A 288,358-nucleotide genomic window follows, 5' to 3' on the forward strand; every position below is an offset into this window, starting at 1 on the left:
TTGCCCTCGCACTGTGAAAGGGGCCCCTTTATTATGGAGAGAGAGGCTGTGGTGTGTTGAATTGTCGGGGGAATGATTAGTTTTTGTTGTACTGCAGATCATGGTCTTTCTTGTGGGCTTTGCAATTGCTTGCTTGGTGGGGGAAGGTGCTGGGTGCTAATGTTTTATTTGCTTAAGTGTGGGGGGGTCATTGCTTTGCTGCTGCTTGTGTGAGAGAGGGGGAGTAGTGAGGGCTTTGGGGCTCTAACAGTTTTACTGCCACTCATTCTTTGGGGCATTCTTCTGTTTTTGTGGATGTCTGTGAAGAATAAGAATTTCAGGATGTATATTGTATACATTTCACTGATATTAAACTATTGAATGACATCGAACAGACTTATTTTGGCTCTAATTGCATCCCTGGTGAACGCTGGCCGCTTGATCTGTTTCTGGCATCTCTACGCAATGACCACTCTGCTCTTGTAGTTCTGTCTTGTTTGTAAAGTTCGAATTTTGCCGATACCCCCACTGCACAAATATTTAAGTGATTCCTCAGGATATGGATGACACCAGCAAGGACAAGATGCATTTCACATTATACAGTGCTGCGAGGAGTGAGGGCTTATTAGACCACTTCTAGGGGCACCAATGAGCCAACTACAATGGGACAGGTATCCAACCAACATCAGTCGAGGCAATGATGGTGGGTTTCATTCCATCGCGGGCTGACGCTAACACATCCTTGGACTGGACTGTGTTGGTCTTGACAAATGATAATTTACACTGTATGGTTTGATGTTTTGATATACATGCATGTGAAAAATAAAGGTATTTTAAGGATAAACCATGAAGGATCTTTAAAGATGCTTCCTTAAGGTTGTTATAGCCAGGAATGGTAATAAGGACAAGCTCCCTATACCTGTTAAATGGTCCCAATGGCATGCACTTTAAATAGCCTCTGACAACCAAGTCCAGCTCCTGACCTTCACGTGTGGCTTAGCTACGAAGCCCGGCAGAACTGTTTCCAGACAGGAGAAGGGGCAAAGGTGGGTTACTGGAACCTTAAAACAAGTTGCTTCAGGCAGATGGGGCTTGTCAGCTCATCTAGGAGAAGGAAAACTCTGATCTCAAACCTCTGCTACCTTGCAGCTATACCTGCTCATGGGGAGGGCTCTGAGAGTACACCCTAAGTAAAAAATCTGGAGCTGGAGTCCCTTAGGCAATCTAGTTCATTGCTGAATGGCAACTCCTGCAACACCTCGGGCACCAAACTTTATCAGTCTCTGCCATTCCTTTGGGTTCACCAGATGTATGAAGAGGGAAGCTTGCTACATGGGTAACAGCTTGCTCTCCATATCGTACTGCCCAGGCTTGCATATCTAGACAACTAAGACACTATATCCATGGTCAACTCTGACCGACGGAGGCCCTCACCTCACAAAGATAAACCATCCCGAGCCAGTGTAGATAACTTTACTCACCTCAACATTGAACTGATTCCACAACCTCTGGACTCACTCAAGGATTCTACAACTCATGTTCTCAGTATTAGTTTTTAAAAATATAATTGTTTCAATATTTGTATTTGCACCATTGTCTTTTTCTGTGTAGTTTTTCATTGGTTCTGTTGCATTTCGTTGTCCTACTGTGAATGCCTGTAAGAAAATGAATCTCAAGGTAGTATATGGTTACATATACTTGGATAATAAATTTATTTTGAACTTTGAAAATTATCTCTGTTTACCTTAAAGGAATTCAAATATTCCACTGCAGTACAGAAAATGTGCTAAAGTGCCAGAGATTTTGTGTTTGGATGTAGCTAATAAAATGGCCACTGAGTATGTTTGTGGGCTTCTGATCTTGTAGCCCATCCACTTCAAGGTTCGGGGTGTTCTGCATTCAGAGATATTCTTATGCACATTGTTGTTACTGTCAGCTTGAATGAGTTTGGCCATTCTTTGACCTCTCTCATTCACAAGGTGCTTTCGCCCACAGAATTGGCGCTTACAAAAAAAAAGTTTCTTTGTTTCTCGCACCTTACTCTATTAATTCTAAAATCTGTTGTGTGTGAAAATCCCAGCAGATCAGCAGTTTCCGAGATACTCAAAACATCAACAATCAGTCCCTGGTCAAAATCACTTGGATCACATTTCTTACCCATTCTGATGTTTGATCTGAACAATAACTGAACTTCTTGACCATGTCTACATACCTTAATGCACTAAGCAGCTGCCACATGATTGGCTGATTAGATATTTGCATTAACAAGCAGGTGTACCTAATAAAGTGGGCACTTTAATAAAGTTGCATTTCCAACATTATACCTGTGATAACAGTTTAAAAGTACAACATTGGCTGTTGCATGCTTCAGGATTTCTTAAAGTAATGAAACGTGTTGCACTGATGGCAGGCTTTTCTTGTTGTACCATAAATGTGGGATCTGAACCATTCATTGAGTGGCATAATCACAGCTGAACAATGCACATTATAATGAGGCCATTTCCATACTGAGAAGATGGCAGCTCTTCCCACTCTTTAAAGGACAGCACCTGAACAAGTGCACTGGTTTACTCTACTGGTTTTTACCCTTCCCCTCTGCTTCTCTGGATCCTGAATGAGGTTAGTATCTGTGAAACTATCTTACCAGTATATGACAATTGATAAGGCAAATGCTTAATCCTATTCTCTTGGAGAAAGCTGTCCAGTCCATCAAGTCTTTGACACCTTTCAGTGCAAACCATCAATCCCTTTACTTAATCCCCAAGCTGTTCGCTATCTTCCAATTCTCTTACCTCCCACCAACACTGGAAGTAATTTACAGTAGCCAGTTCACTTTGCATCCAAAACTTCCATAGAACATGTGGAAACTGGAGCATCCATCGGAGAACAATTTGATCACAGGGGAAACACACAAACTCTAAACAGAGAGCACCCAAGGTCAGGATTAAACTAGGTTTACTGGTGTTGAGAGGCAATAGCTCTACCCAAACTGCTGTATATGCCATTTACCCTTTCTCTACTTTAAGTGATGGCTGGTGAGAAGGGCAACATTTCCTCACTGCCTGACAGAATCTCTTAAACCTTTGGAGCATCAGCTTTAACGGGAAAAATGGTACACGATGCTGATAAAGAGAGTTAGAATTATAGGCCATTACATTTCAAAGTTCAAAGCACTTTTATTATCAAAGTATGTATGCAGTATACAACCCTGAGATTTATCTCCCCACAGAGAGCCACGAAACAAAGAAAACCATGGAACCCATTCAAAGAAAAATATCAAACATCGCCCCCATACACAAACGGCACCAAAAACTGAGCGAAAAACACAGAATATAAAACATCGAATCTTCAGTCATCGAAAAAGTCAGGGAACGTTCAGTTCAGCTCAGTTTAGTTCAATCCAGTGCTGTGTTGTTCGTTACTGCAGGCCGCAGCGCCAGTCCGCCCCAAAGTCGCACAAAACTGCAACAGAAAAGGTGCAACTAGAAACCAAAAACAGATCATAACATGAATTACAGAGTCCAATCCAGAAAGTGTTGATTAAACCTTGCCCAAGACCCAGAACTCCAGCAGCATCGAGGGAGGGGGGGGGGGAGAGAGAGAGACAGACAGACAGACAGACAACATCTGAACCTAGGCACCTTCGTCTGGCAACAGTGAGTGAGAGCAAGAGACCGGTCACACACAGGCAGATGGCACTGAACACACGCTCGCCTTCCGCTCTCATCCTCAATTTCAATCTTGCTTGGCACCTTAATCGGTAGGATCGGCAAGGAATGGAGTTGATCATGGGCTCGTGCTCCATTTCCAGGCTTCTTGGCATCGAGACTGTACACTTCGCTCGAAACCTTGCCAAACTCCCTCGGAGACAGCGGATGCCAGATCTCCCAACTGGCCCAAAGAAGTGAAAGAAGCAGTTTCTGAAGGATGTCGCCCTTGATCGCATTGTTTACTGGGGCCATCTTCTTTAATTAGATTTCAAGGTTAAACCTTTCAGTGGTTGTATTGATGATTGTGGCCTACCTTCGCCACCTTTAACAGTAATCCTACATTAATTCATTTTTATGCTCCACACACTTTGCCCAATCTTCCTCAAATTCACCCCCATATCCACACACTAGGGGCAATTTATAGCGGCCACTTAACCGACATGTACAGAAGTGATTTGCAGAAATATTTATGGGAGAATCTCTTGATGTCCTCTATTAACTGAATTTGTGGCCTTACCCTACATCTCAAAATAGTTTTTGGCCTGCAAGTTGGAGAAAAAAGGGCAATGGGACTTGTCAGAACATGGTGAAAGAGGGGACCAATGATCTCAACTACTGTACTAGATTTAAAGGTTGATTATAGAGCCACTTCACTGAAGGAATTGTGGTGAATTAAATCGGCTCAAAGAGAAAGAGAACATTTGGAAAAGGAGGCAAAAACAGAGATCAAAAGTACTAAAGATTTACAACTATCAAAATTAGATTTCAAAATTTTAAAAAGCTCTGTGGGTTTGTTAAGTTGGCTTAATTTGTTCTTTATACCCAATTAAGTGCCAGTACTAACTTAGCACGGCAAGTTTTAACAATTAATTTGGCGAAGGCAAACAGCCATTTTCCTGAGGTGAATTGCAACTTCAGCTGATTTTGCAGATCGTGGGCACCTCTTCTGTGCTTCAAGGTGATAGATGATCTACTTGTCAATAATGTCAAAACACATTGGCATCAATATCCAAATACTGGTCAATTACAGAGGTACACCTATGGATCGGACTTCCTACACAATGGCACTGATATTTCACGAAATAGTACTCTCTGTTATAGAATGTGAAATTTCAGATACAGCAAGTGATAAATGCTTGAGGAAAATATAAATTTGGAACTATTGTCCATTAAATATTTATCACTGGAATTCTCTGAGGTCTTAGCTCCACTAAGCTTGGTTGAGGATTTTCACTATTGTGATTAGTCATCAATGGGTTATCATTGAACTCAGTCTAGAACAGGGGTTCCCAACCCTTTTTCATGCCACAGACTCCCACCATTAACTGAGGGGTCCATGGACCTCAGGTTGGGAATCCCAGTATAGTCTAAGAACTACGTGGGCCTTGGTCTTTTTTGTCAATTAATTCTTCCTTGATTTATTTATAGTTTATACTTATGAAATAGTGCACAAACAAAAGCTTTTTACTGCATCTCAGTACGTGTGACACTAATAAATATATATCAATCCTGCATATAAATTTTCCCCTTTGGATTTTAATTGACTGATTTCCACAATGGATCTCCTGAGAGACCTTTAAACCTCATTCAGTAAAAGGTAAAGCATTTTGAATTTAATAAAACAGAAAGTACAGGATTTAGCTTTGAGTGGCCTTTAGCACTGATACAAAGCTCATCAAAGCGCTCTTTGTAATTGGTACACAATCCAAATCAGGCAGACAAAAGATAGCAGCCAAATGTAATCGGGCAGGTTCATTCCCTGTGTGACTGTAAACTTCAGCATCCAGGTGGCCTCCCTTACAATTCAATCACTTGCAGCTCTTTTTCTTCGATGTTCGTGATTTGGTTGGCGAATGCATTGCTGGAATGTAAAATCTTTAATTAAAAGCTTAGATAAGGCCAGAATGATTTTTTTTCCCAAAAAGGAAAAGCAGTAAGTTGAACAGAAGATTAAAAAAACAGCAAGGTCTGAACTACTTTGATTCCATGTTTATTGGCAAATCAATTTTTTCTGTTTCAAAACTATTCTTCTGCTCACCTGGACTCAAAATGTTTCAAAGCCATTCTTCAGCTCACCCAAATTCATAGATGTTATTGAGAAAGGAAAGATGTATTGCTTGTTTCCAGACGTCCACTCTCTGATGGTCCTTTCCCATTATCCACACCTTCATAGTCTAGCTATGTGGATCAGGAAATGCACCAAATACACAGTAACGTTGGGCATCAGCAACGCAAAGGGTATTGTTTTCACATTACAAATCTTGAGACTTCCAACAAGGCAGAAAAGGGTTGTCTGCTGTTATTCCTGTCTACTGGGCAAAAAGCCAGAATATTGTGCAATCTTAAATACAGTGCATGGTTTTTAAATGAATTGAATAAAAGTACATTCAAGTCTTTTTTCCTCCCCCTTCAAGTACTTAAAATACATAAAATGCAAATGTGTAATTGACAAAAGCTACTTAACAACAAGAGCTATCACTACGTAAATTATGGTTTTTGTCCACACATTTATTATGACTTCTCTTTGCATAACAATAAATTACATCGCCAAATATAATGGCTCAAGAACACATCAGAATTTTAAAAAGTTAATAACAGTTAAGTATAACCACAATAATTAAACTGTATCAAGAATATTCTTCATTACAGCTAAATAGAAAATTTTCCCACTGTAATCAGCAACAGAAGATTTGGAGCACAAATAAAAGTTAAATAGATACAGCCATATACTTAAAAACTGTAAACTTCATGGCAGAAATAGGTTAGATTTGCATTACTCTTGTAGCAAAAGACGAACATTTTCAATACAAATGGAACATGTAAAAAAATAAATAGACAAATAGAAGACATGTACAAAAGTCAATCAAATAGCAAGGCTTTCACAGAATGCCACACTGATGAATGTCTGTGTTCAATCGGCCTTCAACATAAGCTGATATCCGAAAACTTACAAAACTGGACCAGTTTCACTGTGGCAAAGGAACGATCACTTGAACATAATTAATCGGAAAGAACCCAGATTCACCATTCAACATGCCTTCAAACCAATTTTCATCGATCTGATTGGTGAGAGTGATGATATCACCTTCCTTGAATCCAAGCTCTCCGTCATTTTCAGGATCAAAGTCATAAAGAGCTTTACAGCAAGGCTGATCAACTTGTGTAGAGGAAGCTGCAAGGAATTTGGGGGCAAAAAAAGATCAGTTTGTTAGTATCACAAGTACGAGAAAATCTGCAGACATTGGCAATCCAGAGCAGGTGAGGCAGCGTCTATGGAAAGGAGTAAACAGTCAACATTTCAGGCTAAAACCTCTACCCATTTCTATGACCTCGGATTACCAATATTCTAGTAATTGCCTCCCACTCTCCTTCACCATTCCCAGTTCCCCTTTCACCTCATCTCCTTACCTGCCCATCACTTCCCTCTGGTGCTGCTCCTTCTTCCATTTCTTCCATGGTCTTCTACCCTCTCCTTTCAGATTCCCCCTTCTCTAGCCCTTTATCTCATTTACCAATCAACTTCCTAGCTCTTCACTTCACACCCTCCCCTTCTCCCAGTTTCACCTATCAGCCTACCACCTTGTACTTGTTCCTCTCCCTCCCCCCCACCTTCTTACTCCGACTTCTCATCTTTCTTCCCCCAGTCCTGATGAAGGGTCTTGGCCCAAAATGTCGAATGTTTACTCGTTTCCATAGATGCTGCCCGGCCTGCTGAGTTCCTCCAGCACTGTGTGTGTGTTGTTAGTTTGTTAGTATATTACTCTGCATATCACAATCTTACTATGCAATGTATTTTATGGAAAGACAAGAGAAATATATTCCTTTTGGCAGAAAATAGGCTCAGGGAAACACATTAAATGTCATGTTCCTACATTATGTTGCTATTATTTTCCAAGCCATTTTTCATTGCATACTGCACTGTAATATTTCCAAACCAGAATGCTAATTAAAGACAAATAAGCAGCTATATGCAAATATCTTGAAACAGTAAGAGTAACATTAATGGATAATGGTCCCTAATTAAAGATTATTAACCTCTAATTATTATGGGAATAGTCTTAGGAATATTAAAAAAGTAAATTAGGTTATGTGTTTTTTTCTACATACTCCCCTGGAGGCACTAAGAATAGACAGTTGGCCTATTAAAAAACATGTATGCAAGAACACATTCCATTTCTAACAATAATGTTGATAAACTGTCAATAATTAGTAATAAATCTACAAGCGTGGAGGAATCTGGGAAAATGTGACCATGATTTGCAAACGTGCAGAAACAGGAGTGCATCTCACACACACACACAACAGCTTCTGAAAGCTACTCACAAGGTGGACATGTATGCTTTGACCTGCGGAGGAACCTGAATGGGGAAGGTTTAGCTGAATGGTAACAGAAAAGGGAAACAAGGAATTAAGCATGCAGGACTGTTCAGGTAAAATGTGAGCCAACACACACTAAAACACACAAATTCGGCAAACTAAATAATAAGCACTCTGAAGCCCAAAACGTATATTAACAATACCATTAAGATAAAATGAAATGCAATATAAAACATTCAAAACATCTTTACAGGGTCAAATATGCAGATGTTATATAATAAAGCTGGAAACAATACTGAGAGTTGGTAACATATATTCTACACACATGGTCTGACATCATCTCCACTTTACACTGAAAAAACTTGTTACCATACACAGTATGTGCATAACTCTATAGGTATCCCTGTAATATTTGTAAGTAAGCATTCCTACCAGATGACTTGAATGAAGAGTTGTATGACAGACCATTGTGCTGTTGGTTATCACTAGGCTCAAAAGAAGAAGCCACCACAGGTTTTGGTTTATAGTCACGCTTCGGACGATTGGAGGCTGTACTTATCCTTTAAGAAAAGCATACAAGGGTTTCTCTTTTAAAATTACTGCTTGAAGTAAACACATTGAGGAGGTTTATTTCCCTGCTGAGAGTGAACATTAGAATTTCCACTGTTTTATTTTACCCTGCACTACTTCCGACTGTGAAGAACTAGTGTAGGCTGCCGAGCCTTTGAATCTACACAATCATTCAGCTAAATTACAGCTGAACCACACTGCAATTCCAATTACCTATCACAACTCCATATTCCTTAATATCTTGATCTATAAAATGCATTTATTTCAGTCTTGGGAATGCTAATTGACCAGTATACACAGTTTTATTTTGAGTGAGGATGCTCCAAGTGTCCATACTTCTGTGAGATAATGTGCTTCCTGACTTGTCGTCCAAAATGACCTAGTCTAGCTTTAGTATTGTGTCTTTGGACTTGTAATTCCTTCTGTAGAAGGAAGTAATTTCTACTTAATCTAATCCTGTTAACTTTTACCCCTTCTCTCCTCACCTGCCCATCTGGTTTGCCTTATCCTTCCTTTTCCTCCATGGTCCATTGTCCTCTCCTATTGCATTCCTTCTTCAGCCATTTACTTCTTCCACCTATCCCCTTCAAGCTTCTTACTTCATCCACTCTCCCACACCCACCCACCTTGACCCTCACCTATGACATAACCAGCTTATACTGCTCTCCCTCTGCCCCCCCCCCACCTTACTCTGCCTTCTGCCCCCTTTCTTTCTAGTCATGAAAGGTCTTGTCCCAATACATTGACTGTTTATTCCCCTCCATAGATGGTTTCTTAAGGTCGTCATAGCTGGGGGAGGTAGTGAGGACAAGCTCCCTCTGTTAAATGCTCCCAATGGCATACATCTCAAACAGCCTCTGACAACCAAGTCCACATCCTGGCCTTCGTATGTGGCTTAGCTACTAAACCCGACGGAATCATTTCTACCGACAGGGGAAGGGGCGAAGGCAGGTTACTGGTGCCTTAACATCTATTGCTTTGGGCAAGTGGGGCTCATCAGCTGAGGTTGGCAGCTCAAACAGGAAAAGGTGAACTCCGATCTCAAACCTCCGCTGCTTTGCGGCTAAACCCACTCATGGGGAAGGCTTTCAGGAGTAAACACTGAGGAAAAATCCAGAGCTGAAGTTCCTAAGGCAGTCGTACATAGAGTGGTAACTCGTGCGATGCTGCTGGTACCAAACTGTATCGGTCTTTGATGTTCCTTCGGATTCATCAGCTGCATGGAGACGGGGAGTCTGCTACATGGGCAACAGCTGGCTCTCCATATCGTACTGCCCAGGCTTGCGTATGATGCAGACATTGTCCATGGTGAATTCAGACCAAGGAATGGCTTCAAAAGATGCTGCCTGACTTGCTGAGTTCCTCCGCCATTTTGCTCAGAGTTCCAGCAACTACAGAATCTCTTGTTTTTAACATTTTAATACTCCTTAGTTAGTTGAACCCTTAACCAGTATAAAGTTTATAAGTTAATTCTAGTGGACTAGGGTACATGAGCCATGATCACCCTGGTAGTGTGCTGGTGAATCTGTGAAATTGGCCCTCTAAGGCCATTTCACTCTTCCTGACAGATGGTGCGCAGCACCAAAGGCAGAACTCCAGATCTGGTGTATCCAAGGTAAGAGAGTCATGCGATGTGTACTGGAATTTCTGAGGTGCACTCTATGAGCAAAACTGCCAGAGTCACACAGCGAGAGAAGTGCTCCTTCAGCATTTTTAAAATTAGTCATTACTCATTGCGCTTTTGATTTGGTTGTGGCCAGTTATACTCTGTGTGCATTATTTAACAAGTTACTTGCACTGTTGAAGATTATAAAATTAACAAGCGCAATTTTCACACTTCAGAATGGGATTTCAATTGCAATTCTACGGCTGGTTGTGACTTTTTTTTACGTTAAAGATCCCTATCTTTAAAGATCAAATAACACTATAAGATAGAGGTTTCAGGTTTATTATCTGATGTGTTAAGGTGAATACAGCGAGGAAGTAGACACTGAAGGAAATGTACCGGTACTTACTCAAAGTAGAGTGATTCGATCATCAGTGTTTTTGTGCTTCCATGCTGTAGTGCACGTAGAGAAAGTCTGCTACGTGCCTTCCACTGCAGCACTGCTATTCAGCAACACACCAGGGAACTGCTAGCTAATAATCGGTGCAATCTGGCTCAATGCCTTTCGGCTACAATTTTTCACCAATTACCATAAAGGATGAAAACCCCCACGCTCTATCGGGCTTAGAATGGTTTTCAATTTTTTGTACTCCGTATCCCCCTCTTCTTTCTTAATTTTGAAATACCAAAGAACAATCTCTGAACTCTATATCCTTCAATGCTTTGGAGGAAATGTGATTATAATTTTACCTGCTCTGTAGTGTCTTATGAAGCTGCTCCAGAATTGTAGTGGATTCTTTATGATAATTCAAAGCTGCTTCCACTAGAGCTAACAGCTGGCTTATTTGCTCTACCTACAGGAAAAAGAAAATTTGTTTAGCAAGGTGACCTGTTTAAAAAACATTCAAAGCAAGATTGTGATTAGGTTTGGGAGGGGAATAAGTAAGAGGACTGACAAAGATGTGTTTCCTAGGAATTCTTATTCACAACTTTCAATGTACTGTGCAGCTTTGGTTAAATTGCGTTGCTATTTTTCAGCCAGACTATCTGCGTTTAGCTCACCTGTGCATTAGGAGTTTGAGGAGATTTGGTATGTCACCAAAAACACATACAAATTTCTACTGATGTACTGGTACTGGGGAGAGCATTTTAACTGGCTGCATCATGTCTGGTATCGGTGGGGTGGGGGGGGGGGAGGTCTACTGCACAGAATCAAAATAAGCCGCAGAGAGTTGTAAACTCAGTCACCTCCATCATGGGCACCAGCCTCCATAGTATCCATGACATGTTCGAGGAGCGATGCCTCAAACAGGCAGCATTGATCATTAAGGTCTTCCATCACCTGGGACTTGCCCTTTTCTCATTGCTACCGTCAGGAAGGAGTGCAGGAGCCTGAAGACACACACTTAATGATTTAGGAACAGCTTCTTCCTCTCTCCCATCTGATTTCTGAATGGACATTGAACCCATGGACACTAGCTCACTACTTTTTAAAAATGTTTTAGTTTTTTGTCTATATTACTATTATGTATTACATTGTATTGCCGCCATAAAGACAACATATCTCATGACATGTGCCAGTGATATTAAACCTGATTCTGAAACTTTCTTATATGACACATTTTCCAATTATCCTGTACTATGTAAGCTGAGATTTAAATAGTCAAAAAACATGTTTTTTAAGAGAAAATCTTCTAGGAAACTATTGCATATGTGAAATATCAGATGTAATTCTAGATTCTCATTTCTAAAAGTATCAACATGATCATTTTAATTGAAAAATATTTGTCTAAGCAAGTCAAGTTCTGTATTTAATCATTCTTAGCCTCTTTACCCACATATTATATAGTACAAAATTCAGCCTTTCAGGTGTTACATCTGCTTTTTAATACAGGCATTTCGGGCGTTATATGTTTTTTATGCAATTTTAACATAAATCAATTATTGCAAACAAAGTGTTTTGTATTCAGGAATTTAATTAAATTAAAATACAGTTAAGAAGTATGAACTTCAAAAATAATTTTGTCATGTTTGAAATTGATATTTACTAAATAGGTCTCAAACAAATCTAACGAAAGAGAAAAAGGAAGGCAGCAGGAAATGTGGTATCTCTTATGACCTCAAGCTACTGTCGATGTAATGCTTTCTTTCTAATTCTGGATACTTGTCATGCTGGGAAATAATGAAACCAATCAATTAATAGTGAACAACTGAATGTCCCCATTACAATTCTGGTATCGTTTGTCCTCTCTGAGGAAGGGAGACACACTGAAAGTACGGTGGTATATAATTAAGACAGGGTGGTGCTGAGGCCCATCAACATTGATCCTGGACCTTGTAATCTCATTGCATCAGGTCAAAGGTGGGACAGAAGAAACTCCTTGCAGATTGCTAATTATTGCCTTTTCTAATAAATTAGTATCCCTTCATTTTGAACACCATTTAGAAGATGCACTGAGATCATCAAATAAGTAGAATATATTCCAAATGGAAGCTTTCTAGATACATCATGAAAACAGACTCAGTAATATTAGCCCTCAAAATTATCTGACTGTGTCGTATCACAGGTAGGGTGAGAACCATCAACAAGGAAAAACCTTGACCACATCCTCAATGATCTACCTGTTGGTAGCCACCTCTATCAAACAGCAGAACTGGTACAGTGCCCACTGAACTGTTCTCATATATATAATGAAAACAACTTCCACTGTGATGTGTGGTATCCAAAATCATTCCAAGTGGGATCGATTCAAAACAGATCCAGCAATTCAAAACTGCACACTGGATCGGTGGCATTAGAATTTTACTCATCACTGTCAAGTCGGAGTTCTTGTTCTTCTTTGAACATGTGCAGCTTCCCCACTTGAAAGGGATGGAATGCGTCTACCGGAAGGATTTTTAACTGGATTCCACTCAATGACCAAACAACTTTTCCTTTTTCCTCCTTTTGTTTTTTGCAAGTGCGGCAGTTTGATAGTTCCATTAGTTCCATCAGTCATTATTCACTAGTCATAAGTAATCAGTCTTTAGTCATGGGGCATAAGGTGAAAAAACTGGCTGCCTCTCGGACTTTGTAGACGAATTCCAACCTGCACAGTCTCCGTTTCTCTAATGGACCGTTAAGTTTTCAAACCGGGAGAACCCCCCCGAAGGTTCGCGAGCTCTTCTTAAACCTCGCGCCATTTCTGAGAAGCTCCTGCGCACGATGATCCCCGTGACGAAGCTAGCGCTAACCCAAATGTAGTGACAGCAGTGCTCTTTTCCATGAAACAGTCTCTCAAGTGATTTAAATTTCAGCATCTTACTGCAGATTCCAACGCTGCTCCAGGCAGGTTCCCCCCCCCCCGCCCCCCCCCAATGCTCCAGGCAGTGGGTTCCATCCGGTCTATCAGTGCATTCTTGATATTACTTTTTAAATTTTATTTTCTTTTGCCTCCAGGTCCCAATACTTTCTAGAAGCTCAAGTTTGACTTGGCAATCACAAAACTCACTGTTGGGCAAGACCTTCACTTTAACTTGACCATACAGACGGGAGCTCTAATAAAAATGATCAACAGGAATCGATGGAATCTCTCTCCTTAGGAAAGAGTTGTATCCAGCAGAGGGAGATGGCTGTGATTTCTGATCTTAAATCTAGGACATAGCTGGAAGTCCTTGGGATGGCACTGAGGCATTGTGATTCCTACGCAGGTTCAATATTACGTGCTATTTGTGCAGAGCTTGTCCATTCTTCTCATGACCACATCGTTTTACTCAGGTGCTCCAGTTTCCTCACATACTGCAAAGATGCGTTGATGGTTAATTGGTCACTGTAAATTAACCTTTAGTGTGGCCTTATTTATTTACCTATTTCTTTATGGAGGTACAGTGTGGAATAGGTACTGTTGACCCTTTGAGCTGCACTGCCCAGCAATCCCCCGACTTAATCCTAACCTAATCATGGGACAATTTACAATGACCAATCAGCCTACCAACCTGTACACTTGGGACTGTGGCGGGAAGCCAGAGTACCCGGAGGAAACCCACGCGGTCACGTGGAGAAGATGCAAACGCCTTACGGGCCGCAGTGGGAATTGAACCCAGGTGGTCTTTATTGCAAAACGTTGTGCTAACTATGACACTACCTTGCTGACCCACATGGGAGGAGAATTGTGTGTTCAGTGATAAACTCTACATGGTGCTCCAGTGTGGAGGCTTCCCCCTACCTTGAACACTTAATGATCAAATGGTGTCTGTTCTATTTACCAAAGGAGTTGTCATCCCTGATCCTGTCTTAATTTTACATACAAGCAGCAGCCAACTACAATCAGGTGCTTGAGATACCACATGATTCAGATTCAGATTCAGTTTATTGTCATTTAGAAACCACAAATGCAAAACAGTTAAAAAATGAGACATTGTTCCTCCAGAATGATATCACAAAAGCATATGACAAAACAGACTACACCAGAAAATCCACATAACGTTTGGCAATCCCCAATCCAGAGTCTGGAGAGGCTGCTGCGTATTAATATCGTGCTACCGTCAGCGCGTTCCCCAGAAAGGAGCTCCAAATCCACCAGACAAAACAAGACCAAAAACTAAAGCTACAAGTCCTGCACAAAACCACATAGTTACAACATATAGTTACAACAGTGTAAACAATAGCATAATTGATAAAAAACAGACCATGGGCACAGTAAAAATAGTCGAAAGATGTTAAAGGACTATAAGTTCAAAAGAAATCACCACACAGTTTCCACAAGTCCCTAGGGTCCCCGAATAAGAAACAGTCCATCCCAACACATTTCATATAGCGTTCAGATTTTCAATCAGACTTGTTAGAAGAAATCCCTGTCCAATTAATATTAGCGAATAACCTGTAGCACCAGAGGTCCCAGCACACTAGACCAATGTTATAGTAAGATAAGGAATTCTGATCATTCCATGTCCAGACTGCATTTCTGGAAATCTGATCACTGGCTTCCTTCTCCTACTTGCATACAGACAGAGGCTCCAGAGATTAGGACAACAACGAGGTGGTCACGGGAGGCAGAGGAGCAGCTGCACGACTGCTTTGAGTCAGTGGACTGTGCCGTGTCCAAGGACTCATCTGTTGATCTGAATGAATACATCATGGTTGTCACAGACTTTATAAAAACAGTTGTAGATGAGTGTATCCCCATAAAATCATTCAGAGTCTTCCCCAACTAGAAGCTCTGGATGAAGCATGAGATCCACAATCTTCTGACGGCCAGATCAGAGGCTTTCAAGTCTGGTGACCAAGAAAGTTACAAGAGGTCCCGGTATAATCTCCGGAAAGCCATCTCACAGGCGAAGTGGCAATTCCGGACTAAACTTGAATTAATCAGAATCAGGTTCATTATCACCGGCATGTGACGTGAAATTTGTTAATTTAGCAGCAGCAGTTCAATGCAATACATAATCTAGCAGAGAAAAAAAAACAATAAATAAAGTAAAATATAATAATAAATAAGCAAGTAAATCAAATACATATATTTAATAGATTTTTTTAAATGTGAAAAAACAGAAATACTGTATATTAAAAAAGTGAGGTAGTGTCCAAAGCTTCAATGTCCATTTAGGAATCAGATGGCAGAGGGGAAGAAGCTGTTCCTGAATCACTGAGTGTGTGCCTTCAGGCTTCTGTATCTTCTACCTGATGATAACAGTGAGAAGAGGGCATGCCCTGGGTGCTGAAGGTCCTTAATAATGCAGTCGTGGCAGTGCTTGAATGCTATCACCTCTAATAAATTAAAATCAAGTGACATTGGTGACAACAGGGTTTAGCTTCCAGATGTGCTCAATGCCTCTATGCTCACTTTGACACTAAAACGTGGAGGAGCCATCACAAACTCCCATAGCACCTGATGATTTCAGTCTCTGAGCTAATGCGTGAACATCCTTCAGGAGGGTGAACCCACGGAAAGCACCCGGCTCAGATGGGTACATGGCCAAGTACTAAAGACCTGCACTGATCAACTGGCTGGAGAGTTCAGAGTTCTTTAACTTCTTGCTTTGGCAGTCTGAGGTAATCGATGGCTTCAAACAGGCTATAATTATACTGGTGCCGAAGAAGAATCTGGTAACCTGACTCAATGATTATTGTCCAGTAGTACTTACGTCCACAGTGATGAAGTGTTTTGAGAGACTGGTGATGAAACACATCAATTTCAAGTTATATGAGAAACAACTTGGATCCACTGCAATTTGCCAATGGGAGAAACAGATCCACATCAGATGCCATCTCATTGGCTCTTCACTCAGCTGGACAGCAAAGATGTTTACATCAGAATGCTCTTTATCAACTACAGCTCAGCATTCAATACTATAATCCCCCTAAAATTAATCAATAAGATTCAAGACCTTGGCCTCAATAACTCCTTGTATAATTAGATCCTGAATTTCTTCACTCGCAGACCCCTGTCAGTTTTGGTTTGTCAACAACATCTCCCCCACAATCTCCATCAGCTCAGGTGGACCACAAGGTTGTGTGCCTAACCCCCTGTTCTACTCGCTCTACTTGCGCAGCGAAACACAACTCCAATGCCATATTCAGGTTTGCTGATGACACCACTGTTGTAGGCTGAATCAAAGGTGGTGATGATTCAGCATATAGGGGGAAGACTTGAAAACCTGACTAATTGGTGTCACGAACAGCTTCTTACTGAAAAAAAAAGGACCAAGGAGCCGATTATTGACTTTAGGAGGAGAAAACCAGAGGTCCATGAGCCAGTCTTCATCAGGCAATCAGAGGTGAAGAGGGTAAGCAACTTTAAATTCCTTTGTGTTATCATTTCAGAGAAGGACCTGTATTGGGCTCAACATGTAAATGCAATTGTGAAGAAAACATGGCAGAGCTTATACTTCTTTAAGAGTTTGTGAAGATTGGCATGTCATCTAAAACCCTAACAAACTTCTGTAGATGTGTGGTGGAGAGTATATTGACTAGTTACATCACAGCTTGGTACGAAACACCAATTGCCTGAATGGAAAATCCTATAAAAAGTAGTAGATATGGCCCAGCACATCATGGGTAAAGTCCTCCACACCACTGAGCACACCTTCACTGAGCATTGTCGTTGGAAATTAGCATCCTTTATCAGGGACCCCCACCACCCAGGTAATGCTCTCTTCTTACTGCTTCCATCAGGAAGAATGTGCAGGAGCTTCAGGACTCAAAACACCAGGTTCAGGAGCAGTTATTACCCCTCAACTGTCAGGCTCTTGAATCAAAGAGGTTCACTTCACTTGCCCCATTACTGAAATGCTCCCACAACCTAGACTTACCTTCAAGGGCTCTTCATCTCATGTTCTCAATAGTTATTGCTTACTTATTTATTATTATTTCTTCCTTCTTTTTGTATTTGCACAGTTTATTGTCTTTTGCACACTGGCTGTACTCCCAGTTGGTGTGATCTTTCATTCATTCTATTATGGCTATTGGATTTGATTATGCTTGCAAGAGAATGAATTGCTTGGTTGTATGTGGTGACATACAAGTATTTTGAGGATAAATTTACTTTCAACGTTAGATTGCAGACATGTGGGCGTTCATATCCAAGGAACAGCATTCTGATTTTTTAATACTTCAGCATTCTTCTCGTGTTAGGTCATGACCCTGGAGTAGGACCGAGGGAACACCTTCACCACAAGATGGACTGAGCCAAATGAGTAACTCAAAACCAGCTTATGTACAAAGGATAAACAATAAATACTGATCTTGCCCATATCACATGAGTGAATATGAGAGTTTCAACTCTAGTTAACTAAGTGCTCACATCCTGTGCTCTAGATTTTGGTTGAGGCCCAAATACAGTGAGAAAAACTCCCAACTTTTCTTTTAAGTACTAATTTTTATGGTCGCATGAAATAGCAATCCTACCAACTGTGCACCTCAATTACTGAAGATAATTTGCTTAAATCTCTGGAATTGGGCCATCCATAAATGACAGCTGTGTCGAGGGTGACATGATGTAGCACACATAAAATGCAGATGTCACAGTTTACAACAAGGTCTCAAAAGTGATTCTGGTTTAGACTGCTAGTGAGTAATGTCGCAATTTATGCCTTGTAGTTGCTTCAGGACAATTAGGCAAGTCTGTCTTACATTGGAGCAACTTGGGAGGAGGAAGAGGCTTCAACCCAGGGTTGAAATATGACTTTACAATGAAAATGTCACTCTAAATTTCTTTAAGCCTCACATCTTCTCCCATTAATCTCCTGTTATTCCAGTAAATCCTTCTCCCCTTTGGTTACATACTATAAGACTTTATTCTGTATACTTAAGAGTAACAAACTGAATCAGAGGCAATTGTAATATTATGAGCTGCTACCTAGCTGGGGAATTGTTTTGTGCTAATGCAAATGTTTTGTAAACTTACATCATTTTCCAAGAAGTTAAACATACTGATCTCAGCGAGCTCTTTGGATTCCTCAAACTTGTCCACTGCTTGTCTTATCTCTTCGTCGGGGATCTTACCATGGCGTTTCTTTTTGTAATCATAATCTAGACGGCGACCTTCCAACTTTTTTAGGTGATGCTGGTAAAAATCAGGACATGTTAAGAATCCCTATATATCAAGGAATACATACTTATAAAACATTTTTCAATTTAAGACATGCTCATTCCCCTATAAAAGAAATGGAATAGTATTTTTCTGGGTGCTTTTCTTTTGTCCGGACTTGCTGAACATATCTTGGTGCTCGTGAGTGGTGGTGGGGGGGGGGGGGGGGTCGGGGGGAGGGATTCTGTGACTGAACCCAGAAAGCTTTCTTAAAATTGTCCTGATGAGACCATACCTGAGTACTGCACACAGTTCTGGTTCCCTTACCTAAGGATATAGTAGATTTGGAGACAGTCCAAAGGAAATTCACTTGGCTTATTTCTTAGATGAGAGTATTGTCTTATCAAGAAAGGCCAAACAGGTTGGGTCTCTCACCTTTGGAGTTCAGAACACTGAAGAGTGATCTTATTGAAATACAAGTTCTGGAGGGGCACTTTCGTGTGGTTATCAAGGCGTGTTCATGAATGGGGGAGTCTTGCACATAAACATGTTTTGATGCAAGGAGCTGGCCTTGTAAATCTGAGGTATGTAGAAATTTGTTTTTGCAATGGGTCTTTAAATCTCTGGAATTCTCTTCTGAGAGAGTTACGGAGGTTGGATAATCATGATTACTAAACAGCCAATATGGTAAATTTCTACAAGATTAAAGAACTGAGCACCATGGAAGTCTGGCACAGGGGTTGAGGTCTGAGGTAGATCAACCATGTTTATATCAAATGATAGGGGCAGGCTTGAGGGGCTAGATGGCTAACTCCTGCTCCTATTTTTTTATGTTTTTGTTTGTTCAAATGGCCTAATTCTGCTCCTATATTCTTATGGTCTTATGGTGATGCTCACTCTTTCAACATACCAATTTAAATGGTCAATTTGCCTTTAGGGTAGAAGCTCCATCTCTGTTATACGTAGAAATAGTAAGGTTGAAGTTGGATTTGTTGCCCTGCTATTTTTATGTTTGATCTGATCTTAAGTCAGGGGTTTATAGGAGTGAAAAGTACTCATTAGTTTGAGGGAGTAAATTGTTAAGTTAAAGGCAAAACAGTTAATTGAAGAAAGGTGTCTGAACTATTTTTAGAAATAAATCTAAGTGTCAGAATAAGTTATGATGCTGTTAAAATTCACTCTTTGGAGCATTAATTCAAACAGTATAAAAAGTCATTGTTTTTTTTAAAAAAAAGACCTTTACACTAAACAAATTATGATCATAAGAAAAGTTACTCACTCCAATTTCTTTTAAGTCTTTTTCCTGTAAGATTTGCAGTGGATCAATAAAATTCTGTTTTACATCAATATCAAGGGAATCTTTTACTTCTGCCATTTGCTTTAGAGCTTCACCAACATCCACCAACGCAGGTCCTTAAAATAAAGCAATAACCAAATCAAAATGAATCGAAGGGTTATAAAATGAGCCTTCAAGTTCATTCTTTAATACAATTTCCACTTTGTTTTAATTATTGTAATCAGGAATGCATCTTTATTGTAGAAGCTAAAACATTTACTGAATCATACTGGATAAATGATCATACAAATTATTTCAAAAAATCTCTCTATTCCAAGAAAATTCAAACTGCGTAAATTCATTGGTGTCATTTGCATCACATTTGAAGCAAAAATGAAATGCAGGGTGGTTGATTTAACTTTTATCATATTATCAATTTCACTCAATTAACGACTGAGGGGGAAATCTATGTAATGCACAAAATGTTATTAACAACGCACCAAAATTGGTATCATCTCCAAGGTCCTTTCCATTTCGGAGCATACATTCACCCAACAGGCCTTCAGGTTGAGGGTAGCCTGTTGTTTTAACTTGTCCTCTAATCTTTGACATAGTGTTTAGCATGCCCAACTTGGCTCTGTAGGCTTCAGAATAACATTAATCATTTAAAAGACACGAATGTAGCCTAAAAAGACATGCAAACAAGTTTACCAAATAGAGTTTCATAAGAAAAATCTGCAATTACTCAGAAGTCATTTTTATTTTGAGCAATTAATTAAATTATTAATACATGATACGGCACTGTGTTGAACTGGGGCTGTGGCCTGTTCTGGGCTTTGTGTTTGTGAATTCACTCTCAATCTGAATGCCATTTGCTTACTTTTATTTGCGTGATTTGCCTTTCTTTTTTCTCTTTCACTCTCTCTTTCTGCACACTAGGTGTTTGACGGTCTTTTTTGTTAATGGGCTAATTTGTTTTGTGGATGCCTGTAAGGAGATGAATCTCAAGGTTTTATAATGTATAGATACTTTGACAATGAATGTACTTTGAAATTTAAACTTTGAACTGTACAACAACCATCCATGAATTTTGCTGGTTATACATGCATTATCTTCCAAATTTTTTCCCTAAAATTCAAGGTTGAAAAAGCGTGCAATGTGTAGTGAATTATCGTCTTTGCCAGAAGGGAGGGTTCGCCAGCAGCTGAGAGCTGGAGTTAGCATTAACAGTGCACTAAGCATGTGAATTTACCAGAAGTACACTGCCAAACTGAAAAAAAAACATCACGGGCCTATTTAAATCTTAAGAAATACAACTTTCATGTTTCTCTGACAGTAATAAGTGGAAAACGTGAGGCCAAATCAACATGAGATGTCATTATAAAATGGGCTAAACACAATGGAATACAATATCCAACATCAAATTGTAGCACTGAGCTTGATTAGGTTTCCATTAGTGTCCATAAAAATTAGTATGTATGGATGTAGAATAGTTTGCTTTTTCACTTTACCAATATTATACTATTATATTAAGTAAAAACATTGTATCTTTTATTTTCTGAAATCTACAATATTAGGAAAACGTGCATAAATGTAAATGAATTGTACTGCCTAAAAAAGTGGTAATCAAATTTCCAGAATGACTAAAATGACCCAAAATAGTGATTGTCATTCCATTCTGGATGAAGAAAATTTTAAATTACATAACTTTCTTTTCCAGCAGTTCAAAATCTTAGCCAATAAAGCATGCTAACTGATTTAAAACGTTCATTTACAAAAAAACATCTGTAATTGTTTTAAGCAAGTTACTTGAATATTTTCAGAAACACGAACGTGCAAAACGATGTTGGCTGTTGTTCATGATCTGAGATATACAAGATCTCAATCCTGAGGTATTATCATGGACAGTGCTGAATATGGGCCAAGGGTTCCTCAAATGGGAAGAATTAAAACTAGCTGGGGTTCTTGTTCTCATTAACATCAGAGAAGGATATTTGCCAAAGATTAGAAATAGTTTATTTAATCAGAAATAAACTGCCCAGGACATGGAAGCAAATAGCTCTGTCATTTTAACCCCAATTTCATGTTAGTTTCTTTAACACTGATGTGTTTCTCCCCTCCATCTCCATTAAATTCTTCAACAAATATAAACCCACACCCAACAATTTGTTCAAAGTATTTTCTTTGATTTACTTTCAAGTCTAAGGCCGTAAGAAAATGCTTGCTTTAAGATTCCCTCACTGAAAGGCAGTCCATTCTCTCAGCAAGGCAACTACCATGGTATATTGCATCTCCAACAAATGCTTCCAACATTACACAGACCTTCACTATAGTTATGCTTCTTTGAAATAAAATTTCATCCTGCTTCAAAGTCATTGTCAAACTGCAGCAGGATTTCGTAGCTACCATATAGCTCAATTTCTGTGTGAAATGCATGATCTTACTTAAAATTTAAAGGAGTTTAGAGAGGCAAGTCTTTTTCCCCCACTCACAGAGGATGATAAATATTTGGAATTAGCTGCCAGAGGCAGATTCGAACGTTTAACAGGCATTTGGACAGATACTTGAATAGGAAAGTTGTAGAATATTACAGGCCTAATGCAGGCAAATTGGATTAGCACAGAGAAGCATCACAGTTAGCAAGGTCATAAGGGCCTGTTTCAGTTTTGTACTTTTCTATGTGCATATCTAGAATCCTCACCCCCTTTGTTAAACACTTGTCCTTTACTAAAATGGACCAGGTTCTCATTCCCTTGTACAATAAATGGTGCTTGGCACTATTCTGCTCACCCACTGAAGGTTTTCACTCACATCTTTTCTGTTCAATGTGACTCTTCTCCCCGCATTAGCAAAAGTCCTAGCCTCACTGTAAAGCAAATAAGCAAGAGATCAGAGTAAAATGTCATTTAGAACACTAATTCATACCTGGATTTGGCTGCAGGTACTCTGTTGTTTTAGACAAAACTTCTGCCACAGCTTTACTTGTAGCTTCTATTTTCTTAAAAAAAGGTAAGAACAGAGTAAACAATATGTCACTGCTTCTCCCTGTCACTGTAATCTCCTTCAGCCTATAGCATAAAGTTATAGCTAATTTTATACAAGCCCGAACTGTAAACACTCTACCACCTTCCCGACATGAGCTTAACTTCTGGAAGTTACTATCAAACTATCTGCTTCTTTACTTCTTTCTTAAAACTTGCATCTTTTAATCAAGCACATGGATAAGTCCCCTGTGACTGGAGGTCAATTTTGATGATGCCCCTATGTAGCTGCTAGGAATGTTTTTACAAGGTTATTGGAACTCAGTTATTACAAAGCTGCTCTCCAGTTATTATCCAGCGTATTATCCTCCGCAACTTCCGCCACATTCAACAGGACCCCACCACTAAGGACATCTTTCCCTCTCTACCCCTCTCTGCTTTTCGCAGGGATCGTTCCCTCCGCGACTGCCTGGTCCACACGTTCCTCCCCACAGATCTGCCACCTGGCACTTATCCCTGCAACCGTACACCTCATCTCTTACCACCATTCAGGGCCCCAAACAGTCCTTCCAGGTGAGGCAACACTTCACTTGTGAGTCTGTTGGGGTAACCTGTTGTATCCGGTGCTCCCGGTGCGGCCTCCTCTACATCGGCGAGACCCGACGCAGATTGGGGGACCGCTTCGTCGAGCACCTACGCTCCGTCCGCCACAACAGAGAGGATCTCCCGGTTGCCACTCACTTCAATTCTCCCTCTCATTCCCATTCGGATATGTCCATACATGGCCTCCTCTACTGCCATGATTAGGCCAAACTTCAGTTGGAGGAACAACATCCCATATACCGTCTGGATAGTCTCCAGCCCCTTGGTATGAACATCAAATTCTCCAACTTCCGGTAATTCCCTCCTTCTCCCTTCCCCCATCCCACCTTCACTCTGTCTCCTCTTCTAGCTGCCTATCACCTCTCATGACTCTGCCTTCTTCTACTACTCATAGTGCTTTCCCCTTAGATTCCTTCTTCACCTTTCCTGCCTATCCCCTCCCTGCTTCCCCTCCCCCACCCCTTGATCTTTCCTCTGATTGGTTTTCCACCCTCCCCCCACCTTCTTTATAGGGCCCCTGCCCCCCCTTTCTTTAGTCCTGACGAAGGGTCTCGACCCGAAACGTTGAATGCTCCCTTCAACGGATGCTGCCCGACCTGCTGAATTCATCCAGCTTTTTTGTACGTCTTGATTTGACCACAGTATCTGCAGTGTACTTTGTGTTTGCTCTCCAATAGTTTGGCAATCCTGACGGCTTGTCGTCTGGCTCACCGAGTGCAGTTTCCCATTCTTGCTTTACACTCCGCAGGGCTCAGAATCAGTTTATTGTCACTGACAAATGTTGTGAATTTTGTTGTTTCGTGGCAGCAGCTCAGTGCAATACATAAGAAGTACACACACATACATATACAGTGGATTCCAGTTAATTGGGACATGTCGGGACCAGTACATTTTGGCCCAATTAAGTGGCTGCCCCAATTAGCCGGTTTCGTGTAAATAGTTTCAGAGGTATATAAAAAAAATACCGTTTTACTCAGTAACAAATTATATATTTAAATGAAATGCAGAATCAATTAGAACACTACCAATGTTAATACAATACTATAAAACTGTGTAGTAGTACCTAATAGTTATCGATGGAGGAATTCATCCATTGTATGCTGCCGTATGTGGGGTGACCATCTGGGCAGCTCAGTCACCTCTGGTCCCCACCAGACACTCAGCTGCGGCTCCAAGTAGCTTGTTTATATGCGACTGCGGGCACACCTCGGTACACCACATTGATAGGCGGTTTAAGCCAGGTGACGGCAACTGGTGAAATAGGGACACGTCGTTGCTAACATGTGAAGTCAGCTCCAGCAGACTGCGTGGATGAGCTCAACGGTGAGATCCAAGAAAATGATTCTGCAACACTCTGTGGAGAGCGATGGGCATGATAAGGCATAGAAGAAGTCACGGTTATCCACCCCAACCAAGGACAACCCCAGTTTGTGACGACTCCTCCTACCACTGGACCAGAACTTCCGAAGTTGAGAGAGTGAAACTATTCCAGTGCAAGGGCTTTTCCACTTTAAAAAACTCTCCCACATAGGTTTCACTGTTATTGTTGGATATGACGGACAAACAACATGCTGCCACGTTCTATAGATTGACTGTAAAAGAACAAAATTACAGCAGACATCTAGTGTTGATAATGGACTGTGTTCATACAATGCTTTTGATGATTGCATCCTCCAAATCTTCTTTTTCATTGTAACATTCAAGATGATTGTTGATAACTTCAAATTCTTCGTAGTTCCTAACTTGTTGAAGTAGTGAAGTTGTTTCATTTTCACGTCTGGCCATTTCTCACATCTCCAAGCGTGAATGTTTGAAATTACAATGAGCAAAGCAGTCCTCAATAGTCATACTGCTGTTTTCTTGCCAACTTTCAGTGACAAAAATCTCTGCTTTTTGAACACAGGCACATACAACTGATGGTATTTTTACACACATGGTGTAGTGTCTGATGCACGTGTAACTGATACTGATTACAAACTGTTTGGCAACAGTCTCCTGTCCAATTTAAATGGCATAGTGTCTCAGATAAATGAAGGAAATCCAGGCTATTTACTCAATCAGCTTTTACAGTTTATGAGTTGTCCCAAATAAGTAGTGCACACGCGCGCACACACACACACACACACACACACACACACACACACACACACAGCTTTATATAAAGCAAAGTGCTTAAAACCTTTTGCACAATATATATACACATTCATACATACATATACTGTATCTATGGCTCCTTAAAGTTGTTTATAGCTAGGGGTGGTAATGGGGACAAGCTCCTACTATCTATTAAATGCTCTCAAATAGCCTCTGACAACCAAGTCCAGCTCCTGATCTTCACGTGTGCCTTAGCTACTAAAGCCTGGCAGAACCATTTCTACTGATAGGAGAAGGGGCAAAGGTGGGTTACTGGCACCTTAAAACCGGTCACTTCAGGTAGATGGGGCTCCTCAGCTGTGGTTGGCAGCTCCTCTAGGAGAAGGAAAACATTGATCTCAAACCTCCGCTGCCTTGCGGTTATACCCACTCATGGGGAGGCTTCAGTAGTAAAGCCTGAGGGAAAAATCCGGAGCTGGAGTCCTACATTGAGTTCAACGCTGACTGGCAACTCCTGCGATGCTGCTGGTACCAAACTGTATCGGTCTGAGCCGTTCCTTTGGTTCACCAGATGCGTGCAGAAGGGGAGGTTGCTACATGGGCAACAGCTTGCTCTCAATATCATACTGCCCAGGGTTACATATCTAGACACCCAGGACGCAATACGTAACTCTGACTGACAGAGGCCTCAGACTCGGACAGTATCTACGTATATAGATATACAAATAAGTAGTGCGAGAAGAGCAAAATTGGTGAGGTGGGTTCATGGGCCATTCACAAACATGATAGCGGCGGGGGGAGAAGCTGTTCCTAAAACATTAAATGTGTGTCATCAGGCTCCTTCATGTACTTCCTTCCAGATGTTAGTAACGAGAAGAAGATGTGTCCTAGCTGATGATCATGGATGCTGCCTTTTTTGAGGCATTGTCCTTTGAAGGTGTTCTTGATACTGGGGAAGCTAGTGCCCAGGAAGGAGCTGGCCAAGTTTATAGACCTCCGTGTTTTTTTTTTCCCATTCTGTGCATTGGCCCCTCCATACCAGACAGTGTTATAACCAGTTAAAATGCTCTCTACAATACATCTGTAGAAATTTGCTAGTCTTCTGTGATACTCTGTTTCCAGTGACCCTTTCTCACAGTGGCCTTTTATCAGTGTTGCTTTTGAACCAGCCAGGACTCTGTTTGCCCTGTTCCTTTTAAACTCCACGGGAACCCACTTACACTCTCCTTTTCAACTCACTTGGGGCACTGTTTCCTGTGCTTTATTAAACTCACTTGGGCCAGTTTCCCATGTCCCTTTTAAACTCACCTGGTTCACTGAAAAATTTATTAAAACTTCTAAAATAAAACGCGGATCAGAACTAGGTTAAGGTATTAATTGGAGTAACATTCAATAGTGCAGAAAATCTGCCAATCCAGCACCAAGTCCCGAGAGTGACAGATCATCAGAGTTTCACTGTATTAAAGTACCATCTGGGCTTTATTCAAATTCTATAATTGCAGAAGAATGCCCTAATTTTCTAGGCTGCATAGATCATTTAAGATAAACAGCGCTTGGAGAACTATCTTTTGATAATTTATTCCATATATGACCCACATTCATACTGAGAAATATTTCTGGAAAATTGAGGGTCTCAAAAGAAATATCATATGATTGTCAATAAAGTAAGCCAGCCCAAAATAAGAAATCCACACACAATTTATAACAGCAAATACAACTGGGTTTTCTCTGAAGAAGTCTCTAAAATGAGAACATAAGAAATAGCAGGAATAGGCCAACCAGTGGCTTGAATTTACTCCACCACTCAATAAGATGATGAAGAATCCAAAATTGACCACTTCTCACTCGTTCTGTATAGCCCTGACTTCCTTATCATCTGTCAATTTCCATCCTGGATATAGCCAACAATGTCCCAAAGGGAGAGAATTCCAAATATTCATGGCCCCCTGACAGAAGAAATCCCTCTTCATTTCCACCTTAAATCGGTGATTCCTCATTTACAAGCTATGTCTTCTACTCGTATATAACCCCAACAAGGGGGAATACCTTCTTCAGTGCTCCTCAGAATATTATAGGTTTCATTAAGATCACCTCTCATTTTAAGGTCGACTGATTATTTTCTCAACCTGATCAACCACTTGTCAGATTGAACATGCTTCATCCCCAAGAATCAGCTTAGTGATCCATCTCAGCTCCACCTTACAGTACCAGTATATCCTTCAGTAAGTGTGGAGATCAAAGAGTAAACTTAGTACTCCATGTGTAACCTCATTAACATTCTGTAAAGTTGCATCAAAAATATCCTACTCTAATACTCTGAAGTGCACAAGTTATTATCCGGGCACTCATCCCTGCAAACGGAAGAAGTGCTACACCTGCCCCCACACTTCTTCCCTCACCACCATCCCAGGCCCCAGACAGTCCTTTCAGGTGAGGCACCACTTCACCTGCGAGTCAACTGGGGTGATATACTGTATCCGGTGCTCCCAATGTGGCCATTTATACATTGGGGAGACCCGCCGCAGACTGGAAGACCGTTTCGCCGAACACCGGCGCTCGGTCCTCCAGCAGTGGCGGGATCTCCCTGTGGCCACACACTTCAATTCCACAGACCACTCCCACTCCGATATGTCTGTCCATGGCCTCCTCTACCGTCAAGATGAGGCCACATGCAGGTCGATGGAGCAATACCTTATCTCCCGCCTAGGTAGCCTCCTTCCTGCCGGCATGAACATCCAACTCACTGACCTCCGTTGATACCCCTGCCCCCCACCCTTACCCCCATCCCTATCTAATACTTTAGTCTGGTTCTCTTTCTCTCTCTTTTTCCCCCTCACTATAATCTCTCCCCCCAGCCCTACCTTTCTTTCTCTTTTATTTCCCATAATTCTCCACCTTCCCCCTAGCCCATTTCCCTCCAGCCTATCACTTCCCAGCTCTCTACTTTATCCCTCCCCCCACTTCTTATCCCCCCTCCATCATCCCATGTTACTTCACTCCTGATGAAGGGTTTCGGCCCAAAACGTCGTTATTACCTCCTCTCATAGATGCTGTCTGGCCTGCTGAGTTCTGCCAGCATTTCGTGTTTTTTATTATCTTTCCTACTTGCTTGCTTTTATATATATAAAAATGGAGATCCACCCCCCACCCACTATATTTTGTGATCTCACTTAACTTAAATAATAATTTGCTTTTTCATTCTTTTGTCTAAACTGTATAATCTCACATTTTCTTCACATAATACTCTTATCTGACAAACTTCTGCCCCCACTCACTGACTGAACAATTAAATAGCTCTTTGCAGAATCTTTGTGCCCTCAACTTTCCAATCCACTTCCCTTTGTACAATCAACAAATTTGGTTATAATAAACGCTGTGCCTTAATTTAAATCACTATTATCGACTGTAAATAGGTGGCCTCACAGAGCCAGTGACTCATCCTCGACTCTGATCTCGGAATGCCACAGAAGGCAGACTTTTCTTGCTTTCCCTGTAATTGCATGAGTTTCCTCTGAGTGCAGTGGTTTTGGGCATGTAAGGTTTTGGCCACTGTGAACTGCCCCTAGTGCGTGGGTGAGTGGTAGATTCTGGGAAGAGTTAATGAGAATGTGGGGGAATAGAAAGTAGGATCAGTGTAATAGGTAATTGATGGTCAGTATGGACTTGGTGGCTTGAAGGGCCGTTTCTCTCTGTGCTAATCATCTGCTGCAAATTCCCAAAAGTTTCCTTTGGCCTATCAGATTCTTTAACAATGTGTGTGCCTAATTTGTTCAGTTATCCATGAAAGGTGCATCCTTCATAAAGAGCTTTTCTTTCTAACTTGAATATACTTTTGCTTAGATTTCTGGCATATTTTCCTTAAACACTGTTATGCACCTTCCTACCTTTTGATCCAGCTCTGTCCTCACACCATTATATTAGCCAAAAAGGTCAGAAACTTACCTTTCTGATTCAAATTTCTCAGTTTCGCACCAAATTTGAAATTCTACCATGCTAATATCAATCACTCTTTCCTACAGGATCCCTTACTATGACATTGTTCATTAATCTTATTAAATAACACCCTATCTAAAACAGGCTGCTTCCTGGCTGGGTGGCAGTGAAACTATCCCAAATACACTGCACCTTTGTCTTCAAGTCTACCCTTGCCAATTTGATTTGCCCAATTGCCTACCTGCAGTACACTGACTCTGAGAAAGAAACCCTGAATTAGATTCCATAGCTGCCCATTTCAGTAAATTACTTTTTTAAAATTACCTACGAACAGTACTTCATTTATTGACATTATACATTCACATGATTCTTAAATCTTTCTATAAAACAATGAACAATACAACTATATACCAGACAAATGTACTCAAACAGGTACTATATAGTGAGCACTTTTTTTAAACATTAAAAAGAACCAATTCAGTGACTAAGATTGCATTGAGATAAGCAGCTGGTGTCAGACGCTGATATCCCAAACTAAATCTGACTCACTGGCTGTAAACAACCGAACATGCTTCAGGCCACGTGTGGGAGGAAGCAAGACGCACAGTCCATCAATCTAGACTGCACTTGAATACCTCCTCACATCACACAGCAAACTTGGGGCAACCCACACACCTTCAACTCTGGCCGCTGTAGTGTTGTCATTTTCAATTGCTCTACCACTCAAAGTCATGCTTGCAGCATTCCGAGAATTTGGAATTTTGCTTCTCCCACTCCCAATGCTCTCTACCTCACTATCCCCTTTAAAGGCGATTTCTAAAACCTACTGAACCACCTATGTGGCTCAACAGCAAATTTTGCTCAAGCATTTCTAGCAAAGTGCTTTGGATATTATACTTAATTAAAGGCACTATAAAAATGCAAGATGGTGCCTGTTCTTTATGTGGAGTAGAACTCCAGTACAGAATCAGGGAATAGTTATCTTCTGCTTTCAGTGCATAAATTGAAAATAAAGAATTTCATTTAAAGATAAAATAATTTTTCAGAATAAGAAACGTCACTCATACTGATTTATGAATTAGACAGTAGGTGGCACCCCATGTTTTGGAATGAGTCACAGCACTAACGTCCCTGTGGTACTTAGAATGGTCTGTTTACTACTGAGAATAATGCAATGTCAATATAGAAATAGCCCTTTAGACAGTTTGTTTTTTGTCTTAGTCCCAAATCCAAATCATGACTTGGATCATAATTTGTTACGATTCCCTTCTTACAAGTTACCAGTCAATTCCCTGTTGCATCACAGTATGTTGCCAGGCAGCATGGAGTTCAGTTTAAGTAAAAAGACATTTATATCAGTAGTTTATAGAAAAGCTACCTGTGATGATAATAAACTTCATTTTTGTTATCATCAACCATCAGAAAGTGTCCATCACTCTTTACTATGCTGATAATTAACATAATTTCAAAATTAATTAAGGGATTGGAGACTTTTTCTCTCAGGTATAATACCTAAAATACACAGGATGTGCCAAGTTCAGTTGCCGCCCTTATCATTTTTAATGAACTATGAACCATAAATCTTACAGTAAGCAGTATATTCACTTACCCGTTCCATCTCCACAAAATCATCATCTAGCTTTGTCCCTTCAGCTCCGCCCATTTTCTCACTAACAAACTGCAAAACAAAATGTGAACCACAATGTCAGGAAGACAGCTTCACACAAAGGCAAATATAATGAAATGCTTAAATGCAATACACTTAATTAAAACAAAAACTGCTCCAAATACAAGGCAAGATTCTGCAAGTAGACATGGATATAGTAGGAAAATCCACTGAAATAAGAGGAATGGAGATATTACCAGCTGATGTAACCTTTGAAAGAGGAGCTGCCATCAGTAAGGGAGATCATTGTCACTCCTGTAACATCACATTGCATTTATCATGACTGCAAGGGAGAGAAGTCCATTAGGAAAGGTTGGGTGGAGGCATTGCCCCGAGTAGGAAGTAGGGAAGTTGAGAAGATCCACAAGGAAAAGTGCACCGCAGATGAGGGAAATGAAAGGGTAAAAACTTAACCAGCTTTGATTACTATTCTTGGTGTGTGTCACTATAAATGAAATACAGAATGTGTAAGGTGGAGCCAATGTGCTGAACAGCCTTACACCTGTATGAAGACAGGAGCTCAGTGTGAGAAGAGTTACAATGGAGAAGATGAATACCACTCTCATGGTAACACAAAGCAGGCATGCATTGAAGCAACAAGTAGGGATGCAACATAACAACGCAAGAAATTGGAACTGGAGTTCTGGCCCGTTGAGCCTGCTCCGCCATTCAATAAGATCATGGCTGATCTGGCCATGGACTCATCTCCACCTACCTGCCCTTTTGCCCATACTTTCATTCCCCTACTATGCAAAAATCTATTCACCCTCGTCTTAAAAAGGACCAAGTCTCCATCATCAGCCAAGATCTCAAGTACATACAAATGCAGAGTTACATAGAGCTACTGCATTTCCAGTATATCTTGCACAACTGCTTACTATACCGCTTAACAGTAAACACAAACTCAGCCTTTCCACACGTCACCATTATAATCATCTTGCAAAGCTGCTGCACATTAACCTGCTTGCCAACATCGAGCCCAGGCTTGGACTTGCATTTCATTCAGTTCAGACTACAGCAAAACTTTCCTTTTCCGTTCCCACCAACATTCTCTGGCTTCAGCCTAGCTGAGCGCCTGTCATGCTTTGACAAATGATTGGCAACCTCAACACTTCCTTCCCTCCTGAGCCGACATTCCTACATGGCAATCAATCAATTGCCAAGTCTGCATTCTTGTGTTTCCAGTGCATCAACCACCTGCACCTCGTCTTATTCCATGTCATGACAAAACTCAAATCCACGCTTCCATTAAAGATGAATTTCTCTAATGGTCTACTTCCTTCCTGCATCATCGCAGCCACCGATTAATCCAAATTGCAGAACCTGTGTCCGGTGCGCATTTACTATTCATACAGCCCCTTCCCAAGTAGTGTCTGACCCTGTCTCCTTACTACTGTATTATAGTTTTGTTACTCTTCATGCAGAAGTGATTGGTGTATACAGTCTTTCCCCCAAATCAGTTTCTTCACTGTCCTTTGTACTTCTACAGTAGCCTTGTACAAAGCTATTTCTTAGACCACCAGCCCACTAAACCTTTCCACCTCTAATTCAATATCTTCTCCATTCTGTAAAATATTCTCAGTGACCAATCTGTACACAACACTGGCCTGGCTGGATCCACTACAGAGGATCTCATTATGTCGAATGCAGAGTTTAATCAGGCCTAAACTTGCTCTTTAGTGGATTAAAGAAAACTTTCATCTAATTTGAAACAAGTATATTTTGGCACTTGCTTTGTTCTACAAAGCATTCATTTTCTCAAAGGTGATCAACTATACAGCAATGATCTTTTAGATCTGCGAACTGCAGGAAATAAGGTGGGGCAATTCACATTATTTTCTCTCCCTGTGTAGAGAAAGTAAATTCACACCATATGCTCTCAATGATGAGCCTCCTTTGAAAGAAATGTAATAACGCACACTTAGGTTAACCCTTGCTCCCAATCAGTGAGGCTCCCTGCAGGGAAAGGAATTACTGAATTTATCTTTTGATGGCTTGACCTCAAATCTCAAGCCAATATTTCTTGTGGAAAAATGTGCGTGACAAATTTGTTAAAGACTTTTTGCACATATGAGTCACAGTAGCTACTCTGCTCAAACTGCCTATGCAGGTATTGATGTTCTTCACAAGCGTTCTCACATCAGACTCCTTATTCTCTGTGTAATCTATTCTACTCACTATTTATTACCAGTTCTATATTCCACCACATGCTACACTGTATTCCAAAATGGTTTTATTTGTGATATACTTGTTGTCCCTGACTTATAAACTTTACCAGGACAAGCACTTGTCAATACTTTTATAGAAAAAAGCAACTCAATTTGGACTGTCAACTCTGATAGATATTCTGATATTGTTCTTCTAAATCCTCATTGCATCTTCCCCAATTCCACTACAACCCTTTAATAATAGTTTACAACATACACTAGCTCTGTTATACCTCCGTGCAATGTAATCAAGACTCTGTATGAAACTGGAGACATAAGAGGACACAGATGCTGAAGTCTGGAGCAACAATTGATCTGTTGGAGAAACGCAGCAGGTCGTGCAGCATCTGTTGGAGTAGGGGCGAGGAAGTCATTCACAATTCAGGTAAAAATCCTGAATCACAATACAGTCCTAACATTAGGTTTCTACCCAAAACATTGACATCTCCTTTCCCCTGACTGATGTTGCTCAACCCACTGATTGTTTACCGTTCTATATTAAGATTCCACTTCTCAGTCCAGACACCATAATGATATTGTACATTACATGCAAATTGAACTCACTGGAACCAAACTGAAATTTTTTTGTCAAGAGGCGTTTAGCACTGAGGAGCTTGTCTGATCGCTCAAAAAGAGCAAAGCAGAAACAAGAGAAAATCTGCGGATACCGGAAACGAAATCGACGCACACAAAATGCTGGAAGAACTCAGCAGGCCAGTCCTGCCGAAGGGTTTCGGCCCAAAACGTCAACTGTACTCTTTTCCATAGATGCTGACTGGCCAGCTGAGTTCCTCCAGCATTTTGTGTGTGGTGCAAAGAGCAAAGCAGAATTTGTGCTTCAGCAAAGAGTTAAGTTTTCTCTACTATATCTGAAAAGTTTATACTTATTACTGAATTATATTCTTCAGGCTATAATCTGGCATATTAGGACAGGACAGTGGCGCAGACAATACAGCCTCTGCCTACTGCTCTAGAGGCCTGTGTTTAATCTTGACCTTGTGTAATGTTTGCATGCTCTCCCTGTGACCACCTGGTTTTCATCTAGGTGCAAAACTCACAAAATGCTGGAGGAACTCAGCAAGCCAGGCAGCATCTATGGAGGGGAATAAGTAGTCAATGTTTCGGGCTGAGACCCTTCATTGACTATTTGCATCCCTACCTGCTGCTTGACATAGATGTTTTCTGAACTGCAGAGTTCCTTTAGCATTTTGTGTGTGCACTGCACAAGATTTCTAGCATTCGCAGTATCTCATAAACGTGAGAAAGTCTGCAGATGCTGGAAATCCAAAATGTTGGAGGAAATGCCCTTCTTCAGGACTGACGAAGGGTCTCAGCCCAAAATATTGACTGTTTATTCACTACTATGGATGCTGTCTGACCTGCTGAGTTCCTCCAGTATTTTGTGTGCATCGATATGTGGAGCCTATTGTGACTATTTCTTCTGTTTTCCTTCCGCATCCTGAAGCTGTGCGGGTTTATAGAATTATTGGCTGCTATAAGATGTACTTTGTGTGTAGAGGTGGAAGCTGAGGGGAATTAAAGAGGATGTGAAGAGAACCATAAGTGAAATTATTGGAGGATTAGTCATTGCATATCGGTTGTGTTGAAGGACCTATTCCCTGTTGTTTTACTATATTTCTCAATCTCATTCAAGTTCACATATCCCTCACTGAGAGCCAGAAAGGACATTTGCTTCTCAAACACATCAAATGAAAATGGTTTGTGCCAAGAAATTATCCCTTGCCAGCGGTTTGCTATTCTGTGTGTCCTCTGAACATTCTCCAACACATGCTGTAATCCCAGGGGAATCCTTACAAACGTACCCACATTGCGGGGACAAGTGGTAGTGCTTTAGGTCAGGACCAAGTTGTTCAGCACCTGGTAATCCACTCCCTGCCGACACCAGGGAGCAGGGAACACTTCTGGAAGCATTGGAAAAGTTCACTGAAATCAATCTTGACCAACTTCAAATATTCAATGATTCCTTTGAATTGGACTGGAAGGGGTCCTTACAGCTGCTGAGCATATGTTCAGCTGCACGAGATTAAGAGAAAATGTTAGCTGAAGAGGGAAACAATGCAGCGGTGCTGCAATGAAATCAGTCCTGCGTCGTGATTAACATTACGATCTCTCTACTCTGTATACTTTTGGCAAACATTAGCATTCTATACGTTCACACCCTTTATCAACATACTGGCCAATGTGAACCTTGCCACTAATGCATGTGCAACTATGTAGTTGTCATCCGCTTGGAACTACATGGAATGCCTAATATAAGCAGTGGATCATGGTACGTTAGGTCTCACTGATCAAGTAACCTGGGTTCAATCCTAACCTCTGCTGCTGGTTGCATGAATTCAGGAGGAAATGACAGATAAGTTAACTCATCATCAATCTTCAAGATTCAGGAACTTAATGGGCAAGCTTACAAGCTTACGAAAGAATCTATAGCAACCATAAGGGGCATCATACTGCAAAAGCTAATGGGACTAAGGCAAGTCCCGATGGTCTGCACCCTGGAAGTGGTCGCAAGGCTAGTGGACCATTGGTCGAAGGTTTTCACAATTCATTTAATTTTGGGAAGGTGCCAACAGACTTGAAAACTGCAAATGTGATTCTGTTATTCAAAGAGGAAGGAAGCAGGTAAAGAATTGGTCTGTTATCTCGACAGATGGCAGGAGTAGAGAAAATGTCCGACACTCGAGCTGTTAATAGGGAATGTGACAGGCAGGTGACGTTTTGCACCTAGGAATCATAATGCCGTTAGTTTCAAAGTAAATATGGAACAGGATCGGTCTAGTCCTCAGCTTGAGATTCTAAATCGGAGGAAGGCCAGTTTTGATGGTATCTGAAAGGATCTGGCGAGTGTGGATTGTGACAGGCTGTTTTCCAGCAAAGGTGTACTTGGTAAGATGGAGACCTTCAGAAGCTTGTACGTGCCTGTTGGAATAAAAGCTAAACCTTGGTTTTCAAGAGACCCTGGTTAGGAAAAAAAAAGCATAGCAAGTCTAGGCAGGCAGGATCAAATGAGGTACTTATGGAGTATAAGAAAGGCAAGAGAACACCAAAGAAAGAACTCAAGAGGGTGATTAGTGGACTGAAGATGGTGCCAGCAAACTACATGACCAAAGGTAATGTCCTTCAGATAGTTCACGAAATTACTTCTTCTTTCAAATACGATTCTGGTACTAAGCTGTTATGTGCGATTGGAACATATGACTTTCATTTTGATGGTGTATTTTCAGGCCAATTGAGTGATCTGGCGCTTTGCTGCTTCCGAGGGAGTTTGCTGAGGTCTCGAGTGGGGCCTGGGGGCCAAGAAGCCTGGAGACAGGTTGTTAGCCCACGATTGACTCCATTTCTCACTGATTAAAGTGTTGAGCAAGACTGAAGTCAATGACGATCAGAGTGGAAGGAGAGCAGGTCTTCAGCGCTGGTCTACCTGCGTTTAACCAGTCCCTCTCTCGCTCTTATTCACTTCCGCCAGAGGAAGGTGCCTGGCCTTGACCAGTCTCCCTCTGCTCCCGCAGAAAGGTGCCTGTGTTTGACCGGTCTCTCTCTCCCTCTTGCTCGATGCTGCTGGAGGATAATGCTGGTGTTTTGGGTCCAGGGCAAGGTTTAATCGACGTAGTTTGTGGTCTGGACTCTGAAGTTCATGTTATTTGTGTTTCCAGTTACTCTTTTTTTTAAAAAAAAGCTATTTTGTGTGCTTTTGGTTAGGACAGACCGGCTCGGTGGCCTGTAGTCAACAAATGACAGAGAGCAAAACTGAACTGAACTGAACTAAGCTGAACTGTACCTTTGCAATGACTCTGTGGTTTGATATTTTTGCTGTTTGTGTGACTTGTTCTTTTTTTTGCACATTGGGTGTTTGATGTTTTCGTTGAATGGGTTCCATTATGTTTCTTTGTTTTGTCACTGTCTGTGGGAAGATGAATCTCAGGGTTCTAAACTGCATACATACTTTAACAATAAATGTACTTTGAATCTTAAAAGAAAGCATGAGGTTGCCCTAGCAGACAAGGTGAAAGAGAATCCCAAGGGATTCTGCAGAGGTGTTAAGAGCAAAAGAATTCCAAGGAATAAAATTAGTCCTCTGGTAGATCAGAATGGTAATCTATATGTGGAGCTATCAGAGATGGGGGAGATCTTAAATGGATTTTGTTGCATCTGTTTTCACATGGGAGACAGAGACTAAGTCTATAGAAGTGAGGCAATGAGGTCAGGGACCCCATACAGATTACAGAGGAGGTGATGTTTGTTGTCTTGAGGCAAATTAGGGTGCGAAAATCCTCAGGGCCTGCCAAAACGTTCCCTCTGACCCCGTGGGAGGCAACTGCAGAAATTGCAGCGGCCCTAACAGAGGCATTTAAATCATCCTTAGTGACAGGTGACATATCAGAGGAATGAAAGTAGCTAATGCTGGTTCGCTGTTTAAGAAAGGCTCTAAAAATAAACCAGGAAATTATAGGCTAGTGAGCCTGACATCAGTAGTGGGAAAGTTATTGGAGAGTATTCTAAGATATATGAGTATTTGGATAGACAGGGATTGATTAGGGATAGTCAGCATGGCTTTGTGTGTAGTAGGTGTGTCTAATCAATCTTATAGAGTTTTGAAGAATTTACCAGGAAAGTTGTAGACAAAGCAGTGGATCATGTCTACATGGATGTTAGCAAGGTCCTGCCTGGAAAGTTGGTCAGGAAAGTTTAATCACTTGGCATACAAGATGAGGTAGTAAATTTGACTAGACACTGGCATTGTGGGAGAAGCCAGAGAGTGGTAGTAAATGGTTGCCTCCCTGTCTGGAGGCCTGTGGCTAGTGAAGTGCTGCAGGGATTAGTGCTGGGTCCATTGTTGTTCGTCATCTATATCAATGAGCTGGATGATAATGTGGGGTTAACTGGATCAGTAAATTTGCATCTGACAGATTGCGGGGGACTGGAGAGCATGGAGGACTTGCAGCAGGATCTGACCAGCAGGAAAAATGGCAGATGGAATTTAATGCAGACAAGTGTGACCTGTTGCACTTCAGCAGGGCCAGCCAGTGTAGGTCTTACACAGTGAACAGTGGGGCACTGAGGAATGCAGTAGGACAAAGGCTACTGGGAATACAAATCTAAAATTCATTGAAAGTGGCAGCATAGGTAGATAGGATTGTAATGAAAGCTTTTGGCACATCGGCCTTCATTAATCAATGTATTGAGTACAGGAGATGGGATGTTATGTTGAAGTTGTATAAGCTGTTAGTGAGGCCTAATTTGGAGTATTGTGTGCAGTTTTGGTCACCGACCTACAGGAAAGATGTAAACAAGGTTGAAAGAGTACAGAGAAAACTTAAGAGAATGCTGTTGGGACTGGAACACCCGAGTTGTGGATATGGATAGTTATGGTCAGGGTGCAGGTGGATGGGGCAAGGAAGTTTAAATAGTTCAGTATGGACTAGATGGACTGATAGGCCCGTTTCTATGCTGTACTTTTCTATGACTAATTACACTGTTCAGCCCATTCAGTCTGTTCCACCATTCCATCCTGGCTGATTTGCTATCCCTCTCAAAGCCATTCTCCTCCCTTCTCCCTGTAAACTTTGATGCTCCCACTTATCAAGACCATATCAACCACCACCTTAAATATACCAAATGACTTGGCCTCCACAGCTGTCTGCAGCAAAGAATTCCACAGATTCAGCATCCTCTGGCTAAAGAGATTCCTCCTCAGCTCTGTTCTAAAGATACATCCTTGTATTTTGAGGCTATGCCCTTTGGTTCCAAGATTTCCTTCCAACTATAGGAAACATCCTCTCAATGTCTAAGCGTGGTCTGACCAGTGCCTTATAAAAGCCTTACATCCTTGCTTTTATATCCTAGTCCACTCAAAATGAATGCTAACATTGAACTTACATTCCTTATTATTAACTCAGCGTGCAAGTTAACCTGTAAGGAATCCTGCATGAGGGCTCCCAAATTCCTTTGCACCTCTGATTTCTGAATTCGCACCCCAATTAGAAATATTTTATTCCCTCTAGCAAAGCGTATGACCATAAACTTCCCTACACTGTATTCCATCTGCACATCTACTATTGGCAAGACGCTGGAGTCTATGATCAATGATGAATTAGCTTGTCATTTAGTAAAGCTTAAATAATCAAGTCAAGATGTTTGTATGAAAGGTGCATCTAGACTGACAAATGTGCTAGATATTTTCATGGTTGTAACAAGCAGTGTCATTGAAGGATGCTGTAGATGTGGTGTATTTGGATTTTCAGAAAGTATTTGACAGGGCGTCAGGAAAAAGGCCGGTGTAATGCTTGTAGCATTGGGTAGGTTTGTTCGCATGAATTGGGTTATTGAGAACATCAGAATAAACAAGCCATTTTTGGGCTGAAAGAATGTAACAAGTGGCGTATCCCAAGCCTCAATTTTTGGCCCCTAGTTATTTAAAATTTACATTAATGACCTAGAAGGTTGTCTGTCGATGACACACAAAAAAAATAGGGACATCTATGAGGATATTTGAACTGCACAGGATACAGCTATATTGAGTGAATGGGTGAAAACTTGTCATATTGAGTTTAATATTGTAAAATGTGAGGTCTCATAATCCAGTAAGAGGAATCTGATGGCAGACTATTAACTAAGTGGAGAAAAATTGCTGATAAACAAACTTCAAATGGATCTATGTGTTCTTCTGCACAAAATGCAATATGTCACAGTCAAATGAATAAGTGACAATCTTATTGCAAACGGGTTGGAATTCTGAAATAGGACACTATTGTTATTGAGGCTTTCTGTGGATTGGGATCGACAATGACTATTCTGCAATAGCTTTCTATGTGGTACTCAAGTCAGAGCAGTACGTTATGGAGAGCGAACTGTTGCCCATGCAGCAGGTCCCCTCTCCACACAGCTGACGAGCCTAGAGAAACGCAGAGACTGATACGGTTTGGCAGCGTTGCAGGAGTTGCCAGTCAGTGTTGTGGTGTTCAAGGGGGAAGCAGAATAATCTTTGAAAGGTCAGGAATTTGAGTGCAATGGAGAATTAGCACAAAACAGGAAATGGGGCCTTGGGCAGTCAGCTATGATCATATTGAATGGCAAGGCAGGCTTGAGGGACTGAGTGGCTTGAAGTTTGTCAAAGTGGCTCCTTTGTCCACACGCTTGCTCTGTGACAGCACATCCTTCCACTGGATACTATGGTTTCCTCCCAAACCTAGAGACATGTTGCTTAGTAGGTCAATGAACTACAACAAATTAGCCCTGCTGTTGGCTGGTGATAAGAAAATCTTGGTGGGGAGAGAGGGAGAAATGGAGGGGGCTCAATCGGAGGGGATGCAAGGAAAAAGATTACAGTGAGATAAGTGGAGAATGGAAGAGCTGGGACAGGATCCCTTGTAAGGGAAATATGAATATAAACAGCCAATAATACATCTCATGACGTGATCAACCATACCAATCCCAAAATATTCCTCCGGGACTTCCTCAGGGCTGTGTCCTAACCCAAACATCTCCAACTGCTTCATCAGATATTTTCATACTAAGCAATCTATGGCAGAAATAGCAGCTGCTAGGAGTCTTCCATGAGGTTATGGGTAAAGGCAGAATATTATTGGGGTTCAAATACATTTTTTTTAAAACTCCCAACAAAAATCAGTACCATGGGGAAATGCAACATTAGACTAGCAATGAGATTCCTGGACTAAGGCCAGTGAAGCCATCTTGGGAATAGATCTACAGAAGCCAAATTCTTTGAATACCACCACAAAATGACCAAAACTGAATTTGTGCAATGTTCACATTAGGCCATATTATGCTTAACTTTGATCTTGACACATTTGATATTTAAAGTCAAATGCAGCAAAAATGAATTCCTCTTTGAGTCACTAACAAAGATTATAGGGGAATACATGATAAAAGATAAAATCTGATTATACTGTAAACACTTAAACGAGTCAAAAATATCAGAGTAAAAAAATGAATTTATATGCAATGTGCTATATTATACCTGAAAGGAAATGATCGTATCACTAATCTCAAACTGTATTGTTCAGATATTGAAAATCTGAAATAAAGCCAGAAGACACTGGAGGGAAACTCAATAGGTATTGCAGGATCTGTCGGGATTAAACACAGAGCTAATGTTTATGTAGAGATGGCCCAGGAAATTAAAGACCAGCGAGTCTTACTTCAGTGGTTGGTAAGTTGATGGAGAAGATTCTGAGAGGCAGGATTTATGAACATTTGGAGAGGCATAATATGATTAGGAGTAGTCAGCATGGCTTTGTCAAGGGCAAGCTGTGCCTTACAAGTCTGATAGAATTTTTTGAGGATGTGACTAAACACCTTGATGAAGGAAGAGCAGTAGATGTAGTGTATATGGATTTCAGCAAGGCATTTGATAAGGTACCCCATGCAAGGTTCATTGAGAAAGTAAGGAGGCATGGGATCCAAGGGGACATTGCTTTGTGGATCCAGAACTGGCTTGCCCACAAAGAGTGGTTGCAGATGGGTCATACTCTGCATGGAGGTCAGTGACCAGTGTTGTGCCTCAGGGATCTGTTCTGGGACCCTTACTCTTCGTGATAGTTATAAATAATCTGGATGAGGAAGTGGAGGGATGGGTTAGTAAGTTTGGTGATGACACAATGGCTGCAGGTGTTGTGGATAGTGTGGAGGGCTGTCAGCGGTTACAGCGGGACATTGATAGGATGCAAAACTGGGCTGAGAAGTGGCAGATGGAGTTCAACTCAGATGAGTGCAAAGTGTTCATTTTGGTAGGTCAAATATGATGGCAGAATATTGTATTAATGGGCAGTTTGGAGGATCAGAGGGATCTTGGGGTCCGAGTCCATAGGACACTCAAAGCAGCTGTGCAGGTTGACCCTGTGGTTAAGAAGGCATACAGTGTATTGGCCTTCATCAATTGTGGAATTGAATTTAGGAGCTGAGAGGTAATGTTGCAGCTATATAGGACCCTGGTCAGACCCCACTTGGAGTACTGTGCTCAGTTCTGGTCGCCTCACTACAGGAAGGATGTGGAAGCCATAGAAAGGGTGCAGAGGAGATTTACAAGGATGTTGCCTGGATTGGGGAGCATGCTTTATGAAAACATGTTGAGTAAACTCAGTCTTTTCTCCTTGGAGCGAAGGAAAATGAGAGGTGACCTGATAGAGGTGTACAAGATGATGAGAGGCATTGATTGTGATAGTCAGAGGCTTTTTCCCAGGGTTGAAATAGTTGCCACAAGAGGACACAGGTTTAAGGTGCTGGGGAGTAGGTACAGAGGAGATGTCAGGGGCAAGTTTTTTTTACTCAGAGTGGTGAGTGCGTGGAATGGGCTGCCGGCAATGGTGGTGGAGGCAGATACGATATGGTCTTTTAAGAGACTTTTGGATAGGTACATGGAGCTTAGAAAAATAGAGGGCTTTGTGGAAGTCTAGTAATTTCTAAGGTAGGGGCATGCTCGGCACAACTTTGTGGGCCAAAGGGCCTGTTTTGTGCTGTGGGTTTTCTATGTTTCCATCAGTGGCTTTACTGGAGAAGTGAGAAAACGACTGACTTAATGTTGCATTATGGAAGAAGGGCAAGAACAAAGATTATATCTATGGTAAGGTGGACACTAAGTTTGTCTATGTAACACTGTTAATTTTAGCGCCAACAAACCGAATCAACAACTGATTTGAATGGAACAATGTTCATTTTAATTTCTCCACACTTGGGACTTCGGTGGTGCTGCATCAGCAGATTTTCTGGACTATTAGATGTTGTGCAAACATTAGCATTCAATAATCTTCTAATTCAATCTTTTTGGAAGATGTTACACAGCAGGATAATGAATTTTCCATTGAACCTGACAATTATCAAGGGGGCGCAGGAATCAGAACCAGTTGAGTTTCAAAAGAGATGGAAACTGGGGCCCCAGTGAGCCAGATTCTGAACCAGTGAGATTTCTGAATTGTCAGGTAATCAAGAGTTTTACTGTATACACTGAGAGAAGGATAGGGAACTTTGAACAAAGAGATCGGAGTGGGTTGACCCAGTGGTAGAAGATCATTGTTCAGTGACAGAGTGGTTCCGAGTTGCCTGTCCATTTAACTCTTTATCCCACTCTCGCTCTGAGATACTTCAGTTTCCTAAACCGACAAAGCCCAAAGCAAGGCTTCAGAACAGCACCGTCTTTCTTTCACTTGAGCACTTTACAGCCCTTGGGACTCAATATTGAATTTGGCCATTTCAGACAACCAGTCATCCATCTGTGTTGTAATCAGCCGGTTTAATGTAAGACCTTCCACATTAAATAGCTTTTCCCTCCTCGTAGCTGTTACCTGATCTGCTAAGTATCTCTAGAATTCTCTTTTATTTCCATTTTCTAGCAGCTTCTGTGTTCCTCACTTCATAGTTCCACCCAACTTCTGTTGTTTTGCTTTTTCTCTAATTGGCTTCTTTCATCCCTCTCCAGCAATTTTGTCACTGACAACCTTGATCTCCATCCAATTTCAGTCTAATAGCTTCATAAGTGCCCCTAATATATCTGCCTCTACCAAAAGACCATAATACAAAGGAGCAGAATTAGTCCATCTGGCTCATTGATACTGCTCTGCCATTCCGTCATTGCTGATTTATTATCCCTCTCAATCCTATTTGCCTGCATTCTCCCTGTGCCTTCTACCACCACTTCCGCAGGGTGTTCCAGACATCCAGCATTCTCTGTATAATAAATTTACCTCCGACATCCCCTCCTGTATTTGTCTCCAATCACCTTAAAATTAGGTCTACTGGTATTAGCCATTTCTGCCCTGGGAAAAAGTTTCTGGTTATCCACTCAATCTATGCCCCTTACTAACTTGTACACTTCTATTAAATCACCTCTTACCCTCCTTTGCTACAAAGAGAAAAGACCTAGATCACTTAACCTATCCTCATAAGACATGCTGTCTAATCCAGGCAGCATCCCGATAAATCTCCTCTGCACCCTCTCTAAAACTTCCACATCCTTCCTATAATGAGGCAACCAGAAATGAACATAATATTCCAAGCATGGTCTAACCAGGGCTGTATAGAGGTGCAAAAGTATCTCCCAGCTCTTGAACTCAATCCCTCCACTGCTCCCCCAACTGATGAAAGTCAAAACACCTTCTTAACCACTCAAATGTGGATCTCAAGATCCCTCTGTTTATCCACGCTGCTAAGAATTATGCCATTAACCCTGTATTTTACCTTTAAATTTCATCTTCCAAAGTGAATCACTTCACATTTCTCTGGATTGAACTCCATTTGCTCCTTTTCAGCCCAGCTCTGCATCTTGTCAATATCCCATTGTAACCTGCAACTCTACATTATCCAAAACTCCAAACTCCAAATGAAATTTAGCTGCTGTCATGCCTTGTTTGTAAATGCATCAGTATGTTAGGCCTAGGAAGATGAGAACTGAGGGTATGATTGTGTTGAACACTGAGCTGTGATCAAGAAACAGCAGCCTGTTGCTATTGTTGTTGGTATAGGGAGAGTAGAGCAGTGGACTAAGCACGTATCCTTGAGGTGCACTTATGTTGATTCTCAGAAAGGAGATGCTATTTCTGATCCCCACGTACTGTGGTCTCCTGACAAAAAAATTAAGGATCCAGTTGTAGAGAGAGGTACAGAGACCCAGGTTTTGGAGCACGTTGATTAGAACTGAGGCTATGATTGCATTGAACACTAAACTGTAATCAATAAACATCAGATGAGATGTACGCATTGCTATTGTCCGGATGAGTCAAGGTTGAGTGGAAAGTCAGTAAGATTACATCAGCTTTTGACCTATTGTGGCGATAGGCAAATTGCAGTGGTTCCAGGTCCTTGCTGAGACAGGAGTTAACTCTAGCTATAACCAAACTCTCAAAGCACTTTGTCACAGTCGATGTGAGTGCAACTGGGCGATGGTCATTGTGGCGGTTCACCCTGTTTTTCTTGGAACCTCTGACTGCACCAATTAGAGACTGAAGATGTCCTTGGACATTCCCAACAATTAGCTGGCACAGGTTCTCAGTGCCCTACCAGGTACACCATCAGGAACTTATGCCTTGTGAAGATTCACTCTTCTGACGCCAGCCTCTGAAACAAAGATTACAGGGTCACCAGATTCCCACGGGTGCAGTTTTATTCTCCCTTACAGAGCGTGCATAAAAGGTGTTGAGCTCATGGTGGGAGCAAAGCATCACAGCCATTCATGATGTTTGGTTTCACTTTTTAGGACTCCCTGCCAGAGCTGACGTTCATCCAGTTCTGTCTCCTACTTCAATCGGAATTGGGTTTTTATTTTTAAAATAACCTTCCGCAGGTTGTACCTGGGCTTCTTGTATAGTTCTGGATCATTGGTCTTGAATGCCACAGATCCAGCCCTCAGCAGACTATGAATCTCCTGGTTCATCCATGGCTTTTTGTTTGATTATGTCCTATATGTTCCCAGAGGCACATACTCATCGGCCATGCATTTGTCTGCCAAATCATCCTATTCTTACTCTCACTGACATGTCCCACAGGCAGCAACCCAGAGAGCACCATCTTTAAAGTCCTTCTTTTCAGCTTCTTGCCTAGCTCTGTATATTCTCTCTTCAGAATCACACCCCTTTTCCTAACTATGTCATTGCCACCAACATGTACCACATCTTCTGACTGCTCATCCTCCCCCTTTAGAATGCTGTTGACCTGATCTGAGACATTACTGACCCTGGCACCTGGAAGGTAAATACCATTCATGTCTCTTTTCCAAATCCAGATATTCCATGAGATTACATTTGTGAAATTTAAGGGAATTATTAATACTGTCAATTATTTCATTACCTTTGATTTATTGATAAAATTAACATATTATTTATCTGATTCACTGTGGTGAAGAATCTATCCTGTAACCAAGTTCATGACTCATTAATGTAAACACAAAACCCAGAAAATTAATCTTGGAGTACTGAAAGTGAATATAATCAATAGCTGCTTTCTGTCTCGTGATCTTTTTCTTAGCCATTTTCAAAAACTAAATTGCTTTCAATTTTGTTCAATGCAATGGATATTTTCTAATCTGGTTGGAAACATGGACTATTCAATATATATCTCGTTACCTGGGAGATTTCTGGACACAAGACTTGTAGAAGTCAATTCTTGTTCACATAAATAGTATTACAATTGGGGATTTTGATCAACTTAACTGAGATACTTTATTGGTGAAGCACATGCTCCTTTTTTCCAGGGTACAGCCCAAAAATCAGGGAAAATTGGAAAGCATGAAAACTAAAAATTTGAAAACTGAAATGTCAGCAGTTCAAAAGTATTCATCCCCTTTAGATTAGTACTTAGTTGAACCACCTCTCACAGCTATTACAGACAGTACTCATTTTGAATAAATCTTTATTAACTTTGCATAACATGATGGAGCAAGATTTGCCCATTCCTCCTTGCAAAATTGCTCAAGCTGTGCCAGGTTAGTTGGGGAATGGTGGTGGACAGCAATCTTGAGGTCTTGCCAGAGATGTTTGGTTGGCTTAAGGTCAGAACTCTGAATGGGCCACTCAAGGACATCAATTTTCTTCAATTGAAGCCACTCCAGTGTTACACTGGTAGTCTGCGTTGCGTCACTTTCCAGCTGAAAGATGAACTTCCTCTCCAGTTTAAGCTCTCTGGAAGAGACAAACAGGTTTTTTAAATCCAGAATCCCTCTGGATTTAGCAGTATTCATCGTCCCGTCGATTCTGGCCAGATTTACAGTCCCTGCTGCTGAAATGTATCCTCATAGCATGATGCTACCTCCACCAAACTTTACGGTGTGAATGGTGTTATCTGGCTGCTGTACAGTATTAGATTAACACCACATGTACTGCTTAGTGTTAAGTCCAAAAAGTTCCACTTTAGTCTCAATCTGACCACAAGATCTTTGCAGTATCTAAGTGACATTTTGCAATCTTTATGGGCAAGGATAGGCTTTTCTATTTTTAGCCAGGGCTTCTTCCTTGCCACTCTTCCATAAATACCCTTTTTGTGCAAGGTTTTAGAGATTGTGGACCCATGAACTTCACCTGCATTTGCAGCCACTGAATTCTGCAGCTCACTCAGAGTGACTGTTGCTGTCACAGTAGCCTCTCTTACAAGTGTGATTCTTCTCCAGCAACTAAGTTTAGAGGCACAGCCTGACCTAGGCAGTATGGCTGTGGTTTCATACTTTATCCGCTTTTTCGTGATGAATTGCACTGAGCTCCAAGGCATGTTCAGTACCTTTGAGATGGTCTTGTACCATTCTCCAGTTTTGGGCTTTTCTATTATCATTTCCATGACTTGCCTTGAATACTCTTTTGTCATCATTTTGGTTTGATCTGTTGAAAATCTACCATACCGTTGGACTTTACAGAAAAAGGGGGTATTTCTTCAGGTCACTCTCCAATTTTCTACATCAACAAATTGGGTGTATGGTGAGGTAATATACCAATTCCACCTTGGAATACCAATTGGCATTGCACCTAGGGAAAGATGGCATAAAAGGGGATGAATACTTTTTCAGCCTCACAATTTTGGTTTTTGATTTTTAGTAAATTGTTGACAGGTTTTGGAATTTTTGTCAAAGAAGAGAAAATTTGCAGATGCTGGAAATCCAAGTAACACACACAAACTGATGGAGGAACTCAGTGGTCCAGGCAGCGTCGATGGAAAAGAGTACAGCTGGTGTTTCAGGCTTTTGATTTGACATAGTGCACAATGTTTTGTAGATCAGCTCAAAAAACTCCTACTTCAATATATTTTAAATTTAGAAAACGAGATAGTAAAATGTGAAAATAGTTGTGGGGGCTGAATACTTTTACAAGGCACTGCACTTGGATATAGCTGATGGGTCTAACTTATCTGAGCATCCCTCTAAAAGACACCACAATGCATGCAAAAACCTGGCTTAAAATGACTCCATGCACAGGCCTCGTCAATTTGAGTGAAATTCCCTGGCTCTGATACTTCTGTCAAGCGCAAGGCTCAAAGGGTGAGTGGGATGATGACTGACTGTGAAAACTTTTATCCGAATGATGACGGGAAATCAGAGCAACAATCCAGGCAGGTTAATCAACACCAATGAGGCTAGCCAATAATGAAGGCCAACTCATTTCAAATTTGGGAGAGCCATGTCAAAAGAACATGTGTACCATTTGACCTCATTAGGTCCACCTCACATCTCCAATGTGCAGATGCTAACACCAATGACCATCTTGCATGCTGTACAACGCAAGTCACATTGCTACCTTTGTGATTCAATCTTCAGTAAGGAGGACCTCAATTATGTAGTGCACAACAAAAACCAACCACTATGTGATCCAGTTTATAAGTCAGCATGTTTGACAGTCCAGCACTGTCTCACTCCATCAGCTTAAAATTTTGTGCTCGTCTGCAGTGAGCCATGAAACCCCAACCTTCTCATTTAGAAGTGAGCAATGGCCCTTGAGACTCAACTGAGTTGAGCTGACACAAACTGCTTGCCTGATGGATGTGACATGGCAAATCTCTGATGCATACAAATACATCAACACAAGCAATGATTATAAGTGTACAACATATATCAATGGCTCACAGAATATTCACTTTTGGCCAAATATGCTTCAACTATTTGTTAACTCAATATTTGACATTTTTTTCATGCAGCAACAGAACTCCCACAATTCTTTGAATGATGCATGATTATGATTTGTAACAGAATGTTAGCCTAACCATATCTCCTGGGTACAGTACAAGCTGGAAGAACCCTGATCCAATGTCAACATTGTGATTTTACAGGAAATCAAAACATCTCATTGTTGTGCTGGCAAGTCTTTTCTTCTGTGACTGGGTAAGTAATACAGAACTGCATCAGCATTTATCTTCATCGAATCACAGAATGATACAGCACTGATGATCTCATCAGTCTGCCTCGCCTGACCTTGTCTTGCCTTGCTTTTGAGTGCAGCTACCTCACCCCAATCCCCTGTCTCTTCTCTACAGCCTTCCAACATTTTAACTATTTATCCAATTCCTTCCAATTATTTACCCTTCCAACTATTTATCCAATTCCTTTTTGCAAGATACAACAAAATCTGCCGCCAGCACTTTTTTCCCCCAGACTACATTCTAGTTCACAACATTTTTTCCTCCTCCTTTTTCAAGGGTAGTTTATTCAGTGATTATACAATGTTACGGTATCTCAGATAGTTTTAAATTATAACATGATCATCGCAATCCAGAGTGCAATTGAGTCCCGATGGTGCACACCAGTCTTGGAAATCCCCCAATATACCCGTGGATACTGCATACTCCTTCTCCAGAGACACAGACACAACCCCTGAAGAGGATTAGCAATCAGCTTGGGTAGAACTCACGACAGCCTGCCCCCCAAAACCCATGAATGGCTAGGTAGCCAAGCCCAGGAGCAAACTGACCAGATCCTCCAACCAATCCCTCTCCTTCGCCACCACATAACTGAAGATCAGGAAATGGGCTAAAGTACACTTAACAACACGCCTGTAAGAACAAGCTTCCTTCAGTGGATTCCAGTTAATTGGGCCATCGGTTAGTCAGGGAAGCTACTTATTTGGGACAATGCTTAAAGAACAAAAAATAATCAAGAAAACTGTCATGATTTGCTCCATTTATTTGGGACACTATGCTGCTTTATTGGGGCAGGACACTGATACCAAACCTTCCAATGGCCACACAAGTGCATGCGGACTAACTAGCATTAGTCGCGTACACTTATGTGGCCATTAGATGGTACACCATGCTTAGAGCTATGTTTTTAAATAGCGTCAGTTCCGTGTATCTGTGTTCAAACAGCAGTGATTTTTGTCACTATAATTGGCGAGAAATAAGCAGCAAGACAACTCTGAACTGTTCTGGTTGCGAGCCTTCAGGCTTGAAGATGTCAGAAATGGCTGGGAGTGAAGATGGAAAGATTTCATTACTTCAAAGGTTCAGTTATTATCCAAGTATACAACTCGGAAATTCTTCTCGTCCACAGCCACAAAACCAAGGAAGAAAAGAACGGCAGCATGATTAACCCTCCTCCCCGCACAATAAAAATGAACAAAAATGGTACAGGCACATCAACCCCCAAATCCTCCTCCACCCACACACACACACACAAAAAGAGAAGGACAGGCAAAAAACACAGAATACAAAAAAAAACCATTTGACTGAAAAAAAATGTTCACAGACCAAGTCCACATCCAAAACACAGAAAACCTGGCAACTTTCACCCCCTCCATTGCAGAGTGATCTCACCAGCGATCAAAAGGCAGGCAGCGGGCATTTCAATCTCCCCAGTCATTTTAACTGGTGAACAATGGAAGCTTTAATCAGAAAAATGCAGTCTTACATCAGCTCACAGTGTTCTCACCACGAGGTTCCTGCAGGCTGCTCCTGCATCCCGGAATCCCCTCGGAGACTACAAAATGCTAAAATACCCAAACAATCTCCAAACTGCAAATCATAGGCACCAACAGTCCCAGAATCACATTCAAGACAAAAAACAAAAGTAAAGACATAAAAGAAGTGAAATATGCAGTTTCATGAACTATCCAGAAGACGTCGACCGAAAGAGTGTTGTATGCAGGTGCCATCTTGACTGGAGGTCAAGTTAGGAACTATGAAGAACTTCAAGGTATCGACAATCATCTTGAATGTTACAATGAAAATGAAGATTTGGAGGATGCAGTCGTCGATAGCATTATAAGAAGGCAGTCCATTACCTAAACTAGGTGTCTACGCTGATTTTTTTCACTTACGATCAAAAAACTCGGCAGAATACAGGTATGATGAATGAATTCCTCTGTTGATAACTAATGCAGTTTTATAGTGTTGTAGTAATATTGGTAGTGTTCTAATCTGTTCTGTATTTTATTTAAATACATAACTTGTTACTCAGTTTGTAAGTTTTATACACTTATAACATTTCCATGAAACTTCGGCTAAATGGGGCAGCCACTTAATTGGGCCAAAATGTACATGTCCCAATGTGTGCCAATTATCCGGAACCCACTGTATCTCAAAGAAATATTCTTTGGTTTTTGTCTTTTTACCTTGGAAAGAGTTACTTTTTACTTGCTGAAAAGTTCTTCAGTTCTTCCCCATTCTACCTAGCAAATTGTATCATTCTATAATTCTCTTTGTATAACTTCATCTGCCACACTGCTCTGAATTCATTGGTCTGACTACATTTGTCTGTAATCTGTTACTCTGCTCTTGAATGTAGTGTCTCCACATTTACAGTGTATCCTGCTTCAAGATCCCTACAATTGACCATGCATAATTGGGGCAGTCTGCAGATAGCGAACACTGAGCTGAACTCAAATATATCTTTTGATGTTATGTTTTATATTCTGTGTTCTCTCTCTTTTTTGGTTGCCATTTGCGCGATTTGTTTTAATTTTGTGTGAGTGATGGGGCTGGAGTTGATTTTTCTTTTGAACGAGTTCCGTGGTTTTCTTTGTTTCGTGGCTGTCTGTAGAGAAGACAATTCTCAGGGTTGTAAACTGCATTCATACTTTGAATCCTTAAATCCACAGGTTCATGATCCAGAAATTCCAGGATACCATGCTTATTACAGGCAAAGTGAGTGGCCTGTTATTCCATAGACTCTCAACACCAGTACTACTCCATTCATTGCCCATTAGCTTACAGTATTTTACATTAAACTGCTGTGTTAGCCTTTGGTGATATATTACACAGTGCTCCGAGAAGTCAAAGAATGAATCAACTACAGCTGCCTTGGCAATAGAATTGGATGCCAGGCTCACATTCAGGATCAATCAAACCTGGAGGAGAATCGTCTTGCGTTTCTTTGGTTTCATGCAAGTTCAGCAGTTTTAATTTTCCTTGGAACAAATGTAAGTTTTTATTGGAATCATAAGTGGATGTTCTGGCAGGGAGAAAACACCTTGAAAATGATATTTAGGCTCTCTTGGATCTTACATTACCAATTTTTATTGCCTGCCAGCTTGCAATGCAGTCCAAAATACAGGGAGAGAATTTAAAAAAAAATCAGAAGCCTACCTACTTGGAGTCTCAGTTCTTCACAAATATTGATCATAAAGAAAAATTCTAAGTTCAAAGTGAAGCTATTATCAAAGTACATGTATTTGTCACCGTATACAACCCTGAGATCTGTTTTCTTGCGGGCATACAAAATAAATCCAAGAAACAACAGAACCACTGAAAGACTGCACCCAAGACGACAGACAACAACCAATGTGCACAGGACAACACACTATGGAAATATGAATGAGAAAAAAATAAGCAATAAATATTGAGAACATGAGATGAAGAGTCCTTGAAAGTGAGTCCGTAAGTTGTAGGGACAGTTCATCAGTGATGGGCCAAGCCATCCCCGCTGGTTCAAGAGCCTGATGACTGAGGAGTAGTAACTTCCTGAACCCGGTGGTGTGGGTCCTGAGGTCCCTGTACCTTCTTTCGAATGTCAACAGTGAGAAGAGAGCATGGCCTGGGTGGCAGGGGTCCTGGATGATGGATGCTGCTTCCCTGCGACAGCGCTCCATGTAGATATGCTCAATGGTGGGGTAGGCTTTACCCGTCTTGGACTCCTTCCTGAAATTCATCTCCTTCCACAAAGCTACCCCTTTCCTCTTTCTTCAAATCTCATTCTTCTTACCCTTATGGTACCCGCTCCCAAATTCCAGTGCCTGTTGCGTTACTTATTCCCTCTGAAGCATCATGCAGTTTGATGGTGCCAGGATAACCAGCAGGGATTATAGAAATGAGATTATCAGTAGTTCCCTTCCAGTGGGTACATTGATAGCGACCATTGCAATCCTTTATGAGATGAGCCACTGGGCCAACAAACCAGCTTGAGAACATGGGGTGAAGATTGTAGCAAGGAGAAGCAGAGGAAAAGATGAAGGAACCAAGAAATACCATGGCAGGAAGGGATGGTTGAACTTCTATGCTTTGTTAATGAATAATTTTTGTCCATCCAGTGCTAAGTCACATGGAAGAATGCACAATTATTGGTATCGGCTTTTTCATTTTGGTGAAAATAAATCTGAAGTACTTCATGAAGTTAGAATTGGTGGCAAATTGAGAGACTTCCCCTCAAATGCTCTGCCACAGACTGCAGTGGAGACCAAGTCCGTGGGTATTTTTAAGGTGGAAGCTGATAGTTTCCTCATTGGTCAGGACATCAAAGGATATGGCAAGAAGGCAGGTGTATGGGGCTCAGTAGGATCCGGGATCAGCCAGGATGGAATGGCGAACCGACTCAATGGGCTGAAAGGTCTAGTTCTGCTCCTGTCTTATGATCTTATACAAAGGACATGATTCACTGCTTTGTTAATATTGGCATTGTTTTTGCATGGTTTTGCCTCCAACAGAAATGAGCGCCTCCTCAAAAGCAGCATATAAGAGCAGCAACACACACAAAATGCTGGTGGAACGCAGCAGGTCAGGCAGCATCTATAGAGAGAAGCACTGTCGACATTTCAGGCTGAGACCCTTCGTCAGGGCATATATAAGAACAGCTCTATTTTTCCCTCAAAAGGCAAAATTGTGAAAGCCACAAGCTATGATTATTATTAGTAAAGGACAACACAGTTTCTTCTTGATCCAGTCGGCCAGTGTGAGACATGGATTCACACTTAATGGCCACATCTTTGTGTACAAAATGCATAAGCACTTCTAATCTAATCATTGAGGGATAATACAAATGCCTTCTTTCTCCTAATATTGTAAAGACATGTACGTCACTGCAACACATTCCCTGCTTTATGTATGGGGGGGGGGGGGGGAAGAGAGAAGAGGTACAGGATGGTGATTACATTAGACTCTAATAAGATCAACCACGAACACAACTTTCCATGACCAGATCAAGGTCTGCTCAAACAAGAATGAACGCCTTGATATTATTTTCAGCCTTCTGGGTGTTACCGATGAGATCCTTTGCACACTGCCATATCTTGCAAGAGAGAGTGAGAGTATTTCCTCGATGAGGAACCTGTCTTGAATCTTGCAAATTAATTTTCACTCCATTAATTGGACAGAGCACATGTGCAAGATGCTACTATTCAGATATTCTACAATTTTCTGCAAGCATGAAAAAAAAATATTGATCCTTTCTCAGTTATTCTGCGCCAAATCAAAAAGTCAGCTGACTAGTTCTTGATGCATGTCATGCTCACAGCCTTGACGCCATTTGCGTCTCTGCGTGATGTCATGCTACATGCAAAGCTCCCGACTTTAGAGACTCCTCCAACAAATGGATCTTTGCATGGCCCAACGGAGCTCTGCTGGGAAGTAAAATGACTTATCTGCAGTATTGGAAACTCTGCCTGTAATGGTAGAAACTTTATCCAAATATCTTCCAAACTCCCAGCCCATCCAGTCTCCCTATGTGTATCTTAACCAAACCCCTCACCCTTAACCTGCAACTTCAACAACTCCACCCCCACCGCAAACCAGCGTCATTCTCCTGCTTCTGGCTTCCTATCATCTCCATGTTACCAGTCTCACACTCCTATACTGTTTACCCGTGCTGCACTTTACTAGATGCATTTTGAATTATATCTTATTAATTTATTTATAGTATAATATTCTTAGTTTACGTGCTGTGTGTGATATATGTTGTGTGGGTGCACTGTGATCCAGAGGAACATTGTTTCACTTGGTTGTATATATGTTTAGTCAGATGACAACAAACTTGATCTAATACCCCAAACCCACTCAATTTTACTGTTCCCAATTCACACTTGCCAGTTCTCAACTCCCGAGTAACCCATCCAAGCTAAGTGCTGGTCAGAACACCCCATACCTTCTCCAAACACTGGCCTTACTCTCCATCTCTACAGCCTCCAAGGGCTGACAATAACCAATCACCGGACCAGGTGATGCTAGGCTCACGATATCTAGTGCGTGCACCCATATTTCTCGACACATAAATCATTTCACTGCAGCCCTGTTACAATGCAACAAATGATGAATTCACTCATAAAATGTGAAAGTTGACTGCTGAATATATGCCTGTATTCCAGCCAAGTTACCATCATAAAGGCTTCCTGGTCACAGTTAACACAGACAAAGGAGCTCTATTGAAGTTTTATGTACAGTTGAGTTTCCTATTGCTTTTCCAGTGCTTCTTATCCACTATGTCTCAATAATTTGCACATCAGCACTACATTTTATTGGGCTTCATCCTGTATCATGTATGTACTTGTGTTTCAAACTGTGCTGTGTTCCACTTTCATAAGGACATGCTCAGAGGGAAGAGACCTACCTGCTCCCAAGATTGTCTCAACTGTGGATGCGAATGGTGCAAAAAATCTGCAGCAGTCAGAAGCAAACAGAGATATACAGACTTAATATTGTTGAGGTTCAGGGTAATCTCTCAAAATTTATAAGCCTGAAGCAGCAATGAGTGAATTTCTCCACAACCCTCTGTACATGTAGAAGTGCATTTTCCGGAGTCTCTTGGACTATGTGATACTTTTTTTTTTACATTCAAGAAATGCTTCAAATGCTGTTCAACTTGACCTAACAATTCTCAGTTATGGCACTCCGAGTTCATTGCACTTAAAAGAAAAAAAGAATCACTTCACCTCATTAACAAAACCAGCTAAGATTTCCAGAAATCTTTATGGAAATGACCACTAAAAATCATTCTCCAAATACCTCTACGCCTTGTCCTTTGAAATCTACAAAGTTCCACAATCACTGCCCCTTTCCTTCACTTTTGACCTCTTGTGGATTGCTGTGACATTCGCCATTTGCAATCCAAAGTGTAGAATTCTTTCCCTAACACTTTATATCTCTCTACCCAAGTAAGATCCCCATAAGAACTGATATGCTTGGATCAGGATTTGGTGAGTTGATTTCCAGTGGTACATTTTCAGCTAATCATTCTTAAGTGAAGTACACTGTACATTTTACTATGTTAAGGATACTACATGATTGCAATTCATCATACAAACTTCAAAGTAGTGAGAGTGGCAAATTGAAATTGGTGCATAAATTGGATGAGGGATGCCTGGATTCAAGTCCCATGCTCTCTTGCTAAAGCATGCAATCAGTCTATCAGTCAAAAACCAAAAAAAACCACATAGGGCTCTAAATATATAAGCAAAGACAAAATACCGTAGGGTTGTAAAGTCCCTGGTAGGCACATTCCAATTTTGCCGCCATCTATACATGACCCTGGATGATAGCATGCATGATTAGTAAACAATACACAATCTCTTTAGACTCAGTTCAATCCTATCCCTGTAAGTAATGTGTCCAAAGCTTCTCTCAGCTGTAAGAACAATTATAGATGGTTTTGTACCACTCAGGAAGGATCAATTTTAATTGAGTTCATACTGCTCAATAATGTTTCTGAGTTCTTTTCACTTCAGAATAGGATAAAATTTTACAGTTACGATTCATGAGAATAAATCAAATTAATATTGTAATTGACAAAAAGGTTAAATATTATGATGATTTGACCATGGTGTAATTTCACTAAGTGCATTTTCAGTGGTAAAGATATAAAGCAATAAAGAACTACAAGGAAAATGAACAAACACACCAGATTAAGCAGGGCTGAATATGCATATTGCTGTCACTAGTTACAATTTTCCCTTGCAGTGGCTAATAACTCCCAAAGATGATTTCTGGGAATGTAGTTGATTATAAATCACTGACAACTTTGCAAGTAAACCATTTACAAGAGACTGCAAATGGACTGTAAAACTAACAATCTCATCACAGTTGACCACTGTTAAAGTCGTGGAAGCAAAGCAAAATCCAGACAGAATAAACATGACTCATTCAACTGCAATGCATTGTACATGAAAAATAACTGGATGTGAACATCAAAGACTGATGCACATAACTCGTGCTCATTAGACACCATGTTGAATTTCAGGCTCGATGCTGCTTGTTTTCGAACTTGGGCACGACTGATCTGAGCAGCACTCTATTGGGATTGTTTCACAGTAGCCTTTGTACTGCAGTGAGGTTGAAAAGAAGTCCAAAGCAGTATTACATTGGGTATTATTGTGCATTAAAACCACTCAATTTTTCGCAGAACTTGATGATGATCTTAAGGACCAACAAGGTTCACATTTCACTAACAAGCTAAAGTTAAAACGGCGAGCAATTAAATTTGCATAGGACAACCTCTGCAGCATTACTGACGTTCCAATGTTATGCATTAGTGTGGGAAACTAATACATTCAAAGCATTCGAAGTGTGAAATGAGATACTTAAATTGTACATCAATGACATAATTGACTATTTACTATTTTCACATGGCAATGGGTACCAGAAGCTTACAAGTAACCTAACTGGTGGCACAACTGAACTTTATATTCTGTAACTGAGAAACACAGTTAACCTGTTTATAGCAAATGTGATGCACTGTATCCTGCAAACCTGAAACTGAAAACATAAAATACTGGAAATAATCAGCAGGTCAGGTAGCATCTATTAAGGGGGAAACCTTTTAATGGTGGCATTTAATCAGCAACAAAACACCTACATTGAGAGGGATAACAAATCAGCCATGATGAGCCCATTGGCCTAATTCTGCTCCTGTGTCTTATTGTCTTTCATAAATTGCAGAAAATGTGAGGGAGCTAGCTGGGCAGAGAAAGCACAGCAAACATTCCCACAGAGTGGAAATGAGAGAGACAGAATGGAAAAATGGTAGAAATATGAAATGAAAATTTCAAGTGCTAGAGAAGCTCAAAAGTTCGGGCAGCATCTGTGGAGAGAGAATCAGACTTAACATTGACTATCCAAATTGCAGACAAAAGGGTATGTGTGATGGGCTACAAACTAAGGGAGAATGTTGCTGCTCCCTATCCCTTTCTGACAAGGGACCCTGTGCCTAAAACATTAACTGATTCTCATTCCATGGATGCTGCCTGACCTGCTGAGTGTTTTCAGCATTTTCTGCTCAAGCAAAGCTGATAGGCATGTGGTGGCGGGTTTTGACTGGGAGACAATTGTGTAGTAGGTTTGATAATTGTAAATTATCTGTCAGAAGGGAACAGATGAAAACAGGGAAATAAAAAGGGCTCAAACTACCACAGAAGAAAACAGTGCAGATACTGGAAATATGAAATAAAATGGGTGATGGAAATACTCCAAAAGTCAGGTAACAACTGGGAAAACACGGAATTAACGTCGTCGTAGTAGTAGTAGTAGTAGTAATAATAATAATCATCATCATCATCATCATAATAAGTACTTTATTGATCCCGAATGGGGAATTCTTTCATTACAGCAGTAACATTTTAAAACACACTTAGCAGTGTGCAGACTTAACTAAAAATAAAATACAGAATAATATACCCAATAATAATTCACCAATGTGCCATAACGTATGAAATAATAAAATAGACAATTGTACTATGATGTGTGTTCTCCTGTCACACGGAGATGAACTGCTGTATATGCTTAACGCATTTGGTAGGAAAGATTTTCTGTAATGGTCCTTGTGACAGCGGAGCTGAATATACAGTGGCATGCAGAAGTTTGGACACACATGGTCAAAATTTCTGTTACTGTGAATACATAAGTGAGTAGAAGATGAACTGATTTCCAAAAGTCATAAAGCTAAAGATGAAATATTCTTTTCAACATTTTAAGCAAAATTAGTGTATTATGTTTTGCACAATTTTAGAGCGGAAAAAAGGAAAGGAACACCATGCAAAAAGTCACCAAGAGATTCGAGCTCTCAGATAACTTTTACCAAGGTCTCAGACCTTAATTAGCTTGTTAGGGTTATGGCTTGTTCACAGTCGTCGTTAGGAAAGGCCAAGTGATGCAAATTTCAAAGCTTTATAAATACCCTGACTCCTCAAACCTTGTCCTTGAACTGGAAGTAGGGGGCCAAGTGGGAAAGGAGTTGTGGAATGGGATGGAACGGAACTGCTGAGTGGGTTGAGCGAGATGTCAGTTTCAATGCAGCGCCGGGTGGAAGAACTACTGAGTCGGTCATGGGTCGGAGATGAACTGGATGGTGGAAGTGAGTTAGAGATGGAGGCCAGCAGGAAAGAAGAATGGAGTGGAAAGAGTAAGAAAAGAAAACAGAGGTATGAGATGTCGAATTCTGAGGAATCGGGGATGATCAAAATAGGACAGAAAACAATGGAAAGAAGATGAGACTAAAGCAATTATAAAATTGAGCCAAGATGGGATGTCTTTTGGTGAGTGGAACCCGATTCATTTGACGAAAATGATCAACAAACTTATAAGCGAGGTCAAAACAGCAAAGATTTTACAAAATGGATCGCTATTAGTGATTTGTTGGGATAGTGCTCAGCAAGGCAAAGTGATAAGACTGAATAAAATAGATGGCAAAGAAGTACAATGCTCAATTCCCAACAATAGAAAGTGGACGAGAGGAGTTATTTCGGGGATACCAATGAAAGTTACTATGGATGAGATTAAACAGAACATAAAAGGAGCAAAAAGTATTGAGGCCAAATGTTTGAAAGTTACAAGAAAGGGGAAAAAGTGTGATAGTTTATCGGTTATGATTAACTTTGATGAAGAGAAATTGCCGACTAAAGTTTATTAGGGGTATATGTGTTATGAGGTCAGAATATATATTCCACTGCCTTTAAGATGCTTTAAATGTCAGAAATTCGGGCATATTGCGGCGGTCTGCAGAGGGAAACAAAGATGTGGGAGATGCGCTGGAGAGCATGAATACGGAAAATGTGAGGCGGGTGCTAGGCTGAAGTGCTGCAATTGTGGCAAGGAACACAGCACGGCTTATCGAGGATGCATTAACAGCAAGAAGGCAGCTGAGATACAATATGTAAAAGTAACTCAAGGGATCAGTTACGCAGAGGCAGTGAAAGGATTTGCAGAAAAAGAGAAGGCTATCAAGCAAACAAATACAGAGAGTAATAAACCGGTGAATTGTGAGGGCTGTACGATGATAAATAAGGATACACTTATAATGAGTAGAAAGGATTTTGTACTGTTTATGGTAGATGCAATTGTTAGATATGGCCCTTGTGGCTATAGGGATCAGGGGGTATGGAGAGAAAGCAGGTACAGGGTTCTGAGTTGGATGATCAGCCATGATTATACTGAATGGCGGTGCAGGCTCGAAGGGCCGAATGGCCTACACCTGCACCTATTTTCTATGGCTGTGTCTAACTGTTCAGCACAAACAAACAAAAGAACTGAAAAAATTAAAATTATAGTTAAGTCTGCAGAAAAATATCTTGGTATTACAGGGCTTAGGTGGGAAGTAGTCGAATGGAGGATCAAACAGTTCAGAGGCAGGGGAGGCGGGATATTAATGGCAGTATATACTATACAATGGAATGCAAGGTGTCTTATCGCAAATGGTCAAGAATTTAAGAAATGTCTATCAGAACTTAAGGAAAACCTCAGATTTTATGTATACGAGATTATAAAATGAAAACATGGAAACAATTGAACTTCGAGATCTCAGTAAACAAGTACAAGCTATGATTCAAGTAAAGGATAACTTGGAAATGGCAGACTAGAAAAACGGCAATTATTAAAAGTTAAGCATGCGGTAATTAGTGTTCTTAAACAAGAAGATTTCAGTCTTACAAATGATGCAGATGTAATCTATGTAATTGAGAATGCAATTACTTGGAAACCATGTTACAAAATTAGGGAAGAAAAGCAGTTTGCGGCACTGCTAGCTAATGAGATTAATTATACATCCTGCAGAGGGCAATAGACTGGACTGCCAACACAGATGCCTTGTGCAGGAAGGCACAGAGTCGACTGTACTTCCTTAGAAGGTTGGCGTCATTCAATGTCTGCAGTGAGATGCTGAAGATGTTCTATAGGTCAGTTGTTGAGAGCGCCCTCTTCTTTGTGGTGGCGTGTTGGGGAGGAAGCATTAAGAAGAAGGACGCCTCACGTCTTAATAAGCTGATAAGGAAGGCGGGCTCTGTCGTGGGCAAAGTACTGGAGAGTTTAACATCGGTAGCTGAGCGAAGGGCGCTGAGTAGGCTACGGTCAATTATGGAAAACCATGAACATCCTCTACATAGCACCATCCAGAGACAGAGAAGCAGTTTCAGCGACAGGTTACTGTCGATGCAATGCTCCGCAGACAGGATGAAGAGGTCAATACTCCCCAATGCCATTAGGCTTTACAATTCAACTGCCAGGACTTAAGAACTTTTTTTAAAGCTATTATTAATGCTTTTTGAGTTAGTGATTTAGATGCATATCATATTATTACTGAGTTAAGTATTGTATGTAATGAGTTTTTGCTACAACAAGTGTATGGGACATTGGAAAAAAAGTTGAATTTCCCCATGGGGATGAATAAAGTATCTATCTATCTATCTATTACGCCTAGATGCGTCTAAATTGCCGGAAAAAGAAGAAGAAGAAGACACCTTGTCCTAACAACCAGCAGCTGTGGGCTCCTCTAAGTAGCTGCCTAGCACTCTGAAAATTAAAATAAATGATGCCCACAAAGCAGGAGAAGGCTATAAGAAGATAGCAAAGCATTTTCAGGTAGCTGTTTCCTCAGTTCGTAATGTAATTAAGAAATGGCAGTTAACAGGAGTGGTGAAGGTCAAGTTGAGGTCTGGAAGACCAAGAAAAAGCTTTCCTAGAGAACTGCTCGTAGGATTGCTAGAAAGGCAAATCAAAACCCCCATTTGACTGCAAAAGACCTTCAGGAAGATTTAGCAGACTCTGGAGTGGTGGTGCACTGTTCTACTGTGCAGCGACACCTGCACAGATATAACCTTTATGGAAGAGTCATCAGAAGAAAACCTGTCCTGTGTCCTCACCACAAAATTCAGCATCAGAAGTTGGCAAAGGAACATCTAAACAGGCCTGATGCATACAACAACACACACAAAATGCTGGTGGAACGCAGCAGGCCAGGCAGCATCTATAGGGAGAAGCGTTGTCGACGTTTCGGGCCGAGACCCTTCGTCAGGACCCTTCGTCAAATGCATTTTGGAAACAAGTCCTGTGGACTGATGAAATTAAAAAAATGAAAAAGCTGAAGATAAAAAAAGGATAGCTTCTACAACAGGATAATGATCCTAAACAGACCTCAAAATCCACAATGGACTACCTCAAGAGGCACAAGCTGAAGGTTTTGCCATGGCCCTCACAGTCCCCCGACCTAAACATCATCGAAAATCTGTGGATAGACCTCAAAAGAGCAGTGCATGCAAGACGGCCCAAGAATCTCACAGAACTAAAACCCTTTTGCAAGGAGGAATAGGTGAAAATCCCCCAAACAAAAACTGAAAGACTCTTAGCTGGCTACAGAAAGCGTTTACAAGCTGTGATACTTGCCAAAGGGGGTGTTACTACGTTACTGCCCAAACTTTTGCATCGGGCCCTTTTCCTTTTTTGTAATTTTGAAACTGTAAAAGATGGAAATAAAAAAGCAATCTTGCTTAAAATATTAAAGAATTGTGTCATCTTTAACTTTATGCCTTTTGGAAATCAGGTCTTCTTTTAGTCGCTTAGCTATTCACAGTAACAGAAACTTTGACTGGGGGTGCCCAAACTTCTGCATGCCACTGTATCTGTTCAAAAGGGTGCTCCACTGCTTACTCAGTAGGGCATGGAGAGGATGTGCCAAATTGTCCGTAATGGATAACAGTGATGATGAAGTGGCCTACTTTGATACAAACTGCATGGTACATGTATATGAAATTGTTAAGTTTAGTGTTGAGACCTGAGTGACATACTTTTCCTAAAACATAAAAGAGAGCTTTATCAAAGCAGCACATGCAGCCAAAGATAAAGAGGTCACAGAGCACCGGATGGACAATTAAAGTGACAGGTGAGTGGAAGCCCAGGTTGACACTTGTAGATGAATGGCGGTATTCTGCAAAACATCCACCCAATTTTGTTTGTCTCCTCAAAGAAGAGACTGCACTGTGAGCAACAAATGCCATGTACTGAAATGAAACTTCTTACTACTGATTCAAAATGTGCTTGGACCATGGGAGCTTTCAGAACATAGAGAGTTTAAGCCTGTATCAGTTTCTCCTCCCAAAATGTTAATATCTTAAAAGTTAGTAATATCTGATAACAAAATTAATCATTTTTTCCAAAATTATACACACCTGTGGATGGTATCATTTTAAAAGTTGTATATTAAAGTTATAATTACCTGTTATAAAAATTAAAGTTATAATTACTGTTCAATAGCTTCAATTTACTTTAAGTCTGTAGGCTTGCATTTATTGTTGGATTTTAATAAAGAGAGGTATTTAACAACTACTGTAGTTTTCCTAGAGTGATTCAAAACATTTTAACATTATAAAGCTAAAGAAAATGCTGGAACATAAAAGTAGGACATGACAAAGGCAGCATGTTGTATGGATAGAAACCAGCAGGTGTCAAAGAAGCACTGCAGAAAGAGAAGAATTTCATTATTATGCAGCTCCAGCATAGACTTGATGGGACAAATGGTCTTCTCTCAAGGAAATATGGACTGTTTTCACTTAACTGGCAAATTCACAAAACTGACACTAAGATGGTAGAGAAGCAAAGGGAGAGGCTTAAAAAGAATGTAAAGGGATGCAGAAGCAGTGTATATTCCAAGAGACAAAATTTTGCTGCCCCCAAAAAGAAGCTACGGATAACAAAAGAGGGGACAGAGGTCTTAAAACTAAAAACAGAAATATTCAAAAATCACAAAGACAGACAGAGATCTTGGAAACTCGAAGAAGCACAAAGGCACCTGCGATTTAAACACAAAAAGACAACTGCAAGTGATATCAAAATCAACAGGACATTTTTGTATTACACAAACAGATGGCAGGTTAAGAGCATGTGGGTTCCATGAAAGCCATCAGTGGGAATGGTATAAATGGAAAAGACTTGCTGAATACCTAACTACATGACATACACACATGCAGCAAACATTTCATAACTTTATAGTTCCATTTCCGACTTTTCTGAAGTGAAATTTTAGCACTGGGAAGAATACATTCAATTGTAATTAAAATTTAATACATCATTTAAAGGAAATATTACTGATTCTGTTGATCTTTTGTGCCACAAAGACAAATTTATTGTACAGTAAGGTGGGGGGGGGGGGGGACCTTATACTGAATTAACAATCAGTCATGTGAACTGGAGGCTTAATTCGTTCCTATTTTGTTTCCTGTGCCTTGCTGCAAAGAGTAACGTCGTCTGAACTAGTCTGATTGATTTAGGAGGAGAACTTTCTCCATAAATTACCTACAAGAGAAAACCTGCAGATGCTTGAAATCAAAGCAATACTGTACACACAAAATGCTGGAGGAACTCAGCAGGCCAGGCAGCATCTATGGGAAAGAGTAAACAGTTGACAGTTTCAGACTTGACTTGAAGGGTCTCAGCCACAAACTTTGACTGTTGACTCTTTTCCATAGATGCTGTCTGCCCTGCAGAGTTCCTCCAGCCTTTTGTGCATATTGCTTCCATAAATAACCTGTTTGCTCTAAGAGAGATGTTTTGTGCTTCGAAGACAATACCTGAGCAGCAATTGTAATTGGTGGCATTCTACAAAGACTTCAACAAGCATGTTAATCTTTAACAACAGAAAATGCTGGAAACAATCAACAGATTAGGGAGATTCTGTGGGAAAAAGAAACAGTTAACAGTTCAATTTACAGACTCATTGTTTGAAGTGTCAGACCAGCAGCATAGTTACAGCACTTTATGGCTTTTGTTCAGATCTCCAATGTCTGTTTTTGTTTTGGCTTCACCTTAGAAGATGCCAACATAGGAACAAGTCTGGTTTTGGCAAGGTGTTCGAACTTTTTGCAGTATCATGGCACGTTTGCTAAAGAATTAAAAGGTGACTTAAATGAAGCTTAATTGTTACAAATTCTCTATAATCTCTGCCCTTCTCAATAGTTTAAGTCATCCTTTGCTTCTTTCTTAAACTGACACAGCAAAATACTGTTAACTCCCTGTTTCAATTCAGCACAACTGGCCTTCATTGATAAGGTATCTGGATCTGCACAACGTTCCTTGCTCTGGGAACACGATAAAAAGCACAGTACAGTACATGCTAGGAATGACACGATTACCAAGAACATTCAACTATTTGAAACCTTGAACATCCAAATGTTTCCCTTGAGTTAATATTTATTAACACTTGCTCCACATATGTACCTTAAATATATTTCTACTTTTATTACATCCGTTTGGATGATTTTTAAATCATCCAAACTCTGCAGGGCAGGCAATGATGATTTTAAAAAATTTAGTAAGCTGCCTTGGTGCTATTCTTCTACATAGCCTGTTTGGACTTCTCATGCCAAACAGCTTATAGATGAAGCATGTATTGCATTTCATACAAATGTCAGTGGCCGATTCCATGGGTAAGCTTTAAAAAGCTATGAAGCACACTTTCTGCTTCCAAATTATGAACAGTGTTGCTAAACATCGTGTCAAAGTGTGCCACCGTAAAAGGCCTGTTTTTTGCTTGGGAATGATTAAGGTGTCGTTACAGGGTTTGGCTGCAAGGTGTCTCCAGAAGATTTCTAAACTCCTTCTGCCTCATTGACACACTTAAAATATTTATTTTCATGGCTGAAGGCGATGCTGGGGGCAACTTACTAATTGGCTCTGAACACAGAGTGATACCTTTGGGCAACACTGCAAATTGGGTGATAACAAATAGGCTTCAATAGAAAAGAAAATTGGACAGAATGTAACAAAGGCTGCCAATTTACACTGCTGCCTGCAATGAGTTTATAATCCAGTATGTTTTTTTTAGAAAAATTAAACAGATTAATGAAAAATTTGGCTTTGGTTGGTTCCTTGAAGACAGAGATTTAACAGATACAACAGCATTTTAGGATGGAGTATCTCACACAGCTCAGTGTAATTTTGGACTTTCTGGCCGTGAATGATGTTAGGTAATTTTATGCATTTTCTTATTGCTTTCAATAATCAAATATTGACTTTATAGTTTTAAGCCATCTCGCAAAATCAAACTTACACTGAAAATTACTGAATTTAGTCCTGGCTTCACAATATGTCCTGATGCATTGCTTTGAAGGCATTCACATAAATTCAAGATTAACAGCTTAATTTATGTGCATTAGTGGAAAACTGCAAAAATTAAAGCAATTCTGAGGAAATGTATTGTAGCTTGAATTGGTGGTGAATAGCTGTTATTATCCGAAACCTTGACTGTACCTTTTTTCCATGGATGCAGCCTGGCCTGCTGAATTCCTCCAGCATTTTGTATGGGTTGCCTGGCATTAATGAGTTCCCTTTTCTAAGATCATTTGCTACCTAATAGGGAGCCATGACATCCAGCAACATCAAATAAATTGACAGGCGACACATTCAACAGTTGAACAACTCAGCAGTGACACTAAATTTAATTTCAATAAAAACAAAGAGAAATACAGATAAAAATGTATAAATGGGTTATCTGACACAAACACCTGTTAGCATGCAATCTCTAAAGAATCCACTTAGACTTCTTAGTTTATATGCAAATATTTGTTGAATATTTGATATTTCGGTAATTTTTTAACATATATGTATATGTATGTATGTAACAGGCTGTAAAGTTTCATTGCTAATGTAATGGTTTCTCTGTAGCAGCCATGTTTGGGTTACGACAAGAGAGAACAGGGCTTTGGAATGTGGGCTATCCAATGACAGGGATGTTGTTCTATCTTGAGAGTCTCAGAGAAGGGATTTTGCAGTCTTTTGCCGGGGAGAGATGAGGAGAGAAGATGCGAATGGAGAGAATTGGTAGACCGCTGGACGGAGTGGACATGGAGGAAGGATCTAAGGGTCGGCCATGCATGGAGGAGGTCAATGGGAAACTAGTGGGCTGAACTGTGAGCTCCAACATTGCGCATTAGACTGGTTCGTGAGAATGGGCACTTTTATTTTTTGTTTCTTTACTAACCATGTAGTCAAATAAAGAATCATGAAGCTCAATCGCTTAATCGCATATTGTGTACTGTTTGTTAATTTCTAGAACTGATTTGTAACAGGGGACATACTGCACAGCATCCACACAAACAAGATTTCTTAAGTTTGGCCGGGCTGGAGGCTCTCTTCCCCTAGATTAAGCTGCTAGCCGAACCGAGAGTTATAATTGTGGGGCTATCGTTTGGGATTGATTTCGTTGGATGCTGTGTGATTACCCCGAGCACTGAACCAGTGGGGTAGATATCCATACTCCGGATTAATTGTTAATTCGCCTGTTAAGTACTGTTAAAGTTGCAATTGCGGGACAGAGGTTTGACAAAATGGCCAGCGCAGCTCTCGATTTAATGCAGACCAGCGCTAACGTAGCAGCAGCTGGGCGTGAAGAATACTGCAAGTCGTTCATTCGATGCATACAGTGGAAGATGCTGCCCACACAGGCAGCTCCCTTGTCCCACTTGCAGAGTGCGGGGCCCCTGGACCTGGTGTGTATGGATTTCCTGTCAATAGAACCCGATGCCAGCAACACGGCAAATGCTTTAGTCATCACGTACCACCACACCAGATACGCACAAGCTTTTCCTACCAAGGACCAGAGGGTGTCCACGGTGGCCTGAGCATTACGAGAAAAGTATTGCATTTATTATGGCCTTCCTAGGTGAACACATAGTGACCAAGGACGGGACCCATCCATGAGTTACTGAGCATGCTTGGAGTCGAGAAGTTGAGGACCACTCTCTATTATCTGCAGGATGACTGCCAATCCGAGAGGTTTAATCAGATCTTGCTAGACATGCTCGGGACCTTGGAGATCAGCAAGAACAGCACGTGGAGTCAACATATTGGGCATCTGGTCCACAGTTACAACTGTACCCGAAATGAACCTACCGGGTACTCGCCATGTTGCCTGATGTTTGGGCGCGAGGCAAGGTTGCTCATTTACTTTGGGTTTGGGATTGACGAGCGCGAATTACCACTTACCTGAAGTAGTGTGGCATGTGGCCAAGTGGTTTATATGGCTCGGGACAGACTTTAACTTATCTGAAGTATGTGTCTGACATGAGAAGAGAGCTGAAAAGGGGTTATGAATTAGCTGGGGACGCAGCTGCCAAGCAGAATCAAGGAAATAGGAGGAGGTATGATCAAAAGGTGAGGTTTTCCCAACTCCTGCCAGGAAACCGGGAAATTTGGGGCTACCTGGGAAACATAAGTTGGCGGACCATTGGGCAGCTAAGCCCTATGTGGTGGAGAGTCAAATGCCAAACCTACCAGTTTTCTGGGTAAAACCGGAGGATGGGAATGGACCTGTCAAGATTCTCCATCGGAATCACCTGCTGCCCCGGGGACAAGAGGTGCAGGTAGACCCAGAGCCTGACTTGGAGCCTGCACCTGGCAAGAGGATTCCGCAGAAACATGGGTGACTGCAGGGCCCACAGCTGGAGAGGTGAGGCCAGCCCCCACCCCTGAGAAGGATACTGATTCGGAGGTTGAGGACCTGGATGTGTCGTATATGCTGCTTTTCGCTAACTCCCCATTGACTGAGGAAGAGACTTCTAGCCCTTCCCCCACTGAGTCAGGTGAAGTGGGGGGAGCTATCTGTGGGCAGCCTGGGTTGCAGCGGGACCCTGCAAGGGATGAAATGGGGCTTCGTCATGGAACTGAACGGTCCGAGTTGCAGGTGAGCACGAGTGATAGGTCAGGGGAAGCCTCGCCAGGTAGACCGGAAGTATCCCCAGTAATGTCTGAACCTGAAGAGTTAGTTGAGGGGGTACGGAGGTCTCAGAGAACTGGGAGACCACCAGATAGGCTGGCCTACGTAGCATCAGGGGAACAGAGTGTGACCCCGACTGCGCCAGGGAAATATGTCACTGCCTTTTACACCTGGATTGGACCTTGTGTTTTGCAGGAAGGATTGGTGAATTATCTGAACGTCATGAAGACATGACTAAATTTGGTGGGGGGAAAGAGTGAAACACGCTGTAAATTTTCACTGCTAATGTAATGGCTTCTCTGTGGCAGCAATGCTTGGGTTATGACTAGAGATAACAGGGCTTTGAAAAGTGGGCCATCCAATGAGTGGGATGTTGTTCTTTCTTGTGGGTCTGGGAGAGGGATTTTGCAGTCTTTTGCCGGGGAGAGGTGAGGAGAGAAGATGCGAATAGAAAGAGTTGGTATATACAGGCACACTTATTTATATATTTATAAATAAATATATATATATGAGCATTCTTGATCTTTTAAGTAATTAAGGGTTATACATATAGATATGTGAATTGTGTACACCATCACTCTACATGATATGCACACCCCGCCTCGCAAAAGTAAACAAGTTAGCCCCCTCATTTTGAACTCCTGTGTCTTCCTTAAAATTAGTTTAAATTTTTGAAGTTACAAATGATGATACACACACAGTCATATGCAATGCACATCGAGGAGCAATCTTTCAATCCAGAGATTCAGATTTGGCACGTTCAAAGCCAAGTAAGACTATAAAATATAGGAGCATAATTAAACCATCAAATCTATTCTACCATTTGATAATTTATTATCTCTCTCAGCCAAATTCTCCTACCTTTTGCCTCATAACCTCAGATGCCCTTACTATCAACCTTGATAGATTTCTAGAACCTATGTATCAACGTCTGCTTTAAATGTACCCAATACTTGGCCTACCCAATACTTGGCCTCCACAATCACTTTTGGCAAGGAATTCCAGATTCTCTACCTTCTGGCTAAAGAAATTCCTCCTTATCCTTTTCAAAGGGATACACTTCTATTGTGAGGCTCTGCCCTCTTGTTTTAGACTCTCTCACTATTAAGAACATTCTCTCCACATCCACTTTATCAAGGCCTTTCAATATTTGGTAGGTTTCAGTGAGAGCCCTCTCATTCTTCTGAACTCCATCGAGTACAGGTCCAAAGCCATCAAATGCTCCTCACATGTTAACCCTTTTACTTGCAGGATCATTCTCAAAAACCTCCAGTGGGCGCTCTCCAGTGCCAGCACATCCCTCTTCTGATAAAAAGCCCAAAACTGCTCACAATATTCCAGATGTGGTATGACCATTGCCTATAAAGCCTCAACATAACATCCTTGTTTTTATATTCTAGTCCTCTCCAAATAAATGCTAACGTTGCATTTGCCTTTCTTACCACTGGCTCAACCCGCAAGTTAAAGTTTAGAGAATCCTGCACTAGGACTCTCAAGTCCCTTTGCACTTCTGATTTATGAATTTGCTCCCTGGTTAGAAAATAGTCTAGACCTGTATATTCCACCTATTAAAGTGAACGACTATACACTTTCCTATGTTGTATTCCATCTGCTTTTCTTTGCCCATTCTCCTAATCGGTCCCCATCCTTCTGCTGACTCCCGGCTTCCCCAACACTACCTGCCCCTCTGCCTATCTTTGTATCATCATAAATGTAACTTCATTTCTATAGATTTCATTCTAGGCTCCTTTTTACTCACAAAGCTGTTCCCTTTGGAGCCCCTCTTTTGTACCAAGTAGGAAAACAGGTCTCATTTTGCAATTTACTCTCTTCTTAAAACAAAAAAAAAATCAGGGTTAATCACTTGAAAGAACAGCCAAAGTACTCAGTGAATTGATTCCAAAAATACAGTGGATTCCGTTTAATTGGGGTACATCGGGACCAGTACATTGTGGCCCAATTAAGCAGCTGCCCCATTTAGCTGATGTTTCATGGAAATAGTTAAAAGGGTATAAAGAAAAGGCAAACTACTGCTTAATTGAGTAACAAATTATGTATTTAAATGAAATATAGAACAACTCAGAACACTACCAATACTACAGGTGGTTGGCTGACGATGACAGGAAACTTGAGTCGAAGAGTTTTCAAAATGGAAGATCCATTGCACTGGGCAGTTCCACTCATTCAACCTCAGAAGTCCGGGACCAGTAGGTGTCACAGCTGGGGTTTTCCTTGGTTGCAGTGGTTAATCATGACTTCTTCCGTGGCTCGTGATGCGCTTCGCTCTCCATTGCAGAGCCACCTTCCTGGCTGTTGGATCTCACTGTACGTCTCATCCACCCAATGCTTTGGAGCTGACTTCGCATGCTGGGGCAGGCATGTCCCTAACTCAAGGGGGTATGAGAACTGCCCACTAAGCTCACCCGGTTTAGTCTTCATATCAAAGCGGTGTACCAGGGTGTGGCCGATGTTGCATGCAAACAGCTATTTGGAGCCACAAGTGAGAGCTGAGTGTTCAGTAGGGAACAAAGTAAAATTCGTGATGATTTTTGATACCTTCAAATTCTTCGCCATTCCTAACTTGTTGAAGTGGTGAAATGGCTTCATTTCCACTCCTGGCCATTTCTGGCATTTCCAGGCCTGAATGCTTGAAACTGTAGCAAGGAACAGTTTTAAATAATCTTATTGCTTATTTCTCACCAATTATCAGTGCCAAGAATCACTGTCTTTTGAACACAAACACACACATCTGACGACATTTAAAAGCTGTTCACTCTGAGCATGACGTCTAACAACTATATAAGCACACACAAATAACGCTAGCTAGAAACTGTTCAGCAAGTCTCCTGTCCCAATTAAGTGTCGTAGTGTCCCAAATAAATGGAGTGAATACCGGCTATTTTCTTGATTAGTTTGTGTTCTAGAGTTGGCTTAAATAAGCAACTGCCCCAAATAACTGATGACCAATTAACTAGAATCCACTGTAGCCAGGTATAGGTTAATTAAGAGAGTGATACTGCATCATCTCTTATCTGGAGCAAGGGACAAAACTGCTGGAAGAACTCAGCTGGTCAGGCAGCTTCTGTAAAGGGAAAGGAATGAGTGATGTTTGGGCTGAGATAAGTCCCTAACAGATTTTTGTGGATGGTATTAATTCCGGTATTTCCTCAGGCATTTCCTGGAAGGAAGCTCAAATCCGTGCTGATGCAGGTCAACGACAACCTGGGACTCAGGAAGGCTGGCTTCTACAGGATTCCCTGTGAATGGGAGCAGCATATATTGGCAAGATGGAAACCTGCATCAAGGAGCACATGAGGTGTATCCATTTGAGACACTCAGAGTAACTGGTGGTACCAAAACATTGCATTTGCAATGGCAACAGAATTGACTTTGACGGCACAAAATTACTGAGACTGTAAAGAATAACAATTTTAACAAAGATTAAGGTCTCGCCCCAAGAAAGAACTGGAATTCCATTGTAAACAAGATAGGACAGCAGAAACCTGATTGGTTAGTCCTACTTGTTAGTACTTAACCAATGAGGAGGGGCGGATGACAGGGGTATATACAAACCCCATTTCCAGAAAAGTTGGGATATTTTCCAAAATGCAATAAAAACAAAAATCTGTGATATGTTAATTCATGTGAATCAGGGTTAAACAGAACCAAACAGTCAAGGGACAATGATGATGAAGAATAAGTACATCAGAAAGCAAGGACACCCATAGATCCAACAGTAAACACGGCAACACACCTTCCAGGAGCAAGTCCCAAGCGACTACACCGTGAATTCCCAGTTGTGCTCAAGGTAAATGCACAAGCAAGACTATTCCAATAAACAATGGCAAAAAAAAATCACCAACTTGTTCTGAAGGCAACTTGATTAAAGCAACCAATTTGATTAAATCAATAAAACTAACATGCGCAAGCTGAACAGCCTACTGATCATATCTGAAAAAGGTTTATTTTTACTTATAATGCTCAGTTTGATACTTCACAGATACCTCTTGTGTATCCCCAGCTATTGGGTTTCCGCTGGTAATAGCTCTTCATTTTACAGTAAGCTGCTGATGATATTGCACAGCTTCTTGTATCTATTGAGACCTACTTTAACTTCGGATTTCTAAACAACATTGCCTGAAGATCTGTTATACAAAGCTACATGTCAGGCTAGCAATGATTTGGCTATTCCTTGATCAGAATTTTATCATCACTCCAGAGTGTCACAACAAGCTCAGGTTCAAGGATCTTAATCATAATAAACTCGCGGAAGTCTGCAGATACTGGAAAGCCAAAGCAACGCATACAAGATGCTGGAGGAACTCAGGTCAGGCAGCATCTATGGAAATTAATAAACAGTCAACGATTTGGGCCGAGATCCTTCTTTAGGACTGGAAAAGAAGGGTGAAGATGCCAGAATAAAAGGTTGGGGGGAAGGAAGAAGGACAGCTAGAAGGTGATAGGTGAAGCCAGGTCAATAGGAGAGGGAAGTGGACCATGGGAGAATGGGAAGGAGGAGGTAATTTGCTGGTGAGAAGATGCACGAGGCCAGAGGGAGAAATAAAAGGAACTGAGAACATGTAATTACAAAGCTACTGTCATTTGTGCAATGTTCAAATCGTCAACTCAAAATCAAATCAAGTTTAACTCTCATTCAAACCGTACATGGATAGAGCCAAACGAGACAGTATTCCTCTGGGGCCAAGTGCAGAAACAAACACGTGCATTCACAATAACAAGAAAAAAAAGAACACAGTCATGTATGAAAACACATTTTTAGTCTAAGATCCTGTCTAAGAACAGTTAGACTAAGCATTTTTTTTAAAACTGTACTTGTTGGAAAGCCACATTGGGAATCAGATCTGAGATAAGCGCTGTTGCAAATGGAATGAATCAGGGTTAAACAGAACCAAACAGTCAAGGGACAATGATGATGAAGAATAAGTACATCAGAAAGCAAGGACACCCATAGATCCAACAGTAAACACGGCAACACACCTTCCAGGAGCAAGTCCTTAGTCACTTAGTCTAAGTGCGGCAAATTAATGGTTCCCAGCAGTTCAGCCTGTAATTCCAGTGATCCAGCACTGGAAGGCAGCACCAGTGGGAGAGGCCACCCCAAACCGAGCCCAGGCCATGCTACAAAGCAAGCCTGAGGCTTGAGGCCTAGTCTTTACTACACCCAAGGTGATACTGCTGCCTCACTGCCCGTCTCCCACCAAACAAGGAAAGCAGCCCTGTGGCAATCAATGTCTAACAGCGTCTTGAAATTGCAATAGAAATGTCCAAGACAGTCACTCACCTAATTCACTGTTCATTTCCCTCCTTAGGTGCTACTTGACCTGCAGAGTTGCTCCAGCATTGTGTGTGTGTGGTTCAAGGTTTCTAACATCGACAGAATCCCGTGTCATCGTTTGTGTAATGACTTTGATTACTGATAAACCTTCAGTGTCCTCCAGCATCTCTCAATGGGCTTGTGTGTTAATCTCCACTGCTGACAACTTTGCTAATAACAACTTGCTTTTCTTTAGCAGTTTTGACATGGCAGTTTAGAAATTCAGAATCAGAATCAGGTTTAACATCACCAGCATACGTGGTGAAATTTGTTGTCTTTGCTGAGGCAGTGTTCATGGGTTCAATGTCCATTCAGAAATTGGATAGGAGAGGGGAAGAGGCTGTTCCTGAATCAGGCTTCTGTACCTCCTTCCTGATGGTAGCAACGAGAAGAGGTTATGTCCTGGGAGATGGGCACCCTTAATGGTGGATGCCAACTTTCTAAGCTATTGCTCCTTGAAGATGTTCTGGATACTACTTCATTCTTAGAGAGCAAAGAACCACACAGTTCAAATTCAACTTAACTGGATCTCCTGCAAAACTGTGCTCATTTGCAGGTCCAGCAGGAAATTCAATAGTGAACTTTTGATTTCTGTTTACATGGCTTCAATGTGAAATTCATGCCAATCACATCAGCAGAAGATCTCTCTCTATATTTTATTATTTATTATTATATATTTTTTATATATATCACACACACACACACAATATTATACATACATTTAGAGATGGAAATAGGGAGGAGCTGAGGACATTACAGAGGGACCTGAAAGCCAAGATCAGGGAGGCTAAAGGCAGGTATAGGAGGAAGCTTGAGTGGAAACTCCAGCAGAACAACATGAAAGAGGTCTGGAGTGGGATGAGGACCATCACTGGGTTCCGGCAAACTAGCAACAGAGGAGCTGAAGGCAGTGTGGACAGGGCCAACGAACTTAACCTGTTCTTCAACAGATTTGACACTGTGACCCCTGCCCATCCCCCACATGATTCATCTGTTGTCAGCCCCCAACCAACACATACTCTACTCTCCCCTCCTACCCCTCCTCACAGCCCCCCACCCTGCTCCCATGACTACACCCCTCCCACACCTGAAACCACCACGGTGGGCTTCACAGGTGAGAAGACAGTTGAAACGTCTCCACCCAAGCAAGGCTGTAGGCAAAGATGGTGTCAGCCCCAGGGTGCTCAAAGCCTGTGCCCCCCAGCTATGTGGAGTACTTCACCATGTTTTCAACCTGAGCCTGAGTCTCCAGAGGGTTCCTGTGCTGTGGAAGACGTCCTGCCTCATTCCTGTACCGAAGACCCCAGTGGCTCCAATGACTACAGACCGGTGGCATTGACCTCCCACATCATGAAGACCCTGGAGAGACTTGTTCTAGAGCAGCTCCGGCCTATGGTTAGGCCACACTTAGACCCCCTCCAGTTTGCCTACCAGGCCCGACTAGGAGTTGAGGATGCGATCGTCTACCTGCTGAATCATGTCTATGCCCACCTGGACAAGCCGGCAAGCACTGTGAGGGTCATGTTTTTTGACTTCTCCAGTGCGTTCAACACCATCCACCCTGCTCTGCTGGGTGAGAAGCTGACAGTGATGCAGGTGGATGCTTCCCTGGTGTCATGGATTATTGATTACCTGACTGGCAGACCACAGTACGTGCGCTTGCAACACTGTGTGTCAGACAGAGTGGTCAGCAGCACTGGGGCTCCACAGGGGACTGTCCTGTCTCCCTTTCTCTTCACTATCTACACCTCGGACTTCAACTACTGCACAGGGTCTTGCCATCTTCAGAAGTTTTCTGATGACTCTGCCATAGTTGGATGCATCAGCAAGGGAGATGAGGCTGAGTACAGGGCTACGGTGGGAAACTTTGTCACATGGTGCGAGCAGAATCATCTGCAGCTTAATGTGAAAAAGACTAAGGACCTGGTGGGGGAGCTGAGGAGGGCTAAGGCCCGGTGACCCCCGTTTCCATCCAAGGGGTCAGTGTGGGCATGGTGGAGGATTACAAATACCTGGGGATATGAATTGACAATAAACTGGACTGGTCAAAGAACACTGAAGCTGTCTACAAGAAGGGTCAGAGCCGTCTCTACTTACTGAGGAGACTGAGGTCCTTTAACATCTGCTGGACGATGCTGAGGATGTTCTACGAGTCTGTGGTGGCCAGTGCTATCATGTTTGCTGTTGTGTGCTGGGGCAGCAGGCTGAGGGTAGCAGACACCAACAGAATCAACAAACTCATTCGTAAGGCCAGTGATGTTGTGGGGGTGGAACTGGACTCTCTGACGGTGGTGTCTGAAAAGAGGATGCTGTCCAAGTTGCATGCCATCTTGGACAATGTCTCCCATCCACTCCATAATGTACTGGTTAGGCACAGGAGTACATTCAGCCAGAGACTCATTCCACGAAGATGCAACACTGAGCGTCATAGGAAGTCATTCCTGCCTGTGGCCAACAAACCTTGCAACTCCTCCCTCGGAGTGTCAGACACCCTGAGCCAATAGGCTGGTCCTGGACTTATTTCCACTTGGAATAATTTACTTATTATTATTTAATTATTTATGGTTTTATATCGCTATATTTCTACACTATTCTTGGTTTGTGCGACTGTAACGAAACCCAATTTCTCTCGGGATCAATAAAGTATGTCTGTCTGTCTGTCTGTCATACACACACACATACAGTGGCATGCAAAAGTTTGGGCACCCTTGGTCAAAATTTCCGTTACTGTGAGTAGAAGATGAACTGATCGCCAAAAGTCAAAGTTAAAGATGAAACATTCTTTTCAATGTTTTAAGCAAAATTAGTGTATTATTTTTATTTTGTACAATTTTAGAGTGAAAAAAAGGAAAGGAGAACCATGCAAAAGTCTGGCCACCCCAAGAGATTTGAGCTCTCAGATAACTTTTATCAAGGTCTCAGACCTTAATTAGCTTGTTGGGGCTATGGCTTGTTCACAGTCATCATTAGGAAATGCCAGGTGATGCAAATTTCAAAGCTTTATATATACCCTGACTCCTCAAACTTTGTCCCAACAACCAGCAGGCATGGGCTCCTCTCAGCAGCTGCCTAGCACTCTGAAAATTAAAATAAATGATGCCCACAAAGCAGGAGAAGGCTATAAGAAGATAGCAAAGCGTTTTCAGGTAGCCGTTTCCTCAGTTCGTAGTGTAATTAAGAAATGGCAGTTAACAGGAGTGGTGGAGGTCAAGCTGAGGTCTGGAAGACCAAGAAAACCTTCCGAGAGAACTACTCATAGGATTCACAAAATGCACTGCAGATGCTGTGGTCAAATCAAGACATACAAAAAAGCTGGACGAACTCAGCAGGTCGGGCAGCATCCGTTGAAAGAAGCAGTCAATGTTTCGGCTCGAGACCCTTCATCAGAACTAAAGAAGGAGGGGGCAAGGGCCCTATAAAGAAGGTGGGGAGAGGGTGGAAAACCAATCAAAGGAAAGATCAAGGGGTGGGGGAGGGGAAGCAGGGAGGGGATAGGCAGGAGAGGTGAAGAAGGAATCTAAGGGGAAAGCACTATGGGTAGTAGAAGAAGGCAGAGTCATGAGAGGTGATAGGCAGCTAGAAGAGGAGACAGAGTGAAAGTGGGATGGGGGAAGGGAGAGGGAGGGAATTACCGGAAGTTGGAGAATTCGATGTTCATACCAAGGGGCTGGAGACTACCCAGACGGTAGATGAGATGTTATTCCTCCAGATGAAGTTTGGCCTCATCATGGCAGTAGAGGAGGCCATGAATGGACATATAGAAAGGTAAATCAAAACCCCCGTTTGACTGCAAAAGATCTTCAGGAAGATTTAGCAGACTCTGGAGTGGCGGTGCACTGTTCTACTGTGTAGCAACACCTGAACAAATATGACCTTCATGGAAGAGTCATCAGAAGAAAACCTTTCCTGCATCCTCACCACAAAATTCAGCATCAGAAGTTTGCAAAGGAACATCTAAACAAGCCTGATGCATTTTGGAAACAAGTCCTGTGGACTGATGAAGTTAAAATAGAACATTTTGGCCGCAATGAACAAAGGTATGTTTGGAGAAAAAAGGGTGCAGAATTTCATGAAAAGAACACCTCTCCAACTGTTAAGGCCAGAGGTGGATCGATCATGCTTTGAGCTTGTGTTGCAGACAGTGGCACGGGGAACATTTCACTGGTAGAGAGAAGAATGAATTCAATTAAATACCAGCAAATTCTGGAAGCAAACATCACACAGTCTGTAAAAAAGCTGAAGATGAAAATAGGATGGTTCCTACAACAGGATAATGATCCTAAACACACCTCAAAATCCACAGTGGACTACCTCAAGAGACGCAAGCTGAAGGTTTTGCCATGGCCCTCACAGTCCCCCGACCTAAACATCATCGAAAATCTGTGGATAGACCTCAAAAGAGCAGTGCATGCAAGACGGCTCAAGAATCTCACAGAACTAAAACCCTTTTGCAAGGAGGAATAGGTGAAATTCCCCCAAACAAGAATTGAAAAACTCTTAGCTGGCTACAGAAAGCATTTACAAGCTGTGATACCTGCCAAAGGGGCTGTAACTAAGTACTGACCATGCAGGGTGCCCAAATTTTTGCATGCTACTGTATCTGCCTATGCCTCTTGCTGGTTTTGCTGGATGGCAAAGAAAGGAACTTAGATGTCAAAGACACAAGAGATTCTGTTGATGCTGGAAATCCAGAGGAATTTCTGCAGATGTACTGTGGAAAGTATTCAAACTGGCTGCATCATCATCTGGCATGGGGGTGGGAGGGGTTCTATTGCACAGGATCAAAATAAGCTGCTGAAAGTTGCAAACTTTGTCCACTCCATCATGAGAACTAGCCTCCATAGTATCCACATCTTCAAGGAGCAAAAAGATGGCATCCATCGTTAAGGACCCCTATCATTCAGGTCATGCTCTCTTCTCACTACTACCACCAGGACCCTGAACAGCTCCTTCCCTGTGAAAATCCATTCTCTGTAAAATCTATAGATTGTTGTGCATGAAAATCCCAGGAGATCAGCAGTTTCTGAGATACTCAAACCACCCTGTCTGGCACCAACAATCATTCCATAGTCAAAGTGACTTAGATCACATTTCTTCCCCATGTTGATGTTTGCTCTGAAGAACAACTGAACTTTTTGACCAGGCTCTTATACATGCTCTTATGCATTGAGTTGCTGATTATATAGTTGCATTAATGAGCAGGTGTATCTAATAAGCCAGTGAATGTATAATAAGGAAGAGTTAACGATTTATCAGGTAATTGAAGGGTCTTTAAGGAACTATAATCATGACGTGATGGAATTTTACATCAAGCTTGAATTTGCAACATGGGTCATAAATCTGAATAAAACAGACTACACAGCTTGGCTATATAGGTTGACAAACTACCTTAAGATGTATGAAAGCCTCAGTATGTTTATTATTTTTCAAAGAAATAACAAAGATTTCAAATGATATTTAACACATTAAGACCAAAAACATCGCAGGGGTAGTGATGCCATCAGGGAGCCTGGTGGGGCTAATGAGGCTTTTGTACAGACACAGATCTGAAGGGCATTGACAGATATGGATGGTACATAGGAGGACGACACTTATTATAAACTGGCATCAAGATTAACGTAAACCTCATGGGCCAATTGGCCTGAACATTGCTGGACTGCTCTATGCTTAAGTTGATTGACTGACTCGCGACACCCATTACATAGCTAGTTAATTCAGCACAGCACCATTCTCCTTAACAGTATGTTTTCCACAGTTTCTATCAATAGCATTTTCTCTCAGGAATCCTCATATTGAAACTATTACAGAAATCCAAGACCACCTTTTATCTGTATATCCTGCACCTCTGCTAGATCCCTGGACTTAAGACTTAGTCTACATTCTTTCAAATTTATATCACTGTTTCTTACAAACTTTATAAGATGAGCTTCCTAGTGTGCACTGACAATATTCATTTCTTTACTTTCCCACAAATTCAGTTTGATCCTATAGTCACTCTTACCAACTGTATGATTAATAGAAGAACAAGATCATCTCTAACCAAGGTATGTTTTATTTGGATCTCAAACTCCTAACCAATACAATCTTCCATAGCTCTCCTGAAATGATAGCAAACGACCTCCCCCATCAGTTTCACTACACAGCCAGTTACCGTCTGCTTTTTCACCCCCTCCTATATCTCCCAGTAACATTACTGAAAATCCTCTTTGCCTTTATTATCTCATGATTAAATCTTTCAAAAGCTCATTTTTCATCCTTTAGTAGTAGTAAAATCTCTATAGTAGTAAATCTCCATCTCAATCACAGCAACATTTATGTCCCCAAGATCACCATTGTCCTTCTGGACCCAGGAGACAATCAGCTTTTCAAATCCTCCCATGGCCCAACTTGGTGACTTTCAACCTCTCATCATGAACCTATTGTTCTGTTCCCAGTTCTCCACCATCTCAACAGTCACTCTCATGCTGGGCTCCCTATTCCAGGCAATCCTCTATTCCTTAGTCAACACGAGTGAATCTGCAGATGCTGGAAATAAATTTAAAAAACACGAAATGCTGGCAGAACTCAGCAGGCCAGACAGCATCTATGGGAGGAGGTAATAACGATGTTTCAGGCCGTCCTCTATTCCTTAGTCTATATTGTAAATAAAGTCCTTTATGAGAAAACTTGCACAGCTCAAACAGTTATTTTCTTTTGTATTCTTCATCAACCATCCTGCAGTCTACCATATAACCAAATGGAATAGAAGTTCCAGCCAGGTGCAAGAGTTTACAATAGTTAGCACAACTTGGCTGAAGGTAGGTACTATGTTGCCCTTTGCATGAAGCAGGTAAAATTCAATAAAACAGTGAGATTTGACTTTGAATGTGCTCAACTTAGACCTAGAATCGGAGAAGAGGGACCAATCACTCACAAAAATCTAAGCTACGAATGAGGAATAAGCTGTGGTTTCCTCAGTATGGTGCACTGATTAAGTACATTAAACAGATTCAATCAAATAATCACAAACATACTAAAAACCTGAGCCTGATTTCCAGTATTTAAAGAAAAGTTATATCAGTTTATAAAGGTAGTCTGCACAGCCCCAGAGAAACCGTGACTAATCTAATCATAGCAGGAGAAAATTGCCCAGACTGCCTACCCCTCAAGAATAAAACATCAGCAAGCAATGAGAACAATTAAAGGAGCAATTATTTCAATCTGAGCAACGTAGAAAAGCAATTAAACACCTAATCAGCACAGTAAAACAGTCAGCTCTAGGGAATGGGGAAAGTGAGTCCTGAAGAGTTCATTTGGAAAGGATGATTAGATCTAAAGCAGTTCCCCTTTCTCACGATGATCAAGCTTGATCCACCTCACTTGGCCAACCAGAAAACTTAATTAATTTTGCACTATTAACATAAGAAAAAATTCCAAGAGTGTTTAAAGGGTGATCAAAAGGTCAATTGAACCAATAGATTTGAGGGAGCAAACTTATATTATAGGCATCCGTTAGTCTCGTGAGACCATGGATTTGCGCCTTGGAAGGTTTCCAGTGCGCAGGCCTGGGCAGGGTTGTATGGGAGACTGGCAGTTGCCCAAGCTGCAAGCCTTCCCCTCTCCATGCCACCGATGTTGTCCAAGGGAAGGGCACTGGGACCCAAGCAGCTTGGCACCAGTGTCGTCGCAGAGCAATGTGTTGTTAAGTGCCTTGCTCAAGGACACAAACACGCTGCCTCAGCTGTGGCTCGAACCAGTGACCTTCAGGTTACTAGTCTGATGCCTTGCCCACTAGGCCACGCACCAACAAACTAACATGAGGATAACTTACAACTATGCTGACAGTTCTGGAAGGTATTCCATATTTTAGGGGTTAGAAAGCCAACAGATGATGTCTAATGGAGTTGCAGAGATGGTGATTTGGAGAAACAAAGATCTGGATCCAGCCCTGTATCTCTTTCACCAATCAACTTCCCAACACTTTACTTTACCTCTTCCCCCCCATCCCCATTTCACCTATCACCTTGTGTTTCTCCCTCCCCTCCCCCACCCCTTTTACTCTGACTCCTCATCTTTTTTCCTCCAGTCCTGAAGTATCTGGGCCTGAAACGTCGACTGTACTCTTCTCCATAGATGCTGCCTGGCTTGCTGAGATCCTCCAACATTTTGAGTGTGTTGCTTGGATTTCCAACATCTGCAGATCTTCTCTTGTTTGTGTCTGAATTTGCAAGGCCCTGGGTTACAGAAATAAGGAACATTTAAGGGGAAAACTGATTTGAACCCAACAATGTAAATATTAAAAGATACTGCCTGTAGGAGTTAATTCTGGCCAGCATACACCTGATCCACTAAGGTACATTAACAGACATTTCCTTGAGGCCTGCATCCCCATGTCTTGCTGATGAGGTTCACCTCAAAACCGCAGAGCTACCCAAGTAACAGTTGAGTATGTGTTTGGTCTCATTCCCAAGGACAGGGTAGTCAATGGCCTTGTATGGTCCAGAACACCAATACCAATGATTGCTCTGTAGAACTCAATGGCTGATTTTCCAGTGAAATATGTTAAGTTGAAGTGCACACATGAGGAAATCTGCAGATGCTGGAAATTCAAGCAACACACATAAAATGCTGGTGGAACGCAGCAGGCCAGGCAGCATCTAGAGGAAGAAGTACAGGCGACATTTCGAGCCGAGACCCTTCGTCAGGACTAACTGGAAGAAGAGATGGTAAGGGATTAGAAAGTGCGGGGGGGGGGGGGGGTAGGGGGAGATCCGAAATAATAGGAGAAGACAGGAGGGGGAGAGATGAAGCTGAGAGCTGGAAAGGTGATTGGCAAAAGGGACACAGAGCTGGAGAAGGGAGAGGATCATGGGAAGGGAGGCCTAGGGAGAAAGAAAGGGGAAGGGGAGCACCAGAGGGAGATGGAGAGCAGGCAAGGAGTGATTGTGAGAGGGACAGAGAGAGAAAAAAAGTGAAAAATAGATAGATAGATAAAGGATGAGGTAAGAAGGGGAGAAGGGACATTAACAGAAGTTAGAGAAAGCCAACAAAAAGGCAGGCATAGCTGGGACCCATACGGGTGCCCATGGCTACACCTTTAGTTTGGAGGAAATGGGAGGAGCCAAAGGAGAAATTATTAAGAGTAATAATTCCCTCACCACCATTCAGGGCCCCAGGCAGTTCTTCCAGGTGAAGCAATACTTCACCTGTGAGTCGGCTGGTGTGATATACTGTGTCCGGTGCTCCCGGTGTGGCCTTCTATATATTGATGAGACCCGACGCAGACTGGGAGACCGTTCTGCTGAACACCTCTGTCCGCCAGAGAAAGCAGAATCTCCCAGTGGCCACACATTTTAATTCCACGTCCCATTCCCATTCTGATATGTCTATCCATAGCCTCCTCTACTGTCAAGATGAAGCCACACTCAGATTGGAGGAACAACACCTTATATACCGGCTGGGTAGCCTCCAACCTGATGGCATGATCATTGATTTCTCTAACTTCCGTTAATGCCCCTCCTCCCCTTCTTACCCCATCCTTTATTTGTTTGTTTATTTATTTCCCTTTTCCCCTCTTTTTTTTCTCCCTCTGTCCCTCTCACAATCACTCCTTACCTGCTCTCCATCTCCCTCTGGTGCTCCCCTTCCCCTTTCTTTCTCCCTAGGCCTCCTGTCCCATGATCCTTCCCCTTCTCCAGCTCTGTATCCCTTTTGCCAATCACCTTTCCAGCTCTCAGCTTCATCTCTCCCCCTCCTGTCTTCTATTATTTTGGATCTTCCCCTCCCCCTCTCAAATCTCTTACGATCTCTTCTTTCAGTTAGTCCTGACGAAGGGTCTCGGCCTGAAACGTCAACTGTACCTTATCCTATAAACGCTGCCTGGCCTGCTGCGTTCCACCAGCATTTTGTGTAAGTTGAAGTGCATCTACATCATTGTAATAAAAGTAGTAAATTAATTGGTAAACTCACAGTCTGTATTTGAAAGGGTTAAGCGCGGAAATAAAGTGATTATATTTTGCACCTGTTTCATCCAGTGCAGGATATACATTAAAAAAACTCACACAGCAATTTTGTTACCATGATCTCAGCAACCTGCAGTGTTCACAGAATTGTTGCCTGCATTAGTACATATCCACAACCCCAATGTGCTATGGTCTAAGCTTGCTAGAGCCCATTCAAACCCAATAGGAGAGTTACTTGGTTTCTCGAACTAAGGATGAATGTCATTCAGCAGAATTTTGGAGTTCCCTGATCTTTTAGAACGTAGAATAATACAAAACGGGTACAGGTTCTTCAGCCTGGTACGTATGTGCCAAACATTATTCCACTCTAAATAATTCCACCTCCATATCCCTTCATTCCCTACCTCTATGTTCCTGCCTCAGTGGCTCTTAAAGTGTACAATCTTACCTGCTTCTACCACCTCTCCTGCCAGTGCATTCCAGAGACCTACCACTTTCTATGTTTAAAAACTTAGCTTTGCAAACCCCCTCCTATTGACTGTAAACTTTCCTCTTCCATCGAACCTCCCAAAATCTAACACTTCACACTTGTCTAGATTAACTCTGGTGGTTCTCTGCTCAAAGTTCCAATATATTAACATCTCACTGCGTCCTTTGTCAAGCTTCCTCACTATCTGCAACTTTACATATTTAGATAGATAGATAGATAGATAGATAGATAGATAGATAGATAGATACTTTATTCATCCCCATGGGGAAATTCAACTTTTTTTCCAATGTCCCATACACTTGTTGTAGCAAAACTAATTACATACAATACTTAACTCAGTAAAAAATATGATATGCATCTAAATCACTATCTCAAAAAGCATTAATAATAGCTTTTAAAAAGTTCTTAAGTCCTGGCGGTTGAATTGTAAAGCCTAATGGCATTGGGGAGTATTGACCTCTTCATCCTGTCTGAGGAGCATTGCATCGATAGTAACCTGTCGCTGAAACTGAAATTTCCTGTCATTTATAATTACTAAATCATGCCACTTACACTTTCATCCAAATCATTAATGTACACTCAGAGGCCACATTATTAGATACAGAAGCATATCCCATTGAGCTTCTGCTGCTATAGCCCATTCATTTCATGATTCAATGTTTTGTGCATTCAAAAGATACTCTTCTACACACCACTGTTGTAACGTATGGTTATTTGAATTACTGTCACATTCCTTAGCCTGAACCTGTCTGGCCATTCTCCTCTGACCTCTCTGTTTAACAGAAGTCTTGCACACGGAAACCTTTTTTGTTTTTCACAGCATTCCCTGTAAACTCTAGAGACTGTTGTGTGTGAAAATCCCAGGAGATCAGCAGTTTCTGAGATACTCCAACCACCCCGCCAGGCACCATCAATCATTCCACAGTCAAAGATGCTTAGATCACATTTTTTCACCATTCTGATGTCCGGTTTGGACAACAATTGAACGTCTTGACTGTGTCTTGCATGCTTTAATGCATTGAGTTGCTGCCACATGATTGGCTGATTAGATATTTGCATAAACAAGCAGGTGTACAGGTGTACCTAATAAATTGGCCACTGAGTATACAATGTTACTAACAACAGGTGTTCCAGCACAGATCCTTATGGATCACTGATGGTTGCAGACCTCAAGTCAGAAAAAGATCCCTCCACTACTATCCTCTGTCTTATATGACAAAGTCAAATTTGGTTCGAACTTACCTTCTCACTATAGATCCTTATATCTCAACATAGACGTAACCTACTCTGCTGGACCAGCCTACCATAAGAGAAGTTATCGAGTGCATTACCGACATCAGTGTAGATAACATCAACAGTCTTACTCTCAAAGTTCAAAAGAAGTTAAAAGTTCATTTATTAGCAAAGTAATAATACTATATAAAACCTTGAGATTTGTCTCCTCGAAGGCATCCTCAAAACAAAGGAACCTAATAGGACCCATTAAAAAAGATGACGATCAAACACTCACAGTACAGAAAACAAACAAATCATGCAAACAAGTAAGCAAGTAACATTCAGAATTGATGTTCACGAAAGTGAGTCCACAGCTACGAAGCCCATAGTCACCGCAGCTGATCCAGGAGCCCGAAAGTTGTAGGTCAAAGCCTCAGTTCGGCACAGAGGCGTGTTACCCTCGCCAGGCTGTGAGTTGAGTGCCAGCCCATCGCTTCCCTCTGGTCCCAACAGCCTGACCCTGTCAATCTGACCTGGGACTTAAATCGGCCAAATCTCAGCTTGTCCTCACTCATGGGCCTGGGCCCCACCCCTTCCGATTTGGCCCTTACCTGACCTTTCCAATCTGGTGCTTAAATAGGCCAAGCAGCAGGTCGTTCCTTGCTCTGAGACTCGGGCCCTGCCACTTCAATATAGCCTCAGGCCTGGGCCCCGCTGGCTCGATTTGGATCGAACCCAACCTTTCCAATCTAGCCTGGTGCTTAAATTGGCAAAACAGTTGGTGTATTCCTTTGTCTTGGGCCTGGCCCCCGCCGCCTCGAATCTGTCTCGCTTCGGTACTGCTTCTATGAATTGCTCCCAAGTCCACTCCAGCAATGGCCAAGTGTTGGCCAATTCCTCGCACTCGGGCCTGGGCCCTGCTGACTAAATATGGTCCATACTCACCGAGCTGCAACCATCATCTTCATCACTTCCTCAAGAAACTCAATCAAACGCGAGACAGGACATTTCCTGCACAAGGTCATTCTGACTATCCTTGACAAGTCCATGCTTTCCAAACTTGAGTGAATCCTGATCCTAAGAATCTTCTCCAATATAATTTTCCAGGTTTTCCTTGTTGCCCACCTTAACATCAGCTATCTGCCAATCTTCTGGCATCTTGCCTCTAACTACAGTGGATACACAGATCTCAGATAAGGCCCCAGCAACCTCCTCCCTTGCTTCTGTCTGTATCTCTGGATGGGTCCCGTAAAAGTGACAAGTCCCCAAGGCTTTATGTTTCCCCTCTTCCTTATTAGTATCTCTAGAATATCGATATAGGCCTCCCTAATCACACATCATCCATGTCCTTCTCCTTGATGGATACCAAAGCAAAGTACTCATTAAAGACCACATCCATTTTCTTTGGCTTCATTAACAAATTCCATCCTATGTCTTCAAGAAGATCTAACCTTTCTCTAGCTACCCTCTTGAACCAATATACGTATAAAAATGCCATGGGCTTCTTCCTAATCCTACTTGCTAATAACACTTTATAGCTCCTTTTAGCCTTATTAATTTTTTATGTTCTTTGCTCCTTCCTTTCTATTACTCATGGGTATTAACAAGATTTCAGCCACCTAACCCTGCATGTTTCCTTTCTCCTTTTGACTAAACTCACAATATCATTTGCCATTCAACATTTCCCAAACTTGCCATTCTCATCTTTCATGCCTTGGCAGAGTAAAGGAGAAGGGAGAGTTCCACAATACACAGGGGAGTCAGAAGCACTCAGGCAAATATGATAACAGCCCTGGGCAAAAAATAGTCAAAAAAACCACTGGACTTTAGCATGGGTACTCAGACACTGAGGAGGGCAGTAACACAACAGAAAAGCTGCTCACTCTTGCAAGAAATGTTGGAGTCCAGACCTGCCCATCACATCTTCACACACTTCCACCTCACCAGAATCTGCCAGAGTCCAAGTATTCAAGTCTCTTTCCTCGCCCCCCCCATTAACTTTCTCATTAAATCCTCTTTAATTAAACTATCATTTGGCCCAATATGCATTTCAGTTTCAAATTTCACTTGCTAACACTCCTGTGGGACATTTATTTGTAAATTACAGTTTGACTAAAATCTGCTTTTGGGATCTTCTGCAGCAATGCCCCATCCCCTTCTGGCACAGTGGCTTCCCTTCTTCCAGTGATGCACAACACCATTAACACACTCCCTAAACGTACATTATGTAACTCCAGGCCACTCACAGGGTTGTTTAAGAGGAAGCAAGTGACTGGAATGGAGATTGTGTCGAAGCAAACAAAGAAGAGTTTGCAGAGTGGCTGCGAGCTGGATAGATATCTGGGGCTCTGAGAACATTTCAAAAATGGATATACAACAGGTCTCAGGTAAATTAATGCTGAGAGAATTCCAAGGCAGCTGAAGACTTGCCCACAAGTGGACAAAAGGTGAGCATTAAGGAATTGGACAGGATGCAAGAAAATTTGTATGACAGAGTTCAAGGCTGTACAGGGACTTGAACATGGGACCTAGCACTGTAAATTCATTAAGCTGGGTAAAAGAACAAGCACATGATTGAAGAAGGCGTGAGATTTCCTTTGTGGCAGGATGACATAAAAGCTGGAATTTACTGGGGATAGAAGATGATGCAAGGGAAATGGAATTGAGATATCATAAACATGAAATATTTTGCTGTTGAGGGTTTACATCATGTGCAAAATACACACTGCACTGAACAAAATCCATTAAAAATAAGCATCCCGGTTGATTTCTTATCAATAATAATCTTATTTAATTATAAACTACCTGATGTATTGAGGGCTATCAAAGATAAATAATGAAAGGAAGTCAGAGTGTGAGAACAAGTGCTAATTGTATTCATATCTAATTAGCAGTTTCTGAATTATTGTGATATTTTATTAAGGTTTGGTTTAGCCACAGGTCCCATTGCTGTGTATTATAAAAGTATAGTTAACTGAGCTTGAAATTATGATTTTGTGATGTTTTTCTCTCTCAAATCTACTCAGTTGACAAGAAACATTAAAATACATGTTTTTGTTTGGACTTTGGGAAAGGTTGTTAAAATATTCATAAATGATGCAAGAGAAAATTTATTCCACTGCATCAGAAAGCTGTTTGAACAAAGGTCTTGTAATTCTGGAAACAATACATGCACAAATCAATGACACCAAGACAGACAAATCTGTGTCTTTCAGAGGAGAATGACTCATTCTCGCACTAGGCAGCAATGTGTTACAGAAGAACAGTACAGTGAGATCTAGGGTTTGATAATCACCAGTTACATTCATTTGCGAAAATCATTACTTAATGAACACAGGGCAGGGAAAAGCAGTGTAAATATGATGGTGTAATAACACTGGTAAAATATGAATAACATTTTTATAACTTAAGAAACAAATCATCTTGCTAAGTGATTATGACATTCTTGAAGAAAAAAAGATCAAGGTCCATTTGAATCATTCATCACCCTGCAGACACAAGGTGCAGTTGTTGACCCTCATAAAAATCAATTTAGTCCATAAAAGATCCAATCAGTGGAAATACTCTTGTTCTGAAACCTTACATAACTATAGGTTCAAAGTCATATTGTCTCACACATCATTCTGAAATCATATATGGTCTCTCAAAATATTCTCAGAGAAATCTTATGTAGCAAGTCAAGACAAGTCACTTCTTTTGTCATTTTGACCATAACTGCTGGTACAGTACATAGTAAAAATGAGACAACGTTTTTCCAGGACCATGGTGTTACATGACACAGTACAAAAACTAGACTGAACTACGTAAAAAAAACAACACAGAGAAAGCTACACTAGACTACAGACCTACAAAGGACTACATAAAGTGCACAGAAACAGTGCAGGCATTACAATAAATAATAAACAGGACAGTAGGGCAAGGTGTCAGTCCAGGCTTCGGGTATTGAGGAGTCTGATAGCTTGGGGGAAGAAACTGTTACATAGTCTGGCCGTGAGAGCCCGAATGCTTCGGAGCCTTTTCCCAGACGGCAGGAGGGAGAAGAGATTGTATGAGGGGTGCATGGGGTCCTTCATAATGCTGTTTCCTTTGCGGATGCAGCGTGTAGTGTAAATGTCCGTGATGGCGGGAAGAGAGACCCCAATGATCTTCTCAGCTGACCTCATTATCCGCTGCAGGGTCTTGCGATCCGAGATGGTGCAATTTCCGAACCAGGCAGTGATGCAGCTGCTCAGGATGCTCTCAATACAACCCCTGTAGAACCTGATGATGATGGGGGGGGTGGGAGATGGACTTTCCTCAGCCTTCGCAGAAAGTAGAGATGCTGCTGGGCTTTCTTTGCTACGGAGCTGGTGTTGAGGGACCAGGTGAGATTCTCCGTCAGGTGAACACCAAGAAATTTGGTGCTCTTTATGATCTCTACCGAGGAGCTGTCGATGTTCAGCAGGGAGTGGTCACTCTGTGCCCTCCTGAAGTCAACAACCATCTCTTTTGTTTTGTTCACATTAAGAGACAGGTTGTTAACTCTGCACCAGTCCGTTAGCCGCTGCACCTCCTCCCTGTAAGCTGACTTGTCGTTCTTGCTGATGAGACCCACCACAGTCGTGTCATCGGCAAACTTGATGATATGGTTCAAGCAGTGTGTTGCAGAATAGTCATGGGTCAGCAGAGTGAACAGCAGTGGACTGAGCACACAGCCCTGGGGGGGCCACCGTGCTCAGTGTGATGGTGTTAGAGATGCTGCTCCCAATCCAGACTGACTGAGGTCTCCCAGTCAGGAAGTCTAGGATCCAATTGAGACGGAGGTGTTCAAGCCCAGTAGGCTCAGCTTTCCAATCATTTTCTGAGGGATGATTGTGTTGAATGCTGAAATGAAGTCTATGAACAGCATCCGAACGTACGTGTCTTTTTTGTCCAGGTGGGTTAGGGCCAGGTGGAGGGTGGTGGCCATGGCGTCATCTGTTGAACGGTTGGGACGGTATGCAAACTGCAGGGGGTCCAGTGAGGGGGGCAGCGGGGGGGGGGGGGGGGAAGCACTATCTGCTTCCATTGCCTTCCCTACGCGCGTGTTCCACAGATTCACCATTCACTGGTAACGCAATGTTTCGACAAGTTGGCATGTTCATGCCCAAGAATCACAGTTTCAAACCACCAATTAAAACAGGAGATCAAACAACAGTCATTTGCAAAACAGGATGAAGATATGTGTTAGCTTTATTTGTCACATGTACATTGAAACATACAGTAAAATGTGCCATTTGCATCAAATCAAATCCGCAAGGATTGTGCTTGGTAAGTTCCCAGTACCAACGTAGCATGCCCACGACTCACCCTAACCGTACACCTTTGGAATGTGGGAGGAAACCAGAGCACCCATTGGAAACCCATGTAGTAACGGGGAGAACGTACAAACTCCTTACAGACAGTGGAGGGAATTGTACCCTTATCTTACCAGCTGGCACAGTGTTGCACTTTCTGCTACTCTACCATGCTAACACTATGCCGTGCCATACAGCGCTATGGAGGAGTAAGACACCTCAATATTGTGATAATTCCTGGAAGACTTGTGCAGCATCTTCTCCATCATTTCCCCAAAGTAGTTCAGATGCATCATAATGAAGGATCCACTTGGAAATTTGTGGCCTAGCAACAGAAGACTGAAGCGGGTTATTTTCCCAAAATCTTTCAATGGAATTGAAATCCATTGCAGTGCATCTTTTAAAGAAACACAGAGCTATATGTACATGTGACCTTTGGCAATAGAGAGTTTCCCCATCAACTAACAGACTCAAAATAAATTTTCATCATCTACTTCAGAAGAATGGAAATCTACTGCGTCAAACTACTTCTCCATACACCGATCTTCCACTTAAGAGCATTCAAATATACCTTCGTGTTTCACATCAGCCAATGCACCAGGATTAAAGGGAAGCAAGAGAAAACCTGATCATCTGGGATCAGTACTAACAGAGCAATCAACAGTTGATTTCTTTAATCTTCATAATGAGACACTGAGAATTAAGCTTCAGAGCCTGAGGAGGAAGTTTATACCACGTGGGTGAATTCAATGTCTAGTATAAAAGCTTTCAGAGTTGAAAGAAAGATTAGATGGGGAGGGAAAAAAAACTAGTTTGCCATTCTTTCAACGTTCAGCAATTTTTCCTGCAGAACGAGATTCCATAATTACAACAATACATTTTCTTTGATTTCTTTGTGGGGCGCCATGGTAGTGTAGTGTTTAGCGTGACGCTATTACAGCTTGGGGTGTCAGAGTTCGGAGTCAATTCCAGTGCTGTCTGCAAGGAGTTTATATGTTCCCCCCTGTGAATACTTGGGTTTACTCTGGGTGCTTCAGTACCCACCCAAAGTCCAAAGACATATAATTGGGGACTGTAAATTCTTCTGTGATTAAGCTAAGGTTAAGTATGTGGGTTGCTGGGCTCATTCAGAAATAAATAAAAATAAAGATAGATCATTTAACAATAGTGACCACTAATTAAGCTATAAAACTTAACTTTTTGCACCATATTTTACACATCTATTTTCCAAATGAAACAGTTTCTTGGAGAAGTAGATGCGCACACACAAAGAGGTGAAATGGCATAATCTGGACAATAGTCTTTGTATACTCACATCTGAAGAGCTATTGGAAAAATCTGTTATCACCAACAGCGGAATCCAAACCTCAGGAACTAATGAAGACAAATAGCACTGGCACATTGAAAGGAAAGTGAAATATCTGTATGAAGAATATATTGATAAGGCATGGGCTGAGAGAAGGCATATATTGAACAAAATCACTGTTATTGACAAATCGGAATAGTGTTTAACTTTGCAAATTCTATGGAATTCTATGAAATGGCCACTGCCATCTAAAGGAATTAGACTACAAATCTGACCCTGCAGCCAATAATCATACTCTGAGAATAAAGAACTGCGATTTTTGTAGCTCAAAGCAAAACCATCACCCACTTGGTTATGTAACTCAATTAATAGTGAAGGCAACAAGTTACGACAAATTGTTAAGGCAAACACTGCAGTGAAAATGAGAATTTTCTGATGATATCTCAGGCATGAACATTACTAAGGACAGAACGATATTTCAACACGATATTACATTTCTGATAAATCTACAAAAGACGGTCATGCAATTTAATTTTCTAGAATAAGCTATCACATTACAATTTACGCTAATTTCACACAATAACAGCAGTTAATCAGCATTAACATTTTTATGAAGTACTAAAAATACCAGTGAATAATTGCCATGGCAATGAATGCTCCACTCCAACTGCAGGTGTTCTTGCTGTTAGCTGTAGCTTCAATTTAGTTTTTATGTAATAAAAAGTACCTTTTGTTAGGCCTAGTGAGCAATTTGGCAGCAGCATCCATCACCAGAACACCCCATAATCCTTGTGTTTCATGGAAACACTTCTGATGTACCTACATCACTTGTTGACATGATTCATATTAAAAACCCCTTTAACGGTCTGCTTCATTGCTGATGTATCTTTCAATATTAAAAAAAATCCACTCTTACTTGAAGTATAAAGTACATGATAGTAATGCATTCTTGTAATTAAGGATGATGATTCAACTCAGTTCAGGACATAAATAACTATGGCACAGAATAAGGCTATTCTGCATTCTTAGCCTGCACACTAGCCCTTTGTTGATCAATCCAGTCCGCTCCGTGTCCTCATTCTTCACTTTCATGTCCCTTTCTAAATGTAATTTCAGTTTCTACCACCTTCAGGGACAGTAAGTTCCAGGCCATCTCGCCCCATTTCTTACCAGCTCACAGAACAATTCCATTCCTACTAACTTTCCCTGTAGCCCACACTCCCCAATATTCCCCTCAACTCCCCTTCGATCCCGTCATTCACAGTGGCCAATTAAAGTACCAACCCACACATCTTTGGGATGGGGGAGGAAGCAAGTGTGCCTCGCAGAAACACAGAGTCATCAGGGTAACGTGCGACTTCCCCAGAGGTCAGGGTCAGGGCTGAGTCCAAATGGTGAGGCAGCAACTGTACTAGCTGGACCACTGTGCCACCCACGATTTGTGTATAGAAAAGATATTTCTTGATACTCGTGTTTTTCATCCGTCACTATAAATCTGTGCTCCCAGGTCCTTGAACAATCAGCTAATGGCAACAGCAACACTACTTCTTATAGCTGATCACAATCTTGTACACTCACTCAAGTCTCTTGCCTAGCTTCTAATGAAAACAATCCTAGTTTCTCCATTCTGATTCTGCAGCTGAAATCACTGAATTATTCTTGTAAATATTTTGCTGCACTTTCTCTTGGATCATCATCACATCCTTAATGATCAGAATTGGGTGCGGTATTCCAGCTCTTGCCGTGCCAGTGTTTAAGACAGGATGAGAGCAAACTCCCCAGTTTATTCTCTAATGGCTCATCCTCTGAGCTCAGGGTCCCTTATGCTTTTCCAGCCGATCTCTCAAGACCTATGCTTTCAAATAACCCTCTGATCCTGCATAAACTTTAGAACTCTTCCATTCAAGCTTCACTGTTCCTCCTCCTCCTCCTCTCTACTGCAACGCAAGTCAGAAGTCTTGGGTCCTTCCACCATAATGGCTGATCCAGCTGTATTCCCACCAACCTATAACAACCTTTCAAGCCCTTGTTCATAGTAGGTATTGGCTGAGTTTTACCTTTCATTTCATACGCCACATGTCCTTAAGTCATCTTTTCTCTCTACCACAAGTCTGTGTGTGTTTTCAGTCCATTTATAACCTTTGCCTGTTTGATTCTTGGGGATGCAACTTGGCCAGAAAGCCCCTCATGTGGACCTTCAGAAAATTCCAAAAATGGATGACATTCACTGTCTTGCCTTCATTAACCTTCTACCTCCATATCAAAATCTTTAGTGTTCGGACAATTTGTCTCTGATGAATCAAGGCTGGCACATGACTGGTTCCACAAACTTCCCTGAATGTCCATTTCGCTTCCACCCTTGCCCTAATCCTTCAATATTTTCCAGACCACAGAGATTAAATTGACAACCTAAAGATTCTGGGATAAAATAAATTAATGGTTTATCCTGAACTGATTTTCCACCTGTGAGGCAGCCTCATAATACTGGAGGACGTGGACAGATCAAATGCAAAGTAATACAAATTACCTGACCAATGTGTAAAATGGGTGGATTGTCTTATGACGAGAGGTCAGAACGCGAGGTGCTCTGCATATTCTTCCAATCCTTTTGAAACGCAATTCATATTTGCCATTCTCCCATAGTCAGGAACCACCGTTGTATCGGGGAGGGGTGGGTGTTGATATACTGCACTTCTGCTTGTTTTATTTTTGTTGCCGATTGCGTGATTCATTTTTCTGCGCATGGGGGAGGATGGACGTTGCTTTTCTGTGAATGGGCTCCATGGTTCTTCCGTTTCGTGACTGCGAGGAAGACGAATCTCAGAGCTGTATACTGCATACAGACCTTGATAGTAAGTGTACTTTGAAGGTTTGAATCTTTACACGGCACGTGATTATGAGCTGCTGACTCAGCTCAGCAAGCTGGAGTCTGCACACTCTCACCGGGGCCACCTGGGTTTGCTGCAGGTGCTTCTGTTTTCTCCCACCCCTGAAGATGTGCCAACTGGTAGGTTAATTGGCCACTGTAAATTCCCCACAGAGCGCTGGTCAGTGCTAGGACCTCGCTGGAAAGAGATCACTGAATTTTGGAAGTTTGCGGGCTGCTGAGGCGATGCCATTTGCCACCTTCCCAGCTGTCAGCAATGGTGACAATTTCTGCCTTTTGACAAACACTCAGCAAAGTGGCAAGGTACCAAGACTCAGCCGTCATGCTGGCTCTCCAGTGAATTCTACCCAGCGTTAATCTTGTTCGCATAAGCAGGAGGTCAATTGACAGCTTCCACTATGCCGGCGTCTGGAAAACTCATACCCCAAATCTTCTTAACTTCAGTCTTTCTGTACACATCAGAGAACTAGAAATGAGAAAATATCTTGAATGCAGTGCATTAGGATGCATGGCACGTGGGAAATTAGTTCAGGATAAACCATCTGTTTTTTTGGTCACTGGCACATAGGACAAATGGCACTGAGGAAACTTCAAAATTAATATTTGACTGTAGTTGAGTTCAGTGAAATAACTGTATTCAGGCAAATGAATCATCACAAGGAATCAATTTGAAAACACACAATGTTTCAGCCGATGTTGCTGCACTGTTTTATTTAAGCCCATGTCCACACCATCATTAGAAACTATTTATATTCCAAAATTAGCTGAAATTCTGGGGTTGAATCATTTCAACTGTTTACGTGTAGATTTTTTTGTCTGAGTTAAATTCAAACTAATGTAAAAATTCCATGAGAAGAATAAAGCTCTAGTCTAGAGGTACAAGGTATATGCATGCTTGTCTGAAGAATTATACAATCTCAGGAGGCTGAACAGACAAGACAATTAGAGGTTGGAGTGGTTGTGGAAAAATAATCTTACTGAACTGTGAGGTCAGAATGATGAGGAACCAGTATAATTGGTCACTGGCACACAGGACATATTCCCACTGATGCTTGTAAAGGGTTTGTACGTTCTCCCCTTTACTGAATGGGTTTCCTCCCACAGTCTAGAGACTTACAGGTTAATTGGCCAGTGTAAATTGTCCCGCGATGAAGCTAGAATTAAAAATCGAAGGATTGCTCTGCGGCTTGGCTTGAAGGACCAGAGGGCCTATTTCACATTGCACCTCAATAAATAAATAAACAAACAAACAAACATAACTTTTAAAATAGTAAATCTCAGTGTCTTCAACCCTAATGATGTTCCAGCTGATGCTAGCTCATCTTATTAGCAGCTGATCACATGGCTAAAAAAAGTAGTCTAGCAATTAATTAGACTGATAGCGTAACCACTGACAAGTGGCACAATCTTAAAAAAAGACAAAATGTTCACAATTCGGATTCAGATTAAAATAGAATACATGGGAAGCATCTGTGGAGAAAATGTATGAGGTTAACACCCTTTTATCTCAGCAATCTGAATGAAATGTCAGCAAACTGAAATAGCTCCAGACCATTATTATTGGCTATCAAAGGCAGTTTATGCTTTCCCCATCCTTTCAGTCATCCAGGTACCAGACTGAGCGAAACTTTTTCCCCCAGAGTTTCGGGTCACTCATCAATCAACTGCACCAAAAGTCAGCAGCGTAAATCGCAGAAAGTGGACCATTATGACAAAACTTTCTGATGAAATGTCAACTCTATTTCACTTTCCAAAAGCGCAGCCCGATCTGCAGAGTGTTGACTGCATTTTCTGCTTTTACTATCCCCGACCAAGGAGGCTGCCTAGAGATGCAAAGCCAGTGACGTTCAGCTCACAGCCGTGCTGCATGGACAAAGACCCTCAGTTGCAAGTTCTGGGGTAGTTAGAGGGTTGGCTGTCTGATAATTAGCTAAGGACCGCTGAGTTACCCATCTTTCAGCCTGAAACAGAGGCAAGTACAGGCACCAAAGGTTTATCTGCCTGCATAACCACTGCTTATTTTGCCTTGTCAGCTTTACTATTTCCCCTGGTGAGCTTTTGGCATCACCCTCTTCCTTTGTTAAGACTGCTACAAAGTACTCATTAGGAATTCTATCCATGGCTTCTGCCTGCAGGCTTAGATCATTGCTTTAGTCATTAATTGGCCAACCTCTTTTTAAACTGCCTGCTTGCAACTTAAATTCCAACTGGAGGCTTTCCTTTCCCTTTTATCAGAAAATGACATTCTTTTCTCATCATCCTTTTCACTTCTGCTCATTGCTTTGTCCATCCAGCATGGATCTCCCTTGAATCCTCACCTGATGTGTCACGCATCTTTTTTAAAAAAAAAAATCGGTTCAACAAATTCTCTATTTTCTCTGTCATTTAAAGATACCAGCATTTCTTGTTAGAGCAGATCTGTATAGAACACAGATCAGTGAAAGCCTTTCGGCTCACAATGTTGTGCCGACCCTTAAACCTGCCTCCCATATAACACCCCACCTTAAATTCCTCCATATACCTGTCTAGTAGTCTCTTAAATTTCACTAGTGTATCTGCCTCCACCACCGACTCAGGCAGTGCATTCCATGCGCCAACCACTCTCTGAGTAAAAAACTTCCTCTAATATCCCCCTTGAACTTCCCTCCCCTTATCTCAAAGCCATGTCCTCTTGTATTGAGGAGTGGTGCCCTGGGGAAGAGGCACTGGCTGTTCACTCTACCTATTCCTCTTAATATCTTGTCTACCTCTATCATGTCTCCTCTCATCCTCCTTCTCTCCAAAGAGTAAAGCCCTAGCTCCCTTAATCTCTGATCATAATGCATACTCTCTAAACCAGGCAGCATCCTGGGAAATCTCTTCTGTACCCTTTCCAGTGCTTCCGCATCCTTCCTACAGTGAGGTGACCAGAACTGGACACAGTACTCCAAGTGTGGCCTAACTAGAGTTTTATAGAGCTGCATCATTACCTCGCGACTCTTAAACTCTATCCCTCGACTAATGAAAGCTAACACTCCATAAGCTTTCTTAACTACCCTATCTACCTGTGAGGCAACTTTCAGGGATCTGTGGACAAGTAGCCCCAGATCCCTCTGCTCCTCCACACTACCAAGTATCCTGCCATATACTTTGTACTCTGCCTAGGGAGTTTGTCCTTCCAAAATGTACCACCTCACACTTCTCCGGGTTGAACTCCATCTGCCACTTCTCAGCCCACTCCTGCATCCTTTCAGTGTCTCTGCAATCTTCGACAATCCTCTACACTATCTACAACACCACCAACCTTTGTGTCGTCTGCAAACTTGCCAACCCACCCTTCTACCCCAACATCCAGGTCGTTAATAAAAATCATGAAAAGTAAGGGTCCCAGAACCGATCCTTGTGGGACACCACTAGTCACAACCCTCCAATCTGAATGTACTCCCTCCACCACGACCCTTTGCTTTCTGCAGGCAAGCCAATTCTGAATCCACCTGGCCAAACTTCCCTGGATCCCATGCCTTCTGACTTTCTCTATAAGCCTACCTTGTGGAACCTTATCAAATGCCTTACTAAAATCCAAGTAGATCACATCCACTGCACTACCCTCATCCTTATGCTTGGTCACCTCTTCAAAGAACTCTATCAGGCTTGTTAGACACAATCTGCCCTTCACAAAGCCATGCTGACTGTCCAAAACAATTTGTCTATATAGCACGCTCTTTGTTTTCTTACAGTTCTACCTGCCAATCTTTATGTCTGGTTCACCTTGCCATATTCTCTCATATCTCACAGTATTTGGCTGCCCTCCAATTTCCCACTTTGGATTGTTCCTTGCCCTTCTCCATTACCAGTCAATATCATATAATTCCATGATGTTTGTTCCCCACATCTTCCCTTACTGAACTGTGGTCCACTTCAATTTCTAGTACCCGATCCAGCAATGCCTCCTTCATTGTGAGCTGACAACATACTTGTTAACCCATTTCAGAAATTCCCCTGCATCTTTGCCTTTACCTAGGTGTCATTCCAATCAGTAACTGAAGTTCCCCAAAATACCTATTACAATATTCTTGCAGATTGTCTCCCTTAACTTCCTCTCAGTCCATAGAGTAATCTATGGAATACTCTTAGAAATTGGAAAAAGTCTTCTTTCTTCTTAACTGCAACCAAATGGCTTCAATATTGCTTGACGACTCAAGATCAGCTTCTCCCTCCAATGTGATAACATCGTCCTTACTCAGCATTTGTCAGACTGTAACCGCCTCTATTTTGTTCCCTATCTTTGCTGAACAACTTGTACCTTACACATCTCATCCCACCCTTTTCTTGCTGCAATTATCACTACCGAATCGCATATTTGTGCCTGCAGCTCGGCCTTATTCACTAATCTCATGCACTCTCACACATCTAGCCCATTCAATTTTGGACTTTTCATATTCTAAACCATATATATCAAACTCAAGGCCCGCGGGCCAAATCCGGCCCACGGTGGAATTATCTTTGGCCCGCGAGATAATATCTAATTACTATTAAAGCTGGCCCCAGTTATCGAAGCGCCTATGGCGTATGATATGGCTAATGCTGAGTTTATTCAGGTACCAGGTTTTCAGGGTTTTTAGTGTTTATTCGGCAGTCTTCTTCATAAGAAACGGAATTTGTAAAGTGAAACACTTTGTAGTTATAGCAGAGACTGAGACACATGAGAGCAGGCTGAAAAAACGGAGGCAACGAAAGCTGCGTTCGCACGCGTCCGACTGATCCGGCCCGCATGAAGCTGCATTTTGCTCAATCCGGCCCGTGACCTAAAATGAGTTTGACACCCCTTTTCTAAACCATCCAATTCTGTGTATCTTTCACATTCGCTCTTCAAGTGTCCCCACCTTAAAGTCTTTGACATCCTAGACGAAGACTATCCGACACAGGCACTTTATTCCCTTTCTCCCCCCCCCCCCCACCCCCGAGTGTGACCTTGGACTTCCCCATGTCAATTTGCTCCCTTAGGAACACACTGAGCTCTACCTTGAGGTGACTGGACCCAGTCCTGCTGTGATGAAATATGCCCATCAAGAACAGATTCTACCTGCCCCAGAACTGGCCTTAATGCTGCAAGAAACTCAAGGGTTTGCAACATCAGCATGTCTCTAACCACACATTACTTTCCCTTCTCTGTCTTTTCATTCCTACACTTATGGTTAGGTGGGCCTAGTGCAGCCAAGAGATTATACCCTCAGAAGTCATGCTTTTTAACTTCCTTCTAGCTCTTGAAACTCGACTTTGAGACCTCCACTCCTGCTCTCCCTATACTGGCATGTTCTGTGAAGTGTGGCTCATTCCTTACACTGAAAGTGTGTTCTGTTCCCTCTCCATGGTGTACTCAGGAGGCAGTTAGGGCATATTCTAGAGTTGGGGTATATAGCAAATATTAACTTCAGCAACCAATCTTTAGACCTGAACTTGGATTGTAGATTAAATTTAAAATGCAGTCCTGGACAATTATTTCCCAGAGACATGGACACCAGTTAATTGGAAACCAGACAGTGCTGATTAACATTCAATTTGGGTGTCTGAAGTGTGGGTACAAAGAAGGAGGTGTGAAAGTTACATGTAATTCAAAAGAAGCATTGTAGATGCATTGTAACTACAGAATTACCCTTTGTTCTTTAGTATATAAAATATCACGTAATATTGGATTGAGCAGGCCTCTTCCTCTGCGTTTCTCATTTTGTTGAATATCCACTGGCTTCAGTGACTCTCCAGTGACTTTGTTCACATTAGAACAGAGGCAATGCATTATTTGGGACTCTAAATGCATCTGCCTCCTTCATTATTGAATCTCCTATACCACAGCACATGAACCTGCAGTGACCCACCCCTGGGCAGACACATGTGACATGGTGCCATGATTAAGGACCCCCACCACTCAGAGCATGCCCTTTTCTCACTGTTACCATCAGGTAGGAGGTACAGAAGCCTGAAGGCATACACTCAGAGGTTCAGGAACAGCTTCTTCCCCTCTGCCATCCGATTCCTAAATGGACATTGAAACCACGAACACTACCTCACTTTCTTTAACATATAATATTTTTATTTTTGCACAATTTTTAATCTATTCAATATACATATATATTTTTAAATTCTATATTATGTATTGCATTGAACTGCTGCTACTAAGTTAACAAACTTCACGACAGATGCCGGTGATAATAAACTGGATTTTGATTCTGAACTCCACTCAAGTCCAACCTGAGAGTACATCCAGAAAAAGTTCAGTCTCCCTTATGCTCTGTATGGACTCCGCTTATCTGCAAAGCTCACCAAATTTGTGCTTGAGCTCAATCAGCTGTAAACTTGTACAAGTAGCTACCCCCTCCCAGGACATTCAGGACATCCTGAGGCTGAAGATCTCGGATGCAAAGATATGATCTCAGAAACATTACTCTTCTCACTGCACCAAACATTGGTGAAACCGCAGTTAGAGTATTGTGTACGGTTCTGCTCACCACATTACAGGAAGGATGTGGCAGGAATGGAGAGAGTGCAGTAGATGTTCACCAGGATATTGCCTGGAATGGAAGGCTATAGTTATAATGAAGTGCTGAAGAAGCTGGGTTTATTCTCACTGGAGGAGGCTGAGGAATGACCTTATAAATAAAGGCTTATAAAGTGTGGAGTGTACATAGGAAAGATAGTTAATGTCATTTTCCAGGGATTGGTTAGTCTAGAACAAGAGGGCAAAGATTCAAGGTGAGGAGGAGGATTTAAAGGAGATGTGAGAGGCAAGTTAATTTCCACAGCAATACTGGTGGATATCTGGGGCAAGCAACGAAAGAAGATGATAGATAAAGATGTAATTACAAAATGTGAAAGAGATTTGGACAGGGTTATTGGATGATAAAGGTATAAAGCAGGAGTTCCCAACCTGGAGTTCATTGACGCCTGGGTTAATGGCATAAAAAAGGTTGGGAACTCCTGGTTAGAGGGATATGGGCCTCATTCAGGCCAATGGGATTTCCATAAATCATGCACGGTCAGTGTGGATGAGGTGGGTTGAAAGGGCTTGTTTTGGTCTTCTACAATTTTTTGATTCTCAGCTCCATTTTTCTGACACACTTAAATTAGGACTTGACTGAATAGGGCACCGTTTCCAAATTTGCAGCTGTCAGTATCTTGTGAACAATTGGGGACAGAATTATAATAAGTTCCAAGAAGATACACATTGACTGGGGAAAGGCACCAATAGGTGACAGGGGAAATTTAAAGCTAAGGATCGTAAAATGTTGCATTATTGGAGGAAAAAATTAGACCCTGCAGTAGAAACCAGAGGGGACAATTCTAATGAAAAACTAGTGATTAGAGGGTTTTTTTGTGGGAGGGTAGTTTGAGAAAGAGCTGAAAAAAGAAGACAGCACCCTGGAATTTATAAACAGAGGCACAGGGTACAAAAGCAAATAAGTCATATTAAACTATTTTACATAAATTAATAGTACGGACAAGTATTTTGTTTTAAATTAAGCAAATTGTTAGGGACAGAAATGTAATCCAAGGGACAGTAATGTGTCAGATTCACTTGTAATGCTCAGAAGGAATTTGATTAAGTTTCTGAAAAGAAAGAATGTCTAGGGTGACACAGAGAGCTAGTCAAGATACTCTCGGTATAGAGGTGACAGCCTGAATCCTGTCCTCCAATGCTCTAACTATTCTGTGATTCTATTGTCATATTCTAGTAAATAGGATGCCAGGAATGTTTCCATTTATCCTGCTATCTTTCGATGAACTGCCTCCTCCTGGATGCACACACTAGATGACATCAAGTGATGTCACTGCCCCATGACCTTCCAGAACTGAATGGAAACATTACCTTCTTTTGTTGTGGATCAATAATCCTACAATGAGTAGTGTTTTTCATAATAATAAAATGTGATTTCAAGCAGGAATGAAGATCCATTATTCTGCTGAGGGCTGCAGATTTGTGTCGGAACCACAGCATGAGACAAATGTCTCCGAGGCCGAGGACTCGACCTGCGACCAAAGCCCCACTCCAAACACCTGCGTCTCAATATCACCAAGACCAAGGAGATGGTGGTGGACTTTAGGAGATCTAGGCCTCATATGGAGCCAGTGATCATTAATGGAGAATGTGTGGAGCAGGTTAAGAACTACAAGTATCTGGGAGTACAGTTAGACGAGAAGCTAGACTGGACTGCCAACACAGATGCCTTGTGCAGGAAGGCACAGAGTCGACTGTACTTCCTTAGAAGGTTGGCGTCATTCAATGTCTGTAGTGAGATGCTGAAGATGTTCTATAGGTCAGTTGTGGAGAGCGCCCTCTTCTTTGTGGTGGCGTGTTGGGGAGGAAGCATTAAGAAGAGGGACGCTTCACGTCTTAATAAGCTGGTAAGGAAGGCGGGCTCTGTCGTGGGCAAAGTACTGGAGAGTTTAACATCGGTAGCTGAGTGAAGGGCGCTGAGTAGGCTACGGTCAATTATGGAAAACTCTGAACATCCTCTACATAGCACCATCCAGAGACAGAGAAGCAGTTTCAGCGACAGGTTACTATCGATGCAATGCTCCTCAGACAGGATGAAGAGGTCAATACTCCCCAATGCCATTAGGCTTTACAATTCAACCGCCAGGACTTAAGAACTTTTTAAAAGCTATTATTAATGCTTTTTGAGATAGTGATTTAGATGCATATCATATTTTTTTACTGAGTTAAGTATTGTATGTAATTAGTTTTGCTACAACAAGTGTATGGGACATTGGAAAAAAAGTTGAATTTCCCCATGGGGATGAATAAAGTATCTATCTATCTATCTAACACTACTTACAAACTCGTGCCTCTTTTCTTTAACTTCTACAACGCAGCTGTGGAACAATGGGGATACCTCATCTCCAAGTCAGAGGCCTATGGATATTCTAAAGACCATATGCAATACTCTAGACTGAAATGCCATGTCCTTTCTGAAGGAATGTTGCCATGTCAGATACATGCAGCCTTTCATATGAGACAATGGAGCAAATGTTATATTCCCCTTTAAGGGGAAAGTAACAGGTCCTTTGGCACATTTAAGTTTACCAATCTGGTCTTTTGCCAATTCCCATCTACCTTCACCAGGACCATAGCCCTCCCATCCATATACCTATCCAAATTTCTCAAGTATTACAAATAAACCCACACCTACCACTTTCTCTGACAGCTTGTTCCACGCTTGCACTACCTTCTGAGTCAAGAAGTTCACCCTTCAGACTCCCATTAAATAATTCACCTTAAACCTATGACCTGTAGTTCTGGTCTCACCAAATCTGAGGGGGGGGGGGTGGAAATCTGATTGCATTCACCCTATCTATATCCCTCACCCTCATAACTTTATATAATAAGTTCTCCTCGCATTAGATTTCTGATTGCAGAGTCTGATAAGTGGAGTAGTTTAGAGTGGGAAATAAAATCAAGATGGACAAGTGTTCAGAAATGAAGGCACTCTGATATCTTGGAGGATAGACAGAGGAAAGCCGATTACAGAGGTGCAACAGAAAAGGCCATGGAGGCATTTGTACTGAATTTTGAAGAATAATTGCCAAGAGATTCTTGGAAGTGAATATAAAACACCCCAGGAAACTCTATGAGTTAGAAAATGACCAAGATTAAAATAAAACTCCCAATGCTATTCATACAAAGCAGTTCTGAACACAAGAGTGTCACCCTCTGTTAGTGTTCATTGGAAGGTTTGTACCTACTCCATCGGAGTTTTAGGCTGAATGCTAAATTTCATCACCATTTCCAATTCAAATATTCTGTCCATTTTAAATTTTTTTCTGCTAAAAATTCCACATGCACCATGCCATAATGCAAACTGCCTTGTAAATTTGTCATCATATAATCTCATGCTGCACCACTTGACATTTTATTGACAGTTGTCAATATAGATGGAACAAAAAGAGCTTGAAGTCGAAAGGACACAGATTACACAGATATAAAACAGTTTATCAGAAGACAATAAGGTGTATGTGCACAGGCATAAACATGCCCTGGAACTCCCAGAGGGAACAATGCCTGCTTTAAACATATCAGGATGGTACAGCATACACTGATTGCATTGCTGAACTATTTCTGACTTTAGCTGGTGTGCACTGGAAAAAAATGAAGAAAGTGCAGAGATTTGGAGTACAGAAGTTTAAAAGATTATGGAGGGGGGGCATAGATAAATCTTTTCCTCAGGGAAAGGAAGTAAAAAACTAAAGGAGAAAAGGTTTAAAAGGGTCCATCTTTTCACATGGTGCAGTAAGTATATGGAACAAACTGCTAGAGGAAGTGATAGAGGTGGGTACAATTACAACACTTAAAAAGACATTTGGATAGATACATGGCTAGTAAAGGTTTTAGAGTACAGGTCAAACACGGGCAAATGCGACTAGCTAGCTCAGTTCGGCAAGTTGGTCGGCATAGGTGAACTGGACCAGGGGACTTGTTTCTGTGCTTATTGTTTTATGACTCTGTGGATAAGAAACTTCACAGGAAGAATGGAGTGTTTGTCTCTAGCTGACTGCTAGTTCACTGTTACCACTGGCCCTTAAACAGCAATGCAGAATGCACCTTGGAATGACCACTGGAAGGAGAAAGGAAGGTGCATGATTTGGAACCAAGTCATTCCTCACAGTTAAAAAAAATACATTGAAACCTTTTTATCTTTTAAATATTGTGACTAAATAAACACAGGGATATTTGTACACATAGTAATGTAGCCTTATAATTTGCTGTTTTGTAAGTTGGTCATGGCTAGAAGTGCACAGACATTGTGTACCAATGATATACATGCAAAGCTACACATGTTGGGTATCCTGAGGCAAATGATTCAGCTCTTGTTTCTCCAAGTCTTTACACCATTTACAAGCCACAAGCCAGTCCTGTGATCAAATATTCTCCTCTTCTGCAGAAGTGCAGCTGCAAGAACACTTGGGAAGCTTGAAAGCATTCAGGAAAAGCAACCTTCTCAAATTCTGCCCAACCTAGCACCATAAGAGTTTATTCCTTCCACCACCAGCATAAGAGTTGCTGCAGAGCTTATCAGCTATAAAATGCACCGCACTTACTCGCTGGGCTACTCTGAAAGCAACTTGCAAACCCATTACCTTCACCCCATTAGCATCACTGGGTGCAAATCCTGGTATCAGCTCCAAAGCCATTGTGGAGTACCTTCACCAAAGAATACAACAGTTCGAGCAGGTGACTCCCTACCGCCTCCTCAAGAAAAACTGGGCACGACCAATAACATTTGACCCTATCCGTGATGTGCTACCTATGGCGCCAACGTCCACACAGACCTCCACAATGTCCAACCACAGGGAAAAGGGGGGGACAAAGCACTCTCTGCATCCATGCACCAAATATCCACTGCCTAATCCAATGGATCAAGGAACAAATGGATCAATACAGCAGGGATCTGAACAATAAATTGTTACCACTTACGCCATCAATCTGATCCACACTCTTATCAGCCTCTGAGTGAAGTTGTTCTTCCTCACATTCCCCTTAAACATTTTACCTTTCACCCTTAAAGTATAATGCAGGTACTCTAATCTCCATCTCATTCCTGATCTCAGTATGTTGTGTTTCTCCTGTGTGTGGGCAATAAAGGCCGTATGTTGCAGACAAAGTTCAGACAGTGGTGGGGGGAAGCTTCCACTGAGAGTTATTAGTGATATCAGGAAACATCAGCTACACAAAGATCGACAGCTCGTGGAGATGCCCAGGCAAACCACATGACTTCACCTGTAATTGAATGCTAATGCAACATATCGTCAGAAATCTACCTAATTTACACATAAAAAGTAGGTCAGACATGCAAGCTGGAATCTTTATGCTGAATACAGATTGGGAATGTGAAGGCTGCTTTCAAAGAAAGAATTTCCCAAGAAATAAGTAATGCCAAAAAAAAACCAGAAAATGAAAATTATGTAATTTTGTCTAAGTATATTTCTGTCGGCTCTATGTGCCCTTCAAGGTCAGAGCATTACTTTCAGTCCCTATCCTATAATATTTTGTTTGCTGAATTGCTTTAATTCTCTACCTGATTATTCATTAGGATTATCATAGGGCTAAACGATGCTAACATCAGAAATTCTGCAGATGTGACGAAGTCAAAACTGTCACTGTTTTTACCCTTAAACAAAAAAAAACTAACAACTTTTCGATTTCTTTATCATGCACAGTTTAACACACAAATCTCCAAACACTGCTGATGCAGTTTGCACTCTTTTAGCTGATAAAAACAACACACATGAAATTGTAAAGTGCAACATTTTGTGAACTACAAGATCTTGTTGAACTGAAACACAATAACTAAGGGTATCGGCCTCCATTACTTGCAAGGTCACATATACCCGAGTTGCTGGCAGGGGACATAGCAGTGAAAATTCCTCCAGGATTGGTGATCTGCTGTCCAATGATATCCTCAACAACCATTCTCATCCCTAATTCCACACAGATACGTCACCTTCCCCAATCAAAGACTCCATTCCCTCTGAACACCCTTTTTTGACTCCAGGGATCTGCCCCTGAAACATTCTCTATTTCTAACTGATTACAGCTCCTAAACCACTCAGGAAGGTTGACACCATCCGGGAAAATACAACCTCTTCAAAAGTGCCTGATCAACCACCACTCCCTCCACCGCCAGCACGCAGTGTGAGTCAGGTACAAAGTATACTGCACTTACTTGCCTAGACTGTTTTGATAGCAATTCACAACCCCTGGACCAACGCAGCCAAAAAGGACAAGTGAACTAGGCACTGTCGCCTGTGGGTTCCTCTCCAAACCGCCCAAAAGATCTGACTCAGAAATAGGTTGCTGTTCCTCCAACATTGCTGGATCTACATCTGGGAACTCTCCCCAATAACAGTGTGATAGCACCTTCCCTAAAAGGACTGAGCCATTACAAGCAGTTTGCTTACCACTCACTACCTTCTCAAACACAGTTATGGATGGACAATGCATGCTTACCTTGTCAGCTGCATCTAGATCCAGAGCATAATTAAATGAATATTATCTAATGCTTGAAAGATTTTCTCCTCACTATTCTCTTTCCTGAGACCGTCATTCCTGATCCTCTTCCTCTCTAATCATGTAACTCATCTTCTGTGACAACTCACAAATCTTTCCCCAAGCATTTTGTACCACATCACCCTGGTGAGAGATCAGAGAAAAGCTCTCAGACTGCCAATCCATTAGATGTTATGCACATTAGAATTTTGGTCCCTTGCTGCCAACCATTAAATAGGCTCCAATTTTTTTTACATTTAATTATTTACAAACAAGTCTCATTCTAAAATATTCTGAAAACATTCCATGCTGCTGCATAAATACAAAAATATAATTTTAATAAATGTACTGATGACTTGCTAACTATCACTATATGCTCTAACCTCTATTTTGTGTACTGTAAAGTATTTATAATATTTAAATATCGTGTCCCTCCAAGAGGACCACAACCTTGCTGGTGTGGTTTGGAGGCTTGTGTGCCTCCATGACCTGGAGAGTTATGTTGGCAGGAGTCAGGGCTTTATGCTTTGGCTCCTGGTAGGGTCACCCATGACAAACAGGTCAAAGGCCAGACTAAGAGTGGTCCATTGATCCTCCCCATTCAAGGATTCAGCTCAGGGCTAACAACTCTTGACTGGTAAAACAAAATTGTCACAGAAACAGCAACGAAGAATCCTTCTGCATCGGAGTGTGATGGTATTCCCGAGTCTCCACCTGGGGCTTGCGTGACTGACAGTAATGAAAACTGCTGGCCCTGAACACTGCCAGAGATGGAGGACCTTCGTTGCTGCCCTAAACCCCACTGGCATATTGGGCAGTAAGTAAACAACTAAATATCATGATATTTTCTGATCACTTTGCTATATTTGATAATTCTTCAACTGATAACTGGCTCCCCTGTACCAACCTACTGATAAGCTATCTCAAAATGATTGACTTAAATCCCTCTATGGAAACTTCTCAAGAACTGCCATCTTTGGAGCAATTGATATTTTAAAGTTTTTTTAAATACAAAAAGACTTCTGAGGCGAATATACATCTATATATTTTAGACCGTCCTGGTTTCAGTTGTTTAGTGCTATGTTAACTTATATTAATAAAAGTTGCAGTATGCTATTACATCACATCAGATGATGTTAGGTTGCAAATTTAAGACTGACTAATGTGCTTGGCTGAGGCGAGAGTTCTCTGTGTGGGTGGTTCTCGATTGGTTTGCTCCGCTTCACAGTGTTGAATTGATTTGTGGCTTGTGATCTGCTAGATTGACTCGTTGTCTTGTTATTTAGGTTGGCACATTGTAATCACTGATGTGTGCACTCACAATACCCGAGGTTAGTGACTGGAATTACAGATTGAAAAGTCACTCAAGCATGGAACCATCCTAGAATTTTTACAATGAATAATAACAAGTTTAATGTTATTACTGTCACTGGATGCCAGGCATTTCATCCTTACTAGACTCCTGGGAATTTAGGTCTAATCATACAGACCTCATCAATGCTGAGCTGCAGAAACCGGGCGTGTATAAAGTCTGAAGGAGCCATGTACTATGTGCTGTGTGTTTATCATGGTAACTAGTCACATTAGTGGGGGCGTGGTAGAAGCGGAGGGAATCAGTTATGTATTCATGCTCAATTTTGTGGCAGTCTGCATTTGGGGCCGGTGGAGGTCATATATTTTCTGACTGCTGAGATAATGCTCAATAATGCTTAATTGTATCTTTGCTAATTGCTAATAAAGGGTCGAAGCAAGGAATTCGACTCTTTGGAGCAATCGTTGGAGCTGTGGGCGCATCATACAAGTATAACAACTCCGTCTGGGGTCACAGGCTGGTGGCAATCGTTTTCTTCGATTTTTGGATCAATTTTTGCCACGACAGTGTCCATCAACATAAAAGAATGAGTTCAGGGGCATAACAATATGGCTCTTTGAGCCTGCTCCACCATTCATCTAAATCATGGTTGCCCTTCACCCTCAGCCCCATTTCCCTGCCAATATCTCAACATACTTTGATTTCCTTAATATCTGGATTTCTTTTAATCTCAGTTTTGAACCTGTTCAAAGAGTTAACCTCTGCAGTCCTCCAAGCTGCAGAATTCCAAGACTCATTGCACTCCAAAAAGAATCTCACCTGAGCGGCAAATGACCTACAGCTAATTCTGAGAAAGGTATCTCCAGTTCTAGACTCAACATGGGGGGTGGGGGGACTTCATCCCTCCTTTTTAACAAGCTAAAATTTCTGTTATCCAGTGGGCTGGGGTAAAAGCACATTTCTTCCATTGTTCTAGATTTGAAAATCTTAAAGCTATTTATTTTGATACAGAACAATTCCATCTTACCATATGAATAATACTAGGTCAGAATAAAACATTTAAGGCAGACATCAGGAAGGACTGCACAAAAGTAACTGAGTGGTGTAACTAGAAAGTAACTAAATATCAGAAACAAACGGCATAAGCTGTTTGATAACTTTGCGAATATATTAACCACTAGAAGACACTGTAATAAAGACAACATTTTGTCGTTTATATCATGGGGCATCCTTTTAGAACAGAGATGAGGAGGACTTCTTTAGTCAGAGGATGCTGAATCTGTGGAATTTGTTGCCACAGGTGGCTGTGAAGACCAAGTCTCTGGGTGTATTTAAGGCAGAGGTTGATAGATTCTTGATTGGTCAGGGCATGAAGGGAATCAGGGAGAAGGTAGGATATTGGGGCTGAGAGGAAATATGGATCAGCCATAATGAAATGGTGGAGCAGACTTGATGGGCCAAATGGCCTAATTCTGCTCCTATATCTTCTGGTCTTATAAGCAGTAAACACAAAGACAAAATTGTTCAATAAATTAAATCTGAAATTATTATTAGGTCAAACTAAAAGACAAGTGAATCCAGATCATTCCAAGTGGAACAGTTCAGAGGATAAAGGAAAAGTTCAACCTGATTATTAGTTTAAATTGTAAAGTTGCTAAAGCTTCAACATATAAACTAAACTGGATTACTAGATGAGCACATACCAGTCTCCAGTTTTCCAGTCAGCATCCTTTTAGAGCACATTCATTCCACAGACAAGCTGATTATAAAATCTGGACTACCGTGGTATCTGATCTATAAATTTCTCTTCCTGGCATTAAAAACTCAGCTGGTGATGTGAGATGAAAAAAAAAATGAAGATGTTAAACATACACAGCAGGCTCAGAAGCATCCATGTAGGAAGAGACTGAAAGGTTCAAGCCAATAACCAATTTATAGGGACTGTTGTGACATAGACACAGGTTTGTGTTTCATAAACACGAGAAAGTCTGCAGACGCTGGAAATCCGAAGTACCACACACAAAATGCTGGAGGAACTCAGCAGGTCAGGCAGCATCTATGGAGATGAATAAGCAGTTGACGTTTTGGGCCAAGGCCCTTATTCAGTTTTGCGTTTGACTTGCGGGATATTCCCTATATTTTCTGCTTCTGCTTCCGATTTCAGCGTCCACGTTATTTAGTTTCAACAAACATTACTTGATCGGAAATGGTCTTCAAGCCCCAAATCCAAATTGCGAATGTCAGGTTCTGTTAACAATAAAAATGGATCCAAGGATTTCATTTCAACATGTGATCCTTGTGGTAAGCATCTATACACCCAGAGTATTCACCTCTTCACACAGAGCAGTACCTTTGAAGTCTCTCTAAGGATAACGACTTGTAATGTTTTGTAAGCCACCAAACCGACAGCTTAAACTACAAGTCTACTGCATTTTAAATCATGACACTGACAAGTTTCATTGGTCTATCAACTGTGAGAGGGTACATGTCAAGCAGAATAAAGCCCCCTGGTTAAACAAACTTTCAATATAAAACAATCTGATGAAACTATAACATTCTAGAATGCAACGCATTTTTTGTCCTGATCCTTGGTTACTGGACTCAAAAGTGCCACAGCAATTCACAGCAAACAGTGATGGAAATCTTGTTCCTGACTAAAGAGGGCAGGTTTGTTTTGTAAAGCAGCACAGGGATTCTACAGAGGGCAACATATTGAAGTGCAACCACAAATTTAGCACTGGCGATGAAGTAAGTTGCAGACCCTTCAGTATTAACTTGTAGCTTCCAATGAATAAACTTTTAATTCTAATGTAAGCAACAGGAGAGAGAAAAAAAGTCTGTGGGGTTAAAACAAGTCAAGTTCAAGAGTCCAAAGGCAACACGAGTGAATCTGCAGATGCTGGAAAAAAATTCAAGAGTCCAAAATTGTTTGATGTCATTTCTAGTACACGGAGAAAAAAAATTTGTTCCTCCAGACCCGATACAGCAGATGAAAATGCAAAAAGATAAAGAACACAATAATAATAAAAACGCACTAAACGTAACTTCAGAAGACAGCTTTTACACATAGACTGATTGTATGTCCATAAAGTGCTGCTAGCCACCAGAGAGTCTGTACGTAAGGTGACTGACAGAAAATGATAAAGGGTGGTGGGGGTGTGGAGGGGTGCATGAGAGGGAGGAGTTGATTAGCCTCACTGCTTTTGAGTCTGGTGGTCTGAGCATGGACACTCAGTAGCCTCCTCCCCCATGGGAGTGGGACAAACAGTCCTTGAACAGGGTGCTTCATAATTCTGCTTAATAAAGCTAACTTCTTGAAATATTTTTGCTTTACAAGTCATATACAAACCTACAGGCAAATGGAATAGAAAAGATTGGGAAGCAAGAAATATCCAATTGGGCAATGAAAGAGACAAGCTGGAGGAACTGAGCAGGTCAGGCAGTATCTGTGGAATGAAATAGGGTAGGCAGTCAAAGTTCCAGGTTGAGACCTTTCATCTGAATATCCCTCCAGAGTTCTGTTTTGATCCAGATTCCAGCATCTGCAGTCTCTTATTTATCATTAATTGAGTAATCTTCATCTGAGGGAGGGGTTACAAGGACAGATATGGCAGGAGAATCAGGTTGAAGTTAGGTTTTGAAAGATTCCTTACTCTGAGTGAAGTCAAAGCAATAGGATTCTGTTTCTCTTTGATCCCAACATCAGTTTAGGCCTCATCTCCTAATACAGTCATATTATAGTTCTAGTGGAAATAAATGCATTTTTCATTTCTACAAAATTACTGTGACAAAGGACCCTTAAACTCTGAATGTCTAATTGTTGCCTCTTGCAAGTTGAAATTCAAATTCAGTTCATTGTCATTCAACTATACACATATAAAGCGCCAAATGAAACAAAGTTTCTCTGGATCAAGGGGCACAACAATTTACATGCATCTCACACATAACACAAAGTGATATTACCATGAATAAATGTACAAATATATAGGTGCATTTATGACACAAGTTAGGAAGTAAACAGTATAACACTACTGGCCCTTCATACAGGATGAGATCTGGGTTGTGGCAAGGAGATCAGCAGTTTTATGCCCTGGGAGAAGCTGCTTCCTATCCTAGCAGTTCTTGTCCTAATGCTATGTTATCTCCTGACTGATGGTAAGGAGGTCAAAGTGATTGTAAGATGGATGGGAAGGATCGTTGACAATGCTAAGGGCCCTGATTATGGAGTGCTCCTGATAAATATCGCTGATGGGTGGAAGAGAGACCCCGATGATCTTCTCTGCAGTCCTTGCAATACTTTGTACAGACTTGTGATCAGAAGCCTTGCAACCCCATCCTCGTCACATTCTACAGGGGTTGTATTGAGAGCATCCTGAGCAACTGCATCACTGCCTGGTTCGGAAATTGCACCATCTCGGATCGCAAGACCCTGCAGCGGATAGTGAGGTCAGCTGAGAAGATCATTGGGGTCTCTCTTCCCGCCATCACGGACATTTACACTACACGCTGCATCTGCAAAGGAAACAGCATTATGAAGGACCCCATGCACCCCTCATGCAATCCCTTCTCCCTCCTGCCATCTGGGAAAAGGCTCCGAAGCATTCGGGCTCTTACGACCAGACTATATAACAGTTTCTTCCCCCAAGCTATCAGACTCCTCAATACCCGAAGCCTGGACTGACACCTTGCCCTACTGTCCTGTTTATTATTTATTGTAATGCTTGCACTGTTTTTGTGCACTTTATGCAGTCCAGTGTAGGTCTGTAGTCTAGTATAGCTTTCTCTGTGTTTTTTTTATTACGTAGTTCAGTCTAGTTTTTGTACTGTGTCATGTAACACCATGGTCCTGAAAAACGTCGTCTCATTTTTACTATGTACTGTACCAGCAGTTATGGTTGAAATGACAATAAAAGTTGACTTGACTTGACTTGACTTGAATTCCTGTACCAGACAGTGATGCAGCTGGTCAGGACACTCTAGATGGTGCTCTTGTAAAAACTGGTTAGAATGGGGATGGTGGGGGGGGGGGGGGGGGGAGGTGCGCGAGAGCCTCAGTTACCTCAATTTCCTCAGGAAGTGAAGATGATGCTGTGCATTCTTGACCGAAGAGGCAGTGTTGAGGAACCAGGTGAGACAGTTCATTATGTGCACTCTGAGAAACTTAGTGCTACTAACTCTGTCTCCACAGAGGAGCCATGAATGTGCAGTGAGGAGTGGTCAGCCTGAAGTCCAATCATCTCTTTGGTCCTGCCCTACGTTGACACTCAAGTTGTTTCTACCAGCCACTTTATAGTACCTCTTCTCTGTACGCAATCTCGTCATTCTTGTAGATGAGGCCAACCACTGTTGTGTCATCAGAGAAGTTGATGATTTACAAACCCCATTTCCAGAAAAGTTGGGATATTTTCCAAGATGCAATAAAAACAAAAATCTGTGATATGTTAATTCACGTGAACCTTTATTTAACTGACAAAAGTACAAAGAAAAGATTTTCAATAGTTTTACTGACCAACTTAATTGTATTTTGTAAACATACACAAATTTAGAATTTGATAGCTGCAACACACTCAACAGAAGTTGGGACAGAGTTAAAATAGGATTGAAAAGTGCACAGAATATTCAAGTAACACCGGTTTGGAAGACTCCACATTAAGCAGGCTAATTGGTAGCAGGTGAGGTATCATGACTGGGTATAAAAGTAGCGTCCATCAAAGGCTCAGTCTTTGCAAGCAAGGATGGGTTGTGGCTCACCCCTCTGTGCCAAAATTCGTGAGAGAATTGTTAGTCAGTTGAAAAGGAACATTTCCCAACGCAAGATTGCAGAGAATTTAGGTCTTTCAACATCTACAGTACATAATATTGTGAAAAGATTCAGAGAATTCAGAGACATCTCAGTGCGTAAAGGGCAAGGTGGGAAACCACTGTTGAATGCGCGTAATCTTCGAGCCCTCAGGCGGCACTGCCTAAGAAACCGTCATGCTACTGTGACAATTATAGCCACCTGGGCTCGGGAGTACTTCGGAAAACCATTGTCACTTAACACAGTCCGTCACTGCATCCAGAAATGCAACTTGAAACTGTATTATGCAAGGAGGAAGCCATACATCAACTCTATGCAGAAACGCCGGCGAGTTCTCTGGGCCCGAGCTCATCTCAGATGGACCGAAAGACTGTGGAACCATGTGCTGTGGTCAGATGAGTCCACATTTCAGCTAGTTTTCGGAAAAAACGGACGTCGAGTTCTCCGTGTCAAAGATGAAAACGACCACCCTGATTGTTATCAGCGAAAGGTGCAAAAGCCAGCATCTGTGATGGTATGGGGGTGCATCAGTGCCCACGGCATGGGTGAGTTGCATGTATGTGAAGGTACCATTGACTCTGAGGCGTATATTAGGATTTTAGAGAGACATATATTGCCATCAAGGCGACGTCTCTTCCCGGGACATTCATGCTTATTTCAGCAGGACAATGCCAGACCACATTCTGCACGGGCTACAACAGCATGGCTTTGTAGACACAGAGAGTGTGTGCTTGACTGGCCTGCTGCCAGTCCAGATCTATCTCCTATTGAAAATGTATGGTGCATCATGAAGAGGAGAATCAGACAATAGAGACCTCGGACTGTTGAGCAGCTGAAGTCTTAAATCAAGCAAGAATGGACAAAATTTCCAATTGCAAATCTACTACAATTAGTATCCTCAGTTCCAAAACGATTAAAAAGTGTTATTAAAAGGAAAGGTGATGTAACACAATGGTAAACATACCTCTGTCCCAACTTTTGTTGAGTGTGTTGCAGCCATCAAATTCTAAATTTGTGTATATTTACAAAATACAATTAAGTTGGTCAGTAAAACTATTGAAGATCTTTTCTTTGTACTTTTGTCAGTTAAATAAAGGTTCACGTGAACTAACATATCACAGATTTTTGTTTTTATTGCATCTTGGAAAATATCCCAACTTTTCTGGAAATGGGGTTTGTAGTTTGAATTGGTTCTAGCAGTACAGTCATGTGTCAGTAGTGTGAACAGCAGTGGGCTGAGGATGCAGCCCTGGGGAGCACCAGTGTTCAGTGTGATAGAGCTAGAGAGGTTTCTGGCTCACTGTGGCATTTCTATCGAGAAGTCTAGGATTCAGTTACAGAGAGAGGCGTTGAGTCCCATCAAGGTTACTGTCGCTCTTTTAGGCACCGGGATGATGGAGGCCACCTTGAAGCCCGATGGGACAGTGGATTGTTCCAGAGAGACATTGAATATGTCTGTTTGAACCCATTAACTGGGCTGCACAGTCCCTCAGTAACCAACCAGGTATGCGGCTTTGCATGGATTGACCCTGGCTACGATCCTCCTCACATCAGCTGTGGCCAGACAGGACGCCTGCTCCACGGGGAAAGAGGAGTCTTCCGTGCTGGCACATCATTCCTGGCATCACACTGAACGTAAAAGACATTCTGCCCATCAGGAAAGGGACATCAGTGTCTAAGGAATTCTACTGTCAGGCCAATGGGATGGGATATATTTGGAAGGCTGATTGTTTACTTCATGTTTGTGTAACTCTACCAATTGCTCCCAAGTTCTCTGTGTTTACACTCACAGGCCCAGCCGTATACTGCACATGTCTAAAGGCATACAGTTCTGAGATGGATATCACTTTCACTAAATTGTTTGCCATATGTCTGACCTGCACTTAATGGGGACCTCTCACGCAGAAGCAGGGATTCACAACAAATTTGTTTGCTTCATTGCAAAAGCTGGTGACCTGTTCAAACACATTCTAGCTGAGAAGAGTTGCCAACAGTTCAGTCCTCTTTTAAGTTACACATTAACGGCTTGCAGTAGCTGTAAACTTATGTCTCTGCTATTGCACCGCACTCTGTTAGATTCATAGTGTAATACAGCCTGGAAACAGGCTGTTCAGCCCAACCCAGCCGTGCTGACCAAGATAGTTCATTTGCCTACACTTGGTCCATATTCCTATAATTATTTCTATGCACATAACTGTGAAAAAAGTCTTAGCCACCCTAATTTTTAATCTAAATTCTATTTTTAATATTTTTTTTTGTCTTCTGCATTAGTGTGTCGGTAGGTAAGAATAAATTTTAGATTTCCAAATGAACATTTTCCAAAAAAATTTAATGTTAGAGAAATCTTTACATTTCATTAAAGAAAGTAACATATTAAGTAAAAGCAAACACGAGGAAATCTACAGATGCTGGAAATTCAAACAACAACACACACAAAATGCTGGTGGAACACAGCAGGCTAGGCAGCATCTATACGGAGAAGCGTTGTCGACGTTTCGGGCCGAGACCCTTCGTTAGGACTAACTGAAAGGAAAGATAGTAAGAGATTTGAAAGTAGTGGGGGGAGGGGGAAATGCAAAATGATAGGAGAAGACCGGAGGGGGTAGGATGAAGCTAAGAGCTGGAAAGGTGATTGGCGAAAGTGATACAGAGCTGGAGAAGGGAAAGGATCATGGGACGGGAGGCCTCAGGAGAAAGAAAGGAGGTGGGGGGGAAGCACCAGAGGGAGATGGAGAACAGGCAAACAACTAAATATGTCAGGGATGGGGTAAGAAGGGGAGGAGGGGCATTAACGGAAGTTAGAGAAGTCAATGTTCATGCCATCAGGTTGGAGGCTACCCAGCCAGTATATAAGGTGTTGTTCCTCCAACCTGAGTTTGGATTCATTTTGACAATAGAGGAGGCCATGGATAGACATATCAGAATGGGAATGGGACGTGGAATTAACTTGGACAGTTGGCCACACATTTTCTTCTGAAGAAGCACAAAAAAAAACAGGCAAAGTTGAGGACCAGAAGTGCAGTGGTCGTCCACGGAAACTGATAAGAGATATATCAAACTGAAGTCTCTTCTAAATTGGAAGCAATGCACCACTGCTATCAGCTCAGAACTCAGAAAGACCACTGGAACCCAAGTACACCCCTCTACAGTCCGGAGAAGTTTTGTCAGAAGTGGTCTTCATGGAAGAGTGGCTGCCAAAAAGCCATTTCTCTGAAGTAGAACAAAAGCCAGGAGACTCACCTATGAACAAAACACAAGGACTAGGGTGCTAAACAATAGCAGCAAGTGTTCTGGACTGACAAGTCAAAATTTGATATTTTTTTGCTCAGCCAGAAAGCAGTCTGCCTGTAGAAGAGCTGAAGAGGAGTGTCTGCAGTCAACAGTGAAGGATGAAGGAAATTCCCTGCAGGTTTGGGGCTGTATTTCTGCAAATGGAGTTGGTGATCTAGAGCAAAACAGTGACTCCAAGCACACGGCCAAGGTCATAAAGAACTATTGTCAATGGAAAAAAACAGGGAGTTCTGCAGCAGAAGGTATGGCCTCCACAGAGCCCTGATCTCAACATCATTGAGGCTGTCTGGGATCACCTGGAGACACAGAAACAAGCAGGACAGCTGAAGTTTGCAGAAGAACTGTGGCAAGTGTTCCAAGATGCTTGGAACAACCTACCAGCCAATTTTCTTATAAAACTGCACAACGGTGTATTTTTGAAAGCATCTTCACTTTATAGAGTTTTTTTTAACATGTGCCTAAAACTTTTGCACAGTACTGTATTTACCTGGCCAAAGGTCTTGTAAATGTTACTATACCTACCTCATTTATTTTCTCCAGCAGTTTATTCCATATATACACACCATCCTCTGTTTGAAGAAGTTTCTCCTCAGGTCCCTTTTAATTCCCCCCCCCCCCCATCTTAGTCATTTTCCCAGAGAAAGGAAATCATAATTCTGTACATCTCAATCTCCTAAACTCCAATGAATAAGGTCCTAAGTCCTGACAACATTCTGAAAGGTCCACGCACTTTTGCCAGTTTAATGGCATCTTTGCTATTATACATTGGCCAATACTGTATACAATATTCCAGGTGTGGCCTCACCAACATCTTGTACAACTGCAACACAGTGACCCAACTCCTATACTCAATGCCCTGACTGTTGGAGGCCAACATGCCAAAAGCCTTCTTCAGCACCTTGTCTACCTATGATTCCATTTTCTTAACCAAGTAATCACTCCATTCATTTCAACAGTATAGAAAATTTGGCTGAATAAATCCCACTAAGCCATACATTTATGTGTGCAAGCACATAATTTGTGCTGTCAGAGTTTTGAAGCAAATCTTGTAGCAAATCCAATGGAAGCCTGGCAACAATGACATTGGTAATAGAAAAATTTTCTTGAACACTGTTCCTCCAATATCGAAGCATATTAAGGCTATCCCAAGGATAATCCAAGCATAGGGCAAGGATTGGAGTAAAAATGCAAAGATACTGTTAGGAGTAGTGTAGGACAACTTAAGCTAATGTTTATTTGTGGCATTTTCTGGCTTATATAACCATGCATTTCCAATTACAGTACACTCTCAATCTCAATGTGGTAAGCAAATAGAAAACTGATGTTGAATGAGTAACGAGTTAAAGATAATTTAAACTCCCAAGATACTTGACAAAAGAACCAGAGGGAAGAATTGAGTGACGAGGATTTGAAATTGCCTTTGGTCGTGATAGGGGTGATTTGAGATTCAATAGCTGGCTTCAAATGGGAATTAAGATAAATATCTGGAGATTAATAAAGTTGCATGCAGTTGTAGAAAGAACAGGTCAGTGGAACAAATGGCATTGCTCTTCAATATAGCTGGCACAGAATATATGAGACAAATCAAATGATCATGCTTGAAGGACAAATGAAACTAAAGCATTAGAGTTCCAATTTAGCAGATGAATTTTACTAAATTCTATAAAAAATTTTAAAAAACAGAAGTTCAATCAAAAAGACCCCTAAATCACAGTAATTATTTTCCTCTCTTTTTCATTCTCACTTCATTCTAATTCTTGAATTTTATTTGATTTCAGCATTGCCAAAGGATTTGTGAGTTTTTTTTTAACTTTTCAATTATAGGAAAACTTCGTTTTAAAACTAACACATTAAAAAAAAGTTTTGATTGCCTTTTGTGGCCTCAAAAACTCCTAAAGCACTCATGCTATGAAATATAGTTAGAGCCACGACAGTGTTTAAGGCCAAATCCTGTCACTGCGTTCTACAGCCAGTGCTGGGTTAAAATTTTAACATGTACAAGAGTTAAATCCTACCTGGAATAACAACCTCCAATATGCAATGTTTGTATTTGTGGTCCAAGAGGACCACAACCTTGTTGTGGTTTGGAGGCTTGTGTGCCTCAATGACCCGGAGAGCTATGTTGGCTGGAGTCAGGGCTTTATGCTTTGGCTCTTCATATGGTCACCCATGCCAAACAGCTCAAAGGGTAAAGGACAGATTAAGTGTGGTCCACCAGTCCTCCAGGTTTGGGGGGTTCAGCTCACTGCTAACAACCCTGACTGGTGAAACAAAATTGTTATGGAAACAGCAATGAAGAACCCTTCCATGTCCCAGTGTGATGGTGTCCCTGAGTCTCCACCTGGGACTGGCAGTGGTGAAAACCAAGTGGGAGCTACTGACACGATGAAGGAAGTCCTGAACATTGCCTGAGATGGAGGACCTTCATTGCTGCCCTGAATCCCAATGGTTTAATAGGCAGCGGTGCATTTGCTCAAGTGATAAATGTGAAAAACCAACAAAATTTAGAACTTGAAGCTCTGGTGATGGGCTGAAGGATGCATGCAGAAATAATCACTTATACTAATTCTTCACTAGGTAAGAAGTATTATGAATGTTTGGTCATCCCACATTCAAATAAGCTTGGCACTTCATTTGGTTACACACCAATTTAATCCTTGCTGCTCAAATGAAATGTATAAAAGCAAGAGGAATGTAAGATTCTATTAATTAATTTCCCTATGCAGATGAAAAGCTAACAAAATTAGTGCTTTTGATTTTGAAATATCTGACACTTTAAAAAAATACTGCAGTAATGATAATAAAGATCAGTTGATTACAAAGCAACTGCAAGATGATTTTGAGAGTATTAATTCATTTGTAGTTAGAATAGCAATCATAGCAAAGCTGAAAGCTAAAAGAAAATTAGAGTAATTTTACCACCCATGATTAATATCCCTTACATGTTGCCTGCATTTTGAATGTTTTGAAGTGTGCGACAGATAATGATGCATTATTTTCTACTCAGCAACTTAATCAACTCTTTTGATTTATGCTATTCTTCACTTTAATAGTCAAGGCTACAAGCAACATTTTTTTCAGCAAAATCACAGCCCTGTGCAAAACGCGTGTCTGCTTAGACCAATATATCAGGAAAATGAGTGATTATGTCAAAAAGGGAAAAAAATGTAATTTGAGGAAAATTACATGGATTAATGTTCTGATCTTTCAAAACATATAAATTTAATCAGTGTTCAGATGCCAGCAGAAGAATCCTTAGGACGTCACATGATAAACCAAACCACATTTAAATTCAACAAATGCTCGGTGCTGAAACAAACATAATCAGGAAATCAATTACAATTGGAAAATAATGAGAAAAAAATCTTCACTGAAAACACTTTGTGCAAAGTTTGCCTTTTTAATTTATAGGCCAGTAATATTTAGTTTGAAACTCCGACTGCTGTTGCAAAATAAACTGCCACGCAAAAATTAAAAATTGCATAAAACAGCAAATTCAGTGAAAGGTTTTAGGAAATGTTTCCATTTCTCTACATTGATCCGAGCCAGTGAATTAAACAATGAGTAGCTGTTTAATGACTGGTTTTGCCACATCTGACCTATGTATGTATCAGATAGATTCTGACCGACATATAAGCTACTCTTGGACAATGGATGTCCAAACAAACCCCTGCAGAGCAATTTTAACTTGTGGCAACTTCCCAGGCAAAGCCAAGTCATTAACCTGCTGCTGTTGAAATGCAAGGCATTGTGCACAGTTAAAGAGGCCATTGCTCTGCCAACCCCCAACATTGCTGAGATCACGGTTGGAGGGCTGTCTGTCTGCAGGAGTCAGTGGGAGGATGGGTGGCTGAGAGGGAGGAAAGGGGCTTTTATTGTTGTTTTGCTGCTATTGCTCTTGTTACTGTGTGTGTGTGTGTGTGTGTGTGTGTGTGTGTGTGTGTGTGTGTGTGTGTGTGTGTGTGTGTGTGTGTGTGTGTGTGAGTGAGAGTGTGAGTGAGAGTGTGAGTGAGTGTGTGTGTGTGTGTGAGTGTGTGTGTGAGTGTGTGAGTGTGTGTGAGAGTGTGTGTGAGTGTGTGAGTGTGAGTGAGAGTGTGTGAGTGTGAGTGAGAGTGTGTGAGTGTGAGTGTGAGTGTGTGTGTGAGTGTGAGTGTGTGTGTGAGTGTGAGTGTGTGTGTGTGAGTGAGAGTGTGTGAGTGTGTGTGTGAGTGTGAGTGTGAGTGTGTGTGTGTGAGTGTGTGTGTGTGAGTGTGAGTGTGTGAGTGTGAGTGTGTGAGTGAGAGTGTGTGAGTGTGAGTGAGTGTGTGTGTGTGTGTGTGTGTGTGTGTGTGTGTGTGTGAGTGTGTGTGTGTGTGTGAGTGTGTGAGTGTGTGAGTGTGTGAGTGTGTGAGTGTGTGTGTGTGTGTGTGTGTGTGTGTGTGTGTGTGTGTGTGTGTGTGTGTGTGTGTGTGTGTGTGTGTGTGTGTGATATTGATGCCGGAATGTGTGGCAACGTTTGCAGACTGCATTCTTCAGTTGCGTTGGTTGCAAACACGAACAATGCATTTCACTGTAAGTTGCCATGCGGTCAGTAAGTGAATCTGAATATATACAGTTGGCCCTCCTTATCCACGAAGGATTGGTTTATATAAAATGGCGTAGTATTTGCTTCTAACCTACGCACATCCTCCCGTATACTTTAGATCATCTCTAGATTACTTTAAATACCTAATACAATGTATATGCTATGTAAATAATTGTTATACTGTAATGTTTAGGGAATACTGACAAGAAAAAAACTACATGTTCCTCTCGCTAACACAAGCAGCGAACGAACGAGACGCGAGGTCAACAATGATCAAACGACGAGTAAAACTTTTAATCATCTCTAGATTACAGAACTTATAACACCTAATACAATGGAAATGCTATGTAAATAGTTGTTACACTGTCTTGTTCAGGGAATATTGACAAGAACAATGATCAAACCACAAGTAAAACTTGTAATACCTGTACAGTAGTTGTTACACTGTCTTGTTTAGGGAGTAAGGACGCTTTGGAGGAGGCTCAATAATACTAAAGTCAAGAACTGTGGAGGTTGAGGGCTGAGGATCTTCAAGCGTTGAACGTCGAGACTTCAGAATTGCAGATGCTTTAGTTAGAAACATTGTTATAGGAAGCTGTCTCTTCTTTTTCTTTGCATCATCAAACAGATCTTGCAGTGGTTGTAGGCATGTTGTTATCCCTCGGGTGACACGCAGGCTTCATTCCAGGCTTTGAATAATGCTCGAACAACAACTACTGGAAGAGCACTTCCAGCTTTTCTCGATTCGTCATTAGTTGAATTCGCGCATGTGGAACTCGCGGATAAGGAGGACCGACCGTACACTGAGTGATTGCATGGGGTTAGTTTTATGGCTGGGCATATGATAGATGATGGGAGAAGGGCTAAGGATGTTACTATAGGGGAAAGGAAGTGAAAGTTCAAGTTTAATTGTCATTCAACCATACACAGGTTCCTCTGGGGGCAAAAGTGCAAAACACAGAACCAACAGTCACACACAACACAAAACACATATAGCACATAATTATGGTAGCAGAAAATCAAGAGTACAAAAAAAATTATAAAGTGATAATGTAGCCCAAGTCCCTGAGTGTCATGGCCTGAAGAATGATGGTGCATGGATGTTGACCTGAAGCCATGTTTTTGCAAGAGCAAGCTGCAGCAGTTCCTCATCTCACATAGTGCAGCTGCAGTTGAGGCAACTCAGCTGGTCTTCCACCAAGCGAACAGAGGAGGGCAGCACTGATGGGAGGGAGCTGGCCTCCAACCCAGAGGGGGGGAATCCAGCAGTACGCAGCCGCCTCTGGATCTCCTTCCTCAACAGGTGACCCTAGGTCACGAACGAGGGCCTGGTCTGCACTAACGAGGCTATACAGCTCCCCTGACATCGATTTTGCCAAAGAACCAGTGAACCAGACTCGCAGTATTCTACATTACCAACGTCCAAAAGGGTCTTGTGATCACGACAAAAACGTCCCACACTGTCCATTGGATTGTGCACCACCATCATGCACCTTCCCTGCGTGGCAAAAGTAGGGTGCTACACAATGTGCAAGTCCAGTTCCACCACTATCCAGCGACTTGCTGGTACGGTAATAACTGGTGTTCCTAATATCCAGCAGTGTCTTCCTATTGTGAAAAAGATGTAAAGGACGAACAATTACACCTTTGGTTGGATCCAGATGCTGCTGTGAACGAGTGCGCCGCCATCTTGCCGGAAGGGAGTTGATAATAATTATGTTAACGAAAGCATCTATGCCTCAAACTTTCCAGCTGCAGTACAGACAAGATGAAGCTCTTTAACTAAATTTGGATCAGTCCTAACTCTTGGATTAAGGCCAAACCCAAACTCATGTCCCAGATATTTCTCACTGGCAACAATGTCACTAGTAAGACAGGATGAATTTGAAACGACAACTTTCTATAAATAAAATGCAGTGATGCAGGAGGTAGTGCCGATGTCACACAGCTCCAATGATCCATTCTTGATCCTGGGTCTGGTGCTTTCTGTGTGGAGTTCGCACATTCTTCATGTGACCATGTTGGTCTCCTCTTGGTGCTATGGAATGAGAGATCAGTACAGAACAGAAATAACCCTTTGGCCCATTAAGCCTATGCCAACCCACGAACTAAGACTATATTAATCCCTATTATATTCTCATCAACTTTGCCTATACACTGAGACAATATGATAATTAACCTACACTTCTTTCGGATGTGGTAGGATACTGGAGCACCTGGAGTTAATTCACAGAGTCACAGGGAGAATGTGGAAATTCCACACAGATCGTAACCGAGGTCAGGACTGAACCTCGTTCTCTGGCACCACTCTGCCGCTCATCGACTTTCTTGACGCTCCAGTTTCCTCCCACAACAAAGGGTGAGCTGGCTGGGAGGTTTTAATTGGTTTACTGTAATTTAATCCTTACATTAGTAAGTAGTGGATAAGCTGGGGGATACACAAGATAGGATAAATTACAAGGGGAGATAGGATTGTTCTGATGTTTAGCATTGACTTAATGAGCCTCCTTCTGCATCATTAGAGTCAACGATGTTTCTCATGGTTCCTTAAGGATTGCTAAATGGTGAATATTTACCTCATTAATAATAACATGCCCGAAAGAGCAAAATAGGATTTATTGCTCATTTGTCACTCATTAATCTACATTTGTAAGGAGGGAGCAATCCATTTGATGGGATGAATTAAATCCGTTTCCACTACTCTTACAGAGGGTAAAAATCAGGTTGAGTAAAAGATTTTCTTTACATCTCTCTTAAACCTTTTCCCAAATTTTAAATCTGACACGCCTGGTAATTAAACCACCTTCATATGTTGCTGATTCCTTCTTCAAGCTGCAATTTAACCCTGCCACGAATTTACTCTCCTCTATCAAAATATACATCAACTTTTCTTCTACGCCGAGGAGAACAAGCCCAGCTTCTCCAGTTTAATATTTTCACTGAAATTCCTCGTCGCTGAAACCATCCTAAATAAATCTTTCTGGTGTCATCGTGTTGCTCCGAAAGAGGAGTAAGTATGACTGTACACAATAAAACTGGAGTCCCTAATGTTCAGAGTAACTGAAATTGTCCAGGAAATCAGTTTGCTAATTTATACCACAGTTTGCGTTAAAACATTAAAATGAGCACAAAGTAAGACTGGATTATAGAAGTTGTCATTTGCTGGTAGTGGACATGTCTCCTGATTACTTATTTTATTATTTATTGAGATACAGCACAAAGGAGGCCCTTCTGGCCCTTTGAGACACACCGCTCAGCAATCCCCTGATTTAATCCTACCCTAATCACGGGACAATTTACAATGACCTATTAACCTACTAACTGGTATGTCTTTGGACTATGGGAGCAAACCAGAGAACCCGGAGGAAACCCATGCGGTCACGGGGAGAACGTACAAACTCCTTACAGGCAGCAACGGGAACTGAAACAGAATCCCCTATACTGTAAAGCGTTGGGCTAACAACTACGCCAACATGCTGCCCCAATAAAACTTATTGCAGGATGTTATGCATGTTGCAAATAGCAAAAAAAAAAGATTTATTGAAATGTTTCCTATTCTTGATGTCTATTGCCTTTGTGAGGGAGGTAAAAGTCAAGGAGCAGTAATAGAGAGGTGAATAGATAGGAAGGAGTTTGGCTCAGGAGACTCAGATTCTTAAGTTCTGTGTCATCTTTCCCTCCAGCACAGTCTGTAGGTTTGACTCCCTTTGGTGAAGAACACTGCAGGGGAGGTCATAGCCAAGGCTGCGTTGCAAACCTACAACTGGGAACAGACGGGGAGGGTGGAGTCCAAGCATGTTGTTACCAATCCTCCGAGGTTAGGAATTGGAGAGTGGCCGCATTCACTAATAGTGAGGCAGGTCGGAAGGTGACCAAGCGGGGAAAGGAACACGAGCTGAATGAGCCAGAATGAAGTACTTCTGTTCTCTATACTGCCTCTTGCTCTTCTCAATTACTTGGTTTCCCCCAGGCCTGGCCATTTGGGCCAAAACCCAAGGTAGCCACACTGAAGTTCAAAGTAAATTTATTATCAAAGTACATATATGCCAACATCTACAACCCTGAGATTCATTCACTTGCTGGCATATTCAATAAGTTCCTAATAACATAATAACCATAACAGAATTAACGAAAGACCACACCAACTTGGATGTTCAACCAGAATGCAAAAGACAACGAACTATGTAAATAGAAAAAGAAAGAAATAAGAAGTAAATATGCAATAAATATTGAGAACATGAGATGAACAATCCTTGAAAGTGAGTCCAAAGGTGTAGGAACATTTCAATGAAGGGGCGTGATTTCAGTGATGTTACTCTCTTTGGTTTAAGAGCCTGATGGTTGAGGGGTAATAAATGTTCCTTAACCTGGTGTTATGAATTCTGAGGCTCCTGTACCTTTTCCCTGATGGCAGCAGTGAGAAGAGAGCATGTCCAGCGCGTTGGGAGTCCCTAATGATGGATGCTGCTTTACAGTGACAGCATTTTGTGTAAATGTGTTCAATGGTGGGGATGGCTTTACCTGCGATGGACTGGGTGTATACACTACATTTTGTAGAATTTCCCGTACAAAATTGGTGTTTCCGTACCAGGCTGTGATGCAACCAGTGAATATACTCTCCACTCCACATCTATAGAACTTTATCAAAGTTTTAGATGTCACGCCAAAGCTTTGCAAGCTCCTAAGGAAGCAGTTTAATAACATTTAATTGGCCAAGTTGTTCCCTGACAACAGATGGTTGTCTACAATCCTGATTCACCTCTGCTGAAATCCACATGAAGCTGAGTTCATTATTTTAACAATGTTAGCATTCCACTTGTGAAAAATTACCTTTTTTCCCCCTTTGGTTTAACTGAAGCCTGTTAAAGCTGTTGCTCTTTCTAGGTGCTGCCTGACTTGCTTAGAGAGAGTAGCTTTACTTGTCACAAGTACAGTGAAACATACAATGAAATGCATCATTCAACAACCACAGTCCAAGGAGTGTTCTGGTGGTAGCCCGGAAATAAGAATGTTTAAACTCCTTAACAGACACTGGCAGGAATCAAAACCCATTTAATGATCACTGGCACTGTAGAACAACTGCACTATCCACTACGTTACCGAGCATTGTCAGTTGTACTGATAGAACAGTAGAAAGCTCCTTTATTGTGTGATAGTATATGAGATAATTGATTAGACTTGACAACAGGCCATGCAATAACGTTAAAATTTCTAATTCTAAAGTAATCAATTACTTGAGAAACCCAGAATTAAAATGTTGTAGGTGTACCACAATTCCACAGCGAAGGCACAGTATTCCGGCTGTGACTTCAAACCAACCACTTTTCAACAGCAGCTGTAGCCCCACTACAATGAGGTACCATGTTTTATACATAACAAGCCTTTTGATGATTAAAACACACATAGGTTGTCATTCACTGGATCTCAGGTTTAAAGAACTGAAAGGGAGTGAAGAATAATGGGCAAAAATAAGATTAATTTATTTAGTTTCGTGAATTATAGAAATGGCTTCATTTTGGTGAAGAGCGCTACTGTAGGTGGAAACCTGCACTTCGTAATATTGGTGGGGTGAAGGAGTTAGTGAAGGTGAATGGAGTGAAGGATTTTATTGAGAATCATCAGATATTTGAAAATGGGACTAGCATGTGAGTGCCAGGATTCATTGGACCAATGGCCTGACTCTGTACTGTTCTGCTCTGTGACTCATACAAAATAAAAACTGCTGATCAGTTAGAAACTGTCATTCCATTGGAGTCAAGGCACAAGCCAGCATTTAAAATTACAGTGCAGTGTCAAAGTATGGGTCAAGCCATGGATTGTTAAAATAAATAATATGAAGGGATTTGCTAGAATTCCAGTCCTGTGACACTAATACATTACCCTGCCTTGCCTCACACGGATGCGTTAAAGAACACAAATACATTTTCATTATATCAATCAAGTCATATTTTAGCAGATTTTGTTCAAATGACTTCTCTGGCAAGCTTATTATTTCTTCATTTCTGGATCAAGTGATGTTCAAATATCAGTTAACAGCTCAAACTAGTTGAAACTTACAAGCAGTGATTAGTTTTGAAATACCAAGTTACGGCTATGTGTTACAACAGAATGCAAGGAAACCACTTGACACAAGTGGTCCGGAAATTGATCATTAAATATATCTAGATATAATGATTCCTTTCTCAAAAGGGACGAGTCTGTGAATCTCTGAGAGTCTGCTGCGGCAGCCAAAGGCCCAACACCCACAAGTCGGAGTCCAGCAGAGGCTGAAGGTGTGTCCTGGGGTTAAAAGTGAGTTCACCCATGTGAGCACACGTGCGCGCGTAACAAGACTTAATTTTGCTCTTGTCCTTCTGCTTGTTGTGTTTTGTGTTGTTGTGCCACACATTGTGCCCATGCTATGTTGTTGCCGGAATGTGTGGCGGGTGACACTTGCAGGTTGCCCCCAATCACAAACAACACACTTCACTCCATGTTCCGATGTACACGTGATAAATAAATTAGAATCTTAAAATACTAATGATAGCTGTTTAACCCTTTTTGCAAATGCATTGCTGGCTTGGAGTTGGGGACTGGGAGGGTTGGGGTGATAATGTTTGTACTCAGGGTGCATCTCTTTCGTGAACGTGAATTGTACATTTGATACATTTGTTGTATGCACTGCACAATTCTCCTTTACACTACTAAAAAAAAATATTGTCGAGAAAAAATACTAATGATAGATGTTCCGGTTTGATATTAAACAGAGACCCCTCTGATTCCTTGGATAGAAGGAAACGATCCCATGTTTGTATTCAAAGGATAGAAATTTAGAATCAAGCATATTATCACTGAAATACTGTATGTTATGAAACTTGTTGTTTTCCAGCTACAGCAGCAATACAGTGCAATACATTGAAAATCACTCAGTTAAAATAAGAAATATAAAATAAATAAATCGTGCAAAATGAGAGCAAAAGTTGAGAGGTACTGTCCATGGGTTTACAGACCATTTAGAAATCTGATGGCAGAGGAAAAGAAGATGTTCCTAAAATACTGAGGGTGCTTCTTCAGGCCCCTGTATCTCCTCTGCAATGGTACCAACGGGAAGAGGGCATGTCCTGGATGGTGAGGGTCCTTAAAGATGGATGCCACCTTCTTGAGTACCATCTTTTGAAGATGTCCTCAATGGTGGAGAGGCTTGTACCCATAATGGAGCTGGCCTAGTCTACAACCCACTGCAGCTTTCTTTTCCAAACCCATACCAAGCCATGGTGCAACCAGTTAGAACACTTTCCACAGTACTTCTGTAGAAATTTGCCAGAGTCTTTGGTGACATATCAAATCTCCTCAAACTCTCAATGAGGTATGCCTTCTTCGCGATATGCCCAACAGAGATCCTCTGAAACGTTGACACCCAGGAATGCAAGGCTGCTCATCCTTTTCATTGCTGACCCCTCAATGAGAACAGACGTATGTTCTCCTGACATCTCCATCCTGAAGTCCACAATCAATTCCTTGGTCTTACTCACGCTGAGTGCAAGGTTGTAGCTGCGACACCATTCAACGAGCCAATCTATCTCACTCCTGTACATCTCCTCGTCACCATCTGAGACTTTGCCAACAACAGCTGTGTCATTGGTGAATTTATAAAAAGGCATGAGCTGTGACTAGCTATACAGTGATGAGTGTAGAGAGTAGAGTAGTGGATTAAGTATGCATCCTTAAGTTCACCTGTGGTGACTGTCAGCAAGGAGATATTATTTCCAATGCGCACGGACTGTGATCTTCTGATGAGGAGGTCAAGGATCCAGTTGCAGAAGGAGGTAGAGGCCTGGGTTTTGAAGCTTGTTAGTTAGTACTGAGGTGATGATGGTGTTGAACGCCGAGCTATTATTTATAAACAGTAGCCCGATGTTGGCATTGCTGTTGGGGAGCCAGTGAGATTGCACCTGCTGTAGAGCTGTTGTGGCTGTCGGCAAATTGAGCGGGTCCAGGTCCTTTCTCACAAGAACATTTCTGCAGGAGTTCTTTGGGATAATGTTCTAGACTCAACCATTTTCAGCTAATTCTTCAATGACCTTCCTTCAAATACAAGGTCAAAAGAAGTGATACTCACTTACCTGGAGTATATCCCAGCCTGTGCTAATAGATGGAAAGCAACTTTCACACCAGACGTGCCCAGCAATGATGATATCCAAAAGAGAAAATCCAGCTACCAAACCTGCTGACATTTACCATCACTGGATCCCCTATTACAGGCTGAGTATCTGAAATTCCAAAATCCGAAAAATTCCAAAATCCAAATTTTTGTTTTGAGAGCTGTCATGTTGTCACAAAAGGAAAATTCCTTAAGACCCTGGAAAGGTACCCAGGTGATGCACAGGTCTTTGCACACCACAGACAGTTCTGAGAAGTGACCTCACATATGTAATGAGCAGAAATTAATGAGACATAGAAAAACACTGCATGAGTGAAAAGTGAAGATTTTGATTCAATATCGTCAGCATTGGAGTGAACGTATGCCGCTTAATGGTATGCTGATCATGAAAATACACAAAGACCTATCATGATTAACTGAAAATTGAACGCAATTATGAATATTCAGCAGGCTGGCTGCAGAACAAGTGTCACACCTGCGCCTACCCTCCTCCCAGTCATTCCAGGTGAGGCGACACTTCAATTGAGAGTCTGTTGGGGTCATCTACTGTATCCGGTGCTTCCAGTGTGGCCTCCTGTACATTGGTGAGACCCAACGTGGATTGGGAGACCGCTTCGCCTAACACCTACACTCCACCTGCTAGAAAAAGCGGGATCTCCCAGTAGCCACCTATTTAAATTCTAACACAAGAAAATCTGCAGATGCTGGAAATTCAAACAACAACACACACAAAATGCTGGTGGAACACAGCAGGCCAGGCAGCATCTATAGGGAGAAGCGTTATTTCCCTTTCCAATCTGTCAGTCCAGGGTCTCCTCTACTGCCCATGAGGCTACACTCAGATTGGAGGAGCAACACCTTATATTCCATCTGGGTAGCCTCCAACCTGATGGCATGAACATAGATTTCTCAAACTTCCAGTAATTGCTCCCCTCCTCACTCCTTTCACCATTCCCCATTCCTGTTTCCCTCTCTCGACTCATCTCCTTACCTGCCCATCACCTCCCTCTGGTGCTCCTCTTTGTTCCCTTTCTTCCATGGCCTTCTGTCCTTTCCCAACAGATTCCCCCTTCTCCAGCCCTTTCTCTCTTTCACCAATCAGCTTCCCAGCTCTTCCCCCGGTTTCCCCTATCACCTTGTCACATCTTCCTCCCCTTCCCCCACCTGAGTTTCTCTTTCTTTCCAGTCCTGATGAAGGGTCTCGACCCAAAACATTGACTGTTTACTCTTTTCCATAGGTGCTACCCTGAACTGCAGAGTTCCTCCAGCATTGAGTGTGTTGCTTTGGATTTCCAGCGTCTGCAGATTTTCTCCTTTGTGCCATTGTTTGTTATAGTTGTTTCAGGTACTCTCCCGATGCTGTGGAGCTGCTTTTGTTACCCTGCACACCTTATATTTTTATTATATTAATAGTTTGTAATTTTTTTTACCGTTCAGTACAAATGTGTGATGAACAAGTGTAAGACAAAGACTGCTGACCAGTAGCACATCAATTCAGAGTTGGAAATGATGGCGACCCCAAGCTATCTGATTATATATTCCAAATCCTAAAAAATCTGAAACGCTTCTGGCTCCAAGCATTTCAGATAGGGGGTACTCAAACTGCGCCAATATTCTGGGGGCAACTATTGACCAGCTATCTACAAAATTCGGCTGCAAAAGCAGGTTGGAGGCTAGTGATCCTGCAGTGAGAAACTCACCTCCTAACTCCCCAAAACCTGCCCACCATCTACAAGACTCAAGTCTGGAGTGTAATGGAAGACTCCCCACTTTCTAGGATAAATACTGATACAACAACAACCACACCAGCAGTTAGCACAACCCACTCACAGTGTCCGTTACCCAGATTCAATCCTGCTGCTGTCTGGAGTTTGTACGTTCTCCCCACAATTGCATGAGTTTCCTCCGAGTGCTCCAGTTTTCTCAAAAAGTGTATGGGTTGACTGGTCACATAGGGAGTAGTTGGTGACGTGACCTCACTAGGCTGGAGGGACCTGTTACCATGCTGTGCCTCTAAATTTAAAAAAAAATTAAAAATACAGACTGTAGTCACACACACAAAAAGCTGGAGGAACCCAGCAGACCTGGCAACGTCTATGAAAGAGTGTAAGCAGTCAACATTTAGGGCCGATACCCTTCCTCAGGACTGGGGGAAGGGTCTTGGCTCAAAATGTCGACTGTTTACTCGCTTCCATAGATGCTGCCTGGCCTGCTGAGTTCCTCCAGCTTCTTGTATGCCTTGCTTTGGACTTCCAGACTCTGCACATCTTCTTGTGTTACAGATCACAGCAGCCCATTTTTAGGCATTAGATCCACAATCATTCAATTACTCCCCCACCAATGCAGGGTGCACTGCAGGAACTAACCACGACTCCTTGACAGTAACTTCCAAACTCGCAAGCTCTACCAGCTGGGGAAAGGCCAGCAGAAACACGGGAACACCACCACATGGAAGTTGCCCTCCAAGTCAAACATCATCCCGACATGGAAAGGTATCATTGTTCCCTCACAAGTGCTGGGTCAAAGTCCCAGTACACTCTCCCGAACAGCATAAACCAATGGCAGCAGCTCACCAGCACCTTCTCAAGGGCAAATGGAGACGGGCAATTAAATGCTGGCACAGCCTGCAAGGCCACATCCCTTGAATGAATATACAACATATACATCCTGGCCAACAGTTATCCCTGGATCAACTCTTATCTCAACATTGATGGACAGCAGTGACAGCCCAGAGCCGAACAGTAGAACAGTGTAACAATTGGTATCATTGGATACAACAGTTGGGACGTCATTTTACAGCTGAACACGACGTTGGTGAGATGGCAGCTGGAATATTGTGGGCAGTACTGGTTGCCACACGATAGGAAGAAGGTGATTAAGCTAAGGTGGATGTAGTGAGCATTCACAAAGTTGCAGCTGGGACAGGGAGGAGCTGGGCTGTCAGGAGAGATTGGATGATTTTCCCCAGAGCAACAAGGGTGGAGGTTTATAAAATCATGGGGGGGGGGGGGGTATAGATGAGATGAATGGTCAGTCTTTTGCCCAGGACAAGGAGTCTGAATAGGACACAGTTTTACTGTGAGGGGCTAGAGATTTAAAGAAAACCCAAGGGAAAAAATATTTCCACATGGAGAGTGGTGGGTACTTTGAATGAGTTGCCAGAGGTGATAATGATTGACATAACTACAACATCTATAAAATATTTAGAGGGATATTGACTAAATACACACAAAAGGGTGATCAAATACAGGCAAAAGGGACTAGCTCAGGAAGGCACCTTTGTTAGCATGAATGAGTTGGGGCTAAATGGCCTGTTTCTGGGTCATATAAGTCTATGACCCATTTGGAAAGGATAGGTTGCTAAAAGAATTGAAAGTTTTTTTAAAAAAAAGATATTAAAGTATAGAAAGGCAAATACAGTGGATTCCAGTTAACTGGGACACATCAGGATCAGTACATTTTGGTCCAATTAAGTGGCTGCCCCAATTAGCCTAAGTTTCATGGAAATAGTAACATACAAAAATGACAAACTACCGTTTAACCAAGTAACAAATTATGTATTTAAATGGAAATACAGAGCAAATTAGAACAGTGGCAATACTTCTACAGAACCATAAAACTGCGTAGTAGTTCCTAATGGTTATCGGCGGAGGAATTCACCTAGTGCATGCAACTGTGTTCATCCGATTGACTGTAAATGAACAAAATTCATGCAGACACCTAGTGCAGATAATGGACTGCTTCTTGAAACCGCAGCGAGCAAAACAATTCCAAATCGTTTTACTGCTTATTTCTCACCAACTATCAGTGACAAAAATCACTTTTAAAAAAAAACACAAACACAGTTAGCAGACACTATTTAAAAACTGTTCGCTCTAAGCACAGTGCAGTGTCTAACGGCCACACAAATGCTCACGACTGACGCTAGTTAGAAACTTCGGCAATGGTCTTGTGTCCCATATAAAGCGGTATAGTATCCCAAATAAACAAAGAGGATCCCGGCTATTTTCTTGATTAGTTTTTGTTCTTTAAGAGTTGTCCCAAATAAGCTGCTGCCCTGAATAACTGATGGCCCAATTAACTGTAATTCACTGTACCTATGAATTTTTAAGAGTCTCCTAATGTATTTCATAAAACGCCAAACAGAACCCAAGATAAAGTTCCCTTCTTGAAATTAAGGCAATTCAGAGTAACAGAAGACATGGAGCAGGAATCGTTACTGAAAGGACTTCGAAGTGACGGAGGATGAGAGGTGACCTGACAGAGGTGTACAAGATAATGAGAGGCATTGATCGTGTGGATAGTCAGAGGCTTTTTCCCAGGGCTGAAATGGCTAGCATGAGAGGGCATAGTTTTAAGGTGCTTGGACGTAGGTACAGAGGAGATGTCAGGGGTAAGTTTTTTTTACGCAGAGAGTGGTGAGTGTGTGGAATGGGCTGCTGGCGGTGGTGCTGGAGGCGGAAACGAGAGGGTCTTTTAAGAGACTTCTGGATGGCTACATGGAGCTTAAAAAAATAAAGGGCTATGGGTAAAGCCTAGGTAGTTCTAAGGTAGGGACATGATCGGCACAGCTTTGTGGGCTGAAGGGCCTGTATTGTGCTTAAGGTTTTCTATGTGTCTATGTTTCTAAATTGCTCAGTGTTGTTAAAATGATTATACATCAATTAACTGGAGCACATTTGTCCTATGGATGCAATCAGCTGAAATGCTGTCATATTTTAGTTTTTAAACTGACATTTGGAAATTCATATACAGTAAAGGGATATGGGCTTTTTTTAAAATTAAGAACCATCCTCCATCATATAATGCAGAATTTATCATTGTGAGCAAAGGTTTATTGAAATCTGGTTATCATAGATACAGGATTATACTTTATTTTCTACTTGTTTAGCATGTTAACAGTCTCAGGACATCCTGAAATGCTACTGAGCCAATGTGAATTTCTGAAGTATAACAAAGAAAAGCGCCATCAGGGCCGTCATGGAGTGAACCACCAGATGGCTATGGGTCAAGGTGTGTGACCCGTAGACCAATGGCGCTGGGACACAAGCCAGGGCCCTGGGCGAGAGTGACCTATGTTAAAAGACCCGAAACACCCGTCGACCCCAGGTTACATCACTGATGATGTGTCCCAGCACATCTTAGTGTGCATCTTAGCACCTACGATTGTTCTAGTCTGTCAAGCAACTTTCACTGCAATTCTCCAACAGTAGCACTACATTGGTACTTTTACAGAACAAGTAAACTTTATTCAATAAACTCCTCTTTGAGTTTTAACTTTAAAATCATGGTGTACAGTATAATACAAAATAACAGGAAATAATAACAAATTAAAGACTGTAAATGATCTCAGTACTGAAATAGTACTTTGAACACATTAAGCTTCTTTCACAGCTTATGGTGTCATATGAAGTGCTTGATTAGATTACAAACCTAGCAGCTCACTTGCAGATGATAAATTTCAACACATAATGCTCATCAATAGAGATAAGCAAGAAAATAGGAACAGAGGTCACCAACTAAACCCCTCAAGCCTGGCCCGCCATTCAATATGATCAGGGCTAATCTCTGCTGGCCTAATTTTCTTCCTCAAAATAAGACACTTTTCTGCAATGTGATCATGAGAAATACCAATCCAACATACAACATCTTCAGTTCCCAAGGTAAATTACATACTCTAGTGACTCCATGGCTCCCTAAACTGCTGTCTGAAAGCACGGCAGCCTACTTGAACCTTAGTGTCATAACTCGTGCCAAGTTGAGTACATAGGGACATTACTGTGCCATGCCATGACAATCAGCCTTCATCTCTGACATTGCTCTTACCACAAATCAACCAGAGACACAAAACTCCTCATTCATTGGCCTCACCCATTTCAGCCACACTTTGTTCTATTCTCCATAAATCTGACAGCATCCAAAAATCTGCTGGCTATGTCATAATTTACATGTTTCTCATCTGCCCGACTGGTATAGGCCTCTAGTGCTCCTCAAATTGCTCCATAACCTAAACCCTCCCAACCTTCTGAATCTGCTCAAGTCCTACAACTTCATCGGTTCCTCCAATTCCACTGCCACGATTCCTCTCCGATTTACTCACTTCATCACTGGTGGCATCATTTTATTCTTCTTCAGCTGGCAAGGCTTGAACTCCTGCTCTCTACTTCCCTTCCTCCTCCTTTGACCAAACTTTTCATCAGTTCCTTTTACATCTTACGTGATTCAATGTCAAATTTTGCTTGATATTGCTTCTGTAAAGAAGTACGAGTAAGTTTAAACTCTTTAGACACAAAATGCAGAATACTGCAAATACTCCTGTAACAGAAGGCTCTGACATTAAAATCAACACAAAAAGCTGGGAAGCGGAAATCAGTTGGCGTAACGATCTACAGCAGTAGCAATCAGAAGAAAGAGGTTCAATTCCTGCCATTGTCAAGAAGGAGTATGTGCATTCTCCAAATAACCATGTGGGTTTCTCCTGCCATGTTACAAAAGATATATGGGTCATTATGGTAAGTTGTGGGAATGCTATGTTGGCATGGGAAACATGGAGATACTTGCAGGATGCCCATCTACAGGCTGTATTGTTCGTTGACGCAAATGACGCATTTCACTGTATGGTTCAATGTACATGCCACAGATGCTGCCTGACCCACTGTGTTCCTCCAGCTTTTTGTGTGTAGCTCCAGATTCCAGAATCTGTAGTCTCTTGTACCTCCATGCAGTGTACAAGTCAGTGTAAAAAAATGCTGCAATGATAGGTTTATGCCCTCATTTCTCCACACTCTTAAATTCCTCAGTCAGAAAGTTAAGAAAGAACATCAAATAAATCTGTGAGGGACACCATGAAACTTCAGACCTCCAACTATCTTTCACTAATAAGCAGCACTGGCTCAAGTCTGGGCACTTTTGCTGATGAGTAGAGTTGATTCCAATGGCTCATAATCTCTGAGGAATGAAATGAGGTTTCATTTCTTGCTCTAGCTGAATACCGGCATAGCAATGGAAGTAAAAGCAAGTTTCCGAGATGCGCTCTGTGGACCCAGACTGCTGTTCAGTAATAATTCACACGTTATTTTGGGCGTTTAGCGCGTGATTATACGGCTTTGCAATATTTATTAGAACTTTGATTGTTAGGTTAATTAACTAGTGCAAACTGCTCCGAGCGTAGGTGGGCAGGAGGAGGATCAGTGAGGTTCTTAAAAATGGTCACATCTAGGTGTCTGAGTTACAGGGAATTATGTGGATGAATAGATTTGACCTGAGAACCAGCATAGACTAAATGGGCTGAATGGCTTCCTTCTATGAAATAAGGAAAAATGAGAAATATTTTCCATCAGCACAGAATTAACCGTTCGGTCTCCAGAACTGATAAATCAAAGTCAAGTTTGTGACAAATGACAGCATCAGGTAGAGACATACACTTTAAAATTGAAATCAAACCAGTTAATGTACAGTATGTGTAAAGAGAATGTTGAATGTTAGCAAGGCAGAATACAATCTAAGATGTAGACAGGAAGTGTAAATACACAGAAGAAGTGGGGGACAGGAAGTGGTAAAGAAACAAGGTCAGGGAAGTGAACGCCGACTGCCACATACCACCACAGTTGCATTTGGTGGAATTTAATGCAGTGTTTTGCGAATGTTTGAATTTATTGGACTGTGAACTGCTTACACTGATATAAAAGTATCTTCAAGTCTTAATACAATGTTTCTGTGAAGGTTTGAGATTTTTTTTCCTAGTTTAACCTGATAAATGACGTGATAATTACTGTGGAAATAAATATTTGCAACAGCAACCTTGAAATATTGCCTACGAGGATTAAGGAATTATCTGCCAGTTGTTGTACTTGAGAGAATAAGATATTGATGTTAGAGGGGGAAAAAAGCTAAATATAAAAAAAATTGGACATAAAATAGTCTTAATCTCAATGTGAGCCTTCTGCATTAGCAATGCATAAATAAATTAGAATATTTGACAAAAAAACTTTTCTGAATTATAACCTACTGTCGCAATGAGGCCACACTCAGGTTGGAGGAACAACACTTTATATTCCGTCTGGGTAGCCTCCAACCTGATGGCATGAACATTGATTTCTTGAACGCACCCCACCCCCACCATTTCCCATCCCTTTTTCCCTCTCTCATCTTCATCTCTTGTCCATCACCTCACTCTGGTGCTCTTTTCCCCCTTTTCTTTCTTCCATGGGCTTCCGTCCTCTTCTCCGGCCCTGTATCTCTTTCACTGATTCCCCAGCTCTTTACTTCACCCCTCCCCCTCCTGGTTTCACTTATCACCTGTTGTTTCTCCCTCCCCTCCTCACTTTCTTTTAACTCTATTCCTCATCTTTTTTTTCCTCTCTCCAATCCTGCTGAAAGGTCTCAGCCCGTAATGTTGACTGTACTTCCACAGATGCTGCCTGGCCTGGTGAGTCCCACCAGGCCACACAACGTGTGTTGTGTTGCTTGGATTTCCAGCAACTGCAGATTTTCACCTGTTTGTGATTGAATTATAATTTAAACGCAGAGGTGTTCATCTGAGAAATGATATTGCATGAATAGCGATGTGTCAAGATCAAGGCTTCTTTCCTCTAAACTGTACAAAATAAGGAACCATTCAGGGCATTTTGCTTGTGCTAGCCCTTTGAAGGAACTATCTGCTTAGTCGAAACACTCTCAATGCCATGCACCATTAATCTCTTCAAGTGTTAACCAATTCCTTTATGACCATTGCAATTAAACTTGCTTCTCTTTCAGCAACTGCATTCCAGATCAGAATACCTCACAGACAGTAGCAGTTTTCTTCTCGCACTGCTCTGGTACATTTTGTAGTATCTTTGATGCCGTGTCACTGGATACCACCGGAAACGGTCTCTCCTAACAGGAAAGGGAACCAGATCCGGAACTCCCTGAGCCTGGACCACTTACTCAACATCATGATTAATTCAGGGCATAATTTTACCAAGTTATCTTTAGACTATATTCCTTAATGTGCTTCTTCTTCAGCCAATTTAACAAATGACCTAGAATCAAGCTGTCTTTACAAAAATGAGTTCTAAAATTCTGGCACCCTCCGGCCTTTTCAAGTAACAGTTCAATTTTCTTTATTTTATTTTTATTATTTTATTTAGAGATACAGCGTGGAACAGGCCCTTCAGGCCCAACAAGCCGCACCACCTAGCAACCCACCTACTTAACCCTAGCCTAACACAGGACAATTTACAATGACCGATCACCCTACTAACCGGTACGTCTTTGGACTGTGGGAGGAAACTGAAGCACCTGGAGGTTCACGGGAAGAAGGTACAAACTCCTTGCAGGCAGCATCGGAATTGAACTCTGAACTCCGATGCCCTGAGCTTTAATAGTGTTGCGCTAACTGCTGTGCTATCCCCTTTACTCCCTTAGCATATCAGACTCAGCCTTCCAGATTTCAGTTAATACTGTCCTAGCTGGTTTTAGTAATTTAATGCCTGGATTCCAGATACCATTTTTGTAAATCCACTTTTTGTGAGACCAGTGTATCTCTCCTCAGGTATGGTGCCCTTAACTGCTCCGTCGTACAGACCTAACCAGAGCTTTGTAAAATTATGGCCTAATTAGCATTCACTTTATTAAAATGGCTCCTCAGGATTTTCACTGCTACTAGATATATCAAGTCTGTTAACCTTGTCTGAACCTTCCCCACTCCATGGAGGATAATCTTAGCTTCTCCAAACTCTTCACCTACCGAAACTCCTGTGTCCCTGGTATAATCCTGATAAATAACTGTATCCTCCTGAAGGCTTCTAGTAGCCTTCTTAAAGCGCAATGTCTTTATAATACTCTAGCTCAGGGGTTCCCAACCTGGTGTCCATGGACCCCTTGCATAATGGTATTGGTCCATGGCATAAGAAATGTTGAGAGTCTCTGGTCTAGCTGCACAATGACTTGTTTTTGTTCTTTGTTCCTCTTTGTATCCAAATGCTTCCTTTCCAATACCATCTTCAATGTTATGGGCGCCTACATCTCACTATTTCACCCAACTGATTTCGCTCATATTACCGATTCTTATTCTTTATTCCAAACCTCATTTCCCACGTTGAACTTCATTTGCCAAATGTTTGCCTACTCCACTAAAACATCCATCTCCTCAAGAAGTCTGTTATTTTGCATATTGATAAATATATTTTAGAGCTCGATGTCATCTGTAAATTTTCATATTCAGTCATGTACAAGCTCAGAATCATTATTATAATTTAAACAAAGAACAATACAGCACAGTACAGGCCATTCGGCCCACAATGTTGTGCTGATCCTTAAACCCTGCCCCCCCCATTCTTCAACTCATACAAGTGTTATTTTAGATATCTTGTCCATAATCTACTACACTTCTAAGTGGCTTATCCTTAAGTCAATAAAATAAGACCACGAGAGATGCTCTCAAATGAGAGAGTGGCGTTCAGTGAGGGAAGAAGCATTTCTGACCGAGTCTTGGCATTCGCTTCCAGCGACAACACAGAATTTCTGAGTCAGTTAAGAAGTAGAGTGGTTTGTATAGATTTCATTTTAATATGGCACTTTCTGGCACGGCTGAAATTTCAAGGAATCTTTTAGCAGCACATCTATTTCAGTGTCAAGACGATTGAATGACATTGTAATGGCTGCTGTACATGAGGTCTGATGGGAAGTCTGTCCCATGCCAGTCCAGCTCAGCAATATATCCAGACTGGCATGACTTGCTTAGTTGTCCCGCACATAATTTCTCTTCCTGATCAATAGTTAGGAGTTTGTTTTCAAACAGATCAATAGAGTTGTGAAACATGATAAAAGTCAGGTTTGCTGTGAGAAAGATTAGATATGTTCAGACTTAGGTTGGATATGCAAGAGACATGTTATTTCTCCACTTTGTATTCCAGAAGGTTGTGACTGGATTGATTGAACACTGGTGTGCATGACATATAATTTTAAAAAACTGCTTCACGACAACACATACAAAATGCTGGAGGACCTCAGTAGGTCAGTCATCATCTGTGGAAATGAATAAATAGTCAAAGTTTCAGGCCAAGACCCTTCTTCAGGACTGGAAAGGGAGGGGGAAGACACCAGACAGAAATGTGGGGGGAGGAGGGGAAGGAGGATAGCTAAAAGGTGCTAGGTGAGGCCAGGTGGGCAGGAAAGATCAAGGGCTGGAGAGGAAGGGATTTGATGGGAAAGAAGAATGGACCATAAGAGAAAGGGGAGGAGGGCATCCAGAGGAGGTGATAGGCAGGTGAGAAGAGGCAAGAGGCCAGAATGGTGAATAGACTGACTCGTGCCAAGAATTAAAATGTTTGGCCACAGGGAAATTCTGCTATGGACGGATGGAGCGGAGGTGCACAATGAAGTGATGCCCCAATTTACAGCCTTTCTCATGTTTATGATTTGGAGCTTCACGACAATGTCTGAAATACATCTTATGGAAATGTTTGTTTGATGATGAACTTTAACAAAAAAATAAATTACAAAAAATAAAAATAGTATCAGCTGCATCCTCTTCCTTTCTGAAACAGATGCACAGTAATGATTTACAATCTCAGTCATTTTATCTGCCTCCACAAGACAAACTCCTTTTTGGTCCTTTATATTTTCATGTTTATAAATGGCATTTATGCCCAACTCTAACTAACTAAGTTCAAAATAAATTTACTATCAAAGTACATAATGTCACCCATTATTCATTTTCTTGCAGGTATTGCAGATGAACACAGAAATACAGTGCAATCAATGAAAGACTACACACCAAGACCGACAAGTAACAAAGTGCAAAAGACGACAAACTGTGCAAACACAATAAATTAAAAAAATAAATTATTAACAAACAAATAATGAAATATGACTGAGAACATGAATTGTAGAGTCTTTGAAAGAGAGTCCACATCAGTTCAGTTCTGTGGTGAGTAAAGTTATCAAGTCTGGTTCAGGAGCCCGATGGCTGAAGGGTAATAAATATTCCTGAACGTGGTGCTGTGTCACCCAAGGCTCCAAAACCTCTTTCCCGAAGGCAGAAGAGCAAAGACAACATGGATGGTGTAGGGTCCTTGAATACGGATGCTGCTTTTTTCTGTTAGTGCTCCTTGTAGATGTGGAGAGGGCTTTTCCTGTGATGGACTAGGCTGCATCACTTATCTGTTCTTGGGCCGCAGTGTTTCCATACCAGGAGCGATGCAACCAGTTAGGATACACTCCACTGTGTATCTATAGCAGCCTGTCAGAGTTTTAGACGACATGCTGAATCTGTGCAAACTTCTAAGAATGCAGAGGCACTGCCGTGCCTTCTTTGAAATGGCACTTGTGTACCGGTCCCAGTACAGATCCTCTGACATGATAATGCCGAGGAGTTTAAAGTTACCGACCCTGTCCACCTCTGACCCCCCCCAGTGAGGACTGGTTCATGGACCCTCAGTTTCTTCCTCCTGTTGTCAATAACCAGTTTGCTTGTTTTGTTGATGTTTATTGAGAGATTCAACAGGTTTTCACTCTCCCTCCTACATGCCCATTTGTCACCACCTGTCATGGACACTCCCACCCCATCTGTCCCCATACTTGCTTTACCTCCAGCCATTTTATAAATCTTACAAAGATCATTAAGTTCTTTCTGTTTCAGTTCAGTCTCCATAACTTTGGACATCCATGGAGTTTGAACTTTGTTTCTTTTCTTGGAAATGGTTCTAGATGGAGCATTTCAGTCTCCATTACCATTATCCCTGCCAATCTTTGATTCCAATCTACCTAGGCCAAATCTATTTTAAATTCATAGTAATTAATCCTCTCAATTTTTTGCCCTTTGCAATGGCCACATGAAACCTGATACTAATGTGAAAACTCTTTCCCAAAGGCTCTCTTCTTGCTCCAGTTTCCCACTTTCTCCCAAGATCTCAATCCAACCCTGATCATTTCCACACATTTCAGGATACCCTTTCTTACTTTCACTTTACACTAAACCCCATCCCAATTTAAATGAAAATTATCGTTAGCCTCTCCTCCAGGGATTTTGTCCACACAGCTTCCTGCCATGGTACTGCAGACAACATATTCAAACACTCCACGCACCCTAATCATTCTCTCTCCCCCCCCCCCCCCCACCCCCAACCATCTGGCAGAAGCTACAAAAGACTGGGAGTATGTACCAGCAGGTTCAAGATCAGCTTCTATACTGCTGCTTTCACACTATTGAATGGTCTCCTGGTACAATAAGATGAACTCACAATCTACCTCTTTGTCAGACTGCACTTTCTCCGTAACACTCCATTCTGCATCCCGTTATTGTTTTCCCTTGAACTACCTTACTGCACTTGTGTACTTAATATTGCAGAAATATTTGAGTAATATTGTAAATATATTGTTTGATTAAGCATTCATTGTTGTTTACATAATGCCCTGTGAGTTATATGTAAAAGTACGTAAATGGTATATGTCATTATGTCACCACATCATATGTACGCGTTTCACTTAAAGTAAAAACGAAACTTAGTTATGTTGTTCCTGGCTCCATTTCTCTGCAATCAATTGGTTTAATGGTTCGGAGTTACAGAACATAGCAGTACTGTTGTAATGAAATGTGCCATACAGGTGGCATTCAAAAACAGATATTCTCTGTGTTCATGATACTCAGTGTTTACCAATTGCCGTAGTTGTCTCAGTAGTTACAAATTTGCTGATACATCTCTTTCCTATATATCGCTAGGTCATTGTCAGTTGCGCTGGTCTGCAAGTGATTGGCAGACTCTGGGAAAGTTGACAGTAATGTGAGGTGATTAGGTTACTGAGAAAATTGGTGGGAATGTGATTGCTCAGACAGCCAGAATAGTCACGATACTATTGGTCTCCTCTGTCGTAGGGAAGCACGGCGTATATTAAACATTCAAAGTACAAATTTATTATCATGTCATCTCACAGACACGAGAAAATCTGCAGATGCTGCAAATCCAAGCAGCACACACAAAATGTTGGGAGGACTCAGCAGGTTATGCAGCATCTATGGAAAAGAGTAAACAGTCGACATTTCATGCCCAGACCCTTCAGCATAAACTATGCAAATGTAAAATTCATCTTCTTTCAGGCATCCAAAAAAAAAGAAACACAATAGAATCCATGAAAAACCACACACAAAGACCGACAAAACATCTAATGTTTAAAAGACGGCGAACCGTGTGAATCGTTATAAAAAATGAATAGATCATAAATAGAACATGGGCTGTGGAGTACCTGAAAGTGACTCAACAGCTGCTGATTCAGCTCCGTGCTGAGGTGAGCGAAGCCGCTTCAGAAACACGATAGCTGCTGGGCCATAACCGTTCCTGAACCGGGCTGCGTGTGACCCGTCCCTTGCACCAACCGCACAATGATAGTAGTGAGGAGAGGGGTCAAACGCGGGCAGATATCGCTGGACACCAGTTCATTCTCTGTTACTGGGCCCTGATAGTTGAATCTGGCTCGTTGCTTTAAACTGCATGGAGTGAGGGAGCGGGTCATTTTACACAGCAGCAGCAGCAGTTACATTCTCCAGAGTTAAGCTCGCTGAATCTCTCAGGAGATCATAAAATCACTAGTTTGTTTAGATGGTTCAAAAATACATTTCTTAAAGGGAAATTACAGGCTTTGGATGGTAGTGCTTCCAGTTCATAATAAGTATATGCAGCAGAGTATCTAGTAGTTATGTGAGCTGCTTGTAAAATATCACTATCTGTTGCCAGCAACATCTTGGAAAACATTCAACATTACAGCACTGCACCTTACCCTGAGAGTGCAGAAAACCCAGAATGTACAGGTCCTTGGCATTTTTCACCGTCAGGAGCAGGGCACCCAAGCTCTGTCCATAGTAGCAATCCCGAGCTTCCAGTTGCATGCCATTTCAGGTCATTCCTATTGCCACACCGACCTAACCACCCTCATCCTTCCTCCCTGCCCAAGTAAACAAGAACAACATCTCTTATTTCACCTGGTTAGTCTGCAACCCCAACGGTAGGAACAATCAACTTTCAAAGCTCAGATAACTCTGATTCCTCATGCTGCTTAACCCACTGAATTCCTCCAGCAGTTACATTTTTGTTTCACTTCAGTGGTAAGGTACGAGCTTAGGTGTGGTGTGGTAGAGAACCAATGGGATATCAGAGCATCAACAACAAAGGTTGCACCGCAAGTTAGCAAGGCTATTAAAGAATACAGACTAGGCACCAGGGATTATTTATCGAGAGATCAAATTGAAAAGCAGAGAAGTTATTCTAAACTGGTATTGAGCTTTGGTTAGACCACACTTAAGAGTATTGATTCCAGTCCAGGTTATTGCATTAAGAAGGTGCAGAGATATTGTACAAGGATAACAGGCAATTAGGTGCAATCTAATAGAATTTTTAATAATTACATAGGGTTTTGTTTGAGGATCCCAAAAGTGCAACCAGCAACTACTCAAATATACTCTTTAAGAAATCCTTTTGGAAATTTGGAAGAAATGCAAAAATTGTTAAGAATGTAGAACTCACCAGCACACAGAGTAGTTAAGATGAACAGTGTAGACATATCTGAGGGAAAGCAAGAAAACAATACAGATCTAGATGTATGGATTTCAATGAGGAAAGATGGCTGGAATCTCAAAAGAAGCAGATAGCCAGAGCTCGTTGGACCAAATAGGCTGTTACTGTGCAATGTAAATGTGTGAGAGAGAATAAATTGTATCTCATGGAAATAAGAGGACGGAATGAGGCCAACAGGGATATTGCATTAGGAGCCAATATTGACCTAATGGACTGAATAGCTGTCGTCTATTATTAGTATAAGATGATCAAAGTTCAGTCCAATATTCAGGCAATTTATCGGGCTGAACTCATTATTCTGGCCCAAAACACTCCTTCCAGATGACACAGTAATTTACCTGCATTTCTTCCAATTACAAATAATGCATTTATTGCTTTGTTTTTATTTTTAAAAATCATCTTGGAGACGTAGATGTTGCTGGCAAGGCCTGCTGTATTGTCCTTCCTTATTTGTCCTTGAGGAGGTGGTAAGCTGCCTTCCTCAAGCAGGGAACCCTTCTGTTAGGACAGAATTCCAAGTTGTCCAGCGGCAACGGGCAACCGGCCTTGTGTTCAGAAATAAGTATCCTACATAACCTGCAGGGGACCCTGCATGTGACGTTCCCATGCACCTGCTCACAATGTAGTCATGGGGAAAGCCCATTCTGCAGGGATGGGTAAATACTTCTTTGGAGCAAGAAACATCCTAGAGAGTGGCAAGATTGTTTTAAATAACAGGAATGAAAGAATAAGTAATCCTCTGTAAATATGTTCATTATTTGGGATAGGACAGCATTTGGGCATGGATACAGTCATAGGAGATTAAACTGAGAATGTAGGATGAAAGGAAAGAGCTTGGTAGTTCTGTTCATTTCATCTCTTCTTGCTTCCACTTTCCCTCTCATTCCATTGCACACTCCTGCCAACTATTTAATATACAGTATCTGCAGCACAGCTCAGGAATGCAAACTAAAACTTCAATATCTCACTGACCTTGAACAAAACCCTAACAATTCATGTTTATAACAAACGCATTTTACAAATTAATCATTTTTTTCAATATTATCGTTATAAAACCTCTTCGGATTAAACAAAATCAAACGAGTGGTAACAGCATGTAACACAGAACATGTGTGACATGGTTATAACTCCACATTGAAACATGCCCTGACACTGACCAATTCCCGTGGTGGTTTAAGTATTACATTGATGATACCCAAAACCATTTCTCCCAGTTTAATAATTCCCTATCCACTCTTTTAATTACTTTCGCTTTTTTTTTTAAAAGACCAGTAATATTATATGAGGCTACTTTAGATCGCTGCTGTTGTATTCTGCTTTAATTATTGAAGAAGTCATCAAAACAACGCAAAAGCCACAGAGCACGTTAATGCACAGCGTTTGCGGGCAATTTCAGGAAAACGCTCAATAAGCCTCGTCTATAATCAGCGGGGCTCCGGTTGGCAGTTTAACCCGTCCCGCATGTGTAGGGTTTATTTCTGGATATATTTTCAGCTTTTAAGTTGTGTTTTTTTTGTTACTGGCCTCCATGCAATAACGTCCATCCACTGAAACAAACATACAACATATCATCACTGCGACAACCGGGGAACAAATCATTGTCTGCTCTCCAAAGCAACCGTTCAATACAGCAGATTTATCAACACCCCAGATGTGCACGACCTCGCCATAGCTTTAATGGCTATTCCTAAACCACGATGAGCTATGCACTTAACCTCACGACTAATGTAGTATTACTAAACAGTAGATGGGTGTACAAACGCTAAATTTCAAAACTACACTTCCCACACTGCATGGACTTCCACAGTATATGCACAAGAAATAAGGATTAATATTGCTCCCAGCACAATGTGTACGAGTGCCGAAGGGACGTGGGCATTTACATGTAATGCACTCGAGCTCCAAGATCAGCCCAGCGGAGCAGTAAAAACCTCCCCGGCGAAATGAATAACAACCAAATAGGCCCAGTCGCTCAGTGTTGCTCGCCACCAGCCTCAAAGGCTAGCTAACATACTGCAATCACTCAGTTTGAGGCAATGCTTCTTTAATTTAAACATTTAATACGGATCATGGTGGTGGGGGGGGGGGGGGAGAAAAGGCAGCACAGAACTTGAATGTGAATTATCACGTGGGGGCTATATCGATTTACAAATACAGTATATAAAAAGTCATTTGCAAATCTGAGGAAAAATAACTTCTCTGCTAAGTAAATGCCTGCATTTTGGGTATTATGCACGACCCAGAGGAGGGCGCAGCTATCCAGCACCACATTTATGCATAACCTGTGGCTACCGTTATTGGGTCCAGTGCCATTACAGGAGCGTTCCTCTGTCCCCCTCAGCTGTGCCAGCAGACTGGTACTTGTAATTATGGGGCGTCTCCTACCTGACTGGCTTTATGGAATTGCTTCTTCAAGCCGGCAACCGACATCCTGACCTTCTTGGATGGGGGGAGGGGGGAAAGAAGCTGTATTTTTTCCCCTTAGGGTTGTTGTTAAATGTACCATATATTAACCGGGTTGCAAAGCACACCCCCGCCAGCTGAGGGCTCCGAGCGACGCTCCACCACCTCTCGCTACAGTAACACTGACTGTCACCGAGACACTGTATCACTTCACCCATTCTGCACGAACCGCCCGCCCACCACCGCCTACTCCGCTTCTCATTGGCCAAGTCGGCTGTCCTTCTGCGGGCACATATGCAAATTATGTTCCTGTCTCTCTTCCCCCCTCAACGTAATGACGTCAGGTGTCCCCCCCCCGCCCCTCCGAATCTGGCAGCGTTGGTTTTTCCATTGGGACTCTTGGTGGTGGTCATCGTGCAGAATGAAAAATCAGCAATTATGTTTATTTTTCTAATGCCACCAAATTTATTTTAAATATAATATTGCAGATTTAAAAAAATTTTGCTGGACAATATTTCTCTGAAGTGCGGTAGAATGTATTTGCTATATTGGAAGCAGTTTAAAATTGAAATGTTTGGATACTCGAAGCTCGAAACGTCGACTGTACTTTTTTCCCATAGATGCTGCTTGGCCTGCTAAGTTGCTCCAGCAGTTTTTGTGTGTTGCTCGGATTTCCAGCATCTACGGCTTTTCTCTGGTTTGAGAAATGTGGTCAGACAGCTTCTGTAGAGAGTGAAGCAATTCATATTTTAAATTTGTAAAATATAGTCTTTTTTAATCACTTCTGCATTTCTTTAACCCCCTCCCTACAATTCAGTCCAACACCAATCCACACCAAAATAAGTTTAACCTGATTAAGTAGTCCTGAAATGGAGTCACATTAGAAATACAGGAATCAGTGCAGTTGTTTTCCATACACCGGATTGTTCCTTAAAAAGGATTGACATAAAATAACTAATGAGAGGATAATTTTGCTATTTTTTTCTGAGAAAGATAAAAAAACAACACTAAAGCAAGTCCAGTTGCCTTGATGTACTACTGCTTGATACACAATGACCTGGATAACCAAGAACTTTCATAGACAATCAACACTAAAGTTATAATAAGACTTAGGGAACACTAGTTAACCATATGGTGATATGGTATGCATTTCTAGCTGAGATATTTGTTTTGTTTGGTAACTCCAGAAACTGATCAAAAGGAAAGCATGGGAGCTGGGATATGTTTTGTCCACTTAGTGTTTCTTTTCCTTTTTTTGTTAGTGAGTCGCTCACGTATGATGTGGTGCCGTAATTACGTATGCCATTCACATACTTCTTACATATGAATTATGTAAACAAAGAATGCTTTATCAAACATAACTCAAATGTTACTGAAATTTAAATACACTGCGGCATTGAGTTGAGACCTAATGTTACAGTGGTACAAATTGTTGGTTAGGCCACAGTCAGAGTTATTGTGTGCAGTTCTGATCGCCACACTGCAGGAGGGATATGAATAAACTAGGGACAGTGCTGAAAAGATTCAAAGGAATGTCGTCTGGATTAGAAGGTTTGAGTTATAACGAGAGATTGCATAGGCTGGGACTGGTTTCCTGAGTGACCTTTTTGAGGTTTATAAAATTACGAAAGGCATGTGTAGATAGATAGCCACACTCTTTTCTTCCCCCATGATGGGGGTGCTCACAACTAGAGAACAGAGGTTTTAATGCGAGAAGGGGAAGTTTTAAAGGGGATCTAAAGGATAAGCTTTTCGTACACAGTGGTGTATGGAATGAGCTACCAAAGGAAATTGTTGAATGGAGCACAATTACAATGTTTAAAAGACGTTTGGACAGATACATGGATAGGAGAGATTTGGAGGGATATGGGACAAACACAGGGAAAGGGGATTAGTGTAGATAGATGTCTTGGCCACTATGGCTGAGTTTGAGCCAATGAGCCTGTTTCTAATCTGTGATTCCATGAATCAATGAAAAAAAAATACCCAGCTGGACTGTGTGTCCAATTCTGGATGGTATCGTACAGCTGCCAAGAGTGAAGCCGGGCTGAAATTCACCAGAAAAGTTAGGCAAAAAAAAATATATATATATAGATACAAAAAATCTAGAATAAAAGCAGAAAGTACTGGAAATACCAAGCCACTCTGAGGAACACACAGCAACCTGAAATGTTGATTCTGTAGCTGATGTTGCCTGATCTGCTGAGCAATCCGGAATTTTCTGTTCATGTTTTACCAGAATGGTACCAAGGATGAAGGATGCAAAAAAAAACTGAATAAACTCTCCTCAGAGCAGCAAAAGTTAAGAAGTTTGATGGCGTTTTCTTTATTTATTTTTGAGATCTTGACCTCACAGTCAAAGCCTACATTTAGTGTCAATCTCTTTTTTCCTTTAAGAAGGCAGTGATGAGCCATTGCTTAAAACTGTTTTAGTTTCTTTTGGTGAAGGAACTGCTTCAATGTTATTGAGGAGGGATTTACCAGATCTAGACACAACAGCAATGAAAGATTGAATATATATATATATCTGAGTGAGAATATTCTATGACCTGAACGGACTTGCAAAGGGTGGTGTTCTCATGCACCTTCTAACTTGCTCAGAACTCATGGATTTAGCAAGTGCTATCGGAGTGGTCTGGGCACATTGCATTCCACTGTGGGGGAAATCCACAGTGTGGAGGGATCATGCAAGGGATGCATGATTCGGGTACTTGAAGGGGTGACCAGTTAAGCTGTCTGCTTTGTCTTGGATGGTGACGAACTTAAGAGTTGTTGGCATAGCATTACATCTTCCCAGGTAAGTGCGCAGTGTTCCAAGACATTCCTGGCACTCATATAATAATGAGCCATTATATGAGCATAATAATGGCTCATTATCTGCCTTGTAAACAATGGAAAACTTTGGGCTGTTGGGAAGTGAGTCAATTGCTGCAGGATGTGTTGCCTCTGACTTTCACTATGATTGGTCCAGTTGAGTTTTTGGTCAGTGGTGAGTTCCAGGATATTGCTGGTGGGGCTTTGATAATGGTGATGATAACGCCACTGAGTGTTAAGGATTCTATCTTGCTAGAGATTGTCATCAGCTGGCCCTTTCATAGTGTGAATGTTATTTGCCATTTATCAGCTTATGCATGAACATTGTCTTGGTCTTGCTGCATGATGACAGGGGCTGGGCAGACAAAAATGGAATCAAATATTGTGCATCATCAGCAAATGTCTCCAATTTGAAGGAAGGTGATTGATGAAGCAGCTAAAGATCGTCGGGCTTTGAACCATGCTCGGAAGAAGTCTCACAGCAATTCCCTGAGGCTAGGCTGATTGACCTCCAACAACCATAGCCCACTTTCTTTTTATGAGGTATGACTCTGCCCACTGGAATGCTTTTCCCTTGATGTTCATGGACTTGAGTTTGTACTTGTGTACTTTGATGCCACATTCTCAGCTCAGCTCTCAGGTTCTACTGAGGAGGCATTGAAGTTTGAAACCTAGTAACCAACTTGAGATCGGTGAGCAAATAATTGATGAGCAAGTGGTGCTTGAAGTGCTGTTAGTGATGGCATTCATTACTTTGTTCTTGTTTGAAAGTAGACTGGTTGCTGGTAATTAGCCAGATTAGATTTGTGATTGAGAGTTTTGAATGGTAGAAGGTCAGTTAATAGGAATGATGCACCATCAATAACTCCCAGAGACGTGAGTCGAGATAGGCTTTTATTAGCTGGAAGAAAGCACCGTCAGCAGCAAGAGACCACCACACAACATCCTGGAGACTGAGGGAGGAGCAGTGCCTCCAATCGCCTTTATACAGGGGTCTGTGGGAGGAGCCACAGGAGCAGTCAGCGGGGGGGGGGGGGGGGGCATGTCCAGACAGGTATATGTAGTTCACCACAAGGAAGGACAGATTTAAGATGACTGATGAAAGAACCAGGAGTCGTGTTTCTCCACACATTGTTGTGATTTAAAAATGAGAACCTGAAAGAGTGGTGAAAGTAGAATCAAATACGTGATTCGCAGTGGAGTTGAGTAAATATGTGAAAGGATATCTGCCATTGTGCCATGGGAAAAAGCAGGAGAGGTGCATGAATTAGATAGCTTAATCAAAGAGTTAGCATAGTCTCCACTGTCCTGCATCATTGTGTGACTCCATGGTCATCTGAACAAGGGGGAGATATTTATCATGTGACCCCTGTGCTTCCTCAAATAATGCTGTGCTCTTTTAAGAACACATCAGGTATTCATTGGGTGTGTGACAGTCTCTTTGTTTAATGGATTCCGTTTGTTTTGTGGCTGACTGTAAGGAGATGAATCTCAAAGTATACATTGATAATAATTGTACTTTGAACTTTAAACTTTAAGCTCATGTGGAAAAGATAGACAGTGATTATTTTAACATCTCATCTGAAAACTGCCATCTCAGGCACACACAAAATGCTGGAGGAACTCAGCAAGTCAGGCAGCATCTATGGCAGGGATTCCCAACCTGGGATCTTCGGGATCCTTGCTTAATTGTATTGGTCCATGGCATAAAAAAGATTGGGAACCCCTGATTTATGGAAAGGAATGAAGAGTCGATGTTTTAGTTGAGACTTTGTCAGAGTTTTCATCTTCTGGGATACAGAGAAGGAGATGTGAATTCAACAGTCAAATGTAATTAATACAGTAAATCTTATTCTTAAAATGTGTGCAATACTGGAATGTATTTGAGCTCATTCTTACCACCTTGTGGGGATTACAATTCAGCCTAATTGTGGATTTTTTCTGAACCAGTTGACAGATTGACAAGGTTGAGAACAGCAGAATTTTGACAAAATCCAGTAGCTGATATCTATTGTTGATAGTCCACAAATTTAATTTATTTTTCACAGACTATTCTGAGGATGAAGGTAGTTTGAATCACTTTATTTTGTGAATTTACTATACTTTATTCTAAAATTGGCAGCCATTGCTTGCAACAGCAATATGCAACTCTAAAGTTAATGATGAGTTGAGGTAAATAACGTGTTCAGTTATCTTAGTTCCACTCTGCTCACATGAGATTCTGGCTCTTGATGGCAGTTTTGTCCCTAATGAGAGTTTTCTTGCCTCTACTCAGAAGGTCCTTGGTTTGTATCTTGATTGGACTCATGAACATAACAGCTAGACTGACAATGCAGGGGAGGACATCTTGCGAATGACATGAAGCTCGACTGTCAAGGATTCCAGTACAATTTTCAAATGAAGAACTGCAGAGTCTTATTTTGAGCCCTGGTAAACAATTATCCCTCAACTTGTGGTTTCAGGAGTTGGTCCATCATTTATATGGTGGTTTGTTGCCCAGCTGTGCTATAACAGTAACTGTACATAATACGTAATCAGTTGTAAAATATGTGGAGGCATAGAAGAGGTCAAGAGATGGTTTATGTGAATGCACAGCTTTTGATATTCCCTAGTAACAAGAAAGCAATTTGTGTTTGCATTACTCAAGTACTGAGTCATGCTCCAGGCCTTACTTATAGTGGCTTCTTTTCCAAGTCTCTGTTTTGCCTCTGGTTATTTCACTACCGTCACTGCATCGTGAGTTATTGAGGGATGTGAGAGATTTACCAAATTTTGTGATGAATGGATCATCTTCAATTAAATTAAGAGTCCTCGTTGGGTAATCCTTGACAATGCCGAATTGCAAGAGCTGAATTGTATGCCACAAAATGACTGCCATTTTGTTTTTCACACATGAAACAAAGTCAATCAGGGATTTTCCTGGAAATTGAATGGATCCAAGGGGAAGTCATCTAAAAGGCTAATGGAAAAGATGGGTCAATTGGACAAAATAAATGCACTGCAAGCATGGACTCGATGGACTGAGTAAAAAGCTCTGTGTCACAGCAATTTTCTAATTCTTAAGTGAATGGTGTAACTCGGAGTAAAAATGTATCGTTCGCTTAGATCAATTTAATGCGACACAGAGCATTGCCGTGATACCAAGGTTCCTTCACATGAAATCAAACTGTTAAATTGCTTTCCCAATACCAAAGAATAATGCAGAAGAATATCTCAAAGCTGCAATCACCTTGTTTCCTTGTAAATGTGTTCTGAAAAATGAGGGCACAGTGACTCAACTCAGATAACTGCTGAAATATAGGTTCATTTATGTCATGCTGCAGGACCCCAGCCTTTGTAAATCTTTATAAAAGCTTCCAGTGTAGGATATTTTAAAGGATTTGAAATTCACAGCCTCAGGGTTTGTTATTCTGCTTATCTTTGCGTTCCCGTGTTAGGGATGTAAACATAAGTGGCTTAACTCTTGAATTTCCTTAGTTTTATGTTACAAAATGCAGAGTTAAGTATGCAAAGTAATAAAGATCTTAACTTTGCCACTGTACCAAACTGCATTTCTTTGTCAAATTTTGTAACCCAAACCGCTGTCAAAGCCCATAGTTCAACAGAGTTCTGATTGAGCAAAGTGAGAAAGCTACTGACCTCTGTTCTGTAACATATTCACAGCACAGAAAATCTGTTCATTGCTCAAGGACATTTGATATTATTGCAACAAGTTACCCTAATCTCGTATGTGTGATTTGTCAAGACTATTTTCATGACAGGAAATTATCATTATATCTTGGTGTACATTGCACCTCAACAATGTTCATTTTAACTAAATATTCACCTGTGAGCTCACCTGTAACCAGTGTCACAATTTGTTGAAAATGGCTGTTTTTTTCAGTTTTAGTATTGCAGATTTATGCCCCATAAGTAATGTTGATAAAGAATATTTAATGTTAAAATACTGCAAATATAATTTGAGAATTCCGAAAACTGAGGGACTTCAAGGAAACTGTTTCATTTCTCCGAACGTTGCAATGTTGGAAAGATCACAATGTAGTCTAACTTTTAACCCTAATCAATAACTGTGTCTGTTTTATCTGGCCATAGCATAACACAGTGCGGGAAGTGTGATTCTGACAAAGAATATCTCGTATTTTTAACAATGTCAACTCCTTATCTGGAATTATATTCATCTATATCAGAGAATGTAATCATTTTCCTGTTTTCAACTTAAAATTAATTAGTATGAAATTATCTTTAATGTAAAGCATTATACAAAGTATGGCCTGAACAGTAATCAGGATCATCATGGAGTTTACAATCGGTCTGATAGAGTGTACTAAGTGTCAGTGATTTAATTGCATTTTTGTTTACAAGGTGATGAATCAATATTTTGTAAATGGGGCTTTCTTAATTAAGAGTTATAGGACAGAAGAGGAGGCAAGATCAGAGAATTTGCCCAGTGGAATGTCTGCTTCAAGGGTGTTTCTAAGTAAACTCCCTGTTAGTGTATATACTGTACATATGTTTCTCTGTAGTTTCAGTAAAGCCCTAAGGGAAATGCTCTTCTATCTGATAATAATGATATTATAACTAGAAATGACAACTTATTCTGAAATTTTGCTTATTCCCAAACACAACCAAATCACTCTTCGTACCAGAACAGTTTATTTTTAAAATCATTTATATCATCATCTGTGAGCAGCTTTCATGAATAGCTTTTTCAAACATGCTCAATAAAACTTTGTAGTCAAAATAAAATTTATTGTCAAAATACATATATGTTGCCATATACTACTTTGTGGTTCATTTGCTTGCTGGCATTCACTGGAAAATAAATGCAATAGAATTTACGAAAAACTATACAGGTGTCCCCTGCTTTACCAATGTTCACTTTATGCCACTTCGCTTTTACAAAAGACCTACATTAGTAACCTGTTTTCACATTACAAAGAGGATTTTCGCTTTTACGAAAATTTTCCCCATATAAATTAGTGGTTCTTCACTTTACACCATTTTGGATTAAGAAAGGGTTCATAGGAACGCTCTACCTTTGTAAAAGGGAGGGGGGACACCTGTACATAAACAAAGACAATGTGGAAATAAAACAAATCATGCAAATAAAAAAGTAGACAGATACTGAGAACATGAGCTATGGAATCCTTGAAAGTGTAGCTATAAGTTGTGGAATCAGTTCAGAATTGTGGTGAAGGAACCAGGCTGCTTCGGGACTTGATGGCTTTAGGGTAATAACTGTCCCTGACCTTGTGCTGTGAGACCTACAGCTGCTATACCTCCTGCCTGATGATAGTGGTGAGAAGAGAACTTGGCCTAGAAGATGAGGGTCCTTGATGATGTTTTATTGTGGCAGGATTCCATGTAAACGGGCTCAGAGGTGAGGTGAACTGTATCCACCACTTGCTGTAGACTTTTCCATTCCTAGGAATTGGTGGTACTATGCCAGGCCGTGATGCAACCAGTAAGGATATTATTCACTGTGCATCTACAAAGGTTTGTCAAAGTTTTAGGTGACATGCCAAATCTGCGTAAACTGTCTTGGATAGTCACTCCTTGGCTGTTTGCTGATCTTGGCTTTCTAAACATGGCATCTGTCCCTTGTAAGGACAAAAGCAGATGTAAGTAAACTTCCAACGAACAGTTTGTTTAGCTTCTAGTCATAATAGGAAGTTAGTCTTCACTACTTAAAATGTTATTGGAAAGCAGTAATCAGCTTGAAGTTAAAAATACAGCTTTCCAAACAAACTTTCTGGCTCATATAACAAGGCTAACTGCTTGAGAGTACAGTATAAAATAATGTTTTTTTTATTTTGGTTGTTTCCAAACAGAGAAGCTGACTCTCAAGTTATTTAGTTCAGAGGAGCTTGCAGAGCAAGTTTGCTGTTTCCTCCACCGGCTCCGAACTCTTCTCTGCATTCTGTGATCCTTCCCGGGCTCAGATCTACTCCTTATCATGCTTCTCTGCCCCGTACCAGTACTGCCAGGTTGGTCCTCTCCCCCACCTTTCTTCCCATGCGCTGGTCCCGCTTCTCCGTTCGTTTGTCTTGTTCGTGCGGTCACGCTGTCTGCCGGCCTTTCCCGATTTTCCTGCTATCATGGCTGCTGTGTTGGTCACCCTGGACCTATGCCCATTCCTACCCCTTGCCTCCGTCGGGCAGGTCCGGCCGACCTGCCGCTGCCCGGCGGTGGTTCTGCCCGTTCCTATCCCTTGCCTCCGTCGGGCAGGCCCCGGCCGGTCTGCCGCTGCCCGGCGGAGGTTCTGCCCCATCCTCCTCTTCCGCTCAAACCCTGGGATTGTGCCCCGCACCCGCCTAGGGGTCCGTGTCGTGCCCAGGCCTCCGGTGTTTCCGCCTGGGAGGTGGCCCTACCTGGGATATATGCAGCCCGCCCAGGGAGGGCTCTCCGCCAGCTTATCTAGCTACCTAGACCTGCCTGCCTGCCTGAACCCTGGGGACCTGTCTACCTGAACTCCGGGAGCCTGCTCCGCTCTGCCTGCCTGAACCCCTGGAGCCCGCTCCGCTCTGCCTGCCTGAACTCCAGGAGCCGCTCCGCTCTGCCTGCCTGAACTCCGGGAGCCCGCTCCGCTCTGCCTGCCTGAACTCCGGGAGCCGCTCCGCTCCGCTCTGCCTGCCTGAACTCCGGGACCCCGCTCCGCTCTGCCTGCCTGAACTCCGGGAGCCCGCTCCGCTCTGCCTGCCTGAACTCCGGGAGCCCGCTCCGCTCCGCCTGCCTGACACTCTATCTATCTGAACCCCAGCTCTACCCTTAAATGTCATGGCATCCCCATCCTGTCCTCCCCCTAGTACTTCAGTGTCTGCGTCCTGCGTTTGGGTCCATCCGGCCACGTTCCTGACACATTTTAACACATTAAATAACTGATATATTAATATTGGGAGGCTTTATGTATTCAAGGAAGATAGCTTCACAGCATTTACAGCCTTAGTTGAGGTTTACGTCTCCAAAGATGCTTTTAGGTTGTTTGTGTTAAAATGATATCTGTTGAAAGATCACATGCTTGTGAAGTCGCCCAAGTGGTAGAGAAACAGTATAAATGTAGAGAGCAGTTCAAGCTTGTTGGGAATCAGGTAAAGGAACATCAAGAAGAAGCTATGGCAGGAAACTAGTGTGAACTAGAATCCGTTCCCCCGGCTTTAGTTTCTGCGATGTATGATTTGTTTGTTTGCATCATGGTATGTCTTTAGTTTATAGGAATTGTACCTGTGTTTTGGAAATCCTTTATGTTTAAGGAATGCTCTATGTTGAGGAAATGCTTTGCATTTTAGAAATGGTTTGTAATTTGGAAATGTTTAAGATAGAAATCCTCTGTGTTTTAAATGTGTGGATTTAACATGTGTCACTGGAAACAAATGAACTGTGTTTTCCCCTTCCCCCACCTTCTAACACTGACTCCTCATCACTTTATTCTCCAGTCCTGTTGAAGGGTCTCGGCCCGAAACATTGACTATATTCTTTTCCATAGATGCTGCCTGGCCTGCTAAATTTCACTAGCATTTTGTGTGTGTTGCTTGGACTTCCAGCATCTGCAGATTTTCTCTTGTTTGGAATGGTGTTGTAAGCTACTTTGTTAGCTCGAAGCAGCTTCTCCTTTGTAGGGAAAGGGTACCCTCCACTCAAATAGTGGGTACTGGCAGCTAAAGATGGTGGCAGAGGGCGACTTCTCCCAGTCCATCTGTGAAACAATTCAATTCTTCTCTCTAATGCCTCTTCCTTCCTTTTCATTGTGGCTAGGGTCCTGTTGGAGTCCATGGTCTGCAGCTGTACTCAAAATGCAATTCTTCACAGCAGTGGGTGCCCGTTCTTGGAGCTTGCCAAGCCACCATTTCTGAATATTTCCAGGAGCAGCCTGGAAAACATGCAGCTTCAGTGGACAGCCTTGTGCAGCCCTGTTGACCTCGATTCCTCACCGGTGTTGCCAACTGAAGCGCCACAGGAGATCAGAACATTGAAACAGCGGCAGCAGCCGTGGGAGGCCTCTGCCCTCAAGCAATTGCGCTCTCTCTCTCTCTCTCTCTCTCTCTCTCTCTCTCTCTCTCTCTCTCTCTCTCTCTCTCTCTCTCTCTCTCTCTCTCTCTCTCTCTCTCTCTCTCTCTCTCTCTCTCTCTCTCTCTCTCTCTCTCTCTCTCTCTCTCTCTCTCTCTCTCTCTCTCTCTCTCTCTCTCTCTCTCTCTCTCTCTCTCTCTCTCTCTCTCTCTCTCTCCCTCTCCCTCTCCCTCTCCCTCTCCCTCTCCCTCTCCCTCTCTTTTCTCAATGGTGAGGGAGAGTTTGCTGCTGACTCTCGAATTGGGGAAATCAAAATAAAAAGACTGCAGCATCGAAACAGTGAGCTGCTGGTGTCCACTGCGGCAGGAGTGATACCTCTCTCTCTCCCTTGTTAGAGAGGACCTGCGGCATGTCAAACTGTTGGGATGAACAGTGGGTTTTTGATGGACTGCAGATCACGGTCTCTTTGGGGGCCTTGCATGGTGGGTGTTGCAGAAGCTAACGAGTGGAGGGAGGGGGAGGGTGGATGCTCAGCTGCTGGTTGTGTGTGGGAGGGGGAGAGGGGCTTTGGGGTTCTGACATTTCTCCTGTCACTCATTCTTTCGGGTTTTCCTTCTGCTTTGAGGATGCCTGCGGAGAGTAAGAATTTCAGGTTGTATATTCTATACATTCTCTGATATCATGTAGAACCATTGAACCATATGTTTCATCAGCAACCTCTCAAAACACTTCATCACAGTAGATGTGCTGCTGATGCACCATCAATAACTCTAGGAGACTGGAAGAGAACGATAGACTTTTATTAACAGCAAAAAGGGAGCACGACATCTCGAAGACTGAGGGAGGAGCAGTGCCCCAATCGCCTTTATCCAGGGGTCTGTGGGAGGAGCCACAGGAGCAGTCAGCAGAGGGGCGTGTTCAGACAGGTATACACATAGTTTACCACAGCTTCTGATGGCAAACATCGAGGCAGGATACCACACTCTTCTTGGGAACCAGTATGATTGAAGCCTGCTTGAAGCAAGTGGGTATCTCTCACTACCAAAGTGAGAGTTGAAGATGTCAGTAATCACTCCAGCCAGATAATTAGCACGAGTCTTCAGTACTCGGCCAGGTGCTCTGCCTTGGCAGATGCTTTCCATGGATTCACCATCTTGAAGGATGCTCTCACATAGGCCTCAGAGATTGAAATTACAGGGTCATCGGGGGCTATGGGAGTTCGCGAAGGTGCCTCCCTGTTCTGTTGGTCAAAGTGAGCATAAAAGACATTCAACTCATCTGGGAGCATAAGCTTGTTGTCATTTATATTGCTTGGTTTTGCTTTGTCGGAGTTGCTGGCATTCAAGCCCTGCCACAGCTGTTGAGCGTCCCTCTGTGATCCAAGCTTAGTCCAGAATTGCCATTTTGCATGTGAGGTAGCTTTTCAGAGGTCACACCTGGATCTCCTTTAGTTTCCTGGATGAACATCAATCAGGTGCTTTAACATGTTTCTATTGAAGTAAAATTACACGTTTAAATGATTATAAAGACTGTCCGTAGAGATTGAATATTTTTGATGAAATTAGTAATCCGCACACCAAGTTGATTCATTATAGAATCTGTTTATGTAATTCAGACACTTGCAATATATCTCTGGAAACAGATCCCCGAACAACAAACAATTTTTCCTCTACTAAGTACTTCTTTTTTCCATCCAGGGACTATGAACTCAGAAAAATGATCACGTTTGAAACAGAGAATGTTTAAAAGTACACGTGCACCAACACAGTTCAACTTTTAACCTTTCCTGTGTTATCTGTTGAGACTTTAATGGTGAATAAATTCTCCATTGACATTGACCAGGAGCAGGACTTGGCATGATATGAGAGAGACTCAAAACGTGCAGATCAAATTGCAATGAGAGAGTTTGAATTATGTTGCTGACAAGGGGTTTGTGTGTATTTAGTTGACTGGTTGCAATTATAATGTGGATAGATGTTTAAAAAAATAAGTTATAGTAATTCACCTTTATCTTAAATGTAAATTCTAAACTCTGTCCTGGGAAGCGTTTACTAAATGGACAAGAGAAATGGATTCCAAGGTATGCTTGAAGAAATGCAATGTTACAATCAACTCCTGGGAACCTCTATCCTGGGACTGCTCTGATTAGAGGAGCATTTGGAATGAAACTGAGAACCCTGAGGACATGCATTGGTAGGACACAGAGGTCCTATGCAAGTGGAAGAAAGAGTGCAGAACACTGAATATTGTTTAAAGTCATTTAAAGTACATAGGCGTAAAGGAGAACGAAATACTTGTCACAGGTTGCATGGTCAGCCATTACCTAGTCTATTGGTGGACGAGTCTGTGATTTCCAAATTGGCCTTGGAGCCTACAAAAAGCAGAACAGAAGCAGGCCATCCTTAATCCTGAGGGACAGCCTCAGACTGTAGAGAAGTATGGTTGAGGTCAACAGGACCAAAATTCAGAAGCCGAGGTCTTTTTATAACTCTTACAACATTATAAGCTGCAGAGGGTCGTAAATTTAGTTGGCTCCATCTCGGGTGCTAGTCTACAAAGTACCCAGGACATCTTCAAGGAGCGGTATCTCAGAAAGGCAGCATGCATTATTAAGGACCTCCAGCACCCAGGGCATGCCCTTTTCTCACTGTTACCATCAGGCAGGAGGTACAGAAGCCTGAAGGCACACACTCAGCGATTTAGGATCAGTTTCTTCCCCTCAGCCATCTGATTCTTAAATGGACATTGAACCTGTGAACACTACCTCACTTTTTTAATACAAATGTATATATTATTTCTTTTTGCACAATTTTTAATCTATTCTATATATATATACACACACAGAAATAAATCTATTTATTTATTTATTATTTTCTTCTTCTATATTATGTATTGCATTGAACTGCTGCTAAGTTAACAAATTTCATGACACATGCCAGTGATAATAAACCTGATTCTGATTCTGAACATTGCTTTCCTGGTGAATGGAGTTTGGGAGCAATTTTTACGTCTTTAAGTTCTATCATGTTATTGTTGTTTAGGGATGTATGTAAAAAAAAATTTGCTGTTGTATTTTAATACATTACAGTTTAATAAAGGACTGAATTTAGTGTAAAGTTTGTGAGACATTGAGGTTGCGCAGCAATCTATGTTTGATCAACTTGATAATGCAATTTCATACAACTACTGCAACATCCAGTGGTACAAAGGTATCAGTACTAGACTTCAAGGCAAATGGTCACCGGTTCGAACCTGGCTGCCTCCTTGCACAAGTTCCATCCGTACTGGGTTGAATGTCGAGCCATCAACTCGGCCTCATCAAAAAAAAAAGCAAACAAAAAATGCGAAAGAAACAGCAAGGTCGCTGGCCGATGTGAAATAAGGTGCAGAGAGGTATAACCCAACTTCAACATCCACAATAATTTGTCTTATCCACAATAAGACATCTTTAGAATGTAAACTATTTTGAAGATCAATAATGGGAGTGTCGATTGGATTCCTGGTTATGATCTGTTTTCCCCCAAGGGAAGAATTAAAATAAGTTGGTGAATAATAAAACATTGCAATGTCACCTTTTGAAATCTTGAACACGTTGGAAACTATTTTCCTATCTTTCCTCTGAGTGAAAGAAAGCTATCTAGTCCCTTTGCTCTCTATTGGTTTATCACTTCTCATCTGTAATTACCCTGAGAAGGTGATTGATTAATTCACACAAACAGTCCCGATGCCTTTATGCTAATAAAATACCTTTATGCCCCCAAACATCCAAGGTGTTGTATCCTAATTAGTAGTTGAGATCATGGAATTCAGGGAATGGTTGAAGCAAATGTGATACGTGTTACTGTGCATTTTATAAAGAGTGGATGTGGATCATCTTTTATTTAAATGGCTCCAAAACAGAAGGGCTTCCTGCTAATAGAAACAGGTTAGAATTAACCGGATCTCAAGGACAGTTTGAGAACCTTTTTATGAGTACAACTAATTGGTGCATATCTCAACTGAGGGACCTAAGAGCAAGGAAAGGCTAACCAGAAATATGACTAAAGTTTGTAACTTTCCCTTGTGGAGCAAAGTACTTGATGCAAATCAAAACCAATCCATTTAAAGTTACTGGTGGGTTCTCTACCTTGGGTTACATCAGGGTTCTATTCCTGAGAACTGTTCGTAATGCAAACAATTGGCAAGTTGGAGGTGTGGCTCTGTGCTGAGTCCCCCAATGACAAAAGATGCCTGAAACCCTGACTTAGGCAGCAAATCTCTCCTACTCTATAATGGTCAATCATATGAATGGGCAGTACATAAGTCAGACATTTGTATTGGGCAAAGGTCCTAGGGAAACGTGTTTTTCCTGCATGTATCTTCCCAAGATAGGCTATCTAATCTTTAAGGAGTTGTTTAATAAGAAAGAGAGAAGCTATTTCTCCCATTGGGACACAGTCTTAAAATTAGAGTTCTATCAGTTGTGGGTGTTACCAGAAAATTGTTTTTTGCAAAGAGAAACTTGCAACCTCAGCAATCTGCGAATTTGGGTCAATTAAAAATTTCAAAGCTGAGACTGATAGACTTTTGTTGGTAAGAGTTTCAAGGAACTTATATCAAAGCTATTGAAAGTCATTTTCATTATCGCACCTACAGTCACACTGTTTTTGCAAGGACATCTTTAATTAAATAGTCCTTCAAGCTATTTGAAGAAGCTTACAGGAGTCCAATATTAGAGAAGGAGGTTTGTAGAATTATTTTTTTCCACTGATGAACCCCTAGATAGTTTTTTTAAAAAGTATTTTTTTGCTTGGTGAATGAGGCAAAACCTAAGTTATGGGCTCCTGGGAATTTAGATCTTTGGCATGTTACCTACTGCACAATCCAGCATAATGAAGAAATCAAATTAGAAAAATGTAACATAAGAATGATCCATGAAGACCAGTTTGCCCTCTACTTGCCTTTCTTCTCATCCTTCCCCCTTCTAACCCATTATGACAGAGATCTCCAGGTGGCCACCCATTTCACTTCTACTGCCCGTTCCCATTCTGACATATCAGTCCATGGTCTCCTCTACAGCCATGATAAGGAGGAGTAACACCTTATATTCCATCTGGATAGCTTCCAACCTGATGCAACAAACACTGATCTCTTGAACTTCTGGTAATTAACCCCCCCCCCACCATCTCCTTCACCATTTCCCATTCCCATTTCCCTCTCTCACCTTATCTCCTTACCTGCCTATCACCTCCCTCTGGTGCTCCTCCCCTTCCCTTTCTTCCATGGCCTTATGTAAAAGATTCCCCTTTCTCCAGCCCTTTATCTCTTTCACCATTTGACTTCCCAGCTCTTCACCCCTCCCCCTCGCCTGCTTTCACCTATCACCTACTATCTGGTACTTCTTTCTCTCCTCCCCCCACTTTCCTACTCTGATTTCTAATCTCCCTTTTCACGTCCTGTTGAAGGGTCCTGGGTTGAAACGTCGTCTGTATACTCTTTTCCATAGATGCTGCCTGGCCTGCTGAGTTCCTCCAGCACTATGTGTGTATAGCTTGGATTTCCAGCATCTGTGCATTTTCTCTTGTCAGGGGTTTCCAACCTTTTCTATGCCATGAACCCCTACCATTAACCAAGGGGTCTGTTGATCCCAGGTTGGGAACCACTGTATTGTGACTATTTATCAAATGTTCTATTAAGCATATCAAGATGTTCACCTCGATGCTAATATCACATTCTCACCGATCTTTGTGGCTGGAAGTTTCATCTGAATATCCTGACTGATTTCTTGATGACAATTTGAAATGTTAACCCTTCGTTTTACTTTACCCTACAATTTAAAAACTTCCATCGTTCTTTACTTTTATGAAGTAAAAGTGTTACTTTTGGTGTGGTTACCCACTCAGGATTTCTGAGAAAGGAAACCCAACTGTTCAATTTTTCCCAGTAGGTTTAAGCTCACAATTCTGGCAGCCTCACTGCAATTTCTTTTATACCCTCTCCATCCAGTGATCAGAACTGATTGATGTGTTTGAGTATGCCCACCTTTTTTGAAAACAAGAACCCACAGCTGATTCTTTAGTATCTTCATTGAATCTGAAACTTTGGCATAAATCTAAAAGGGGTGTGTAATGTAAATAGGAACAATAAGAAATGAAGTCTTTGCATGTGTGGTGATCTTTATTGTGCACTGCTTGCTTTTACTAACTTTCTCTCCCTCCCCCTCTCCCCTTTTCCCTCCCCCTCCCCCTCTCCTTCTCCCTCTCCCTTTCTCTCTCTCCCTCCCCCTCTCCCCTTCTCGCTCCTTCTCTCCTTCTCCCTCTCCCCCTCCCTTCCCCTCTCCCTCTGCCCTTCTTCCCCTCCTCTCCCTCTCCCCTTCTTCCCCTCCCCCTCCCTCTCCCCTTCTTTCCCTCCCCTCTCTCTCTCCCCTTCTTCCCCTCCCCTCTCCCTCTCCTCCTCACCCCTCCCCTCCCCCTCTCCCCCTCCTCCTCCTCTCCCCCCCTTCCCCCTCACCCCCCCTCTGGTGTGATTTACCGTGCCAACATGCCTGCCACCCAAGCAAAAGCAAGATTTTTTATTCTACCTGTTCCTCCCTACATTTGTACACATGCAAATAAACTCAACTCGATTTCCTTTGTTACTTCGACTTTGAATAGTACAAATTAGGATGTCGCAGTAGTCCAGATCAGGTGATTAGGCTCCATCCTGAGCCTCACGGCTGACTGTGTGGAGTTCACATCTTCTCTGTGTGACTCACCCTGACTGCTGTCAGAGTTGTTCAGATACACAGCTGGCTCTTTGCACCAGAGAGGGTGCTTTATCGCACTCTCCAGGTCCGGACCGTGCCAATGGGCTGAGAGCTGGGATCTTAGTGGAAGACAGCATGCTGGACTTTGCCTAAAAATGTAGCTTGTCCAAAGGAATAGGCAGTTAATGATAGTTGGTCAGAGAAAGATCTGTATCATTGGATAATAAAGTGATCCCAATTCTTAAGGATCTGTATTTAAAAAGACAGCATATTCTTCAGAATTCTAGAAAATTTGTTTCTGAAAATTGAAGTAACTGCATCTTTAGAAGTGGTGAAGAAAGTGACAGTTATTGCCCTTTGGTCCCAGTTTGCAAATTTCAGAGATGACTCATATGCTAGAGGCTTGCTGGGACATTTCTTGAAAACAGAAGTACAATTACCACCTACAGTAGGATAAATTCTCTGCAATTTCTTTATAATAAATGGAATTATGAACTCACTACATGTTGTGGATGTTATTTTAAGCTTTTTTTTTTACAGATGACTTGCAATTAAAGACAACTGAGATTGGAGAAGCCAGTTATTACTAAACTATCCACTGCCGTGATCCAGCTGTAGATTTGTTGCATTGAATGCTTTATTTACATTCCTTTGACATCTTATTCTCTTTAAAGCTTAATTGAGATGAGGGCAGTACTCAGATGAATGTGTGTTTGCAGAAGGCCTTAAAAGCAGCTCAAACTACAGGTTGCATTGCCTAATAAGCAGTAGTTCCTCTTTGATGGGAACTAACCACCATCTATGATGTTCAGTTGCTACTACCCAACGTCTCTTCTGGAAAGGAAGTGGTTGAGACAACAAACTGTAAAAGCATAACAAAGAAAGATAATTGGCCAGCAGGAGTATCGCTTGTATAGTACAGTACTGTAGGATGCATGAAATCAAATCTTACCATCTTTGGATCAGCACTGAAGGAGATTATTTATCTCTGTCAACTCTTTGAAAGGCAATTCAATTAGACCCACCTTACTAATTTTTTTATAATGTAGATATTTACCCTCTCAGCATTTATATAATTCTCTATTAAAGGCCACTTTTAATTTACTTACACCACCCTTTCAGACTAAATGACAACTCATAGAGTTAAAATTATCGTCATATCAGATCAGAGTCTTCTGTCGATTTTCTTAAAACTGTGTCGTTTGGCTGCTGCCTTTTGCCTGTGAAAAATGTTTTCCGTTCTTTACCAAATCTATTTGCATGCTGCTATCAAATCCTCTCTGAACCGTCACAACTCAAAGGAACACAGTCCCAGTTGCTTCCATATCTTACAACGGTCATCCTAGGTTACAGGGGGAAGTAGGCCAAAGAGTGGCAGATGGATTTCAATACAGGTAGGTGTGAGTTGACACCTTTTGGAAAGGTAAGCTAGCGTAGGTCCTACAAAACGGACCGTAACGCAACAGGGGGTCTTAGAGGTACAGGTGCATATTGTAAATACCATCGGGGTAGATCGGACAGTGAAAAAGACGTTTAGCTCACTGGCCTTCTTCAGTCAAGGCATTGAGTATAGGAGATGGGACACTAATTTGCAGTTGTATAAGTTGTTGGTGAGGCCACACTTTTGGTCACCGTGTTACAGGAACACCGTGTTCAACTGAAAAAGAGTGCAGAAAGGACTTGCCAGGTCTAGAGAGATTGTGTTACAGGGCGAGCTAAGTCCTTATTCCTTGGAATGTAGGAGAATGAGGAGCAACCTCACAGAAGTCTAGATAAGGTGGATGGTAACATTCCTTTCCCTGGGGTAGTAGAGACCAAGACTAGGGAGCATAGATTTAGGATGAGAGGAAAGACTTAAAAGCGACCTTTTCATGCAGAGGGTGGTCAGTACATGGAACAAGCTGACAGGATAATCGGTTGAGACAGGTACAATGGTATTATTGGATAGGATCATGGAGGAACATAGGAAAATGTGCTTGCAGAGTGGGCACTGTGGTTGGCAGGGACTGATCTGGCTGAACATATCAATGCTTGCCTTAAATGCACTCAATGACTTGGTCTCCACAGCACTCAGTGGCAACGAGTTCTACAATCTTACCCTAAGACTTAGGAGCAATCACACCCTGGCTGAAGAAATTCCTCCTCATCTCAGTTTTAAAGGGGGTTTCTTTTATTCTGAGGCTGTGCCCTTGAATCCTAGGCTCTCCTGTTAATGGTAGCACCCTCTGCATGTCCACTCCACCAAGGTCTTACCATATCCAGTGAGTTTCAATGAGATAACCCCCATTCTTCAACCTTCAGAATTTGCACTGAGTACAGGTCCAGAGACATCAAATGCTCCTCATGGTATAAGCCTTTCAGTACTGGCATCATTCTTACGAACAATCTCTGTACCCTTTTGAAGGCCAGCACATCTTTTCTCAGATAAGGAGCCCAAAATTGCTCACAATTTTCCAAAAGTAGACTGACCAATGCCCTATAAAGTCCAACAATACATCCTTGCTTTTACGTTCTAGATTTCTCAAAATGAATGCTAACATTGAATTTGCATTTTTTTTAAACTTCTGACTCAACCTGCAAATTAACCTTAAAAGAATCCTGACCTCGGATGCCCAAGTTCCTCTGCGGCTCCTATTCTGAAGTCGCTCGTTATTGAGAGAGTAGTCTACAATTTTATTCCTCCTAGCAAAATACATAACCTTGCATACCTTACACTATTATATCTGCCACTTCCTTGCCCAGTCTTCCAACCTATCCAAGCCTTTCTGCAGGATTCCTGCCTCCATGACACTATCAACCTTGGTATCGTCTGTTAACCTTAGCCACAATACCATCAGTTCCTTTAGCCATGCCATTAATGTATAAACTGAAAAGCTGCAGTCCCAGCATTGACTTATGCAGGACTTAACTAGTCATCAGCAGCCATTTTGAAAAGGTCCCCTTTATCCTTACTCTCTGACTTCTGCCAGTCAGTCAATCAAGTCAGTCATTCAAGCTAGTGCCCTTACCTGTAATATCTTGTTTTGCAGCCTTGTGTGTGGCACTTTATCAAAGGCCTTCTGAAAGTCCAGGTAAATAACATCCACTATCTCTCCTTTGTCTAACCTGCTTGTTACTTCCTCAACAAATTCTGGCAGATGTCAGGCAAGATCTCCTTTTAACAACACCATACTGACTCCGACCTATTGCATTATATACTTCCAAATACTGAAATTTCATTACTAACAATAGACTTTATTATTGCCAACCACCGAGTTCAGGCTAACTCACCTATAATTTCCTACCTTTGCCTCCCTCCATTCTTAAATAGCTATTTCTCTGTTCCCTAAGACCCTTCCTGAGTCCAGTAATTCTTGAAAGATCACTACTAATGCCTCCACAATCTCTCAGCCTCTGCATTCAGAACCTGGGATGTAGCCCATCTAGTCGTAGTGGTTGATCCACCTTCAGGTCTTTCGGCTTCCTCACCATCTTCTCCTTAATAACAGACACTACACTCACCAAAACCCCTGGTTGTTTTCAATATTTGGCATGTTACTAATGCTTTGCAAAGTACTTACTTAGCACCTCTGCCATATCTCTGTTCCCTATACAACTTCTTTGGCATAATTTTCAAGTAGTTGAATGCCCACCCTTGCCCCGGTCCTACCCTCTATGTATCTAAAAATACTTTTGGAATCCTCTTTTATGTTATTGGCAAATTTATCCTTGTTTCATCTGCTCCTCCCTTATAACTTTGTTTTACATTTCCTTTGTTGGCTTTTGAAGGCTCCCCAATCCTCTGGCTTCCTGCTATTTTTCACCATAACATATGCCTTTTTTTGCATTTATAGTATCCCCAAATTTCCTTGTCAACTGCAGTTGCCCTGTCCTCCCCTTAATGTGCTTCCTCCTTAGGAGAAAATTCAGCTATGTCTTTCAAATTATTCCCAGAAAGTCTTGCCATTGCTGCTCCACCATCTCCCCTTCTAGTGTCCCCTTCCAGTCACCTTTGGCCAGCTCCTCCCTCGTTACTCTGTAGTTACCTTTACTCATCTGTAATCAGACTCAGCTTTGCTCTCTCAAACTGAAGGGTTAATTATTATGCCTCTGAAGTGTTCCTTTACCTTGAGCTCCCTTACCAAGCATGCCACCCTTCCCGACTCCAAGTCTAGAATAGTCTTTTTCCTCGTGGGGTCTACCACAAGCTGCTCTAAAAAGTAATCTCACAGACATTCCACAAATCCGCTTTCTTGTGGTCCACCTCCAACATGATTTTCCCAATCTACCGACATAAAGAAATCCCCCATGACATCCCCTGTAACATTGTCTTTCTCAGATGATCCCAGCAACTTTTCCTTTTCATCTCTTGGTATATTTTGTTCCACACATGCTGATTTTATAAAACTCTCATCAGGGCCTTTTTACCTTTGCAGTTCCTCAACTCTACCCATAAAGATTCTGCATCTTCTGATCCTATCTCATTCCTTGCTGTTGATTTAATTTAATTTTTACTGACAGAGCCACCTTCTCCCTTTGTACCCTTGCCTGTCATTTCAATAGGACATTTTACCTTGCATGGTTGAAAGCACAACATACAGTTAAAGTTATACCATCCAAGTGCTGAAACCTCATGCTCTGGAACTGGCTGAGCCCAGCCAAGCTACTCCATTACAGTTACAGAATATTCGCATAGTAGATATTACAGAATTAAAAAACAGAAAATGGTGGTAACATTCAACAGGTCAGACAGCATCTGTGAATCGAGAAACACCCAGTGTTTCTATTTTGCATCCTTTCATTGGAATTCAGTAGAGGCCTCAACTCTGCTTTCCTGCACCCCATCATAATGAGTTCCAAGCCTGATGTCATGTTTAGTCTTTTGTTCCAGACCTCCAGCTTCTGTATTTTTTTTAATAAACACTGCAGAATATTGCCCTGGTGTGATTGACAAGAAGTTGTATTTCACTCTTCTTTGCTATTCTAAGTATGCTCTGCATACAGCACTATAACTCAATCACGTCCCTTGATAAATTATGAAATTGTGCTATAAAAAAATTCCATGGAGGCTTACACCCAGAATAATGCACTAGAATGGGAGCTGTGCTGTCCAGCAGGGAAGCATATAAGAGCTTCCACATGTTGCCTCTTCCACTTGCTGATCACAGGCAAGGGAGCTGTAAAAATGTTAGATATACTGAGGAGAACATACCAGTTTCACAGCGGGCATAAATTTACCTGAAGACTACTGCGATCATAATCAAACCTGGGCGAAGTGGATTTTTATGTGAGATTTGCACCTGAAAAGCAGGGTCTGATAAATCCAATTTCTAAGCAGTCCTGGAAGTAACAATAAAAAAACAACAAATCCATTCTAGTTAATCACTGCAACATAGGTCCAGTCTCAATTATCAGCAGGGTGTTTGATAGTACTATAAAATGGCTGGTGTTTACTCATAACCATGCTGACTATTGCTCAGCTTGTCTTGTGCTTGGTCAATTCTGCCTTGATCCAAGCGTGGATGAAAGTTATAAGTTACACACCAGTTGCTGGGGGGACTCAGTAGGTCTGGCAGAATCAATGGAGAGAAATTATTTGTTCAGATGAGAGGTTTCAACCTGAAACGTTCTCCACTGCTCACTTAGAAGTTCATCCAACATCCACATTCCAGTATCTGCAGAACTTTGATGAAGTGAGAGTGCTTTGCCTTAACGTCAAGGTTACATTTGACCAAATGTGATGTATTAAAATATTACAATTCCTCAGGGCTTGTCCAAGGTCCAAGCATCACCAGGTGCCTCATCATCTTCCTTCCATCATGAGTCACAAGTGTTCGCCGCTGATATACCACGTCTGCATGCAACAAGATTTGAACAGGATCCAGGCTTGAGCTGCCACATAGCAAGTAATGTCTGCCGCAGAAAAGTCAACCGCTGACTACCTCCGTCAAAAGAGAGCTTAACCACCATTCTGGATGTTCCCATCACTGAATTCTCTATTATCAAAATCCTGTTCAGCAATGCGCACCGGAGTTGCAACATTATACAAGATATAGGAGTAGGTTAGAGTTGGGTATTATGTAGTACAGAGGTTCCTAACCTTTTTTATGCCATTTGGTGGTGGCATCCGTCAGTCTTGAGAGACCATGGATCTGCGCCTGGAGTTTCCAGGGTGCAGGCCTGGGCAGGGTTGTATGGGAGACCGGCAGTTGCCCAAGCTGCAGGCCTTCCCCTCTCCACGCCACCGATGTTGTCCAAGGGAAGGGCACTAGGACCCAAGCAGCTTGGCACCGGTGACGTCGCAGAGCAATGTGTTGTTAAGTGCCTTGCTCAAGGACACAAACACGCTGCCTCAGCTGAGGCTCAAACCAGTGACCTTCAGGTTACTAGTCTGATGCCTTGCCCACTAGGGCACGTGCCAACTATGCCATAGACCAATACCATTCATTAAGGGGTCTGTGGACCCCAGGTTGGGAACCTCTGGTGTAACGAATGGCTCAGCTTTTGAAATCCTCCATTGCTTTTCCACGAGCCTCAAGGTGCAAATCAGTGATATGATTGGTGTGACCAGAGTGGTAGTCCTCCAACTTCTTGTAAGAGTACAGCTCAAAAATCACTCAAGAAGTAGGATAAACCAACTAGCTTGATCAGGATCCTAAATATCAACCTATTCTGTGGCTGCAATGTGTACAAACTGGACCAAACCTTCTCTCCAAAAACCTCATCAAAACAATTCATCACCTCTTTGAAAGCATCTTCCAAATTATAGGCCATATCTCCTAGTAAGACAGCACAGCAGACGTTAGAGAACATTTTCCCTCCTCATTTAGACAATAGACAATATGTGCAGAAGTAGACCATTCGGCCCTTCGAGCCTGCACCGCCATTCTGAGATCATGGCTGATCATCTACTATCAATACCCGGTTCCTGCCTTGTCCCCATATCCCTTGATTCCCCTATCCATAAGATACCTATCTAGCTCCTTCTTGAAAGCATCCAGAGAATTGGCCTCCACTGCCTTCCGAGGCAGTGCATTCCAGACCCCCACAACTCTCTGGGAGAATAAGTTTTTCCTTAACTCTGTCCTAAATGACCTACCCCTTATTCTCAAACCATGCCCTCTGGTACTGGACTCTCCCAGCATCTGGAACATATTTCCTGCCTCTATCTTGTCCAATCCCTTAATAATCTTATATGTTGCAATCAGATCCCCCTCAATCTCCTTAATTCCAGCGTGTACAAGCCCAGTCTCTCTAACCTCTCTGCGTAAGACAGTCCGGACATCCCAGGGATTAACCTCGTGAATCTACGCTGCACATCCTCTGTAGCCAGGATGTCCTTCCTTAACCCTGGAGACCAAAACTGTACACAATACTCCAGGTGTGGTCTCGCCAGGGCCCTGTACAAATGCAAAAGGATTTCCTTGCTCTTGTACTCAATTCCCTTTGTAATAAAGTCCAACATTCCATTAGCCTTCTTCACTGCCTGCTGCACTTGCTCATTCACCTTCAGTGACTGATGAACAAGGACTCCTAGATCTCTCTGTAGTTCTCCCTTACCTAACTCTACACCACTAATCAAATGAAACCCTGACTTAGAAATACTTAAATATTTCTTAATTGAGGGGTAATTAACAATTCCCTACCAAAGGTTCATTTTATGATCAAAGCATGTATGCAGAATACAACTCTGAGATTTGTCTTCTTCAGATAGCCATAAAATTCAGAAAACCATAGAAGTAGTTGAAAGAAAGAGACCAATGCGCCCCTGAACAAAAAAAGAAACACAAAATCACAAACCCCAATCCCGTCCCCACACAAAACTAACAGATCATCTACATGGAGAAAGAAGATTATCCAATGCCAAACCCCAGCTTCCTAATTCAGCAACAAGAAAGAATGGTCGAAAACACGATAAAAACATAGAACTGAAAGAGGCCAAAATGAAATGCAGTTAGTCCCATCCCTAAATCTCAGAATTTCAATAACATCTCCAAGAGCATCAACTTGAACTCCGAGAGACTACCAATCAGCATCGTGGGAGTACGTTCACCACAAGGACTAAATTTCTTGAGGATGATTACTGCAACCTGCTGAAGAGCAATAATGAACGGATATTAAATGCTGACTCACCAGCAGCTCCAACATTCCACTGATGAAGAGAAATATAACACTACCATCACGCATGTTCATCACCACAAATCACATCGACGTTTCTCTGCAGCTACAGGGGAACATGTACAGATTTGCTTGAAGTGCTACCAAGTGAAGTGTACAAGGGAAGATTTGCATGATTGAGTTTATCAGACATTGAATGAGAACGACTGTGAGGAAATGTCACGAAAGCAGGAAATAGCAGAAGCTGGAGGACTGAAATGCAAGCAAAGTGCTGGAACTATTCAGCAGGCCAGGCAGGTGAAAGAAGCAGAGTCAAATTTGAAAGAACAGTATCAATGATCTCTTTACCCCATCAAATATACATTCCAGTCAGTTGGTGGCATGGTTCTGACTGCTGTTTTTAAGCTGCTATTGCCACCTGCTGGTTTTGTGAGAGGTTCCCCTTTTCTGGCAATTATTATGTGTTTATGACCCTCAAGTTCGAACTGTTGTATCATAATGACTCCTTGTTCCCAGACCAAATTGCTTTTTCCCTAAATTACTTTAATCTCTGGAAACTGTTGCTTCAAAGGAAATCATTTTCTTCCCTTCTTTGCCTTTTCTCCTTGGAGCGAATTGAGGATGAGAGTGGTGTACAAGATGATGAGAGGCATTGATTGTGTGGATAGTCAGAGGCTTTCTCCCAGGGTTGAAATGGTTGCCACAAGAGGACACGGGTTTAAGGTGCTGGGGTGTAGGTACAGAGTAGATGTCAGGGGTAAGTTTTTTACGCAGAGAGTAATGTGTGTGCAATGAGCTGCCGACAACAGTGATGGAGGAGGATAGGATAGGGTCTTTTAAGAGACTTTTAGATAGGTACATGGAGCTTAGTAAAATAGAGGGCTATAGGTAAATAGTAATTTCTAAGGTAGGGACATGTTCGGCACAATTTTATGGGCCGAAGGGCCTGTATTTTGCTGTAGGCTTTCTATGTTTCTAAATTAATTTTCTTTAGTTACCCCTGTATGTAACATTTAAGCAAAGTTAAATTAACAGTATGGATCAAGTTTCAGATGAAAATGAGATGAGTTTCAATCAGGAAGCCTGCAGATGCTGGAAATTCAAGCAACACACACAAAATGCTGGTGGAACGCAGCATTTTGTGTGTGTTGCTTGGGTATCTATGTATCTTGTTTATTTCTTAGTTTTTTTTTGTATGCCAAAGTACTTACTAACATGATTGATAAGATTAAGAGGCCTTACTTATATTTGAAATGTCTGTCAGAGTCCTTAACAGATTATAAAATGATTTGCATTTCCCACACAAGTGCAACATCAAAGTGGAATGAGTTATATAGGAAGTGGTGGGTTATTTCAATTGAAAGCCTGCCTATCTACTTCTACATGTATACTGATGATGTATCTATCCATTCTCTGCGTCTAAGTAAATGTTCCCACCTTTGTCCTCGAGTTGTCCTACCCCCTGCCTAGTTATCTCAGGATCTGAAGTGGGAGCAGAACATCAGCTCCATCCTGAAGAAGGCCCAGCAGCGGGTGTATTTCCTGCGGCTCTTGAGGAATTACGGTCTGCCTCACGAATTGCTGCTGCAGTTCTACACTGTAGTCATTGAGTCTGTCCTGTGCACCTCCATCATTGTGTGGTTTGGAGCCGCCACCAAGCAGGATAGAATCAGACTACAGCGCACAGTGAGGACTGCCGAGCGCATCATTGGAGCCTCCCTGCCCTCTATTGTGGACCTGTACTCTTCCAGGTTGAAGAAGAGGGCGGGGAACATCATAAAGGACTCCTCCCATCCTGCGCACGGACTGTTTGATCTGCTTCCGTCTGGTAGGCGCTTCAGATCTCTCCAGACTAAGACTAATAGGCACTGGAGAAGTTTTTTCCCTACTGCGGTCACTTTGCTGAACAGTTAACTGCCGGTTAACTGTCGGCTAACTATTACTTGGATTGCACTACCTGTATGTATAATCTATATTTTCATTTATATTTATCATTATTATTGTTATGAGCAGAGAGACAACATCTGCCGGAAGTAAATTCCTTGTATGTGCATAGGTACTTGGCGATTAAAGTCTGATTCTGATTCTGATTATTGATGTATGTATAGAATGATGTGGGATTCTCTTTAACCCTACTTGCCAAGGACTTTTCATGGTCCCTCCTGGCTTCCTAATACCCTTCTTGACTTTTTTCTGGTTTCTTTATAATTCTCAAGAATTGTTTGATTATAGATTCCTAAGCTTTATATATTTTCTATAATATAACCATATAACCATATAACAATCACAGCACCGAAACAGGCCATTCCGGCCCTCCTAGTCCGTGCCGAACTCTTAATCTCACCTAGTCCCACTGGTCCGCACTCAGCCCATAACCCTCCATTCCTTTCCTGTCCATATACCTATCCAATTTTACTTTAAACTCCATCTGCCATTTATTTCAGCCCACTCTTCTAACTGGCCTAAATCTCTCTGCAAGCTTTGAAAACCTACTTCATTATCCACAATGCCACCTACCTCAGTATCATCTGCATACTTACTAATCTAATTTACTACCCGATCAACCAGATCATTGATGTATACGACAAACAACATTGGACCCAGTACAGATCCCTGAGGCACGTCACTAGTCACCGCCCTCCAACCTGACAAACAGTTATCCACCACTACTCTCTGGCATCTCCCATCCAGCCACTGTTGAATCTATTTTACTACTTCAATATTAATACCTAACAATTGAATCTTCCTAACTAGCCTTCCATGTGGAACCTTGTCAAAGGCCTTACTGGTCCATATAGACAACATCCACTGCTTTACCTTCATCAATTTTCCTCATAACCGCTTCAAAAAATTCAATAAGATTTGTCAAACATGACCTTGCACACACAAATCCATGCTGACTGTTCCTAATCAGACCCTGTCTATCCAAATAATTATATATACCATCTCTAAGAATACCTTCCATTAATTTCCCCACCACTGACGTCAAACTGACAGGCCTATAATTGCTAGGTTTACTCTTAGAACCTTTTTCAAACAATGGAACCACATGAGCAATACTCCAATCTTCCGGCACCATCCCCGTTTCTAATGACATTTGAAATATTTCTGTCAGAGCCCCTGCTTTTTCTACACTAACTTCCCTCAAGGTCCTAGGGAATACCCTGTCAGGACATGGAGATTTATCCACTTTTATATTCCTTAAAAGTGCCAGTACTTCGTCCTCTTTAATCATCATAGTTTCCATAACTTCCCTACTTGTTTCCCTTACCTTACACAATTCAATATCCTTCTCCTTGGTGAATTCCGAAGAAAAGAAATTGTTCAAAATCTCCCCATCTCTTTTGGCTCCACACATAGCTGTCCACTCTGATTCCCTAAGGGACCAATTTTATCCCACACTATCCTTTTGCTATTAATATAACTGTAGAAACCCTTCGGATTTATTTTCACCTTACTTGCCAAAGCAACCTCTTATCTTCTTTTAGCTTTTCTAATTTCTTTCTTAAGATTCTTCTTACATTCTTTATATTCCTCGAGCACCTCATTTACTCCATGCTGCCTATATTTATTGTAGATATATCTCTTTTTCCTAACTAAGTTTCCAATATCCCTTGAAAACCAATGCTCTCTCAAACGTTTAACCTTTCCTTTCAACCTAACAGGAACATAAAAATTCTGTACCCTCAAAATTTCACCTTTAAATGACCTCCATTTCTCTATTACATCCTTCCCATAAAACAAATTGTCCCAATCCACTCCTTCTAAATCCTTTCACATCTCCTCAAAGTTAGCCTTTCTCTAATAAAAAATCTCAACCCTGGGTCCAGTCCTATCATATAACCATATAACCATATAACAATCACACCCTTCCTGCAACCATGTTTCACTAATAGCTACAACATCATAATTCCAGGTATCAATCCACACTTTAAGCTCATCCACCTTTCTTACAATGCTCCTAGCATTAAAATAGATACATTTAAGATACTCTCCACCTCCTCCTCTCTTTTCATCCTTAGCAATGCATTCAAATTTATTATCCTTTTCTTTCTTCTCCCCTACAACTTCGGGCTGAGCGCATCCCTTCTCCATCACCTGCCTTTCCTCCCTCACACACTGTCTACTTACTTGCTCCACTGGTGAACTAACCTCCTCTCCCATAGTTTCCTCAAATTGATTTCCGCCCCCCCATCTTACTAGTTTAAAGTCTGCCCCGTAGCCCTAGCAAACCTCCCCGCTAGGATATTGGTCCCCCCAGGATTCAAGTGTAACCCGTCCTTCTTGAACAGGTCACGCCTGCCCCAGAAGAGGTCCCAATGATCCAGAAACTTGAATCCCTGCCCCCTGCTCCAATCCCTCAACCACGCATTCATCCTCCACCTAATTCCATTCCTACTCTCACTGTCGCGTGGCACAGGCAGTAATCCCGAGATTACTACCTTTGCGGTCCTTCTTCTTAACTGCCTTCCTAACTCCCTATACTCTCGTTTCAGGACCTCTTCCCCTTTCCTACCTATGTCATTGGTACCTACACGTACCACGACCTCTGGCTCCTCACCTTCTCCATAATTATATTGAAACTAATGGCATTGTGATCACTGGACCTGAAGTGCTCCCCAACACATACCTCTGTCACCTGATCTATTTCATTCCCTTACAGAAGATCTAACACTGCCCCTTCTCTAGTTGGTACCTCTATGTATTGCTGCAAAAAACTATCCTGCACACATTTTACGAACTCCCTTTTACAGTATGGGCTTCCCAGTCTATGTGTGGAAAATTAAAATCTCACACAATCACAACCCTGTGCTTACTACAAATATCTGCTATCTTCTTGCAAATTTGTTCCTCCAATTCTCGTTCCCCATTAGGTGGTCTATAATACACCCCTATAAGTGTTACTACACCTTTCCCATTCCTCAATTCCATCCAAATACCCTCCCTAGATGAGCCCTCTAATCTATCCTGCCAAAGCACCGCTGTAATATTTTCTCTGACAAGCAACACAACACATCCCCTTCTTGTCCCTCCGATTCTATCACACCTGAAGCAACGAAATCCAGGAATATTTAGTTGCCAATCACACCCCTCCTGCAACCATGTTTCACTAATAGCTACAACATCATATTTCCAGGTATCAATCCATGATCTAAGCTCATCCACCTTTCTTACAATGCTCCTAGCATTAAAATAAATGCATTTCAGAAATTCTCCACCTCTTCCTCTCTGTTTATCTCTAACAGTACAAAGAACTTTACTGTCATCTTTTTCTTCCTTCTCCCATACATCTGTTCCTACACTCTGGTTCCCCTCCCCCCTCGTATCTAGTTTAAACCCACTGGAACCTCTCTAGCAAACCTACCTGTAAGAATATTTGTCCCCCTCCAGTTCAGATGTAAACCATCCCGCCGGAACAGGTCCCACCTTCCCTGGAAAACTGCCCAATTATCTATAAATGGGCATATGTACGTATAACTTTTAATTAGCCAGTTATCACATAACCTTGGAGAAGGATTAGCGCCTACTCCGTGGACTTAGCATGGATATTTATGTTTTGCTTGGACTGTATTTTCAGATGGAATTGTTCAGTACAGTAAGTAAATGAAGTGAAACAAACTGGATTGATTGTGCAACCGTGAGCTCCAATGATTACGTGCACACAATAGGCTATTTAACATATGTGTAATGGGCCCTTTTCTTTATTTTGTTTGTTATAGTTTAAAGTATTTTGTCAATCCAATTTTAATCTAAGATTACACTGGTGTGAGTTAAATTATTGCTTCCTGGCGAACAGTAAATTTGCATGGGCGGTTAGTGTTTATACAAGTAACAATCTTACTTCCCCTTAAAGGAACATTCAAACTGTTATGTTTGTTTATTGGAAATGGCCTTCTTATTGTTATTCCCCATGCATTGTTGCTGCTAGGTTAGATTCACAGTGAGAGCTAACTCATTACGAGCCTACAGTGAGAGGGTTGCACTATCTTAAAACTTAAGGAGTTTTGCTGCTTGTGATGTATATAAATGATCTGGATGAAAGTGTAGTTGGGTGAGTTCGTATGTTTGCAAATTATATGAAGATTGGCGGTGCCATCGATAGCGTAGAAGACTGGTAATGAATGCAATAGTATATAGATCAGTTGCAGACGTAGGTGGAGAAATGGCAGTTGGAGTTTAATCCGGCCAAGTGAGAAGTGTTGCACCTTGGTAGGTGAAAAGTGAAGAGATGATACACTGTAATGGGCAAGACCTTTAACAGTGTTGATGAACAGAGCAATCCTGAGGTCAAAGTTCATTTTTAAAAAAAGCAGCCACACAGGTTGAGGGGATGATTAAGAGGGCATATGGCATGCTCGCCTTTATTAATCGAAGTACTGAGTTCGAAAGTCAGGACGTTATGCTGCAGCTTTATAAAACTCTAGTTAGGCTGCATCTTAAGTATCGCATACAGTTCTGGTTGCCCCATTACAGGAAGCATGTCGAAGCTTTGGGGAGGGTGCAGAAGAGGTTTTCTAGGATTTTGCCCAGATTAGAGGGCATGTTCTATAACGAGAGATTGGAGAAACTTGTGTTGATTTCTCTGAAGTGGCAGAGGCTCAGGGGAGATCTGATAGTGGTTTATAAGATTATGCGAGGCATAGGTGGAACAGACAGGGAATATCTTTTTACCGGGGTGAAATGTCTCATACCAGAGGGCATATGTTTAAGGTAAGAGGGGGCAACTTCAAAGAATATGTGAGGGCAAGATGTGGTGGGTGCCTGGAATGCACCTCATGGTAGAGGCAGAAACATTAGAGATTCTTAAGAAACATCTAGCTAGGCATACTGTATGAATGAAAGGATATGGACATTATGTAGGCAGAAGTTATCCATTTAGTTAGCTATTTAATTACTAATTTAATTCGTTTGGCACAGCTTTCTGGGTTGAAGGGCCTATTTCTGTGCTGTACTGCTCTATGTTCTGTTCTCTATGTTTTGTGAGTTGTGATCACTATTCCCTAACCGCTCACCCACTGAAATGTCAGTCACCTGGCCAGGCACGTTGCCCAACACCTGGTCCAGTTCAGCCCTCCTCTTGTTGGACTATCTACATACTGATTTAAGAAACTGTCCTGGATGCACCTAACAAATTCTGCCCCAGTTTTTGTTAGGGGGAAATTGAAGTCCCCTATGACAACAACCCTTATTGTTTTTAACACCTTTCCTTAACCTGCTTGCATATCTGTTCCTCAATGTCCAGGTGGCTATTGACGAGTCTGTATTGCAATCCCGTCAGAGTGATTACACCCTTCTTATTTCTGTGTTATACACTTATAAACTCAGCAGACAGACCCTCTATTATGTCCCCTCTCAACTATGATATTGTCCCTGATTAGTAGTGCAATTTTGCCTCCTCTTTATCTCACTTTGTCTTTTCTAAAACTGTGATATTAAGCACCCTTTCCTGACCCTCTCTCAACCATCTCTGTAATGGCTACAACATCATAGTTCCATGTACTGATCTATGCTCTAAGTTCATCACCTTTACCCATAATACCCCTACAAATAAAATGCACACACTTCAAACAAACGTCCCATCAAAACTATTACTTTCTCCTGTCTATTTTTATTTGCCTTGACATCTATCTTCTTCTCCAACCCTCCACTCTCTGACCCAGTGCTCTTGGTCCCATCCCCCTGACAAATTAGTTTGAACCCCCTCAAGTAGCACGAGCCAACCTCCCAGCCACAATATTGGTTCCCATACAATTTAGTTGTAACACATCCCTCTTGCACAGGTCACCCATGGTCCAGTAGGGGTTCCAATGATGCAAGAATCTGAAATCCTGTCCCCTGCACCACCTCTTCATCCACTCATTCATCTGTACTATCATCCTATTCCTAGGAGTGGTGGGAAAGATACTGGAGTCAATTATAAAAGAGGAAATTATGACACATTTGGATAGCAGTAGAAGGATCAGTCCTAATCAGCATGGATTTATGAAGGGAAAATTATGCTTGACTAATCTTCTGGAGTTTTTTGAGGATATAACTATGAAAATGGGCAAGGGAGAGCCAGTGGATGTAGTGTACCTGGACTTCCAGAAAGCTTTTGATAAAGTCCCACATAGGAGATTACTGGGCAAAATTAGGGCACATGGTATTGGGGGCAGAGTACTGACATGGATTGAAAATTGGCTGGCTGACAGGAAACAAAGAGTAGTGATTAACGGGTCCCTTTCGGAATGGCAGGTTGTGACCAGTGGGGTACCGCAAGGTTTGGTGCTGGGACCGCAGCTGTTTACAATATACATTAATGATTTAGATGAAGGGATTAAAAGTAACATTAGCAAATTTGCTGATGACACAAAGCTGGGTGGCAGTGTGAAATGTCAGGAGGATGTTATGAGAATGCAGGGTGACTTGGACAGGTTGGGTGAGTGGGCAAATGTATGACAGATGCAGTTTAATGTGGATAAATGTGAGGTTATCCACTTTGGTGGCAAGAACAGGAAGGCAGATTACTATCTAAATGGAGTCAAGTTAGGAAAAGGGGAAGTACAACGAGATCTAGGTGTTCTTGTACATCAGTCAATGAAAGCAAGGATGCAGGTACAGCAGGCAGTGAAGAAAGCTAATGGCATGCTGGCTTTTATAACAAGAGGAATTGAGTATAGGAGTAAAGAGGTCCTTCTGCAGCTGTACAGGGCCCTGATGAGACCCCACCTGGAGTATTGTGTGCAGTTTTGGTCTCCAAATTTGAGGAAGGACATTCTTGCTATTGAGGGAGTGCAGCGTAGGTTCACAAGGTTAATTCCCAGAATGGCGGGACTGTCATATGTTGAAAGATTGGAGCGACTGGGCTTGTAATAATTGGAATTTAGAAGGATGAGAGAGGATCTGATTGAAACATATAAGATTATTAAGGGATTGGACACACTGGAGGCAGGAAGCATGTTCCCGCTGATGGGTGAGTCCAGAACTAGAGGCCACAGTTTAAGAATAAGGGGTAGGCCATTTAGAACAGAGATGCGGAAAAACTTTTTCACCCAGAGAGTGGTGGATATGTGGAATGCTCTGCCCCAGAAGGCAGTGGAGGCCAAGTCTCTGGATGCATTCAAGAGAGAGTTAGATAGAGCTCTTATAGATAGCAGGGTCAAAGGACATGGGGAGAGGGCAGGAACGGGGTACTGATTGTGTATGATCAGCCATGATCACAGTGAATGGTGGTGCTGGCTAGAAGGGCCAAATGGCCTACTCCTTCACCTACTATCTATTGTCTATTGTCTACCCTGACTGGCATATGGTACCAGGAGGAATCCAAAGATTACTACCTTGGAGGTCCTGCTCTTCAACCTCTTTATAACTCCCAAAACTCTGCACAGGACCTCTTTCCATTTTCTACCAGCCATAATTGCTGCCAGTGTGCACCACAACCTCTGGTTGCTCATCCTCCCTCTTGAGAATATTCTGCAGTCGCTCTAAAACATCCTGAACCCTAGCACCTGGGAAGCAACACACCATCCTGGTGTCACGACCTCAGAATCTTCTGTCCATCCCCCTAACTATCAAGTCTCCTCTCACTATCTCTCTGCCTGACTTTCCCCTTCCCTGCTGATCCTCAGAGCCAGCCATGGTGCCACTGGCCTGGCTGCTGCTGCTGTGCCCTGATAGCTAATTCATCCCCCCACAGGGGTATCCAAAGTGCTATACTTGCTGCTGAGTGGAATGGCCACAGGGGAACCCTGCACTGACTGTTTTCTCCCCTTAATTCTCCTGGTAGTCACCCATCTACTATCTGGAGCCTGCACTCTGGGTATGACCACCTCTGAAATAGTTTCATCTATGAGATTTTCAGCCTCTCAGATGGTCCCAAGTATATCAACTCCAGCTCCCAATTTCTTGATCTCGTCAGTCAGGAGCTGAAGTTGAGTGCACTTCCTGCAAATGTAGTCATCAGGGAGACTGTCAAGTACCCTGCAATCCCACTTCTTACAGGAGTATTCCACTGCCTGAACTACCACCCAGCCTGCCTCTTCTCACCTTGCTTGTTATATCTTTGGCTCTAACTTCTTAAGCTTAAGTTCTACAATGAAATAGATGATTCTAAATGACTCAGCACTCTTAGCCTCTGCCTGTTCTTGCCAAAATCTGTCAAACCAAAGCCTACCATTCTAACCCTGTTCCAACCATAGCCGCTTCCACAATGGCCATTCCACTTTAACCTAACTTCTTTTTATTGGCTCTTGTAAAATTACTAATGACCCAAGTAATCTCCCGCTCTGTAGGCAATTACCGCCAGGCCCCACTCGCTTTTTAAAGCTGGTGCGTAAAATCCGCAAGGAACTGACTCCAGCTCTCTCTCCAAATGTTGGCAATACTGAAGGCTGAAACCCATACGACTGATTGCACCCCCTGCTGCCTTACAATGGTCCCACAATATTATCTCAGGCTCAACTACACAGTTTCCATCCTGGTATACTTTATTACTTTTTTTTGTTTCAAGTTCTGGTATATTCTTCCATAAATTTCATTGTACACAATACCCAAAACTCTGCCATCTATTATCTAATCCTTGCTCACCCTGTTGCAGGGTTTGTAGGCATGCTGTGTTGGCATTGGAAGCATGGTGACACTTTCCAGGCTGTCCAGCACAATCCCTGCTGATTTAATTTGATGTAAATGGAGTATTTCACTGTATGTTTTGATGTACATATGATGAATAAAGTTTGCATTCATATATGTTTACTTCATCACTCTTATCTTGGTGACCTGTATGTTCTATCTGCCCTTTATTGTTTTGGATTTAAATTTCTTTTTTTAATTTCCAATTCACTCTCCCTCACCCCTCTGTTTCTTTATACCTGTACTTTCCATCAACCCTTTAGTCTTTGACTCTGAAGTCTCAATTTGTTTGATTCTGGCTTTGTATGTTTCTCCCTTTTGCACACAAGAAGCCTTCAGCTGCCTATATCCCCATGTTTCGAACATCCAACCTTAACTTCTTTCTTGCCTCCAGCTCTAAGTTTCAAATTTAGTCTTTTTACACTGTCTTTCAAACTCTCAGGAGATTCCAAAGTTTACCAACAAAGCTGCATTTTTTTAAGCACAGTCAATATTGTCACGTTAGAAATAAAGCATCTAATTTGCCCATGAGAAACTCTGGTGACAAATAAATTAATGTCCTTCTGTAATGTTGATTTTGAAGGATAAGTGTTGCCCGGGCACAGGAGAACTCTCTTAAGCAGTGGAGCTGAATCCATAGAAGATGACTGAGGTTAACCACTCTTTGCTGTGATGGTATCTCCAAAAATTAATTGCCTGGATGTTGTGCTCAAGTCCTTTACTGTTAGACTTAGAGCAAAGACTACTACCAGAGCACACTCAATAGTAGATATTGATTGTTTGCTTCAGATTTCTCTCGTTGTGGAAGAATTCTCAGAACTGATGATAGAAACCAAGGAATTTGAGTAACCTTATCAGTCGCACAGTATCTATTGTTTAAAGTGCCATACTCTTGTTTATGGCGGTTATTGTGTTATTTAGTGCTAGCTTTCAGCAGTCCTTTTCAAACTCAAATTTCTCCCAGTGATAATGCCTAATTAGAGATATTTAGTCATTTGGTTGGATCCTATGTGGAACCCAGTTACAATAAGAAGTCTGAAATTGCAGATTACATAATATACAATATTTAACTTCAATTGTGGCAATAGATTTGGCTACTGAAGAGGCTTTGTTTATTTACAGAGGGAAAGCATTTTAAAATATTACCCATTAAAATAATTTTATATAATTGTGTTTAATTGACAGTTTTGATATTAATGGGTGATGCATAATGTGTGTGTACAGCTTCAGCCATCTCTTAATTTCAGGTAAATGATGAAGCTTAGATGAAAATTATGGAGAGTAGTGTAAACTGCTGTTTTTAAACTTTCATGTGTTTTTCCTGGGAATTCTGCTGGTCTTCCACTGAGGTTATAGCAGGCAATTAAATTTCCATGTTAACTTTGAATTAATGGCTCTGTTCATTGTTTGCCTAAACAATAGACATCAATATCAGCATCATTTTAGAAACAATTGCCACACAACTCCATTGATTATCTTTTGAAGAGAAAATTCAGCTAATGGATGAATGTAATCCAGTAATTTTATCTGTGCAGACTTCAGAAACCATTCATTAATTTATTTGTAAATCTTTTAACCATGGAGAGATTTCCTGGGATTAATGGCTAAGTAGTTAACTTGATTCACAGAACAGCTGGTAGAAAATTATGATGCACGAGGAACAAAAACTGTGGGCGACCCAAGAAATATTATTGCCAAATTGTAGTAAACAATATTTTTAAAAACTTGGAGAAATTCACAGATAATAATGCCTGCTGAAATCTGGTTCAAAGCAGAATGGATATTATCTTTCAATAGATTTTGAGCCATCAAAGTTTGTGGTCATGGAAGTTATATTATTATATTAAAAAGTGAGGTAGTACATAAAGGAACCAATAAAATATTTGCTCAACAATTGGGTGTTCTTTTATATAGAGAAGTAAAGTAAAAGACTGCCAGATATACATAGGTAGTGGACCCAGATAATTGGTTTATAGAACCACTTATGAGGGCAGCACATGAAGGCCTGTCTATTGTTTTGTTGAAAGAGAAATTAGGCTGATTCTCATCTCAAGCTTACAACCAACGTTAGGTCTGAGCTATCCACAACTTGTGAACTAAAGCAACTAGAATTCCTACCAAAGCTAAATGCAATAACGCTTGTCACTAAACTCGTACAGATGTCCTGTTGAGCGTGTCCTGATTGGTTGCATCATGGTCTGTTATGACAATTCAAATGCACAGGAAGATAAGATGTTGCAGGGAGTACTGGACTCTACCCAATACATCATGGGCAAATCCCTTGCTGTTGTTTGTACTATCGACATGAGGTGCTACCTCAAGGCAGCATCCATCAGCAAAAATCCCCACATCTGGGCCATACCATCATCTCGTGGCTACAGTGAAGCCTGAAATCCCACACCACCATGTTTAAGAATAGCCACTTTCCTTCAACCATTTGTTCCTTGTACCAACTAGCACAATACTCAACCCTAGAGTTTAACAACACTATGACAACATTGATCACTTTACACTCAAATAGCCTTTTTTCTAATTATATTCTTTCTTGTAAAAATTGTTTAGTTTTGATGCTATGTGCCTGCGATGCCGATGAAGGTCAGTTTTCCATTGCACCTGTGCACATGACAAGTGAGCTCAACTTTGACTTTGTACTCTGCAAGACTGGTTTGAATGACAGTGATGATATTCCACGGATTCCTGGCTACCTTGGTTTGCTCACCCAGAATGAGAACCTGATAAGCATCAATGATAAAGCACGTAGCACCATAACGATGTGTGGAGTGAGAATAAAAATATTGAAGAGAAGGAAAAGGAATTCGATGTGAATGCAAATCTAAAGTAAATACGATTATCTCTAAGACTGCTCATGCCTTAAGTTTGTATTTGGAATGTTGATGTTAGATTAAGTAAATTGTGTATTAACTCAGCGAGACAATAGTTACTCTATAACACAACAAAATGAAGGGTTTCAGCCTGAAACGTCGACTGTTTACTCTTTTCCATAGATGCAGCCTGGCCTGTTGAGTTCATCTGGCATATCGTATGTGAAATGCAGGAAGAACTCAGCAGATCAGCAGCATCTATGGAGAAGAACAAACAGTCGACGTTTTGGGTCGCGACCCTTCATCAGGACACTTTGATAGTCGGGGTTTGATGAAAGAAATTAAAATTAAATTATTTTTAGGATAAAATTAAATCAAATTAAATTTGGAATTGGATAGCTAATTAAAGTTAAAGAAAGAGAATTGAAAGATGGAAAAAAATATTCCAGTATTTTTTCTCTAAAGCGATTTCTAAGGATCAAACTACAGATCAGCCTGCAGAGGGAGACAAATACTGTTTAAAAATGAAATGTTACCTGTGAAGCAACGGTTACAGAAATATGTCATACAACCAATATAAATAAATATGAACGTAAGATTTTAAACAAAGCCTCTAACGTCAAACTGGATACAAAACTGAGCAAAGTTTAATATTTGAGTTTTAAAAGAAGAGATTTGATTCTTGTGCAAAAAAAAAACAAAAAAAAACATAAATAAAATGAAATAAAATGGAGCAATTGGCTGTGTAGGGCAGCAGGAATTAACTAATGAAAGGTCTCACCTTTTACAAGACAAGTTTTAAAGTATAACATATTTAAGGGATTATAGAAATCTAATTTATGTTTGCTCACATCTTCAAATCTAAATGTTATGGTCTACATTGCATAGATTCTCTAGCCTGGCAGAACGTAGAATGAAGTGTATGGATTCTCCATGTAAAGGTATAGCTTGTATAGATTGTACTCTATGATGTCAAGCAAATAAACTGGAGATGCTGCAAATAATAAGAGAAAATGTACTAAAAAATTCCATAGGTCAAGCTCAAGTTCCGAGTTCTGAAATGTTAACTTCCTCTTTTCACAGTTAAGATCATAAGACATAGAACCACAGTTAGGCCATTCAGCCTATTGAGTCTACTCTGCTATTAAATCATGGCTGTTTTATTATCCTACTTGACCTTGTTCTTTGACCTTTGACACCCTTACTAATCAAGAACTTGTTAACCTCCATGTTAAATCCAATGACTTAGCCTTCGTAGCCATCTGATTCCACAGATTCAACACCTTCTGGCTAAAGAAATTCCTCCTCATCTCCCTTTGATTCTGAGGCTGTGTTCTCTGGTTGTACACTCTTTCACTGTAGGAAACATCCTCTCCATAGCCACTCAATTTAGGCCTTTCAATATTAGATTGATTTCAATGAGATCCCCCTTCATTCTTTTAAACTCCAGCCAGTACAGGCCCAGAGCCATCATTTGCTCCTTATGCATTAACCATTTCATTCCTGGAATCATTCTCATGAACCTCCTCTGGCCACTCTCCAATGCCAGCACATTTTTCTTATAAAGCCACAGCATTTATTTATAAATGCCTTATTTTTCTTATAAAGCTTTGCTTTTATTTTCTAGTCCTCTCAAAATGAATTTGCCTTCCTCACCACCAACTCAACCTTTAGGATATCCTTTTCAAGGACTCCCAAGTCTCTTTGCACCTCTGAATTTAGAATTTTATCTCCATTCAGAAAATAGTCTACAATGCCTTTATTCCTTCTATCATAGTGCATGATCATACACTTTCCTACATTATATTCCATCTGCCACTTCTTTGTCCATTCTAATCTAAGTTCTTTGGCAGACTCTTTGCTTCCTCAACACTACCTGCCCCTCCACCTATCTTCGTATTGTCTGCAAACTTGGCCACAAATCCATCAATTCCATCTTCCGAATCATTGACGTATAATGGGAAAAGAAGTAGTCCCAACATTAACCCCTGCAGAACACCACTAGTCACTGGCAGCCAAGAAAAGGCTCCAATTTTTTCCAGTCTTTGCCTTCTGCCCATCTATCAATGCTAGAATCTTTCCTCTGATACTATAGGCTCTTATCTTATTGAGCAACCTCATGTGTGACACCTTGTCAAAGTCCTTCTGAAATTCCAAGCAAACAACATCCACAGAGTCTCTTCTGTCTCTCCTGCCTGTTATTTCCACAAAAAGTTCCACCAGTTTTGTCAGGTAATATGTACCTTTAAGGAAACCATACTGACTTCAGCCTATTTTATTATGTACCTCCAAGTATCTCAAAATGGAGGCTATTAACAATTTACTTCAACATCTTCCCAAACACTGAAATCAAGCTGACTGGCATATCATTTTTTTTTTGGTCTTTTTCCTCCCTCCTTTCTTAAAGCGTGCAGTGACATTTGCAATTTTCCAGTTCTCTGGAACCATTCGAGAAACAGGTGATTCTTAAAAGATCACTACTAATGCCCCTACAATCTCTTTAGCTTGGTCTTTCAGAACCCTGGGGTGTTGTCCAGGTGACATACCTTTCAACTTCACAAGCAGCTCCTCATTCGTAAAAGCAACTGCATTCACTTCTGGCACACTCAATTTTCTGGCATACCGCTGGGGCCTTCCACAGCGAAGGCTGATGCAAACTATTTATTGAGTTTTTCTGACATTTGTTTGTCCCCCCATTACTACCTCTCCAGCATCATTTTGCAGCAGCTGATGTCCACACCTGGCTCCCTTTTACTCTTGAGATATCTGAAAAATATATTCTTTTATACTATTGGCTGGTTCACCTGCATATTTCATCTTTTTCTCTTTATTGCTTTTTGTTGGTTATCAAAAGCTTTCCAATGACCTATCTTCCCACTATTTTTTATATTATATGCTCTAGCTTTTGCTTTTATGCTGCCTTCCGCTTCCTTTGTCAACCAAGTTTGCCTCATCCTTCCTTTAGAACACTCCTACTCCATTGGTACATGCTTATCCTCGGCTTTCTGAATTTCTCCCAGAAACTTCAGCCATTACTGTTCTCCTGTCATCCCTGCTGATGTCCCCTTCCATTATGTGACTTGATGTTACACGGCCTGCTCTGTTTTACCACCATTTTATGTTTTAATTCATTATAATGTATTGTGCACATATTTTCTGCAACAAATCTGCTCTCCAGTACACCAGTTCTCCAATGTCAGATAAAATATTGAGATTATTTGAGTGTCAATAGATTCTCCACTGTGGTATATGCTGTGTAGAATATCTGATGAATTGTATTGTAATATCTCATATAACATAAGAGATCATTTGTCCCAGAGGTCCTTCCAGTTGCTAAAAGAGTAAAGACTGTCTTTTGATCGCTGGTGGGATCGCTCTGCTACCAGAGAGGGAAGCCGGTATAGCCTGCTACTATGCCCAGGGAATGTTTCCCAGGTTTTCTATGTTATGGACAGACTTCCTATGGACTTTTTATCAGTCTCAGAGCTTATTTATATTCTATGCTTTTTGCCCGATTTTTCTCATTTTTTTGTTGTGTGCAGGGGAGAGAGATTCGAGGTCGACATGCCTGTTCCGTTTTTGTTCACTTTTAGTGTGGGGAGGGGGGGATTTGGGGGTTGATGATCATACTGTTGTACTTTGCTTTCTTGGTTTCATGGCTATCTGGAGAAGAAGAATTTCAGAGTTGTATACTTTGAACCTTTGAAGCGAAATCCCATAATGCTTGAAATTAATGTTCTCTCATACATGCCCATTAGCTTCCCTTTGATTTTCTTTTGCCATTAATCTGCGCTGAGTAATTTCTAGTAAGCAATTCATTTGCTAGCATGCCTTTGCATTGTGGGAAGAAATCAGAGCATCCTGAGGAAACCAATGAAATCACGGAGAAAATATGCAAGCTCAGCACAGCCAACGCCAAAGTCACGATCAGACCTAGATCCTAGGAGTAATGAGGTAGAGACATTAACCACTGCGCCACCTCATGTTACATCTCCTTGAAATTGTCCTGTGGTATGTCCAGTGAATGGATTCTTCAGCACAGCATGTGTCTCACGGGTCATCCTATGTGATACATAGATTTAACTTCCCAATGTATTTACAAACATTTGTATTTTGTATTGGGGCAGATTGCACTCAACCTGATGCAAGCCTTGACCTTTTGAAGCTGGAGTTGACTGCCGGGGCCCTCAACTTTGCACAGGTGCCATTGCTGCAACTATTCAACAAGGACAAGTGTGTGTGTGTGTGTGTGTGTGTGTGTGTGTGTGTGTGTGTGTGTGTGTGTGTGTGTGTGTGTGTGTGTGTGTGTGTGTGTGTGTGTGTGTGTGTGTGTGTGTGTGTGTGTGTGTGTGTGTGTGTGTGTGTGGTGTTTAGGCTGCACAGATCAGAAGCTGAGGCTGATGGTCCAGCTTGCTGTTCCCTCAATTGCCCACAAGGAAGGCCTTCTGCACTGTTTGAAACGTCTCTGACAATCAGCAATTTTTAGAAAAAATGGAAAGTTATTTAAGCATTTTAAAACCATTCAAATATGAATATATACAATTAAAGTATAATTAAAAACATTTAAAACCCCATTCAACTTAAATATATTAATTTACATAAATATTAATTAAAACTGAGTTTTAAATCAAAACTCCTTCACATGCCTGTTTACTGAAAGTAAACTGCCACTCTTAAATGTATGGGGCCACACTGTTGTAAAGCTGAGGTACAGATACAATTTGTCATGGAATTGTTGTTGGACTTGATGGTGAATCTAGAGATGGAGTAGAAGGTCGGATATGTCATCATATGGCCTTTAGTACACTTGTTGCTTCTGCACATCAAACCATTTCAAAAGGAGATAAAAACCAGGTCAGGAGGTTCAACCTCAGCATTGTAGACTGTTCTTAAACACAGAATGGAACGGTCATGTTCTGTAGCTCCAAAACATAGAACTAATCAAAAGAGAAACATAGAGCCAGGGATAACAATTCTACTCCTTTTTTAAAAGGACAGGTAAGGGAACATGTTGCAAAGCTCATTTTCATCACTGATAACATGTGACGTGACTATACCATAAGGTGAGGCATCACAGAGAACATTACTGGCTGATGTGGATCATAATGTGTGAGTACAGTGTCTGACATCACCATTTCCTATATCTTTTTGAAAGCCGCCTCACACTATTTGTCCATTACATTTCATCCCTATCTGTAGTAATGAGTTCAAGGAGTGGGACACAGTAGCCAGATTTGGCAAGAGCCTGATTTAGTCATTCACAGTTCCTAAAAAGGACCACAACTGTGGAACAACCACCACTGCTTGAATTTTCTCAGCACACTTATGTAATGCTTGTGTGTCAATTGTGTGACCACAGTAAGTGATGCTTGGTTTAAAGGATTCATATCGCTGCGTCGTGCCCTGAGCCCATGATCTTCTAATCTTTTTAAAATGCTTTCAGATTCTGGAGATTTTTTTTTACTGGTAACAATGAGATCATTCAGGTAACACTGGTGCCTGGGCTGCTTAGCAGCACCTGGTCCAGAGCTTTCTGCCTGAGTGCAGGTGCAGATGCTACTTCAGAAATAAGTCTGTTGTAGCAATAAAGCCCTTTGTGACTGTTTATGCTGAGAAACTCTTTAGACTCTTCTTCTATCTCCATCTGTAGGTAGGCTCTGCTAAGTCCAATTTGCTGAAGTGTTTCCCTCTAGGAAGGTTTGCAAAGATATCCTCTATCCTGGGCAGAGCGCATTGATCTACTTTCGCTACTGGTGATGGTGACCTTAAAATCACCACAGATCCTGACAGTCTCCTCACTCCTGGCTACTGAGACTAATGGCATTGTCCATGGTCTCCACTCAGCCTTAGAAAGAATTCCTTCAGACTCCTTGCGATCTAGCTCACTGGGTAACTTTACCATGCATAGTGTTAGGAACCAGATGGGTTTAGTAAAAGTTGGGTGTGGTATTTTCATTTAACATTAATTTACCCTTGATAAGTTTGAGCTTTCCAACGCCATCCTTGAACACTGCTGTGGCATCATCTAGTACCTTCCTTAATCTGCTTTCAGTTGACTCTATTGCAGGGGATGAGGCATGCAAATTAAGTTGTATTTGTCTCAGCCAATCACAACCCCACAATGATGTCCTGTTTTTAACTCATATAAGCACCATGCAGCTAGTTGGTTGTTGGATTTCACTGTTATGAATATCATTCCCACAGGAGTTATCCTTTCTCCAGTGTAAATTCTTAGTTGGATATCTGCAGGCTTCAATTTAGTATCTTTGAAATGCTATTCAAACTCATTTTGTGGAATGACTGAAACAGCTGAGCCAATGTCCAACTCCATTTTAACTAATTAGCTGTTCACTTCTGGTGAAAACCATATTGCTTATCAATTGTTAGTTTTCACACTGTAAATCACAAGGCTACCCAGTCACTTTTATCATTATCAGTCTTTTCATCAACAACATGGAAATTAGTGCTCTTTTTGAAACTGCAACTTGACTTTTTATCTTTATCTCTTCCCTGTGCAGTCCATTTATATTTTTTTATCTGCCTGGTATTCTCTTTGTATGTGCCCTACTGCAAGTTTCACCTTTAAGCCTGCATTGATTTGGTATATGTATGCATCTGCCAAAAGGGTAACATAGTTTGCTTGTCCAGCAAGTTTCTTTTTAGACATTGCGATATTGTCCACATTCTTTCCTGACTGCTATTTCCATTCATACAGCAAATCCAACAGCTCTTTTAGAGTTGTGCTTCAGTTACGAACTGTTTTTGAATCCTTTCTTGTAAGATTCCACAAACTGAATGATATTTCAGTGCATCAATAAGTCCATCACTGAACTGACAATGCTCAGACAACTCCTTCAATTCAGCCTCATATACTGAAATGGGCTCCCCTCCCTTTTGGTTCTGCTTATGAAATCAGAGGATTCTGCAATCAACAATGGTTTGGTTCTAAATGTTCCTGCATTACTTTCATATATCAGCAAAGTTCATTTTGGCTAGTTTGGTTGGAGCAGTTAAACTTTTAAGCAAGCTGTATGCCTTTCCACCTATTACGCTCAGCAAAACTGACACTTGCTTTTCATTGGCTGTTTCATTTGCTTTAAAAGACTGCTCAATTCACTCAGTATACCGTATCTCTTGTGGAATCAAATATATTTGTCTTTCTCATGGAGTCAGCCATTTCTGCTTCTTTTGAAAATTATTATATTTATCACCCAGTACTCACTGTTCTTGAAACTGAATTACTTTAATTTTCTACCATTGTTTTTAATCCAACGGTCTCTCTCCTTTTCTAAAGAAACTGTGTGCTCTGCTTTTTAAAAAAACTCACCATTTTCTCTCCTCTTGCAAAGAAAATGTGATCCGCTTGTTGGGTTTGTTTCAAAACTACCTCATCACTGCTGTTATACTTTGTAACTCCAAAACATAAAACTAATCAAAAGAAAAACATGGAACAAGGAAAAATGGTTCTACTCCGCTCTTTAGTTTGGCACGCATGCACATATGATGTGGTGTAATGATATATGCAATTCACGTACTTCTAATATAGAACACATAATGAATTATTTAAACAAACTAAGGATGCTTAATCAAACAATTATTTACAATATTACTCAAATATTACTGAAATAATAAATACAGAACAGGAACATGTTCAGGAGTGCGGCTACCTACATCCATCACATTAACATCGATGAATGTGCGTGATCTGTGTCTGATTAGTTAGAAAAGTGCATTGAGGACATCGCTGTTATTAAATACATATGTGTGAGGACAAATCAGAAGCCATGGCTGACATGCCTCAGAAGATGGTGGGTAAACTGTCCTCACTGGGTCTCAACACCTCTCCTTATAAAGGGATCTTGGACATATTGACAGAAAGATCACAATCAGTCCTTGTTGGCAGAAAATTCTCTAGCTCCATCATGTTGAGCACTGGTGCACTCCCCCCCCCCCCCACCCCCCCAGGGCTGTGTGCTGAGCCGCTGATGCATGACTGCACTGCTCAAACTGAATCATCAAGATTGCTGATGACACAATAGTGGTAGGCCTCATCAGCGATGATAACGAAATGGCATACAGAGATGGCTGATAGAATGGTGCGAGCACAACAACTTGAGTCTCAATGTGGACAAGACAATAAAAGAAGATGATTGTGGACTTTAGGAAGGTGCAGGCTCTCCACTCCTCACTGCATATAAACGGCTCCTCCGTGGCTCCCCCAAGCTTCTGGGACTGCACGTAATGGACTATCTCACCTGGACACTCATCAACACCTCTTTGATCAAGAAAGCATAGCAGCATCTCCGATGCCTGAGGAGACTGAGGCGAGTGAGGCCCCCTCCCTCCTTTCTAACCGGTTTTTACAGAAGCACCATCAATAGTGTCCTGAGCAGCTCCATCAGCATCTGGTACGGAAATTGCAAGGCCTCTGACCACAAGTCCCTATAAAGGATTGTGAAGAATCCTGAGGGGAATATTGGAGTGTCTCTTCCACCCATCAGAGATAGTTATCGAGAATACTGCATACGCAGGATCTTTAACATTGTCAGTTATCCCTCCCAGCCAATCAACAATCTCTTTGATCCCCCACCATCAGGTAGGAGGTACTGTAGCACTAGGACAAGAACTGTTAGGGTGGGAACAGCTTCTTCCTTCTGGACATAAGACTACTGAACTCTCTGCCACCACCTAGGTCTCATCACACATGAAGAGCCAGTAGTGTTATAATGTTTACTTTTTAACTTGTGTCAATATTACTTTGTGTGTTGAGTGCGTGAAGTATATATACTGTGTTCACCTTGGTCCGGAGGGACATTGTTTCATTTGGTGGTATACATGTGTACAGATGAATGACAATAAACTGAACTTGAACTTGCCATGCAATGCACAGGTGTGCAAGTCCAAAATACGCTGATTTCAGATGACCAGAATCTCTGTACAGAGCTGCCAATATGATTTTCCCTTTCTTATGCAACTGCATGACCTTGGCTACGTACTTTTGATAGCTTGTCCAGTGTGGTGTGCATTGTAGATGTTATGCTGAATGAGAAATAAACAAGCTTCTTCATGTGGTTAGAACATTTAAAAATAATTCACTCTGTGTAGATTGACAAGTGTGTATGTAGTATTTACTTCTTTATTTGTAGTTTACAGATGTTATCATGTAGAACCCAACAGATGCTTACTCAAAATAAATGCTGCTCAGCCCACTGAGTTCCTCCAGCAGATTGTTTGTAACTTCTAGTCATATCTTTATGGCTGTTTAGGCAGGGGCTTCAACAAATATTTCAAGTAACTTAACTGCAGAATGAAATATGCTAGAGACCAAAGAGTAAGTGAAAGGTTTGGATTGCTGAACAAAGCTCGATTGCAGTAAGAAGTTATCCAGGTGAAAATATGAGTGCCAGTGTTTCTAATGGTGTCACACATGAGGCTTGAAATGTCCGTGGACAAACAGAGCAGTATTTACAGCCAAAACGGAGGAAATTAAGCTTTATTTGCATCATTTTGCAGTTAATTACAACTGCAGTACTGATGCTGTGCCCAGTTCTGGTCATCAAGATCCAAGGAAAACTTCCAAGTCTTACAAATGGACCGGATAAGAACAGCCGTGCTGATCCTCAGTGGGAAAATGAGATTACGGGGAAAGATGCAAAGACACTGGGGTTTTCAAAATCAGATATATTAGCATAATGATTAACTGAAAGTACCCAGCAGATGTGAGGACCTAGGATCATCAGAAGGGTCTTTGAACTGGAACATTAACTCTTTCTACTTCCATAGTTTCTGCCTCTCCTGATGAGTGTCTCCAGCATTTTTGGGTTTTATTTCAGATTTCCAGTTGTTTTGACTTTCATATAAACCTTGCTCAATATGGAGGTTAGGGACACTTGAGCACAAACAAGAGAAAATCTGCAGATGCTGGAAATCCACAGCAACACGCACAAAACGCTGGAGGAACTCGGCAGGCCAGGCACCATCAAGGGGAAAGAGTAAACAGTCGACGCTTCGGGCCAAGACCCTTCATCAGGACCGGGAAGGAAAGTAAAAAATCAGAACAAGAAGTTGAGGAGGGGAGGGGAGGAAGAAGTACAAGGTGGCAGGTGATAGGCAAAACCAAGAGAAGGGGGAGGGGTGAAGTAAAGAGCTGGGAAGTTGATTGGTGAAAGAGATAAAGGGCTGGAAAAGGGGGAATCTGATAGGAGAGGACAAAAGATCATGGAAGAAATGGAAGGGGAGGGGAGCACCAAAGGAAGGTGATGGGCAGGTAAGGAGATAACGTGAGAGAGAGAAACAGGATTGGGGGTTCGTGAAGAGGGGGGTGGGCAATTACACCAAGTTCACCCCACTAGCCTCCACATCCAATATATAATTCCCCGTAACTTCTGCCATCTCCAAAGGGATCCCACCATCAAGCACATTTTCCCTACCCTCTCCCCCGCTTTCCACTTTCTGCATGAATTGTTCCCTATGCAACTCCTTTGTCCAGTCTCCTCTCCCTCCTGGTACTTATCCTTGCAAGCAGAACAGGTGCCATGGTTGCCCCTACACCTCCTCCCTCACTACTGTTCAGGGCCCCAAACAGCCCTTCCAGGTGAGGCGATGTGTCTGCTGGGGTCATCCACTGTATACGGTGCTCCTGGTGTGGTCTCCTGTATATCGATAAGTCCTGGTGTGCATTAGGAGACCTCTTCATCAGGCACCTTCACTCCGTCTGCCACAAAAAGTGGGATCGCCTGGTGGCCACCCATTTTAATTCTACTTCTCATTCCTGTTCTGACATGTCAACTCGTGGCCTCCTCTACTACCACAATGAGGCCACACTCAGGTTGGAGGGCCCATCTGGGTAGCTTCCAACCTGATGGTAGGAATATCAATTTTTTTGAACCTGGTTATTGTTCCCCCTTCTTCTTCACTATTTTTCATTCCCAATTCCCTCTCCCACCTTATCTACTTATCTGCCCATCACCTTCCTCTGGTGCTTCTACTCCTTCCCTTCCGTGGCCTTCTGTCCTCTCCTATCAGGTTTCCTCTTCTCCAGCTCTTTATCTCTTTCACCAATCAACTTCCCAGCTCCTTCCTTCACCGCTCCCCTTCTCCCGATTTCTCCTATCATCTTGTTCTTCTTCATCCCCTCCCCTACCTTCTTACTCTGACTTATCTTCTCTTTTTTCCAGACCCGATGAAGGGTCTTGGCCCAAAACATCAACTGTGTACTCTTTTCCATAGATGCTGCCTGACCTGCCGAGTTCTTCCAGCATTTTGTGTTTATTATTTTGATTTCCAGCATCTGCAGATTTTCTCATCTTTGTGAAGGTCCTCATAGTGTCCGTTGTTCTTTAATGTATGGAACAATGACAACATCTTCAGGGCAGTTAACCTGGATGTTGGTGATTGAAAGTTGCACTTCATCAAAAAAGTAAGTTAGTTTATAGCATGGTAATTTGTTTTTGAAATTTCTCAGGATATAACATTTAACTATGTTCACAACTCATCACAAAAAACATGGCAACTGATGCACCATCAATAACTCACGCTGAAACTTAGGAAGTGAGATATCGGCTTTTATTGACTGGAAGAATAAACAACACTACATCCTGGGGAAAATGAGGGAGAGCAGCAGCCCACAGTCGCCTTTATACAGGGGTCTGTGGGAGGAGCCACAGGAGCAGTCAGACAGGTATATCTAGTTCACCACAGCAACATACAGACATAGAGTGATAAGTGACAAGCAAAGTTGGTGGCACAAGGGTGTCAGGCAAAGAACATCTCCAACAAGAAAAGTCTAACTATACTGACCCTTAATATTCAGTGGTATTAACATCGTCGATCCTCTTGCAGACGACATTCTGGGGATCATAAACGTGGAGAACTTCAATTCGAACAAGCGAGGAAGATACCATGGCTGGAAAGGCATGTCAGAGTGTGCAGTGAGTGTGGGTCTTCTGATACCCAAAGCTGTTTATGTATTTATAATGCAAATTCTTTGTCATTGCTGGGTTTAAGTCCGGGAACTCTCTTCCCAACAGCACTGCGGGAGAACCTTCACCAGGTGAACTGCAGGAGATCTGCATCACACTCATTGTGCCACTTCCAGAATGATGATTAGGGATGGGCAATACATACTGGCCTTGCCAAGCATTCCCTTGTCCTAACAAAAGAATAAATAATTTAACTACACAAACAAGTGGATAGAAAATCAGTTAATTATAATGTCAATTGATTACAGGAAATGGGAGAGCTGATATATAACGTTTGGTGTTCCCCATTTACACTTCAGCGCTTACTACAGATTACTTGAAATAAATTAAGAATGATTAAGTCATTGAGATGTTGCTAAAGTAATTATTACATTAAAACTATCAAGAGAGTCAATATTCATTGTAAACACGATGTTTTGTTTAAGGTAATGTCTTTTTTTAAATAACTAAACATAAATCTGCATAAAATATAATGCACTGAGCACTAGAACAATAAATTTATACAAGGTAATTCATGTTTTTCTCAATTGTTGAAAATAAAGGGGAACTGCATATTGGTATTAGGCTTCAGTTAGAAGCCTATAGAAAATAATCCCGAGAGTACATTGCAAGTGTAATGTTATAATCCACAATGGAAATTCACTTAAGATTCAGCATTAACCAGGCAATAAAACATCTTCTGCTTCTCTCTCTCTCTCTCTCTCTCTCTCTCTCTCTCTCTCTCTCTCTCTCTCTCTCTCTCTCTCTCTCTCTCTCTCTCTCTCTCTCTCTCTCTCTCTCTCTCTCTCTCTCTCTTTCTATATATATACAAGAGTGATGTAGTATGCTACATGGATAAGGGAGATGGTTAAATTCAACGGTATTTTCTATTTGCAGGGATTGAAATGTCTACATAATTGCTGTAAACATTAAGCGTGGCATTAAATTGATATTTAGACAGGGGCACTAATGCCATTTTAATGGGCTTCCTTTGAATTTCAGCAAACTATCAGACATTTATATTAGCAAGATTGACATAGCATTTTAAAGACATAATATATGGTCCATAGATTATTTGGCTTGGATGATAAATAATAATTTTAAAGCAACATTAATGATTTCTTAGAAGGGAGAATATAATCTGTTAACACCATAGAATAATTCAGTGTAAATTAATATTGATGCATATGCAGAATTAAATATGTTTGAAAAATTGTACTCCAAAAATGCGCAAATAAATCATTGGCTTTAATTTCTAAAAGTTGTGTTCTATTTAGATGGCATTATTGCATGAATATGTTCATTAATAAATATTCTTTTTAAATGCACATTTGCAGTTTAAATATTTTTAACATGTGAATGTAAAATTGCAGTCAGGCTAAAATTCATAAAACATCTTTCAAATGAATATTTTGTCAACCATTCTTCATCTGCTTTCAGTTTTAGCCAACAGCAGGGCTTTCCCCTCTTTGCAAATTCTGTTCACGTATCAGGGCTCCAACCAGCCCACAACGTTGGTCAAAATAATGAAGGAGGATGACCCTGTTGAATAAGTCATTCCATCAAGGTCAAACCATGTTTCTCTTCTTTCTCAACCTCTGCTCCTCTCAACATCCTGCTTCCCTCCTTGCTAACTCCAACCTGTGTGCATTTGGAATCAGCTGATCCATAATTCTGCTTTGTCCTTTCTTGAAGAAATTTAACCTTTATATTATTATATTTTTACCATATTCCACTGGCTTCCTGAGTTCCTTTAAACACTTTTCCACAATCTTCGACTTAGTTTTCTAGCCCCATCATGATTTTACATGAATCTTTCAGGACAGGTGTCTTTAGTAATATAGGCCACATCTCAGCTCCTGATCATCATTCTCCCTGTCCTCTTTAGGAACAGGGACTAATCCAATTGCCATTATTTCTACCTACTTGATATTCCATTTTCTGAGAATAACATTTTTCTATGGTGTTATTAGTTTTATAACACTAATTAGAATTTTATTTCTAATTTCATTCTTCTTTTGCTGTAATGTACTTTGTGAAGAAGTTTTACATAAGGAGTCCTACGTGTGAGGGGTGATTGATAAGTTCGTGGCCTAAGGTAGAAGGAGTCAATTTTAGAAAACCTAGCACATTTATTTTTCAACATAGTCCCCTCCTACATGTACACACTTAATCCAGCGGTCATGGAGCATATGGATCCCTTCTTTGTAGAAGTGGTCCACACCGGGGTGATTGATAAGTTTGTGGCCTAAGTTAGAAGGAGTTGAGTTATTAACTTCAAACTTTCTGCATTATCACTCAAAGAGTAGAACTGCACGTGCATGTAACAAGAGCGTCTTGGACCTCCAGGCGGTCCACAGCAGGGGTGATTGATAAGTTCATGGCCTAAGGTAGAAGGAGATGAGTTATACAGCTCTCATATTATTCATATTATTTTTCTAAAATCTGGGGTTTAACAGTAATACTGTAAATATTAAACAGTATTTTTTAGGGCCAGTAGAGTTTCATTTCTTGATGAGCAGGGGACAAATTTTCTTAGCTGTTTAATTGCAGTAAGGAATAGAAGAGAGTCCAGTTCAGCCCTGAAACAGGCATTGGCACTTGGCTTTTTCTGAATAAAGCCTTTGCCTGCTTCTTACATAAAAGGCTTACATGGTGGGGAGAGACAAGGCAAGGAGTTGGACTTACCGCATCTCCGCCGCATCTGCTCCCAGGATGAGGCTTTCCGTTCCAGGACTTCTCAAATGTCTGCCCTCACCCACATCTCCTCCACTTCCCGCACTTCAGCCCTTAACCCATCCTCCCATCACCACAACAGGGACAGGGTTCCCCTTGTCCTCACCTACCACCCCACCAGCCTCCGGATCCAACACATTATCCTCCGCAACTTCTGCCACCTTCAACAGGACCCCACCACCAAGCACATCTTTCCCTCCCTACCCCTCTCAGCTTTTCGCAGGGATCGTTCCCTCCGCGACTACCTGGTCCACACGTCCCTCCCCACAGAACTCCCACCCGGCACTTAGCCCTGTAAGCGCAAATGCTACATTTGTCCCCACACCTCCCCCCTTACCACCATTCCGGGCCCCAGACAGTCCTTCCAGGTGAGGCAACACTTCACCTGCGAGTCTGCTGGAGTCGTCTGTTGCATCCGGTGCTCCCGGTGCGGCCTCCTCTACATCAGCGAGACCCGACGCAGATTGGGGAACCGCTTCATCGACCACCTCCACTCCGTCCGTCACAATAGACAGGACTTCCCAGTTGCCACCCACTTCAACTCTGCCTCTCATTCCCATCTAGATATGTCCATACATGGCCTCCTCTACTGCCATGATGAGACCAAACTCAGGTTGGAGGAGCAACACCTCATCTACCGTCTGGGTAGCCTCCAGCCTGGTGGTATGAACATTGAATTCTCCAATTTCCGGTAATTCCCTCCCCCTTCCCCTCCCCCTATCCTAGATCCCTCTCTGCCTCTCTCCCCTTTCAACTTCCTGCTCCTTTATCTCTACAGTTCTTTCATGCTTATCCCCTCCCCCCTTTATCTTTCCTCTGATTGGTTTTCCACCTGGTGCCTCTAGCCCTTCCCCCTCCCCATTTCTATTACTGGGCTTCAGCCCTCTCTTCCCCCCATTCCTGATGAAGGGTCTCAGCCCGAAACGTTGGCTACTCTTTTCTCACGGATGCTGCCTGACCTGCTGAGTTCTTCCAGTGTTGTGTACATATTCTTTGATCCACAGCATCTGCAGTTGTATTTTTGTGTTTTGAAGGAGTTGGACTTCCTGTGCTCAGACTTCCAGCTTCATTGATCCGTGGATCCAAATTAAATCTGGAGAAAAGTGTCCCAGTAATGTGAGGTATAATAGCCTCCAGAAGGGCAGATACCTCTTGGAGTGATGGCATGGGGCAAAATAGAAGGAAGCAGCCTTAATTCCAAAGATGAGCGAAAGAGTTTTTAATCTTTGGAGTTGTACTTGTTATCTAGAAGCCAGGGCTGGAATGGAACAAGATCTCCAAGAAGAGACAATAGTATTCCCTGCTCCAATATGTTGAGCACATATTGGATATATTCATTAACCTCAGAAATGAAAACCACTATGATCCTGGATTACAGATGGGATGGTGGTCCTTGTGTTCAACTCACAACCGTCGGACAATTGTACTCAACATGCACCCTAATGTACGGCACTTAAAATCAAAATAAGGTGGCCACTCGAGAAGAACAAACCTTCTGGGTGATTATACCCAGACATAGACATGACTGCACAATCGACAAGTGATCCTTATTAGTCTGGTCATCTCAATTTTATGAAAATCCAGCAACAGCAAGATTTTGATATTGGAAGAGATGATGTTGTTATTATCTGTTACTTTCCCATCTGCTCTTAATCTTCTGCTGGTGCTAATCTTGCCGCCTACGCATTCAATTTCATATTGTGGCTGGCTGCGCTAACATTCCCGATGCTGCCTCACATCATACACCTCAGTAACGGTACTCACTGCTTACTTCCACCTTACTCCTTGTTAAAATGATACTGACAAATCTTCATGAGCAACTTCAGAACATCTGTGCTTCCCTGATTTACTCACCTGTACCCATATTGTTTAACATGAAATATTGAATGCAGTTATTAAGGGTAGTGCTATAGACTTAACTGAATGCTAAGCTTGAAACAGGATCTACCACATTCAAACTTCCAAACATCCCCAACAACATATCCTTATATTTCGATGTGTCCACCTTCAACAAGTAATTCAGTAATACTATAAGATCATTGCCTCTACAATATTCAATTACTTATCACATTAGCCCCTGAGTAGCGTATTTTTGTGGTGATTTTAAATCTGCATCCGAACCTGCAGTGTCCAGGTTTCTATTGAACAAAGCTGGAGCCGGACTGTGTGTTCAGCGTGCTTCATAATTCCAACTTCTGTGAAATATAGGCTTTTGCTGCCATCAACAACATGATAGGCATTAAACAGTGCCACATGTTCTGTTTTCATGTACCTCAGCCAAGATTGTGCACTATAGTACAGCTGGCAACTCATCAAGTACCTTCGACAGTGAAGTTTACGCCAAGAAGACTAAGTGCACAATCCAATTTATAAGGTAAGCACATTAACTTTTGCTGCTTGAAGTAATTTTGCACAAACTAAAAGCCAAGGTATGAGCTCAGCCTTCTTAAAGGTATGGCCAGTGTTACTTTACTGGACTTCAAGATTTATATATCTTAAAACTACAAAATAATGGTCCCAAGTTAAGAAGTTACCGAAGCTTGAATCAACCTATTGCTTCAGCTTTTACACATCTACACAAAAACGCATCATGAAAGAGATCAGTAGAGCACCAAACAAGTTATGCGATGCAGGAAAAGCAAGTGGATTTTGTTTCTCCTAATCTTGACAGATGACTGTGATTTCTTGTATGTTACAAACAGAATATATACTAGTTTAAAACTCACTACGTGTTTGATCATGGGCTACATTTTAATGGCTACTGTCAGGCTGAATTCTGTAATGTTCACAACACCTTTCACCATTTATTATTAACTTTAGCCCCCTGCTGAGATCAGCTGTTACTGGCATAGAGCTGCTCAGGCTCAAGCAAGCCAAATGAGAAAGTCTGTGCTAATCAGAATCGGGTTTATTATCACCAGCATGTGACGCGAAATTTGTTAACTTAGCAGCAGCAGTTCAATGCAATACTTAATATAGAAGAGAGAAAAAAAATAGTAAGTAAATTAATTACTGTATATGTATATTGAATGGATTAAAACGTGCACAAAACAGAAATACTGTACATTAAAAAAAGTGAGGTAGTGTCCAAGGGTTCAGTGTCCATTTAGGAATCGGATGGCAGAGGGGAGGAAGCTGTTCCTGAATCGCTGAGTGTGTGCCTTCAGGCTTTTGTACCTCCTACCTGATGGTAACAGTGAGAAAAGGGCATGCCCTGGGTGCTGGAAGTCCTTAATAATGGACGTTGCCTTTCTGAGACACCGCTCCCTGAAGATGTACTTTATAGGCTCGTACCCAAGATGGAGCTGACTAGATTTACAACCCTCTGCAGCTTCTTTCGGTCCTGTGCAGCAGTCCCTTCTCTCCCCCCCATACCAGACAGTGATGCAGCCTGTCAGAATGCTCTCCACGGTACATCTATAGAAATTTTTGAGTGTATTTATTGGCATGCCATATCTCTTCAAACTCCTAATGAAGTATAGCCACTGTCTTGCCTTCTTTATAACTACATCGATAAGTTGGGATCAGGTTAGACCCTTCGAGATCTTGACACCCAGGAACTTGAAACAGCTCAGTCTCTCCACTTCTGATCCCTCTTGAAGATTGGCATGTGTTCTTTCATCTTACCCTTCCTGAAGTCAAGGCAGCCTTAATATTGAATAGTCTTCTGTGTTTCTGATCAATACTTTCTTCAGAGCTAGCCCACGCTGAATCCAACCTCTCTTAAAACCAGAGTCCATATATATTACATTGTGAAATCCTTAAAAAAAACAAATTTCTGTCTGTCCTTGAACTTTGTCATTTTTATTATATGAATTTATCTTTCATACTTGATGAAGGATGTGATTATTTACATTTCCGAATGCCTTGGGGTGGGAAATGTCACGTGAATGCCACGTGTTGAAGTCAGGAGGGGATATTGAACAGAGAAGCAAGTTTTGTTCAGTCAAGCTTAGATACCAAAACAATGTCGAAGAGCCTTCTAAATTCTGTGTGAAGGCAGATCTTCTGGGTTTCATTGAAATGGACACTTTGCTTGAAATGCAGCCAAATAAACTCTTAACTGCATAGATGTCCTTTAATTTTAATATGATTTATAATGTTTACTTTTACTCATTGTGAAATTGGGTATCAACTAATTGTGCTGCATTTGGACTCCAGAAGATGTATATTTGATCTTTTACAATTAGAGCTGGTGATGGCAACAGAAACTGTTTTAATATCCCTTAATGGTTATTCGAGAAGTCCATTACTGGTTTGACAAAGTCTCAGGTTAAATCCTGAAGCTAAGCTATCTTAGGCCAGTGGTAACACATGGGCAATGGCTATGTCCCATTTCACTGTACAAATTTTGTCATCAGGGAAGTTATCTGCTTCTCCACTTCCTGTGGTAAAATAGAAGTAGCAGAACTCCCAAGACTTTAATGAGCAGACAAACGTAGGAAAGAACATCATTGCCCAGAGTGAAATACTTAAGTAGGATACATTTCCACTGTGTTTAGATTGCTTGTGATCAGTTTAATTCAACATTCAGCATCCAGGTTGTTTGGAGGTTACATTTACCAATTAATGTGGACCCAAAACACTCCACTGCACTAATCAATGAAGAGGGTGGCATTTTCTTGGTTTCTTGGCCAACAGCTGTCCTTCAACAAATCCCCAATTACTGTATTTTGTGCTTTTGAAACTCTTCTTTCTGCAACATGACAACCTCAAATGATAATAAATCTGCAGTGGATACATTCCAAAAGCACTTGCAAGGGTTGTCAGGTGCATCAGGACGTTCTAGGGATGTGAAAGCTTTTGGTTTTCTGACCAGTACTGAAACCAATGGGTACACTTCCACGTTCATCCCATCACCCAGCACATGGCCCATGTCTTGCCAATTCAGATGTTCATCCGGACGCTTCTTAAATGTGGTCATCTAACCAGTACGTCAGGAGGTAAGTTTCAGGTTCTAACCACACTTAGTGAAAACGATCACCTTTTTGTTTCCTCTAGATCCCTAACCCTAAATCTACCTCCTCTAATTCTGTCTAACTCTGGTATGGAGCGAAGTCTGTCCTAGCTGAAGTATGTTCTAACCTCATAAGAAGTTTTTCAAGTATGCTCCCTGACTGGAGGTGGGGTATAATGGCAACTCCCTTACGTCTTCAGAAACAGCTCTATTTCTACTTTTGATATCTCTCGTTTCCCTTTTCAGGGTGTGTGGGGTTCTTATGAAGCCTCTGACCTGGAGTTACACTCTGACTTTGGTTCTTTGTGGGAATGGGACCCACTCTCGGGGCCTCACAACTGGACGCTTTTTCATATCCCAAGGACGCAATTTGGAAGATGAGCTCATGGCTCTGGGGACGTGCTGATTCCATGGCTGAAGCGTCACGGGTGAACACAGAACATTGGGAGCAACAGATTAGCTGCCGGGGGGTTGTGTATGTGGAGAGCTGTGCCTCCTTAGTGCCGACTCTCTGGGTGCAGAGCTCGGAAAAAGCAACGCAGTAGACTTTTAACATCATAAATCAGCCAGTTGTTTGTTATATCTCCCCCTTTAGATAGCGGAGTCAAGGGATATGGAGAGAAGGCAGGAATGGGGTACTGATTGTGGATGATCAGCCATTATCACATTGAATGGCGGTGCTGGCTTGAAGGGCTGAATGGCCTACTCCTGCACCTATTGTCTATTGTCTTGTAGCTATGAAATGGGGACACCTCTTTTTCCCTTATTAGGGAGAGGGGGAGCCTTTGGTGTGTCGAATACCAGGTGAACGAGTAATCTTTGGGGTACTTCAAGTCTGCGTCTTTAATGATGCATTGCTGCGTGCTCGAGTGCTCGGTGGAGAGTGCTGATGCTTTTTTGCTGGTTGGGGTGAGTGAGGGGGCATTGCCTTGCTGCTGTCTGCGCGTGGGAGGGGGGAGCTGGGGAGGCTTTGGGGTTCTAACATTTTATCTGTCATTCATTCTTTGGGGCACTCCTCTGTTTAAGTGGATGCCTGCGAAGAAAAAGAATTCCAGGATAAATATTGTATATACTTTTCTGACAGTAAGTGTACCTATTGAAACCTATTGAAAATCCTCCTCCAATTTAAGGCCTTTATTACTGGTCTATCCAGGTCGTCTATCATTACCACTTCAAATTTGCAAAATGATCCCAGATGACTCTCTTTCTACTTAACATAAGAACATAAGAAATAGGAATAGGAGGAGGAGGCCATCTGGCCCATCGAGCCTGCTCTGCCATTCAATAAGACCATGGCTGATCTGGCCATGGACTCATCTCCACCTACCTGCTTTTTCCCTATAACCCTTAATTCCCCTACCATGAAAAATCTACCCAACTTTGTCTTAAATATATTTACTAGTCACCACTGCTTCATTGGGCAAAGAATTCCAAAGATTCACTACTCTCTGGGAAAAACAGTTCCTCCCCATCTCCGTACCAAATCTACTTCCCCGAATCTTGAAGCTATGTCCCATAGTTCTAGTCTCACCTACCATTGGAAACAACTATCTTATCTATCCCTTTTATAATTTTATACATCTCTATAAGATCTCCTGTCATTCTTCTGAATTCCAGAGAGTACTGTTACGACTGTGCCCCAGCTCTGAGGGGCCGAAGGGTACAAAGTAGCCCCCTCCTTTTTGAGAATCGCAAGATCGCTATTAATGCGGGTCTGGGACCCAGGAAATGAGAGAGAGACACGCAGAATCCACAAGGGGTTTGGAATGTGTCCTGGCCCCTCAGTGATACAAAGCCACGGGAAACGGCCATTGTCTCTTGGAGACGGAATTGTATATTGAGTATTGTACTATTTATTTGAAGCCCTCAGGGAATGACCAAAGTGGGCTGGTTGTGGGATGGCCTCATCCCAACCTGATTGACATCTGAAACCCCGTGAGTAAGGATAAAAGAAGGTCTGGGGAACAACCCCTTTAGACGCACCAGGAGAAACACTAGAAATCCCGTGACAGTGTTTAATAGCGACAGCCAGTGGAGGGCCCACATGTGTCCTTTCCCGTTGCCTGGGATTGGGGCCTTACCACGGAAGACAGCTTAGCTAAAGAAGAGATCACCACCAACAAAATTTTGAAGAATCGACATCATAAGAAGGAAAAGCTGGCAAGTTCTAAAAATCTGTCTCTCTTGACTCCAACCAAAAGCTGCAGCCTGAATGAACTAAAGTGACTTTTATATTTCCATCGGACAATACATTATCCCCTAGACAACGATAGAGCTATTTCTTATTGATTATTATTATACCCGTGCTTTTAGATTTAGTATTGACGACGTATACTATCTGTATGTTTGCATTGATATTATTTTTGTGTATTTTTATCAATAAATACCATCAAAAATAGTACCATCAGACTTCAACGGACCTCTCTATCTTTGCTGGTAAGTGACCCAGTTACGGGGTACGTAACAGTACAGTCCCATGCGACTCAATCTCCTCTTATAGTGTTACTCCTTCATCTCTGGAATCAATCTAGTGAACCTCCTCTGTACCGCCTCCAAAGCCAGTATTTTCATCCTCAAGTAAGGAGACCAGAACTGCACGCAGTACTCCAGGTGCAGCCTCACTAGTACCCTGTACAGTTGCAGCATAACCTCCCTGCTCTTAAATTTAATCCCTCTAGCAATGAAGGCCAACACTCCACTTGCCTTCTTGACAGCCTGCTGCACCTGCAAACCAACCTTTTGTGATTCATGCACAAGCACTCCCAAGTCCCTCTGCACAGCAGCATGCTGCAATTTTTTACCATTGAAATAATAATCTGCTCTTTCATTTTACCTTCCAAAGTGGCTGACCTCACATTTATCATTGTATTCCATCTGCCAGACCCTTATTCACTCACTTAACCTACCTAAATCTCTCTGCAGACTCTCCGTATCCTCTGCACAATTTGCTTTTCCACTCAACTCCCCAGCTACATTCCCCAAGAATGCTGCTTCCATTCTTGGTCTATTTATGTACACTGTCAAAAAACTTACCCAAATCTACTTCAAAAAAATCTGTCCCCCCTCAGCTTTTACTACTAAAGAAGTATCTGTTAGTATTTGTGAAATTGAAATCCCCAGTCTAATAACATTATCTCTATTGCATCTCTCTGATACCTGCATTCATATCTGTCCCCTATCTCTTACTGTTAAGATAATTAAGATGGTGGTACTGAACACGTGACAGTGCACTGGTAGTTAAAAAGGCAGGAAATTTGACTAAAAACACCTTTTCTGAGATAAATTGTGTTAAATTATCGCCACAAAGAGTGAGGGGGCGAGCGATTGTGAGGCGAGTTCAGGGTCTGAGCCAAGATGGTGTGTTGCAGAAGGCTATGAAGACTGCCCCAGCTGCTGTGCTTCGTGCCTGATAATATGATGATCTGATAATCGAGATTTTAGGCCTAATCAAGTCAAGTCAAGTCAACTTTTATTGTCATTTCAGCCATAACTGCTGGTACAGTGCATAGTAAAAATGAGACAATGTTTTTCAGGACCATGGTTTACATGACACAGTACAAAAACTAGACTGAACTACGTAATTAAAAAAAACACAGAGAAAGCTATACTAGACTACAGACCTACACTGGACTGCATAAAGTGCACAAAAACAGTGCAGGCATTACAATAAATAATAAACAGGACAATAGGGCAAGGTGTCAGTCCAGGCTTCGGGTATTGAGGAGCCTGATAGCTTGGGGGAAGAAACTGTTATATAGTCTGGTCGTAAGAGCCCGAATGCTTTGGAGCCTTTTGTCAGATGGTAGGAGGGAGAAGAGATGGTATGAGGGGTGCATGGGACCCTTCATAATGCTGCTTCCTTTGCGGATGCAGCGTGTGGTGTAAATGTCCGTGATGGTGGGAAGAGAGACCCCGATGATCTTCTCAGCTGACCTCACTATCTGCTGCAGGGTCTGCACTGGGGCTCGAACCAGAGGACTCAATTTGGTTTGGAATGTTGTAGTTCACTTCAATTGTTTGCATGATTGGTGCTTCCCCACCCACCCCCTCCCGTTTCTCTTGAGCATCAGGTGTTAGTCTTTTTTTCTTTAATTGGGTTCTTTCAGATCTTTTGCTTTGTGGCTACCTGTAAGCAAACAAATCTTAAGGTTGTATGATTTATACATTCTCTGATAATAAATGTACTTTGAATCTTGAACCTTAGTGACTGTTAGAAGGTCTGTAATACACCTTTAATAAATAACAATGACTTTTTTTTGTTTCTAACCTCCATATGGTCTCATTTCAGCAACCTTTCGTGATATCCTCCCTCAATACTGAAATAATGCAGTCTTTGACATATAGTGCAATGCCTCCTGTTTTTTTAACCTCTCCTCCTTTGTTTTGCCTGGCATTTTGAATTGTTAGTCCTGCCCATCGTACAACCACGTCTTGGTGCTGAAAACAATTTCATAAGCCCCAATATTAATTAAAGCTTTAAGTTCAAATACTTCAGTACCAATTGTCCTTGCATTACAATGGATTTGTTAACTTTGAACTCCCTTTATAGTCACTTACTCGCTTGTTCTGTCTGCTAAACTTACTATTTCTCCTCTGGGTGACTGTAACTCTCGATCTTAACTCAGCTTAAACCTCCCCCAGCAGCACCAACAAACCTGCCCACAAGAGTGTTGGCGTATCTCTGGTTAAAGTGCCAATTGTCCTGCTTGTACAGGTTCCATCTTCTCCAGAAATGGCCACATTAGTTCAGGCACTATCCCTTCAGATGCACAGTCATCTGATATCTCTTATTCCCGTGTTGTCTAGCTCATGGCACCAGAAGTAATCCAGAGGTTCTAGCATTTGTGATCCTGCTTTTTACATAGCTACCAAACTCCCTAAATGTGTTGTAAGTCTGATTCGTTCTCCTGTATCATTATTACCTAAAGTACCACAGATCTGGCTGTTCATTTCCCTCTTTCAGAATGTCCTGCAGTCTCTCCAGGACATCCTTGACCCTAGCAGCAGGGAGGCAACACACCAACCTGAATTTTCTCTTGTGCTAACTATCTAATCTGACTGCCATTCCTGGTGGTCGTTCCTCTCTATTTTTTCACCTGTGGAGCACGCTACAGCATGCCTACCATGTTCTCCTTCTCCTGGGTGCTCTGTAGTGAGACCGTCCACAGCACCAGCTGATCTCGGCAGTCTGGCCGACTTGCTGGACACACTCCCTGCAGATGTAGTCAAGAAACATTAGAAATGTTCTCAAACCCTCACCTGTGGGAGGAGCGTGCTACTGCTCCATTGTCCATAGACTTCATGATTACTCCCTTTGACAAAACAAAGAGAAAAAAACTTGCCTCACCACCACTCACCCTAGTCACAAGGCCCAGTGCTCACCGAAGCCTGCGCTTTGAATTTAACCTCAAAATGGTCACTTCTAAAATGCCCACACCTGCTATCCGCTAATCTTGGAAGGTTAGAGAAATCTAATTTTCCTCACCAGATCCCATTTTGTAAATGGTCACTATTGCTGTTCCTCCTCTGAAATGAAATGAAATGTCTTTATTGTCATTGCATTGCACAATTTTCGTGCACCAATACAGCGAAAATGCGTTTGCAACTCTCGTACTCAATGCTATAAAACTAAAAATAATATAAATAAACAATAAATAAAATCAAGTAACCAGCCAGTACAAGCAATGTCCAGCGTTTCAAAAGTGCAACTCAGATGCATGACAGCCATAAAACCAGTATTAAAAGTAGCAATATAACAAATTTATGGATGATGCTTGATCGATTGATTCAGAGCAATTATAGCTCTGGGGAAAAAGCTCTCTTTATCACTAGATCCATTGTTTTTTGTGAGTTAAATTCCAAAGTCACATTGGTTAAAAGTAATTATTAATTAAATCCAGTAAGTACCATTGATGAATATAATCGTTGCAGTTCTTATGTTCTTTGATCATGCTTAGGTTTTATTATAGTACTTGTGCCTGGTTTGGAATTATCTTTTGTTCTCCCTCAGCAGCAGCTTTGCCAAGGACTGCATTCTGGAACAGTATTTACTTAAAACACATTGGCAGCAAGGAGCTTTACTCACTGGCAGAGTCTACTTGGAAAGGTAGCACAGATTGTCTTCTGGATGAGTCCAGACTGGTGGTATGCCTGACAGATATGTTTTGAAAAAACCAAGTATTTGCCCTGTGATTTATTCTGTATTCTTCAGAACACCAGGTGACTGATCCACCTGATGGAAAGACAGTCAAGTCATTCCAAAAATGTGTCCACTCTTTTGGCTTGTTGATTGTGTCTTTCAGATGAGACATGAAACCAAGGTGCTGTCAGCTACCTCAGTTAAATTATCCAGTGTTAATCTTTAGAATAAAGGATTGATCCCATCAACAATGACCTGGCCAAAATTACTCCCTCAGCCAAATTCACTAAAACATTTCATCTAATCATTGTCATATTGCTGTTTATGGAAGTTTTGCTGCATGCTGCCTGATAGCCAGATTTATGAGTTTACAAAGACTACCCTTCAAAAGTAGCCTGACAGCTGTAAAGAGCTTTGAGTTTCAGATGCTCTGTGCGCATGAAGGGCTTTTTTAAAGGGCAGATCCTCCTTTTGTGTGGTGGATTGTCCGCTAAATGTGATCTTCCTTCTGAATTCGTAATCTCTCAAAAGCCATCTGTGAGCTTTTCCAGCTTTTCTGGACACAGTTGGTTGAAATAGAGTTAATCAGAGTTGGAAACAGTTTGGCTGGCATATACATAAGTTGTTAACATTATTGTAATATGAACAGCATGAATTTTGTCTAAATATGGACAAATGTATTAAGGTCAGTGAACATTCCCCACTTACACAGAGAAGGCCAGCTGTGCATACACCATTGATTGGATAGCTGGCCATGGGTCCCAGTCTTAAAGGAATGATGCAAAAGAACAACTGCATCTCTGAAAACCAAAAATCAATAGCGCAAAGTGAACCAGCAAAGCAAAAGCAATGTGTACAAAAGGAAAGATAATAAAAGTTTCATTACAAATAATGCAGTGAAAATAAAACCGCACTCTAGTCAAACAGTAGGTCTAACTGCAGCATGATACATAAGTGAGATTTATATTGGTGAGGTAAAAAACAATCCTATCAGTTGGAATTAGTTTGTCAGATGTCTACTGCAAATGTGTCTAATACTTAATTCTTTATCTGTCTCTTTAAAAGACATATTGCCAAAATTAGTATTATATTCAAACAAGATATTAGCAGTCCAAATTAACATGGCTAAAAGGGCCATTTAAAAGCAAACACAATGTTATCCTATTGTAATTGAGATTTATAATTTTACTTGACAGTGGTTTTGAAGCAGAAAATAACCAATGTTTATATTTTAATCTAATCCCCACCCCTGACAATAATTGGGTTAATTGGTGCATTTATCACTGCATAGTAATGCTTCATGGTGAAATGCAATCAAAATGGTGTTTTGCTGCAGGAATTACCTATGGACAAAAGGATTAGCAAAGATAGTACCAATGTGGCATATATTTTTCTTTGACATGATATGACTTAAACAGGAATCCCTCTTTGTTGATTTTGAATCTGTGCTTCTGGCCAAATTCAGCTCTGTTACCATTTTATTCAAAAGTAATCAACCTAGGGCATGAAGACATAAATCCTTTTTCCCATGAAGAATTTTGAGATTTTGCAGACTGTCTTTAAACTTACTTATTTGCAGCTGATGATTTTATTTTCAGTAGTGGTTAGGTCACACTGATGTCCATTTTAAATTTTGTCTATTTAAATAATGTTCGCTGTCTTGAATAAAGATGTACTTCTTAAGTAGATTTTAAGTTCATGAGCTGATAGATCAAGCCTCAGTAGTCTGTAAGAACCAATGTTTTCTACATTTTTTAAGCAAAAGAAGATAGTAATAAAATTCCTAAATGTAGAAATTTTTAGCAGTATTTTCCCATGAAAACCAATTTGATAGTTAAAATGTTCATCTGTTTAACCAGCTTGTTTACTGAAAATTAATGCTTCTAAGCCTTCAGATATTTTCTCTCATTACTCTAACCCAATGGAAGGGAGGAATTTATAAAATTAAATCTTGGCACATGTAAAGCAGGAAGAATTGTTAACTGAACTGTTCTTTCATGAGATTATATGTAAGAAATTAAATGAAAATTTTAAAAAAACTGTAGGTGCTACAAAAAACAGAAATGCTGGGAAAAATAGCAGGTCAGGTAATATCATTCAAAAGAGAAATATTTAACATTTCAGGTCAAAGTCCCTTTGTTATAACTCAGAAAACAGCATATTTGATGCAAAGTATACGGGTGCTGTCGATAGGCTATAAAGGTGGTCACAATCAATGTCCACTACAAGCCAACAGGGTAGAGTGATCATGAAATCAGTTCATGTGCAAAGCTGATTGAGGCATTTGTTGCCATTTTCAAACTCTGTTCAAATGACTATGTCCTTCTGACATAACAGAGCTGAGCATGGGTTAAGCAGCTGGAAGGATATACCATCATTGTTATTTAATCAGTGACAGAGATAGGATGTACTGCTAGAAGCTTGTCTCCATAACAGAAGTATTTAAAACCACTGGGCATGTGTTGCAGGTAGGGGTTAAGATGTTTAGATGGCATCTGGGGAAGAAGTTTTCAGCCAGAGGGTGGCTGGAAACTGGCATGCACAACCTGTGGTTTGGAAGGGAGGGGACTGGGTTGAAGCCAGAGATTCTTCAGATGAGCACTTGAATTACCAAGGCTATGGTCCAAGTGCTAGAAGATGGAATAAGTATAGGCACTTAATAGTTGGTATGGAATTGGTGGGTCAAAAGATATCTTTCTATACTGTTTGATGTTATGACTGTGGTATTGTTGTATCAGTAAATCATCAGACTTGGTGATTACTTACATCTTACTAAATTGAAGCTTCAGCTTTAGTTTTACTTCAGAAATTAACACATCGGTGCTCACCTGCATCTCTGATTTACAACGAATGGTCCTCGTGATGTGGCCTCTTCATCACTGGTTAAACTAAGTGCAGACAGAGTGACTGTTTCACGGATGACCTTCCCTCTGTCTGATGGCTGTCTTGAGCATCTGCTTGTATGTCATTTTAACTTTTTCATAACTCCTTCCCACTCTCACACTGACCTTCCTTTGCCCATCTCCATTGATACAGAGAAGCCAAGCGCAAAATAGGAGGATATTTCAGTTGAATATGTGGCTTGAAAAATGGTGCAAGGGGGAGGGATTCAAATTTCTGGGGCATTGGAGCCAGTTCTGGGGGAGGTGGGACCGGTATAAACAGGATGGTCTGCACTTGGGCTAGACTGGAACCAATGTCCTAGGGGGAGCGTTTGCTACTGCTGTTCAGGAGGCTTTAAACTAATGTGGCAGGGGGATGGGAACAAGTGCAGAGAGACAGAGGGGTGTAAAATGAGGGTAGACGCAAAAAGTAGTAAGGTGAAAAGTAAAAGTGGCAGGCAGGCAAATCCAGGGCAAAAAGCAAAAAGAGCCACTTTCAACATAATTGTATAAGGGCTAAGAGTGTTGTAAAAACAAGCCTGAAGGCTTTGTGTGTCAATGCGAGGAGCATTCGTAACAAGGTGGATGAATTGAATGTGCAGATAGTTATTAATGAATATGATATAGTTGGGATCACAGAGACATGGCTCCAGGGTGACCAAGGATGGGAGCTCAACATCCAGGGATATTCAATATTCAGGAGGGATAGACAGGAAAGAAAAGGAGGTGGGGTAGCATTGCTGGTTAGAGAGGAGATTAACACAATAGAAAGGAAGGACATTAGCCTGGAGGATGTGGAATCGATATGGATAGAACTGCATAACACTAAGCGGCAGAAAACGCTGGTGGGAATTGTGTACAGGCCACCTAACAGTAGTAGTGAGGTTGGGGATGGCATTAAACAGGAAATAAGAAATGCGTGCAATAAAGGAACAGTAGTTATAATGGGTGATTTCAATCTACATATAGATTGGGTGAACCAAATTGGTAAGGGTGCTGAGGAAGAGGATTTCTTGGAATGTATGCGGGATGGTTTTCTGAACCAAAATATCGAGGAACCAACTAGAGAGCAGGCCATTCTAGATTGGGTATTGAGCAATGAGGAAGGGTTAGTTAGCAATCTTGTCGTGCGAGGCCCCTTGGGTAAGAGTGACCATAATATGGTGGAATTCTTCATTAAGTTGGAGAGTGACATAGTTAACTCAGAAACAAAGGTTCTGAACTTAAAGAAGGGTAACTTTGAAGGTATGAAATGTGAATTAGCTAAGATAGACTGGCAAATGATACTTAAAGGGTTGACTGTGGATATGCAATGGCAAGTATTTAAAGATTGCATGGATGAACTACAACAATTGTTCATCCCAGTTTGGCAAAAGAATAAACCAGGGAAAGTAGTGCGCCCGTGGCTGACAAGGGAAATTGGGGATAGTATCAAGTCCAAAGAAGTAACATATAAATTAGCAAAAAAAAGCGGCACACCTGAGGACTGGGAGAAATTCAGAGACCAGCAGAGGAGGACAAAGGGCTTAATTAGGAAAGGGAAAAAAGATTATGAGAGAAAGCTGGCAGGGAACATAAAAACTGACTGTAAAAGCTTTTATAGATATGTGAAAAGAAAAAGATTGGTCAAGACAAATGTAGGTCATTTACAGTCAGAAACAGGTGAAGTGATCATAGGGAACAAAGACATGGCAGACCAATTGAATAACTACTTTGGTTCTGTCTTCACTAAGGAGGACATAAATAATCTTCCAGAAATAGTAAGGGACCAAGGGTCTAGTGAGATGGAGGAACTGAGGGAAATACATGTTAGTAGGGAAGTGGTGTTAGGTAAATTGAAGGGATTAAAGGCAGATAAATCCCCAGGGCCAGATAGTCTGCATCCCAGAGTGCTTAAGGAAGTAGCCCAAGAAATAGTGAATGCATTAGTGATAATTTTTCAAAACTCGTTAGATTCTGGATTAGTTCCTGAGGATTGGAGGGTGGCTAATGTAACCCCACTTTTTAAAAAAGGAGGGAGAGAGAAACCGGGGAATTATAGACTGATTAGTCTGACATCGGTGGTGGGGAAAATGCTAGAGTCGGTTATCAAAGATGTGATAACAGCACATTTGGAAAGAGGTGAAATCATCGGACAAAGTCAGCATGGATTTGTGAAAGGAAAATCATGTCTGACGAATCTTATAGAATTTTTTGAAGATGTAACTAGTAGAGTGGATAGGGGAGAGCCAGTGGACGTGGTATATTTAGATTTTCAAAAGGCTTTTGACAAGGTCCCTCACAGGAGATTAGTGTGCAAACTTAAAGCACACAGTATTGGGGGTATGGTATTGATGTGCATAGAGAATTGGTTGGCAGACAGGAAGCAAAGAGTGGGAGTAAACGGGACCTTTTCAGAATGGCAGGCAGTGACTAGTGGGGTACCGCAAGGCTCAGTGCTGGGACCCCAGCTGTTTACAATATATATTAATGATTAAGACGAGGGAATTAAATGCAGCATCTCCAAGTTTGCAGATGACACGAAGCTGGGCGGCGGTGTTAGCTGTGAGGAGGATGCTAAGAGGATGCAGGGTGACTTGGATAGGTTAGGTGAGTGGGTAAATTCATGGAAGATGCAATTTAATGTGGATAAATGTGAGGTTATCCACTTTGGTTGCAAGAACAGGAAAACAGATTATTATCTGAACGGTGGCCAATTAGGAAAAGGGAAGATGCAACGAGACCTGGGTGTCAGTGTACACCAGTCATTGAAGGTGGGCATGCAGGTACAGCAGGCGGTGAAAAAGGCAAATGGTATGTTGGCATTCATAGCAAGATGATTCGAGTACAGGAGCAGGGAGGTTCTACTGCAGTTGTACAAGGCCTTGGTGAGACCACAGCTGGAGTATAGTATGCAGTTTTGGTCCCCTAATCTGAGGAAAGACATTCTTGCCATAGAGGGAGTACAGAGAAGGTTCACCAGATTGATTCCTGGGATGGCAGGACTTTCATATGAAGAAAGACTGGATCGACTAGGCTTATACTCACTGGAATTTAGAAGATTGAGGGGGGATCTTATTGAAACGTATAAAATTCTAAAGGGATTGGACAGGCTAGATGCAGTAAGATTGTTTCCAATGTTGGGGAAGTCCAGAACGAAGGGTCACAGTTTAAGGATAAAGGGGAAGCCTTTTAGGACTGAGATGAGGAAAAACTTCTTCACACAGAGAGTGGTGAATCTCTTCTACAGGAAACAGTTGAGGCCAGTTCATTGGCTATATTTAAGAGGAAGTTAGATATGGCCCTTGTGGCTAAAGGGATCAGGGGGTATGGAGAGAAAGCAGGTACAGGGTTCTGAGTTGGATGATCAGCCATGATCATACTGAATGGTGGTGCAGGCTCGAAGGGCTGAATTGCCTACTCCTGCACCTATTTGCTATGTTTCTATGTAAATATTCCACCTGCCTAGTTTACAACTCAATGGTATTAATACTGAATTTTATAATTTAAGATTATCCCAATATTCTCGTCCCCCATTCCTTCACCTGTTCCATCTGATATTCTCCCTTTGTTCACCTTACCTGGTTTCACTTACTTGTAAGTTCCATCCATGACTATCCTACTAGCTTCTATCCTACCCCATCCCCAACACACTGGTGATCTTTCCTATTCTCTCCAGTCCTGATGTAGAGTCACAACCAGAGACATAATCTTATCCCTCTTACCTCCTCAGATGCTGAGTTCTTCGAACACTCTTTTTTTTTAGATTCCAGTATCTGCACTCTCTTTCGTCTTCCGAGAACATAGATACGCTTCTCTACACCGCTGAGAAACTCCTTGATAAATGAAATTTTTTGGGCCAGATGGTAATCCAAAATAAGCACCCTGAGCCCAATGCTTTGTGATGTTTTGTCAACAAACCGCTGTAATTCTGTTATTGGAGAACAAACTGGTATAGGTCCTGCTTCACCATGAGTGTCGAATTTTAATAGCATTGAACGGTTGTTGAAGATGTTTCTTCCCCACCCCATACCCATTCCTGCACATATGCATCTTGAAGGACCAAAGCTGAGTTCCTGGAAATTCTGATATTTGCAACAAAATTGCAACAGACATGAGGCAGCAGGAAAGAGAAATGGAATTTCTGTGAGGCCATCAGGCTAGAGAGCAGCGTCACCATTATTTTAACAAGCTACATGTGTTGGGTTTAGTATCTAAATCAGATACTGATGCATTTGTTAAGCTTTCATCTGTAGTTTAAGGAAAGCCTGTTGTTCAAAGAGATGTGCTCACTTCTATATCTCTCTTTGACAGTCATTTTCTCCTCTTTTATAGAACGCACATTGCATTTTTACTGACATTCCCTCCTGCTCTGTATTTTCTACCAGGAGAACAATATTTTTTTGCTCATCTATCCACTCCGGCCTCCTTAACTCTCACTCGATTTATAGCATCTCTAGAGCTTAGCATCATACCATCCTGCACATGACTTTCTAAAAAATTCTTGGAATGTGAGCTGGCAAGATCAGAATGTATTATCCATCTACTGAAAGTTTGCTGGAGAAGGAGTTTCAGGACTTAGGTTCAGTATCAGTTAAGTAACAAAAAAGTATTTCCAATTTAGGGTGATAGTGGTAGGAAATTTACAGGGGAGGATGCTCCTAGTGCTCACTGCCCTTATCTATATGTGGATTTGGAAGTGTTGTGAGTAGATTGAATGAATAAATGTGATCATTTTATTGATGGTACATACTCCAGTCTGTGTTGGTAAAAGTGAATGTTTAGAATGGTAGAGTATCAATTGAATGGGCTGTTTTATCACAGATGATATTAAGCTTTGTGGGTGTCTTGGAGCCTCCAAGTCAATAAACTTCATATCCAATGCAGCCAGCGTCTACCTGCTCTCCAAGATCCACAAGTTGGATTGACCTAACCGACCCATTGTTTCATCTGGTCCAGTCCCACAGAACTTATTTCTTCCTACCTTGACTCTATTCTTTCTCTGCTGGTCCAATAAACTCACACTCATGTCCTTCACATCTTCTGAAATTTTTGACAGTTCCTAGTATTCTAATCCTCACCTCCCTATCTTCTCGAAGGAGATCCAATCTCTCAGCCACTCTGTTCCAAAGGATGGCCTGAGATCTTCTTCACTTCTTCCTTGAATTGAAACCCTACCAGTGCCTTCATTCTCTTGGTTGAGCACACCCTTGTGTTGAGTGGCAACTCCTTTAGCTTCATCCACTTTCTCCATATCAAAGTGGGAACAATGCTTACCTCATTTTGGGATAAGAGCATTGAAAGCAGGAGCAGGGAGGGACCATTCAACCCTTTGAGCTTACATTGTCATTCTATAATGATGATGATGCTCTAAATCCTTGAACACAGGACACTAAAGGATGGTATTAAAGATGTACATAAGATCATGAGGGATGGAGATTTTTTTTTTCCAGTGTAGGGGCATCTAAAACTTGAGGGCATATACTTAAGGAGATAGGGGGACGGTTTATAAGGGTTCTGATGGACAAATTTTTCCACAGTGTGTGATGGTTATACAGAATGATCTGAAGTGGTAGTGGTGAGTACACTTGCAAAGTTTACATGACACATGGACAGGAACATGGATAGAGCAACACACAGGAAAGGCTGGAGGAACTCAGCAGCTTAGATGTAGTCCTGATGAAAGGTTTTAGCCTGAAACATTGGCTCTTTATTCCACTCCATGGAAACTGCATGACATGTTGAGTTCCTCCAGTATTTTGGTCATGTTACTTTGGATTTTCAGCAGCTTCAGAATTTCTTGTGCGACATTAATAGAAAATGATATGAGCCAAATGCAGGCAAATGGGATGAGCTCTATACATCTTGGTGGGCATGCAAGGATTGGGCCAAAGGGCCTGTTTCTGTGGTGTATAACTCTATGACTGATCATCCGTTTCAGTATCCTCTTCTTACTTTCTTCCCATGTCCCTAAATCAGGAGTGGCAAACCTTTTCGCCTTTGAAAAGAAAAAAATTGTCTCGCATGCCATGGTAATTTTGTGCAGAGATTAACATTGATTGATGAACTAGTAAAAATAATAATGGAATTTTAAAGGAAAAAGGTTGTGTTCTGTTGCTTATTTATGTGTATTCATTGGTTTACTATTAAGAAAATTATAACCGATACAGATTGAAATTTTTAAAGATCATTCTAGAAATCCTGTTCAAAAATTATTAGTGTTAATCTTTTAAAACAGACAGTTGAAAATTAATATTCACTGAGTCTCTAAACCACATACAATACTTGCATTATCACTGAATATCCAAAGTTCACTCACAAATGACAGAAGAAGAAATGTAAGTAGAAAGAAGCTAACGCCAGCAAGTTGGGTAAGTGTTTACTATCCCAACACTCATGCTTAAGCCAAGTCTGCGAAGATTACAAAACATATCATCCAACATCACGTGTTCTCACAACCGTCTAGATGGCGCCAAGCCTCCATGAGATGTTTCCTGTGAAAGCAACACACTGCTCTCAGGCTGTAAAAAATATAATTTGCTACTTCATTTGTTAGTAAATATAATAATTATGAATCTTTTTATTATGCGTGGGGTTTTAAGAATTGAGGGGCAACACTGCATGCTATGTGTCAAAGGAAATTTTTTCACATGCCACCTTGGGCACGCATGCCGTAGGTTCTCTGAGATCACTTCAGTATTAAGAACCTCCTTCTTAAATATGTTGCATTCTCTGGTTTCCACTGTCGTCCAGAGTAGAGAATCCTACAAGTTCACCACTCTCTGAGTGAGAAATTTTTCCTGATAACTGTTAAATGTCACTTCCTATATCCCAAGGCTGTGCCTCTGGTTCCCCACCAATGAAAAACCTTACCGAATTTTACAGGCTTCGTTGAGATCTGTCTCAGTCTTTGGCGTAAGTGAATCTAGCCCTTACTGATTCAGCTCTTCTCTAACGTCGATTTTGCCACCCATCTGTTAAACCTTTGTTCCAATCCCTCCAGAGCCAGAACATACTGAGCGAAGGGCGCTGAGTAGGCTACGGTCAATTATGGATAACTCTGAACATCCTCTACATAGCACCATCCAGAGACAGAGAAGTAGTTTCAGCGACAGGTTACTATCGATGCAATGCTCCTCAGACAGGATGAAGAGGTCAATACTCCCCAATGCCATTTACAATTCTACCGCCAGGACTTAAGAACTTTTTAAAAAGCTATTATTAATGCTTTTTGAGATAGTGATTTAGATGCATATCATATTTTTTACTGAGTTAAGTATTGTATGTAATTAGTTTTGCTACAACAAGTGTATGGGACATTGGAAAAAAAGTTGAATTTCCCCATGGGGATGAATAAAGTATCTATCTATCTATCTATCTATCATCCTTCCTCAGATAAGGAGACTGTCGTCACACACAAAGGACAAATCCTATCCTCCAACTGAGATGGACGTTGATGAACAAAATGTAATGAGCAAGTTAGCACACCAGCTATCGGACTTATGCAAGTATGATTATAAATAAAATACAGCAGAAACAGTGCAATCCTCTGAAGCAAATCTCAGTACCAATTACCACCTCTGGTATGGGAACATGGAATCAGAGTCAGGTTTAATATCACCGGGATATGTCGTGAAATTTGTTGTTTTTGTGGCAGCAGTACAATGAAGTACATAATAATACAGACAAAAGAAAGTCTCGTTTCTTCTTTTTCAAGGTGGTTGGGGTTCTATTGAAGACCTTGACCTACAGCTGCACTCAAACTTTGGTTCCCGCACTCAGAGCTCACTGACCAGCCGTTTTTCGATATCCCAAGGATGCAGCCTCGAAGACGAGCGGGTCTTTGGGGTTCTGAAGCTTTGCTGCCCTGGGATAGGTGGATTCTACCACCGGCTGAAGCGTTGCAGGAGAAAACAGAATATCAGGAACAGCGCATCAGCTGTCGGAGGGCTCTGTACTTGGATCGCTTGCTCTCTTTCTCTTGTTGGAGGGGGAGAGTTTGTTGCCCACTCTCCAGTTGGAGAACTCAGGGGGAGGGGGTGGGGGGAAGGATAAAAGTGACGCGACAGACTTCAACACCTTAAATCAGCAAGTGATTTTTTTTTGTCTTTTTAGTCTCTCCTCACTATGTGATACCTCTCTATCCCTTTATTAGGGAGAGGAAGAGCCTGTTGGGTGTCGAATTGTTGGGCGAATGTACTGCAGATCATGGTCTTTCTTGGAGGGCTTTGCCTTTGCTTGATTGGGGGGTGGAGGGTGCTGATGATTTGCTAAGGTAAGTGGGGTGGGGGAAGGTCAATGCGTTGCTGCTGCTTATGTGCAGGGGGCAGTAGAGAGGGCTTTCGGGTTCTAACGCTTTTACTGTCATTCATTCTTTGGGGCACTCTTCTGTTTTTGTGGATGTCTGTGATATTAAATAAAACTATTGAATTACACTGAATATATATTGCATGTATTAGTTAAATTAAATAAGTAGTTTAAAAATAAAAAGTAAAACAAAATTGTGAGGTAATGTTTATGGGTTCGATGTCCATTCAGAAATCAGATGGCAGATGGGGAAGAAGCTGTTCCTGAATCACTGAGTGTGTGCCTTCAGGCTACGGCACTTCTTCCCAACAGCAACAATGAGAACAGGGCATGTACTGGGTGATGGGGTTCCTTAATAAAGATGCCCCCTTTTTGAGGCATCACTCTTGAAGATGTTCTAGATAATAGAGAGGCAAGTGACCATGATGGAGTTGACTAAGTAGACATTCCTAAAACAAGAAAAAAAAATTCTAGACTAGAATCGTCAACTTTAAATTATTTTGTCTGCAATAAGGAATACTATGTTTTTCTCCACCAAACATAAAAGATAATGATCTTGCAGCCTTTTAGCCTCCTTCACTTTGCCCCAAAGGACTGCACATTCTGTAAAGTGCAGTTGAAGATCAGTTGCTCTTGCAAATAAGGAACTGTCAGCACAGCAAGCTCTCAAGAACATGCAATGAGATAATGAGCAGGTAATCTCCATACATTGATGCTTGTTGAGGGACAAATATTGGCCAGCACACCAGTGAGAACTACACTCCTTTTTAAAAATGCACCTTGGGATTTCTTCACCAACCAGAGAGATTTGGGCCTCCAATGGAGCAATTTCTTTCAAACCTTGAGACTTTACCTCTCTAGAGAGAGCTTTAAACTCAAAGTCTTCTAAATAAGAAGCAAGCAACTTATGAACTAGGGCACATCTTGTGCAGGTGAAACCTGGTAATATTTCAAGATAAGAAAACACAAACAGAATATATGTATTAAAATTGTTGAGAATTCTTTGCGAAGTCAGCAGGGAAAAACTGTATATTCAGTAAGGTTTATCCAGTAGGATCTCGGTGCAAATAATGTGGCAACTGGGTGCTGTTTAGGAGGGATGAAAACCAGCTGATTAAGTAGTCATTCACCAATCTGGTCCTCTCTTATCAACAATAAAAGGAGATTAGTTGTATTTGATTGATATCTGCAAATTAAGAGTCAAGGTTATTTTCAATCAAGTAGAATGTGGAACAGGACTTGAATCTGTCTTATTCAGGTTTCCCACACCCTGGAAACACCGCACCCATCCTCTTCCTCTTTTATGAGTACATTCAAACATTGTATCTAGCAGGGCTCAATATTGAATTCAAAAATATTCAGATAGCCAGCGTTTTCAGTTTGTTCCAGACAAGCTAGCTCTGACATAAGGGCATCTATCTGTAAGATTAACTCATTTTTCCTAATTCTACCGCTAATACCTGGCCTGCTGAGTGCTTCCAGCATTCTGTTTGGTTTTCATTTTCACAGGCTGCTGCATTCTGCACTCACAGTTATTCCATTATTAGTTTATCATTATTCATTGCCCTTTGTTTGTACGTCCTCTAGATCAGGAGTTTCCAACCCTTTTTTATGTCATGGACCAATACCAAGGCACTGTGGACTCCTGGTTGGGGATCCCTGCTCTAGATCATTTGTGATTGACATTTAGTATATTCTCCACCCTTTCTAAGAAAGTATCAGCATAATTTGTGTCAGTTAGATTCTCTTGGTGCCCATCCTTTCCATCGGCATTCCCTTTTACATCCCCACCTTCACTCCAACTTAAAGCACATTTGTTTTCTCACTGTCAATGACCAGAAACATTATTTCTGTTAAATGGTGCCTGAAATGGTGCAGCATTTTCAAATTAATTTTTCAAATATCTGGCATTCACAATATCTTAGTGTTTGGAAAATTGTCCTCTCTTCATTTTAAAACCTTTAGAGTTGGTCAGTCCTTTTTCATAATTGTACCAAACCGAGAGCTAGTCATAATGTATAAAATGCTCTTCCATTGCTTTCTTCTCCATTTCCCCAGAAATTTTCCCTAAGACTATCTCCAGCACCATACTTGCCTATTTGGTCTTGCTATGTACTGATTTAAAATGTTCTCAGGACTATATTTCAAGAACTTTGCTCTGCTATGGCATTTCCTCTTCCATTGTCACAAATAATGTTAGAGTAGGTGAGATCCCCCTTTTTATTGCCTTGTTACTTATTCATTGCTCTGGGAGTTGCCTTTATGTTTTCTTCTCCCCTCTGTAATCTCTCTCTGATTACTTGGTGCCTACAGAGCACTCATAGTCCTGTGATTAGCTCTTTCTTTCTAGCTCAGTCCAATCCATGTGATCCAATTTATTGATCTTTCTGGCCCTCCATCACTTCTCAGGATGAAGTGCCAGAAAGAATTGTATCCTTATGTAACATGGTTGCAAACATGGTTTCAGAATCCCTCTATCTTATCCAAAGCCTTGTAGCACAAAATACAGCCAGCCAAGCCAACCTTTGAGCCACGTAGTAGCATTGGTTGCAGTATTATATTTCCACAAAACTATATGTGCCATCAGTTCAGTACCCTTATTTCTAAGTGTCCGACCATTAAAATATATGCAGCAAAGCACAACTATACTCTCTTTGTTTGTCCTTCTCCAGCGTAATAAGCTCTCCCTTCCACACTCATTCCTCCAAGTCTAAAGGGCAATGTTATGATAGCTATCGGGGATTTCAGTATGCAGGTAGATTGGGAAAATCAGGTTGGTGGTGCGTCCTAAGAGAAAGAATTTGCAGAATATCTATGATATGGCTTTTTAGAGCAAATTTTGGTTGAGGCCACTAAGGGAAAGGCTTTTCTGGATTGGGTGTTGTGTAATGAACCAGATTTGATTTAGGAGCTTAAGGTAAAGAACCCCTGGTGTGCAGTGCTCACAATATGATTGTCTTCATATTTGAAAAGGAGAAGTTAAAGTCAGATATATCAGTATTACAGTGAAGTAAAGGGAATTATAGAGGGATAAGAGGGGAGCTGGCCAAAGTTGATTAGAAAGGGACACTACAGGGATGATGGCAGAAGAACAATGACTGGAATTTCTGGGAGCAATTTGGAAGGTCCTGGATAGATACATCCCAAAGAAGAAGTAATATTCTAAAGGGAGTATAATGAAACCGTGGCTAACAAGGGAAGTAAAAACACCATAAAATCAAATGAGAGGGCATATAATAGAGCAAAAAATAGTGGGAAGTTGGAGGATTGGGAAGCTTTTAAAAACCAACAGAAGGCAACTAAAAAGCCATAAGGAGGGAAAAGATGAAATATGAAGGTAAGAACATAAAAACATAAGAAACAGGAGCAGGATTAGGCCATCCAGCCCATCAAGCCTGCCCTGCCATTCAATAAGATCATGGCTGATCTGTCCATAAACTCAGCTCCATCTACCTGCTTTTCCCCCATAACCCTTAATTCCCCTACTATGTAAAAATCTATCTAATTGCATCTTAAATATATTTAGTGAAGAAGCCTCAACTGCTTCCCTGGGCAGAGAATTCTACAGGTTCACCACTCTCTGGGAAAAACAGTTTCTCCTCATTTGCGTCCTAAATCTTCTCCCCTGAATCTTGAGGCAATGTCTCCTAGTTCTAGTCTCACCTACCAATGGAAACAACTTTCCTACTTCTATCTTATTTATCCCTTTCAACATTTTGAATGTTTCTATAAGATCCCCTTTCATTCTTCTGAATTCCAGAGAGTACAGTCCAGGTGATTCAATCTCTCCTCATAGGTTAACCCCTTCATCTCTGGAATCAACCTGGTAAACCTCCTCTTGGCTGCCTCCAAAGCCAGTATATCCTTCCTCAAGTATGGAGACCAGAACTGCACACAGCACTCCAGGTGCGGCCTCACCAGTACCCTGTATAGTTGCAGCATGACCTCCCTGCTCTCGAATTCAATCCCTCTAGCCATGAAAGCCAACATTCTGTTTTCCTTCTTAATAACCTGTTGTACCTGCAAGCCAGCTTTTTGTGATTCATGCACAAGCACTCCCAAGTCCCCCTGCACAACAGCATGCTGCAATCTTTCAACATTTAAATAATAATCTGCTCTTCTATTATTCCTTCCAAAGTGGATGATCTTGCATTTACCAACGTTGTATTCCATCTGCCAGACCTTGGCCCACTCACGTAACCTATCTATATCCCTCTGCAGACTCTCCACATCCTCTGTACCATTTGCTTTTCCACTCAGTTTAGTGTCATCAGCAAATTTTGCTACGCGACACTCAGTCCCCTCTTCCAAATCATCAATGTAAATGGTAATCAGCTGCAGGCCCAGCACCGACCCCTGCGGCACTCCACTCACCACTGACTGCCAGCCGGAGAAACACCTATTTATACCAACTCTCTGCCTCTTATTGGTTAACCAATCCACTATCCATGCCAATACACTTCCTCTGACTCAATGCATCCATATCTTATTTAAAAGTCTCTTGTGTGGCACCTTATCGAATGCCTTCTGGAAATACAAGTATACAACATCCACCTGTTCCCCTCTATCCACTGCACTCATTATATCCTCAAAGAACTCCAGTAAGTTTGTCAAACAGGACCTGTCCTTTCTGAATCCATGCTGTGTCTGTCTAATGGAGTCACTCCTTTCTAAATGTTTCACTATTTCTTCCTTAATCACAGCTTCAAGCATTTTCCCAACTACAGATGTTAATCTAACTGGCCTATAGTTACCCGTCTGTTGCCTACATCTTTTTTTAAAAAGTGGTGTGACATTTGCTGTCTTCTAGTCCGCCGGGACCTGCCCAGAGTCTAGAGAATTTTGGTAAATGATTACCAACATGTCTACTATAACCTCTGCCAATTCCCTCAGCACCCTGGGATGCATCCCATCAGGACCAGGGGACTTCTCTACCTTCAGGCCCTCTAGTTTGCTCATCACTATCTCTTTAGTGACAGTGATTTTATCGAGGTCCTCATCTCCCATTTTATCCATAACATCCTTCTTTGGCACATTAGACGTGTTCTCCACTGTGAAGACTGACACAGAATAGTTGTTCAATGCCTCAGCCATTTCCTTATCACCCAATATCAATTTCCCCTTCTTGTCTTCCAAGGGATCTATGTTGACTTTAGCCACCCTCTTCCGCTTTATATATTTATAAAAACTTTTTATCTGTTTTTATATTTTTTGCTATTTTACTTTCATACTCAATCTTCCCCTTCCTTATTTCTTGTTTAGCTGTTCTTTGTTGCTTTTAAAATTTTTCCCAGTCCTTCAGTCTCCCATTCCTCTTTGTGACTTTGTACACATGAGCTTTTAATTTGATACTATCTTTTATTTCCTTAGTTATCCAAGGCTGGCTCTCCCCACACTTACTGTCCTTACCTTTGACTGGAATATACTTTTGTTGATCACTGTGAAAAATCTCTTAGAAAGTATTCCACTGTTCCTCAACTGTCCTACCAAATAGCCTACGCTCCCAGTTTGCATTAGTCAACTCCTGTTGTCCTCATCCTGTTGTAGTCTCCTTTGTTCAAGCATAACACACTAGTTTTAGATCTAACTATTTCATCCTCCATCTGTATGCAAAATTCAATCATACTACGATCACTCTTTCCAAGAGGATCCCTGACTACAAGATCATTCATTTTACCTGTCTCATTGCACAGGACCAGATCTAAGATAACATTTTCCCTTGTAGATTCACTAACATGCTGCTCAAGAAAGCCATCACGGATGCATTCCATGAAGTCCTCCTTAAGACTTCCTTGACCAACCTGATTCACCCAATCTATGTGGAAGTTAAAATCCCCCATGACAACTGCCATTCTGTTCTTACAATCCTCAGTTATTTCTTGTTTAATTGCCTCTGCCGGTGTAATATTTTTATTAGGTGGTCTATAGACAACTCCCACCGGTGATTTTTTTCCCTATACTATTCTTAATCTCTACCCAGATGGACTCAACATTCTGCGCCATAGATCTTCTATCGTCTCACCAATACTATCAAAGAAGATACCAAAAGTTTTTCAGATATATAAACAATAAAAGAGAGGTGGAAGTAGATATTGGAATGCTGGAAAATGACACTGGAGAGGTAGTAATGGGGACAGGAAATGGTGGACAAAGTAAGTATTTTGTATCCACCTTCACATTGGAAGACACAAGTATGCTGGACATTCAACAGTGTCGGAGCAGAAGTGAGTGCAATTGCTATTACTGGAGAGAAGGTGGATAACTCATAAGGACCAGATGGATTACATCACGGGGTTCTAAAAGAGATGACTGGGGAGATTGTGCAGGCATTGATTACGATCTTTCAAGAATCATTAAATTCTAGCATGATTCCGGAGAACTGGAAAATTGCAAATGACACTCTACTCTTCAAGAAGGGGTGAAGTCAGAAGAAAGGAAATTATAGGCCAGTTGGCCTGACCTCAGTGGTTGGGAAGATGTTGGAGTTCATTGTTATGGATGAGGTGACCGGGTACTTGGAGGCACATGATAAAATAAGCCAAAGTCAGCTTGGTTTCCTTAAGGGAAAATCTTGCCTGACAAATCTGTTGGAATTCTTTGAGGAAATTTCAAGGAGGATAAACAAAGGAAAGTTGGTGGGTAATGGTGTACTTTGATTTTCAGAAGGACTTTGACAAAGTGCCACACGTGAGGCTGCTTAACAAGCTAAAAACCCATGGCATGGACATTAGCATGGATAGAAGGCTGGCTGACTAGCAGGAGGCAAAGAATGGAAATAAAGATTTTTTATTCTGGTTGGCTGCCAGTGACTAGTAGTGTTCCACAGGGGTCAGTGTTGGGACTTCTTTTTACATTATATGTTGATGATTTGAATGATGGAATTGATGGCTTTGTGGCCAAGTTTGTGGATGATACAAAGATAGGTGAAGGGGCAGTTAGTGTTGAGGAAGCAGAAGAACTTAGACAGATTAGGAGAATGAGCAAAGAAGTGGTAGATAGGTACAGTGTCGGGATGTGTGTGATCATATACTTTGGTAGAAGGAACAACAGTGTAGACTATTTTACGTTTGTGTGATCAGTAAGTTGTAGATATAATAATCCAAAAATAATTGTCAATGCTCTTTTGAGTAGGAAGTGAATTTTTAGCCAACCTTTCTTGATAAAAAGCAGATAGTTAAGCTTAGCTTAGCTTTCTTGAAATTAATCTCTTCCTTTCACTTTCATAAATTTAAAAAACTCGTAAGGCAAACATAATAAGTTTCTGTTAAGCCAAAATGGGATTTAATTTTCTGAAGGTAGGTTCGGTGGATTTAATTTAAATAAAGATTGTAAATTGATTTTAATTAATGACATTTACAACATGAAAATTTATTGACAATGTTGAATTGTAAAGTAACTACAAACCATAAGCCAAAGAAATATGAATAAAAATATAGCCTAAGACAGAATTTTATATAAGGCTTTGAAAAAACATTTTCTTACTAAGTGACATGATCTGGCTCAGAAAGAGGCCTGGCATATGAAACCTGTGCTTGTTTTTTGCTGCCCAAATACCCAATTCTGGGTCAAACTTGAGATAAGCGCACACGGATTTCACCTTCAACTGATATTAGATGATTTCTATCCTTGCTCTTGATGCTTGTCAAACAAGAAAAAAGCTTGTTCACACATGTAAGAAGTAGAAAACTGCAGCATAATGTTCATTGGTTTCCTATGAATGGCAGGGTACTCTTCCTTCACAGAAATTCAGAAGATTGGAATTCTTTATCATTAACCCTTATCGGAATTGCCTGTGGAGCTAGGCCTAGATCCTTCTCTTCGATCTCACGCCATCTCTTCAAAAATTGTCACAATAGACCATCAAGCATGTCTGTAAAACACAAGGGTTAATAAAATGCTCCTTTTGTATTTTACACAGGGTGAGGCTGACATCACAGCCCAAATTGGGCAAATCTATTCAGTGCTCGGAAAGCACATTTCAAACTCCTCATCAAACTACCATCCTCGTCTCTGGACTCAACCTGATAAATATGGTCCTACTGTGCACTGCCTTACTGGGTGGAGAGATCGCTAAAGGGGCTGCTCGGTCATTGCCCAGCACTGTGAGTGTTAACTTCCCGCATTGCGCCAAGTTCAAATAATGATGTTTTTTTAAAAAATCGCGATCTCTTGTGGAAACCCCGGTTGAGAAACCCTGATATAGAAGGTCAGACTAACAGGAAATGAGACTAGAGAAATTTCCTAATTTTTGGATAGCGGTAAACTTATGATATTCACATCCACCTGTAGAAGCCAATCTGATAAGTAGTTCTGAGATGCATTTCCAGTGGCAAACGGTGTCAAGGAGTGGGGATATGTTATCATAACAAATGATCGGGCATGATTGTATTGAATTATAAAAGAGATACAAAGGGATGAGTGGTTCCTATTGCAATTTTCCATGTTTTTGTGATACAACCATACCAAGAAGAAATTTACAGAGTTTCCCCATTAACAATTTAAGTTACGTTCACTCCTGAGCTCCCGCAAACCTTTCATGCCTGAAGGATGTCATCATTTTTTGTACCAATGTCATTGATATCAATTTAGCTTCAGGCTTTACATCCTTCCCTTCTGAAAGTATTCTGCAGCCACTCAAGAACATTCTTGACCAAGGTATTAATGGTGGGGTGGAGACTGATATCCCATCCTTGGAGCATGTCTTATACATCGACTAATTATTGAATGCCCTAATGTTATATCTCCCTTCTCCTTTCTAATCTCTCTTTTTATAGCCATGTCACTTATGGGACTATGGATTTTTGGATCTGACTATAATTCATTGAGGAACCATCAGCTTCTCAATTATTCACAAATGACTACTTGTTGGGGGAACATGATGCGTACAGAGGAGTAGACTGCATTCCTGCTTGGACCTCCTTGATTGTCTATTGGTAGTAACGTAGCGATGGTATCTATATCATAGTTAACCGCCAAGATACACTATCATCAGTTGCTGCTAAGGGTCTGAAATCTGGATCTTGAGGTCTTTCAGTTGACTTTGTTCTTGTGTGTTTGGCCGCAACCCTGGAGGTTTGCTGGATTTCACCAATAGCATACAACGTGCAATCAGTGAAACAGAGGAGCCTTTCCATTGCCTTATTTACCACAATAACATTTACAAATACAGCAAGTCTCAGATGAACACACATTAAATTAAACCAATGTTATTTTCTCCTTAAGCTTATTTTAAGATTAATGTATTCACCACCAAGTGCGACTCCTTTCTTCCATTCAGCAAACTAAATTTCCCACCTTCCCGCAACAATCCATTCAGTTGTGTTCTGTGGTGATTCAGGTTCTTGAATCAACCAGCAAAACCTTAATCACCACCACGTTTGAGAAACGCTATGACCACTCCGATCGCTTTGCACTGCAACTGTTTTGTTTCCTTTGTTCTAATTGTGTTTTCTCTCTTGTGATTGCTGCTATGTGCCTTTGGTGCTGGTGCAAGGGAGTTTTTCCACGGTAACCTGTGCGTACATGTACTTGGGCATATGACAATAACCTCGACTCCCACCCAGTTTAACTCAATTTCCAAATAGCTCAGTCAATTTTGTTTAAATATCGACTAGTTTTCTCGTTTGGGCTTACCCTGAATTGAGTTTAATCAATCTTAACCAATGTATTGGTCTGAGAGAGGGTTGAGTCTGTTGGCCAATCTACAAGCATAATTAACAAACATCAATTATCAATGAGGACAGTAATAGGGATATACCACTGATACTTCCTTTCTTTTTCGTGATGTTGTTACGGCATGAATTAGCTTAGATTAAGAAACTCCCAATACACCACACTTATTGGTGGTGACAAGATGGTGTCAGCGACCAACAGTGACGTGTTGCAGACCGCTCACAAAACTACTAGGTACTCCTCTTTTTCAAAATATACTTTTTCTGACAAACTTGAGAAAATTTGTAGATACTGGAAATCCAAAGCGACACACCCAATATGCTGGAGGAACTCAGTAGGCCAGGCAGCATCTATGGAAAAGAATAAACAGATGACGTTTTGGGCCGAGACCCTTCATCAGGACTTCCTCTTCTGAACTGTGATTGATGTCAGTCTGTAATTCCCCTTTTAAGGATGTGCTTTTGAACCGACCAAATGATCTGGCGCTGTTGTGATCTTCCTGGGGGATTAGGCGAACTAGAGTCTTGAGAGCGCAAGTACGGCCGGGGCGGCCATCACTAGGGTGAATGCTACATCAATGCTTAATGGCAGAACACAAACCCATAGTTGGTTCCATTACTCAGTGCTGATTAAACTGTCGAGCACGATTAAAATCATCGAGGAGGAGGAAAACTAAACGGTGATCGGTGTCGTCTGCTTGCAGTTGACTGGTCTCCCTGTCTTCTCACTGCTACTGTCGGGCAGTAGGTGCTGGAGTCTTGCTTCCCACACTGCCAGGTTTGGGAGCAGTTGTTGTCCTGTAGCCACCAGACTCCTGGACGGGCTTCACTCCCCTCAGCGCTGAATGGGCTCCACAGCTGTGGACCAAATTTCAGTGAATGCTCCGTGTGTTTTTATTGTTTGCATGATTTGTTCTTTCTTTCCAATACAGGATACTTGATAGTCTTTGTTTTGTGTGTGTGTTTTTTTTAAAAAAAATAGGTTCTATTTTGTTTCTTTGCTTTGTGGCTGCCTGCAAGAAGATGAATCTCGAGGTTGTATACAGTATACATGCTTTGATAATAGACTTTGAACTTTACTGGTTCTCCATTAATCAATATTAAATAAATCTATTTTGACATTGTCTGATTCCATTGATAATGTCTAAATACTGTTTATTCATTTCCGTAGATGCTGCCTGACTTGCTGACTTCCTCCAGCATTTTTGTGTATTTTGCTTTGGATTTCCAGTATCTGCATATTTTCTTGTGATCCTGTTATGCCATCCTTTCCGATGGACTCCAGCATTTTCTCTATCATTATTAGGCTAATTGGTCTGTAGTTCTCGTTTTCTCTGTTTCTGCGCCCCACTCCCAAGCTTTTTAAATTCTGGGGCTACATTTCCAACAGTAGAAACTATTCCATATTCTTGATTTTTGAAGATGACAACCCTACCTCTCTTAGTACCTGGGATAGAGATTAGTAAACCTTTGTTATATATTGCCTTTTAGTTCCATTATTTTTTCCATCACTTTTTAATTAATAAAACGAATCTCTTTTAATAGCACCTTCTCATTACACTCTTGTTTCTAAAATTTCTGGACAGTAACTTGTGTCCTCTTCCATGCAGAGAGAACTAAAGTATCCGTTTTCTTGCTCTGCCAGTCCTTTATTCCCTATTCTAAATTCTGTTGTTCTTAATTGGGCAACAGTGTATCAAGGTTTTTTCAAATGATGCAGAGAGTTCACGAAAAGTCAGCGTCATTTACATCCACTACATTTGTCCAGTGGTATTTTATGTATCACTGTGGAATTCACTGCTACAGTCAGCTATGGAGGCCAAGTCAATGGATGTACTTAAAGCTGAGGATGATAGGTTCTTGATTCACAAGGGTGTCAAAGGTTATGGGGAGAAGGCAGGAGAATGGGGTTGAGAGGGATAATAAATCAGCCATATTGGATTGGCAGACTGAACTTGATGGGCTAAATGGCCTAATTCTTCTCCGATGTCTTAAGTTCTTGTGGGAAAGTAATTTGGATGAAATTGTAGGTAGGTAGTCTGATTAGTAGGTTTGCAAATAACACAAGAATTGGCTGAGTTTTGGAGAGCAAGAAAACTTGTCAAAGGATACAGTCAAAAATATGGACAGAGAAATGGAGTGTAATCCAAAGAAATATGAGGTATTGCATCTTGGGAGATCAAATATAAGAGGAAAGTATACAGTAAATGGTAGGACCTTTAGGAGTATTGACATAGGTTGGAATATTGGACTGCAGATCTAAAAGTCCGTTAAAGTGGTAACACAAGTAGATAGGATGGTAAGCGAAGTGTATGGTATAATTTTTTAGTCAAGGCATTGAGTATAAAAGTTGGCAATTCATTTTCTGCTGAAATTTGGTTAGAGCAGATTTGGAGTATTATACCAGTTCTGCTCGTCATGTTGCAGGAAGGATGTGGAGGCTTTGAAATGGACACGGAAGTGGTCCATCAGGATTTTGCCAGATCAGAATGCCTTAACTTTAAAGAGAAGTTGGTCATACTTGGATTGTTTCCTCTGGAGTGTCAGAGGCTGAGGGGGTGACCCGATAGAAGTGTACAAAGTGATGAGGCATAGGTAGTCAGAATCCTTTTCCCGGTATGGAAATGTCAAATACTGGAGTGCATAGCTTGAGTGGATGCGGGCAAAGTTTAAAGAAACTTATGTTTCTTTTTTTTTTACACAGAGAGAATGAAAGGTGCCAGAAATGCACTTCCAGGGGAAGTGGTGGAGGAGGATCTGATAGCAACAATTAAGAGGCATTTAACAGGCACCTGATCAGGCAGCAGATGGAGATATATAGCAACTGCAGGCAGATGGGATTAGGTTAACTTAGCACCATGGCTGGCATAGGCTGAAGGGTGTGTTGCTTGTAATACTTATCTATGTTCTATATTTGTATCAGGTGTCTTTTGGAACTCTAAATGCAATAGAAATTGAATTAGATAAAATTTAATTCAGGGCTTTCTGTGTTTCTTTCTAATGCACTAATTCTTGAAAGACCCTGGACAATTGTAATTGATAGAAGTCCCGTGAGTTCAGTTGCACACACTTGGCCCATGTCATCTGGCACCAGTTTCAATGTGATTCAAAATGATCATTCCAGATAGGTTCCAACTCAGATTTAGCAAAACAATTTCGCGGTCCCCTAATGTAAGCACTAGTCTAGCTTACCCTTGGTACATCAAAAAACCCCTGTCTCTCTGGAGTAAAACTTCACTATCCTCCAGTTTGTGGCCCTAACCAGATTCCTCCAGTTTTCAATTGTCGATCAGACTCTATTCCCCTCCATGTTCATTGACAACAAACAAAAACTGACAGTTCTCCATGATCATTAGTCTCCTCTGGCCATTGATCATTTCCTCTAACTACTGATCCTAACCCCCAATTCTTAAACCTACAATCTCCAACACCCTATTCCTGACTATGATTCTTATTCCTCAAATGACTCCAGGGCCTAACCATTTCCTTGGCATCTCTGTCCATCAATTGGCCTCTCAGTCACCTTCTGCCCCTATGCCTGAGTCTAGCTCCATGAACCTTAGGTCATTATGTTTCACAAAACTTGAGTAAAATGTTAATTGTCTCACCATGACAAATTCAATGTGCCTTAGGAGTCAGTAGAGTCACAGAGTGATAGAAAAGTCTTCTTCTTCTAGGACATTCAAAGCTGCTGTATAGGTTGACAGTGTTGTTAAGAAGGTGTATGGTGTGTTGGCATTCATCAACCATGGGAATGAGTTCAAGAGCCATGAGGTAATGTTATAGCTATATATGACATTGGTCAGACCCCACTTGGAGTACTGTGTTCAGTTCTGGTCGCCTCACTACAGGAAGGATGTGGATACTATAGAGAGAGTGCAGTGGAGATTTCCAAGGATGTTGCTTGGATTGGAGAGGTTGAGTGAACTTGGCCTTTTCTCCTTGGAGTGACAGAGGATGAGAGGTGACCTGATAGAGGTGTATAAGATTATGAGAGGCGTTGATGGTGTGGATAGTCAGAGGCTTTTCCCCAGGGCTGAAGTAGCTAACACAAAAGGGCTTAGTTTTAAGGTGCTTGGAAATAGGTACTGAGGGGATGTCAGGGGTAAGTTTTTCACACAGAGAGTGGTGAGTGCGTGGTATGCACTGCCAATGATGGTGATGGAGGCGGACTCAATAGGGTCTTTTAAGAGACGCTTAGATAGGTATATGGAGCTTAGAAAAATTGAGGGCTATGCAGCAGGGTAATTCTAGGCAGCTTCTAGAGCATATTACATGGTTGGCACAACATTGTGGGCTGAAGGACCTGTAATGTGCTGTAGATTTCTATGCTCTATGTTCTTCTTGGGCCCTTCGCTCGCAGTGGAGCATAGGCTATTGATGACCTCGTGTCTCCATCATCCAAAGTTGATGGTATGGTTGGAGTGCATCAATGTTTCTGTAATCTATTGTATCCACTGTACAGGGAATTGCCCTGTACAGCTTCACCAGAGCCCTGTTGGCTGGCATTACTCATTTCCACCTCTCATGACAGTTGGACTTTGAGAGGCACAGAACAGAAACAGGCCCTTTGGCCTATCTAGTCTGCGCCAGACCATTTAAGCAGCCTAGTGCCATTGACCTGTACCCGGAAAATACTCGTCCGCACTCCTGCCATCCACGTTCTTCTATTAAACATTGAAACTGTGGTTGCATGCACCAGTTGTGTTGGCAGCTCATTCCACACCCTCAAGACCCTCTGAGTGAAGAAGCTTCCCCTCATGTTTTCCTTAAACTTCTCACCTTTTACCCTTAAGCCCTGACCTCTGGTTGTAGTCCCACCTAACCACAGTGGGGAAAGAGTACTTGCATTTGCCCTATCTATACCCCTCATAATTTTGTATACCTATCAAATCTCTCCTCAGTTTTCTATGTTCCAAGGAATGAAATCTTAACCTATTTAATCTTCCCTTTTAACTGAGACCCTTGTTCTGGGTGCACACCTACCTTGCATGCCAGTACGTATTGATGGACCTCCCTCACTATTCCAGGCCACCAATATCTTCTCGTGATGAACTTGAGGTTCCTGGCAATCCCTGGGTGAGATGTCAATCTCGATGCACGTCCCCATTGACAAACCTGAGACTGGATGGGACTAGGAATAAACAGCCGACCTTGAAGGCCATTCTGAGGAATCTCCCCTTGAGCCTGGGCCTTGCAAACAAGTATATTGATTCCCCAACAAATACACACGATCAACTCGGCTTGGGTCAAAATGGTGGTAAGCTGCTCTTCTCGTCTGGGTTCATCGAACTGATGAGACGAGTCATCTGGTTTCTGGTTTTTAGATCCCAATCAATGTCAGGATGAAATTCAAATGGTTAAAGTAAAGAGATCACCTGGCCTGCCTGGAATTCAATCTCTTGGCCTCCTGAATGTAAGCTAGGTTCTTGTGGTCCATCTGTACAGTAAAAGGGTTCTTGGCCCCTTTGTGCCAGTGACGCTGTTCTTCCAGAGCCAACTTGACTACGAGAAGCCCTCTATTCCCAGGGTCGTAGTTCGCCTTTGCCAGGGATAGTAACCCGGTAAAGAAGCACTCATTATCGTCTGAAGGTGTCTGTTGAGAAATCACTGCACCCACTCCAGTGTCTGAGGTGTTCGCTTCCACAATGAAGGGAAGGTCCAGGTTGGGTGCAACCAAAATGGGAGCTGTCATGAACCACTTTTTGAGTTCTGTGAAAGCAGCTTCCAGCTCGGTAGTCCAAACAAAAGGACCAGTGGATCTCTTGGTAAATGCCATCAGCAGAGCGGCTACTGAGCAGAAATTCCTGATAAACTTTCAATAAAGTGGGCAAATCCCAGGAATCATTGGACCTGCTTCACACTGGATGGTGGTGGCCAATATCTGGCTGCCTGCATCTTACTAGGGTCCACCTTGAGATTGCCATTAGAGATGATGAAGCCCAAAAAAGAAATAGAGGTTATATGAAATTGAGACTTCTCCAGCTTTACATAAAGTTCATGATCAAGAAGCCTCTTTAGGGTATATCTGACGTGAGGAGCATGCTCCTCTGTGGACTTCAGGAAAATCAGAATGTCATTTAAGTAGACCAGCGTGTACTTACGGAGAGCATCCTGGAGCACGTTGTTTATAAAGGCCTGGAAAACTGCTGACATGTCGCAAGGCCGAAGAGCATGACCAGATACTCACAGTGCCCTGTAGGTGTGTTGAATGCCGTCTTCCACTCGTCACCCTCATTTGTGCGAACCAGGTTGCTTGCACTCCTCAAGTCCAACTTCGAGAGTACTCTTGGAGGATCTCGGAAGCAGTGTTCATTAGTGTGAGAGGTTATCGATTCTTGACCGTTATGCGATTCAGCCCTTTATAACCAATGCAAGGCCGCAGACTCCCGTCCTTCAGTACGAAGAAGAAGCCAGCACTGGCTGAAGAGCTGGAGGGCTGAATGAATCCCAGGGCAAGAACCTCCTTAATATACTCCTCCATAGTGCTTTTCTCTGGGCCGGAGAGTGTGTATAATTGACCCCATGGAGGGCATGTACCTGGCAATAGATCTGTTGCAGTCATAGGGTCGATGTGGTGGAAGAGTTGAGGCCTTCCCCTTACTGAAGGCCTCTTCCAAATCCTTGTCGATGGAAGGGACTTCTGCCAGCTTTGGTGCTGCATGGACCCCTGGACCTTCCTCCAAGGATGACTCCTGAGACTGTTCGTTGCAGGGGTGCTTCAGCATGCCATAGAGTCTCCCCTTTAGATCCACAAATCTTTAGTGACAACAGAAGTCAAATCACAGTCCAAATCCTTGTCTGTCTCCTCCGACACCGGCAGCCAAGTGCAACAAGTAGTCCTTGTGCTCCTAAGACAGGCTCCAAGGATCTCCAGCTTGGAGCCTTCCCCTTAGACAGGACCTGGCAACTGGAGCCCTTTGGCTTTGCTGCTAGAGTTGCATACTGCTTGGGCACCTGCACGGTTTGCTCCTGAACTACAGGCCTCATTCCATCGCCCCCTGACTGGACTGGGTCAGGACTTGCAAGGGCTTATTGGCTGGAGCCTGCTTGTCTCCCCTTGAAGGTAGAACTGGGTTTTCTGAAGGGTCTCAGTGACACTGAGCAGAATTCTGTCCCTCATTAGCTGCTGGTGTCGGTAGAGTCTGGGGATCAGGACTCCAAGCTGAAAATAAATCCTCTTACAATGGCTGGGCCAAGCAGTGATTCTCCCCTCCCTCCAGTCCACAGATACTTGAGACATGAAAGGCTACCCGTGTATCAGGGGTATGAATGCAGAGTCATGCATTACTCCCTGACCTCATCGCAACACCACAGTCTGCTTGTTGCTGGACCTGCCCAGAACTTAGTGGACAGGACAGTTGCGGGCAAGGACTGATTCAACTCTTGCAATGGTTGGCCTCAAGTCCAGGAAATGTCCTGCTGATCCAGAATCCAAAAATGTATTCACTTCTCGTCAGTTCACACCCCATGAGATCTCTACCATCAGCGTGACACCAAAATCTGTGAGGTCGGGGGCGGTGGCTGCCACCATCACAGTCCTCCCGACACCATCCCTCCTGAACAGTTCTCACTACGAACATTCAGCCCGCAGGTGACCTGCTTCCCCGGAGTAATGGCAGCAAGCTCGACTCTGACACCGGAACCTCTCATCGGCAGAGATTCTTATGCAGCTGATTTGGAAAGGCTTGACAGGATCCTGAGTAGGAGACGGGCTGATCATAGTCCGAGATCGGTGGGGGGGGGGGGGGGCGGGGAGGGGGGTGGAACTACAATGAATTGTGTTCAGGCTCAGGCTAGTCCTCTTCAAACCTTTGATGCAGTCCCAGTTACGCTCTGCCAGACGATTATCGAGATGAATGGATTGGTCGATCAGAACCTCTGAGTCCTCGGCTGGTTCTCCCAAGGCCGAGGCATCCTTAAGTTCATCTCGGAGTCCATGGCAGTATAGCATCGTCAAGGCCTCCCCATTCCAGCCACTCTCTTGGGCCAAAGTCCGACATTCAATCGTGTTGTCAGCTGTCGACCTTCCACATGGTTGAATCTTTATCAGGTGGTCTGAGGCTTGGCTGGCTCTGTCGGAATGATGGAACACCTTCCTCATGACGGCCATGAGTTCCTTCAAATCTGAGCAAATGTCCGACCTGCATGCACAACGCGCGGTGGCCCAGACCAGGGCTCTTCCAGTCAGAAGAGAGATAATGAAGGCCAGCTGTCTGCTCTCAGAAGGGAATTGGGATGTTCAAACACTATAGGTCAGTTGTGGAGAGCGCCCTCTTCTTTGTGGTGGCGTGTTGGGGAGGAAGCATTACGTCTTAATAAGCTGGTAAGGAAGGAGGGCTCTGTCGTGGGCAAAGTACTGGAGAGTTTAACATCGGTAGCTGAGCGAAGGGCGCTGAGTAGGCTACGGTCAATTATGGATAACTCTGAACATCCTCTACATAGCACCATCCAGAGACAGAGAAGCAGTTTCAGCGACAGGTTACTATCGATGCAATGCTCCTCAGACAGGATGAAGAGGTCAATACTCCCCAATGCCATTAGGCTTTACAATTCTACCGCCAGGACTTAAGAACTTTTTAAAAGCTATTATTAATGCTTTTTGAGATAGTGATTTAGATGCATATCATATTCTTTACTGAGTTAAGTATTGTATGTAATTAGTTTTTGCTACAACAAGTGTATGGGACATTGGAAAAAAGTTGAATTTCCCCATGGGGATGAACAAAGTATCTATCTATCTATCTAATGAGCACTGGATGAGGAAGCCGCAGCAGCAACCCAGGTCATCGTTGTATCTCTCCGAGGTCAGAAGATGGGCAGCCTCGCCTGAGTGACTTTGGCTTCCCATTGGCAATAGTTGGCACATGGCAACCTAGAGGTCATGTATCTCGAGGCTCTGTCTTGAAATTTTCTCACTGTGGCTTGCCACGGTTGACAAGAGGCTCTGATATCCTGCTGGGTCCATGTTGGGTCAATCATACTGTGATGAGAATCCTTAATGAGGATAGCTGGAGTATTTGAGACAAAGATCGGGACACGGTTTCAAACTGGATTGAGAACTGAGCACAAAACCAACACTAGATGAAATCACGAGTGGGCTAACAATTGAGCAGTTTAGTAGGCAAAAGACTGAGATTGATTCAGTTCAGGTGCTCTTTAAATGCTCTGTCCTTGGCATCCAAAACTTAATTGCCAATTAGCAAGATTGTCTTGAATCTATAAAGAGGCCATGCCTTCTATCCATACTCCAGGGAATCAGAGCGTCTAAACCTCGGAAGCTGGTGCGGAAGGGTGTATGTCATAACACCAACATCTTATATAACTTCAACATTATATCCCACCTCCTGTATTCAATGCTTTGACTTACCCATCTTGTAGTTGGTAATACCTGCGGTTTTTGTCACAATAAGGGAACTAGTTTAGATTGAGTTAGACTAATTCTGATGTCTAAGTAGTTATTTGTTTCATATTTAAAGGCATTTTCACAAACAGGATGTTCAGGATTATACTTTCTAAAATGTAAAGTGAGTCGGGATGGCACTGGTGGTGAACCATGGCGATGTGTTACAGAATGCTCACAAAACTTCTAAATACACTTCTGAGTTACTCTCACTGCAATCCCCCTGATGAATGAATGGCCCTGATGAAGGTTCTTGGCTTGAAATGATGACTGTACTCTTTTCCATAAATGCTGCCCGGCCTGCAGAGTTCCTCTGGCATTTTGTGTGTGTTGCTTGGATTTCCAGCATCTGTAGAATTTCTCTTTTTTTGCCCAGATCTAGTTCCTGGTTGAGTACTAAAGACCTGAGCTGATGAACTGGCTGGTGTGTTCACTGATTTCTTTAACCTCTCGCTTGAGCAGTATGAGGGTACCCACTTGCTTCAAGTGGGCTTCAGTTTTACCAGTGCTTAAGAAGAACGTGCCTCAATGAATATAATCCAGTTGCACTTACATCCACTGTGATGAAGTGCTTTGAAAGGTTGGTGATGGAACCTATCAACTCCTGCCTGAGAAGAGACTTGGATCTGCTCCAGTTTGCCTACTGTCACAACAGGTCCATAGTAGATGCCATTTCATTGGCTCTTCACTCAACCCTGGAACTTCTGGACAGCAAAGATGCTTACATCAGGATGCTCTTTATCAACTACAGCTTGGCATTCAGTTCTAGCATCCTCCCAACACTAATCAATAAGCTTCAAGCCATTGGCCTCAGTATGTCCTTGTGCAATTGTATCCTTGAGTGTACACTCCAGTCAGTTTGGATTGGCAACAACATCTGCTCCACAATCTCCATCAGTACAGGTGCACCACAAGGCTGTGTGCTTAGCCCCCTGCTCTACTCGCTTTATAGACTGTGAGGCTAAGAATGACTCCAATGCCATATTTAAGTTTGCTGACAACACCGTAGTCATGGGCCCAATCAAAAGTCATGATGATTCAGCTTATAGGAGAGAAATTGAAAATTTGACTGAGTGACGCCATAACAGCCTCTCATTCAATGTGAGCAAGACCAAGGAACTGACTATTGACTACAGCGGCAGGAAGCTGGAGGTCCGTGAGCCAGTCCTCATTGGGGGACCAGGGGTGAAGAGGATCAGCAAATTTAAATTCCTCAGTGTTATCATTTCAGAGTATCTGTCCTGGGCCCAATATGTTGGTATTATGGTGAAGAAAGCACAACAGCACCACTACTACTTTAGAAGTTTGTATAGATTCGGAATGGCATCTAAAACTTTGGCAGACTCCTATTGATGTGTGGTGGAGGGTATATTGACTGGCATGGAAACAACAATACCTTTGAATGGAAAATCCTATAAAATGTGGTGAATATGGCCCAGTCCAGCATGGATAAAGCCCTCTACACCATTGAGCACATCTATATGGAGCTCTGTCACAGTAAAGCAGCATCTATCATCAAGGCTCCCACCATCTCAATGATGCTCTCTTCTCATTGCTGCCATTAGGAAGAAGGTACAGGCGCCTCAGGACCCACAACACCAGGTTCAGAAACAATTATTAGCCCTCAATCGTCAGGCTCTTGAACCAAATGCGGACAACTTCATTCAATCTGACTCTCCCCATCACTGAACTGTTCCCACCACATATGCGTAACACACACAAAATGTTGTAGGAGCTCAGCAGGTCAGCCAGCATCTACAGAGAAGAGTAAACAGTCATGTCTGATTAGGAACAGTCAACATGGATTTGTGCGTGGAAGGTCATGTTTGACAAATCTTATTGAATTTTTTGAAGAGGCTAGTAGGAAAGTTGATGAGGGTAAAGCAGTGGATGTTGTCTATATGGACTTCAGTAAGGCCTTTGACAAGGTTCCACATGGAAGGTTAGTTAGGAGGGTTCAATCGTTAGGTATTAATATTGAAGTAGTAAAATGGATTCAACAGTGGCTGGATGGGAGATGTCAGAGAGTAGTGGTAGATAACTGTTTGTCAGGTTGGAGGCCGGTGACTAGTGGTGTACCTCAGGGATCTGTACTGGGTCCAATGTTGTTTGTCATATACATTAATGATCTGGATGATGGGGTGGTAAATTGGATTAGTAAGGATGCAGATGATACTAAAATAGGTGGCATTGTGGATAATGAAGTAGGTTTTCAAAGTTTGCAGGGAGATTTAGGCCAGTTAGAAGAGTGGGCTGAATGATGGCAGATGGAGTTTAAGGCTGATAAGTGTGAGGTGCTACATTTTGGTAGGACTAATCAAAATAGGACATACATGGTAAATGGTAGGGCATTGAGGAATGCAGTAGAACAGAGTGATCTAGGAATAATGGTGTATACCGTAGATGTCGGATTATAAGCCGCTACTTTTTTCCCATGCTTTGAACAGCATTGAACATAGCGGCTAATAATAAGGTGCGGCTAATAGAAGGTTTTTTCCCATGCCGCCAAAACATTTTGCCTCGTAACAGTAGACCAATAAAATTGATGAGTAGTTCACAGAGGTCCAATGAAATTGTACGATAAATCACGCGCACTTCACAAATTATTGTAAATCAGCCATTTGTACTCACCCTCATCAACATGGAAAACACTCGAAGAAAAGCATATGATGCAGCTTTTAAGTTAAAGGCAATCAATCTGGCGGTTGAAGAAGGAAATCGAGCTGCTGCGCGTAATCTTGGCATACATGAATCGATGGTGAGAAGGTGGAGACGCCAGCGTGAAGAACTGAATCAATGCAAAAAGACGACAAAAGCTTTCAGAGGTAATCACAGCAGATGGCCCGAACTTGAAAACTTTCTTGAAGACTGGGTTAACACACAGAGAGCAGGCGGCCGCGGTGTTTCCACCGTACAGATCAGACTGAAGGCTAAAGCAATCGCCACCAAAATGAAAATCGAAGATTTTAGAGGTGGGCCATCGTGGTGTTTTAGATTTATGAGACGAAAAGGCCTGTCCATCAGGGTACGCACGACTCTCTGTCAGCAGCTCCCTCCCGACCATGAGGAAAAACTTGCTAACTTCCGCACATTCACTCAAACAAAGATAGCGGAGAATTCCATCGGGCCAGATGAAATCATAAATATGGATGAAGTACCTTTGACGTTTGACCTGCCTCTCACTCGGACTGTTAATAAAAAAGGTGACTCGTCCATCATACTGAAAACAAGTGGCCATGAGAGAACGCATTTTACTTGTGTTCTGAGCTGCACAGCATCCGGACTAAAGCTTCCACCGATGGTGATTTTTAAGCGGCTGACAATGCCAAAGGAAAAATTCCCAAAAGAAATCATGGTGAAAGTCAATAAGAAAGGTTGGATGATGGAGAGTCTAATGAAGGATTGGCTCAGAGAGTGCTACGCCAAGCGACCGGGGGGATTTTTTCACATAAAAAAAGCGTTGCTCGTTATGGACAGCATGAGGGCTCATATAACAGATTCAGTGAAAGCTGCCATCAAGAGTACAAACTCAATTCCAGCTGTGATTCCTGGGGGCACCACGAAGTATTTGCAGCCACTGGACATCAGCGTGAACCGGGCATTTAAAGTGGCACTGCGCATTGAGTGGGAGACTTGGATGACGAGCGGCGAGAAATCCTTTACCAAAACAGGCCACATGCGAAGAGCATCTTTAACTCAAGTCTGCCAGTGGATCCTAAATGCTTGGAGCCATGTCACAACATCCACCATCACCAACGGGTTTCGAAAGGCTGGACTGCTGCGTGATGAAGAGGATCGCGTGCGCTCAAGTGAGAGCGACAACGAAGAGACTGAAGTGAGTGACGAGATCCTGAGGTTGTTCAATTCAGACACTGAAGAAGAGGACTTTGATGGTTTTAGTGCGCAGGAGGAAGATGAAGAAGGCGATCAATAACTTTTCCTGGTAGGCTGCAGAATATATATATTTTTTAACCAGTCGTTAGGAGATGTTGGAATGTTGTTCATGCACTGTTCAGTAAAAAAGTATACCCAACGTAATTTGTGTGTTACCGATAGGTATGTATTTTAAAAGTAGCCGTGTTACAGGCACGGTTTGAAAAAAAGCATTTGCAATATGTATTTGTTTATGTTACCATACGGATTTAATTAAAAGTTTAAAAAATCCTCACGTGTGTTAGGATTTAATTTGGGACTGCCGCTTCAGGTCAGGAATGGCTCACGTGATATTAGACAGCAGTGCAAGGGAGGGAGGGAGCGAAACTGAGGATTCCGCTGCACCGAAACTGCTAGCGATTCAGTAAACAAAAAAACAGTAAAACTCGTGTGTGAATGGTATCGGGCCAATAAGGACACAAGTGTCCGATGTTACCAAATACCGGTAGGTATAACAAAGTTTAGCCTTACCAAATATGTGTAGCGAGGGTTTGGTTTGGGGGAAAAAGGAGTATAAATAAGAGCAGAATGTAAGGGGAAGGCAAAACGCGTTCTGCAATAAAGCCACGCTGCACTGTAATCCGGTGTTGGTTGTCTCTCTTCCAAAACGAACACAGGGCAGAATTTGAAGCCCAACACGTGTAATATCTTTCTGTGTAAATATCTCATATTACAAGCGGCCGAAAATCCGGTCCGCCGAAAATCCGGTCCGCCGGAAATCCAGTGCGCCGAAAATCCGTTCCGCCGGAAATTCGGTGCGGCCTAAAATCCGGTGCGGCCTGTACATTTAAAAAACAGATTTTATTTCTAAAATTAGTGCCAGCGGCTTTTAATCAGGTGCGCTTTGTAGTCCGGAATCTACGGTAGTTCCCTGAAGGTGGAAGCTCATGGGGATAGGGTGGTGAAAAAAGCTTTTGGTATGCTGGCCTTTATAAATCAGAGCATTGAGTATAGGAGTTAGGATGTAATGTTAAAATTGTACAAGGCATTGGTGAGGCCAAATTTGGAGTATTGTGTACAGTTCTGGTCACCAAATTATAGGAAAGATGTCAACAAAATAGAGAGTACAGAGGAGATTTACTAGAATGTTACCTGGGTTTCAGCACCTTAGTTACAGAGAAAGGTTGAACAAGTTAGGTCTTTATTCTTTGGAGCATAGAAGGTTGAGGGGGGACTTGATAGAGGTATTTAAAATTATGAGGGGGATAGATAGAGTTGACGTGGATAGGCTTTTTCCATTGAGAGTAGGGGAGATTCAAACAAGAGGACATGAGTTGAGAGTTAGAGGGCAAAAGTTTAGGGGTAACACGAGGGGGAACTTTTTTACTCAGAGAGTGGTAGCTATGTGGAACGAGCTTCCAGTAGAAGTGGTAGAGGCAGGTTTGATTTTGTCATTAAAAAAAAAAAATTGGACAGGTATATGGACAGGAAAGGAATGGAGGATTATGGGCTGAGTGTAGGTAGGTGGGACTAGGTGAGAGTAAGCGTTCGGCACGGACTAGAAGGGCTGAGATGGCCTGGGAATTTGCTTGGTAAAAGAGATGCAGGGCTGGAGAAGGGGGAAGCTGATAGGAAGGGTAGAAGACCATGGAAGAAAGGGAAGGGGGAGAAGCAACAGAGGTAATGGGCAGGTAAAGATATAAGGTGAGAGAGGGAAATGGAAATGGGGAATGGTGAAGGAGATTGGGATGGGGGAAATTACTGGGAGTTTGAGAAATCAATGTTGGAGACTACCCAGAAGGAATATAAGGTGTTGTTCTTCCAACTTGAGTGTGGCCTCATAGTGACAGTAGAGGAGGGCATGGATTGACATGTTGGAATAGGAATGGGAAGTAGAATTGAAATAGGTGGCCACCCGATTTTTCTGGCCGACAAAGCTTGGGTGCTCAGCGAAGTGGTCTCCCAATCTACGTGAGGCCTCACCGATTTACAGGAGGCCACACGGGGAGCACCGGCTACAGGAAATGACCGCAACAGACTCACGGTGAAATGTTGTCTCACCTGGAAGGACTATTTGGGGCGCTGAATGGTAGTGAGGGAGAAGGTGCAGGGGCAGGTATAGCACTTGTTATGCTTGCAAGGGTATGTACCAGGAAGGAGATCAGTGGGGAGGAATAGATTTTCTCATGTTTGAGATCCCACAACATACGGACTCACTTTCAAGGGCTCTTCATCTCATGTTCTTGATATTTATTTCTTCTTTATTATTATTATTATTCTATATTTGCACAGTTTAATGTCTCTTGAACGTTGGTGGTTTGTCCATCCTGTTGGATGTGTTCTTTCACTGATTCTATTGTGCTCTTGGGCTTACTGTGTATGCCCGCAAGAAAATGAATCTCAGTGTTGTATGTTATGATATATATGTACTTTGATAATACATTTTCTTTGAACTTTGATGTATTTTTAAAATATGTCCTGTATTGCTACGTCTTAAGATGACTAGTTATTCAGCAGCTACTAGTAATGCAGAGACTTATACTTCATATATTTTTTGTGTTATTTGGCCTGGATGCCTTCACTATGTTTGAAGCAAAATTCAGAAACATTATAAAGTGAGGATAGGATAAGGCAAGAATCAACTTCTACAGATTGTGGAAAAGACAGTAAATCTCTGTCGGCTTCCCAAGAAAGTGAGGAACTGGGGTCCATACACCATACCTAGGAGATCAATGTACTCCGAAGCATTATCCTTTGTTAACTGACAGATAACATTTCTCAACTGACTGTTTAAAGATACCTTTAATAAAGCTTCTTTGGGGCTAACTCTGCATTCATAGGATCAAACAGTCTTGGCTAAATTGGTCCCATCTGGAGTTGAAAGGGATTCTTGCGGAGTTCCATAGGTGACACTTGATAATTCTTTGTAATCTGATGACCTTCTGATGGTCATTGATGCTACGATTTCCACATGTCTTATTGAAACATCTCAAGTGAACACTAGCTTTTGATAAATAATGCATATTCATTTATTTAAAATACTCCTAGAATATACAGCTGCACTGTAATCTTGTGTGTGGAATATCCCTGTAAGAACAGAAGTCATTACAACCATTGTAAACGACACTGATGCACTTGCACTGTGGTAATCAATACAGTCAGCGCTAAAACAGAGCATGGATTTGTGAAGGGGGAGGACTTGAAGAAAATTCTGCAAACGAAAGCTAATATTGATTAAAACCACCATAATTTTTAACCACATCATTGTCAGTGACCTATGCAGCCTCATAATGGCAGAAGTATCCATTTTGACTGAGTCCTGGTCAACCTCTTATAATCAGTATCTTCTAACGGGAAAAGTTACAAATTTTGGATGTAATCAAAATTACATGAGAAACAATACTTGAAATCTAAGCAATTGGATTTAAATCCATCTAGGACATTTTGAAAATTTGTTATACTTTATATAAATCAAATACTTCCTGTTCACCATAACAATGGTGGAGGTGGATCAAACAGTGCTTTGTAGTGGAGACGGCAACAAAGCTTTTGTTTGAGAATACTGAAGGACTACTTATACTTCTCTGCATGGGTGCCAGCGTTGTTTATGAATAAGGGTGCTTCGCAAACCTAAGATGGTCCAAACCTTCACTTCAGTGTGCAGGGTCATTTTGTGGTTCACTCAGCGAAGTGACTGATAGTTTCAGGATATTGAAGAATCAAGGTATACGGGATCATAAGGAAAATGCAGCTGAGGCAGAAGATCAGCCATGATCTCGATGAATGGTGGAGCAGACTCAAAGGGCCAAATGGCCCATTCCCTCTCCTAGTTTATTGATTATGGCATTTTGATAATTCCCATTGGTGACGATAGTGCAACCTTATTGTCCACTTTCCGCTCTTATTTTGATTTGGTTAGGCGTGACAGTTTGGCAGGAAGAAGTCTGTTAACATTATAAAGTTCACATTAGGCAGCTAAGTCAGCAAGAGTTAACTGGATTATCTTGGATCTACCTGCTGCTTGCCCACACTACTTTTAGATGTGAAAGACTGGGCAGGCCTATCACTCTCATTCATTTCCCTGTCTATTAGGCATTAGGCAGGCATAGTAGACTCTGTATACCTACAAAGGCTTATTTTTTTTAACAATTAGTAGATGTCCTTGATAGTTGCAGTCATTTAAAAGAATTCTCATAATCTTGATACTAATGAAAAGATTAAAAAAATTAAAACACTTACAGATAATTTAAAAAATTATAAAGTAAGGAATGTCTTTATCTTTCTATACATGGTTAGTGATTTCATTAATCATACCAGCTCTCCCTTGTATAAAACTGAGGGCTATTTATGAATTCAAGTTCAACTTCCAGTTTAATTGCCACTTAATCATATGTGAATACATATGAATATACCCAAAAACGAAACAGCATTCCTCTGGGACCAAGGTGTAAAACACAGTACCAACAGTCATATACAGCAGAATGCACAAATAGCACATATAAGATAAAAGTAAAACATACCATCCCACAAAAAATTTATGTTGCCCAAGTCCTTGAGTGACATGTGCTGTAAATTGATGGTGCATGGGTGTTACTGGCAAGAACAAGCAAAACGAATGCATGCAATTCAACTTGTCATTCCACTGATCGAACACTGGAGGGCAGCACTTTATGGTGGGGCCAGACCTCAATGAAGCATCGACACCGTGCTACACCGCCTCTGGCATCTCCTCTCCTGGACTGCTGTAACAGGCACGCCTGCGGCTTGAAGCCTAGGCTTCACTATGCCTGAGGCTTTGCAGCCACCCTGCTGTCTATCTTGCCAGTAAACAAGGGAAGCGGACTTGCAGCATTTTACATGATCAATGTCCAACAGGGTCTTGTGCTTGCAAGAGAAATATCCGAGTTAATCAGTCGCAGTTAGACTGCACACTGCGTGCTGACTGCAATGCTTTCTTGTCGCAGCTGTAACACAGTCCGCACCAAATCCAGCTCCTCCAATTCCTCCTCCAACAAGCAATATCTGAAGTTCTTAATGCCCAGCCTTGTCCTAAAATCATGAAAAAAAAATGTTTAAAAAAGACAAAAACACCCTTGTTTGGCCCCCGAGAGGCTGCTGCATCCGAGCATGCCACCATCTTCTGGGAGAATTGGATCCAGATGCTGGCTGCAGGAAAACATGTTGACATGTGAATAGCTGAGGCTTGGCGATTCCCTTTAGAATCACTGTAATGTCAGCACAATTTGGCCCAATATGCTCTTAAAATATCCTTTTAATAATTACTTCATTAAAATACTTACTCTATATTGCATTTTAAGTTTACGTATAGCTGTGTAGAAAACCATGTCATGCATTTAATCACGTTCTGAGAAAATAACTTTATAATTGATACCTTCTGTACGTTGCTGTTGTCTGTGTATGAAAACAATTGATACATCACTTAGACATGAAAATTTCTGCTGTCTGTTTCAACTAGTATGTTCATTAATATTAACCAGAATTCCATGGTCCTTTTTCTGTTATTATTCAGATAGCTTGTTTCTCTGCTTGCTGTTTTTTTTGACTGGAGATGCCGAGGGACAATAAGTAATAAGATCAGAAAGTCGAGCAACTTCAGAAGTTGAGCAGATGGAGATGGCTGAGTTGGAGTCCCGGTTGGTTTGACACCTCCATATCACTCTTCATTAATAAATTGATCATCTAAGGAAAGAAAGAAGTTTTTTTTTTAAAATCAGTATTTCTATTTCCTCAGAATTAATTTTGAAAATGAGTGTCAGTTTTGTGAGACAAGTCCAGCAGCTAAAGTGCATGGTCCAACATTATCAACAGTCTGTATTCTGGATTTGTTGAAGGAATTTGCTAAGATAGAGAAACTCTGCTCTTTTTTTGATAGTGCCATGGGATTTTTTTACATTCACTCCCACAGGAAGACAAAGCCTAGGTTTAATACCTAATGCAAAAGACCTTTATCAATATTGCATTTCCTCATTATTGATTGCACATAAGTGTCAAACTAGATTATGTACTTAAGTTGTAGAATGGAGTAGAAACGCTTGGTCTTATTCAGGGTTGAAAGTGCTTTCAATTTGGAAAAGCTGACAGTTTGGTCATCTAGTTCTAAATTGTCAGAAACAGCAGCTAAGTGCACGTCATACGGAAAGCCTATGTTGCCTGGTCTGTAACAGCTGTTAGATGTTCCATCTAGTTTCATAGTGGACATATTTCTGTGACAGTGACAAAGCAGGGAGTTTACTGAATAACAGTAATCATTTTTTAATTCACTCTCTGTTCATGGGCAAAATTGCAAGACTGTATTTAGAGTTCATGAATTAGTTGCCACGAAAATAGAAGGAAAAATTCTTCATGAACTCCATATAGTGTGGGATGGAAATGACAAGCAAATCACATCAGACATGGGTGGCATACTCCTTCTAACGGAAATGTGTTCCTCTTCTCAAAATAACTGGTTGATCATTTCGGACATTCCAGTGTGTTTCATGGTCAATTTCTTTATTGACACGCCACAAACTACTTATATAAAAACTAAATGCGGTGGCTTATATAAATCTGATGTTATTTCAGTTTAAATTGACTTAGCCAGTCAAGCAGTACTATGGAGATAGGAGCAGTAATTGTTTCAGGCCTGATCTAGAATGGACATTTCAGGTAACAACCTGTTAATTCTGACTTCTGATTCTTATTCCAATCCCAACCCTAGTCACCCGTCTCCTGTCTGAACCTAATCCTGGGCCTCTCCATTCTGGCCTAATCATTCTGCTCTTTAATGCCATTCCTCTCAGAACAGTGCAAACTCCCTTCTGAAACTTGCAGACCAACTGATTATCTCCAGCAGCTCAGAAGTATGAAACTGATGAAGGAAGCTCAGAAATTCGAATGTGTCAGGGGGCAGAAGTGGGTGTGGCTGATATTATGAGGAGAAGGTGCTTGGGAAGCTGAAGGTGGATAAGTAAGTCAGCTGGACCAGATGTATTACACACCAGGGTACTGAAAGAGGCAGCTGAAGTGATGGTGGAAGCATTGTTAGTGATTTTTCAAGAATCACTAGTTTCTGGAATGGTTCAGAGACTGTAAAATTGCAAATGTCACACCACTCTTCAAGAATGGAGGGAGCCAAAAGAAAGGCAATTATAGACCAGTTAGCCTGACTTCAGTGATTGGGAAGATGTTGGAATTCATTATTAAGGATGAGGTTTCAGGGTACTTGGAAGCCATGATAAAAGCAGCCAAAGTCAGCATGGTTTCCTTGAGGGAATTTTTTGAGGAAATAGAAGACATGATAGACAAAGGAGAGTCAGTGGATGTTGTTTACTTGGATTTTCAGAAGACTTTGACAAGGTGCCATATATGAGGCTGCTAAACCAAGAGAAGAGCCCATGGTATTACACGAAAGATACTAGCACAGATAGAAACATAGAAACATAGAAAACCTACAGCACAATACAGACCCTTTGGCTCACAAAGTTGTGCCGAACATGTCCCTACCTTAGAAATTACTAGTTTACCCATAGCCCACTATTTTACTAAGCTCCATGTACCTATCCAAAAGTCTCTTAAAAGACCCTATCGTATCCACCTCCACCACCATTGCCGGCAACCAATTCCACGCACTCACCACTCTCTGAGTAAAAAACTTACCCCTGACATCTCCTCTGTACCTACTCCCCAGCACCTTAAACCTGTGTCCTTTTGTGGCAACCATTTCAGCCCTGGGAAACGGCCTCTGACTATCCACATGATCAATGCCTCTCATCATCTTATACACCTTTATCAGGTCACCTCTCATCCTCCGTCGCTCCAAGGAGAAAAGGCCGAGTTCACTCAACCTATTCGCATAAGGCATGCTCCCCAATCCAGCCAACATCCTTGTAAATCTCCTCTGTACCCTTTCTATGGCTTCCACATCCTTCCTGTAGTGAGGCGACCAGAACTGAGCACAGTACTCCAAGTGGAGTCTGACCAGGGCCCTATATAACTGCAACATTACCTCTCAGCTCCTAAATTCAATTCCACGATGGATGAAGGCCAATACACCGTACACCTTCTTAACCACAGAGTCAACCTGCGCAGCTGCTTTGAGTGTCCTATGGACTCGGACCCCAAGATCCCTCTGATCCTCCACACTGCCAAGAGTCTTACCATTAATATAATATTCTGCCATCATATTTGACCTACCAAAATGAACCACCTCACACTTATCTGAGTTGAACTCCATCTGCCACTACTCAGCCCAGTTTTGCATCTGATCAATGTCCCGCTGTAACCTCTGACAGCCCTCCACAGTGTCCACAACACCTGCAACCTTTGTGTCATCAGCAAACTTACTAACCCATCCCTCCACTTCCTCATCCAGGTCATTTATAAAAATCACAAAGAGTAAGGGTCCAAGAACAGATCCCTGAGGCACTCCACTGGTCACCGACCTCCATGCAGAATATGATCCGTCTGCAAACACTTTTTGCCTTCTGTGGGCAAGCCAGTTCTGGGTCCACAAAGCAATGTCCTCTTGGATCCCCTGCCTTCTTACTTTCTCAATAAGCCTTGCATGGGGTACCTTATCAAATGCCTTACTGAAATCCTTATACACTGCATCTACTGCTCTTCCTTCATCAATGTGTTTAGTCACATCCTCAAAAAATTCAATCAGGCTCTAAGGCACAACCTGCCCTTGACAAAGCCATGCTGACTATTCCTAATCATATCATACCTCTCCAAATGTTCATAAATCCTGCCTCTCAGGATCTTCTCTATCAACTTCTCAACCACTGAGGTAAGACTCACTGGTCTATAATTTCCTGGGCTATCTCTACTCCCTTTCTTGAATAAGGGAACAACATCTGCAACCCTCCAATCCTCCGGAACCTCCCCCATCCCCATTGATGATGCAAAGATCATCACCAGAGGCTCAGCAATCTCCTACCTCACCTCCCACAGTAGCCTGGGGAACATCTCATCCGGTCCCGGCAACTTATCCAACTTGATGCTCTCCAAAAGCACCAGCACATCCTCTTTCTTAATATCTACATGCTTTTCAGTCTGCTACAAGCCAGCACTACAATCACGAAGGTCTTTTTCCGTAGTGAATACTGAAGTAAAGTATTCATTAAGATAGAAGATTGACGAACAGGCAGGATGCAAACTGAGGGGAAAATCACTCTTTCTAGTTGTCTGTGAGTGACTAACGTTGTTCCTCAGGGTTCAGTGTTGGGTCCACTTCTTTTCATGTTACATGTCAATAATTTGGATAATGGAATCGATAGCTGTGTGGCCAAGATTGCGGATGATTTAAAATCAGCTGAAGAGGCAGGTGGTCTGAAGAAAGACTTGATAGAGGGCTTGTCCATTGACTCTATATGGGTTGAACTAAAAAAAATAGAAAGTGTGCGATCATTCAGATGTGATTGTCTCTCAGTGTCCCCAATAGCATCTTGGAAATTGAGGAACAGATATGCAAGCAGATTACGGAAAATTGTAAAAACAATAGGGTTGTTGTCATTGGGGACCTCTCCTTTCTTTATATAAACTGGGATCTTTTTAGAGCAAGATGGTGCAGAAATTGTTTGGTGCATCTTGGGGGTTGGGGTGGTGATTCTTAAACCAAGATGTAGATACTCCAGCAAGAGGAGGAGCTATACTGGGCCTGGTTTCAGGTAACGAGCCTAACCTTTCAGTGGAGAAGCAGTTATGGAACAGTGACCACAGCATCTGAGGTTTTAAGATAGCTATAGATAAGGATGAGTATGGACCTTGCAGAAGAGCATTAAATTGAGGTGGGGCAAATTATGAGAGCGTTATGAGAGTTAATTGGAAACAGCTGTTTTGGGCAAGTCCACAACTGACATGTGGAGGAAGTTTAAGACCAACTGCACAGAGTAGGGACTGATGAATTTAGTCAAGAAGCAAAAGGAAAAGTATGTAAAGCTTAGAAAGCTAGAATCAAACAGAGCCCATGAGGATCATAAAGAAGGCTGAAAAGAACTCAAGAAGAGAATTAAGAAAGCCAGGAGAAGCTATGAAAAGTCCATGGCAAACAGAATTAAAGAGAATCACGAGCGTTCTACATATATACATCAAGAGAATAACTGGGAAAAGACAGGACCACTCAAAGATAAAGGGGGAGGTAATTTGTTTGGATGTGGAGGATGTAGGTGAGGTCCTTAATGAGTACTTTACATCAGCAGTTACCAAGGAGATCGACATGGATTATAGGGAGATTGGTGTCAGGAGTATTAATATGGTAGGGCATTTCAAAGTAAATGAGGAGGTAGTGTTGGTTTTCTTAAAGAACATTAAGGTGGATAAGTCCCAAAAGCCTGATGGAATATACCCCAGGTTACTGAGGGAGGCAAAAGAAGAAATTGCTGAGGGCTTGAGCAATATCTTCACGTCTTCTCTAGACACAGGTGATGAACCAGAAAACTGGCGGGTAGCTAACGGTGTTCCATTATTCAAAAGGGAACCAAGGATAATGCTGGAAACTATAGACTGGTGAATCGCACATCAGTGGTGGGGAATTTACTGCAGAGAATTCTTAGGGATAGGATACATGAGCATTTGGAAAACCATGGCCTAATGAGGGTGAGCCAGCATGGCTTTGTGTGGGGTAAGTTATGTCTTACAGGCTTAATTGAGTTTTTGATGAGGTGACAAGAGTGATCGATGAAGGAAAAGCTATCAATGTTGTCCCATGGAGTTTAGTAAGGCGTTTGACAAGGTCTATCATGGGAAGCTCATCAAGAAGATTAAGATGCATGGGTTCTACGTTGAATTGGCTGTTTGGATTCCGAACTGGCTTGCCCATAGAAGACAGAGGTTGGTGGTCAAAGGGACTAATTTTAGCTGGAGGTCAGTGATTAGTAGTGTTGCGCGGGGATCTGTACAATGAACTCAGCTGTGTGTGATGTATATTACTGATCTCGATAAAGATATGCAGTACTGTGCAAAGGTCTTAGCTGCAGATATATAGCTGTTTACTTCGTCAACAAGGAGCAGAGAGCAAGTTTATAAATCTGGTGGGAAGAAAGGATTTTGGGAATGGCAAGGATGGAGTACCACAGGAGGGGTGTGGACCAAGTGGCAGAGAAGGAACGTCAGGGTTGGGGGTTGGCACAGATACACATACACTCAGTCCTGAGAGACCAGGCCAGGTAATTTGATTCCAAACAATTGGTTTATTGATCATTACAGACTGTCCCTCTGGTTCTTCCCATTCCCTCTCCCTTCCCATTTTCCCAAACATGATTCCCCTCTCCTTGTCTCCTTCCTACTCTAAGTCCACAATAGAGAACCATATCAGAATCAGGTTTATCATCACACACATATGATAGATAGATAGATAGATAGATACTTTATTCATCCCCATGGGGAAATTCAACTTTTTTTCCAATGTCCCATACACTTGTTGTAGCAAAACTAATTACATACAATACTTAACTCAGTAAAAAAAAATATGATATGCATCTAAATCACTATGTCATATGTCATGAAGTTAGTTTTTTTGTGGGAGCAGTATAGTGCAATACATAAAATTACTACATTATTATGCAGAAGTCTTAGGCACCCTAGCAATGTACAGTGCCTACAAAAAGTATTCAACCCCCTTGGATGATTTCATGTTTTATTGTTCTACAACATTGAATCACGGTGTATTTACTTTGTTTTTTTTTAACTGCTCAACTGAAAAAGACTCTTTTGTACCAAAGTGAAAACATAGAAACATAGAAAATAGGTGCAGGAGTAGGCCATTTGGCCCTTCGAGCCTGCAGCACCATTCAGTATTATCATGGCTGATCATCCAACTCAGAACCCTGTACCTGCTTTCTCTCCATACCTCCTGATCCCTTTAGCCACAAGGGCTATATCTAACTTCCTCTTAAATATAGCCAATGAACCGGCCTCAACTGTTTCCTGTGGCAGAGAATTCCACAGATTCACCACTCTCTGTGTGAAGAAGTTTTTCCTCATCTCGGTCCTAAAAGGCTTCCCCTTTATCCTTAAACTGTGACCCCTCGTTCTGGACTTCCCTAACATCGGAAACAATCTTCCTGCATCTAGCCTGTCCAATCCCTTTAGAATTTTATACGTTTCAATAAGATCCCCCCTCAATCTTCTGAATTCCGGTGAGTATAAGCCTAGTTGATCTAGTCTTTCTTCATATGAAAGTCCTGCCATCCCAGGAATCAAACTGGTGAACCTTCTCTGTACTCCCTCTATGGCAAGAATGTCTTTCCTCTGCAAAGTGATCTAAGTTAATTACAGATATAAAACATGAAATAATTGATTGCATAAGTATTCACCCCCTTTAATATTGCACACCAAATCATCATTGGTGCAGCCAATTGGTTTTAGAATTCACATAATTAGTTAAATGGAGATCACCTGTGTGCAGTCAAGGTGTTTCAGTTGATCGTAGTAAAAATATACCTGTGTCTGGAAGGTTCAACTGCTGGTGAGTCAGTATTCTGGCAAAAACTACATCATGAAGATAAAAGAATACTCCAAGCAAATCTGTGAAAAAGTTATTGAAATACACAAGTCAGGAAATGGCCACAAGAAAATTTCCAAGCCACAGAGTATCCCTTGGAGTACAGTTAATTCGATCATCAAGAAATGGAAAGAATATGGCACAACTGTAAATCTGCTTAATACAGGTTCTCCTCAAAATCTTGTTGACCATGTAAGAAGGGGACTAGTGAGGGAGACCAACAAGAGACCTATGACAACTCTGGAGGAGTTACAAGCTGCAGTAGCTGAGATGGGAGAGATTGCAAATACAACTGTTGCCCAGGTGTTTCACCAGTTGCAGCTTTATGGGAGAGTGGCAATGAGAAAGCCACCATTGAAAGAAACTCTCTTGAAATCTCTGTTAGTGTTTGCCAGAAGGCATGTGGCAGACTCTGAATTCAAAAGGTTCTGTGTCTAATGAAGCCATACTTGAGCTTGTAGGCCATTAGACTAAATACTATGTTTGGCATAAGCCAAACACCGTATATCAGCTTTGGCTTTATACTTGTGGTCATTGTCTTGCTGGAAAACAAATTTTCTCTTAAGTCCCAGTTCTCTTGCAGACTGCATCAAGTTTTAGACCATAAGACCATAAAACATAGGAGCAGAATTAGGCCAGCTGACTCATCGAGTCTGCTCTGCCATTCAATCATGGCTGATCCTTTTTCTCCTCCTCAACCCAGTTCCCAGCCTTCTCCCTATAACCTTCGATGTCATATCCAATCAAGAACCTATCAATCTCTGCCTTAAATACACCCAATGACCTAGCCTCCACAGCTGCATGTGGCAACAAATTCACCACCCTTTGGCTAAAGAAATTTCTCCACATCCCTTTATCCTGAAGCTCTGCCCTTTGGTCCTAGACTCTCCCACCATGGGAAACATTCCACATCTACTCTGTCTAGGCCTTTCAACATTCAAAAGGTTTCAATGAGATTCCCCCCTCTTCTGAATTCCAGTGAGTACAGAGCCAGAGCCATCAAACATTCTTTGTATGATAACCCTTTCATTCCTGGAATCATCCTTGTGAACCTCCTCTGGACCCTCTCCAATGCCAGCACATCTTTTCTAAGATGAGGGGCCCAAAACTGCTCATAATACTCAAGGTGAGGCCTCACCAGTGCCTTATAAAACCTCAACAACACACCCTTGATCTTGTATTCTAGACCTCTTGAAATGAATGCTAACATGGCATTTGCCTTCCTCACCACCAACTCAACCAGCAAGTTAACTTCAGGGTGTACTGCACAAGGACTCCCTAGTCCCTCTGCATCTCAGATTCCTGGATTTTCTCTCTGTTTAGAAAATAGTCCGCACATTTATTTCTACTACCAAAGTGCATGACCGTGCATTTTCCAAGATTGTATTTCATTTGCCACTTTACGAGGGGTGATTGATAAGTTCATGGCCTGAGGTAGAAGGAGTCAATTTTAGAAAACCCAGCACATTTATTTTTCCTACATTTACACACTTAATCCAGCAGTTGTGGAGCATACGGATCCCTTCTTTGTAGAAGTCGGCATCTTGGACCTCCAGAAGTGGTCTACAGCATGGGGTGATTGATAACTTTGTGGCTTAAGGTAGAAGGAGATGAGTTATTAATTCAAACTTTATGCATTTTCACTCAAAGAGTTGAACTGCATGTGCATGTAACGTGAATTGTATACCCCATCTCCTTCTACCTTGGGCCATGAACTTATCAATCATCCCTGCTGTGGACCACCGGGAGATCCAAAACACTCTCGTTACATGCACGTGCAGTTCAACTCTTTCAGTGATAATGCAGAAAGTTTGAATAACTCATCTCCTACTACCTTAGCCCACAAACTTATCAATCACCCCTGCTGTGGACCACTTCTACAAAGAAGGGATCTGCATGCTCCATGAGCGCTGGACTAAGTGTGTACATGTAGGAGGGGACTATGTTGAAAAATAAATGTGCTAGGTTTTCTAAAATTGACTCCTTCTACCTTAGGCCATGAACTTATCAATCTCCCTCACATTGCTCATTTTTCTAATCTGTCTAAGTCCTTCTGCATCCTACCTGTTCCCTCAACACTACCTGTCCCTCCACCAATCTTTGTATCATCTGCAAACTTGGCAACAAAGCCATCTATTCCATCATCTAAATCATTTATATACAGCATAAAAAGAAGTGGTCCCAACACTGACCCCTGTGGAACACCACTAGTCACTGGCAGCCAACCAGAAAAGGATCCTTTTATTCCCACTCACTACCTCCTACCAATTAGCCAATGCTCTACCCATATTAGTAACGTCCCTGTAATACCATGGGTTCTTAAAGATAGTGACAGTGTTGTTGATGATGTGCAGCGTTTGGCTTAGATCAAACATAATGTTTAGTCTGATAGTCGAAAAGCACAATTTAGCTTTCATCAGACCATAGAACCTTCTCTCAGCTGACTTCAGAGTCTCCCATGTGCCTTCTGGCAAACTCTAGCCAAGATTTCATGTGATTTTTGTTTCCAACAGTGGCTCTCTCTTTGCCACTCTCCCATAAAGCTGTGACTAGTGAAGCACCCAAGCAACAGTTGTTGTAAGCTGTGCCATATTTTTTCCATTTCTTGATGATTGACTTAACTGTACTCCGAGGGTTATTCAGTGACTTGGAAATTTTCTTCTGTACATCTCCTGACTTGTTCTTTTCAATAACCTTTTCCTAGAGTTGCTTAAAGAGTTCTTTTTTTACTTCATGGTGTAGTTTCTCTTGTTGATCAGTGTCAAACAAAGCCAAATTAAATCCACTGTGATTCAATCTTGTAAAACAGTAAAACATGAGAACTTCCAAAGGAGTGAATACTTTTTATAGGCACTTGCCAAGAGCCTGCTTGCCTTTATTAGTTGAGGCATTGAGTTCAAAAGTTAGCAAGTTATGTTGCAGCTTAATAAAAATCTACTTAGGCTACATCTAGAGTACTGCATTCAGATCTGGTAGCTCCATGATAGGATGGATTTGGAGAAGGTGTAGAATGGAATTGGAATTAGAATTTTATTTCTTACATCCATCTCACAGCATGAGAGAGAAAAATCTTTATGTTGCATTTCTGTCGCTATGTACAAGGAATAAGGAAGGGAAATGTGGGAGGATATTGCCTGAATACTAGGATGTATGCATAATTGTTTTGTATACATGCATATACAGATTTGCAATCAGATCAACGTGTATTGATAAATCCAATGGCCTGGTGAAAGAAGCTGTTCTTAATGCTGCAGAACTGTTTGCAGATGGAAGCAGCTGAAACAGTTTGTGGTTGGGGTGGCTGGACTCCCTGATGATTCTCCAGGCTCTTTTTATGCACCTGTTGCTGTAAATGTCCTGAATAGAGGACAGTTCATATCCACAGATGTGCTGGGCTGTCTGTACCACTCTCTGCAGTGCCCTGTGATTGAGGAGAGTACTGGTGCCCCTGTAGAAAGTCCTGAGGATCCAGGGACTCATGCTGTCTGACATGAAAGAGTCGTTGTTGTGCTTTTTTCACCACACAACCAGTATGTACGGTTCAGGTGAGATCCTCGGTGATGTGTATACCGAGGGACTTGAAATTACTCACACTCTCAACTACAGACCCATTGATGTCAATAGGGGCTAGCCTGTCTCCATCCCTCCTGTAATCCACAATCAACTCCTTTGTATTTTGGACATTGAGGGAGAGGTTGCTTCTTGGCACCACTGTATCAGGGCATCGACTTCTCCCCTGCGGACTGTCTCATCATTGTTGGAAATAAAGCCCATCAATGTCGTGTCATCTGCAAATTTGATCAGCAGGTTGGAGCCGTGTGTGGCAACACAGTTGTGGGTGTATAGGGAGTAGAGGAGGGGGCTCAGGACACAGCCTTGGGGGGCCCCTGTGTTGAGAGTCAGAGGGGTAGAGGCAAGTGTGCCCATCCTTACCACCTATCGGCGATCTGACAGGAAGACCAGGATCCAGCTAAACAAGGGAAGGTGTAGGCTGAGGTCTCTGATCTTCTTGTCGAGCCTGGGAAATAGGTTTACTGGAATGCTGCCTGGATTAGAGGGCATTTGTTATAACAAGAGGTTGGACAAACTTGGTTGTTTTCTCTGGAGTGCCAGAGGCTAAGGAGAGTTCTGAAAGAGATATATAAGATTTTGAAAAGAATAAATAGAGTAGACAGACAGTATCTTTTTAACAGTGTTGAAATGTCAAATACCAGATTTAACAGCATTTAAGGTAAGAGGGGGGAAATTTCAAAGGAGATGTGAGGGGCAAGATTTAATATAAAGAGTTGTGGGTGCCTGGAATCCATTGCCTGCGTTGGTGGCAGAGGCAGATACATTATGGACTTTCGAGAGACGTTTTGGAAAAATGGAAGGATTATGGATATTAATACACAAAAAAGCTGAGGCCCTTCATCGGGATTGGAAAGGAAGGGGGAAGTCATTCACTGCCCCCCCTACCTTTTTATTCTGGTGTCTATCCCCTTCCTTTCCAGTCCTGAAGAAGAGTCTTGGCCTTAAACCTCGAAATATATTCATTTCCATAGATGCTGCCTGACCTGCTGAGTTCCTCCAGCATCTTGTGTGTGTTGCCCTGGATTCCCAGTACCTGCAGAATCTTTTGAGTGCAAAAGAGATTAGTTTAGTTGACCATTTTACTACTACTTTAATTGGTCTATCTCACCATTGTGGGCCAAAGGGCCTATTCCTGTGTTGTACTGTTCTATGTTCAATGACTTAGACAGATTAGAAGAAAGGGCAAAGAATTGGCAGATGGAATAGAGCAGGCTTGCTCAACCTTTTTGCACTAGAGGAACCCTTGAAATAATTTTCAGGTCTCAGGAAGTCAGTACGTTGTAGATATAATATTCCAAAAATAATTGTCAATTCTCTTTTGAGTAGAGAATGAATTTTTAGCCAACCTTTCTTGAAAGATCAGGTAGTTAAGCTTAGCTTACCTTTCTTGAAATTAATCTCTCTCTTTCCCTTCCATAAATTAAAAAAACTCATAAGGCAAACAAACACAATAAATTTCTGCTAACGTACTGGCTTAACCCAAAATGGGATTTAATTTTTCGAAAGGTAGGCTTCGTAGATTTAATTTGAATAAAGGTTGTAAATTGATTTTAATTAATGCTATTTACAACATGAAAATTTATTGACAATGTTGAATAGTGAAGTTGCTAAAACTATAAGCCAAAGCAATATGAATAAAAATATAGCCTAAGGCACAATTTTATATAAGACTTTGAAAAAACATTTTCTTACTAAGTGACATGATCCGGCTCAGACAGAGGCCCAGCGTGTGAAACCTGTGCTTGTTTTTTGCTGCACAAATACTCAATTCTGGGTTGAACTTGAGATAAGTGGCAGGCCACCAGCTGAGTTGCAATGTGTGAACATTCCTTCTTTAGAATGAAAATTTCCCTCCAACCACCATCTACACCATATATGTCAAACTCAAGGCCCGCGGGCCAAATCCGGCCCACGGTGGAATTATCTTTGGCCCGCGAGATAATATCTAATTACTATTAAAGCTGGCCCCAGTAATCGAAGCGCCTATGGTGTATGATATGGCTAATGCTGAGTTTATTCAGGTACCAGGTTTTCAGGGTTTTTAGTGTTTATTCGGCAGTCTTGCTCGGCAGTCTTCTTCATAAGAAACGGAATTTGTAAAGTGAAACACTTTGTAGTTATAGCAGAGACTGAGACACATGAGAGCAGGCTGAAAAAACGGAGGCAACGAAAGCTGTGTTCGCACGCGTCCGACTGATCCGGCCCGCATGAAGCTGCATTTTGCTCAATCCGGCCCGTGACCTAAAATGAGTTTGACACCCCTGACACTGAAAGAGTTTGTTTGCTCTTGCAAGTTGGTGGGCAGCGCGTAAGGGGAAGTTTGGGGGAGGTAATTTGGGAAGGAGAGGGTGATGTCACAGCCCAGGTTGGGTGAGTCCATTCAACGGTTGGAAAACACACTTCACGCTCCTCATCAGCCCTCCCCCCTGTGTAATAAAGCCTTCCCTATCTCGTGCCAAAAACTGAGAATGCTCTCAACCAAATAAACGTGGTCCTACTGTGCACTGCCATACCTGGCTGAGAGACCTCTAATGAGGTTCCTAATGGGGCTGCTCGGTCACTGCCCACCACTGACAATGCTAGCATCGCGCATTGCATGAAGTTTAAAAGACGATGTTTATTTTCTTTAAATCCCAATCTCTCGCGGAACCCTGGTTGAGAAATCCTGATGTATAGAAATGTATGGTCATGCACTTTTGTAGAAGGAATAAATGCACGGACTATTTTCTAAATGGGGAGAAAGTTAAGAAATCAGAGATGAAAAGGAACTTGGGATTCCTTGTGCAGGATTCCCTTAAGGTTAACTCACAGGTTAAGTCCCTGATAAGAAGGCAAATGCAATGCAAGCAAATCTTAAGGTTGTGTAATTTATATATTATTTGATAACAAATGTAACAAATGTAGATGTATTTATTTCAAGAGGAAACATAGAAACATAGAAAATAGGTGCAGGAGTAGGCCATTCAGCGCTTTGAACCTGCACCGCCATTCAGTATGATCATGGCTGATCATCCAACTCAAAACCCTGTACCTGCTTTCTCTCCATACCCCCTGATCCCTTTAGCCACAAGGGCTATATCTAACTTCCTCTTAAATATAGCCAATGAACCAGCCTCAACTGTTTCCTGTGGCAGAGAATTCCACAGATTCACCACTCTCTGTGTGAAGAAGTTTTTCCTCATCTCGGTCCTAAAAGGCTTCCCCTTTATCCTTAAACTGTGACCCCTCATTCTGGACTTCCCCAACATTGGAAACAATCTTACTGCATCTAGCCTGCCCAATCCCTTTAGAATTTTATACGGGTTTCAATAAGATCCCCCCTCAATCTTCTAAATTCCAGTGAGTATAAGCCTGGTCGATCCAGTCTTTCTTCATATGAAAGTCCTGCCATCCCAGGAATCAATCTGGTGAACCTTCTCTGTACTCCCTCTATGGCAAGAATGTCTTTCCTCAGATTAGGGGACCAAAACTGCACACAATATTCTAGGTGCGGTCTCACCAAGGCCTTGTACAACTGCAGTAGAACCTCCCTGCTCCTGTACTCAAATCCTTTTGCTATGAATGTCAACATACCATTTGGCTTTTTCACCGCCTGCTGTACCTGCATGCCCACCTTCAATGACTGGTGTACAATGACACCCAAGTCTAGTTGCATCTCCCCTTTTCCTAATTGGCCACCGTTCAGATAATAATCTGTTTTCCTGTTCTTGCAACCAAAGTGGATAACCTCACATTTATCCACATTAAATTGCATCTGCCATGAATTTGCCCACTCACCTAACCTATCCAAGTCACCCTGCATCCTCTCAGCATCCTCCTCACAGCTAACACTGCTGCCCAGCTTCGTGTCATCCGCAAACTTGGAGATGCTGCATTTAATTCCCTTGTCTAAATCATTAATATATATTGTAAACAACTGGGGTCCCAGCACTGAGCCTTGCGGTACCCCACTAGTCACTGCATATAATATGCAGACTAGAATATAAGATCAAGGATCTAATACTGAGGCCTTATAAGGCATTGGTTCGGCCATATTTGGAGTTTTGTGAGCAGTTTTGAGCCTCTTATCTAAGAAATGAAGGGCTGGCTTTGGAGAGGATTCAGAGGAGGTTCATGAGAATGATTCCAGGAATGAAAGGGTTAACACTGGAGTAGTGTCTGATGGCTCTGGAGTTTAGAAAAAGGAGTGGGGTCTCGTTGTAACCTACTGAATATTGAAAGGCCGAGATATAGTGGATGTGGAGAGGATGTTTCCAAGGGTGGTGGAGTCTATGTCCAGAGAGCACAGCCTCAGAATAGAAGGATGTCCTTTTAGAATAGAGATAAGGACAGTTTTCTTTTTTGCGAGAGTTGTGGTGAATCTCTGGAATTCATTGCCACACACAGCAGAGGGGCCCAAGTCATTGGGTATAGTTAAAGTGGAGGCTGATTGGTGACACTTTTATGCTCACTGTGACATTCTATATATTTGATGAATTAATTGAATGCAATTACATTATGCAGTATGTCTATAAGTGTTTTTAATGATTGGTTTTGTGCTGTAATTTAATCATTTAATATAAAACTAACTACATAGCACATCTTCCTGTCTCTTACCTTTGACTAAATCTATACCATTGCAGTTTCCCTTCCTGATGCATTATGATGTCTGCAGCTCAGATCCCAATTCAACAACTCAAACCTTCTTTGGGACAGCAGCACTTCTCATAAATGTGGTCTTTTGCGATTTTGCTGGATGCTACTAATTCTGATTCACGGCTTTACTGCTGCTATGTCACAACACTTGCCATCCCATCAAAACTTTATTTTCAATTAATTAGCCTTAATTCACTCAATAGGTTCAGAATTAATAAATAGTTTATCCATCAATTTAATAATGTAATAACATCTCTCACCTTTAGTTTGAGAATGATTAGACTGGCACCTAATCATTGGGCAAATTGCAGTTTTAAACGAAGATTGTTCTTGGTCCATTAATGTCTGGAGGAAAAAGGAGTTGAAAAAAAGGGAATGTCAGTTAAGGTACTTGCACATCTAAACTGGAAAGATTTGCTCTAAACAAATCACTACTGTTTTAATTCTCCAGTCAAAACAAATCTTTGATGATTTTGATGTGAGATTATGCAATTCCATCAGGTTTTGAGAGTCATTAGGTTGTATGAAACCATTATGTCTCCTTCAGAAAGGTGCATCACCACAGCTACCAAAGAAGGTAGTTAGGGCAGACACTAAAAGGAGATAAGGCACCTCCGCCCATAAATAAAAGATAAATTAACCCGTAAGAAACTCTGAAGTCCACATACACATACTGTATATGCTGTCAGTGGCCATGAAGATTGAGCAGTCAATCACAATGCATTATTGCTTTCCTGCAAGATGGATCCAGTATAGACAACATGTTAGTGTTTAATTACTGCAGGCACTTCATCCCTGTAGATGTTAGTTATAGAATATGTTATTTTGAACAATGTGAATTGAGTAAGGAAGAATATCCTCAATGAATTTGAAAAGGTATAAGAATCATCGAATTTCAAAGCAAAATCGAATGTATGGGCAAGCATTCAGGCTGTGGTTGGTTTGTTTGAGTTTTACAGGTGGAATAATTGCTCTTTATGGAAGCCCAAGCTGTTTCTTTTTGGTTTCAGGACACTCTTAAGTGCACATATCCCCGGCACAAATGCCAGTGCCTGAGCAACTGATTAGGTTGGTATATTCATGTGGAGGAGATTAGGTCACAGTCCTGAGCTAGATCATGTGAATTTCAGGTCAGCCGGTGACTAATAGCATCTCCTGTGGAGGTAAGCATCTTTCCACTGGGATTACTGGCACTGCTGCCAGTAAATTGAACAGCAACAGATGTAAAATCACTCAACCATTAAAAGCCTGTCGAACATGACACTTGCTGAGGCATGAACAGGATCAATAAACATAAATCCATGTTATTCTGTTGGACTCAAAATTGGCAGAATAAACAGATGTAAAATGATTGCAAGTGTTATACTGAATGCTAGGCTGGTTCTGACCACCTTTCAAATGTTTCATCTGGTACAATGAGTTTTCTGAGGCATGATATAATCAATGCAATATGCACATGGGCTTCAATTTGTCAAATGCATTCATTTAAATTAATTTTCTGTAGACAGATTAATTAATCTTATGGATTCATGATCATTTTCTATTAGTGCACAGGTAAGCATAAACTGGAAATATCAATTAGCAATGGAAAAATATTTGTATACCTCGAGTTATCCTTGACGAAACTGAAGCACTATACATTCTCCTGTGCATTTGTCAGAGTATCTTTGAAGAAATAGAATAATGTATAGACATGAGTCTAGAAATTGCTTTATCTAATGTAAATTGGAAAGCCAGCAGATATATTTATTGTTTCTTCTACCTGGCCTTTTGAATATATTAATCCATAGTGTCGGCTATGTGGATGAAGAAATCTAAAAGACGTGTAAATGTACACAAAATCAAAATTTATTGTCATATGCACAAGTATATATATGCACCGGGTAGAAGGAGAAACGTGCTCACAGCGACAATATAGCCACGTCACATCTGATACGTAGCATTTACAAAAAAACAACATAAATGAACAACATGTCATACAAAATTATACAAGGAAAAATATAATTATAACAATAAAAAACAGTTCTCTGAGGTATAAAGTGGTCAAAGTAGTTATAGTGAGGTTGTGTTTAGTGTTTATGCAAGTTGGTTCAAGAGCTGAGTGGTTGAATGGAATTATCTAGTCTTGAATCTTTTGATCTGAGATTTCTGTCTTCTGCCTGATGGTAATGGCATTGCCTGGATGGTGGGGAGACTTTGATGTTAGACGTTGCTTTCCTGAGGCAGCAACTCATGTGGATACTATATACGATGAGGAAAGATGTGCCATTGTTACATTGGGCGGAGTCGACTACTCTCTTGTTAGGGTGTATTCTGGAGTTACGGTATATAACAAGTTCAACAGCAGGCATTCTTCAGACGTGAAAGTGGATTGTAAATTAAATTTAAAATGCAGCACTGAACAATAGTTTTCCTGGAGCCTTGGACACTAGTTGATTGAAAATCAGACAATGCTGATTAACTGTTTACGATTTATGTCAACGATTTATATGATGGCATTGAGAATAACATCAGCAAGTTTGCTGATGATACTAAGCTGGGTGGCAGTGTGACATGTGATGAGGATGTTAGGAGAATTTAGGGTGACTTGGATAGGCTGGGTGAGTGGGCAGATACTTGGCAGATGACGTTTAATGTGAATAAGTGTGAGGTTATCCACTTTGGGAGTAAGAACAGGAAGGCAGATTATTATCTGAACGGTGTAGAGTTGGGTAAGGGAGAAATACAAAGAGATCTAGGAGTCCTTGTTCATCAGTCACTGAAGGTGAATGAGCAAGTGCAGCAGGCAGTGAAGAAGGCTAATGGAATGTTGGACTTTATTACAAAGGGAATTGCGTACAAGAGCAAAGAAATCCTCTTGCATTTGTACAGGGCCCTGGTGAGACCACACCTGGAGTATTGTGTACAGTTTTGGTCTCCAGGGTTAAGGAAGGACATCCTGGCTGTAGAGGAAGTGCAGCGTAGATTCACAAGGTTAATTCCTGGGATGTCCAGACTGTCTTACGCAGAGAGGTTAGAGAGACTGGGCTTGTACACGTTGGAATTAAGGAGATTGAGAGGGGATCTGATTGCAACATATAAGATTATTAAGGGATTGGACAAGATAGAGGCAGGAAATATGTTCCAGATGCTGGGAGAGTCCAGTACCAGAGGGCATGGTTTGAGAATAAGGGGTAGGTCACTTAGGACAGAGTTAAGGAAAAACTTCTTCTCCCAGAGAGTTGTGGGGGTCTGGAATGCACTGCCTCGGAAGGCAGTGGAGGCCAATTCTCTGGATGCTTTCAAGAAGGAGCTAGATAGGTATCTTATGGATAGGGGAATCAAGGGATATGGGGACAAGGCAGGAACTGGGTATTGATAGTAGATGATCAGCCATGATCTCAAAATGGCGGTGCAGGCTCGAAGGGCCGAATGGTCTACTTCTGCACCTTTTGTCTATTGTCTATTGTCTATAACATGCAGTTTGGGTGTCGGGAGTATGGGTGTGAAGAAGGAGGTGTGTGACTACTATATGTAATCCCAAGGAAGCATTGTAGATACTATAGAATTGTCCCGCTGTTACCTTTCATCTTTAGCATATAGAATGTCATGTAATTTTGTCAAATAGGCCTCTTTCCTCTCAGAGTGTCTCATTTTGTTGAATAAAACACTTCAGTATCCATTAGCTTCAGCGTCTCTCCTGTAACTCTGTTTACGTTACAACGCTCTGCAGCTTCTTCCTGCACATTTAAATTCCCTTGCCAGACCATTTTGCTACAGGAAAGGATACTTTCAAAAGTTCATCTGTAGAAGTCTGTTAGAGTGTTTGGTGACACACTGAATGTTCTGAGAAAGTAAAGGTGTTGATGCACCTTCCTGTATTTTCCTCTATGTGATGTTCACATGAATCAGAATCAGAATCAGATTTATTATCACCAGCATGTGAGGTGAAATTTGTTCATTTAGCAGCAGCAGTTCAATGCAATACATAACAGTGGACAAATTTTTTTTTCAAAATGTTGCTTCCTCAGAATTTTTTTTTGTTTATGATAGACTGCTTGAAGATGAACACAAAGATAATTTCAGACTACTTGTATCACGTAGGAATTTGGAGAAACAACAAATTAACTTTTATTGAATATAATGTGTTTAATTGCATAATGGTGCTGATGCATGGCAATAGTTCAACTAAGTTAAAAATACTTTGTTAATGATTTTCATTTGTACTCAGTGTCTGAGGCTTTTCGCTTAAGTGTTCCAACAATAATTCGTCAGCACTGATGGATTCCAGTTGTTCTGGTATCTTTTCTCCATGACCTCAAATGTCCTGGTGAAACCTTGCACCGTGCTCGTCACTAACAGCACCAAGCTTTGCAGAGAAGAAGTCTAAATGGGAATGCAGAAAATGAATCTTTAGTGACATGTTGCATTTCATGTTTTATATGCTTGAAGCATGCTTTCAACCAGCTGCATGTGTAGTTTGGTGCTCTGTAGATGCCGAGAAAAATTTCAACAACTTCCTTGAATGCCTTCCATGTGATTTTCTCTGGTCCCACTAGAAATTCTTCAAATTGCCTGTCTGATTTGTGGACCAACAAAAATGCTTTCCTTAAGCTTGGCATCAGTTATTCTGGGAAGCATCTGTCTCAAATATCAAAATCCTTCATAGAAATTTTTGTGTCTGGTGATAGCAAATTCCATCCTTACAGTCCTGAACCCAATAATTATTACTAAAACCTGTCCTGCCATGAAGCAGCCATGTTGCCTAAACATGCCCAAGCATGCCTGGATAAGATAGGAAACTTTCCAGCTTACATTGTAGGCAACATTTTAATTGACTTGAATTATGAATTGAAATAATAAACTCAAGTGATTCAAAAACTGGTGCGTGATGGGGAAATTTCATGGTGATTTTCATGATCAGTAGCCCAAAATTCATAAGATACACCTAAAGGTATTCAGGAAGCAAAATCTTTGTTGTCCAGTGTAATCTAGCAGAAAAAAATAATTTAAAAAAATAATAATAAATAAACAAGTAAATCAGTTTTGTATATTGAAGTGCAAAAACAGAAATACTATATTAAAAAAAAGTGAGGTAATGTCCAAAGATTCAATGTCCATTTAGGAACTGGATGGCAGAGGGGAAGAAGCTGATTCTGAATCGCTGAGTGTGTGCCTTCAGGCTTCTGTACCTCCTACCTGATGGTAACAATGAGAAAAGGGAATGCCCTGGGTGCTAAAGGTCCTTAATAATGGACGGTGCCTTTCTGAGACCAATATATTAATGCCCAAGAATTTAAAGCTTGTGATTTACTCCACCACCAATCCACAATGTAGACTGGCATATGCTCACCCTTTTCCCCTTTGTTAAGTAAACAGTTTTTTTTTAGTTTTACTGACATTGACTTCCAAGTGATGGCATACTGTTGTCATAGGATGGTGTCCATGCACCCACCTATGCACCAAAACCTCAACTTTAACATCTGAAACTTATGTTCAAATCTATCTATACCCTCACCTTTCTTCATAAGCAATTTCCGCTTTACAACATTCACATCTTTTGCTTTCTTCAAACTTTGGCTTGTTGTGTATATTCCATTTCTTTAGACTTACCATTACTGAGACTGTTTATACCTACCTAGCCACTATACCCCGGATTCCTTTCTGCATTTTCTCAGTTAGCTGCCTGTTTCTTCTCCCATCGATGTTTTGATTACATATCTCACCATTATCAAGATCAAAGTCAAAGCTACTGTCATATGCAAAATGTATGCATAGGTGTAATGAGAAACTTGCTTGCTACAGCATCACAGGAACATTGTCCACCTTTATAACATAATTAAAGAACTGCTACAGCTAGTCAGACTCTGAAATCCATATCCATGTTTTTTAAAATCTCCAGATTGAACTATTGTATTGCTTTTTGACAGTCTTCAACCACCCATACTTGATTTTATCCAAATTCTACCAACCATACATTGACTCACACAAATTTTATCAGTTCTGGATTCTGACATGCAATGTCTGCTGTTGTGGTAAAGTCTCAATTCTAAAATTCTTATCTATGTTTTCAGTTCCCTCCATGGTTAAATCACTCTATACATCTGTGAACTCCTTCAGTCCTACAGTGCTCTGGGATCTCTGCACTTCTCCAGTCCTGGGCTACGCACATCCTTTATCTTTGCCACTTTAGTGTTAGTGGTTGTGCTGCCAGCTGCCCAACCCTAAGCTTTGTGTGGGGGAGTTCATATCTTACAAACTTGATGAAGTGTTTTAGGAGGTGATGCAGTTGATTGATCAGGTTGGGCAGTGAATGTTATATACATGAGCTTCAGAAAAGCTTTGGACATGATAAACTGATCCAGAAGATTAAGATACGTAGGATCCATGGAAACATGGTAGAAGGTATTCAAAGAAGGTGAGGATACTGTTATTCTGACTGAAGTTCTATGACCAGTAGTGTACTACAAGGATCAGTGCTAGGAGCTCTGCATTTTATCACATACATAAATAATCTGTTCTGGGACACCTAATCTTCATGATTTTTATAAATGACCCAGATGAGGAAATGGAGGGATGGGTTAGTAAATTTGCTGATGATACAAAGGTTGGAGTTGTTGTGGATAGTGTGGAGGGCTGTCAGAGGTTACAGTGGGACATTGATAGGGTACAAAACTGGTCTGAGAAGTGGCAGATGGAGTTCAACCCAGTTAAGCGTGAAGTGGTTCATTTTGGTAGGTCAAATATGATGGCAGAATATAGTATTAATGGTAAGACTCTTGGCAGTGTGGAGGATCAGAGGGATCTTGGGGTCTGAGTCCATAGGCCACTCAAAGCTGCTGTGCAGATTGACTCTGTGGTTAAGAAGGCATACGGTGCATTGGCCTTCATCAATCATGGGTTTTGAGTTTAGGAGCCGAGAGGTAATGTTGCAGCTATACAGGACCCTGGTCAGACCCCACCTGGAGTACTGTGCTCAGTTCTGGTCACCTAACTACAAGAAGGATGTGGAAACTATAGAAAAGGTGCAGAGGAGATTTACAAGGATGTTGCCGGGATTGGGGAGCATGCCTCATGAGAATAGGTTGAGTGAACTCGGCCTTTTCTCCTTGGAGCGATGGAGGATGAGAGGTGACTTAATAGAGGTGTGTAAGTTGATCAGAGGTGTTGATCGTGTGGATAGTCAGAGACTTTTTCCCAGGGCTGAGATGGCTGGGACTAGAGGGCACAGTTTTAAGGTGCTTGGAAGTAGGTACACAGGGGATGTCAGGGGTAAGTTTTTTACTCAGAGAGTGGTGAGTGTGTGGAATGGGCTGCCGGTGATGGTGGTGGAGGCGGATATGATAGACTCCTGCATAGGTACATGGAGCTTAGAAAAATAGAGGGCTATGGGTAACCCTAGGTAATTTCTAAGGTAAGGACATGTTCAGCTCAGCTTTGTGGGCCGAAGGGCCTGTAGTGTGCTGTAGGATTTCTAAGTTTCTAATCTAGATGGAAATATTGGTAAGCCGAATAGAAAGTTTGCGGATGACACAAAAATTAGCAGATTTGTGGATTGTGAGGAAGGATCGAACAGAATATACACTAATTGGAAATATGGGCAGATGGTTGGCAGATGGAGTTTCACCCAAACAAGTATTGTACTTCAGGAGGAGCTGTAGGAAGAGCATTTTCAGTGAGTGACGGTATCCTTAGGAGCATTGATGTACAGAGGGATCTTGGGGTGCAAGTTCATAGCTTCCTGAAAGTGGTAACTCAAGTAAATAAGATGGGAAAGAAGGAATATAGCCCACTTGCCTTCATTGACTCTGCAGATTCCAGAAAATCACACAAAATGCTGGAGGAATTCAGCAGGACGGGTAGCATGAAGTGGTGGAAGCAGTTGCGATAATTTTCAAAGAGACATTTAGACAGACATAAACAGGCAGGGAATGGAGAGATATAAGCCATTTATAGGCAAATGGGATTATTTAAAACTGACATCATGCTCACCCCACAGCTGTGGGCCGAAGGACATATTCTTGTGGTGTACTGTTCTATATTCTATATTCTAAATTAGAACCTTGACACTGTTTGTTATGTATACTTTATATGTATAAACAACATTTAATTGTAGAAAGCTGAATTGAAAATAAGCTCCAAATGCTTCACTGGAAACTTCAATGGCTGCTCAGCGATGTTTGATTTATAGGAAGGGATTATACTTTGATGAAATGGGATCAGTTTACTGTATCCCTCCAGATGTAATGAGCCAGACAAACTTGCGGTTTCCGGTAATTGAAAAGTAAAATGGCAGTGGTGCAAAGGAACACAGACAGTTGCTTGTTAACTAAGCCAATTAACATTTAGATGCCTGACCTTCAAGCAATTTCTTTAAAGGAGTCAAAAGAAAACACATTCTTCATAGCCATAGAAACTTTGTTTCACTTTTTGACGGTAATTTTAGTTGTGTCATTGCTTTAATTATAGCATTCCAGCAGAGAATGTTCCAGTAATTTGGGTTCTCACTATTTTGGCAAAGTGGTGAATAGGCAATCGTGCATACACATGGATGCTCACAGAAAGCTGGTGGATGGTAATGGAATCTGGTGGATTTGTTGGGGCTATCTGGGTTTGGAGGAACCTTTTTCTTGTGGTGATTTTGCAATTGTGGTCAAGTGGGACCAGCTTAGATGGACATCTTGTTTGGCGTGGGTGAGAACCTGTTTTACTCTACGACAATATGTCTGTGAGTTCTACCAAAGCATGGTGTGCCTTAGCACAGCATGCAGTGCCCATTGGGCGGAGTGTCTCTTGTGTGCGGACTTTGATGAGTGAGGACCTTCAGTGGGACAGGGGGATGGAACAGTTTTAAATCATGAAATAAATGAATCAGGTTGGATACGCGTTGTGACACATTACAGCTGTTGAATATTGGAACTGATGGAGATGATAGCAATCCATGGCGATCAAATCTGTAGGAAGTTTCTGTAGCTTGGGGTCTAAGATCCAGACACTGTGATGCATGTAGGAGTGGAAAAGTTCCCTGGCCATTTTGTTCCTTAGATTCTTAGAATTAGCACTGCAAAAATTAGTCAATCAGAAGGGAAAGGAGGGTCCAAATCTTAAAAAGGTGGGATAGGAATCCAGAAGGTAGAGAAAGAGGAGTTTCAGCCTTTGCATTATATAGTAAATATGAGGTTCTTGCAGTCTCCATGGATGAGAGCAGAGACATGCAGGGAAGGTGAGCAAACTGACCAAAGCACTAAGATACAGGAGAAAAGAAATAGATTTGTGATAAGACACAGCAGAATGAGGAAGACGTAGAGTATCAGAGATGCCAGCATTTGAAGGAGTACCAGACAGTTAGGAACAGAGTTTTCTATAGTGGTCTGAATAACTCCCAGAGGCTGGAGAGGAACTCAGATTGTAAGGCAACAATATGGCTGTTCTGGTTCTTAACCAACATAGATTCCCTAAAGAAGGAGGTTCTGCTGAAGGTACTTTAACATAAAGAACGCACAGTAAAAAGCGGAGCCATAAAATTAATCACTGGATGACCTTCCAAGCACATGCAAATTGGCATTGGTCAGTAAGGTTAAGGACTTCATTATGTGGCTCAAAGATTGATAGGAACAGTATGAGTTTCATTTCGTGGCAGAGTGACAGTGACATGAATCCTGAACTGATCCATTGAACAGGGGCCTGTGTCATAGGGAAATCAGTAAAGTGGGCTGTAGATGAGACTTGGAACCTGAACCTATCAGGAAGGAATTGTGAATGTGATACAAGAACATTGCTCCAATCAGACACAGAACAGAGAAGAGTATAAAGGGTTAGGTCTTTATCTGTATGCACACAGCAGAGTAGCTTGCCCTATTCCCATTCCTTCTCCCTCCCACCATTCCTTTCCTTCCTCTCCCACCATTTCTCTCTCCCCTCCCCATTCCCCCTCCCACCCATTCCTCCTCCCCTTCTCAGTTGAAAAACTCTCATTTGATTGTAAAGTATGGTCCCAGCATCCTGGTCAGCGATCAGTTATCTTGTGCTTCTGCTTAATGCCAATCATTGTAAATGTGCTTGTCAGGATATTGAACCTGAGCAGGAGCTGGGAGACCTGTGGGGGTGACAGGAGATTCATTGGTGCCATTATATTAAAGAAAGGACAATGAGAAGAAATCAGAGTGTGTAGAGATGGCAAGAATTTGGAGTGTGTGTGTAAGTGAGAGAGACAGAGAGAGAGAGAGACAGGAAGAGAGTTAGTAAGAGAGAGATAAAGAGCAGAAGATCAAAGTGAGCCAACAGGTCAGTGATTGGACAGGATTGCATTTGAGGAGTGAATCAGAGAATTGGAGGATGAGAAGAGACCAGAAAGAGACAGCAGGTAAGATGGAGGGGGAGGTCAGGTGATCGATGTGCAGGAGATCGGGAGCAGGGAGAAGATCAGAGGGAGGACAGGATTGGGACAAATATCTGTAGAAAAGAGGACATACTCAAATTTCATCCCTTAACAGAGTACATTTTCCCATTATAATGAATCCGGTGAGACTCAATACAATTACTGCAGTGTTTATGTATATTGTGTGAATATATTTGAGCTTGCATCGATGGTAATTCCACACAGTATAAACACACAATTGTTAAAAAGTAGACTGCACAACCAACATTTTCCTTTCTAGCCATTTTGCCGTATATAGCTTGAATATATAATTATCCAATCTGGTGCAATCAATACCTTTTAAAAAAGATCCTCTATCAAGGTACACAGCTCAATTTATCAATCCTTGCTTCTCATTGTTACTCCAGCTCATTTTTTTTGTGTGTCAGCTCATTCCTTTTTGTGCCTATATCCATGTTTAAAATGGAACTGTCCCTGTGAAGTTCTCATAAGCAACTATCACTCTGTGAGACAGCCGAGTTACAGTTGCTTCTGTTCTTCATATCATAGTAAACTTCAGGTTGCAGCTAATTTTAATTCTCTGTTTTATATTTATGATGTTTAGTTGTTTTCCAGTAAATTAAACAATTTATTCAATGTTTTTGAACCTCATTTTGCCTATACTTTGCTTATTCCCTTTGTTCCTTTGTTATTACGTGAGACTATATTAAAATTCCCACACCTGTAGGTAATAAAAACAGGAAAAAGTAGTCCTTTTGGCCTTTCATGCATGCTCTGCCTTTCAAGAAGATCAAGGTAGATCTTTTACCTCAGCACCACTTTCCTGTAGGGACCTTATATCCCTAGATTTAGAATCAGAGTCAGGTTTAATATCATTGACATATGTCATAAAATTTGTTGTTTTGCAGCAGCAGTATAGTGCAATAAGTATATATGATATACACAATAATATATGTAATACTTACCCAACAGGCTGGTATATGTCTAGGGGAAAAGGAGATCCAGCCACTCACCAACCCCACCTCCCGTACACGCAGGTGCTGTGAGAATCAAGTTTATGCCGTGCGTACCACACAATATCAAACTCACACCAGATACCGTTATGGAATACACTTGAAAGATTTTACTAAAACTAAAAGAGTACTATGCAATACAGTATATATGAAGGAAAAGAAAATAAAGTAAAAGGCGCCAACTTATCAAAGTTCAGTCAGTTTAGTGCACATCGTTGGAGCTCAACCATCGAACCATTCAACCCCTCGTTACTTTTCTCTGACCTCCACGTCCTCCCACCTGGGACCACCCCGGTGGTCGACCGAGCAGTGCAGCGCACGTCCACCTTCCTCGGCGTCTTCTTCCCGCCTCCCCTGAAAAGACCGCAAAACCCCCAAGCTCCCAGCCCCACAAGACAAAATAACATTCCCCATTGGTTAAAAAATGAATACAATCCCCATATCAGCAAGTCCAAAGCTAAACAACTGCGAGAGAAAACACTTATCAAACATAAAAGCATTCCTACTCTAGCAAACCAAAGAAGCCATTTTGATTAACATACACAGTACATTGTACATATATTTAATTAACTTAAATAAATAGAGCAAAAAGAAAGTAAAAAATAGTGAGGTAGTGATCATGGGTGGATTCGTTGTCCTTTCAGAAATCTGACGGTCGACGGGAAAAAAGTATTCCTGTACCGTTGAATATGTTTCTTCAGGCTCCTGTACCTTCCCTCTGATAATAAGAAGAGAGCACATCCTGGGCGATGGGGGTCCTTCTTGATGGATGGCACCGATCTGAGGCAACATCTTTTGAAGATATCCTCACTTCTGAGTTGTTTACTACCTAACAACAGACGGCTTGAATGTACTTGGTAGTAGAGTATCCACAGCTAAATTTCAAACATTCACTATCCTCTGGGGAAGAAATTTTTCAGCAGCTGACCCATATTTTGAAACTATGACCCTAGTTCTTGACATGCCGGCCAAGGGGAACATCAATTCTACATCTATTCTGACAAGCCGCATCAAGCTTTTGTAGGAATGATTATATGAATACAATCTATATGCTTGTAATTTCAGACAACTCTGCTGTATCGTATCTGACTTTACTAATGTGATATCATAGATCAGCCAGTAACAATAACAATTTTGACTCATATAATGTTCACAGTGCAGCATAAGTAAATTTAAAGTGTTTGACAGGAGTGCTAATTAATAAAAAAATTGATATTGAGACATGAAAGAAGATAAGATGTCCAAGGATCAAAAGCTCAGCCAAGGACATAGATTTTAAGAAGTGTATCAAGGAAGAAAGATCAAACTGGTTTGTGATGAGGTAGTATTTCCCCTGCAGAGTACATTCGGTGATGGGTATTTTATGCACCTCTTTCAACCTCTCCTCCTGAGTTCTCTTGTTCTTAGTTCCCAAACTCATTCTTGGCATCAGATCCCAGTCCCTCTCAGAAATGCACCAAATGATCTACTCTCTATCCATGTTGCCACAGAGAGCCTTAGGTATACCAGCCTTGCCACACATTCTTCCTAAATGATGATCTCTGGCTCATCATATACAAACTATATCAAACCCACTTGTCTCTCAGTAGGTCTATGGCTGCGAGCTGCAGTCAGCTCCCACTGAAGTCCAAACCTTATTGCTGGAGAACAAATGCTGAAAAAAGCCCTGAAACACTAATTCTCCTCGTATAATTTACCTATAGTTTCTATTTGAAATTCAGACTGACAGAAGAGCAGTATTTTACTTTACTGAAGATCGTGAACATGTAAAAATCCTAACACTGCTATTTCTTTCTGAATAATGATTTACTACATGTTCTTCCCTGGGTTACTTGTCATTCTTAAATTCAAGCATTGTCCCTGCTCCTTTGTAATTCAGCCTAAGGCTCCTTCCTGCCTTACAAACTTGTTTTCCACCACGTAAGGGATTCAATTTGATTTCTTTTTATGCAAATACATGGAAAAATTGGCACAGAGCATTTTGTAAAATTTCTATTGAAAATCTATGAGACGTCCATTGGTGGTTCCATAATGGAGCAAGATCTTCTTGGTTAAATCAGTATGTACTGTAGATAAAATGAAGCTTAACCATAATTCCCATTCTAAGCCTTTATTTTGCCAACTTCGTTCCTACTCCTGGTAAAGCATGGCAAGAGTTTGGGAAACGATGTCCCATGACCTTAACCCGAGTGAAAGAGAAATCTTGGTAAGCTTGAATTTGTTGCTGTGAATCAAAGCTCTGTTCCAGAGGATACATTTATAAACAAGTAAATTGTAGCATTTTTCTTCAATTTCTCCATGAGGCAATTGATGCAAGTTGGTACAGATGCACATGTTTGGATTTTATTTAGTGGTATTAATGGGAACTCGTGTAAAGCCCATGGCAAAAAGAACATTGTTAAATCATTTCATACTCTGTTCATGTGTATCAGACACTGGGAGTGTTCAGAAGCAACTAATAATTAATTATGTCTATATCACCTAAGTCAAATTGATAGCTTCTAAACTGATAACACCAGGCTGAATGTTCTGCCACACACTGAGACGCAAGTGTTAAAGCATTAAAACTCATTGCTGCATAATGTAGGGGCGGACTCTTGCTCTGCTGAAAGAACAATGTTCCTAGTATATTGAAAATATCTGATTCTGTATTACAGACTTATTGAATTCACGCGGAATGAAGAGTTGAGTTAGAGCATGGTCATTGCCAATGCCCATTTGAATGATATGACTGCATTTTCAAAGAATCAAACAGAATACTTCCTAGCACAATATTCCTATTTCCTGTTTCTCAGATTAGAACCAAACTGAATACTTCCTCGCACAATATTCCTATTTCCTATTTCTCAGATCAGATACTTTTCCAATTTTTTTTGCAACACTGAAGAGGGCTATTTGGCCCATTGAGCCTATGCTAGCTCTCAGAGCATTCCTGTCCAATCCCCCCACTTATTTCCTTGTTATATATTCTCACTCACAAATCCACCAGCTAGCTGCGGACTTTCCTGCCTTCCACCCCACATGGTGATGTGCCGACTCCACACGAAGAACACTGTAGGTCAGGATTGTTGGACCTGTGAGGCAGATACATAGAAAAAAAGTGGCACAGTTTTTTTTTGTTATTTCTTTTGAAACTCTAAGGGACATAATGGAGCAAGTTCTTCTTGGTTAAATCAGCAGGACTAGCTGCCTAGCAATATGCAATCTGTAGAAGTGGTAGCTGCGTGTATACAGTCAGTACAAGCCATAAATGTAGCCTAATACTGCACTCATTTATTTCACTCATGGACAATCAGCTCTAAAAATAGCTTTTAAATAGATTCTTTTTTTCTACCATTAATGAATGAGTATCAGTAATGTGTGGTGCTAGCACGGTAATCTAATGATAATATAGGGAACATAGAGGAAATGCAGATATTGAGGGGTTAAGACACAGAGCTTGAAAAAATCAAGAAACACACACAAAATGCTGGAGTAACTCAGCAGGCCAGGCAGCATCTATGAAAATGAGTATGGTTGATGTCTTGGCCCGAGACAGTAACTGTACTCTTTTTCCATAAATGCAGAGTTCCTCCAGCATTTTGTGTGTTTTGCTTGGATTTCCAGCATCTGCAGATTTTCTCTTGTTTATGACAAAATCAAAATGGGCAATAATATTGACAAATAACCTTATAGAAAAATAGTATTCAACAGATAATGGAAGGGGAAATATTCTGCTGAAAGGAGAGAAAAAAACTACTTATAGATGAGATCCCATGTATGATAAAGGGAATAACGGAGTACATGCAGAGAGGCCCACATTATGTACAGAGAAGGAAAAGAGTCCATGCTAAGAGAGAACATGGATTAGCAAGGCCAAAAATCAAATACAAAAGCAAAGAGGAGTGAACCTGTGTGGATGAGTGTGTGCCTACAAAGACTTACTGTACATTCCCAAACCAAAAGCCTGGGATGAGCCAAGAGGTACGTCGTCTGCTGAAGTCTGTGGCATTCAAGTCTTCCAACCCAGGCCTGTACCAGAAAACCATGTATGATTTGCCGAGGGCTATTTCAAGGGCGAAGAGACAATTTCGAACGAGATTGGAGGCGACATTGGATGTACAACAACTCTGACAGGGTTTGCAAGACATTACTTCCTACAAAGCGAAACCCAATAGCATGAATGAATGCCTTTTATCCCCGCTTTGAAAGGGAGAATATGTCTACACCTGTGAAGATCCCTGCTGCACCTGATGACCCTGTCATCTCTGTCTCAGAGGCCGATGTTAGGCTGTCTTTAAAGAGAGTGAATCCCTGCGAGGTGGAAGGTCCTGATGGATTACCTGGTAAAGCTCTGAAAACCTGTGACAACCAACTGGCGGGAGTATTCAATGACATTTTCCACCTCTCACTTGCTTCAAAAAGGCAACAATTATACCAGTGCCTAAGAAGAATAATGTGAGCTGCCTTAATAACTATCTACTGTAACACTCACATCTACAGTGATAAGATACTTTGAGAGGTTGGTCATGACTAGACTGAACTCCTGCCTCAACAAGGACCTGGACCCATTGCAATTTGCCTATCGCCACAATAGGTCAACAGCAGGTGCAATCTCAATGGCTCTCCACATGGCCTTAGACCACCTGGACAACACAAACACCCATGTCAGGATGCTGCTCATTGACTATAGTGCAGCATTTAATACCATCATTCCCACAATCCTGATTGCGAAGTTGCAGAACCTGGGCCTCTGTACCTTCCTCTGCAATTGGATCATCGATTTCTTAACCGGAAGACCACAATCTGTGCAGATTGGTGATAACATCTCCTCCTTGCTGACGATCAACACTGGTGCTCCTCAGGGGTGTGTGCTTAGCTCACTGCCCTACTGTCTATATATCCATGACTGTGTGGCTAGGCATAGCTCAAATATCATCTATAAATCTGGTGATGATACAACCATTGTTGGTAGAATCTCAGATGGTGACAAGAGGGTGTACAGGAACAAGATATGCCAACCAGTGGAGTGGTGTTGTAGCAACAACGTGGCACTCAAAGTCGGTAGGACAAAAGAGCTGATTGTGGACTTCAGGAAAGGTAAGATGAAGGAACACATACCAATCCTCATAGAGGGATCAGAAGTGGAGAGAGTGAGCAGCTTCAAGTTCCTGGGTGTCAAGATCTCTGAGGGTCTCACCTGGTCCCAACATATCGATGCAGTCATAAAGAAAGCAAGACAGCGACTATGCTTCATTAGGAGTTTGAAGATATTTGATATCTCAACAAATACACTCAAAAACTTCTATAGATGTACCGTGGAAAGCATTCTGACAGGCTGCATCACTGTCTGGTATGGGAGTGGGGGGGGGGGGGGTTTCTACTACACAGGCCTGAAAGAAACTGCAGAGGGTTGTAAATTTAGTCGGCTCCATCTTGGGTACTAGCCTACAAAGTACCCAGGACATCTTCAGGGAGTGGTGTCTCAGAAAGGCAGCGTCCATTTTTAAGGTCCTCCAGCACCCAGGGCATGCCCTTTTCTCACTGTTACCATCAGGTAGGAGGTACAGAAGCCTGAAGGCACACACTCACTCAGTGATTCAGGAAAACCTTTCTCCCCTTTCTCATCCGATTCCTAAATGGACATTGAACCCTTGAACACTACCTCACCTTTTTAATATATATTATTTCTGGGTTTTGCAATATTTTTAATCTATTCAATATACATATACTATAACCAATTTATTTATTCATTTATTCTATATTATGTAGTGCATTGAACTGCAGCTGCTAAGTTAACAAATATCACGACACATGCTGGTGATAATAAACCTGATTCTGATTCTGATTACATTAAAGTAACAAACACAGAACATCATAATAAAATGTCTTAATAACAAAAAGGTCAATTAGGGTAGAAATAGGGCCATTAAAGGATGGATAGGTCAATACCACAAATAATGACAGGAAAATATCAAAAATATTATATTTTTATTTGTTTTGTTATACATAGTATACATGAAATAAAAATTGCATAATTTTTTCTCAGCCAAATTTAATTTTTTTACTTTCTGCAATCTTGCTGCCACTGGTAGGACCAGAATTTATTGCACATCCCTGTTTCCCCTAAGAAGGTGATAACAGCCACTTTGTTAAACCACTAAAGTAAAGATGCTCCCACAATGCATGGGAACAGAGATCCTGGATTTAGACCCAGTGATGAAGAACCAGCATGCAGGGATAGTCCAAGACCAGGAGGGGAAATGAAGATTACTAACATTCTATCAATCTGAAGTCCTTATTCTGTTAGCAAAAGAGATTACAGTAAAGTTTTGGGAGGTGCAGTCAGGATAACTGTAGCGCATTTTGCTGATGAAGCACACTGCAGCCCTGATAGTGACAGAAATCAGTGTTGATGGGCAATCAAATGCTGTTTCGTCCTGGTTGGTGTTGAGTGTTTGAGTCGTGCTCCTGAACATAAATTCCTCCTAACTTGACAAAAAGGAAGAACTTGTGTGATAGACTTCATGTATTTTTGTTTGAAAAGAGCAGAGAGGAGAGACAATGGGAGCGTGGAAGATGTGACTTACCAAGGTTTTCAAAAGCATGTGATAAGATACTCCATAATAAGAAGATGAATAAGGTTAGAGACTCGGACTCAAGAGATATACTCAGTGGCCACCTGTATACCTGCCTATTAATGAAAGCATCTAATCAGCCAATCACATGGCAGAAACTCAGGCATAACAGCATGCAGATGTGGTTAAGAAGTTCAGATGTTGTTGAGATCAAATATCAGAATGGGGAAGAAATGTGATCTAAGTGACTTTGGCTGTGGAATGATTGTTGGTGCCAGATGGGGTGGTTTGAGTATGAAAACCTCCTGAGATTGTCAGACACAACAGTCTCTAGAGTTAACAGAGAATGGTGCAAACCACCCCCCCCCCAAGCAATCCAGTGTGCAACCTTTCTGTGAATGAAAACACTTTGTTAATGAAAGAGGCCAGAGGATAATGGCCAGAGTGGTTTAAGTTGGCGTAAAAGCGACACTAACTCAAATGACCATCCGTTAAAACAGTGGTGTGTAGAAGAGCATCTCTGGATGGCCACTGAGTGTAAATAACAAAATGTTATTTGGCTTCAGGATATAATGCAGCATAGAAGCTGTTGTTATTCACAGTAGGAAAATTGTGGGCAATAATGAGACAATGTGGGACCACATCCATTGACAATTTGCATTAATGATTTAGATTTTGGAATCAAAAGCACAATTTTGAAATTTGCATAAGATGCCTTGTCAGGGATAGCAGTCAGTACTGAGGAGAACTGCAACAAATGATGGCAGGACATTTATAAATCTGCAAAATGGACAAATAATTGGCAGCTAAAAGTCAGACAAAAAATGTGAATGGGTGGATTTTGATAAGAAAAACTGTAAGGTTACTTATTACACAGAAATTGCATGCGAAGCAGATGAATGAGGGAATCTTAGAATATAGATTAGCATCATTAAATTTGCACCATGGGTTTTCAAGATAATAAAGCAGGCAAAGCCAGCACTGGGGTTTATTTCCAGAATTGAAAAGTAGGGAAGTTATGTTAGCCCTCTATTGATCTTTGTTTACATCAATTTAGAACAATGTTTACAGTTTTGGTTGCTGGATAATGTAAAGGATAAAGAAGTATTGTAAGGTGTAT

At 41.6% G+C, this 288,358-nt stretch overlaps 1 protein-coding gene across 6 annotated transcripts; it reads right to left on the reverse strand.

Moving 5' to 3' along the window:
* Positions 1 to 6,176: 6,176 nt before the first annotated feature.
* On the reverse strand, positions 6,177 to 149,840 carry sh3gl3a (SH3-domain GRB2-like 3a). Of its 6 annotated transcripts, none has more exons than XM_073033012.1 (10): positions 149,726 to 149,840; positions 31,186 to 31,254; positions 22,891 to 22,963; positions 20,466 to 20,609; positions 19,969 to 20,102; positions 18,567 to 18,725; positions 10,933 to 11,036; positions 8,439 to 8,566; positions 8,013 to 8,066; positions 6,177 to 6,861 (listed from the first exon to the last, which is right to left on the reverse strand). In XM_073033012.1, exons 1-10 carry the CDS (start codon positions 149,726 to 149,728, stop codon positions 6,656 to 6,658), a joined length of 1,074 nt encoding a protein of 357 aa, XP_072889113.1. In that variant the 5' UTR covers positions 149,729 to 149,840; the 3' UTR covers positions 6,177 to 6,655. The 6 variants fall into 6 exon arrangements, with proteins under 6 accessions (XP_072889113.1, XP_072889112.1, XP_072889114.1 ...); XM_073033011.1 differs by having other exon boundaries at positions 149,608 to 149,829; XM_073033013.1 differs by lacking the exon at positions 8,013 to 8,066 and having other exon boundaries at positions 149,608 to 149,828.
* Positions 149,841 to 288,358: the final 138,518 nt, after the last annotated feature.

This window comes from Hemitrygon akajei, chromosome 30 (genome assembly GCF_048418815.1).
Source record: "Hemitrygon akajei chromosome 30, sHemAka1.3, whole genome shotgun sequence".
Classification (NCBI taxonomy): Eukaryota; Metazoa; Chordata; class Chondrichthyes; order Myliobatiformes; family Dasyatidae; genus Hemitrygon; species Hemitrygon akajei.

What these genes read in the sequence shown, in the direction of transcription:
- sh3gl3a (XM_073033011.1), bottom strand. Translation starts at nt 149,652, where the DNA reads ATGTCGGTTGCCGGCTTGAAGAAGCAATTCCATAAAGCCAGTCAG. An exon ending in AATTCCATAAAGCCAGTCAG is followed by an intron (nt 31,255 to 149,607) that starts GTAGGAGACGCC and finishes TTTGTTTTGCAG; the next exon opens with TTTGTTAGTGAGAAAATGGG. An exon ending in AAGACTTAAAAGAAATTGGA is followed by an intron (nt 18,726 to 19,968) that starts GTGAGTAACTTT and finishes GATTTTTACCAG; the next exon opens with CATCACCTAAAAAAGTTGGA.